Source organism: Chiloscyllium punctatum, chromosome 37, assembly GCF_047496795.1.
Source record: "Chiloscyllium punctatum isolate Juve2018m chromosome 37, sChiPun1.3, whole genome shotgun sequence".
In the NCBI taxonomy this organism is placed as follows: domain Eukaryota; kingdom Metazoa; phylum Chordata; class Chondrichthyes; order Orectolobiformes; family Hemiscylliidae; genus Chiloscyllium; species Chiloscyllium punctatum.
This window is the reverse complement of record NC_092775.1, coordinates 19,723,351-19,965,808: the sequence shown is the minus strand read 5'-3', so window position 1 is coordinate 19,965,808 and position 242,458 is coordinate 19,723,351. Positions and strand designations below refer to the sequence as shown.

Here is a 242,458-nt window from a genome sequence, read left to right as displayed (position 1 = left end):
ACATACAAAATTATTAAAAATAAAAAACAACAAAAACCAGAAAACAAACCAACATAAAGTGCCAATAGCGCTGAGTAGGGAAACTCACCCCCTGCCCGGAGGGGGCAACTACCCATCCCGAACTGCCCATAAATAGGCATCTAACCATCTCAACCACCTTCACTTCTCCCAGCTAGAGCCGCATTGCAAGCACAAGCTAAAAAGAATAAACACCCCATAGAATATCAATATGAATAAAAAAAACATTCTTTTATAAAAAAAAAGGGGAATAAATACCCCATCCATCCTTTGGTATGTCCTAACTTAGAAATTTAAAATGTACATCTTAACCACCGCCAGACATAGTTTGAACCAGATTATTATCAATAGAGGTAAAAAAAGGGGAAAAACAAAGCTCCAACCGGATATCCTCCATTTCTTTTACAGAATGATAAATGCATACCCAAGCAACAATATTTATACATACTACAATTCTTTAAATTAGGTTAGTTTGTCCACAAAGTCTCTTGCCTTCTCCGATGTGCCAAAGAGATGCATGGATCCATCTAAGGTGATCCAAAGCACTGCCGGATATCTCAGGGAGTACTGAATCCCAAGCTCCTTCAATCTTCTCTTGACACCATCATACGATTTTCGTTTCTGGATCACCGCTGCTGAAAAGTCCTAAGAAAACATGATCTTAGACCCCTCGTAAATTAGGGCCTTTGGATCCTTCCCCTGGAGTCTAGAAGCCTCCATGACACTCTCCTTATCCAAGTAATGATGGAACCGCACCAGGAAAGGATGAGGGCGTTGATCCAGACCTGACCTCTGTGCTGCGACGCGGGGAGCCCTCTCTATCTTCAAACCTCTCATGCCAGTCTCCAAGTCAAGGAATTTCGGAAGCCAATCTTCAACAAATTCCGCAGGCCGCTCACCTTCCTTACCCTCGGGCAGACCGATGATCCGAATGTTTTTTCTCCTGCCCCTGTTTTCAAGATCATCCACATGGTCACGCAAATTACGAACCTGTGTCTTCAGGGCTTGGATCCCTTCTTTAAATGAACTGGCATCAGCTTCCACCACTGTGACCCTGTGCTCCACCTCATCCGTCCTCTTCTCCAGGTCTCCCAGCTGCTGCTCATGCTTCTGCAGCATGAGAAAGACTGGAGCCAGCTTCTCTCCAATCTGTTTCCCCAACATCTCGCAAGGTCTTGGAGAGTAATCTGCTCTGAGGCTCCTGCAGGCTGAGCTGCAGGCCCGGCCTCAGTTGCTCCTCCTCCCTTTTTAGGCATTTCTGGACAGCTGAAAATACAGGTAAGTCAATTTTTAAATGTTTCTTGGGGCTCCATAATCTTTCCAACACCTCAAGAAATCCTGATGACCTGGGTTGGGTGGGTTAAAGGACTGTCCTGCTCCTGCTGCAATGCAAAGCTCTGCAGTGTGATCTTCTCAGATCACCGCCATCTTAGATCCCCCTGGATTATCTTTAACCTTATCTGTGAAGGCATCTCGTATCCCTTCTTTGCTTTCCTGATTTCCCTCTTAAGAATGCCCCTATACTCTTTGTACTCTCCAAGAAAATCATTTGATCCCAGTTGTGTTTATCTAATATATTTATTCTTGACTAGAACCTCAATACCTTTATTCATCCAATGTTTCCTAATCTTACCAGCTTTACCTTTCACTCAAACAGGAACATAATGCCTCTGAAGTCTTGCTATCATACATTTGAAAGCCTCCCATTTGTCAGTCATTCCTTTACCTGGAAGCAGTCTACTCTAATCAACTTTGGGAAGTTCTTGTCTCATACCATTAAAGATTGCCTTATTCCAATTGAGAACTTTAACATTGATGAAAGGCATATCCTTTTCCATAACTATTTTAAAACCAATAGAATAATGTTCACTAGTTCCAAAGTGTTCCTCTACTATCACATTAGTTACTTGCCCTGCCTTATTTCCCAAGAGAGGGTCAGGTTTTGCTCCTTTTCCAGTAGAAACATTTACATTACGATAAAGAAAAGTTTCTTGAACCCATGTAACAAATTCCTCATCATCCAAACCTTTAACACTATAGCAGTCTATGTTGGGAAAATTAAAATTCCCTACCATTACAACCCTATTATTCTTACATATATCTGAGATCTGGGCGGCACGGTGGCTCAGTGGTTAGCACTGCTGCCTCAGCACCAGGGTCTCAGGTTTAATTCTAGCCTCAGGCGACTGTCTGTGTGGAGTTTGCACATTCTCCCTGTGTCTGTGTGGGTGTCCTCCCACAATCCAAAGATGTGCAGGTCCGGTGAATTGGCCATGCTAAATTGCCCATTGTGTTAGGTGCATTAGTCAGAGGGAAATGGGTCTGGACAGGTTACTGTTCAGAGGGTCAGTGTGGACTGGTTGGGCTGAAAGGCCCGTTTCCACACTGTAAGGAATCTAATCTCTCTACACATTTGCTCCTCAATCTCCTTTTGACTATTAGGGCCTTACAGTACAATCTCATCAAAATGATCACCCCTTTCTTATTTCTAATTTCAACCCATATATTTTCAAACGATGTTCTCTCAGAAATATCTTCTCGAGTTTCAGCAGTAATATTTTCCTTAATCAAAAACACCACTCCCCCTCCTCTTTTGGCTCCCTCTCTATCCTTCCTGTAGCATATAAAACCAGGATCATTGAGCTGCCAATCCTGTCTATCCTTTCTGTCCAAGTTTTTGTAATAGCTATGGCATCCCAGTTCCATGTTCTCATACATGCCCTGAGTTCATCGGTCTTACTTATAAGACCCTTACAAGAGGAGGCAATGGCTTAATGGTGTTATCCCTGGACTGTTAATCTAGAGGCACAGATAATGTTCTGGGGACCCGGGTTTAAAACCAGCTGCAGCAGATGGTGGGCTTTGAATTCAATGAAAAGTAAATCTGGAATTAAGAGTCTAATGATGACTATGAATCCATTGTCGATTGTCAGAAAAACCCATCTGGTTCACAATAGCCTTTAGGGAAGGAAGCTGCCATCTTTACCTGGTCTGGCCTACATGTGACTCCAGACCCACAGCAATGTGGTTGACTCGTAACTGCCCTCTGGGCAATTAGGGATGGGCAATAAATGCTGCCCAGCCAGTGACACCCTCATCCTGTGAATGAATAAAATAAAAACACTCATTGGGCCAAAAGGTTGGTTTCTGTGCTGTCTATACTCCATGGTTGGAAATTGGAGTTGAGGTCATAGCTCAGCTATGATTACATTGAATGATGATGCAGTCTTCAGAGGCCAAATGGTCTACTCTTGCTCCTATGTCTTTTGTTCCTATGGCTGCAAGCACCATTCCTACTATCTTGGGTGGATTGTGTGTTTGCAGTAGGCAGGGCTTCCCCAAGTGTCATTCGGGATACCAAGTGAGATCATGAGTTGAAATTTTCAGAATTACGAACTCTGAGTCAGTAATAGCTGATACCCACTTTCCCTTGCTGTAATAGGCCTTTCTCCTCCTCCCTCACCATCTTCTGAAGGATCACAACTGTTGGCAACATGAACTGGGGGCTCAAATTGGGGAAAATGTTAAGGGCTGCTGCAGGATGTACTTCCAGTGTTTGCTGCATTCAATTATCAAAACCTGTTCATGAAAAATATCAATTTCCCTTTGTAAAATACCGCTCTTTTTCTAAATCTGGATTCATTGTCACATAATACAACTGAAGAAAACATCAGCAATAGTATAACTACAGCCAATCTCACGTACAGCTCCCATTCAGATTCAGCTCCATAAGCCTATCCCAGTATCTTCAGGTTTCTTAATGGATTTTAAGATTATTTTCTACCTTTGTAAATCCTGTCATGATGATGTTGGCCTTTGAGTGAGTGACTGATGGGGAGTCTATGTCCTCTGGCAGTCCTGAACCAGAACTGAACAAGTTCAGGATTCACAGACAGTGCCAAGGATCAGTCGTGGTTGCCAGAGCTCTGCCCTCACTGCACCATGGCCAAGCTGGGGATCCTGCAGGCGATCACCTGGGCAGTGCCGCTGCTGAATGCCTCTCTTGGTGCTGAAGTGAACAGCTCCCAGTGCTCGCCCTCCAACCTCTCCCTCATCACCAGCTTAGCCGGACGCCCCCCTTTCTACCGATTCTCGGCCACCTCCGCCGCTCTCCTGATCACTTTGATGGTTCTCCTGGTGGTCGTCACCACATTCGGGAACGCTTTGGTGATCCTGCCTTTTGTGGTGGATAAGAGTCTGCGGAGTCAAAATAATTTCTTCCCCTTAAACCTGGCCATCTCCGACTTCTCAGTGGGAAGGTCAACAGTGGCTCAGCCAGAAAATGCATCCAGCTTTTACACCATCAATTCTCCAGGTGTCATAGTTTCCTTGTTGTGTTTCCTCTCACCTTCATTTTCCATTTTCCTAACTGTTCTTGAGGGGACTTGCATCTCAGTCTGCCTTCTATACTTTGTCTAAAGTCGTCAGTAAGCCTGTGTTAAACATTGTGAAGAAACTGTCTGCTCAGCACTATACCACAAAGTCATGCAAGTTACTTATATGCGCTGTCAACTGAATTGTCTTCAATCAAAAACAGAAAGTGCTAGAGATATTCAACAGGTCTGACAGCATCTGCAGAGATAACCTTTCGAGTCTTGTGACCCTTCTTCAGAATCGTCTTCAATATTGTGTTTTTCACATGTGGACTTGTTACATTCAACTGTAAATGTGTTGCTCAATGTTATGATATATATTATAACTGTGGCAAGTAACCTTACAGTATGAATTTTGATCCTGAAAGACACCTGAAACCTTTTCATCCATCCTTTTTCCTGGTTCAAACTAGCTTTCCCTACCTTTAACTTTGTTGAATTAATCATGTCCTGATACTATTGCATCTGTTCACTTCTTAATCATGGTTTATATTCCATTCCAGGGGCGTTTTGCATCCCCTTGTACATTCCCTATGTCCTGACTGGCCGATGGGTGTTGGACAAGACTGGCTGTAAATTCTGGCTGGTGATAGATTACCTCCTTTGTACATCTTCAGTCTTTAACATGGTCCTGATAAGTTATGACACAGATAGCCCTCCAAACCCTTCCTATTCATGATTCATCTGTGTGACTAGACCAGTGAGTCCAACTCAAATGCAAACACAAAGTCCTGTATAATTTGAACATTACAGGTCCACAACCTGCCCAAACCAGGTGGGCATCATATATCCCAAAATTAAATAGTTATACTCACTCACACATTAATTTGCATGTAATATTTGTTCTGTTGATCCTTTGGGGTTTAATCTTCACAGTGCTGTGTCAGCTTGTAGGCAGTGGATTGAGATGGATTGGGTGGTGCTGGAGCTGGAAAAATAGAGGGAAACCTTTTATTGGGATGATTTCCCAATGCTGGCTGTGCAATCTTTTGATCTCACTATATGTTATCCTCCAGGAGTTGGTGGGTGGCATGACATAATGTAGTGGGGAAAGGAAGCAATGATTGTACAAGAGATCGGTTTGGGGAATGGGGGAACGTGAGTCAAAGCTTGGTAACTCTCGCATCACATATGTCTCCCACCCACAACACCTATCATTAAATCTTTTACCGGTTTGAATTCAAATCAATCATTTGTCTTTCTGCAATTCCCTCACTGCAACCAATATCTTTACCTCTCATTTTAAATAACCCAATGAACTGTTATATTCTTTCCTTGCCTTTTGAATTTACTATCTTCCCACCTCCAATATCCACAGGTTGAACTCAAAAGCTGAGTTATATTTGAGTTGCCTTTCTCTTGTAGTTCAGTTTTTATTAAATATCAGTATGTAAGTGGCTTTTGGGATGTCCATTTTACTTTGATGAAACTTCATACAAGATATTCTAGAATAATCTAAGACAAATTCTATCTATATATACTTACAGAAGAGTTTGAAAGTCACCTTGAGGATAAATATTATCCTGTGTGGTTAAACCTGTGTGATGGACCTGGGAAGAGAAGCAGTGAGTGTAAAGGGAACAATATAGACTAGAATGTGGGGATATGCACCCCAAACTCTATTTTCACCAATAGTGCACATTTGAAATTCTAAGCATCATATTGTCTTGATTTTATTATTGTCCACTAATTGGCACAACATGGAATGCTAGTGAAATCCACTCACACAGCATAAAAAATCCTCAATATATATCCATTTTACTGCTCAGCTTACTCCAGAACAACACAAAACACAAAGCAGAGAAAATTGTGCATATAACTGACCAGATAATATTGAAAAGCAAATAACATTGTCTTCTATTTCTCACAATACCAAGAATACGCTAGCAATCTCTACTTTTTGTCATTTATATAAATGATTTGGATGCGAGCATAAGAGGTACAGCTAGTAAGTTTGCAGATGACACCAAAATTGGAGGTGTAGTGGACAGCGAAAAGGGTTACTTTAGATTACAACAGGATCTTGACCAGATGGGCCAATGGGCTGAGAAGTGGCAGGTGGAGTTTAATTCAGATAAATGCGAGATGCTGCATTTTGGGAAAGCAAATCTTAGCAGGACTTATACATTTAATGGTGAGATACAAAAGCTTAAACACACATACCAACAAATTCAAGAACAGCTTATTCTCCACTGTTATAAGACTTCTGAATGGACTTCTCAAATGTTAAACCTCAATGTTGATCTCTCTCTTTGTGCACCTTCTCTACAACCGTAAGATTATATTCTTCACTACTAATACATTTTGTTTAGTATGATCTGCCTGTACTGTGTGCAAAACCAGTTACTTCATTGGACCTAGGTACTTATGACAGTATAAGTTAAATCAAATCAAATCAAATATAGCTCAGTATCAGCAACACATCAGCCAGTTCTTTAAGTAATATAGAACTAGTTTTATTAACAACAAAAGGTTTAAACTCTGCAAAAACACAATTACCCTTCTTGAGAAATAACAATCTAGGTGTCTGGGTAAAAATGTATACATACTCTGCGGAGTGTTATCTTTAAAATTAATTGAGCAGTTTTATACAGAAAGTCTGGTTTTGACACAGTTTAGAAAATGTATTTTGAAATGTTTATAACTCATGTGTACATACAACTATCTCAGACACCTCAAATGTTAGGTTTAATAAAACTTATTTCTTGTCTAAATTCTACCTAGGTTTCATATCAAGCTTGGCAAGGGAAGAGAAGAAATGCAGCATCAAAATGATGCTGGTTTGGCTCACTGCATTCCTTTTGTATGGCCCAGTAATAACAGCCTGGGAATATATAATTGGCAGGAGCTTTGTGCCTGAGAGAGAGTGTTATGCTGAGTTTTACTATAACTGTTACTTTCTGATAACAGTATCAACAGTGGAGTTCTTTGTACTTTTCATCAGTGTCATGTATTTCAACCTAAGCATATACCTCAAAGTTCAGAAATGAACAAGGACACAGTCAAATAACTTCTGGAACACCACGCAAAGTAAACCATTACTCGAGAACTTAGAAGCGAATTCTGATTCAGCATGCTCCTTAAAAGTTTGTAAAGCAAACTGATCAAGCCAACAGTTTGTGATTCAACAACAAGGTTCACTGATCTAAAAGTCAAGGGGAATAGGTCAGAAACACCTGATCGCTTGAAACGCAGAACCAATCTAGGAAAAATAATTCCATCCAGTGAAGAAAAATGTTTAATGAAAGAAGGAATTTCACAATCGCCGCCATTTTCAAAGAGAAAAATTAAACTAATTTCTCAGAGTGTTGTGCAACATTTTAGATTGTCCAGGGACAAACAAATTGCAAAATCACTTGCTATTATTGTTTGTATTTCTGGCATTTGTTGGGCACCATATACCTTGCTTATGGCTGTCAGGGCAGGATGTCATGGGAACTGCATTGCACTTGATTGGTATGAATCTTCATTCTGGTTTCTGTGGATTCACTCTGCTATTAATCCAATTCTGTATCCTTTATGTCACAAAAGTTTTAAAAGAGCCTTTATGAAACTCTTTTGTCCCACAAAACTAAAGACCACATTCCCTATGGCAATAGTCCAGCAACACATATTTAAATAGGGAGGCTGTCATTGCTTAGTGGTGTTTTGGAAAGTAGCAGGATAAAGCTTACTTAGAAACAAAGGTGACTGGATCAACTGGGCACTGTTTTCATCTGTTACATCACCAACATACAAGTGGAGCTCATCCTCTTATCTCAAGAGTGCAAACTGGGAAACCCCACAGTCAAACTACCCGTAGATTGTAACTTCAAATCATAACTTTTCATTGTCCCAGTCAGAGGTCAGAATATGAGCTCACATCAGTTGGTTGTCTTTAAGCCTAGTGTTACACATAGTTGGAGAGTGAATTCCTCAAGCTATCTCAGTTTAATGAACAACCCATCCAACTTCCTTTCAGTCTGATTTCATGATACAACAGGTGGGTCTCAAAAGGTCTGACTTTGTTGGGAGTGATTCTATGTATGTCCTCCCCCTTAGAGAAGTGGTGTAGTGCCATTTTGACAGTCCAGCTAAAGATAAGATTAGGGCTGAGGCATTTCCAACAATCTTCCGTCAAAAGTGCAGAGTAGGTGATCTGTCTTGGCTCCTCCAAAAATCTCTAGTGTCACAAGTGCCATTACCCAGTCATTCGATTCCCTCCTACCACATTAAGAAATAGCTCAAGGCATTGGATATTGCAAAGGCTATGAGCCCTGACAATATTCAGTAACAACAATGTGTACCATCTACAAGATAAACTGCAGAAATTCACCAAGGCTTGTTAGACAGCATCTTCCAAACCAACAACCACTATCCTCTAGAAGAACAAGAGCAGCTGATACATGGGAAAACCATCACCTGCAAGTTCTCTTCCAAGCCATTCACCATCCTGACTTGCAAATATATTGCTGTTCCTTCAGTATCACTGGTTTAAAACCTCAGAACGTTCACACTAATTCAATATGGGTCTAACTACAATAAATAAGTGATTGAAGAAGGCAGCTTACTATCACCTTAAGGGGAACTAGGGATGGTCAATAAATTTACAGTCATTGCTTCATGTGTACATCTTGCACTATGTGCATGTCCAATTAACAGTGAGCTGTTCTTTGAAATGGAAGGAAAATGTATTTTTGAATTAATGTTGACACACAACAGTGGTACACTGGTGAGCACTACTGCCTCACAGCACCAGGGATCTGAGTTCAATTCCACCCTCAGGCAACTGCCTGTGTGGAGTTTGCACATTGTCCTTGTGTCTGCATAGGTTTTCTCTGGGTGCTCTGATTTCCTCCCACAGTACTAAGATGTGCAGGTTAGGTGGATTGGACATGGGAAATACAGGAATGGGGCTTGGTCTGGGTGCAATGCTCTTCAGAGGGTGGGTGTGGACTTGATGGAATGAATGGTTTATATCCACACTATAGTGATTCTGTAATATTACCTGTAATATCCATTTTCACATCCAGTATTGTATGTTAATATTCTAGATTTTGAGCTATATCTTCAGTTTGAACAGGCTCTGTTAGAGCTCAAGACCATGTTAAAATGCTGTTTTATTAATATAGATATTTAACATTGATTTCTCAAATAATTTCAATTAGTGTTACGAGAAGTTAGTTAACAATTTAAAAATGTTATTGTTGTCTGACTATCCTGATTATTATTAAACATTGAATGTAATGTGAAGGAGCTAAAAGAGTCTTCAGTTTTCTAATTTACTGGAACATCATGATTAGATTACCTACAGCATGGAAACAGGCCCTTCATCCCAACAAGTCCACACAAACCCTCCAAAGAGCAACCCACCCCCCCTACACTTAACACTACAGGGAATTTAGCATGGCCAGTTCACCTAACTTGCACATCTTTGGACTATGGGAGGAAACCAGAGCACCCAAACACAGGGAGAATGTGCAAACACCACACAGACAGTTGCCTGAGGCAGGAATTGAACCCCGGTCTCTAGCACTGTGAGGCAGCAGTGCTAACCACTGTGCCACCATGCCGCATGCCCTTGTGTTTGTCACCTCTTAGCAAACGTTTGAGAAGAACATTTGATTTTAGGTCAATGCTGAGGATGGATTCTCAAATAATTAGTGCATGAATCTTCCTAGATGTCATAGCAATTCTGCCACAATCTCTCATTTTTTGTGATTATCATGAATTGGTGCCCATTCATTAACATTTCTCTGACTGGAGAAAATTACCTGTCACTATTTGTGTTTATCATAACTCCTCACAATCTTGAAGACCTCTATCAGGTCAGGACTACATTTTCTCAACCACAATGAAAAAGTTCTAGTTTGACTGTTCAGAACGTTGGTTAGACCACATTTGGAATACTGCATTCAATTCTGGTCTTCCTGCTATTGGAATGATGTTATAAAACTTGACAGGCTTCAGAAAAGATGTTCAAATAGAAGAGAATATCCTGTACAGAAGTACAGGAGTGAAAAGCTTTTACAAGGGCGGCCTCTAATGGCCCCATCTTAGGTATAAGTACATAGGTACAACTCTTAGATACAAATAGAATAAAAGAAAAAGTAACATTATTTATAGAAATAAGATAGTTATATCATTATTAAAGGATTTACATTACAATCCAGTAAAGAATTTCAAATAGACATTACATTGCAGCAGCTCAGTGAGTACGTGGTCTGACCGTCCTTGCCAGACCCCAGTCCAACTACTGTCCCTTCAAACTCCAAGCCTCCACCAGCACCCAGCTCAAGATACGTTGCGCTGTTCCTGTACTCGTTTCCCCTTGCACTGCTCCAGGACTTGTTTCCACACACACTGCTCAGGGACTCACTTCACTTCATGCCGCTGTGGGATTTGCTTCTCCTCACTCTGGGTAGAGATGAACTTTCCCTCACGCTGCTCAAGGACTCACTTGCCTTCAGATTGCTCAGGGACTCACTTCCCCTTGTGCTGCTCAGGGATTCACATTCCCTAGCACTGCTCCGGACTCACTTGCTCTCATGCTATTCAGGGACTTATTTCACCTCACACTGCACAGGCACTCGTTTCCCTTGCAGTGCTCTGGGACTCACTTCCCCTTGCACTGCTCCAGGATTCACTTCACATCGTACTGCTCCGGGATTAACTCTCCCTTGTGTGGCTCAGGATTAACCTCCCTCACAATGCTCAGGAACTCACTTCGGCTCACGCTGCTCAGGGATTAACTTCCACTCGCGCTGCTCAGGGACTTATAGAGTCCGAGAGATGTACAGCACGGAAACAGGCCATTCAGTCCAACACGTCCATGCCAATCAGATGTCCCAACTGCCAGCACCCAGCCCATATCCCTCCAAACCCTTCCTATTCATATACCCATCCAGGTGCCTTTTAAATGTTGCAATTGTACCAGCCTCCACCACTTCCTCTGGCAGCTCATTCATACACATTAGGTCTCTTTTACATCTTTCCCCTCTCACCCTAAACCTATGCCCTCTAGTTCTGGACTCCCCCACCCCAGGGAAAAGACTTTGTCTATATATCCTATCCATGCCCCTCATAATTTTATAAACCTCTATAAGGTCACCCCTCAGCCTCCGACGATCCAGGGAAAACAGCCCCGGCCTGTTCAGCCTCTCCCTATAGCTCAAATCCTCCAATCCTGGCAACATCCTTGTAAATCTTTTCTGGACCCTTTCAAGTTTCAAAACATCTTTCCGATAAGAAGGAGACCAGAATTGCACGCAATATTCCAACAGTGTCCTAACCAATGTCCTGTACAGCTGCAACATGACCTCCCAACTCCTGTACCCAACTCCTGTACCATTAAAGGAAAGCATACTAGACACCTTCTTCACTATCCTATCTACCTGTGACTCCACTTTCAAGGAGCTGTGAACCTTCACCCCAAGGTTTCTTTGTTCAGCAACGCTCCCTAGGAATTTACCATTAAGTGTATAAGTCCTGCTAAGATTTGCTTTCCCATAATGCAGCACCTCGCATTTGTCAAAATTAAACTCCATCGGGCACCTCTCAGCCCATTGGCCCAACTAATCAAGATCCAGTTGTAATCTGAGGTAACCTTCTTCGCTGTCCACTACACCTCCAATTTTGGTATCATCTGCAAACTTACTAACTGTACCTCTTATGCTCGCATTCAAATCATTTCTATAAATGACAAAAAGTAGCGGACCCAGCACCAATCCTTGTGGCATTCCACTGGTCACAGGCCTCCAGTCTGAAAAACAACCCTCCACCACCTCCCTTTGTCTTCTACCTCACTTCCCCTCATGCTGCTCAGGGACTCACTTTCTCTCACACTTCTCAGGGACTTGCTTTCCCTCATACTGCCAAAGAACCCCTTCCCGTCATGTTGTTCAGGGACTCGCTTCCCCTCACTGTGTTCTGGGACTCACTTCCCCTTGTGCTAAACTTCCCCTTGATGCTGCCTGAACTGCTGTGCTCTTCCAGCACCACTAATCCAGAATCTGGTTTCCAGCGTCTCAGTCATTGTTTTTACCTAAACTGGGACTCGCTTCCCCTCACACTGCTTTGGGACACACTTGCCCTCGTGATGCTCAGAGACTCACTTCTCCTTGTGCTGTTCGGGGATTCGCTTCCCCTTACTCTGTTCAGGGACTCGCTTCCCCTCACACTGTTCTGGAACTCACATTCCCTCATGCTGCTCCAGGACTCACTTGCCCTCATGCTGCCCAAGAACTCACTTCCCCTCACACTGCTCAGGGACTTGCTTTCCCTTGCGTTGCTCAGGAATTCATGTCCCCCCGCGCTGTTCTGGGTCTCACCTCGCCTCACTCTACTCCAGGACTCACTTCTCATCACGCTGCTCCAGGACTCACTTCCCCTCGTGCTGCTCCAGGATTGCTGAAAAGAGAAAAGAAATAAAAAGAATAGGTGGAGCAGGGGAGCTGCAGGTGAAGCCTCCTACTCTGCTGCCATCTTGCAAGGATGTTTGCAGGGTTAGAGGGTTTGAGCTATAAGGAGGGTCTGAACTGGCTGGAGCTATTTTGCATTGAGCGTTGGAGGCTGAAGGGTGACCTTACAGTGATTTATAAAATCATGGATAGGGTGAGTAGCCAAGGTCTTTTCCTCAGGGTAGGACAGTCCAAAACTGGAAGGAATAAGTTTAAGGTGAGATGGGCAAGATTTAAAAGGGAGCTAAGGGACAATATTTTCACACAGAGGATGGTGCATGTATAGAATGAGCTGCCAGAGAAAGTGATGAAGGCTGGTACAATTACAACATTTAAAAGGCATCTGGATGGGTATGTGAATGGGAAAGGTTTAGAGGGATATGGCACAAATGCTGGCAAATAGGACTAAATTAATTTAGGATGTCTGAACGGCATGGATGAGTTGGACCGAAGTGTCTGTTTTCATGCTGTGCATTTTTATGACTCTATCACTGTAAATGCACATAGGGCAGCAGTGTTTTTAGCAGAGGGTGACACGTAAACTATGACAGGCAGATAGTCCGCATCCTGCCCAACTATCCCCAAGCCAGTGCCTATAATACAGAGAGGCAAGAGCCACAATCAGCAATCTACCCACTTTTGGAAAAAGTAATTAATGGACAATTCAGTTTGTTAGAAACCCAATTGACCTGAATATTACACTGTCAACACACCGTTATACAGTTGATGTGAGCAGGGAGTGAGAGAGAGTACGGAATCTATTTTTTCACAAACTGAGGTAAGAAGGAAGTGACATGCATCATGAGCATCACGGACACCCTCCTCCCAATAAGAAAAAGCCAACTTTATTTTATTCTTTCACAGGTTGCAGATGTTGCTGGCTGAGGCAATGTTGGTTGCCCATCCTTAACTAGGCTAATAACTCAGAGAGCAGTTAAGTGTCAACCACATTTCTCTGGGTCTGGAGTCATAGGTAGGCCTAGACTGGGCAAGAATGGCAGATTTCCTTTTCTGAAGAACATTAGTGAGCCAGTGATGAAGCACAAGTTTATGCTGTTTTTGGCTTTTTTTTTTCAGAGAGGCTGTAAACGGCACAGATTCCGAAAAGTTTGGGGTTGAAAGGTTTTAGGGCTAATTTGATAATAGACTGCTTCAGGCAGAAGGGTTTAAGAAGAACACTTGTACAATGAAAGGTGAGTGGCCAGTTCTCTTTGCTCAGCTTTTCTCTGGTTTGGTTTGGTTTTTAGCAGTAGTGTGGAAACAGCTGCTGGACCCAAAGAAACAGGTTGATGCTGGTATTCTCTCTCTGACTTCTCTCCTCTCAGACACTGTGTTTGATCTTACCTTTTGAGCTAAGGGGTGTTTATGGGGATTGTTGCAAGTATTTGAAACAGCATCATTAAATTGGGATAATCTGTTGGGTTTTCAGATAAGGGTACGTTATTCCGTATTCTTTTGTTTACGCTTCACTCAGTAATCTTGTAAATAAATTCCGCTTTGTTTAAAAAAATGGTTTGACCAGTGTCATCTGCCTTGGAATATCCACTTTACACCTGCTTAAAACAACTAGCAAAGTTAGGGTCTGAGCTACCTTCTTGAAATGTTTTGTGGCCTGGTTCATAACAAGTCAGATGAGTTTTTAATGAAAATCCACATTCATTACTCAGTTGCAATTTTTAGTCACAGATTTGTATTCAATTCCAGTTTCAGCATATACTCTGGTGGGACTTGAAGCAATGTCCCCAGGACATTAATCTGGGTTACTAATCCAGTGACATTACCACTATGCCACTTCTTCCCTAGCTCACTTTCAAGCCCACTGCACCCCACCACAACCCTAGAAATCACCTGTCCACCACTTCTAGACCCCTGGATCTGTTTTAATCTGGGATCCATTGCTTTTCCTCACAAGGCCTGATTGCAGTTTCAAAGGCAACTGCTACTGGCACCAACCAATTAGATTGGCTGGTAAACTCAATGGGCTGAATATCCTCCTCATGTTCCTGTGCTATAGTCTCTCTCAAGGGTGGTACCCCTCCCACAGAGGCACTCTTTGCTGGTTTAGGCCGTCAGCTGTGTGTCAGTGTTGTGGGCAATCTCTTTTTTTATGTTGGTTAGGTTGTGGCTAATGAGCTAGGATATTGACAGAGTTTTTAATGACTTATGGTTTAAAGGACAGAAGATGGGAGGTTTCCACTTTTGAAGAGCCCATACTTTAATGTTATTGGGATGGAGAGCATCAAGGAAATAGGGAAATAAACAAGAGGCTTCCCTAAGTTTACACACAGCTTTTACCAGAATGTATGTGCCATTTAGCGTTTTCTTACTGATTGTATTGGAGTCCACAGAACCATAGAAAAGATGCAACACAGAAGGGGACAATCAGCCCATCTTGTCTGTGCTGACCCAAAGATACACAGATGTCCTTTTTAATCCCAACTTCCTGCACAGCTCTGCAGCTTACAGCACTTATGGGACACATCTAGGTACTTTTGAAAGAGTTTAGGGACCGTGCCTCCACCACCAACTCAGGCAGAGAACTCTCGACACTCTCCACCCTCTGCATAAAAAAAAACTCTTTACTCCCTTCTAACCTTTTTTGAATCTATTTAGTTAGATTGGAGCTATTACTGCGATTTTTGAACTCTCTGTCAAAGTAAACAGGTTCTTTCTGTTTACTCTTATCTCTACACTTTACAATTTAATATATATCAATCACTTCACCCCTCAGCCTTCCCTGTTTCAAAGAAACAACCCCAATCTCTCCAATCTCTCCTAATAGCTACAATTCTCCAGCCCTGGATTCATTCCCAATAAATCTTCTCTGCACTCTCTCCAGAGCAACTTCATCCTTCCTGTAATATGGTGAACAGAACTGTACACACTACTTCAGCTGTGGCCTCACCAATGTCTTATACAGTTCCATCATTATATCCCTCATTTTGTAGTCAATATCTCTGCCAATGAAGGAAAGCATTCTATGTGCCTTCTGTACAGTCTTTACAATCACATTATGTGGAAAACTTGACTGATGTCAGAGCAAATAGCAAGCAATGAAAGTAATGCTTGAGTATTCGTAACTGAGTCAAGAAATTGGCATTTTGTCCTCATATTTTCTCAAATGATTTAAGTAATATTAGTAACAGCAGATTGCAACTGGAAAGGAGCCAACTTGTATTTATATAATGTTGTCCACATAAAACCAGATGTGTCAAAGCACTTCACTCTCACATCTGCTTTTGAAGTGCAGTCACTCTTGCAATACAAACAAATGTAGCAGGTATTTGGTGCCAAGGCTGTTCCTGTTGTGGGCGTAATCTTCTCCAGTGGTCCAACCTGACTAATGAGAGGTGTTACTAATTACTAAAACTAGCTGCTCACTCATTTTCTGGAATCTCATCTTGCTGGACCTGCTTCCAAATCCATTCTCACTCCATCACTTATTCTCAGATTGCCTCAAACAGGTGTCCATTTTCTCTTGGTTTATTTAAAGTTCCATCTGTATTTGCTGGCTATAATGGCAGTTGCAATTTAAGAGGATTGCAAGTTATTTCTTGCACAAAAGCATCAATTAGCTTCCCTCTGCACGATGTTGAGATTGGGTGAAAGAATAGTACAAGGTGGTATGATCGTTGTAAAAAGCCAATAATTGACAACCTTTGACCAGCAGGTGTCAGCATAACATGGTCCCCATCAAGACTAAAGTTTTCATCGAGCATTAAAATCGGGACTGTATTCTTGACCAAAAGGGCCATTGAGAGAAAATTTAACTTCGCACCATGTGTGAAATGGGAGATGTTGGATCAGCCACATACTATGTAAATGAAAACAGGAGAAATGAACAAAATGTGATAAATATGATATATCATCTCCCAAAGTCAGTATTACCCTCTACTAACTTTAAGGTATAAAAAGTATCTTTTACACTAGGTAGGGAAACCAGTTATCTGTGTGATTTTCAATGTAGAGCTATTTTTAAAATTAATTAACACCATGTGGGTGAAACAAGGCCAGGATGTTTTCCCATTTCTGATTTCCTTGGGAAAATAATGATGAGCTGCCTTCCTGAGCTGTTGCAGTTTATGTTATTAGATGGGGAATTTCAGGATATTGACCCAAAAATTAGACTAAACAGCAATGTATTTCCAAGTAAGACAATAGACAATAGGTACAGGAGTAGGCCATTCGGCCCTTCAAGCCAGCACCACCATACTATGATCATGGCTGATCATCCGCAATCAGTATCCTGTTCCTGCCTTACACCCATAACCCTTGATTCGACTATCTTTAAGAGCTGGAATCAAGGGTAATGGGGATAAGGCAAGAACAGGATACTGATTGTGGATGATCATAATGAATGGTGGTGCTGGCTCGAAGGGCTGAACGGCTTACTCCTGCACCTATTGTCTTTTGTCTTACATGGACATACATTGGATGTTTGTAAGTTGAAAGTGAAGCTGGAGTTGGGAGTGTCCCCATTTATGTGTTGCTTTTGACCTTCTAGATGGTAGAGTTTGAAGGCAGAGAGGTGCACTTGAAGGAGGTTCGGTGTGTCATTGCAGTGTCTCTTGTAGATGGTACACTCTGCTGACACAGTGGTGGAAGGGGAGAAAACATTTAAGTTGGGAGATGTGGTATCAAACAAGTGGGTTAGATTAGATTCCTTACAGTGCAGAAACAGGCCCTTCAGCCCAACAAGTCCATACCAACCCTCCGAAGAGTAACTCACCCAGACCCATTCCCCTACTCATGTGCCTATCACTATGGGCAATTTAGCAGCGCCAATTCATCTGTGGGAGGAAACCAGAGCACCCAGAGGAAACTCACACAGACACGGGGAGAATGTGCAAACTCCACACAGACAGTCGCCTGAGGCTGGAATTGAACCCGGGTCCCGCAAGGCGGCAATGCTAAACACTGAGCCACCGTGCTGCCCCTGATTACTTGGTCCTGGATGGTGCCTAGCTTCTTGAGTGTTTCTGAAGCCACACTTAACCAGGCAAATAAGAATATCCCATCACACCCTTAAATGTGCCTCTAGGAAATCAGGAGGTGAGTTAGTTGGCACAGAATTCCCAACTTTAGCTGCATTTTTGTATCTGGTCCAGTTAATGTTCAGCTCAATAGTAATGCTCCAGGGGTTTGATGGTGGGGGAATTCAATGATGGTCCACACACTTTATGAATAAAGGCCATAATTAATTATTATCCTTTTCCAGATCATTAAGATTAAATTAAACAGAAAGTGACAGAACATTCAGGTGGAAAACTAGGTCAAGAAGTTTCCATTTCAATCTCCATTCTTGACGAAGCTATTTCATTGTAGTTGGTCCCATAGGCAAAAGAAAATCCATCAGGATTCCAGCACTTTATGGTGCAGCAGATCCTACTATGTGCATTCTGGTGCATCGGTATCAATGGGGATACAATTAGACTCTTGACTGATCCTCCCCAAGGATAAATGGACTGTTGACAGTAACACTTGATGTCAATCTTCAGAAGCAGCAGGTAACACTAACTTCACTCCGCCAAATTCTCTGTAAAACGAGACCTGGAAGACATAAACCGGCACGCCTTATCCACATGGAACCTGAAACCTGAACTTGGTTCTGAAGAAGGGTCACTGGACCTGAAACATTAACTCTACTTTCTCAACACTGATGCTGCCAGACCTGCTGAATTTCTCTACAATTTCTGTTTTTGTTCTTGAACTTGTTTAGTGGATGGAAGAAGAGTTTTGGGTGGCAAGGGATGGCCCAAAGGAACAAGCAGTTCAAGATGTGCTTAAAGTGGAAGAGATTGGGAGTGAGGTTGTTAGGAGGTCATCACTCAGGAGTCATGGCAGGGGGAATGCAAAGGTTTCTTTCTGGGTTCAAGAACAGCATTCAATTCTTTTGGCTCCAGTTTTCATAAGAACATAACACTGTAAGAAATAGGAACTGGAATAGGCCATTCAGCCCGTCAAGCTTGCTCCGCCATTCAATAGGATCATGGCTGACCTGACATTTGTTACGTTCACTTTCTGCTTTTTCCCTGACTGATCAACCATCTATCGAACTCAGCCTAAATATATACAATGACTCTAATGCCACACTTCTCTGAGGTAAGGAGATCCAAAGACTCACCAGTATTTCCCCTACATCTCAGTCTTAAAGTGGTACCCCTTTTATTCTGAGACTGTGCCCTCTGGTTCTGATGCTCCCATGAGGGAATCATCCTCTCAGCATTTACCCCATCAAGTGCCTCAAGAATCCTACATGTTACAATGTTTCGCTTACCTCCAGGTTTTGCAGGGGATTCTGGCCCCTCATGGGTCCACTATTGTTCTAAATTAAAATTGCATTGGCCTCTTAATTATGCCTGTGCGCTGCTTGAAAAGCACAGCAGGTCAGGCAGTATCTGAGGAGCAGGAAAATTGATGTTTCAGGCCAGAGCCCTTCATTAGGAATTAGGCTCGAAATGTTGATTTTCCTGCTCCTCGGATGCTGCCTGAACTGCTGTGCTTTTCCAGCAACACACTCTCAACTCTGATCTCCAGTATCTGCAGACCTCACTGTGATTTTAATACTTCCATGAGTTTCCTCTAATCTGTTTGTACACCAGGCATTTGGCCAACTCTGAGAAGTGTATGTTTAAAATGGCACGAAGCAACAATGCACTGCTAAATACTCTGGATATTTGAACTTCCCACAAGCCCAGTCCCAACTGGATGGCAGGTTGAAATTGGGACTGCACAGACTGAATTTCAATATCTACCTCTTACCCAAAATTCACAAACCTGACTGCCCCAGTTGACCCATTGTCTCCACATGCTCCTGCCCCACTGAACTTATCTCCGCATTCCTTGACACTGTCCTGTCCCCCTTGGTCCAGGATTTCCCTGCGTACATTCAGGACACCACCCAAGCCCTCCACCTCCTCCATGAATCTGGGTTCCCCAGCCCCAAATGCCTTATCTTCACCATGGACATCCAGTCCCTGTACACCACCTCGAAGGCCTCCAAGCCCTCTGTTTCTTCCTCTCCCGCCAACCCAACCAGTACCTTGCCATCAACACAGTCATTTGATTGGCTGAACTGGTCCTAACCCTCAACAATTTCTGTTTCGAATCCTTCCACTTCCTTCAGACCAAAGGGGTAGCCATGGACAGCTTCACGGGCCCCAGCTATTCCTGCCTGTTCATCGGGTACGCAGCTACACCGGCACCATTCAGCACCTTTTCCTCCATTATATCAATGACTGTATCGGCACCACCTTGTGCTCCCACAAGGAGGTTGAACAGTTCATCAACTTCACAAACACCTTCCACCCTGACCTCAAATTCACCTGGGCCACCGGACACCTCCCTCCCCTTCCTAGACTTCTCCATTTTCATTTCTGGCGAGCCACTCAATAATGACATCTACCTCAAACCCACCAACTCCCACAGCTACCTGGACTGCACCTCCTCCCACCCTGCCTCCTGTAAATATGTTATCCCTTACTCCCAATTCATCTGCCTCTGCCGCATCAGTTCCCAGGAGGACCAATTCCACTCCAGAAGATCCCAGAAGGCATCCTACTTCAAGGACTGCAATTACCCCTCTCACATGGTTAAAAATGCCCTCCAGTGCATCTCCTTCACTTCCCCACCTCTGACCTTGAACCCCAACCCTCCAATTGCGACAAGGACAGAACACCCTTGGTTCGCACCTTCCACCCCACAAACTTTCGGATACAATGCATCATTCTCTGCCATTTCTGCCAACTACAGTCAGACCCCACTACCAGAGATATATGCCCCTCCCACCCCTTTCAGCATTCCGCAGAGATCAGTCCCTCCATTACTGCCTTTTTCAGTCCACACTCCCACTAATCCTGGCACCTTCCCCTGCCACCACAAGAAGTGCAAAATCTGCATCCATACCTCCCCCCTCACATCTGTCCAAGGCCTCAAAGGATCCTTCCACATCTGTCAGAGATTTTGTGCACCTCCAAACATCTCATCTACTGTGTGGTCTCCTCTATATTGGGGAGACAGGATGCCAACATGCGGAATGTTTCAGAGAACATCTCTGGGACACATGCACCAATCAACCCCACAATCCTGTGGCCGAACACTTCAACATCACCCCCCCCCCCCCCACCCCCCCCACCCCTCAACAACCACCCCTCACTCCACCAAGAACATGCAAGTCCTGGGCCTCTTCCAAATTCTAGCCACCCGATGTCTGGAAGAAGAACACCTCATCTTCCGCCTTGGGACCCTCCAATCACACAGGATCAATGTCAATTTCACCAGTTTCCTCATCTCCTCATCTCCCACCTTATCCCAGATCCAATTCTCCACTGCCCTCTTGAACTGTCCTATTAGTTCATCTTCCTTCCCACCTATCCACTCCACCCTCCCCTCTGAACTATCACCATTACCCCCACCTTCATCAACCTATCGCATTCCCAGCCACCTCCCCCCACAGCCCCACCCTCCCTCCCATTTATTTCTCAGCCCCCTTGGGCATCCCCTCCCCCAACATACCTGATGAAGGGCTTGAAATGTTGACTCTCCTGCTCATCAGATGCTGCCTGACCGGCTGTGTTTTTCCAGCATCACACTATTTGATTTCAATATCATGTCTAATGACCCAATGGGAAAAAAAAACAGTCAGGAAATACTTGGAAATGAATATACTGGTTTTACTGGACCATACAAAATGAATCAGACCAGTCCATTTTAGTCTCAAGTTTTACTTCTGGAAATTTCATTTTAGCAAGTATGTGCCTATGCATCCAAAAACATAAATCTAAACTATTCTTTTAGTGCAAGTTGTGCACTTTTTTTATAATAGGCAGGATTGTTCAAACCAGGATATTTAGTCAGTCTGGAAACAGAACATGCTAGCTAACAACATTATCAAAAAAGTTAAAAAGATCTCTGTCCTGATTAAAAGTGTTTGGAATATCTACCTGCTGAATAGTTAAACTGCAAGAAAAGTATACGTCCCTCTGCAGAACTGGACCTATTACAGGTTAGTTGGCTACATTCGACAAAGAAGCTGGCTTGCCTTGGAGATTCTGGTCTCAACAAAGGAATTTTAACTGTGAAGTAACTTGTCAGATGCCAATAACCTTACTCTTTATATATTAGGAAGAATGCAGGGAGTCTAGCGACACAGTTTATATATACAGAACACCTGCCTCCACACCAGATGACTGCACATTATCTCAGTTCTCAACAGGATGGATGAATGCAATCAGATTCTAACCTTCAGAAAACTTGGTGCATGATCTGAACATAACTACATTGCAAAATCTTGTCACGTCCCAGATACAAAATGCATGATAGTTCATTGATCACATTCTTCTACTGAGGAGCAATGTTGTTCTGTACATCTGACTCGTGCACTTTCCATGGCCCTATAACCAGGTTCTTAGTGAACAACTGAACAGGCGGCTAGATCTATACCGAGGGGGGTGAAAATGGGGGTGTGGGGGTGCATTTTATAAGCTCTTTCATAGTTGATAGTGATGTTATGTTTAAGACAGAGAGAGAGAAGCACATGTAGACAATAGTTTCTTAATAACAAGGTAACAATAAGATTAGAAATAAAGAATCCCTACAGTGCAGCCATTTGGCCCATTGGGTCTGCACCAACTCTCCGAAGAACATCCCACCCAGACCCAGTTTCCCCACATCCCCCTATCCCCATATCCCCACATTTCCTAAGGTTAAGCCACTTAGCCTGCACACCTTTGGACTGTGAGAGGAAACCAAAACAGCTGGAGGAAACCCACACATTCACAGGGAGAACATACAAACTCCATACAGTCACCTGAGGCTGAAAGCAAACCCAGGTCCCTGGCACTGTGAGGCAGCAATGCTAATCACTAAGACACTGTGAGTTGTCAACCTCATCTGTTGAATTGATGTATCCAACTGATGTCAACACAATCCAGGGATTAAATCAATTTGTAGAATAAACATCTAGGATTAGGAAAAAAAGTAGAATGTGTAAGTTACAAGCATAAAGCTTTAGTCTGTCAATATTTGAGAAAGGAAAAAGTGGGTTACTGGGTTTATCAGAATATGTAACTGGAAGATAAACCAGACTGTCTGTGAAATTGAATTAAAGAAAGCTTTGTTAGTTCTGTCCTATAAATAGGCTGATTTATTTTCCAGTTGTGAGTTTTAATAAAGCGTATGCATTTTAAATGTCAATATTTTTTTCAGATGCTAATGGATCTGTAAGTTCTTGCTCGAGAAGGAGGATCTGTGTGAGTCCAGATATGCGGCTTATAGAACACCTGCCTCCGCACCAGATGGTCGCATATTTGACTTCAGTATTTTACCAGTTCTCATCTACCCTGCTGAGTCTAAGCAGATTCCAAACCTCAGAACTGTCAGTGCAGGATTGGGAAAAACCCTTCTAATTCAACCTGAAGTACCTAAGATTTGCTGGTTATCATTTTGAAAAGTGTTAATATGGTTTCAGCAGAGACCAGTCTTTATTTATTTATTTTTAGAATCCAAAATTCCAGGTATTTACATAAATGTAAAGCCACAAGATTTACAATGTAAAGCAATAACATTTTACTTCACAAAAGCCAAAGAGCATGGATACTAGTAACTACACTATCTTAAATAATCGATTACATTAAAATTATTAAAGATAGAGTGAACACAGTTACTTATTCTCTAAACTAAACTTCTTCACTCAATTTTCCATCTGCACCCTCTAACGTACAACCCAAAATGCAAATAAGATACTTATCCAAAATTGCAACATTAAATATTCGGTTTGAGTACTGTTTCAAAGATTTGTGTAAGGGCTGAGATTTGTTGGTCCTCTCCTTACTTTCAACAATGCTGTCCAACAATCTCCAACAGTCCCATGGGTGTAGACTCTCCATTCAACACAAGTGTCCCTCCAACATCTTAAGCGGAGATACCATGAGTCAGATCCATTGCCCTCAATGAAGCCCGGATATAAATTGAACAATTAGAAATATGGGTGATTTACTGGTGGTGGTTAATAGATGAAAGGGTGATATTGCAGGTGGAAAAGCTGTTCTGTTGTTGGCAATAGCGCTTCCACATGTAAAAGCAACTGTGAGTCAGACTCCTGATGAAGGGCTTATGCCCAAAATGTCAATTTTCCTGCTCCACGGATGCTGCCTGACCTGCTGTACTTTCCAGCACAACACTCTCGACTCTGATCGCCAGCATCTGCAGTATTCACTTTCCCCCTGTTGGTCAGACTTTCCAGGTACTAATATACTTTCGGTTAGAGTCTTGAATCTAAAATTCTCTGACTGTCTTTTCATCTTGGCAATAAGTACATATACAGGTGTGTGGTTAGTTCATGTGGCTGGATGGGTGGTTTGCAAGGCAAAAATTGTGGATTCAATTTCTGCACGGGTTGAGGTTACCACGAAGGACTCTCTATCTCAATCACTCCCCTTCCCTAAAACATGGTGACATTCAGATAAACATTACACCAGTTGCCTCTCTCACTGACAAGAGAACAGTTCTATAGTCCACTGGGTCTATGGTAACTTTACCCTTTACAGTTCTATGCATTTCCTATCCAGTAAACATTAGCATTTCTGCTCCCTAGAGTAGAGCTTTATGTTGTTGTGGAGCATGTAGAGATATGTGATAAAGCAGAGGTTAGGGAAAGTTGGAGGCTGAGACAACAAACTATAATGGGGAATATGGAATTTGTTGAGATGTTTAGCAAATACTTTATATAATTAAAAGGTACACAAAAAAATCCAGAAGAATGAAAAGTCAAGGGACCAGCAAGAATAAGGAATTTAAAGGAATTATCAGTAAGTAAATAATATTGGGAAATTAATGGGACAAAAACCCAACAAATCACCTGAACCTGCTGTCCTATATCTCAGAGCTACAAAGGAGTTGGACACATGGATAGTGGGTGCATTGATTTAGATCTTTCAGAGTTCCCCATTTTCTGAAATAGTCCATGCAATATTGACAGATACAAAACATTGTCTCTAACCAAATATAATCTAAATATGAAGGGAGGGCAGATATGGGAATCTGCTTAATAGTGAAGAAGTTGGGTGACCTTGTACTTGAATCACAGGAAATTTACATATAAATTTGGGAATCAATATTGGGAAAAGGCAGGAAAGTCGGGTTGACGATTATCAGATCAACCACGATCTTATTTTGTGGTAAAGGAGACTTGATGGACAGAGTGGCCTATTTCTAGTCCTATGTCTTATGGTCTTAAGCACAGCAAGCAATGAGGAAAGTAAAAAACATGTTAGCCTTTATTGCAAAACAATTAGAACATATGAGTGAAGAGGTATTTCTTCATAGGACTGTAGTGAAACAATATCTGGTTTATTATGTACAGTGGTAGCGGCGACATGGGGTGGTGTTGGGTATTGTTCATTGCAGACTGAATAGGCTGCACCTATAGTCCCTATATTGAATCAGACCAATATGTGTCTGTCTTACATTCCATTCAGTAGCACAAATGTTAACCCATTTAATGTAAATATGTTAAAACCACCTTAAAGGGTAAAGGTCATACAAACACAGTAATGAGAAGTAATCTCGGTGAACTTAGAAATTCTTATGGGGTGGTTTGGCAGAATGGATGCTGGAGGGAAGTTTCCCCTAGCTGTGGATTCTAGCGATCACAGTGTCAGAATAAAGGATCAGCCATTTGGAACTTCTTCAGTCAAATGTTTGGTGAACCTTTGAAATTCCCTCCACAAAAAGATGTGGAAGCTCAGTTGCTGTAGAAATCCGAGGCAGAGAGGATGCTAATAGTTATAGCAGAGAGGGGAGGGTAGAACATCAGTTATGATCTCACTGAATGAGACAGAAGATCTAAAGTTCCATTTGCTGTTTCCTGCTCCTATTTCTTATTTTCTCAAACACTGTGTGGTGGCAATATTAAATCTTACTGTTACCTGGTATCTAACAGGTCTAAAATGAAATGTTGGTAAATAACAGAAAGGCATAGGAAGTAGTTTGTGTACTTTGTTGATACAGTCTACATTTTCACTTCTTCACTTTGTTGCATGCTTTGCTGTTTTTAATTATGATTCTTCCAAGAGGATTTGGGAGAAAAACAGCAGTCAATTTTCACATCTGCATCCTCACATTTAAATATTCAAGTTGCAGACGAATGGGCTGGGTCCATATTCACGTATCTGTTGTACTTAATTCATGTCAAAGAAACTAAGCCACTAAAATGCTTCCAACCTGCATCATACTTCAAAGCAAAATTATACAATTTTCATACCAACGGTAAGTGATAAGTAAAAGGAATTTTCTTGCAATGTGACACCTTAATAAAAATGAATTGTATTTCAATTTTGATAAAATGTCAGATTTTAATCCGACTAAGAAACAATCTTGTTTCTACTCATTTCCTTTGGTCATGACATTTTAATAAATGTGACCAAATAATTGTTTCACAAAAACGAACTGCTGAGTCAGACCATTATCCATGTCCTTTTACATTTCACTGCAGTAACACAAATGTTAACTCATTTAACGTAAACATGTTGAAACAGCCTGAAAGTATAAAGGCAAACACATTAATTGCTTACACCCAAATACTGCATTCAACAACTTCCAGAAAAGATACAATTGGATTTATATAATGCACGTCAAAACCACAAGATCTCTCAATGTGCTTTACAGTCAAGGAAGTACTTTCAAAGTGTACATAGCAACCAACATGAAAATGACAAAATAATCTGTTCTTTTGAGATGTTCATGGGGGATAACTCCCCTCCTCCTTCAAAATAATGCCTTGGGATTTTCTCCACTCATGTAAGACGGCAGATGGCTTAACATCTGATCTGAAAGACAGCATCTCCAACAGTACAGCACTCCCTTGGTACTCTACTGGAATGTCAGCCTTGGCTTTTGCACTCAAACTTTGATCTGGGACTTAAACTCAGACCATAGAACTGAGTTATGGTTGATGCTTGGTTCACTTGTTCTAAAACCTGTGCAAAATAATATTTATCTTGAAAAGCCAGTATTTTGCACATCATTTTTAATTCAAAAATTAAATGATATACTCATTAAAGAGTTTGATAGTTTCCCTGCAATAAAAACAATGTTCATTAAATCTGTGACTCACCATTGATTGTGTATATTCTACTGCTGTAAGAACTCCTGCAGTGATGTCATGGGACTGAGATGATTGACCTGAGATGATTGCAGGCTCAAAGGGCAGAATGGCCTACTCCTGCACCTATTGTCTTTTGTCTACAACTTAGTTGTCCTTCCTTTGTACCTGGACTGACTCCAATCAGCAGAGGTCTTCCTTCCATTCCTCATGACTCCAGATTTGCTCAGGCTCCTTGTTGAAAATGTGTTGCTGGAAAAGTGCAGCAGATCAGGCAGCATCCAAGGAACAGGAGAATCGACGTTTCGGGCATCAGCCCTTCTTCAGGAATGAGGAAAGTGTGTCCAGCAGGCTAAGATAGGGCTCCTTGTTGCCTTGATCTCAGGGGCAGTCACTCTAACCTCCCCTCTGCTGTTTAGTTTTTTTGCCTATGTTTGGAATAGGCAGTAACAGGGTCAGGAACTGAGTGACCCTGGTAAAGCCCAAGTTAAATGGGAAACAACCCTCCCACCAGTTTGCTGATGCTCGAGTGAAGACCGATGGACAGTAATTGGCAGGGCTGGACTTTTCATTTTTTTTTCTAGACAAGGCAGATCCAGACAATTTTCCAAATCGTTGGGGAGATGTTAAATGCTATAATAGAACAGCTGGTTCAGGAAAGCAAGCCTTCAGTACTATTGCCGAAATATTTTCAGGGGCCATAGATTTTGCAGCATCCAGTGCTTTTGGCCTTTCCTTGACATCATGTGAAGTGAATCAAAAAGGCTAAAAACTTGCATCTGTGATACAGGGACCCTCTGGAGTAGGTCAAGAAGGATTAGCCAGAAGGTGTAATCAACAAGAGGTATTGTTGTGAGACACAATGTACATAGGGATAATGATGCTGGCGTCCAGTACACTGACAGTAAAGTAGGATTCCATTATTTGATTAATCTGTGGATCAGTTCTTTTAAGAGTCAATGTAATGTGTTTGCTGTAACTGTTTCTGATGCTTAGGTGGTCTCTCAAGTTTCATGCTTTATATTTTCATAGTAGTTTGATACTAGCCATTTCAGATTCAATCACACTGCTAGGCATCTGGAGTCACAGGAATGCTGGGCCTGGCAAATTCCTTTCTCTAAAGGGCCATCAACAATGTTTCATGGTCTTCATTTTCTTTTAAGATACAGTTCACTTCATTCAAATTTTGTCATCTGCCAGGAATGGGATGCATACCCACATTCAGAGAACTAGCATCAGTCTCTGGTTTACTAGTCTAGTGACAATACCCTCTCATCAACACACCCCAAGAGTTGAGAAAAAATGAAAGCAGGTTAGAAAATTTACCCTCTTACCCTTGAGTATTGCATAACAGTTCTCTAATCCTGTAAAACCAGTATCACAGTGTTGGCAGTCATGATGTTCCATCAGTCGAATAGGAAGCCTGCTGCTTCGTTGCTATGGAGTACCACTGGTTACCTTGGATACAGCTATCCAGAGAACCACAGAAACAACCTTTCACCGTTGCAAATTGTGGAAAATAAAATGCCAATTTTATTACGTTATTGAATTTATATCATTATGATAAGACATGTATGATACAGTGTTAAAGACTTTTTTTTAAACCTGCTCATTATATAGCTATGTTACAAAATTCAAATGTGATGCCTTTGTTCATGATCAGGTCACTTATACCACATTTAATGTATTAATCAATAATTATAAGTGAGTTAAAAGCACACAAATGTAAAAAGCAAAACAAAACTTCAGGATAAAATTTGACTTTCTTCATAAAATGATTAACTCTCCAGACCAAGCTCATACAAAATGAAAAGATGACAATTTAAGTCTCTGCCAAAGTTGATTCAGATGAAACAGATCCTGTAACGCATTGTGAGATGGTTTAAATTATCTCTCCAGGGGGAAGAAGAAAGGAATAAGATTATAGTGGAACACTTGAATTTGAAATCCATGGTTATTGCTGCCAAGCAACCACCTGCACAGTTTCCCTCAAAGCACTGTTCCTTTCATTTTCGTCATCGCCACTTAAGTGACAACTAAGATGTGTACTGACAGTTCTCAGCTGGACCGCTGGATGGAGTGCTTTGCAATTATTAGAAAACCAGCTAATTAGCAAGCTAATATGAATGTTTACTTAATGAGAGTATTTGCTTCAGAACAGATTTATTCTTCAAATATCCCAAAGCATACATCATAAGGGTCCTTGGATGGAAGGATTAATTTTCACTGTGGTATTCTGTTTTTACCTTTATAATATAATTGCCGCAGATAATCATCTTTCTTTCATCGCTGGTTTAATGTCTTTGTTGTCAAGATGCAATGCCTTCTATTTTGTTGCCACCCAGGCTTTTTGTAACCAGCTACTAAGTGGCAATTCTTCTCTTTAATATAACCTCACTTTGCAGAGTGATGCCATTTTGTTCTGGTTGCCTTTTCATTCTAATTCATCTCAAGTTGAAAATATTGTATTTTCATCTCTCTAATCATACCTTAAAGCCAGCTGAGGCTATTGTATTACAAATTTCATAACAATTGATAATATAAAGCCTGAATTTCTAGTTAACAGCTGAAGCAATGACATATGGAGATTTCATCGAATAAAACATTTACTGTGACAAATGACTAAAAAGCAACTTACAAGTCTATTACAGATGACATTTAAGAATCAAACCCAGTAACTCAACAATCCTTTATTTTTGTGGTTAAAACGTGTAATTAAACTCATAGCTTAAACTACAGATTCCCCATTTAACTTTTAGCATGCCCAAAAATTTCCTGCTAGAGTTTTACATTACATTACCCATTAATTGGGTACTTCATTCTCCAATGACCTGTCTAAAATTATTCTCAGTTCCCAAAGGTTTGCTTGCTTATTCATTTCATAGTCAGGTAACTTCTGATCTCAAAACTAAACTTACACTAAAAGGATTACCCTTGAGGCTTTCCCTCTAATCTAGGTGAGGTAAATCTTCCAACTGCCTTTAAATCTCCATGAACCTTGTTCCTTCAACCTAAGTGTAAGCTTCCATCCAGCTGGATGAACAATAGAGTCAACGTTTTCTCTCATTCACATGCTAAAATGGCTTCCTCCATCTTTTGCTTTTTGTCTCTCGGATAGCTATAGATCAGCACAAAACAACTTTTGCCTGCCTGTGACAGTTTCATTGATTTGTAGAGAAGTCTGTAACCTGATCTCAGAGTGGCTTCCTCTGCCCATTTCCCCATGACAATGTGTGAGACTGGAATCCCTTCAAATGGAATATGAAAGACCCCAAAGCACAAATGCACAGAGGTGGACTATGTAGTCAGGGGTTAAATTCAGATAAGTGAAAGGCAATGCCTCAATAAAAGAAATTCTAACATTTTCTGAGGGAAAGATTGAGCAAATGGTAAAGCCCTAGGGAGTGTTGCTGAACAAAGAGACCTTGGAGTGCAGGTTCACAGCTCCTTGAAAGTGGAGTCGCAGGTTGAGAGGATAGTAAAGAAGGCATTTGGTATGCTTTCCTTTATTGGTCAGAGCATTGAGCCTAGGAGTTGAAAGGTAATGTTACAGCTGTATAGGACACTGGTTAGGTCACTTTTAGAATACTGTGTGCAATTCTGGTCTCCCTCCTATTGGAAGAATGTGTGAAACTTGAAAGGGTGCAGACAAGATTTACAAGGATGTTACCAGAGTTGGAGGGTTTGAGATATAGGGAGAGGCTGAATAGGATGGGGTTGTTTTCCTGGGATTGTCAGAGGCTAGGGGGTGACCTTATAGAAGTTTATAAAGGGGCATGAGGGGCATCGATAGGATAAATAGACAAGGTCTCTTCCTCGGGTGGAAGAGTCCAAAACTAAATGGCATAGGTTTAAGGTGAGAGGGGAAATATTTAAAAGGGACCTGAGGGGCAATTTTTTCATGTAAAGGGTGGTGCGTGTATGGAATACAACACTTAAAAGGCAACTGGATGGGTACATGATTAGGAAGGGATTAGAGGAATATGAAACAATAAATGATTTTGATGTGAGTGTAAGAGGTATAGTTAGTAAGTTTGCAGATGACACTAAAATTGAAGGTGTAGTGGACAATGAAGAAGGTTACTTCGGATTACAATGGGATCTTGATTAGATGGGCCAATGGGCTGTAGAGTGGCAGATGGAGTTTAATTTAGATAAATGTGAGGTGCTACATTTGGGAAAGCAAATCTTAGCAGGATGTTATTTTACACTTAATGGTAAGGTCCTAGGCAGTGTTGCTGAACAAAGAGATCTTGGAGTGCAGGTTCATAACTTCTTGAAAGTAGGGTCACGGATCGATAGGATAGTGAAGAAGGCGTTTGGTATGCTTTCCTGTATTGATCAGAGTATTGAGCACAGGAGCTGGGAAGTCATATTGTGGCTGTAGAGAACATTGGTTAGGCCACTTTTGGAACATTGCATGCAATTCTGGTCTCCTTCCTATCGGAAAGATGTTATGAAACTTGAAAAGGTTCAGAAATGATTTCCAAGGATGTTGCCAGGATTAGAGGAGTTGAGCTATAGGGAGAGGTTGAATAGGCTGAGGCTGTTTTCCCTGGATGTCGGAGGCTGAGGGGTGACCTTATAGACATTTATAAAATCATGAGGGGCATGGATAGGATAAATAGACATAAATGGATAGGATAAATAGGATGGGTAAATCCAGAACTAGAGGGCATAGGGTTAGGATGAGAGGGGAAAGGTTTAAAAGAGACCTAAAGGGCAACTTTTTCATGCAAATAGTGATGCGTATGTGGAATGGGCTACCAGAAGAAGTGGTGGAGGCTAGTACAATTGCAACACTTAAAAGGCATCTGGATGGGTATATGAATAGGAAGGGTTTAGAGGGATATGGACTGGGTGCTGGCAGGTGGTGCTAGATTAGATTGGGATATCTGGTTGGCATGGATGAGTTGGACCGAAGGGTCTGTTTCCATGCTGCACATCTCTATGACTCTGACTCTAAATGGGATCAGATTTATTTAGGATATCTGGTCGGCATGGAAGAGTTAGACCAAAGGTCTGTTTCTATGCTGTAGATCTCCATGACACTCTGGCTATTGTTACTATGATGCGTTCTCATTGGGAAGGCCAATGGATCGTTCAAACATTTGGAGCCAAGTGCTGTTGCCATGTCAGCTCCAGATAGCAGGAGAGATATTTAGACTGTTGTGAACAGATTATGATGCCTGACCTGGGTCTTCCATGGAAGAGAGCTGGATTGTTTCACTGATTATATTCTTTCGATTCGGAGTGAAATACACTAAGTAGCATTAGCTATCAGACATCCTGAACAACATGAAAATGTTTGATGCGGTCGTTTAATATGAATCATCGCAAAAGGAGATAAAGTTAGGTCAAAATGCAGGCGAAGAAGGATTAGAATTGGTCAGCCTTACTCAGGCAGAACTGACCAGCCATACTGGGGATTGTAAGTGTCCTAGCCAAATCACAGTGACCTTGGTTGGGAGGTCTGCAGTTGGAAGGATGTTCAGAAATGATCAATTTAACTCACAGACCTACAGTTCTCACTTGAAGGACCAAGTGCATGGAGGTTATCAGACAAAGCTAAGGGGTATTGGAGCTGAGAAGATAATGTAATTTGAGGATACTAACCAAATCCAGGAGGTTTGCATTTGAATTGAGTAAAGTCTGGGGAAGAAATATAAGGTTTAACCTATGGTTTTTCAGTCAATTTTTTAAAATAAGTCGGGGTGACAGTGTGTGCTTTGGGTGGGAAGTGAAGTTAATAACAGAGTAAGTTCAATCAGACAAACTGATTGAGGTTTAGACCAGCTTAGGCATTTTGTATCAGAGCATCAGGAGGTTTATTTCAATAAATGACTAGTTTCTGATTGTAACAAATCCCATTTTTGTGCAAATTAGTTGTTTATAAAAATTCTCAAGTCCATAAGCTATTGTAAGGGAGAATGGGACCACTTAAAAATGTGAAACACATTAGCCTTGCATTGGGGTAAAATTGCTAATTAGATCTCTGGGACCAACTCCACTTCATCTTAGAAGTAAATTAGCTATTTAGGAAGATAGGAACGTAGGAACAGGAGTAGACTATTCAGCCCCTCGAGCCTGTTCCACCATTCAGTGAGATCATGGCTGACCTGTGGCCTAACACCATATACCTGCCTTTGGCCGATATCCCTTCATACATTTGCTTAACAAAAATTCACCTACCTCAGATTTACAATACAGATATTTACAGTCCTCAAAAATAATACTTTTTTGGAACTTTGGGAGATTCAAAGTCAACTCATGGTCTATTCAGAGACAACTGCCATTGTTTATAAGCTGTCATTTGTTTCCTTTCACCTTTCTTTCAGTAAAACAACCCAAGCCTCCCTTTGATCTCTAACGATCAAACAAGCCAGGAATATAGTCAGGCCAACTTCAAAACAGGTCACATGACTACTTGTATTTACCTTAAATTTAAACAGTGTCTCTAAAAATAATAATCTTATGAACATAATAGTTATAACATTTGTGCTGATTCAACTCTTCTTTCTACACACTCCACATCCTTGTGTAGAAAATGTCATTTTGACAGTTGGCACGATCACTTAAAAATGGTTGGCAGTGAAGTGAAATGCCCCAGTAACAAATCAGAGGATTGCCCTTCTTAAATTTGGAGTGGTTCCTATAGATCTGATGGCATCATTGTGTGTGTCTGTTTGTCAGAATCACTGTCTCCAGCAGAAAAAAGGAAATAAATAAACACTAAGTGATGCAAGTGTGAGCAATGTTACAAGCATTAATTCAACTACTTCATATTATTGTGTGAAGGAAATCTTAACTATGTCTGACACTTCATTTCTTTAAAGGAATTCTATAGATGAAGCATCTAACTTAAGGAAGCAGATACCTTGTCCTAAAACTCAGAATGCCTGGCTCTCTCAGGGTCAGCCTGTTTTAAGAAGAAATCAGGTGATGCAGTGTGATTTCACAAAATGCTAAAAGTGTCACTCAAGTACCAAGGGTAAATTTATGACTACAATATTACCATTGTAGCAAACTAAATATGATAAACGCACCTTAAAATAAAGTCCTTTCTCTTCAATTATTTATGAATAATCTCCCATAAACTTCAATATCTCTTTTAAAACATAAATATTTTTCTACCTTCCATGCTCAGTCTTTATTACCAGCCTCTATTAGTTCAGTTTTCAACTTAATGAAAGTGAAAATATTGAAGAGTTTTCTGGTCACCACTGACTCTTATAGATCAATTATGATTTGTGCTTTATGGAGCAATCTGGCCACTAGATAAGGCCACTGATTGAGCAGGTGTATCAAAACAATTTCTTAATCTGGGACATTCTAGGCTGTGAAAAGAAACTTGCAAGTTGGCACTTATACCCAAGTTCAAATTAAACTTTTGCATTTAAAGAATTTAAAGGTTTTTCATTTTGTCACGTGCCAGCTAAAAACCAAATTCATGCTGGCCCTGTAGCTTCCATATTTGTTTGGCCTAGATTCCGGTTCAGGATTAATGGTGCGGTAAGAGCACAGCAGTTCAGGCAGCATCCAAGGAGCTTCGAAATCGACGTTTCAGGCAAAAGCCATTCCAGCTCAGACAATTCTCAAGGCGTTGGCCAGACAGATGCTGGAGAAGACACTTAACAACAGACCCAATTCTATGTTTAGTACTGGGATAATTTTTGTTGTGAACACTTTAGATTCAAGTTTGTTTGAGTGCTGTAAATAATGGCAGTAGAATTTCCATTTCCACTCACATGTACAAATGAGGTGGACAAGCCCAGTAAAGAAGTGAAATGTTAGGTTAACCAATAAATCTAATGATTCCATCTCAATGCTCTACAAATACAGAAACCAGGCAATCCATCCCTTTAAGTCAAATACAAAAATCTAGATTAATATAGTTAAATAGTTCTTGATCATTTACTTAAAATCTCATATCTTCCTTTAAAGATTATTATTTCAGTAAAAAAATCAATTTTAACAAAAATACAGTGGTGGAAAGTTGCAAAGTCCTTTCAATTATAAAAGTTAAAGCGATACCCCATCTTTTTTTTCTCTGGTATTCAGTCAGTTTATTTTGGTTGGTAACCAGCTTGCAGTAGCTTCCGTTGGGCATCATAAACCTCAGGGAAGATTTCTTGCTCCACTTGAAAACCCTTCTTTGGGTAATCTCGAATTCGTTCCAGAACAGCTGAAGAGAAACGTATTAACAAACTTAAAGTTGAACTATAATGCTGTTCTAATGTATAGCTAAAGTAGATACAGCATTAAGATGAAGCTATTCTGCCTCTTCCATGACAAACAATTCCAGAATGTTTTTCAAAAAGAAGCAAGGAATTAACTCAATGCTTTACCAACATTCTCCCCTTAACCTGTAGAAACAAAAGCAGGTGAATGAATCATTATTGTTTGCAGAATCTTGCTGCGCACAAATTAGTCATCATGTCTACCCACATGCCAGTAGGTAATTAACTGGATGCTAAATGCTTTAAGCACCTCCTGAAAGCTGAGATAAAACATCTTTCCTTAATTTGTCACTTAAATAGGACTTAACAATTCCCATCTAAGCTCAACCAGATATTTTTCTGTCACTCACTGGCTCAGTCTATTTATACCTTCTTCTTTTCAGCCAGCTAAATGATTAGATTAGATTAGGTTCACTACAGTGTGGAAACAGGCCCTTTGGCCCAACAGGTCCACACCGACCCTAAGAACAGCAACACACTCAGACCCATTCTCCTCCATTCACCCCTGGCTAATGCACCTAACACTACAGGCAATTTAGCATAGCCAATTCACCTAACCTGCATATCTTTGGACTGTGGGAGGAAACCGGAGCACCTGGAGGAAGCCCACGCAGACACAGACAGTCACCTGAGGCGGGAGTTGAACTGTGAGGCAGCAGTGCTAAATCAAACCTTCCTTGTGAGGCATTTTGTTAGTATTACTGGGAAGTTTTATTCTGACTTGCAGAGGTTTGGGAACCAGAAGATGATACCAGAGAGGAACACCAAGGAGCACAGAATACAGGGAGAGATAGATAGCACCAGAATACAGAACAGTGAGTTAACAGGTCAGAGTAAAGTTAGAAAGCAATGAAGTCCAAATCAAGGTTACTGTGCATAAATTGAATATACTGAGATTGGTGTCAGTTGCAGGTGCAGATTGTCAAGTTGAATTAAGTTATCTGTGTGTATAACAAATTTCTGTCTCAAAGCAGGACAGAACTAGGTGCTAAATGTTCTTAGATACAAGATGTTTAGTAAAGGAAGAAAATGGTAGCATTGGTAGCATTGACTAAAATCGACCGGTATGATGTAATGGGCTTCACAGAGACGTGGCTGCAAGGGAATCAAGGATGGGAGGTAAAGACTTGGACCCTATTAAGAGGAGATGTAGATGAACAGAGGGGGCAGGATTGCCTCATCAGTAAGAAATGAAATTAAATTGATAGCAAAAGGAGATATTGGATCAGAAAGTGGAGCACATATGTGGGTACAGTTGAGGAATTGCAAAGGACAGAAAACCTGATTGGACCTCCTAGCATTAGTCAGGATGAATGGCAGAAAAGCCATGTAAGAAAGGCACTATTATAATAATCATGGTGGACTTGAATATGCAGGGGGACTGGATAAAATCAGATTGGTAGTGGATCCCATGAAACAAAATTCATGGGATGTCTATGAGATTTTATTTGGAGCTGCTTGTGGTAGAGCCCACTAGGGAACAGGCAATTCTGGATTTGGTGATGTGTGATGAGGTAGACTTTATTTCTGAACTTAAGGTAACGGAACCCCTAGGATTCTGATAGATATGATAGAATTCACCCTGCAGGAGAAACTGGAATCAGATGTTATGGTGTTACAATTGAATTAAGGGAACAACAAAGCCAGGAGGCAGTAGCTGGCCAGAGTTGATTGGAAGGGGAGCTGAGCAGCGAAGCAGCAAAGGAAGGATGTTCTGGGAGTAATTTAAGATGCACAGCAGAAATTCATCCTGATGAAGAAAAAACACACTAAGGGAGGACAATGCAACAATGGCTGACAAAGGAATTAGGTCCAAAGCACCCCTCTGAAGAGCATACCACTGAGACCTATCCAGACAGACAGGGTGGAACAGGTCAATGCAGTTGACGTGAATTAACATAGACTTCCAAAAGGCATTTGATACAAAGCTGCACATCAGACTTGTGAACAAGTTAGAGCTCTTGAAACAAAAATGATTAAATTGTAAAACGTGATCATCACCATAAAACAAAATAATAGAAGATAATTTGGGAAAAGATAATTTCTTTAATGTGGGTGACAGGGGTCTTGCCTATCAGTTGAAGAACCAGTGACAGGCTCTTGTTGCTATTAGGAGCTAATCAGGATCTTGGGGCAGAAGTATATATAGAACTATGGGCAATCAGAAGCTGGCAGCTTTCCAGTGCCATGAGTGGCAACTAGAGCAGTGGTGCATGCCATGAGGATCACCAACATATACCCAAATAGAGGTGAACATAGGCGAGATGGAAACTACAGGAAGGAGATCATTGGGAGAGAGGGAGGGGGATGGGGGAGAGAGGAGTGGGGGAGGATGTTTCCTCAACTTGGATGCCCCTTCCTGATGCAGGGTGCCTCACTGGTCAAAAAGTGCACATGAATGACTGATATACTTCCCCCACCTCTCCTTCCCTGAAAGGCCACCACCAAACCCAGGAGGGCTCTCTATGTGACTTCTCAGATGGCATCCCCACCTGGCACTTGTTGAATGCTACTGATGGCAGGATGGGGCTCCTCAAGCTGTCACTTAACATCTCAAATGGCCTCCAGGCAGGAAAGCCACCTGAAGACTGTATGAGAATGCAGTCGGGGTGGGTGCAATGGGGATCACTAGCCTGCACTGCCCCCACTCGACCAATAGCCTCCCTGCCTCCGAATTCTCTCCTCTGAGGGGTCATTAAATTCCATCAGAGGTCTTTTTCACAAATGAAATAAATTCTTTAATCCACAGCTTTATGAGCAAATCTATTAATCAAGATTTAAAGGTACAATTAGTTCCATTTTCTCATGGGGACAGAGATCAACATTCAGTTCCCAGAAACTAAAAAGGTCTGCTCTCACACATTGGTTGAAAACCTTTGATATCTTGCCACATTGCACATGAAAGTTCTTGTTGGCTCACGTTAAATATGAATATAACAAAACTTACGCAATTAACATAATGATCATAGAATAACAGGAAATACTTTTCAAGAAGTTACTTTAGCCTGAAGTTTCAGTACAACTCTTTGGGTATCCCAACCTACCTAACATGTACCCAATCAAGTTGTCCATATTACCCACGTGACTGTTTGGGTATTCATCCATTTCCATCATTGGTGAAGTGACTACGGCCTGTACATTTTCTTTGTCTTCTGGCCACTGTCTAAGGTAGGTAGCATAAACCCGACGTTCCATAAAAGGCTGTTGAACTAGAATAATCCTCTTTGCTGGAATTAAACAGAAAATTGACAAAACATTTCCATACAACAAACTGCAATTACATAGCCTTTTGACAAAAGGACCCAAATACTTCCACTGAAGCAAGAGTGAACACAAGTACTGAAGCTGGTAATCAAGGGCAGCAAATGATTTGGAGATGCTGGTGCTGGACTGGAGTGTACAAAGTTAAAAATCACACAACACCAGGTTATGGTCCAACCACCTGATGAAGGAGTGGCGCTCCGAAAGCTAGTGTTTCCAATTAAACCCGTAGGACTATAACCTGGTGTTGTGTGATTTTTAACTAAGGGCAGCAGAACCGCAGTCAAAAGTATCAGATGTTTGAGGAGGTTTAATGATTAACTTGTAAGTATTTCTGTAGCATTGGTCATTTCTTTTGAAAAACAGGGTGTGAGAAAGTCTTGGTGGAAAGTAATGTTTTCTTCGCTCACATTGGGAGAATTTATGAGTGGGGAAGTAAATAGTTGTGCATCAGGTTCCAGTTCAGAAGTTAGGGATTATTATTCTTTTCTTTTGATCAGAGGAAACACCATAATTTGATTTCATTTTGGGCCTTTCTGCAGAAGTCTTGACTGAAGCTGAAAATGTAATGCAATTGTTCCTGAAAAGGGGAGTTACCTCGAATTGTTAAAAAAACAGGTTTTAATCAATGTATGGAGTTTAGTAAAAGTTCCAGACTATACCCTAAAATGGATGTTTGAAGCTGAGACGGTCGAAGATCATTTGCAATAAGACTCCAGTAAGAAACAGAATTGCAAGACTGGGATTTAAAGCCACAATTAAAATAAGCCCTACAGGCATGATAAAGAAGAGAATTGTCTTTGGTGTGATTACTGTAGAAGGAGCTTTTGGGATTAATGGGATTACACTGGAGCATAGAAGGTTGAGAGGCGAGTTGATAAAAGTTTATAAAATAATGAGGTATAGCATTAATGATAGTTGTCTTTTCCCTAGGACCCTAGGATGGAGGATTTCATGACTAAGGGGCACATTCTTAAGGTGAGAGGAGAGAGATTAAAAAAAGACGAGAGGCAATTTTTTTACACAGGGGATGGTTCGCGTGTTGAATGAACTTCCTGAGGAAGTTGTGAATGTTGTATTTAGATAGGTACATGAATAGGAAACTTTTTGGAGGGATACAGGCCAGGACCCGGCTGAAGGGACTAGTTTAGTTTGGTATTATTGTTGGCATGGATTGGTTGAACTGAAGGGTCTGTTTCTGTGCTCTATAACTCTATGACTCTACGATGATATTATGAAACATGTTTCAAAATCATTAAGCATGTCACAGGTAAATAGTCTGGTTTACTCTATTTTATTTTCATATCTTTTGCACAATAAACTTCTATTTCATTGTTAAGTTCAAATCAGCAACATTGTGTTCTCTGTTTAAGTGAGTGACTACCTCAGCAAAACCAAAGAATGGAAAATATGATCTATCAAATCAGATTTCAGTCTGGGATCTGACTTATGCTGTAATAACATCAACGGATCTTGGGCTTCATAAATAGAGGTATTGAGTACAAAAGCAGCGAACCTACACTGAACCCAAATACAAAGCTCTGGTTAAGCCCCAACTAGAGTATTGCATCCAACAATGGGTGGATAATTTATTTGTTGGCAATGGCTAAGTACCACAGCTCATGATGTAGGTGACCATAGTGGTCTTCAAAACTTCCCAATTGTAGCAACAAAGGACGAAGCAACAATGAATGGAATTGTAGTAGGGATTCTGGTTAACCAAGTCCTTGTTGTTGTCTAGAGCTGAAAATGTGTAGCTGGAAAAGCGCAGCAGGTCAGGCAGCATCTAAGGAGCAGGAGAATCGACGTTTCGGGCATGAGCCCTTCTTCAGGAAAAGCCCTTCTTCATTTTTCTTCATGCCCGAAACGTCGATTCTCCTGCTCCTTGGATGCTGCCTGACCTGCTGCACTTTTCCAGCAATACATTTTCAGCTCTGATCTCCAGCATCTGCAGTCCTCACTTTCTCCTTGTTGTTGTCTAGGTGAGGTTTTTGCTGTCAGCCTTTGTTCTTGTTCTGTTTATCCTTCCACTGGGAATGAGGAATGGATCCATTAATTAAGCAATGCTGAGAGCTTGCAAACTAGGTGGGTTATTGCATTAGACGCTAGTTTTTTTATTTCTGAACTTGTTCCAACTGTGCAACAAACTTTATGAAGTGGGTTTGTGTGAGTGCTCTCCAAATAATTACTTAAAAGGTCTACAGTATCATCATAACACAGGCTCCTTTTAGGGCACCATTAATATTGGAAATAAATATATGTTCCAATCAAATTAAAAGAAAATGCATTCCAAGCAAATGGAACTTTCCCAATTGAATCATGATGTTGCCACCAAAGCTTAGAAGAGACTCTGTTCCCAGCAGCACCTGTGTGGTCAACATTCATCACCTCACATTTCTTTCTCAGGGCCACCTGGACATGGAGAGGAATTAAGAAAAAAGTGGATAACCAGGCGCCGAAATTCCACTGCTCCCGCCCCCCCCACCTCCCTCCACTTCCTGCTAATTTAATGGGACACATACTTCTGAAAAATGTAAAGTGTTGTTTTAGTCCACAAGAAAATCCATGAGAACATTGCTGACCTTGTCCACACACTCCTTCGCTCTCAGCAGCCCCAGGGCATGGGGCTGAATACAAAACTCTAATTGAGTGCTAATTGATAATCTCACTCAGAGCAGGCACAGGGTGTTCTAGATAGAGAAAAAGGAAGGTTAACTTCCTGATGCAGCAGGGGTTGTTTTCGCAGAATGTTCCCACTCGGTAGTGTGTTGCATTTTGAGGAACAAAGTTTAAAAGAGTAAAGCAAATGGAAAGAAAATCACAATTCTCTCACGAAAATTAGGAATTGTACTTAGAATTATGTCTTTCATCAAATTAGTGCATTACAATTTTTAATTGCCAGTACAGTCCAAATGCTGCATTTTTAAATGAGGTTTTTCCCTGTGTTATTACAATCCCTTCCTCACACCAACTGAGGCTTGAATTTTGCAACCACTTTCCCTAACATGCTACCAAGCCAACAACAACTTAATCTTGAAAGTTGGTCAAGAACTGAGAACTTCTGGCAAGATGGCAGCACAGTCGGATGCTCCAGTTGGAGCTCCTCTGTGCGCCAATCCCTTTCCCATTTCTTTCTTTATTTCTGCTCTTCAGAGATTTTCATTTCTCCTCCCCCGCCCCCCCCCCCCCCTGCAGACTGAATCGAGGAGCGAAGCAAGCGCAGGGTTGATTCTTGCGGCGGAGCAGAGTAAATGAGTTGAGCCCCATGGCGGAGTGGGGTGAATGGGCTGAGTCCCATGGTGGAGCAGAGTGAACGGGTGGGTCCCACGGCAGAGCGAAGTGAACAGGCCGAGTCCCACGGCAGAGCAGAGTGTACGGGTGAGTCCCACAGTGGAGCGGAGTGAACAGAGGAGTCCCACTGTGGAACGGAGTGAACGGGGGAGTCCCACTGTGGAGTTGAGTGAACGGGGGAGTCTCACGGTGGAGCGGAGTGAACGGGGGAGTCCCATGGTGGAGCGGAGTGAACGGAGGAGTCCCACGGTGGAGCGGAGAGAACAGAGGAGTCCCACGGTGGAGCGGAGTGAACGGGGGAGTCCTATGGTGGAGCGGAGTGAACGGGGGAGTCCCACGGTGGAGCGGAGTGAACGGGGGAGTCCCACGGTGGAGCGGAGTGAATGGGGGAGGCCCACGGTGGAGCGGAGTGAACGGGGGAGTCCCATGGTGGAGCGGAGAGAACAGAGGAGTCCCACGGTGGAGCGGAGTGAACGGGGGAGTCCTACGGTGGAGCGGAGTGAACGGGGGAGTCTCACGGTGGAGCGGAGTGAACGGGGGAGTCCCATGGTGGAGCGGAGTGAACGGGGGAGTCCCATGGTGGAGCGGAGAGAACAGAGGAGTCCCACGGTGGAGCGGAGTGAACGGGGGAGTCCTATGGTGGAGCGGAGAGAACAGAGGAGTCCCACGGTGGAGCGGAGTGAACGGGGGAGTCCTACGGTGGAGCGGAGTGAACGGGGGAGTCCCATGGTGGAGCGGAGAGAACAGAGGAGTCCCACGGTGGAGCGGAGTGAACGGGGGAGTCCTACGGTGGAGCGGAGTGAACGGGGGAGTCCCACGGTGGAGCGGAGTGAACGGGGGAGTCCCACGGTGGAGCAGACTGAACGGGCCAGATCCCAGAGTGGTGGCAGAGCGAGTCCTGGATGGAGACTGGCACACGGAGACACCGTGGCTTCATTCTCTGGGCCTGGTGGGCACAGACCGGAACTTAAGTATTTAGAGTCACTTACTATCATTCTGGAATTTTTCAACTATTCCCATGCAATCAATATTTTTCACCCTGTAACAACACTATCTGTACCTAGGTACCCTGTACCTAAGATGGCGCTGAGAGGTGACATTTCAAACTTTTCACTGCACTCATTCAAGTCCACTTGACAACACTTCAAATCCTGTCCACAAAAGGATTCCAAATTTCAACAATCATTGAAATTAAGATTCAAAGATAGGGACCATAAGCAAATGGAGAAGCTCTTCACAGTTTTTTCAGTAAGTTACTTTCTATTTTCCCTTGAAAGGGTGGTCAATGCGAAATGTTAACTTGATTGCTCTCTCCGCAGATGCTGCCTGACCTGCTCGTTATTTCCAGTATTATCTCTTTTTGTTCCAGATTTCCAGCCTCTGCAGTAGTTTGCCTTTGTTTCAACAAAACTGAGCTCCTACTTTTTTTCTTCAGCAATTAGGGATAATTTCATTTTTAAGTGCTCCAGATACGGAACTGTAAACAAATTCTTCAATGAAAGGATTTACAATTCTGATTCTGACAGCTGACAGAGAAAACGTGGCCTAAAACTTCATCTCAGCAGATTCTTTTTCTATTTCACCTCTGTAATATCTTATACCAGGCAACCTTGGAGTAATTTTGGACATATTATTCATTTACTTGGATCTCAAATATGATATTAGACACTTCAACCCTGTTCCATTATTAAGTAAAATCAGCCACAATCTTATTGAGTGATGGAACAGGCTTGAGGGGCCAAATAGTTTACACTTGTTTCTACTTCTTATGTTGTTATGGATAACCTGACCAAGCCTTCAACTCTGCTCTCCTGTTGGCCTGAATCGCTTGATGATCAAAACATCTAACTCAACATTGAATACATTCAACCATGAGGTTTCAAATGAGAGCTAGACATATATTTAGAAGTGATGAATTTAGAGGGCTAAGGAGATGGAGAATGGGACAAGATCAGTAGCTATTTCAAGAGCCAGAACAGATTGGATGTGTCAAATGGCCTCCTTCTGTACTGTAAAACTCTATGATTCTATGATTTAGAATCCACAACTTTCTGTGAAAGAGGATTGAAGATTAAGTCCTCTTCTCCTCCATCTTAAATGAGAATAAACCCCTTATTCTCAAAATGTTCCCCTCGTTCTATTTTCCCCCCAAGAGGAAAACATCCTCTCGGCATTTACACTGTCAAGCCTCCTCAAATGCTATTTATTTCAATAAGATTACCTCTTATTCTACTAAACCCCATTGAGTGAAGGTCCAATGTGTTCAACTTTCTTCATCTATCAACCACTTGTTCCCAGAAACCAACTTATTGAACCTTCCCTGACTTGTTCCTTATGACAGTGTGTCCCTCTTGAACTGGCTCGATGGTAGAAGACAGAGGGTGGTGGAGGGTTGTTTTTCAGACTGGAGACCTGTGACCAGTGGAGTGCCACAAGGATCGGTGCTGGGTCCACTGCTTTGCGTCACTTATAAACGATTTGGATGTGAATATCGGAGGTATAGTTAGTAAGTTTGCAGATGACACCAAAATTGGAGGTGTAGTGGACAGCGAAGAATGTTACCTCAGAGTACAACTGGATCTTGATCAGATGGACCAATGGGCTGAGGAGTGGCAAATGGAGTTTAATTTAGATAAATGGGGGGTGCTGAATTTTGGAAAAGCAAATCAGAGCAAGACTTGTACACTTAATGGTAAGGTGCAGGCAAATGTTGCTGAATAAAGAGAGTGCAGGTTCATAGTTCTTTGAAAGTAGAGTCGCAGGTAGATAGGATAGTGAAGAAGGCCTTTGCTATGCTTTCCTTTATTGGTCAGAGCATTGAGTTATAGGAGTTGGGAGGTCATGTTGCAGCTGTACAGGATATTGGTTAGGTCACCGTTGGAATATTGCATGCGATTCTGGTCTCCTTCCTATTGGAAGGGTGTTGTGAAACTTGAAAGGGCTCAGAAATGATTTACAAGGATGTTGCCAGGGTTGGAGGATTTGAGCTACAGGGGGAGGCTGAACAGGCTGGGGCTGTTTTCCCTGGAACATCTGAGGCTGAGAGGTGACCTTATAGAAGTTTATAAGATCATGAGGGGCATGGATAGGGTAAATAGACAAGGTCTTTTTCCTGGGGTGGGGGAGTCCAGAATGAGAGGGCATAGGTTTAGGGTGACAGGGGAAAGATATAAAAGAGACCTAAGGGGCAACTTTTTCACATAGAGGGTGGTGTGTGTATAGAATGAGCTGCCAGAGGAATTGGTGGAGGCTGGTACAATTATAGCATCTAAAAGGCATTTGGATGGGTACATGAATAGGAAAGGTTTAGCGGGATATGGGCCAAGTGCTGGCAAATGGAACTGGATTAGGTTATGACATCTGGTCGGCGTGGACAAGTTGGACCAAAGGGTCTGTTTCCATGCTGTACATCTCTATGACTCTTTAAATAACTACATGTTATCCAGGTGTGTCTCACCAATGGCCTGAACTACTCTTCCCTTACAATCCATTTCCCCTTACAAAACCACATTTGGTAATAATTTAGGTCAAAATATGGTTGACTTTCTCCAGGTTCAGCAGTGTCATGGGTGAGGTTACTAGACGAAGCTGCTGGACTATTCATCCAATCATCCAAAGAGATGTGAGTTCAAATCCTACCAGCTTGACAATTTGAACTTTGTTTAATTCCGAGACGGAAGAGACTGCACCAGTTCATTCCATATAGAGTCCTTAGAGTCATCAGAATGAGGAGACATCATCTCAACAGTCTGTCTACATTTGATCTGGAATTCCTGGCCTTTGAAAGGATAGCACTGAATCATTGTATCACTCAATTTCCACAAGAAATATGTACTGAATAATAAATGGTCAGGCTGTTCTGTACCTGGAATGTTGTTGTCCTTCAGAGTTTGATATGCAAACCTTATATTCTCGCCCGTATTAGTGGCTTTTTTCTCCAGTATGATCTTGTCAGCTGGCACACCTAATTTAGTGGCAGTTTCAGCAAACACATCTGCCTCTGATTGATGCCACACTCCTGTTTTTAAAAATCATATTTATGATAACAAGTAAGAGGAATGAGTTTCTAAATGTCATTAACAATAAGGAAATAGATGGCTGCATTATTCATCAGTTAACATCACTGTTACTGTAACAATAATTTTTTAAAAGTTTAAAACTATATTTCAAGTAGTCACAGATGTGATGGGCAGAGTAACCTCTTTCTGTGCTGTAAATGTTTATACATGTTCAGAATATTCTAAATACCTGGAGAAGGGGCGTGCAGAAAATAAGGGGAGAGGTCAGGCATTATGTGAACTGATTGTTGGAAGAGACAGTAAAGACACAAATTAACTGGCCTTCTTCTCTGCTGTAACAATTCTATGATTCTAAGTGTAAATGAATAAAAGCAGTGGTACCTGAATTCCAGTGTTAATAATGAAGCATATTTTATAGAATGTACTGAATATCTGAGTTATATCAACAATAGAATCAACTTGAATTTACTTTAACAGATGAAACATCACAAAAGTGGTGAGCCTGTGGAATTCATTGTCACAGGAAATAGTTGATGCCAAAACATTGGATGTATTCAAAATGCGGCTAGATATAGCAATTGGGGCGAATGGGACCAAAGGTTATGGGAGAAAGCAGGATTAGGCCATTGAGTTGGATAATCAGCCATAATCATGATGAATGGCAGAGCAGGCTCGAAGGGCTGAATGGCCTCTTCCTGCTTCTATCTTCTATGTTTCTGTGTTAAAATGCTTCACCGGAGCTTAATAAGGCAGAAAGTCATTCAACAGATTTACTCACACTCATAACTGTAAATGAAATATTTGAACAATTTTCTGTTATTAAAATATCTTTTATAAACATTTTTAATTTTAATTTTGTTTGTGCTACCTGCCTCTATCAATGCAAATATTGTTTACAATTTAAAATCATATTATTAATGCATATTGTTCTCAATGGGATTGATTATAAATTTGCAACGACAAATATATTCTGAAACAATAAAAATGGAATCCACAAAAACAGTAAAACAGAACTATCCATTTACTGGTCCTCTCTAGTACAAGAGGACATCCTAAACTGCTTTACAACCAATGGCATTCTTTTGAAATGTAGTGACATCTGTAATATTGAGCAATGCATCTATTAATTTGTGCACAGCAATTTCCCACACATCACAATGGAATGAATAAACAGATTTGTTTTGATATTGTTGAGAGCTAAATACTGGCCACGGCATTAAAATAACACTACATTTCTTTTTTTTAAATAGTTCATGGGATCTCTTCCATCCACTTAAGATGGAATAGAGATGTTCTGTTTAAATTTAAGCATAGCACTTCTGACAGTGCAGCTGTCCCTCAGTAGTGCATAGAAGTGCCTGCTGAGGTTATATACTGCACGTTTTGGAGTAGGACATCAACCCATAACTTCCTTCCTCAGAGAAGAAAGTTACTGCTGAGCTAAAGTGTATACCTAAATAATTCACCAAGGCTTCATCATAAATGTAACATTAATTATGTTCAGAATAAACTCTTGCCATTCTTTTTGACCTATTTGACCAAAACCCAGTATACCTTAATCTTCTTAGCTTATTTATTAATTGTGTTAATTTTAAATATAACTGATAAAGTGAATTTATTATCTTCTTCACAAAAATGTGAAGAGTCCAATAGGATAACATTTGTGAAGCTCTTGACCCTTTTGTGAAACAAAAGCAAGAACTGCTGGAGAAAATCAGCAGGTCTGGCAGCATCTGTGGAGAGGAAGTAGAGTTAATGTTTTGAGTCCAGTGACTCTTGTTCAGAACTTCAGTTCTTCAATACTAAAGAAGGGTCACTGGACTCGCAAAGTTAATTCTGCCAGACCTGCTGAGTTTCTCTAGGCAGATTTTACAAACCCACCGACTCCCAGAGCTATCTGGACTACACCTCTGCCCACCGTACCTCCTGCAAAAATGCCATACTCTATTCCCAATTCCTCCGCCTCCGCTGTATCTGCTCCCAGGAGGACCAGTTCCACCAGAGAACACACCAAATGGCCTCGTTATTTAGAGATCGCAATTTCCCTTCTCACGTGGTTGAAGATGCCCTCTAACGCATCTCATCCACATCCCGCCCCTCTGCCCTCAAACCCCATCCCCCCAACCATAACAAGACAGAACCCCCCCTTGTACTCTCTTTCCACCCTACCAACCTTCGTATAAACCTCATCATCCGATGACATTTCCGCCACCTCCAAACAGACCCCACCACCAGAGATATATTTCCCTCCCCACCCCTTTCTGCTTTCCGCAAAGACCGTTGCCTCCGTGACTACCTGGTCAGGTCCACACACCCCTACAACCCACCCTCCCGTCCTGGCACCCTCTCCTGCCACCACAGGAATTGCAAAACCTGCGCCCACACCTCCTCCCTCACCACCATCCAAGGCCCCAAAGGAGCCTTCCACATCCATCAAAGTTTTACCTGCACATCCACCAATGTCATTTATTGTATCCGTCATTCCCGATGCGGTCTTCTCTACATTGGGGGAGACTCGACGCCTCCTAGCAGAGCGCTTTAGGGAAAATCTCTGGGACACCCACACCAATCAAACCCACTGTCCCGTGGCCCAACATTTCATTCTGCTGAGGAAATGCAGGTCTTGGGCATCCTCCACTGTTGCTCCCTCACCACCTGACGCCTGGAAGAAGAACGCCTCATCTTCCGCCTCAGAACACTTCCAGCCCAGGGCATCAATGTGGACTTCACCAGTTTCCTCATTTCCCCTCACCCCACCTCACCCCAGTTCCAACCTTCCAGCTCAGCACTGTCCTCATGACCCGTCCTACCTGCCAATCTCCCTTCCCACCTATCCACTTCACCCTCCCCTCTGACCTATCACCTCCATTCCCACCCCCATTCACCTATTGTACTCTTGTTACCTTCTCCCCAGCCCCACCCCCACCCATTTATCTCTCCACCCTGGAGGCTTCCTGCCTCTATTCCTGATGAAGGGCTTTTGCCTGAAATGTCGATTTTCCTGGTCTTTGGATGCTGCCTGACCTGCTGTGTTTTTCCAGCACCACTCTGATCTAAAAACTGCTGAGTTTCTCTAGCAATTTCTGGTTTTGTTTCAGATTTCCAGCATCCGCAGTTCTTAATTTCTTTTGACCCTGTTATGAGTCTGCCTTAGAGCTGCAGGGGTTTTCTTGAAAACAGCTGTTCAGAAACTTGAGCATCATTGGATTCCATCCCAGGTTATTGTTCAAATTGGATATACAATGTCCCATTGTATATTAATGATCTAGACCTGGGTGTTCAGGGAACAACTTCAAAGCTGGCAGATGATACAAAAATTGGAAGCATTGTAAATGGTAAGGAGGACAATGTAGAATATCAAAGAGGTATAGAAAGAATGACAGAGTGGGAGGATATGAGGCAAATGAAGTTGACTTCAGAGAAATGTGAGGTCATGCATTTTGAAAGGAAGAACATGAACACATAACAGCAAAAAAGGGACAAAGGAAGTGCGGGAGCAGAGACCCTGGGTATGTGAACAGATTGATCACTGGAATTGGCTGGATAGCTGAAAGAGCAATTAATGCATTCTGGGCTTTATTAATAAGGGCATGGAATACATGAGCAAGGTGGTACTGAACTTGTACAAGACATTTGTTAGACTTGAGCTGGAGTATTGTGTACAGTTCTGGATGCCACACTATAGCAAGGATGTGAACGCATTGAAGAGACTGCAGAAGAGATTCACAAGAAAGATTCCAAGGATGAGAAGCTTCAGGTTGTGAGTTTGCTCACTGAGCTGGAAGGTTTGTTTTCAGATGTTTCGTCATCATGCTAGGTGACATCATCAGTAACCCTCTGATGAAGCGCTGGTGATATTGACCAAGACACATAAATAGAAATTGGGAGATAACACCAGCGCTTCACCAGAGGGTCACTGATGACAAAACATCTGAAAACAAACCTTCCAGCTCAGCAAACAAACTTACAACCTGAGCTACAAATCTTCTCAAAAATCGCAAATGAGGAGCTTCAGTTATGAGGACAGATTGAAGATGTTGAGACTGTTCTTGTTGAACAGAAGAATGCTGAGCCGAGGTCGGATCAATGTTTTCAAAATCAGGAAGAAACTGGATACAGGAGATTGGGAGAAACTATTCCCACTTGTAAAAATATCAAGAACAAGATGACACATTTAAAGTGATTTGCAAAAGAAACAAATATGATGTGAGAGAAACCTTTCTTTCAGAGAATGAGTGACTCGAGGCTGCAATACACTACCTGGTAGTGTGGGGAAGACAGGTTCAATTGAGGCATTCAAGAGATGACTATTTAAATAGAAACAATGTGCAAGGGGATTGGAAAAAGTCAGGAGAATGTCACTGATGATGCTCTTTTGGAGAACCAGTACAGACCCAATGGGCCAAATGACCTCCTTCTGCATCCTAAGGCTTCTGTGATTCTGTGTCTTCCAGATAAACTTTTGGATTCCATATTTAAAACTTTTGTACTTTTTCTTCAGTGTGACATGTTAATATTTGAATATTTAAAGCAAGGAGGTATTTGCTTCACTACTATATTAGTATAGAATTTTGTATTGATGACCATTTTCGTAATTAGCGTCTAATCTAAGTGCAGTCTGAACTGCACTGAAATGATAGACAAAAGTCTTTGCTTATCCTTCAAGACAGAACACTATCCCTTGCACCTTTATCTCGTTGAATAATCAGGAGTCAAAACTGCAATTTTTCACATATTTCACTTGAAAGCAGTACAGAAAAGGAAGGTGAACATAACTGGTAACATAGTCCAATCAAGTAGGTCTGTGACTGTGAAAATGCCTTTTAGATTGGGGTGATTGTCAACTGCTCACCATCTATTTATTCTCTGCAGAAAGGGCTGTCATCAGCTAGAAGTTAGTTGTAATGGCTGTGGGGTGAGGACTGGAGGGCAGCTGTGAGGGACACCTGCACAGTAACTAAAGTCCTTGATGCTGGGCCTGTAAATGGACAAACAGCCTGATGTCTAATGCAGGTGCGAGAAATGGAGAAGTGTTGAAATTGGAATCATAGAGTCATAGAAATGTACAGCATGGAAACAGACCCTTCGGTCCAACCTGTCCATGCTGACCAGATATCCCAACCCAATCTAGTCCCACCTGCTAGCACCCGGCCCATATCCCTCCAAACCCTTCCTATTCATATACCCATTCAAATGCCTCTTAAATGTTGCAATTGTACCAGCCTCCAAGTTGCCCCTTAGATCTCTTTTATATCTTTCCCCTCTCACCCTAAAAACTGCCCCAGCCTGTTCAGCCTCTCCCTGTATCTCATATCCTCTAACCCTGGCAACATCCTTGTAAACTTTTTCTGAACCCTTTCATGTTTCACAACATCTTTCCGATAGGAAGGAGACCAGAATTGCACACAATATTCCAACAAAGGCCTAACTAATGTCCTGTACAGCCGCCCTCCACTGGTTTTGCGGTACAACTGGATGCAGCCAGATGTAATGGCTGGCTCTTCCCTTTCTCAATTTTTCTTATGTTCCACGAACACGTAACAAATCCATTTATAAAATGCAAGTCAAAGCTAATGTATTTACCAAATTACAAAGAGTGGAAATTTCAGTATGTTTATCTATACATTGTTGAATTTGAAGAGGCACAACATAATTTACCCAAAAGATATCTTTCAAATATAGCCCTTACGAACACAAAAGGGTAATTGTAAATGCAAAGTCATAAGGCTGCTACATCAAACTATGAACGACATCAGAAGATATAGTAATGCCAGGAAAAAAAATGATGCAATATATGCCACAGAAACACAATGGGCAGAATCTTCTGGTTCTACCCTAAGCTTTTCGAGGGATGGGCAGGCAAGTAGGTGGGCAAAGTAATAGGGTGGGAGGCAAAATTTCAGTTTCCAAATGCCAGGATAAAGATTGTGGATTAAGTTCTCAGAACCTATCAGGTGATCAGGTTTCAGAACCTCTCCTGCATTTGTTAGCATGCCATGAATACTCAGTGACATTCTAGCCCAAGGAATTACAGAGGAACTTCAACTATCCAAAGGGCACGGGGTGGTGAGTATTTCGCTCAATTTATCGAAAGCTGGTTAATAAATGCCAGTTAATATAGTTAGCCACGCATCAGGACCTTGCGATCTTGTTCGGATAATCCAAAATTCGATTAATTGAATACCAGATAAATGATGTTCCTCTGTATATTAATGGGCGCAGTCTTGTTAGCCAAGACATGTTGGTCATATACCAGACGACCCATATAAAGCTTGTACCTGGAGGCATGGATTTCTTCCCCGACCTCTGATGAGTAGGAACTTGTTCAGCTGCTTAGCTTCATCATGACCAAGCTGTTTCATTATGCAAACATTCATTGTGTATTGGATGAAGCTTAACAGGGTCCACCAGCTCATGAGAAGTCTCAGTTATCTGTGGCCTTGCTTGCTGTAGCTCTTAAAAGCAGACTGTAGTGTAAGGGGAGAAGGATGACTGGACTCACAAGTGAGGCAGCCATATTGGCTGATACCATCTAACGGACTAGGGCAGACAAGGAGAGCTCAATGAAAACGGCTCTGAAGTGGAAACGGGACTCTACTGAAAAGGGGGATCAACAGAAACGTTTCATAGAAAGGTGGGCTGCTGGGAAAGAAAAGTAGGGAATGGGACTGAAGAGACTGCTGTCACCCCCAAACTTCTCTCAGTATGCATGTGCAAATTGCACATGTGCAGTACCTCTGCCAGTACTGCCGGAGGTGTCATTCCTTCCAGTTCACTCATACTTATTTTGCTGCAGCCATCTTTTTTACTGGCAAAGCACTTCACTAGGTGTGCATGCACAGAATGTGAACCTTTAGGAGGAGTCAGGAGATACTGTTGGGACTTGTTAGCAGCAATGGGAAGATACTAGGCAATGGAGGGAAGAAAATGGGATGCATATGTGAAGAGAAAGCAGAGTAAGGGTCACTGGACTCAAGGTTCTCCAGCAACTTCTCTTTTTTGCTTCGGATATACAGCATCCACAGTTCTTTGTTTTATTTTACAGTTATGAAGGGGAAGGCGCTTTCTTGAGGAAGGTGTACAGAACAAGACTACAAATATCTTTTACATGGCACCATCAGAAAGGGACAAACCAGTCAGAGGTCATGCAGGATGTACCTCAACATGGACAGTTGCCATCAGGCGGGCTTTCACCCTGATGAGGATCCAAGGGTATAATGAAAATGTCAAGGTCTCAGACAGAAAACATTAATTGCATTCCTGATATTTCTTCACAGATCAGTATTTTCCTGCCATACGTTTGTCCAACGCAGCTCAGCAGCTGTAATAACATGACTAAGGTTAAGCAGGAGGAGGATGGGAAAAAGGAGCAGCAACTGAAGCAAAGAGTTGAGGCTCAGGGGACTGCAGCTGTAGTATATGAAGTGGGGAATGAGTCTTCAGCATTGTCGAGCAGGCTAGTGGGAGAGAGTATAGCCACCTACAGATGTATGAATCACAGGGTCATGTCAAGGATAAGCTCAACCTGTGAGCTTATCTCAGTGCTCATCAGAATGTGACCCTAGATAGATTACCCACTGAGGTGAGTGATTCTGTGCTGCTGGAGGGTGAGGAGGAAGGTCTTGCATTCTCTGAGGGTCATGACATTCTCTCTGACATGTTTGGTGAGGTGCTGGTAAAGATGGCTTAGGAAAAGGCTATCCAGATACTGAGTAGCAAAATAAAGACTCATTAGTGTTGTGAGGTTTTATTAAGACATTGCTATTTGGCAATGGGAGTAGCTGCATCGAGGCTTTCTCAGTAGTTAGCTCTAGACATCCAAAATCCCCTTTGGCACACGTGGCCTCCCTGGCAAGCTGGATACCCTGCTCTTCAAAGGGAATGTGAAGCCCTACATCCCCTTTGCTACTCCAATGACCCTCCCCAATAGTTCTCCCTCCCCTTGCCTGGGTATATTTCTGCAGGTTGTGTGCATTCTTCACCTGGAGACGGTTTTATGAACCAGACCAAAATATATTAAGAAGATAGTCTAGATTTGAACCTTTTTTTATTTTAAAGGTGTTGTATTCCAGATGCAATTCAACTGGTCAAATTACCTGGTTTGAAGCAAAACACACTTTATTCATACAATATAGTTAAAATACAACAAAAGAAAAAAAATAAAGAAAAGAATTGTCTAAGCTATCATTCTATCAAAATGCTTAACCAATTAATAGATCCAGTAGCTATTAGTAATTAACTGTTCCAATATAATTATATCCCATAAACACACCCTGACAAAGGCAAACAGACTGTCTCACATGCAACTCCAGCAGCAGTAAGAGAACCCCAGGCTTTGAGCTGTAAGCAAGAGAGGAAAAACAGTTTCCACAACTTCAAGACCCCAGCAACAACCGCTACCGAAATGAAAACTCCTGTTTCTGTGAAAGTTTGATCCCACCCATTCATGCTGCTTCTATTGTTCTAACTTTAAAAAAGAAATCCAAGACCTCACAAACTGTTTACTCTAATGGCTCTGCATAAGCAGCTCCGTACTTCTGACTTAAACACTCTCTTCAAAACAAAAGACAAAATATACCTATTAAAGCCATAGTATCATCACAAGGGTCAGAAGCGCTTAGAGATATTAGTGTAGGTATGTGAACACTTTGAAGAGTTCATTCCCAGAGCTGTGATTGTCCATGTGCTTTACAAGTAAGAAGAACGTGGTTAGTGGGGGAAATAGGAGTAAAAGGTGTTCTAGTGTCAATGGAGACCTAGAGTTGATCCAAATCAATACAGAATCATAAGCTGCAGTAACCTGATGTATCTGTGAGGTGTTCATCCTGAAGCCATGTTTTGTTGAGGTTTACTTGTTGGAAAGTTATCAGGCATGTACATTCTGCTAGTTGTGGCGAAGGGTCAATGAGCTGTGAGCTAATGAGTGTTGTGGCTCCTTTTTTTGTTTTAGCTGTGAGCCCTGGCAGAGGTGTAACAGCCAGTAACATGGTGGCGTAAGGTGGAGATGCCTGGTAACCAACTTGTGTGTGGGAGTTCTCTGCAGGGGCAAGCTTACAAAGCTAACCCTTGCTTACAGGGGCATGAAACATTGCGATCCTGGTAAAGTGCACCAGGTCATTGACCTTCTTGTGACACTGGAGTATGATATTATTTAATGTCCAGGATGGGAGATGTTACAAACCATAGCGGTGCCTTTGTTCCGAGTAAGTGAGATCACCTGGGATGGGTGGAGATGAAGATGAACAGAGATTGTGTAATGAGTTGGAGAAAGTGAACAGCTCTCCACGTACTTTTAAAAATATGGTGCCTGGAAGTTGGAGCTGGTAGGGCCCAGCAGATAGTGGTGATGGTGGTTGGGGATGTAAGAGCTTCGTGTCCACCTTCTCTTGAAAATTCAGCATCTTTCCTGCATATGAGTCAGTAATGGGCTCAGGGGAATATAATTGTCCAAGAAAGCTCGGTCCATTTACAAGCAGAAATATTCCCTGCTTTTAGGCCCTCCTCCAAGCTTAGTCTCTTGGTGAAAAAATGATTCTGCCCCTTGTTTTATCTGCATATATTTAAGAAATATTGTTTCTTACCTACAGTATGGTTTCCTAGGTAGCCAGTAAATAGTATCCACGGAGCCCAATTTTCCAGGTAAAGAGTTGCAGCTCTTTCAGCCACCCGAATGTCATGACACCCCAGACCTATTATTACGTCACTCTGAAACACAGGGACACTCAAACAGACTTCTTGTACTCACTACCAACAATTTCCACATCAATACTAATAACAGACTCGCATAAAGCGATGTGAAATGTTATCGAGAAAAGCACATAAGCTGAAATGTTACCTGTCTCTCTCTCTTGATAGATGCCGACAGACATGCTGAGCATTGTTAGTATTTTTTAGGGTTTTTATTCTAAGATGCCAGCCTCAGCAGTATCTTGCTTCTGTGTTCAAGATAGCCCCTGACCTGATTTGCTCAAGCAGACACACCAGTGTCTCTTCATTGCTATTGTATCTCTGTTCCTTATTCCAATTCCCTGTAGTCAATGAAACCCTTTGCATTGTGCAGCAGTTCCTGTCACTTCTTTTCAGCAAGTTAGATTTTTTGCAGCTGCACTTTATTTTGAACCAAATACATAAAGTGAATCAGCACCATTAACATAAAGTGAATCAGCACCATTAACATAAAGTGAATCAGTACCATTAACATAAAGTGAATCAGCACCATTAACATAAAGTGAATCAGCACCATTAACAGGTCCAGACAGCAGGAGGTGGAAGGGTCAGAGCCGCTGACTGTCAACCCCGCTTCCACAACTACATTTGTACCCGGGTGTCCTTGGATAGGAAATAAACGTTATCCACCTATAATCTCGATGCTTTTAGAGTAAGTGGGTACTAAAGGGGGTACAGTGTTTTATCTTCCCTTCCAATTTTATTTTAATTCAGTCTCTCTCCCTCTCTCCCTACCTTTTGATGGTCTGCATTGTCCTTAGAGGCTTTGCAAATGAATGATTCAATTAGAAATTTGGTGATTTACTGGTGGTGATTATTGGATGAGAAACCATGGTTTGGTGATAGGAAAAAAATGTTCAATTTTGTATAAGAGTACTTCTGGAGATAAAAACAAACAAATGCAGTGAGTCAGAAGAGAGGCAGGCAGTGCTTGTAAATTGTTAGTTTAATTCTTCACACTGTTGAGTTGGTGGTGGTTTAATTAAAAATAAAACAATATTGAACAGGAAGGAGTTGGTGTAGTAATGTCACTGGACTAGGAATTCATAAACCCCCCTGTAAATGTCTCGAGAGCATGGGTTCAAATCTCACCATAGCTGATGATAAAATGTGAATTCAATTGAAGAAAAATCTCAAGTAATTCAGAGGGCTCCCCTGGTGTGGTATTGTCCCTACCTCTGGGTCAGGAGGCCTGAGTTTAAGTCCCACCTGCTCTAGAGGTGTACTGTAAAATCTCTCAACAGATTGATTAGGGAGTTTAGGGGTGGCATGGTGGCTCAGTGGTCAGCACTGCTGCCTCACAGCACCAGGGACCTGGGTTCAATTCCTGCTTTGGGTGACTGTCTGTGTGGAGTTTGCACATTGTCTGCATGGGTTTCCTCCAGGTGTTCTGGCTTCCTCCCAAATCCAGAGATGTGCAGGTGAGGTGAATTGGCCATAGTTTTCGGTGCATTAGTCAGGGGTAAATATAACAGAGGAGAATGGCTCTGGGTGGGTTACTCTTCAGAGGGTCAGTGTGGACTTGTTGGGCTGAAGGGCCTGTTTCCATACTGTATGTATGGAATGGGAATGTAATCAAAACTATTCTTTCATTTTTGGTCCCTGGTTCAAATCAGGTAAGTGGCCAAACAAAAGTGACACCGTCTCAAGCAGATGGAAGAATGCAACCTGAACTGTGTTTGAGCAGTTTTAATTTGGTTCCTTCAATGAGTATGAGGTGAGGGTACTGACACAGCATAAAGCTGAACACAATTCAGCATTAAGATATGAAACTTTTCTCCCTATTTTGGCACAAATATATGTTGGGAAATGGCATATTGTAATTTTCTACTCAGTCAAGAGGGAAATACCAGTAAAAAAAACAGTTATACCGGAGGTGAATGTACTGGTTACACTGGAGCTACATTCTGACATATGCAAGGTGAGGCAGACCAGTATGAATCGTTCACCAGTCTTACTGGTTTTCTCTCCTGGTATAGCCACGCAAAAGCCCTCCCTTTTAAAATGGCAATCGTATTCAAACAGGCTAGCATTGGAAATAGGTACAGCACAGGCTACCAGATGTTTCCAGAGTACAGCTCCAGTTCATTGTCAGAATTGAGCTTTGCTCCACTTTTGCCCCATGGTATAGCTGACCTGAAAATGTTACCATCAAAGAGAAAAAGGTTTCTTTTACCAGTACCAACTCCTCTCAATCTAATTATATTTTGTTATTTTATGGATTTTGTTTTATAGTTTTGCCCTTGGGGTGTTTTACTGAATCAGGCACAGTTTTGCTTTACCACCCCAACCCAGTAAGAGCCTTCACAGGCCATGATGCCCAAGCATCAATAATAGATTTTCTCACTCAGTTTATAAACTTGCAATTGCCACAAGTTTCAATCACATTTAGCTACTTAAGCCCCTACGATTTTGTTCTCTAAAACTAGAACTCTTTTCTACATGTCTGGAGTTAATAATTATAGTTTGTACAGTTACAGATGATGTTTCATTTGTGAAACAACAGAGCACATAGTGATTACTAAGACTGAAAGATTGTTTTCATTTGTTTATCCAAGTCAGTTTTTGTTTTCTGAGCAGGACTTCATTTGAATTAAAATAGTATGTGAGATAATTGAGCTTTGTACATGTGTGTTGCACTGTTTGAAGATGTGTATTAATAAAGAGTATATGAATAAGCTTTAGTTCAATACTACACTTCTGTAAATTATTGCCTCTTTCCCATTTGTGCAAAGCACTAACCAGGTTTCTCTTGAAAACAACATTAGAATAAAACATGCACAAACATGACATAAATGGACGTCCAAACATTCAAATTCATGCTGTATAGCTGAGGAATTCACAAAAAACACTAACATGACAGCCTACACTTAGAAACCCTCCAGCACAGAAAGAGACCATTCAGCCTATCGAGTCTGCACTGACCCTCCGAATAAAATCCCAACCAGACCCAGCATCCCATCCAATCCCACTATGGAGCAGTTTAACATGGCCAATCCCCCAAACCTGAACTGTATGCAGAGAACCTGGCAGAAACCCACACAGGCACAGGGAGAAGGTGCAAACTCTACACAGTCACCCAAGGCTGGAATCAAACCAGGGTGTCAGGCACGGTGAGGCAGAAGTGCTAACCACTGAACCACTGTGCTGCCAATTTTGCCAACCTTGAAGGATGATTAGGAACATGCACAATTATACATTTGTTTCTCACTAGCCATCTTGGAGCTGGAATTACTTGCTATGAAATTTGAACAACAATTTGAAACTTTAATGTGTATAAATATCCCAAAGTACCTCTCAGGGGCACAATCAAATTAAATTAATTGTGTTAAAGTAAGAGATATTAGCAGCAGTGACTGGAATCTTAAAGGCCTTAATAAGAGATTGGTGGAGAAGTGTAGAGGGAGGGCATTTCAGAGCATGAGGCTGAGGAGACTAAAGGCACAATAATAGCATAACAGAGACAAATTAAGTAAGAGACCAGAGTTGGAGGGTCACAGAATCAGAGAGCGTCAGAAGGATGAGGCTTTGAAGGGATTTGAACAGCAGAATGAGAATTTTGAGTTGGAACTGGCACTGGAAACAAGGAGTCAGCATAGGTCAGCAAGCATAGGTGTGATGGGTATGTCTGACTTGGCGTTAATTGTAATAAGGACAGCAGAGTTTCAGATTAGCTGATGATTATAGTGGGTGGAAGGTGGGTGGCTGACTGACACACTTTGGAATAGGAGAAAGTGAGGACTGCAGATGCTGGAGATCAGAGCTTAAAAATGTGTTGCTGGAAAAGCACAGCAGGTCAGGCAGCATCAAAGGAACAGGAGAATTGACGTTTCGGGCATTCCTGAAGAAGGGCTTACACCCGAAACGTTGATTCCCCTGTTCCTTTGATGCTGCCTGACCTGCTGCGCTTTTCCAGCAACACATTTTTAAACACTTTGGAAGAGTTCAGTCTGGATTTTACAGAAGCACAGTTGAATGCTTTGTTAGTAAATGAGTTAAGTCAGATCAGTGACAAATGCTGCCATAGAGGGGCAAGTCTATAGTCTTGTAATGAAGACACTTTGGAGGTTGCAGGTTTAACTGATAGTAACATAGCACAGTTGTAACATTGTAACATAGCTGTTTCAAAGTCAGTTTCAGCTTAAAACAGGGGTCAGGAAGGGGCTTGGAATCAAAGGCATGTGAATGGAGCAAGTAAATTCATTTGATAATAATTAATCAGTAAAATGCTTTTCTCTGTAGATTTGCTAATCTACAGTTTGTCTTCCGGCTAGTCATTTATAAGGCTTTCCTACCTTTACAAGAGGTTGACCCAGTCGAAGGTAATTCCACAATACTTGTGCCCATTGTTTGCAGTCATTATCCATGCCACTCACATCGTTGCCATCAGCTAAAATAAAGAACCAAACATTTTTCAATTACACCTTCTTGAGGGAATAGCATCTAAAGGTTCAATTAGCTTGCACGCCTATTGCAGCCAATAATCTTTGGATTAGTACATGTGCATGATGATGCGGGGTTATCAGATCTAAGCTGGACAATGAGGCACAAGGACACAGAATAATTCACAACGTGTGCTTGTATGTATCTGCACTTTCAGGACATTTAACTTTTGTCTCTGAAACAGGGGTGGGGGCTCAGACATTTTCCTTATGTCAAAAAAAATTGAATGGTGAGTTTACAAAATAGCTGAGAAATCCAACAGCATTGTTAAACTGTGACTTTGCACAATGCTAAAGTGGGTTGAAACTATTCTGCAATAGGGCTCACATTGCCTGGTTTTAATGTGCTCAGGTTGTGACACCACATCTAAGTAATAATTTGTTGTTGTTGTATCAGCGTAGTCTTACCAGAACATAGGGGCTGCTCTCTTATTAGAGAGAAGTGACTGGTGGTGATTTAACCTGAGGGCCACCAGACCTCAGGCAAGGGAAGAGATTGAGAAGGAGATTCCTTCGTGGTGACCTCAAACCAGTGAAGGAAATTGAACCCAAGCTGTTAGTATCACACTGCTCTGTAAACCAACAATCCGCAAACCAACAATCCAGCCAACTGAGCTAAACCGATTCCCCCAGGTAGTGATATTACTTTTAAATGAATGCAAGTTTCAAACCACCTTGCAGCAAAACACCCTCAAACTATATATATTTCAGGTAAAGTAGCAGACATTAAGCAAACTTTCTACAGTAATAATTGAGTTTATTGTAGCTAACAATTTAGGTGTAAATTTGTACTGGATAAGGATTTTTCATCAAAACCTAATCTATTACATTTCTAACCACAAACCTCAATTTAAATTCTAAAAGCTGAATTACCCTGGTGTCGGCTGGATTTTTCAGTTTGTTGTGAAGCCTCTGCAGTTCTCCCTGATTTCAATTTAAGCTACCTGACAAGACCTAGTTACTTCTGGGGCCAAACATCTCCCCTTCCAGTTTAAATCTAGAAAAAGTTAAGAAGATCTGTCCTCTAGCAGCAGTGTCAGCTAACAGGGTAAGCAACCAATTGCACTGAAGTATTCTCATAAAAAGCAAATGAGTAAATTAAAAAAAAATTATTGCTTCTATATTACATTTCAGATACAAAATTACTCAATGTGGTTGAATTAAGTAACAGAAATTAAATATGGGGGTGGGGGTGAGGGGGTGGTTTTAGCGAGTGGGTTCCTGGGTGTGTTTTTGTGTTAAAGCAGTTTGATTTTGGTTTGGAACAAGCTGACTTGTTCGGGAAAGGAACATTCCTTCCAAGTCAGATTCAGTTAATGCTGCATTAGCTAAAACGTTTTTTTTTAAAAAACCTGCAATTGGACTTCAAGTGAGTAAAAAAACTGCATCAGAGATGGTTGACAGAGAAAAGTTGGCACCTCAGGCTGGCAGGAATCTGGAGGAACTGGTGCAAGGGGTGATGGGCAGAAGGGCCATTGTTTTTCCTCAGGGCCACCAGAGGAGATGCAGCACCAGACCCTGCCAACTTTGTCAGACGTACTCACTCAGGTTAATGCGGGATCCACGGGTCAGAGGCATGCCCAGTGCTGCAGGAAGAAAATTTATGATCTTCCTTGCTCTGTAAAGCTAAATACTTCTCTTTGCAACTGCATATCCACTCGACCTCTGACAGCAGACCTATCTCCCACCAAGACTCATGGTCTCCTATTCTCACTATTGCATACAGCATGTCCCTTCAATCACCCTCACCTCCACCCCCATCTGCCCAGTCTACCAGTCTTGCATCCCCTCTGCACTTCCTATTTACTCACTCAGAACACCTCACCACTATTCACCCCTCTGGCACCACCATCAACAGCCGTACCATCTCACTTAGTTTCTGTTCATATCTCATACCAAGCAAGGGTTGCTTGCAATAGGGCAGAGTAGGCCAAGGTGGGTAGTGTGGTAGCCAACATTGATCAGCTCATGCCCTGCAAAAAGATTAAAAATCACACAACACCAGGTTATAGTCCAGCAGGTTTATTTGGAAGCACTATCTTTTGGAGTGCTGCTCCTTCAAAAAGGGATTGATCTTGACAACCAAGTCAGATTAATTGTCAAATGCTGTGTGATTTGTCCAATATCAACACCGAATTGTCAATTTATTCTAAAGATGCACAAGCTTCCATCCCTATTACTCAACTCCTTCATGCTCTTGTTTTCTGTAGGCTCAGGCATCCTCCAGCCATGAAAAAATAGCAGCCACCATCCACCTCTGAGGATGAAGATATAGTTCCCTCAGAGGAAGACTCTGCACTTCCCACTCCATCAGCTCACATGCTGGCACCGCAGAGAGGATGACAGCTAGATGAAATTCCGGATCACATTGCGGTGATTGCATCACTGCTGTATCTCTACAGCTGGCTGAGGAAGAAACACCCCAGGTTGCTGGCACTTGGAAGATTGCCAAAGACCAGACACCTGCTCAGCCCCAGGCTGGTGAGGGCTCCACGGTGTCAGCTATTAATAACTTGATTAAAATGCACAGACACTGGAGCAGCAGCCAGGTTTGTCAGAGACACTTGAGAAACTGAATGGTAGGTTGGTAGAGTACTGTGTACCAATGCTGACTGTGGCATGCACGCATTCAGCTGTCTCCATGGAGACAACCAGGTCCAGTAGAACACTCAGTGGCTGCCGAAGATGAATGCAGACCTGCACTCCATCACTGTCACTGTTGGTTCTCAGCATCAGCAACAAGGTGACAGGAGGAAGAGGGCCTTTCACTTCAATCTAGGGGCCTCTTCCTCACCAGGAGACAGGGTGATGCTGGTACTCACTCAGCCAGAGGAGGAAGTCCGTACAGCACCCCCAAGAAGACTCCTTTTGGGATACTCCAGAGGTGCCTGTGACCCTCAACTCCGAGGAGAGTGAGCCTGCATCTGACCAGGACTCTCTCAGCATGTCTGGGCCCTGTAGCTATGAATGTACCCTAGGTCATCTGTCCAAAGTTCCAATTGCAACAGACTGCAATAAAGTGTAGACTTCCCTCATTCTGGCTGCTGACCCTGGCACTGCACCTGGGTGTAATGGGAAGGAAAGGAAAAAGAATAAGGGCACGGAAGTGGCACTGATGCCCCCTCATTGTATCTGGAAGCTCATGTTTAAAAATACATCTTTGCTTTAAATCATCACCCGTGTGGTTGACTGTCATATCAGCTGCAGCATCAAGAATGAGGATCGAGAAACCATCATTTTTAAGGTGCACACAATGTTAGATCTCTGTCTGGAGGATTGCTGTTGTTTACCTGGTGCACATATGCATAGAAAACATCGTGATGTTTCATTGTGGGAGCCTTGAATATTGTGAAGACTGGCATTAACTTTTATTTCACAACAGGAAAAACATGAAATGAACAAACTAATAAGCTTTTTTTTTATTTGAGAATCCTTGCCCATACTAAAATGATGACTTCAGCCAACTCAGTCCCATTGGAAGCAATGTTTGTTTTAGAGTCATAGAGTCACAGAGATGTACAGCATGGAAACAGACCCTTTGGTCTGTTTTATTAACTAATGGGATGTGGGTGTGGTTGGTTGGGCCAGCATTCATTGTCCATTCCTAGGTGACACTGAGAAGATAAAGGTGACCTAATTCTTGAATTACTACAAACATGTGGTGTAGGTACATCCACAATGCCATGTGGGAGGGAGTTGCAGGATTATTACCCAGCAACAGTGTTGGAACGCCGATATATTTCCAACTTAGATGTTGAATGCGTTGGAGGGGATCTTGCGGGTGATGGTACTACCATGTGTCGGCTGATCTTGTCCTTCAAGATGGTAGTAGTCATGGGTTTGGAAGGTGCTGTGTAAAACAACCTTGGTGAATTTGTGCAGTGCATCTTGTAGATAGTACACACTGCTCCTACTGTGCGTGCATCGAAGGTGGAGAGGGAGAATGTTTGTGGATGTGTTGGCAATCAAGCAGGCTGCTTTGTCCTGGGTAGTGTCAATTCTAGAATTTTACAATAGCCTAACCTCGGTTGTTGGTAAAATTCCAGGATCCATCGTTAAGGATGAGGTTTCTAAATTCTTGGAAGAGCAGGATTGGATTAGAACAAGTCAACATGGATTTAGTAAGGGGAGGTCATGCCTGACAAACCTGTTAGAATTCTTTAAAGAGGTGACAAGTAGGTTAGACCAGGGAAACCCAGTGGATGTGGTCTATCTAGACTTCCAAAAGGCCTTTGATAAGGTGCCAAACGGGAGGCTGCTGAGTAAGGTGAGGGCCCATGGTGTTCGAGGTGAGCTACTGGCATGGATTGAGGATTAGCTGTCTGACAGAAGGCAGAGAGTTGGGATAAGAGGTTCTTTTTTGGAATGGCAGCCGGTGACAAGCGGTGTCCCACAGGGTTCAGTGTTGGGGCCGCAGCTGTTCGCATTATATATTCATGATCTGGATGAAGGGACTGGGGGCATTCAAGCGAAGTTTGCCGATGATACAAAGATAGGTGGACAGGCAGGTAGTACTGAGGAAGTGGGGAGGCTGCGGAAGGATCTAGACAGTTTGGGAGAGTGGTCCAGGAAATGGCTGATGAAGTTCAATGTGAGTAAATGCGAGGTCTTGCACTTTGGAAAAAGAATACAAGCGTGGACTACTTTCTAAACGGTGAGAAAATTCATAAAGCCAAAGTACAGAGGGATCTGGGAGTGCTAGTCGAGGATTCTCTAAAGGTAAACATGTAGGTTGAGTCCATGATTAAGAAAGCGAATGCAATGTTGTCATTTATCTCAAGAGGGTTGGAATATAAAAGCAGCGATGTGCTACTGAGACTTTATAAAGCTCTGGTTAGGCCCCATTTGGAGTACTGTGTCCAGTTTTGGGCCCCACACCTCAGGAGGGACATACTGGCACTGGCGCGTGTCCAGCAGAGATTCACATGGATGATCCCTGGAATGGTAGGTCTTACATATGAGGAACAGCTGAGGATCCTGGGATTGTACTCATTGTAGTTTAGAAGGTTAAGGGGAGATCTAATAGAAACTTACAAGATAGTACATGGCTTGGAAAGGGTGGACGCTAAGAAATTGTTTCCGTTAGGCGGGGAGACTAGGACCCGTGGGCACAGCCTTAAAATTAGAGGGGGTGAATTCAGAACAGAAATACGGAGACATTTCTTCAGACAGAGAGTGGTGGGCCTGTGGAATTCATTGCCGCAGAGTGCAGTGGAGGCAGAGATTGATAAATTCTTGATGTCACAAGGAATTAAGGGCTACGGGGAAAATGCGGGTAAGTGGAGTTAAAATGCCCATCAGCCATGATTAAATGGCGGAGTGGACTCGATGGGCCGAATGGCCTTACTTCCACTCCTATATCTTATGGTCTTAAGCTTCTTTGAGTGTTGTTGGAACTGCATTCATCCAGGTAACTCGGAGTATTCAATTACACTCCTGAATTATGCCTTGTAGATGGTGGACAGACTTTGGGAAGTCAGGATGTGAATTATTTGTTGCAGGATTCTTAGCCTCTGGCCAACTCTTTAAACAATAATATTTACACAGTTAATCCAATTAAGTTTCTGATCAATCGTAACCCCTCAGATATTGATAGTGAGATATTCAGTGATAGTAATGTCATCTCTTATTGGAAATGGTCATTGATCTGCAATTTGGTGGCATAATTATTACTTGCCATTTGTTCGCCCAAAACTGGATATTGTCCAGGGCGTGCTGCATTTGGATGTAGCCTGGTTCAGTATCTGAGGATTTCAGTGTCAAAGCATTTTGCTCAAGGGCTGGGAAGATTCTGCCCTCAGTAACTGTTTTCTTTAATAGAATTGACAATTTAAAATAGAGTGCAGTTAATAGTATTCATGTTCTTTGAATTTTTTTTGTTTTAAACAATGAATCTTGTGACTCCATTCATTTAGTCAATCCTGAGGCTTTGGATTTTGGATTTCAAAATTAAAAGTTTTTTTAAAAATCGGCTACCCAGACGATAACAATAGGCCTGCTCTCATCCAGCGTTCACAATATTTAAGTGTAACATTTTCAAGCATTTTACAGTGAGACTGACAAGAGTGGAACTTCATACCAATTCATTCACTGCTCATGGACGGTATTAAGCATGGTATATATGGTGGGAAACCTCACTGTGGAGAAGTATAAAATCACTGACAGCAACCTTGGTTTCCATGTTAATCTGCACACTGTTGGACTCCCAAAGTAGTTGTCAGTTTTGGTCCAGTAAACTGCAAATGCTGATAGCTTTACCAGCATTACCACTGCAAAACCCAAGCCAGTTATACTGAGACCAGTTTGCAATGCCGCAAAACAAATTCACTGAATCTTTACACAAATCACGTTTAACATAATTTGCTGAATATTGTAATTTTGCATGAAAAGGCCCAGAGGCAAGGAACATGTTCATATCTGAGGATTTTAGTGTCAAAGCATTTTGGAACATCCTCACTTAGTGGCAACTCCCTGTTTTGTTCTCTGGAGGATATGCCATTAAAGACGAATGGCATTGAACATTGTGCAATTTTCAGTGACCATCCCCACTTCTGACCTTATGATGGGGGAAGGACATCAATGATGCAACTGAAAATAGTTGGGCCTTGGGCACTCCCTTGAGGAACTTCTGCAGAGTTGTCCTGGAGCTGAAGTGAATGACCTTCAACAACCACAACCTCCTTCCTATATTCTAGGTATGACTCTAACCAATGGAGAGATTTCTCCTGATTCCCATTTACTCCAATTTTGTTAGGGGCTCCTTTATGCCATATATGGTCAAATGTGACATCAAACGGAGTCACTTTCATCTTACCTCTGGAATTCAGCTGTTTTGTCCATGTTTGACCCAAGGCTATAATGAGGTGACCATGGCAGAACCCAAACTGGGTGTCACTGAGCAAGTGCTGCTTGTTGGTGACATCTTCTATCACTTTATTGATGATCAAGAGTAAACAGATGGGGTGGTAATTGGTTGGGTTGGATTTGTCCTGCTTTTTGCACACAGGATATATCTGGGCAATTTTCCACATGGGGTCAGGTAAATGCTAGTGTTGCAGATGTTCCAGAAGGGCAGTGGCAAATTCTGGAGCACAACTTTTCAGTACTATTGCGAGAATGCTACTGTCAAGGCTGAGAGCATTTGTAGTATCCAGTGACTCCAACATTTTCTTGACATCACATGGAGTGAATTGAATTGTCTGAAGACAGGCATCTATGAAGCTAGAGGAGCTCTGGCAGAGTTGCCATGTTGCTCAAGGGCTGGGAACTTTCTGCCCTCAAGTAACTGTTTTCTTTAATATAATTGACAATTTAAAATAGAGTGCAGTTAATAGTATTCATGTTCTTTGATTTTTTTTTGTTTTAAACAATGAATCTTGTGACCTCATTCATTTAGTCATTCCTGAGGCTTTGGATTTTGGATTTCAAAATTAAACGTTTTTTTTAAAATCGGCTACCAAGACGATAACAATAGGCCTGCTCTCATCCAGCGTTCACAATATTTAAGTGTAACATTTTCAAACATTTTACAGTGAGACTGACAAGAGTGGAACTTCATACCAATTCATTCACTGCTCATGGACGGTATTAAGCATGGTATATATGGTGGGAAACCTCACTGTGGAGAAGTATAAAATCACTGACAGCAACCTTGGTTTCCATGTTAATCTGCACACTGTTGGACTCCCAAAGTAGGTGTCAGTTTTGGTCCAGTAAACGGCAAATGCTGATAGCTTTACCAGCATTACCACTGCAAAACCCAAGCCAGTTATGCTGAGACCAGTTTGCAATGCCGCAAAACAAATTCACTGAATCTTTACACAAATCACGTTTAACATAATTTGCTGAATATTGTAATTTTGCATGAAAAGGCCCAGAGGCAAGGAACATGCTCATAGCTAAATGATAAATTGTTTGCTACAATAAATGAATTATTCTCCTGATTGTCTCACTAAAATATGATATTGTGACAAAAAAAATGAAGCACTACTCTACCCCCTTCTGGAATTTTAAAAAAATTGCTACTTATTCTTTTATGGTAGTCTCACTTCTAAGTAAAAATAAATTCAAAGCTTAAAATTAAAATACATACCGAAAATCAACAAACTGCATAGATAAAATATGAAAAAAAATCATTCACAAAATCTATAATTATACCAAGGCGAGGAGATTTTGCTAATTTCAAGCTGTCTTGATTGAATGATTTCATCTCTGCATTGCGTGCTGTAACCTCCGGTGATGCACCAATGTGTAGAAATGCAGAAACCAAATTAGTCTTAAGGTCTGAATTTGTGAACTGATATTAGGAGACAATAAATTCCAATTGTGAATAAAAAGAACACAAAATCCATGTTTATTATTCGGTTCCTTTACCTGGTTATTGTTGGAATGGCACGGCTAGGCACTGCTTCCAAGTTCTTCTCTCACGGCCAAGCATAGCTTGATCCCTGCCGCCCGGGGTAAAGGCAGCATCTGCTTCCCTTTGTTTGCATCAATAATACTGTCATCTGACCTGTCAGTGAGCGGAGGTGAGTTACCCTCATCTCGGATCTTCTCATTGCACATCTCCCCCGCGTCACGCCCTACTCTTTTAGCCCAAGGAGGTAACATTTGCTAAGCTGGTGGGGGTGGGAGGAATTCAAGGGACATCCCCCACCCTTTACTGTTGACTGTTGATACATGGGCCACCATAGTAATTGTAAACATGGCAAAATGAATATCGTGTAAAGGATCAACACAAGCTGATATATATTGATGAGTTTTTAATGTGACAAACGAATCCCATTAAGTTGTAACAATGCGATTATGTATGGGACGTTAAATCTTACACGCATGTCATGTTTCATTTAAATTCTTTTATATCTTCAGGTTACTCTCATGTTTTTATGAAATATATATTCAACAAGGTTCTACATCTTTGGAGGAAGTACCAATGTTCATTGTTCCATTGAATATTACTTATTACTGCATCATATTTCTAAAGGTCTTTTACACTCTTAGCTTCACATGCACATTTATTTTGACTGCTCCCTGTACGTTTCCCAGACTTGGATGTGCTCTTGCAATGATGGGCCTTGGCATTTCAAAATTGAAATCCACTGAATTATAAAAGGGTGGGTGGCAGTAGATACAAATGTACATTAAGTCAGAGAGCATGAGATAAGAAAAATATTTGTGTTTATATGGTGCCTTTCATGGCCCGAGGATATCAACAATAAACTTCAAGCCAATAAAGTATTTTAGAAGTCATACTAAAGATGGTAACAATTTACAAACAGCAAATTTCTACAAACAGCAAAATGCTCTGAAAGAGATTCTACTGGTTGATTGAGGGAGAAATATTGGCCAGAAAAGCTCCCCTACTTTTCTTCAAAATAATATCATGGAATATCTTACACCAGCTAAATGTGCACGCACCATTCTGTTTATCATTTCAACTAAAAGATGGCACCCTTCAGCTGCAGCATTCCTTCAGCTGCAAGTCAGGCCAAATTTTTGTGCTCAAGTCTCTAGAACAGGACTTGAATGCAGCACAGTGCTACCAACTGAGCCACAGGGAACATACAACATTGTTCCTGGTGTTGGTTTTACAGTTTATACTTTTAGTCCACACTTGATCCAAAATCTGGAAATGCAATAAACAGTGGGAAGGACAGAATTCTGAGATGAAGGCCAAACTGGGTGAAATGGTCAAATAAAACTTTATTTTTTTTTAAATCCAAAGAACTGCAGATGCTGGGAATTAGAAACAAAAACAGAAATTGCTGGGAAAACTCAGCAGGTCTGGCAGCATCTGTGGAGAGAAAGCATATATAACACTTCAGGTACAGTAACCTTTCTTCAGAATCTTAGAATAAAACATTATGGTGAGAAGTGTGAAGTGGAAAAGGAAGAAAGTGGTTAGGCAACAGAAATTAAATATTTATAATTTGACTGTGAGTGCAGGAAGAGCCCAGAGGGTTCAAATACACAAACCTTTCAAGTTGAAAGGGCAATTTGATAAAGGCTATTTTAAGATCTGCATTTAGAATCCTTAGCTTTAGAGGTACAGAGTCAAAAAGGTAATTACACTGCACTTTTATAAATCACAGGTTATATCTTAAATGGAGCACTGTGCTCAATTCAGGCATTACACTTTAAAAATATGAGAGAATGAGACATTTACCATAACTGTACCAGGGCTGAGGGAATTCAATTACAACATGGGACCAGACAGGCTGAGATTGTTCTTCTGACAACAAAGATGACTAAGTAGGGATGTAAACGTGATTGTCCAAAATGACAGACTTTGCAAGTAAATAAAGATTGTTCCCCCTGATAAGGTGGGCCAGAAACCAGGATTAAGGTAATTGGGAGAACTAAATGAGGTGTTTTTTTCAAAAAAAAGTACAAAGTTATAATTTGGAATGTATTGGCCGAAAGGTAATGGAGGCAGATTCAATAGGAACTTTTAGAAAGGAATTCAATATCCTTGAGAAGGAAATATTTGCAGGTGATCACATGGAAACAGTGGGAAGATTGGATTAATTGAATAGTCTTTTCACACAGCCAAAAAGCAGCTTCCTTCGTTGTTACAATGTTCTAATTCAAGTAAACCTTCAACTTAAAGAGTTCATTAATGCTTTTAATCAAATTCCTCATCATGGTTTGCTTAATTTTCTCCACTTCTTTTACGTTGACAACATGCCAGATTTATGCAATTTATGCAAGCTGTCTAAACTGGCAATGAAACTCTCAAAACACATAGGTTGGAAAATAGACAATTTTAAGGATACTTTCAACTCTTTACAAATCACTGCAATGCTAAAGATTCTGTGCAAATTCTGAGTCAGGCACCAGTAGGACACATGAGAAGCACTGTGAGTGTTGTTGGGAGTAGGAGTTTGCACACCATAGAGTCATAGAGATGTACAGCGAGGCTTGATTCCAGTGCTGTGCCTAAATACATCATAAAACCACCTCAAGGATTCCTTCAACATCTTGGGAATTTAAAGTTAAACGTTGAGATAAATGTTCAGACTGTAAAAGATACATCTAACAATATTGAATATGAATTTCAAGAAGAGCTTTATGTCTATGTCCGTGGACCAATCTCTGAAAATGTAAGCTCCAACCAGGAAACATATGTTATACTAAATAAGGACATGGAGAAACTTAAATCCAGCACAGTCTGTGGAGAGAGAAAATAGAGGTAAAGGTTTGAGCTCAATATATTCCAAAGTCATAAAGGACTCAAAATGTAACTTGGTTTCTCGCTCTACAGATGCTGCCAGAGCAGAGTTTCTCTAGCACTTGGTTTTTATTTCAGATCCTCCAGCATCCACAGCATTTGCTTTTAGTGTATAAAAGATATTCCCTGCCTCAAATTCACCCCATCATTGTTGGTCTCTGACGGATCACAACTTAGCTTTGCAAATAAAGAAGGCACCTGAAAGAAGTGACATTCCATCTTAACCAGAAATAAACCAATTCTTAGTGTTGGAAATGAAAGTGAGTATCTCCATACTTTTCTAAATTGCCTAAATGCTATCTCAGAAAGTGTTTCAAATGGAACAGCAATATTTCATTAATTTTCAATGAATGAATTAAACAGATTTTCTTATATCTTGTTACTATGGCTGCCATGTTTTCCTACATTACAACGACCGCACTTCAACCCAATTCATTGCCCATTGTGTTGTTTGAAAGGCAAATTGAGAAAATAGAAAACCAGATGTACAATGAAACAAAAATCATTTACAAAACCTGTCAGTTACACAGAATCACAAGGTTGCAAAAAAGCCAAAGTCCATCTACGTTTACCTTCTACTGTTCTGATAGTTACATTATGTAACAAAATTGCAGATGTTGCCTAATCAGAATAATTCTTTTCTACCTCAAACAAACAGAGGTATAAGATGAAGAATGCATTCCCGATTGTCCATCCCCACAGCAGTGGAGAGTTGGACCATTGGACCAAATTAATTTGTTCCTTCAAATCATGTTTCACTTCTAAATGTCATGCTCCAACTTACTCAGTTTGCATTTTAAATTATTCTGAAAGAAAACAATCTTTTCTGTATGTGAATAAATCAAGATTATTTCCATTACAAAAATAGCAAAGAACTGCACATGCCAGACATCAGTAGAAATCTTATTTTCACTGGAACAAAGCATTGGTGATAATATGCAGTTCTGAAGATAAATAATGTAAAGGAACATAAAATCTATAACGCTTTCTGTTCACAACAAAAGAATCTCTCAGTTTATTTTTTGACCAGTTTAATAATTTATTTTGGATATATATTTCCTCAAGTATAATTTTACCATTTGACTGGTGTGCAACCTTTAATCTGGGCGTCCTTCAGGTATCCATCATAAAGTTCCCTGAGATGCAATATAAGTTCTTCAACGTTTGCACCAGTTAGTGCTGATACTGGAATTATTACATGCTTCTTTAACTTTTCTCGAAGCAGAACAAGGTTGGCTTTGGACTCTGGAAGGTCTATTTTGTTCCCAATTATACAAAATGGTCTCTCTGATAATCCTGTATCATACTGCTCCAGTTCATACTTTAAATCTTCCAGCTGCTGCCAGGGATCTGACTTTGAAAGATCAAGCACAAACAGTAGAAAGCGGCAACGTTCAATGTGTCTCAGGAAGGCAATTCCTAGGCCTTTGTTTCTGTGAGCTTCTCTGATGATTCCAGGGATATCTGCAACTGCAGAAACGAAATGCACAATTACAGCCACTTCAAGTTAGTTTGTGATGAAAGTATATATTGTTCCTTATCTAAAAATACAATTGATATAGGCATAGACACAATGAATTTTAAAATGACTAAAACCTTTGTGGGAGGCAGTTCTTGTTCAGTGTTAAAAAACATACACCAACACTGAAAGGTTATTTTTTTTGTTTTTTCCTAATGTAAAACTCTTTTGTATTGTCTGCTTTCTTCACCCACCCAATAGTAGCAGTCATGCCTTCAGCTATCTCAGCCCTAAACCTTCCTGCAACTGTATCTCTCTACACTGCTTAAAACCTACTTTTTGAATATAGAAATAGAACATCGGCCCTCGATGTTGCGCCGACCTGTGAAATATTCTCAGCTCGACCCCTACACTATCCCAAAATCAACGTTATATGTTTGATCACCTTGTCTCTTCTAATATCTTCTTGCTTTGGCTTACAGTCAATTCTATTTTGCCTGATTACAAGCCTTGAAAAATGCCTTTTGGTAAAACTTCAACAATTAAGGGCATTTATAGATCATACAGCATGGAAGCAGACCCTAAATAACTGGTTAGTTATATCGCATTGTGGAGCAGCTGAGAAATAAAGAATATCCTCTATGCCTGAAGCGTAGGTCATCAGTATTTTGACTGGGATGACTTTGGTGCTGTTGTTGGAATGGAAACCAAACTCCAGCATTCTTTTTTAGATCAAGACAGCAGTTATAAAACAGTGAGTGCTGGAGAAGTTCAGTAGGTCTGACAGCATCTGTGGAGAGAGAAACAGAATTAAACATTGAATCTGATACTACTTCTGTAGAACATTAATACTGCTTCTGTCCCCACAAATGTTGCCAGACATGCTGAATTGCTTTGGATATTTCTGTGTTTGTTTGAGATGTCACACTACAGAGGACTCTCGATTATTGGGCATTCGATTATCTGTATACTGGATTATCCAGCAAGCTCACAAGGTCCCGATGCTTGGCTACATTATGTTATCTGGAATTCAATTAACCGAACAAAATAGCCCTTGCCCGTGTCCTTTGAATGATTGAGATTCCTCTGTATTTTGCTGCACAGAAAAAATGAAAACAGGGTCGCACCTTCGTTGAAATTATGTTTGAAACTGAACAAAGCTTAAACTCATAGATAGATAATTTTTTTGTTATAACTCCCTCGTGAAGGCTCACATGTGAAGCATTGTCTTGTGAGCAAGTTACAAAACGGCAACAGTAATTGAGCAAACACACCCTGCCAGGGAGTCCAGCATTCAAAAAGGCAGCAACAGAGCTGATGTAGGTGAAAAGATAATGGAATCTAAAATACAAATCCTGGATTAGAAGCATTCCTCCCTAAATGTACAGACAACTGTCAGACTTATTTCTTAAGAAGGAAAAAAGGCATTATTAAACTTTCAAAGTAGAAACTTAATCTTAAGTCACTCAATTTCAACAGAAAACAAGCAATGTAAGAAGGCACATGTAACAACATGATTTACCTGCAATCTGCTCAAAGTCTTGATAATGCACCACACCAACATGAGGGTTTAATGTAGTAAACGGGTAATCTGCTACTGCTGGCCGGGCATTTGAGATTGCTCGCAGAAGAGAGGATTTTCCAGCATTGGGAAAACCAACCTTATCACAATAGAAAATAAGGTTAAACTTTCTTGCCAAGTAATGCTGGACAAAACAAATGCAGTTCAATCAATTGTGTTTTTAAAAAGGGTTAAAAAATAAGCAACTTGAAGATAATAGCAGGCAATCGTTTCAATTATGATTGAGAAAATTGATCCTGTAACAGTGATGTGCTCAAACATAGCAAAACCTGTTACACTTCAAATTTCTTACTTCACTCATCAAACTTAGTTACTATTACTTCTCCCAGGCACCCTAAGGCCCCTGACTGATTTCAGACACACTCCCATATTAATTCCTCCTGCATTCTGTAAGAAACTAGTCAGCAATCTAATGTGATGGGGACAATTACAGACCAACAAACTGGAAATTTTAAATTAAAGGCATGAATAGTCAGGTAACAGTTGCACAGCTAGTTTTACCTATTTCACAAGATTCTGCATAAATACCAAATTAACAAATTACATTCTGTACATTAATGATTTAGTCTAGGGTTCCTAACAGCCTTGTTATGGGTAAAAGGAAAGCAAGATTCTTGTCTGTCTTGCTGTTCCACTCCTTTCATCTCACAAAGTATGAAAGGAAGCCAAAAGCCTAATATCGGTGTTTGGCCCCTCAGCTAATGGTTTTGTAGGATTGGTTTTTTAGAGCTGCCAATCAGTGAAAATAACCACAGTGAATCTGGTAGCTCCCTTCTTATTGGCGTTGGTGCTATGGCAACCATATCATCGGATGAGACTAAGATTGTATTCTGGTGGCCTTGGTGGTGTAAATATATTTTGATGGTGATAAGTGATCCACCAAACACATCCACCAATTCTGCTAAGCAGTTTATTGCAGCCGATATCGCTTTTCAAAGAAAAACCTGATTATTTCATCTTTTATCCCACTGCATTTGTGGAAATTAAAATGACTCCCAAGTTTCTTTATATCAGCAACTGTGCTTGCACACCATTGACTTCACAGTAGTTTAGGAAGTCACAAATGGTGCAAATCTTTGCATTAATTTATTCTGCCATGAAGTGTGATAAGCTAAGTCATTATAAATTACTCATCACTAGGCCAATCTCTCAATGGTTTCCACTTTGAATCTGCTTATCTAATGTAGCATAGAGATAACAATGATTATAAATATTAAGGGTTCATTAAAAAGATATGACAAGTTTTATTTGTCAACTGATATATGTGCAGGTTAGGTGAACTGGCCATGCTAAATTGCCCACAGTGTTAGGTGTGTTAGTCAGGGGTAAACATAGGGTAGGGGAATGGGTTTGGATGGGTTTCTCTTCGGAGGGGCAGTGTGGACTTGTTGGGCTGAAGGGCCTGTTTCTACACTGTAGAGAATCTAATCTAATATAGCAGCTTGACAGAGAAGATAAAAATGAGCAGTAGGGGGGATGTGGAAGGGATAAGCCACTGGCTGTTCTTGGTCAATTTCTGGCAGTTAAGTAATGCCTCAAGGCAGGAGTCATTTGTCAGTAACGTAAATGCCTTTCCAATTAAAACACTCAGTGTTGACATTATTTAAGTTATCAGTATCAAGTACAAATGCATTGATTCCTAGACAAACCATGTTGAATGGAAGTCATAGAACTTTTCAGGCATCATTAAAAAGAATGCGTTCAATAAGAAAATGCAGGATAGAAATAGTTTCATTTAATTAATTCTGATAAAGTACATCATGGGATGAATACTTTTTCCCATGGGATGAATACTTTGAATCAGAAATCAGACACAAATTAAAGTTACACAAAGTATAGCCTGACATGGTTAACCAAGGTATTTTCAGTCACGGCATTGTGCTGCATTGTTAAAAAGTAGCAAAGAACAGCTTGCATCTTTACATACCATCCCAGCATGAGCCATGGTTCTGAGCTCCAGCTGCAAGACCCGTTCCTGACCAAGGTCCCCAGGGGTAGCAGTCATTGGTGCCCGATTTTCATTTGACAGAAAGAAGCGATTGCCCTTGCCACCAAGTCCCCCATAGACAGCGACATATTCCTCTTCATGAGATGACAGATCAGCCACGACCTTCCCATTTTCTTTGACTACAGTACCAATCGGCACCTGAGACCATAACAATAATTTAATTTAGCCAATAAAAACTCAAAGATTCTAAACCTTGAGAAATTTTTGCTACCCACCAATACGTAAGTGTGAGGTGCCTTTTTTCCATAACAGTTTTTACTTCCGCCAGATTCTCCATTACTGCTGCGATATAGGGATGCAATAGAGGACAGTGATTTTATTTGCCGAGCAACTGAAAAATGAATTAAAATTTTATAAGTTACCAAACAAGAAAATAAACCTGAAGCTGAGATTTAATTCATTAACAAGTCAGGAAAACTATTAAGATATTTTTTTCCTTTAGGTATAGCTGCCAAAAAGTCACCATCAATAATGTTCTACAGCAGTAAGAATAAAACAGTGACACGTTGCATGGTGGAATGCACACCTGCCTCATAAAGAAGCCTATTGCACTGCTTTTTTATCAACGCAAACAAAACAACACTACAAAGAAGTCACAGTGTGAAGCCTTGTCTCTGTGACAACCGTTATTATTACACAAGTGAAACAAAACAACACTATTTTTTTACACCACCATTTTATTCTGGAAAACTGCTTAGGACTTTTTGTATTGTGCAAAACTAGCATGAGCTAGCATTTAAAAACAAACTAAATACAAGGTTACAATGTTTACAATGCACGGTAATCCTCTAATGGTTTCAATTATTTCCAAATTGGAATCTAGAAATGCAAATTAGATTTTTAAAAAATGTCTAAATTGACAGGGCTTCGACCTATCAATGATTACATTGCGCATTTTGAATATGACCAAGCTTTATGAAACAGAAGTCCTGTTTGCCCTCATGGTGAACCTCTGGATCAATGACATGACACAAGGATGAGCAAAAGGTGCTCTCCCTGTATCCCCACCAATATTCATCCTTCACCAAACCTCAGATAAAAGAAGTCTTCATAGCTGCTCGCTCAAAAATCTCAAGCTTCAAAGTTCACCACACTGTACACATGTCAACATCATCTACTGCAGTCTATGTCAGCACACATTGTCAATTTGCACTCTCCCAAAGCTTACTATAACAGGACACTGCTATTACTATGATGGCTCATGATGAGCATGTTTGACTTGACCCTGTTAAAATCTTTAAACATTATCTAGCCGTTAATCTCAACACTGCTTCTGGACCCTGCTGTGTACAAATTTGTTGCCACATTTCTTTACAGTACTGAACAGCTACAACTATAAAATATTTCATTAACTGCAGAATACTTTGGAACATTCAGAGGTCATTCAAGGTAGTATAGACATTCATTTTCTTTGTTTTGCTTAGTGCAAATCTTCCCTATATGGCTTTACTATATTCCACTATATAAATGAATTATATTGTATATTTAACAGACAGCAGTTTTCACGCAGAATTATTATAAAGTGGGGCATAATGACAATTGAGACATAATGGTTATTTGGTTAAGAAAGCTTAAAATGGTTTAAACAAAATTAATCATATCCAACACGGAAAACTACTTAGGAGTAACCATCATGAATCAAAGAGACTTAAAAAATCTTATTTTTAATCTTACTTTCTATACCAGAAGTTAATGAATGATTAAAATACACAAAATCAGAAACAAAAATTAAAACCTTGTTCATATAAGGAGCATGGGAAGTTCTGGGCTCCGGTCACCACAGAGACAGGCTCCGGGCCCCGGTCACCACGGAGACAGACAGGCTCCGGGCCCCGGTCAGCAGGGAGCCAGGCTCCGGGCCCCGGTCAGCAGGGAGCCAGGCTCCGGGCCCCGGTCAGCAGGGAGCCAGGCCCCAGTCAGCATGGAGAGAGGCTCCAGGCCCCGGTCAGCATGGAGAGAGGTTCCAAGCCCCGGGTCAGCATCAGCAGTAGAGACTCCACTCTTTTCTTAAAAGAGACATCACTCAGGAGTTTCTTAACAGCTTGGAGTATATCTCGTAAATAACTGAGCCATACAACCAGATTCAATTCTGCACTATGTAGAATTAGCAAACATATATGATAGCAACAGAATGCTTGCTTCGATTAACCACAGCACATCCTGAGTAAAGGATGACAAATAAATATGGAATCATAATGACTACCCAGTGACCTCTCCAAGAAGTTTTATACCCATCAGGTTTAGGCATGATTACAATGCCCTCCAGATTCAAACAGCCAACTGATGCTAATGAATGAATACTGGCCCCTCCTGGAGGGCAAGCACCACTCACCAATCATAAGAAACAATCTACCTTTTAAAATAACATGTCCTCCATCCCCTCCATTTCCACCATCAGGTCCTCCAAATTCTTTGCGGGGTTCACTGTGGAAGGTACATATTCCATCACCACCTCTCCCTCCATACACTCTGACTGTACGGTGATCCACACAGTAACGGGTCTAAATGATAAGAAATGTTATGGCTTGAAATTACATTACAATCCCATTATTAAACAAAAACTCCTTAAAATAAAGTAAACTAACTATGTGAATAAATTCCCTCAAAAGATATCAAAAATGACTCTTCTTTTTGTAAGAGAATTTTACATATATAGATTTATGGAACTGTAGGCACTCACATTTCTTGGTAATTCATGATTGTGATCATAGAGAGCACTGTAAACAATGCCCTGGATGCTGTGGTAATAAAATGGTGAGATTACAGCACTCACTGTAAGAAATAAATAAGACAGCAACTTCCCGCTTTTATAATGCATAGTTAAATTGCTAAAAATCAGAAAATTGCTTTCAGGGTTGCCTGGTCACCCCTGAGGATGATCTACACTGGTACCTCTTCAAGAGACTTGATTTTCCAACACATGAAAAGACATGGAGTTGTAGAATTTATCCAATACAATCCCATAAGCATACCAGAAAAATACATTTAACATCATCATAAATCCACCAAGCAACTTTTTTGGCAGTGAAACTTTAAAATGTGCAGTCTTATTTGTTCAGATTTTTATATCTGTTTAATCCACTACTCTTTCCGCCCTTTATTTTGTTGAATGCACATAATTCAACATTAATTAACCTAAATTTACCTGGTTAGACTCTGCATGTTTCAGTAAGTATTGTTCAATTTGATTAGTTAAAGAGACATAGCTCCAAGAAACCCTGTAGAGGGTATCATGCTGCTGCTCTCTTTAATAATCATAAATTCCATTACAAAACTTTACACAGAATCTGTAAACAGTAATTGTAATAAATAACTGCCATCATTCAGCTCCTGCTGGTTACAAAATGAATGCATATTCATAGTCGTTATATGGCTACTAGAATTCTTTTTTCTACCTTCTAACTGTATACCTTTCAAAGTTACTAAGACATCTGAAGATTTTAAGAAAGACTGATTAATATTACCAGTTTCTTTTCAGAAAGCTCTTTCTTCTTCCTGAGGCCTCGAGCTTTGGCGTATTTCAAGCAACTTATGGAGAAACTTCGCACCAGTGTTGTTGGCTTGAACGCATACCAACAAATAACATGCCACATGTCGACATAACCAATTACCTTCTATGGAAATCTGCAGTGGAAGTAACTTTATGAGTGATGGGGTTTGTCTTACAGACAGGTAGGCTGACAAATATAAATATTAAAATAACAAATCAATAACAATTTTATTCATATTGAACTTCTAACATATTAAAAGTCACTAACTACTTAGAGTCATAGAGATGTACGGCATAGACACAGACCCTTCGGTCCAACCCATCCATGCCGACCAGATATCCCAACCCAATCTAGTCCCACCTGCCAGCACCCGGCCCATATCCCTCCAAACCCTTCCTATTCATATACCCATCCAGGTGCCTCTTAAATGTTGCAATTGACCAGCCTCCACCACTTCCTCTGGCAGCTCATTCCATACACGTACCACCCTCTGTGTGAAAAAGTTGCCTCTTAGGTCTCTTTTATATCTTTCTCCTCTCACCCTAAACCTATGCCCTCTAGTTCTGGACTCCCCCACCCCAGGGGAAAGACTTTGCCTATTTACCCTAGCCATGCCCCTCATAATTTTGTAAATCTCTTTAAGGTCACCCCTCAGCCTCCGACACTCCAGGGAAAACAGCCCCAGCCTGTTCAGCCTCTCCCTACAGCTCAAATCCTCCAACCCTGGCAACATCCTTGTAAATCTTTTCTGAACCCTTTCGAGTTTCACAACATCTTTCCATAGGAAGGAGACCAGAACTGCACGCATATTCCAACAGTGGCCTAACCAATGTCCTGTACAGCTGCAACATGACCTCCCAACTCCTGTACTCAATACTCTGACCAATAAAATAAAGCATACCAACACCTTCTTCACTATCCTATCTACTTGCAACTCCACTATCAAGGACCTATGAACCTGCACTCCAAGGTCTCTTTGTTCAGCAGCACTCTCTAGGACCTTACCATTAAGTGTGTAAGTCCTGCTAAGATTTGCTTTCCCAAAATGCAGCACCTCACATTAAACTCCAGCTGCCACTTCTCAGCCCATTGGCCCATCTGGTCAAGAGCCCTTTGTAATCTGAGGTAACCTTCTTCGCTGTCCACTACACCTCCAATTTTGGTGTCATCTGCAAACTTACTAACCGTACCTCTTATGCTCGCATCCAAATCATTTATGTAAATGACAAAAGGTAGAGGACCCAGCACCGATCCTTGTGGCACTCCACTGGTCACAGGCCTCCAGTCTGAAAAATAACCCTCCACCACCACCCTCTGTCTTCTACCTTTAAGCCAGTTCTGTACCCACATGGCTAGTTCTCCCTATGCTCTGTGAGATTAACCTTGCTAACCAGTCTCCCATGGGGAACCTTGGCGAACACCATACTGAAGTCCATATAGATCATATCTACCGCTCCGCTCTCATCAATCCTCTTTGTTACTTACTCAAAAAACTTAATCAAGTTTGTGAGACATGATTTCCTACACACAAAACCATGTTGACTATCGCTAATCAGTCCTTGCCTTTCCAAATACATGTACATCCTGTCTCTCAGGAATCCCTCCAACAACTTGCCCACCACCAACATCAGGCTCACTGGTCAATAATTCCCTGGCTTGTCCTTACAAACCTTCTTAAACAGTGGCACCACGTTAGCCAACTTCCAGTCTTCCGGCACCTCATCTGTGACTATCGATGTACAAATATCTCAGCAAGAAGCCCAGCAATCACTTCTCTCGCTTCCCATAGAGTTCTTGGGTACACCTGATCAGGTGCTGGGAAGTTATCCACTTTCATGTGTTTCAAGACATCCAGCACTTCCTCCTGTGTAATATAGACATTTTGCAAGATGTCACCATCTATTTCCCTACAGTCTATATCTTCCATATTCTTTTCCATAGTAAATACTGATGCAAAATACTCATTCAGTATCACCGCCATTTTCTGCAGCTCCACACAAAGGCCGCCTTGCTGATCTTTGACGGGCCCTATTTTCTCTCCTAGTTACCCCTTTGTCCTTAATGTATTTGCAAAAACTCTTTGGATTCTCCTTAATTCTATTTGCCAAAGATATCTCATGTCCCCTTTTTGCCCTCCTGATTTCCCTCTTAAGTATACTCCTACTGCCTTTATACTCTTCTAAGGATTCACTAGATCTATCCTATCTATACCTGACATATGCTTCCTTCTTTTTCTTAACCAAATCCTCAACTTCTTTAGTCATCCAGCATTCCCTATACCTACCAGCCTTTCCTTTCACCCTAACAGGATTATACTTTCTCTGGATTCTCGTTAACTCATTTCTGAAGGCTTCCCATTTTCCAGCCGTCCCGTTACCTGCAAACATCTGCCCCCAATCAGCTTTCAAACGTTCTTGCCTGATACTGTCAAAATTGGCCTTTCTCCAATTTAGAACTTCAACTTTTAGATCTGGTCTATCCTTTTCCATCATTATTTTAAATCTAACAGAATTATGGTCGCTGGCCCCAAAGTGCTTCCCTACTGACACCTCAGTCACCTGCCCAGCCTTATTTCCCAAGAGTTTTGCACCTTCTCTAGTAGGTTCATCCACATAATGAATCAGAAAATTTTCTTGTACACACTTAACAAATTTGTCTCCATCGAACCCTTAACACTATGGTAGTCCCAGTCTATGTTTGGAAAGTTAAAATCCCCCACCATAACCACCCTATTATTCTTATAGATAGCTGAGATCTTCTTACAGATTTGTATCTCAATTTCCCTTTGACTATTAGGGGGTCTATAATACAATCCCAATAAAGTGATCATCCTTTTCTTATTTTTCAGTTCCACTCAAATAAATTCCCTGCATGTATTTCCGGGAATATCCTCCCTCAACACAGCAGTAATGCTATCCCTTATCAAAAATGCCACCCCTCCTCCTCCCTTGCCTCCCTTTCTATCCTTCTTGTAGCATGAGTCACAAAGATGTACTATGGTCCGACTCGTCCACGCCAACTAGATATCTTAATCTAGTCCCATTTGCCAGCACTTGGCCCATATCCCTCTAAATCCTTTCTATTCATATACCCATCCAGATACCTTTTAATGTTATAATTGTACCAGCCTCCACCAGTTCCTCTGGCAGCCCATTCCATACATGCATCACCATCTATGTGAAAAAGTAGCCACCTAGGTCCCTTTTAAGTTTTTCCCCTCTCACCCTAAACCTATGCCCTCTAGTTCTGGACTCCTCCCAACACAGGGAAAATACCTTGTCTATTTACCCTACCCATGCCCTCATGGTTTTATAAACCTCTATTGGGTCACCCCTCAGCCTCCGATGCTCCAGGGAAAACAGCCCCAGCCTATTCAGCCTCTCCCCTATAGCTCAAACCCTCTAACCCTGGCACTTCACGAGTATTTTCAAACAAAATTTGAAATCAAGGCATAAAAATAAATATTAGACATATAAGTAAAATGAGCTAAGTTTTAAGGGATATTTTAAAGACATGACGATGTTTAGAGAACAAATTCCACAACTATGGACCAAGGCTGTTGTATGCAAGGTTGTCAATGATGAAGTAAAGGATATTAGAGATGAACAAGACCAGAATTCATCTTAGGTGAAATCGACAACAAGGAGCCATACTTGTAAATGAAAAGCAGAAAAATTTGAGGAAAACATTTTTTCGAAAGCATGAGGATAGTTGAGGCAGATAACCTTCAAAAAGTATTTGGATGAACACTTGAAATGTCACAGCATTCAAAGCTATGGGCCTAGTGTGGGAAAGTGGGACGAGCTTATCATTAGTATATGTTTGGCAGTACAGACTTGATGTGCTGAATGATCTTTGTAAGAGGAGTGCAGAAATTTGAGAGATTTGCAGTGCCAGAAGTGACAAAACAGGGAGTGGTGATTTTGCAAGATTTGAATATATTGTGCAACAGAGGTAATACACTTTTGTAAGACTTGCCACTGCAAGAATTCCAGAGATGAAACTGTAAGGAATTCTGGCAAACATCTGATCAACTGGGCTACAATCACCTCCAGTGGTAAATATTATGATATGTGAACACAGGTGGTAAAAATCCAGTGAACACCAATGTATTTTTTAAAAAGTGAACTTGATGGGCTAAGTGCTGTTTGCAATTTTCAGATGTTTTATGTAGCAAATAACAATTAATTCATCACTTTGAACAATGGCTTTTTGACTTTAAAAACCCCAAGTATTTGAATATTTCCAACAAACCTTATGATTGACAAGTAGATTCACCAGATTATATCAAATGACATTTTCTTCTGTACAGGTCTGTTATCCACAAGGTGATTAACTAAAGATCAGTACAGGAAATAAGTCTTTTTTTGCCCAATTTCAATTTCTTACAGTTACAAGTAGTCACTCAGACAATTGTTGTCAACTGCCTTAAAAGGTTGAGAAATTATTTAAGTATTATTAACTATTTCTTCCTTCATACTGTCGTAGATTAAAAGTTAGAATTTTATTCTTCCGAATGGGATAAATAAATTTCCTTTTGAAATAAACAGTTAAGGATTAGAATCATACTCAGAATTGTTTGAAACTTTCCTAAAGCTTGGTCATTTCTGAATAATAAACAAGCGAAATACAGTGGATGCTGAAGATCTGAAATAATAAACAAAAAACTGGCAAAATCCACTAGAGGATGTTAACATTTTCGAGTGCATTCTGACTGTTCAGAATTGGCTGAGAGTTTGGAGTAATCAGTGCAGTGGTGGCCCTGGTCATCTCCCCGCTTTTTCAGGTCCCTCTCCATCAGGGCCGCAATGAGGCCTACAGCCAGCTCATAACGCGAGTCCGGGGATTCACACGCGGCCTCTGGTTATCATCATCATCAGAGTGCAAACCTTTCCCCATACGGCTGAAAGAGGGTGCTCATACCCGGGTGGAAAGAAAACGACTCAGAAGCCCAACTCTCTCCCCACTCCCACCCGCCAAATACTCACCACCCGCTGCCACGGAAACCAGAGTGGGCGGTGCTTCTGCCAACCACCCCAGCATCAAAGGGGCGGGGCAACTGGTAGTCACCCCTCAATGACACAGGGGGCGTGGACAATAGTGGACCCGCCCCCCAAGATGCGGGGTGGCAACTGGGTTCAAGCGGATTGTCTGATGACGACACTCTGAATAGGCATGTAGGCGGGGTGACTATAGCCACAGCCCTGGAACGCGGGGCGCGTCATCTGCACGGAGTTAGGGGCGGGTCATTATGGGAGCCACACCCCCAAAGGGCTCAGAGGTGGGAAAAACCGTACCGCCAAAAGGATGGGGAGTCAGGTGACCACGCCCTCACAGGCACGAGGCGGAGATATTGCTGACCACGCGCCTTTTGGTGGGGTGAGGCGTGGCCTAGTGGCCTCGCCCCCAATGGAACGGGGAGGGGCTAATAATGGCCGCATCCCCAGAGCTCCTGGTGACTGACAGCCGTCACCACAGGAATAGAGGCGGGGCTTCTTGTTAACCACACCCAAGGGCCAAGGGGCGGGGCAATGATGGTCACTGCCCTAGCAAGGCGGGGTAGCCTTGTTACCCCGCCCCCCCACGCTAAGAGGCGGTGCTTCTGCTAGTCCCACCCACAAGGAAGTGGTGGATATGAGGAGCTGCTCCAGTTAGGAAAGTTACACTCTCACCTACACTGGAGAACCCTGAAACAGTGATCTACTGTGCAATTTCACTAAATTCTAAATGAAAATAAAATACAGTATTCATTTTAAATAAAGCAGTTGGAAATTTATTGGAGGACCATACATTAAAGAAAAAGCACTGTCACAAACTGACTAAAACCAACCAATGCTGGAAATCATAGCAGGTCAGACGGCACAGATGAAGAGACAGCAAGCGAACGTTTAAAGTCTAGATGACTCTTCATCAGAGCTGAAGTGTAGAGGGGGCAGAATTTATGCAATAGAGTGGGGGATGGCACTGGGTGTAGGGTGCCGGTGAACAAAAGATATTGATAGTTCACATGAAGTGATCGGGATGTGAGAATGGTAGAACAACAATGTCAGACTTGAAAGGCCAGTAAGTGGGATGGGGATGGGAGGGGAGGACATGATAACCAATTTAAAAAGGAGAAATTTTCACAATTTAAAGGTGTCGAATTCGATGTTAACTCCAGAGGATTGTAAAGCATTTACTCTGAAATTGAGATGTTGCACCTCCAGTTAGCACTGATTCACTGGAACACTGCAACATATTGAGGACAGACATGTGGGCATTAAAACAGGATGATGTGTTAAAATGACTGGCTATGGGAAAGTCAGGGTCCCTCTTACGTACAGACTGGAGGTTTTCCACAATGTGGAACAATACCCAGTCTGTGTTTGGTTAGCACAAACTTGCGGTTCAGGAGTGTGGTTCTGGAAAAGCACAGCAGGTCAGGCAACATCCAAGGAGCAGGAAAATCGACGTTTCAGGCAAAAGCCCTTCATCAGACATTCCTAATGAAGGGCTTTTGCCCGAAACGTCAATTTTCCTGCTTCTCGGATGCAGCCTGACCTGATGTGCTTTTCCAGCACCACACTCTTGACTCTAATCTCCAGCATCTGCTGTCCTCACTTTCACCACAAACTTGAGGTTCACAACAACTGGTTCTTGCTGCTGTGGGTCATCTCACAGCATGACCAGATCGATCTTTCTCTGCTCACTTCCAAACAGTTTGGAAATGTTTGGTGAGCTCACACCAGCATGATGAGGATAATAGAGCTTATGGACCTTAATGGATGATGTGACTAACAATGTATCCCTTAAATTAAGAGTTAAGCATAGATAAAGAAATAAACAACAGAGAAGGGGTGAATTAGATCAAATCAGGAAGAAACAAAAAAAATTGAAATACGTGAAGACGACAAAAATTGTGGATAATGTAAATGTAACACCCAAGCAGAAATTGCTGGAAAAACTCAGCAGATCTGGCAGCATCTTTGAAGAGAAAGCAGAATTAGTATTTCAGGTTCAGTGACCCTTCTTCAGAATTTGAAGGGAATATTACATTAAGGGATGTGAAAAAGATAAAACAGGAAAAGTAAGTTTTTTTTTACATTGAGGGTTCTTAATCACAAGGTGAATTTATTACCTTACTTATTATTATCTTATTCATTATTCAAGGTGAAATTGGAGGAATTTGAATTGTTTAAAATGTGAAAATAGGTGTTTAATTAAAGATACTATCAATAATGAGAGGCTGGATAGGCTGGGACTTTTTTCCCCTGGAGCATCAGAGACTGAGGGATGACCTTGTAGAGATGTATAAAATCATGAGGGGCATCGATAAGGTGAATAGCCAAGTTCTTTTTCCAACGCTACGGGATGCCAAAACTAAACAGCATAAGTTTAAAGTGAGAAGGGAAAGATTTAAAAGAGATCTGAGGGGCAATTATTTTTGGTGGTGCATGTATGGAATGAGCTGCCAGTGGAAGTTGGAGAGGTGGGTACAATTATAACATTTAAAAACCATTTGGTTAGATACATGAAAAAGTAAGGTTGAGAGGAATATGGCCAAATGCTGGTGTGACAATGCTGTCACTTTAAAAAGTTATTTTGTCCTTGTTTTTTTTAAGAGATGTTGTAAAGACAGAGATGCTGAAGAGTCTAGGCTTAAGAGGCCTTTGGTTTTTTTTTATAAAACAGTTTAGTAATGAAAGGGGAGTGGGCAGTTTTCCCAGTTCAGGCTTCCTAGTTTTGTTTTAGCTGTCGCAATCACAACATATGTGAGTCCAGAAGAGTTGTAAGCTTCAGTAAAGAATTCCTCTGACTTTCTCTGAGATCACTCTCTGGATGTTGTTCCCTCCTGCCTGTAAGAATCTATGTTTGAATTTACCTTTTTGCCAAGGGGTGTGTTTTTGGAATGTTACTGTAATGGAACAGTTAATTAGTCAAGTTACTGTATTGGGTCAGTTAAGTTTTCCAATAGCTAAGTTACTCTAAATTTCACTTTCTTTTGTTCATGTTTCAACTGTTGTGTTTAAATAAATTTTGTTTTGCTTTAGGTTTGACCAGTTGCATCACACCTGGAACACCCACTTCACATCAACCTTTAAATTAAGAAAAAAAATTAGGGTCTGGGCTACCTTCTTAAAATATTTTGAGGGGGGTCTGGCCTGGTCCATAACAGAGCCAAATGGAAGTGGTTCAGTTTAGGATACCTGGTCAGCATGTATATGTTGAATCGAGGGGTTTGTTTCCAGGCTGTGTGATTCTATAATTGTTTTTATTAGTTAAGTCAAGTAAGTGTACTGATCCAGTAAGTTCTTAAAAATAAGAGCGAGGGTGAGAGTAACTTATCATTCCTGTGTGAAAAACAGTGGAATGGCATAGATGTACCTAAAGCAGCTGGAATGCAACTGCTCAAGAAGGATGCTTATGACCAGCTTCTCAAGGGAGTTAGAGATGAGCAACAAACATTGCCCAAAGGTTCACATCCTATGAATTAATTTAGAAAAATCCAACACAACCTTTCAAGGTTCTTACCTCAAAATGTATTGTCCAATTCCCAAACTTGCTTGCCAATTCATATATTAATAATTGCATTTGCTGTTGACATGTTTCTAACTTATCAAATCACTCAAGCTGGCATTAATTCTTCAGATGCCAAAAACCCAAGACCATGGATTTCCAAAAGATAATTCAAAAAACAAACTGTGCAGATCAAACGTAGATCAGTGATACCCCCAAATCCAACTGAATGTACAAACATAAATTTTCTAAATAATTTTATTGCAAACTCAAATCTACATTACTACAAACAAATGTTTTGGCATGATCAAGGTGTGACAGTATTTTATACATTGACATTTTACAACAATTTTATATTGTTAAGGTATAGTATTTATTTTTATTGTGGTAGCCATAATTTCTTTATGGAAGGCAGCTTGCACACATGCTATATTAATACACAGACCTCATCTATGCCAATTTACAATTGTAAGAGTAACCTTATACAGCAGAATTTATTTAGCAAATTTCTTTTGTTCAATTTCATCTTCAAGGCTAACCAAGTACTGAGATGCACACATATATCTCAAAACAAGGAACTCCAACTTTGTACAGATCTTAGGCAAGGCCATATATGGAATGTGTGCAGTATACAGTACCATGTCTGTAAAATGAAAAAAAAGTTTCAAGAGGAGCAATAAGAATGATTCTGGGATTTAAGAATTGAAATTGTAAACAACCAGTTATGGAGGTGAACTTTTATTAGAGAGAAGAACACGGCAGCCATAGTTCCTACTTGGAATTAATTAGAATGAATTCACTGTACCACAAGATTATGTACAATTATATTTTGAAGATAGATAATAAACTGAAGTTTTCAAACACTTTCTGTCAGGATGTGAGTGATAACAGAAACCTGTTGTGCAATGACAAGTGATTCACCACCAAAGGCATTGCAACATTTTATTCTGCAAAATGAAAGAGAGACCATTAGATTTCTCAGTGCATCATTTGTTTCAGAAAATAATTGTACATTTCCCCACACCATAAAATGTTGATTTTTTTTTTCATATTTAAGTGGAGATTATACAAATATCCACCGTTTAGAATGCTTGACCTTGTTAATTATGTTTTAATTTAGCCTCTGGAAGAGGGTAACTTTGGAAAAGCAGTAGTTATTGCTCACCCTTAGTTGTTCTGAGGTTTTGTGAGTCAATCATATGGAACAGCCACAGATAGGGGTTAAAGCTTCCCTTGAATGAAGTACATTAATGAAGCAGTCAGATTTTTTAAATGACAAACTAGCAGTTCTTCCTGGCACTGGTCAAATTGCTTGAGTGATATGATTCAATTTCAGGATTTGTCATTTTGGAACCTTAAACATCATTCAACAAAACCAAAAGGATTTCTTGGCACAGGTTAGTTAAGAACATATCAAGAACAAACATATTTCAGAATTAGCATCTTTGGGAGTATTGGGTAAATACTGTGAATGTTTACCACTGCAGCCTGGAATATCTAGTCTGCTACACACAAAACGGTTATCCTTGAATCATTACATGCTTTCAGGACGTTAACTGGTGTAATAGAAAACTACCATTAAAATTAATAATAATCCACTCCAATTCCTTGCTTTCTGCAGAGTTTTTCAAGCCTCACCGCCGTATAGAAAGCTAGCCAATTACCACTTCATAATTTTGAGTCACTATTGACAGGTGCCTTGTTTGCAAAGAAGGATAATGCAAACAACTCTATTTGATGGATGTCTGCATGTGAACAGCACGTTAAAAATAGAATTAACTCAGTGATTTATTAGATTTCTTTTAAAATTAGAATGTAACAACTTTTAAGTAGCAACATAAAATGTCTAGTACAGGCAAGACAATTCAACTCACTTGTACTTACAACAACTTCAACTTCTTTTCTTCACTAAATTCAAATAGCAGTTGCCTCCATTAATAGAGATGCACACACATTTATCTAAAAACACTAAATGTTGAGTAATGATGAGAAGATAAGACTTAACATATAACATTACAACAAGTTTCATCGAAAAATTCAGTATACTAAAATCTCAAGTTTTTTGTTTCTTGAAAACAAGCAGATGATTGTCACAGTACAATCTGTATTTTAGCTATTTGGCTGTTTAACAGCAAAACCAAAAAAAAAATTGGCAAATGAAATGCAAAATGTTCATGTGATTGTACACAAATACAAATCTTACAGCAAACTGTATAACCATCAGTGCTCAATAAATTACGTGTCCTTACATTCCCACATTGTTCAAGCTGGTGCACTCTGGAATGTTTTTAATATTTACACAAAATGGTTGACTTTGGACTGTGTGTTTTAGAATCTTTTCCTGAACAATGTTTAGAACAAGAACACACTTTTCTGGTTAAATTGGTAATCAATAATGAATGTAAATGTAACACATTTATTGTAATACTTCTGAAACTGTACTCCAACTGTTCCCAATATATCCCCACCCCTCCAACATTCATGAGGTTTCCTGAACCCTACAGTTTGGTAAATAGCATGGCCCAGTTTACAGTTTTCTTTATAATTGTTGCCAACACTTCTCTGTTATAAGCACAAGTAGACCTTTGCTCAAATTAGTGTGGACTGGTTAATAGTTGTAGCCCACTGTGCCTAAAGGCCTGCAAGCAAATTATAGAACTCATACAGACAGCATTCAAAATTGAGCTCAAGCTGGTGGTCTTCTGATGGAAGACACTCAGTGTTGTAACCATTTGGCCACCATACCATCTGTAACAAGGCTTTGTTTCTAATCTAAAAATACTGCCATCCTTAGATCTGTACTAAGTCCTAACAGCTACTGAATGAAGACAAGTTGCTAGAAAGGTAAACTACAAAAACATAAAGTATATCAAAATTGATTCCTATCTATTGAACAATTCCTGCAAAATGACTGTAAGCATTAGAACTAGTTTTAGAGCTTAAAAGTAGAAGTCACTATGGGCTCATAGATATTATCTGTTTATAATGACATACAATATTTTCAATACTCAGTTATGTAACAATTGCACTCATAAATACAAAGTTATTAGATACAACTGTTTCTGGTGGTACTTTTAAAAATCATTTTTGAGGAAACATTTTGCAGACACTAAATTAGAACAAAAGAATTGCTTTTCTATTATTAACATTATTTCACATACACATCACTCTCATTATGAGCACAATAAAAAAACTGTGAAAGTGTACCACTAGTCAAAACTTACATATTTTCCTTTGGATGGCCCCATTATTATCAAGCCCATATAACTCTCCAAGTATTGATCTCTATACCATTTTCACCTGATTCAAGTGATAGTCGTACATACCCAACATTACATTTGTTCAAAAAGATGGTGAGGAATTATGGGTATCAATCTGTGGACAAGCACTAAGAATTAACATAGAATTGACTGCCTCCCTTATAGAAATCAAATGCACCACAGCAACTACCTCTGACAATTAAATCCTCACTTGGATGTAATTTACCTATGCTTTAGGGTCAGGTGACAACATAATTCCTCAATATGCAACTTTACATATTTCATTCCCATTCGATCTTAATGAAAACACAAGTGAAATTTTAGTGACCTTTATCCAATACTTGGTTGCTGCATTTAATATGGAAGAAAAAAAACTTAGTGCAAAGTTTAGTATAAACACACAGGTGCGTAAATCCACAGGGCAATTCACTGCTTTAGAGAGCACCCATAACTTATAAAACCAACCATCTTGTGTTTCCATGGTGGAAGTGCACTAGTATTAGGTTGCAATCCTATTAACAAACAGATGCAGTTGTACAACAGTGCAACAGTTTAAAACGTACAATATTCACAGCACCAAGTCTAAAACTAATACGCATTGGCTTGTCATCGGTAGTGCAATGTTACTATTCACCATGAAAAGAATGAAAATTTCTACAACATCCAGAAGCTGCTTTGAGCTACCTCTCAAAAATGAAATATGACAGTCCATGCTTCATTTTAGTCTGTAAAAATCAATGAAGGATGTTGTGCATACATGACTGTTTCAGAGATGGCAATCAGCTGTTTCCTATTGCTGGTAGTTTCCGTACTGTGCCTGCAAGAGAAAAAAAAATCTAGCATCAATAAATTAATAAAACTGGTGAAAAGAAAACTGATACACAGATTTTAAATGAAGTACTTTTGAAACTGCCATATTTGTCACTTAAAGTTGCATTTTTGCTGTATATTTCACAACTTGGTTGACCACTCACTTTAACATAAAGATCAGCAAGTCACTGACAAAAACCAAAGCTTATATTTCTGGAGATTTTTCTGATACCTATCAAATACTTTCTTTCTAGGTATAAAGCCTAAACCTCAAAATCTACTAAGCACAAAGAAAAAATAAAAGTGTGCAGAATTAGCAAAAGTCTCTTTAGTTCATCTAACGCCAAATCCCTACCACTGTCTTCCCCAACCCCCACCCCTCGGCTAAGATTAATCCTATACTATGATATTACTTAAACCTCTGAAATATATTTTAAAAACTACATTACATGCAAATCTGTCATAAATCACTGAATAGCATGTTCTTTTCAAATTAATGTGGGTTTGGACCATTTCCGAGTCCTGACCTTGCACTTGAAGGCAATATCCTAATTGGCTGCTTCTGTGCCTACAATCCAACTAAGGTATGTCACCCTGTTCCTGAGGGAGCAGGCCTTATTGGTACTATCAGATGGCCTGTAAACTTGGAGAGACAGTGGCTTCACCTTCCCGAAGTCAACACTGCTGCTATAGGAGGGGGCATCTTGAGACACCCCCTAGAGACATTTCCATTCTGTAAAAATTAAGCATGGGCCACAGCTGCAGGGTCACTGTGTAGAGGAAAGCTTGTGGCTCCCGACCCTGACTGGGCCCCAGGAAATCACCTCCAAATACCTGTCATGCTTTGGCCTTAGTTGAGAGCTCATCCACAACTGAGAAAATGACATTGATATCCCCAATCTGTTTATTTCCATTTGCAATGCAGTTATCCGTCAAGGCAGAGGGCCGTGCCATTTCTATCCTGTGCCTGCCAAGATCAGCCAGACTTGGGAACTCATCAGCCACTGATCTGAAACTGAGCCATTCTAAAACCTTCTGATCTTACTGTCAAAGCTGCATCGGAGGGCCTGAGAAAATTCCATCTGGGCAAACGATGACAAACTCCTGCGTACGATAAATATGGTACTGAGGTTGACGAGGTTAAACAAGGACAGGATAATCTTTTTTTTAAAAAATCAAGTCAATGTTTCTGCTCATGATTCAATGGGAAATTGTATTTGTGCATGTTAGATGAGAACATAGGCTAGTGTAGCTGTGATCAGCCTTCCTCATCCTACCAATACTACCGCTGTCTGAGATACAGACAATAGCTTTACAGTTTCACTCTCACATTACAAGGTTCTTAACTAAAGATCCACTCCAGGGATTGTGCACAAAAATCAAGGCAGACTCCTAAGGGCAGAGTTGAGGGACTGCTGCACCATTTGGTCTGCTATATTTTATTGAGACACTAAACTGAGGCTCCATTTGACTGCTTGAGTGATGTAAATGATTAGGAGCAGGGGAGTTATCCCTGGTAACAGCTATCCTTCAATCAACATCACAGAAAACTAGATTATCTAGTCATTATTACATTGCTATTAATAGAAATCTGCAGTGCATATAGACTCCTGCATATCCTACATTGTAATGACCGATGATAATATAAAAAGTATTTCAATGGCTGTAAAACAGAGATGTTTGATAGTAAAGTAAAATATTTTGTTTGTGCTTTTCTCTCAGAAAAGTAATTCTCTCCTTTTTAATATTCTGCAAGGCTTGCCATTTATTGCTCGTCCCTAGCTCCTGTGAAGGTGGCCGTGCTGCTAGTTTCAGAACCATTGAAATCTTCTTTTTAGTCATTTGAAATAACTGAGTAGCTTAGTGGGCAACTTCAAAAGGATAAGTAAGTCCAAGATTTTCACCATATAGAGAGTAAATTAACCCTGGTGAAAATGCTGGAAGCAGGCAAGGAAATCTAAGATCTGCTGAATATTGAAGATGGTGGATGGGGTGCCAATCAAATGGAGTATCCTGGATGGTGTCAGAGTTCTTCAGTGTTATTGGAGCTACCCTCTTCCAGGGAAGTGGTGAATATTCCGTTACATTTATTGCTGTGTGATATAGATGAGGAACTATATCAAGATGCGTCACCTGCTGCAGAATACCCAGCCTTTGACCTTTGCTCTTGTGTCCACAGTATTTACATGACTGGCCCAGTTCAGTTTCTTGTCAATGGCAACCCCAAGATATTGATAGTTGGGATTCCATAATGGTAATGTTATTGAATATCAAGGGATAATAGTTAGATGCTTTCTTGCAGGGGACAGTCACTGCCTGCCTGGCATGTGCCTCACGCATAAATTACTTGCCTCTTATCAGTTCAGAAGTGTGGTGCTGGAAAAGCACAGCAGGTCAGAAAGCATCCGAGGAGCAGAAGAATCGATGTTTTGAGCAAGAGCCCTTCATCAGTTAGGCTCTTGATGCTTCCTGATGAAGGGCCCTTGCCCAAAACATCGATTCTCCTGCTACTCAGATGCTGCCGGACCTGCTGTGCTTTTCCAGCACCACACTCTCAACTTTGATCTCCAGCATCTGCAGTCCTCACTTTCTCCTCTTTTCAGTTCAAGCTTGGTGTTGTCCTTTCTTGTGGCATTTGGGCATGGACCGCTTCAGTACGTGAGGAGTCATGGATGGTGCTGAATGTTGTGCAGTCATCAGCGAACATGCCGACTTCTGATCTTATGATGGAGGGAAGTTCATTGATAAAGCAGCTGTAGATGGTTGGGACGAGGACTCTCCCCTGAGGAGCTCCTGTAGACATGTCCTGAGACTGGGATGATCAACCTCCTGCAACAACAACTTTTCTTTGTGCCAGGACTGACTCCAACCAGTGGAGTGTTTTCCACTGATTCCAATTCTGCTGTTGCTCCTTGATGCCACACTCAATCAAATGCTGCTTTGTTGTCAAGGGCATTCACTTTTGCCTCTCCGCTGGAATTTAGCTCTTTTGTTAATGTTTGAACCAAGGCTGTAATGAAGTCAGGAGCTGAATGGCCCTGACAGAACCCAAACTAGGCATCAGTGAGCAGGTTATTGTTGAGCAAATGTGACTTGATCTCACTGTCAACAACCTCTTCCATCACTTTGCTGATGACTGGTATGATGATTGGGAGACCAAAGCTGAAAAAAGCTGTAAAGGAACAGCCGAAGCTGTCAAGGAACTATCCAAACAAATGCATGGAGTTCAAAAAAGTGCTAGGTACTTCAGAGCTCCTGTTGCCAAAAATGATTATAGAATTTGTCCTGCATGACTGACTTTCCTCACTACAATTTTCACAAAAGGTGTATCAAGTCAGCATTTTGATGTGCATTTCCAACTGTGCATAGAATGAAGTTTGTTTATATAAGGGATTAAGCACTTACATAGTGTTAGTTTGCTTAAAGAATTTGAAGGAATTTCAATGTTTTGATATTTTTTGTATCAATGCAACTGTGTTTTTTAATTTTTTAAAATATTATCAATAGACACATGTGTTTGTTTTCTGTCAGCATGCCTCCTGAGGTATGCCCAAGATGGACATTTGTTGTCTTGCATACAGAAGGAAAAAGGATGGTGGGTGTGGTTGGATTATGAGTTGGCAGACAGCATATAAGCAGCGAGGGGGTTTAACGGGAACATAGAAAGCATAAGGAGCCATGTGAAATTTGTAAATGGACATAGTATAGCATGTGGGTATTTAATGTTTTTATTTAAACTTAAGGTCTCAGTAGCCAAGGCTACTGAATTACTAGTCCACTAAAAGTATTGCTATGCTACCATATCCCCAAAAGTAGATAACTTGAAAAGATACATTTTTTGATCTAACATTCGTGAAGTATTGCAACACAAATTTCTCACATGAACATTTCTAGCTTTCTTCCAGAGCATTGGTCCAATGAAAAATTCTTATAACAGAAAGTTTATACACTGTTGGCAGCTATTAGCACCAGAATTTTCTTTGATATAATTAGATACAATTGTGTGGCTTGTTGGGTCACTTTTGTACAGCTGATACTACCACATCCCTGTCAACCAATTCATAGTTTGAAATTGATCTTCCCCAGTTAAAACTTCCTGATTTCTGAAGAAGATGATTTCTAAACTGAAAGTACAGGCATATAATAACTTCTCACAGCTGATGGAAGACAATCAAAATCATGGCAACATGCAGCAAGTGTTGGTCGCTTGAGGAACTCTGGCTCTGAGTCGATGAACTGGAGCCTGAGCTTTAAACACTGCAACACATCAGGGAGGGAGAGAGTTACCTGGACGTTGTGTTTCAGGAGGCAGTCACACAGCCCTTAGATTAACTACTTCAAATTTGGTCAGTGGTCAGGGACAGGAGGGTGTGACTAGGAGTGAGTTAGGTAGAGGAATCCAGGAAGTAGTACTGAAGTAGTCCTTTGAGCATGCCTAACAGATTTGAGATTCTTGCTTCTTGTGTGGATGAGAATGAGGGCAATAAGGAGGATAAGCAAACTGACCGTGGCACAGGGAGCCATTCAAAAGGCAAAGATAAAAGAAATGCAGCTGTAATTGGGGACAATATAGTCGGGGAATAGACACCATTCTCAATGGACAGGATCAAGAATCTTGAAGGCTGTGTTGCTTGCCTGGGGCCTGGGTTCAGGATCTCATCTGGGATGCAGAGGAATTTGGAGTGGGAGGGAAAGATCCAGTTGTCATGGTCCACAAACAATATAGGTATAAAGAAGAAAGAGGTTCCGCTGAGGGAATGTGAGCAGCTAGGGGCTAAATTTAAAAGCAAAACTAAAAAAAGGTAATAATTTCATTGCTACCTCAGCCATAAGCTAACATGCACAGGGTCAACAAGATTAAACAGGTAAATGCGTGGCTTGAAGGTTTGTGTGGGACAAGTGCATTTAAATTCATGGGATATTGGCACCAGCACTAGGGAAGGAAGGAGCTGTTCCAATGGGATGGGCTTCATCTGAATTATGTTGGCATCAGAATCTTGGCGAATTGCTGACCTAGGGTTATAGGTAGGGTTTTAAACTTTAGAGTGGGAGGTGGGGAGTGGGGGTTGGGGGAGGGGGGAGGAGGAGGAATTCAATTCCGTGGAAACTAATAAAATTGAAGGGGAAGGCTTCGTAGGTTTGCTGGTTAGAGATGGGCTTGATTGCTTCCACAAAATCAAAGGAAGGGATGGAATGCGTGAATGTCATAGTGTATGTAGGAACCAAAAAAATGTGTAAGGATAATAGAACAAACTTAAAGGCTTTGTATCTTAATGCATGAAGGATTCAGAATATGGTAGAAGAACTGATCGTACAACTCAAGGTAATTCAAGGTCACAAGGACTTTAAACTAGTTAAAATTTGGGAAGACTCTACAGAACCTATTAAAGTTTTCAGAACAAGTAATAGGACAGACTGCAATCTGACTTGAGGGGCAGCAGAAAAAGGGAATCTATGAGAAAGGGGTTGGTCAATAGAGTACTGAGGGTGTTGTGTTTATATGTATGCAGTATATGAAACAAGATAAATGGAGTTTGTAGCACAGATTGAAATTGCCGGGTATGATGTTGTGCGGACAAGATGTGGCTGCAAGAGATTCAGGGCTGGGAACTAAATATCCAAGGACAAATCCTATCAAAATGACAGGCAGATGGGAGGAGGGACGGGATTGCCTTGTTATTAAGAAATGAACTTAAATCACTGGCAAGAAGTGATATAGGGTTGGGAAGGCGTAGAATCTTTGTGGATAGAGTTGATGAACCGTAAACAAAAAAAGACCCTGACGTGAGTTATGGAGGCCTCCTAGCAGAGGTCAGGATGTGTGAGGCAAAAATAACATCAGGGGACAGAAATTACATCACCATTAGATGGCTATTACAATGACTTCAACATGCAGGTGTTCAGGGAAAATCAGGTTGGTAGCCAAGAAAATGAATTCGTAGAATTCTACAAGATGGTTTTGTTTGGAGCAGCTTGTGGTACAGCCCACCAGTGAATTGATGATGTTGGATTTGGTGATGTCTAATGAGGCAAACTTGATTACGGAACTTAAGGTGAAGGAACCTCTGGTGCCAGTGACGATAATATGATAGAATTCACCCTGCAGTTTGAAAGAGAGAGGTCTGATGTAATTATAATTGTATAACATAACAAAGGTTAACTACAAAGACATGAGGAAAGAGCTGGCAAAAGGTGATTGGAATGGGATACAAGCAGTGTAGGCGATGGAATGGCAATGGCAAGAGTTTCTGGGGGTACAGCAGAAATTCACCCAAGGAAGAAGAAATATTTTAAGGGGAGGATGAGGTAACTTTGGCTGACAAAGGAAGTCAGGGACAGCATAAAAGCAAAACAGAAGCATACAATGTGGTGAAGATTAGTGTGAAGCCAGAAGATTGGGAAGCCTTTAAAAACCAGCATAAACTAATAAAGCTGTAAGAAGGCAGAAGATGAAACATGAGGGTAAGTTAGCTAATAATATACAAGACGATTGCAAGAGTTTTTGTTTAGATATATGAAGAGCGAAGCATGAGTAGACATTGGACTGCTGGAAAATGAGACTGGAGAAGTAGCAATGCAAAACAAAGAAATGGCAGAGGAACTGACTAGGTAGTTGTATCAGTTTTCACGGTGGAAGGCACCAGTCGCATATTAGCACTTCAAGAGAGTCAGGGGGCACCTTGTGAAAAGCCTTCTGGAAATCCAAATAGATCGCATCCACTGGCTCTATTTTGTTTCACTTACTCATTATGTCCACAAAGAGTTCTAACAGATTTGTCAAGCGTCCCCTCCCTTTGACTAAGCTGTGTAGACTCAGCCCTATTTTATCATGCAATCTCTTTCTTAATAATGGACTCAAAATCTTATTTGCCATTTGCCATTATCCTGAATGTACTGGCCCTCATGAAGGAGAAGGTGGATAAATTACCCAGAGCAGATGCAGTACACCTCAGGATTCTGAAGGAGATAGCTGAGGAGATTGAGGAGGCGTGGGGGGTGGTGATCTTTTTGGAATTACTGGAGTCAAGGAGGATCCCAGAGGACTAGAAAATGGCAAATGGCAAATACGATTTTGAGTCCATTATTAAGAACGAGATTGCAGAGTACTTAAAAGTATATGATAAAATAGGGCTGAGTCTACACAGCTTAGTCAAGGGTGCTTGACAAATCTGTTAGAACTCTTTGTGGAGATAATGAGTAAGTGAAACAAAATAGGGCCAGTGGATGCGATCTGTTTGGATTTCCAGAAGGCTATTCAGAAAGTGCCAGAACAGGAGGCTGCTAAATAAAATAAGAACCCATGGGGTTATGGCAAGATCCTAGCAAGGATAGAGGATTGGCTGACTAGCAGATAATGGGATCAATTTCAGGATGGCAGCCAGTGACTAGCAGAGTTCTGCAGGGGTCCATGTTGGGACCACAAATATTCACATTATACATTAATGATCTGGACACAATGAGGGCATTGTTGTTAAGTTTCCAGATGACACAAAGATAAGTGAAGGGACAGGTAGTGTTGAGAAGGCAGGGAGGCTGCAAAAGAATTTAGACAGTCTAGGACAGTGGGGAAAGAAGTGGCAGATGAATACAATGTGGTGAAATATGAGGTTATGCACTTTGGTTGAAAGAAAACAACCATGGACTATTTTCAAATGGGTAAAGGCTTTGAAAATTTGAATCACAAAGGGATTTGGGAGTCCTAGTTCAGGATGGTTAACATGCAGGTTCAGTTGGCAGTTAGGAAGGCAGATGCAATGTTAGCATTCACTTCAAGACGGCTAGAATACAAGAGCAGAGATGTGCTGTTGAGGCTATAAAAGGCTCAAGTCAGATCACTTTTGGAGTATTGTGAGCAGTTTTGCCCCATATCTAAGGAACAACGTGCTGGCATTGGAAGGGGTCCAAAGAAGGTCCACATGAATGATTGCAGGGATAAAGGGCTTGTCATATGAGGATTCAGGGTCTGTACTAAATGAAGTTTAGAAGGAAGAAGTGGGATCTCAATGTAACTTACAGAATACTGAGGGGCAAGAGAGTCAATGTTTCGGGTACAAGCCCTTAATCAGGAATGACATTCCTGATGAAGGGCTTTTACCCGAAAGGTCAACTCTCCTGCTCCTCGAATGCTGCCTGACCTGCTGTGCTTTTCCAGCGCCATACTTTTCAAATTTGATCTCCAGCATTTGCAGTCCTCACCTTTTCTTCTAGAATACTGAGGGGCCTGGATAGAGTGGATGTGGAGAAGATGTTTCTACTAGGAGAGACCAGGACCCAAGGACATGTCCTCAGGATGAAAGGACAACCCTTTACAGCTGAGATGAGGGAGCATTTCTTGACCTAGAGGGTGGTGAACATATGGAACTCATTGCTACAGAAGGCAGTGGAGGCCACATCATTGAGCATATTTAAGACAAAGATTCTTGATCAGCATGTGGATCAAAGGTTATAGGGAGAAGGCAGAGAAATGGGGTTGAGAAATTTGTATGAGTCATGATTGAATAGTGGAGCAGAATCGATGGGCCGAATGGTTTTATCTTATAGGCTACACGTCCATTCGCAGCCTTCGATGGTCTGCACCAAAATTAGGAAGGTCAATGTATCAACCTGTCCCACTCTTGAAAGATCTTTCATTCAAACAGAGGGATAACCAGGAATCCTGCTTCTAAAGTTCTGCAAGTGCATCCTACATACAATTCATGGTGAATGTGTACCCTTCTTAACAACATCAACTGTGCTCTTTAACTGTCCCAGCAATTTATTAATGTTGGAAACTCACTGTGTGAAGAAATGATAGATTCAAACCCACACCACACTATTCTGTAATACATTGTTGCTGTTTTCTGAAACTGTCATTTTAAAAAGTTATCTTGATCAATTAGATACCACACAGCAGACATCAACATCTAACAACATGTTATTCAGCCACTAAATTAAATCTGGAACAGACGAAAATTCCTTCTTCATTTGGGCTGTAAAATGTATCTAAATGTTCAGCTTATACTGCAGCAATGGGAATTTTTATGATAAGCGAGGAGTTGCCAAGAAGATGGGAGTAGATTAGATGCTAGTAGTGTAAATTAAAATGATATACATTAGGCAGTTAGAGACTGTAACACAGAAAAACATTAGTATTGACCAGTTATAAGAGCTTGCTCAAAAATACAGAATTGTTCCTGTTACTAGATGCTCTCGATTTGATTACAGATTTCTGAGCTAATCATGTAATTAAAATGACACAAATGCTAGTCAGCTAGTGTTTTGTTTTCACAGGCCATTACACACATCAGTTATTAGAGTGACAATAACCTACGAGGAAATACCCAATTTCAATTGGTAAGTTTGAGAATTTTGGTGCATATAGCAAAAATGCAACTTATCTCACATGTCAGTTATAACTTCTCAAAAATCACACATGATGAAATCTTCGCCAATAAAAAAATTAAGAAAAAGTAAACCTAAATTATAATAACTTCTGTGTGACCTCTTGCTTTTTTTGGAAAATATAGCATGTCTCAAATTGTGGTCTTAAAATGGTGTCCTAAAATGATAAAATCAATTGCACATGAAGTTTATTGTGAATCTGTTAACTTCTGGATTCCTGCTTATTCCAAGTGAGCATATGAACATGTTATCACAACTGCTTCACTTCTTCCACAGATTCACTGGATGGAAACTTCAGCTCTGGAAGATGCAGAGTTTCGGTGCAGAAAGGGCACTTAATTAGGCAAGGCTTGTGTCATGCCCGAACACTACCACTGTTTTAATGCCTCCACTAAAATGAAGTCTGAGGAATGAAGACCCATGGGTGGCACGGTGGCTCAGTGGTTAGCACTGCTGCCTCACAGGGCCAGTGACCTAGGTTCGATCCCAGCCTTAGGTAACTGTCTGTGTGGTGTTTGCACATTCTCCCCATGTCTGCGTGGGCTTCCTCCAGGTGCTCTGGTTTCCTCCCACAGTCCAAAGATGTGCAGGTTAGCTGGATAGGGCATGCTAAAGTGCTCATACTGTGCAGACTAGATGGATTAACCTTGGGAAATGCAGGGTTATGGGAGAGGGTCAGTTTAAGTGGGATGCTCTTTGGAGGGTCAGTGTAGACTAGGCGGGCCAAATGGCCTCTTTCTGCACTGTAGATATTCGATGAATCTATGGTTGACCTTCATGCCCCTTTGCTAATTGAGTCCCTTATAGCTAACTGAAGATCTCTGCTCACCACTTCTGGAATTAACCTGCAGGGAGCATGATCAACACATCAAGCTTCGTAAGCAGCTTGTCACCTTTGGGAGTGGGATGGGTTTGACCAAAGGCACTTCATACCTGACCAAGGGAGTAAAAGTAACGTAAGAGGGTATCTACTGAAAAACACTGCCTCCACATCTCCATGCGACCCCTAGTCCCAGAACCCACCCTGATCCTGGGTGCTCTTCCACAGTAGCCATGGCCTCCTTCTAGTGGTTGGCAGCCCTCACTAGGTGAAACCTTTACTTATGGCATCTCATTTCCAGGTGAAGGCCCAGAGCCGGATTAGCATTAGATTCAGCACACCTTCCCAGGAAGAGGCAGCATGGGTCTGTTGCCAGCTCTCAAAGCAACTGACAAGACCTCCCTGTCTCAACAGATTCTGTCCATTGAGCCCAGTCAGAAAATCAAAGAGACATTAGATCAAAATTGAAGTTCTTTAAAATAATTCCTAGAAGCAACAACCCATTTGCAAAGGGTTCCGGGGAGAGCCAAAATATAGATGAAATGAATACATTTAGAAGCTTAATATTTTTTCACCTTGATGATTTGGCTAGAAATCCTCACCTCTTAAAAGGGATTACTTTAAGAAGAAAATTATTGAGAGATTAACAAGCACCCATCTAGCAGAAACAAGCATGGCACTATCAAGGAATAAGAACTGTAACTCATCAACGTTATCACAGAACCAGCTCAGAGAAAAGAACCTGAGTTTAATTCCTCGGGTATGGCTGCAATAATTTCGCAAAATGATAAGAACCTCAGTTTCTACATTTAGTCTGAAGCACACTGTGTCAACTGAAGTGAAGGGATGGAAGGTGCCCAAGAAAGCACTTTGGCATCGCCATCTCACAACATACAGTGAACATGGATACACAATTTGATTTAAAAAGTCATAAAATCAAAAAGGTGTCTTATTATTATGCCAAACTAAGATGCAGAGTCCCTAAAACGTACAATGCTCTTTAGTTTATCATGTTAAAATGCAATAAACTCAAGATAATGCGAATGGTATTGTTTAAATGGTCAGATAACATGCAAGAGTCAGAGTTAAATACAGGGGAGAAAAGAAGAGTGAAGGATCTCAGTTTCAGTATGGCCTTAATCTTGTGCACTAAGTAGCACTCTTTGACTGATATTTAAACAACAGATCCAAGCTGGCCAATTACTGCCCCATCAGTAAAGTGATAGGAGTCACTGACAGCGCTAACAGACAGTACTAGTTTAGCAACAGCCTGCTCACTTATGCCCAATTTGGGTTCTGCCTGGGCCACTCAGCTCTTAACCTCATTGCAAGATTGGTTCAAACATAGTAAAAAAAGCTGAATTCCCAAGGTGAGGTGAGAGTGACAGCAAGACCGCATTTAACTAAGCGTGACATCAAGGAGCCCTAGCAACTATGGAGTCAATGGGAATCAGGGGCAAACTCTCCACAGTGGAGTTGTACTTGGCACATAGGAAGATGGTTGTGGTTGTTGTATGTCAGTCATCTCAGCTCCAGGACATCTCTGCAGGAGTTCCTCAGGATAGTGTCCTATGCCCAAACATCTTTAGCTGTTTCAGCAATAACCTTCCCTCTAGCATAATGTCAGAGGTAGGGATGTTTGCACAAGGTTCAGCACCATTTGTGACTCCTCAGATGCTGAAGCTGTCGATGGCCAATTGCATAAAGACCGACACAAGATCCAGGCATGGGCTGACAAGCAGCACGTCATTTAAAAAAAAATTTCTTCTGTGGGACATTGACATCACTAGTTGGCCAGCACCTATTGCCCATGCCCATCCTATCCCTTGCCACTGAGGGTCCCTTGCCGTGGGGTGGCATGGTGGCTCAGTGGTTAGCACTGCTGCCTCACAGGGACCCGGGTTCAATTCCCGTCTCGGGCAACTATCTGTGTGGAGTTTGCACATTCTCCCCGTGTCTGTGTGGGTTTCCTCTGGGTGCTTCAGTTTCCTCCCACAGTCCAAAGGTGTGCAGGTTAGGTGAATTGGCAGTGCTAAATTGCCCGTAGTGTTAGGTGAATTGTCAGGGGTGAATGTAGGGGAATGGGTCTGGGTGGGTTGCTCTTTGGAGAGTCGGTGTGGAGTTGTTGGGCCGAAGGGCCTGTTTCCACATTGTAGTGAATATAATTTTTAAAAATCTAATAACATTTGTACCAAAAAAATGCCAGGCAATGGCCATCTCCAAAAAGAGACACATCTAACTATTACCCTTGACATTCAATGGTGTTATCATTACTAAATCCCTCACTATCAACCTCCTGGGGTTTACCATTGACTAGAAACTCAACTGGCTATATAAATAGTAACTATGAGAGCAGGGTGGGAATGCTGCAGTGAGTAACTCACCTCTTGACTCTCCAAAGCCTGTCCACCATCTAGAAAATTCAAGTAGAAAGTATAATGGAATACTCCCTACTTGTCTGGTTAAGTGCAGCTCCAACAAAATTCAAGAAGAAATTCTCCAAAGAACCTAAGACAGAATCTTTCGAACCCATGACCACTTCCCTCTAGAAGGACAATGGCAGCGGATACATAGGAACACGACCAGCTGCAAATTCCCCTCCATGACACTCACCATCCTGATTTGGAAATGTAACACCATTTCTTCACTGTTGCTGGGTCAAGATAATGGAATTTCTTCCCTAAGGGCATTGTGGTTCAACCTCCAGCACAGGGACTGAAGTGGTTCAAGAAGGTAGCTCATCACACCTTCTCAAGAGTGGCAAGGGACCACAGGCAATAGATGTTGGCCAACCAGTGATGCCGATGTCCCACAGGAGAATTTTTTTCAAAATGACATTAATTGGAGTTTTAGCAAGTTTGATAACAGATTTGTAGATGGACAAAGGATTAACTTGCTTGGAAATTCTCTCTCATAAAACATGATTAACAAGGAAGTAGCAAGTCTGAAGAAAATCAAAGTCACTGAGACAATCCACCCATATCAACATGTGTCTGCCAAGAATGGACACAGCTCTTTTAATTGGTATTTGAAGTGTTCCATGTTCAAGGTATTTAATTCTGTGTGGCATGGTTGAAGTGACAAAAAAGAGAATGGAAGTATAGATGAGAGGTATTGATTCTTCAAGCCACAACTGCAAATATTGGGTGATGTTTTAGTAAGAACAGAGAAAATGGTAAAAGATGGAGTGGTGTGGCACTGTTAGTCAAGGCTTGTGAGAAGATTTGTAGCTCGGGTGCTCGTTGTTGCGGTTCTGTTTGCCAAGCTGGGAATTTGTGTTGCAGACATTTCATCCCCTGTCTAGGTGACATCCTCAGTGCTTGGGAGCCTCTTGTGAAGCGGTTCTGTGATGTTTCCTCCAGCATTTGTAGTGATTTGTATCTGCCGCTTCCGGTTGTCAGTTCCAGCTGTCTGCTGCAGTGGCCGGTATATTGGGTCCAGGTCAATGTGCTTATTGATTGAATCTGTGGATGAATGCCATGCCTCTAGGAATTCCCTGGCTGTTCTCTGTTTGGCTTGTCCTATAATAGTAGTGTTGTCCCAGTCGAACTCATGTGGCTTGTCATCTGCGTGTGTGACTACTAAGGATAGCTGGTCGTGTCGTTTCGTTACTAGTTGGTGTTCGTGGATGCGGATCATTAGCTGTCTTCCTGTTTGTCCTATGTAGTGTTTTGTGCAGTCCTTGCATGGGAGTTTGTACACTACATTGGTTTTGCTCATGCTGGGTAGTTCTCCGTTAGGCGTTCTCCGTTACAATTCACCACAAAGGTATACAGGAAAGCCACACACACAGACCAAGTCCTGAACTACAAAAGCAACCACCCCAACACACACAAAAGAAGTTGCATCAAGACATTATTCAAAAGGGCCACAACACACTGCGGTACACCAGAACTGCAAAAAGAGGAAGAAGAACACCTATACAATATATTCGTCAAAAACGGATACCTGCGCAATTTCATCAACAGATGCCTAAGGGAAAGACAACGGAATGAGGACATGCCGGAACCCAAAGGATTAGCCACACTACCATACATCAAGAGCATTTCCAAACTGACAGCCAGACTACTGCGACCACTAGGACTCATAACAGCACACAAACTAACAGCCACTCTCAGACAACAACTCACCAGAACGAAGGACCCGATACCCAGCATGAGCAAAACTAATGTAGTGTACAAAATCCCATGCAAGGACTGCACAAAACACTACATAGGACAAACAGGAAGACAGCTAACGATCTGCATCCATGAACACCAACTAGCCATGAAACGACGCGACCAGCTATCCTTTAGTAGCCACACACGCAGATGACAAGCAACATGAGTTCGACTAGGACAATACTACTATTATAGGACAAGCCAAACAGAGAACAGCCAGGGAATTCCTAGAGGCATGGCACTCATCCACAGATTCAATCAATAAGCACATTGACCTGGACCCAATACCAGCCACTGCAGCGGACAGCTGGAACTGACAACCAGAAGCGACAGAGACAAACCACTATAAATGCCGGAGGAAAGATCACAGAAGCGCTTCACAGGAGGCTCCCAAGCACTGAGGATGTCACCTAGACAGGGGACGAAACATCTGCAACACAAATTCCCAGCTCGGCGAACAGAACCACAACAACTATTAGTCAAGGACAGTATTACAGTTGCTGAAATTCCGAAACGTTCAGAGAAATTTGAGAATTTGTCTACTGAGGTGGTATGCACTGAGATTAGGAACAGGAAAGGAGAGGTTACCCTGTTGGGAGCTTTCTATAGGCCTCCAAATAGTTCCAGAGATGTAGAGGATAGGATAGCGAAGATGATCCTCAATAGAAGCAAGAGTGTCAGGGTAGTTGTTATGGGGACCTTTAACTTTCCAAATATTGACTGGGAATACTATAGTTCAAGTACTTTAGATGGATCAGTTTTTGTCCAATGTGTGCAGGAGAGTTTCCTGACAAAGTAGACAGGCCAACAAGGAGCAAGATCACATTAGATTTGGTACTGGGTAAGAACCGGGCCAGGTGTTAGATTTGGAAGTAGGTGAGCACTTTGGTGATAGTGACCACAATTTGGTTATATTTATTTTCGTGATAGAAAGGGATAGGTATATACTGCAGGGCAAAAGTTATAGCTGGGGGAAAAGCAATTACAATGTGATTAGGCAAGATTTAGAATGTATAGGATGAGGAAGGAAACTCCAGGGGATGGGCACAATTGGAATGTGGAGCTTATTCAAGGAACAACTACTGCAGGTCTTTGATAAGTACGTACCTCTCAGGCAGGGAGGAAGTTGTCAAGTGTGGGAGCTGTGGTTTACTAAGGAAGTTGAATCTCTTGTCAAGAGGAAGAAGAAGGCTTACATTAAGATATGAAGGCTCAGTTAGGGCACTTGAGAGTTACAAGTTAGCCAGGAAAGACCTAAAGAGAGATCTAAGAAGAGCCAGGTGGGGACATGAGAAGTTATTGGCAGATAGGATCAAGGAAAACCCAAAGGCTTTTTATAGATATATCAGGAGTAAAAGAATGACTAGAGTAAGATTAGGGCCAATCAGGCATAATAGTGGGAAGTCGTGTGTGGAGTCAGAGGACAATAGACAATAGATGCAGGAGTAGGCCATTCTGCCCTTCGAGCCTGCACCGCCATTCAATATGATCATGGCTGATCATTCCTAATCAGTATCCTGTTCCAGCCTTATCTCCATACCCCTTGACTTCACTATCTTTAAGAGCTCTATCCAATTCTTTCTTAAAAGAATCCAGAGACTGGGCCTCCACTGCCCTCTGGGGCAGAGCATTCCACACAGCCACCACTCTCTGGGTGAAGGAGATAGGGGAAGTGCTAAATGAATACCTTTCGTCAGTATTCACACTAGGAAAAGACAATGTGGTCGAGGAGAATAGTGAGATAAAGGCTACTAGACTAGATGGGATTGACGTGCATAAGGACGAGGTGTCAGTAATTCTGGAAAATAGTCCCTTGGGCTCGATGGATTTTATCCTAGGATTCTCTGGAAACCAAGGAGGAAATTGCTGAGCCTTTGGCTTGATTTTTATGTCATCATTGTCTACAAGAATAGTGCCAGAAGGCTGGAGGATAGCAAATGTGGTTCCCTTGTTCAAGAAGGGGAGTAGAGAAAACCCTGGAAATTATAGATCTGTGAGCCTTACTTTGGTTGCGGATAAAGTGTTGGAAAGGCTTACAAGGGATAGGATTTATAATTATCCAGAAAAGAACATTGATTAGGGATAGTCAGCATGGTTTTGTGATGGGTAGATTGTGCCTCACAAACTTTATTGAGTTCTTTGAGAAGGTGACCAAACAGGTTGATGAGAGTAAAGCATATGATGTGGTGTATATGGATTTCAGTAAGGCGTTTGATAAGATTCCCCATGGTAGGCTATTGCACAAAATATGGAAGCATGGGATTGAGGGTGATTGATTCTTGGTAGTGTAGATGAACAGAGAGATCTCGGTGTCCAGGTACATAGATCCTTGAAACTTGTCACCCAGATTGATAGGGTTGTTAAGGAGGCATATGGTGTGATAGCTTTTATTGGTACAGAGATTGAGTTTCGGAACCATGAGATCATGCTGCAGCTGTACAAAACTCTGGTGTGGCCACAATTGGAGTATTGCGCACAGTTCTGGTCACCACATTATAGGAAGGATGTGGAAGCTTTTGAGAGGGTTCAGAGGAGATTTATTAGGATGTTGCCTGGGTGGTATGGAGGAGAGATCTTACGAGAAAAGATTGAGGGACTTGAGGCTGTTTTCGTGAGAGAGAAGAAGGTTGGGAGGTGACTTCATTGAAACATATAAGATAATCAGAGGATTAGACAGGTTGGACCGTGAGAGCCTTTTTCTTGAATGGTAATGGCTAGCACGAGGGGACATAGCTTTAAATTGAGGGTGATAGATATAGGACAGATGTCAGACATAGTTTCTTTACTCAGAGATTGGAAGGGGTGTGGACCACACTGCCTGCAACAGTAGTAGATTCGCCAAATTTAAGGGCATTTAAATAGTCATTGGATAGGCATTTAGACAAGAATGGAATAGTGTAGTTTAGATGGGGTCCAGATTGGTTCCACAGGTCGGCACAACATTGAGGGCTGAAGGGCCTGATTTGCACTGTAATGTTCTATGTTCTAGATTATAAATGATTCTTGCCAATGGTCAAAGCCTGCCAATGTGAGAATGACTTGTTCATTCCTATTCTATGAACCGATCCTTGATCCATCACAGAATATGACCCTAGATCCCATGTGCTCTAATTTTGTTTCCAAGCCCTTCTATTAAAAACCTTCTGAAAATCTAAATACAGCCAGTCACTGATTTCTCCTTATCTACTCTGCTAGCAACATTTTCAAAAAACTCCAAACGGCTTGTCAAAGATGTGGAGGCTAGATCACTAAAAGCATGTAAAGAAGAGGTAGATAGACTCTTGAAATTGAGGAATTTGACAGCTATGAGGAGCTGGCTCAAAGATGAGTTGAGGAATGAGCCAGATCAGCAACGATCTTGTAGAATGGCAGGTTGAGGGGCTGAATGACCTACTCTTGCTTCTTCTTTTTAATCTTTATACTCAATCAGATCATTATTTTCTAAGTGTCCAGTTATCACAACCTTTTAAATTATAACTCGTATTTTACCAAGTATCAGTGCTGGGTCCACTACTTTTTGTCATTTATATAAGTGATTTGGATGTGAGCATAAGAAGTATAGTTAGTAAGTTTGCAGATGACACCAAAATTGGAGGTGTAGTGGACAGCGAAGAAGGTTACCTCAGATTACAACGGGCTCTTGATCAGATGGGCCAATGGGCTGAGAAGTGGCAGATGGAGTTTAATTTAGATAAATGTGAGGTGCTGCATTTTGGGAAAGCAAATCTTAGCAGGACTTGTACACTTAATGATAAGGTCCGAAAGAGTATTGCTGAACAAAGAAACCTTGGAGTGCAGGTTTATACGTCCTTGAAAGTGGAGTCGCAGGTAGATAGGATAGTGAAGAAGGTATTTGGTATGCTTTGCTTTATTGGTCAGACTATTGAGTACAGGAGTTGAGAGGTCATGTTGTGGCTATGCAGGACATTGGTTAGGCTACGATTGGAGTATTGCATGCAATTCTGGTCTCCTCCCTATTTGAAGGATGTTGTGAAACTTGAAAGGGTTCAAAAAAGATTTACAAGGATGTTGCCAGGGTTGGAGGATTTGAGCTAAAGGGAGAGGTTGAATAGGCTAGGGCTATTTTATCTGGAGTGTGGATGCTGAGGGGTGACCTTATAGAGGTCTATAAAATCATGTGGGGCATGGATTGGATAAATAGATAAAGTCTCTTCCTTAGAGTGGGGGAGCCCAGAACTAGAGGGCATAGGTGTAGGGTGAGAGAGGAAAGATATAAGGGGCAACTTTTTCATGCAGAGGGTGGCTGGTGTATGGAATGAGCTGCCAGAGGATGTGGTGGAGGCTGGTACAATTGCAACATTTAAAAGGCATCTGGATGGGCATATGAATAGGAAGGGATTGGAGGGATATGGGTTGGGTGCTGGCAGGTGGGTCTAGGTTGGGTTGGGGATACCTGGTTGGCATGGATGAGTTGGACGGATGGGTCTAATTCCATGCTGTACATCTCTATGACTCTGACTCATAATGACATCAGGCTAACAGGTATTCCCTGTTTTCCCCCTTTCTCCTTTCTTAAATAATCAGGTTACATTTTAAATTTTTCAATCTTCAGGCACTGTCCCAGAAACTATGTAATTTTGAAAGATGGTCACCAATCCATCCACAACCTCTGTAGCCAGTTTTTCAACACTGGGATGTAGATCATCAGATCCCAGGGTCTTTCCTGCCATTTTCTTATTTTCCATCATAAATTCTCATGTCTAAGATTATAATGGATATAGTTGACTTTGCTAATCTTTTTCTTTTTACATAACTACAGAAGATTTTACAGTCTTTTGTTTTTGTTATTTGCTACCTTATTCTGTTCTATTCTCTTCTTTATCAGTTTCTTGGTCCTGCTTTGCTGAACTTTAATGATCCCAAGTCCTGCCCTAAACAGATGTTTTCCAGGCTGACAGCTCTGTAAGTACACCAGCACCAGCTGGAAGAAGTGGCCAGTGATGAGACTACAATCAGTCCAGGGTCAGAGGTCTTGACAACCGTTGAGAAGGGTGTCAGGTTCAAGACACTGAGTAAAATTGGTGGATTGATATTGGGTGGAGTGTCTCTAATTGTCCTAGGCCGACCCCAGAAGAGGTTCCCACCAATGCCTAACATTAGCCGATGGAGCTAATATTGTCGAGCTTCCCACAAAGTGTATGCCTCTATCTGCATGTCAATAGCAATGCAACAAGGGCCTTAAATGTTCATTAACCAGCAAGGCCCTCATCAAGTCCAAGGAAAGGTGGTCCATCCGGTGACTTCCGTGCCTCTCTTTCAGGCAGGCTGGAAGCAGATGGGCATGCTATGGACAAGCCATCAGAATGCTGTTGTATGCTTCGCCACTTCAAGCACACCAGTGGGGTAGGGTCAGAAGGCTCTCAATTTAGACTGCAATCCAGATACCTCGCCATTTCCTGCTAGCCTTGTAAGGGACAAAGCTCCTGCTTGTTTCCAGATAAGGACTTCAATATCGGAGGTCATTCAAAGTGACAAATATTCTGACTGCTTGTTTACAACATGGTGGAAAGCAGATTACTCTGCAGCCAAAGAGAGATCACCCTCACGACATCTCAAGTACCAGGAGGCTCAAGACATGGCTTTGGCCTGGCAGGGCACCTGGCATGTTCTGGTGCAGTTTCACTGGCAACATTGCTAACCAAGAACTGGATATTACAGGGATGGTCATTCAAATATCCCCCAGCACCCCCTCTTCCAATACACCCACTTCTTTTAGACTCTAGAAATAAAAAGAAGCAGAATATATGTTCAAAATCTCTGATGAGCTACTTGATGAAGGAGCAGCGCTCTGAAAGCGAGAGCTTCCAAATAAACCTATTGGACTATAACCTGGTGTTGTGTGATTTTTAACTTTGTCCACCCCAGTCCAATAACCAGCTAACATTAAGCATGAGGATTAGGAGCATTTAGAAACCAGCAAACTGACCAAAACGTTAATAGGAAGTGAAAAAAGAATATGATTAAAGAACTTCATACCAAAAAGGCTGTAAGGTTGTGGCTAAAACAAATATTTGTTCCTGAGAGGCAAAGGCAGGAGAATTTATTATGGGGAATGAGGAAATGGCTGACATTGAGCAAACGTTTTCGTCACAGTGGAAGACACAAGTTACATATCAAAAATAGAAAGCAACCAAGGCCTAATAAGGTTGAGGGACTTAAAATAATTAACATCAATGGAGAAAAAAGTACTTGAGAAACTTGATGCACTAAAATTTGCCAGGTTTCCAGGATGTGAGAGTCTACATCCTAGTGTTCTGAAATAGGCAGCTGAAGTAATAATGGATGCACTGGCTATGAGAATTTAAAATTCTCCAGATTCTAGAATAATCCGAGCAGGTTGAGAGTGTTAGCGAATGGAACACCAATACTCAAGAAAGGTAGAAGAGAGGAATCAAGGAAATACAGGCCAGTTAACCTGACATCAATTGTTGGGAAAGTGTTGGAATATATTTAAAAAGAAGTCTGAACAATACACTTAGAAGATCACAGAATGTTGAGACAAAGACAAAGTCAAAGTAGTTTTACAGTTTTCTGCAGAGCCAATAAAGTAGATAACTGGAAATAAATGAATGTGGTACTTCTGGATTTCAAAAGGTATTTGAGAATGATGAAAGGACAACTCACAAGCGACAGGGCAACATATTAGCGGGCGGCATGGTGGCACAGTGGTTAGCGCCACAGCGCCAGAGACCCGGGTTCAATTCCCGCCTCAGGTGACTGACTGTGTGGAGTTTTCACGTTCTCCCCGAGTCTGCGTGGGTTTTCTCTGGGTGCTCCGGTTTCCTCCCACAGTCCAAAGATGTGTGGGTCAGGTGAATTGGCCATGCTAAATTGCCCGTAGTGTTAGGTACAGGGGTAAATGTAGGGGAATGGGTCTGGGTGGGTTGCGCTTCGGCGGGTCGGTGTGGACTTGTTGGGCCAAGGGGCCTGTTTCCACACTGAGTAATCTGATATAATATTAGCATTAATAAGAGGTTGGTTAATGGACAAGACTCAATTAGACTCGAGGAAATTTCAAGTTGACACATGAGATAAGTGATGTGCTGCAAGATTCAATGCTGGGGCCTCAGGTATTTACAATGTAAGTCAATGAGTTGAACAAAGAGATAAGAGTAATGTACCCAGAGTTGTTGACAACATCAAGTTAGGTTTGAATATAAACTATGAGGAGGAAACAAAGACAAGCATAATCTGAGGAAGGATGAAATATTTACTTTGTTAGTAAGAATAGAAAAAAAGAAAGATCTTTTTGAAAAGGCTTGAATTTTTATAAATGCTGATGTTCATAGAGATTTGGGTGTACTCATATAAGGAGCACAGAACATTATCATGTGGGTACATAAGGAATCAGGAATGCAAATGACATATTGCCCTTTATTGCAAAGAGACTAGAGTACATGAGTAAGGACAACTTGGTACAATTGTACAGAGTTTTGGTGAGAGCTCACCTGGAGCACTGGGCAAAAAATTGGTCTCTATACCTAAGGAAGGATATTCTTGTCCTTAAGGCAGTTGAGTGAAGGTTCACTGGGTTGGGATGGAAGTGCTGCCATATGAATATAAGCTAAATAAATTGACCCTTCACTCTGTCGAGTTTAGAAGAATTCAAGCTGACCTAATTGAAACATGAATGAAGAGGCCACTCAGTGGTGTGCATAGCTCTGTCATGCTATATCAACTCAAGGAGAAGAAATTTGACTTTATAGGCAATCCTGAGGTAATAATAGGAGAAGATAAAGAAGCTTGAATACACGCACCAACAGATTCTAGAAAGCTTCTTCCCTGCTGTTATTAGACTGCTGAATAGACTTTTCTAACTTCGAATAATGTTGATCTTGCTTTCTACTACCTCCTGTGCAGTCATAACCTTGTCTGCCTCACTCCGTTAAGCACTATATGACCTGGATGTCATCGTTTGCAATGATCTGCCTGTACTGCTCACGAATAACTTTTCACTATACTTATTTGACTACAATAAATCAAATCAAAGATCCTGAACCAAGAAAATGCAGTGTACAACATGGTCACCAAATCCTTTAAATTGTGTTCTTACTGAGATTCCCCTTGGCCTGTCTCAAGCCAAAGTCATAAAGCAGGTTTGTGCTGAAGTCTCCAGGAGCTGGTGACATTCCACTTGAAATGCTCAAGGACAGAGGAGCTCACATTGTTAACTCACTAATCTTGTCCAAGATTTTAAAATGCTTTCCGACCTCGCTTGTGCAAGCAAAAGGGATAATTGTGACAACTATCATGGCATTTCAGTTTTTTTCCACAGTGGGAACAATTCTTGGAATGATTATTTTGCACCAGAATTGTTCTGCTTTGTACAATGTGTATCCTAAGTCACATGGTGGCTTTCATGCTGGATAAGAAACAGTTGGCATGATGTAGGCAGTAATGCAAATTTACAAAACATTCTGTGAGCAGTGCAAGTATTTATTGGCCTAAACAAATCAGGCATTTGGGAAGTGATATATGAATATGGCTGCCCTACTAAGATAAGAGTCATCTGCTAATTTCATAATGTCATGATGGTTAGTGTGATGAAGAGTGGGACCTCATCAAATGGCTTTGCTGTCACCAATGCTACCAAGTAAGACTGTGTAATGGTTCCAGTCTTGTTTGCTGTCTTTTTGGCCATACCTCTTTTTTGTGGAATTTAATGTCCAAACACAGGAATATGTGTATTCAGTTCAGGACAGACAGCAACCTCTGCAACCTGTAAAGGCTGCAAGGGGCCCACAGAAAGATGGCGGAATGGTACAATGTGAACTTTTATTGTCTGATATTTTCATAGTGTGCACTCCAGAGAATATCCAGCTGTTTAACTGCTTTGTCCAAACCTCAGAAAACCTTCTATATTTTTCAGACTTAAAAGCCAGATCTTGAACATGCACCAGCTGTAAAACTTTTAGATCACATTGTCATAATCAACAATGTACTGCCAATTCATTCCAGAGGGTCTACTGTTTTGGGAGTATCCTTTCTAACAACACCATTTTGGACTATGATTTTGTGTTGTTTAGTTTGAAAAGTTCAGCATTTGGCAGGCTCACCCACAGTCTTTTGAGATAGCAATAAAGTTTGTGGAGGGAGATTATAATTAAAAATTGGTTTATTTATTTTTGAACAGTCAATTCATTTAGCTTTCAAAAGTATGTTATCTAATTTTTTGTATTTTGAAAGTTTGCAAGGAATGATATTTTTCATTCTTACTCAATAACAAAAACTAATAACTTTATCTGTGTAGGTTTGAGGCAGTTCTCCTGAAGAATAGGAATGTGTGTGTTTATGGTTTAAAGACAACTTGGAATACCACTTTTACAACATCCTTCCATAGAGATATGTCTCAGCACTTCATACATTGGATTATTTTGCAGTGACTTGTGTAAATAAACATGGCAACCTTTGCATTAGCAAAAGTCAGCATACTCTTCTGAAAGTAATGAATGATTGATTTGTTTTGTAGTGTGTTAGCTAGGAATAATACAATGGACCTGAGCCTCTATGGGTAGACAAACTTTCACTTTAATTTATAAATAGAAATATTTAATTTATAAATATTTGAAATGTGGATGTTACATGTAAAGCAGGTTTATATTACATTGGTGTTTGGTTTTCATTTGTTAATGGGATGTGGACATCCTAGACCATTTCAGAGGCCTGTTAAAAGTCAAACACGTTGCTTTAGGTCTAGAGTCTCATATAGGCCAGATTAGGTAAGGACAGCAGATGTGTTTTCCTAAAGGATGCTAGTGAACCAGGTGTATTTTTTTAAATCACCATCAACAATGATTATATAATCTCCATTCGATTAGCTCTTTAGTTCCAGATTTTTTAAAATTTCAATTCAAATCCCATCATCTGCTAAATGGGATGCAAACCCATGGCTCCAAAAATTAGAAACGCTGGATTACTAGTCAATTGACTTTAGCACTACACCACAACCTCCCCTAGTTGATATGTGCTTGATACAACTGACTCATGAGACTATTTTGAAGGTTAATTTGCATGGCACTGAAACCATAGGCTACATTGGGCAAGGACAGCAGATTTATTTCCATTTAAGAACTTTAGTGAATCAATGTTCTTTCTTATGACAACCCAAAACTTTTATAGATTAGATTTAGATCATTTATGATCATATTTCCTTTAGTTGTGTAAGGCCTCTTCTGGAATATTATGTCCAGTTCTGGTTGCCCAGTTATAGGAAGAATGTCATTAAGCTGGAGAGGGTTCAGAAGAGATTTACCAGGATATTGCCAGGAATTGAAGGCTTGAGCTATAAAGAGAGGTTGGATAGGCAGAGATATTTTTCACTGGGGAATAGGCGGTTAACGGATGTCTCTGTAGATTTTATAAAATCATGAGGGATATAGATAAGGTGAATGGCAGATGTCTTGAAATCCCCAACCCGAGGGAAAAGGCTAGGAGGCATACTTTTAGGGTGAGAGGAGAAAGACTTAAAATAAGACATGAGGGGTAATTTTTGTTTTACACTGTGGAATGAACTGTGGATGCAGGTACAGTACAATGTTTAAAAGACATTTAGATAACTGTATGAATAATAAATGTTTGGACAGATATGGGTCAAGCACAGGCAGGTAGTGCCTAGTTTAATTTAGGATTATGGTTGGTGTTGACTGGTTGGACTGAAGAGTGTGTTTCTGTGCTGTATGACTCTGTGACTCTAGACTAATATCAGGTTTTCTATTTCTTGATTTTTGTTTTGGTTTCTTAAACTGGATTCAAAATTCTGTCAAATACAAAAAAGGTTTTGTTGGAATTTGAGTATTTAATTTCTGGATTAGTAATCCATGCCTTTTGGATTTCTAAAAATCATTGTTAAATATTTGGCAGATGAGGCAGTACTTGCGGAAAAAGGCAGTTAACATTTTGGGGTAATGGCCATTTGTCAGAAAACTTCAGCACTAGCAGTAACACTGCAATGAGGAATGTTTGACACAATCCACAGTAGGCAGATGTAGCTGGGGTTCATATTGATACCCATAGAACCAGTTTTACTTTTTGGAGGAAGTGGGGAGTTAAGGAAGCTGTTCAATCTGAGAACAAATTCAGGCAGGAAGAGGAGGGTGCCAGTGGACGATGACTGGCAGGACCTATAATCAAGGAATGGAGAGCACTAGGAACATTTCGGTAAGGGTGATCGGTTGTCTGTGATAAAGACGGAACCAAAAAACTGTGAAGTTAGTGTTACAGGGCATCAGGAGTAACAAATAAAAGTAGTAAGAGACTGGACAAAAGGAGAATACTTAGATTTGCGATGGGAATAAATTTGTTCGTTGAAGGCAGGAACAGCCTGAAATGATGGGCTACCAGTCTGATGATCTTGAGGAGATATAAGTAGGCTGCTAGGGTCCAAGAGCTTGGAACTTGCTAAATAACAGAATTATTTAGCTTAGATTCTCTACAATATGGAAACAAGTCCACACTGACCCTCCGAAGAGTAATCCACCCAGACCCATTCCCCTATCCTATATTTACCCCTGACTAATGCATCTAACATTATGGGCAATTTAGCATGGCCAAAGACCTAGGTTATATTCTAGGGTACTGGGTTCAAATCATGCCACAACAGATAGTGGAATTTGAATTCAATTTAAAAAACTCTGAAATTTATGAGATTAATGATGATCGTGACTCCATTATTGATTTTGTTGAAAAACCCATTTGGTTCACAAATGTCCTTTACAGAAGGAAACTGCCATCCTAGGTCTGTCCAACATGTGACTCCAGATCCGCTGCAATGTGGTTGACTCTTAACAGCCCCCGGGGCAATTAGGGACGGGCAATAAGTGCTCGCCTAGCCAGCAATGCCCTCATCCCATGAACAAATTTTTTAAAAAATTCTTTAAAATGCACTCGACGGTATCTGGAACAAAACTTTGCCACATCCTGCTTGTATCCCAGAAAATAAGATGCTGATAATTCCTGGAAGAAGTTGAGGAATGTCACTTAGTGCAGCACTTCAAGCCCTTTTAGAGGAGTTAAATGGAAGTACTGTGATTGGTTTGACATGAAAAACCAAGCTACAGGTAGTCCCTATTATATGGCTGATGAATGCTTGTACTTATGAAGAAGATCCTAACAAAGGTGTATCAATATTCATTTTTAAGGTTTAACATGTGAACGGTTGCTCATATTTAAGGACGGCTATTTTATGTTGTGTTGCAAATATGTTCCAACATGAAAACCAGTCAATTTACAAACATTCTTAAGAATGGAACCAATTTATTACCTTAGGATTGCCTATAAAGTCAAATTACTATGTGTGTATAAGATCTTACATATCTTTTGAAAGAAAAGCCAGATGTCATCAAGCAAATCATAACACTGCAAGCCAAAATGAGAAATGAAGACCCCACAGCTTCGATTCTCCTGATCCTCGGATGCTGCCTGACTGGCTGTGCTTTTCCTGCACTCTTCAGCTCTATATTGACTCCAAGTCACATTACATTGCAATTTTTATGCACAGCTAGCTGAGCCTTAGTTCCATAGAACTTACCAATAGAATGTATTAAGAGCTTACATCACATTGAGGAGGGTTCTGGCCAATTCATTTCCAATAATATGCTCTGTCAACCCTATTCACATTTGACAACTGGGACAAATGCCATCCTAGCAACTAAGACAATACAGAATATCCTAAGAAGAAATTCATAGAGTAATGCAAAATGGAAAGAGGCCCTTTGACAATCCAAAATTCTCTAGATTCTAGCATGGTCCGAATAGATTAGAGTGTCAGTGAATGGGACACCAATACTCAAGACCTGGTGTCCATGTCAGACATCAAGCGTTATCTGCTCTAATCCCATTTCCTAGTATTTGGCCCATAAACAATTGAAATGCCAGTAGAATACAATATTAACAAAATCTCTCCTCAACATTATAATGGTTCTCACCTCCACCATCTTTTCAAGCAGTGTTTTCCAGAAACCCACCACACACTGGGTGAAAAATATTCTCCTTAAATCCCCTCTAAACTATAAGACATAGAGACAGAAGGAGCCAATTTGGCTATTGAATCTATTCTCTATTCAACAGATCATGGCTGAACTGATAACCTTCAACCCTATCTTGCTGTCTTCCCCTTAATATATCCTTGCTGATTAAAAATCTATCTTTTCGGACTTGAAGATACTTATCGACCGAGCTTCAGCTTCCCTCGCTGTAAAGAATTCCACAGGTTGACTAGCCTCTGAGAGAAAACAATTCCTCCTCACCTCCATCTTAAATGAATGATCCCTCACTCTGAGATTATGCCCTCTGGTATTAACCTATCCTACAAAGGGAAGAAACCTCTTCATATCTACACTGTCAAGCCCTAAGAAACTTATATATTTTAATGAGGTCTCCCCTCATTCTTCTAAAATCCACTGCATAAAAAGTTCAGCCTAGTCAGACTCTCTTCATAAGAAAATCTCTCCATTTCCTGAATCAACTTAATAAATCTACTCTGGACTGCCTGCAATGCCAGTATATCTTTCCTTAAATAAGGGAACCATGTGTAGTCTGACTGGTGCCTTGTATAGTCTTACCAAGACTCCCCTACTTTTATGCTACTGTCCCTTCAAAATAAAGGCCAACTGTTCATTTGCCTTCCCTGTTATCTACTGAACTTGGATGCTAGATTTTTTGTAAGTGATGCACTAGGACTCCCAAAACCTTTTCCCAGTTAAATAATACTCAGCTCTTCTTTTCCTGCCAAAGTGCATAACTCCACATTAAATTCCATCTGCCAAGTTTTTGTCTACTCACTGGGCGGCACAGTGGCTTGCACTGCTGCCTCACAGCGCCAGAGATCCGGGTTCAATTCCCGCCTCAGGTGACCGTCTGTGTGGAGTTTGCACATTCTCCCTGTGTCTGCGTGGGTTTCCTCTGGGTGCTCCGGTTTCCTCCCACAATCCAAAAATGTGCAGGCTAGGTGAATTGGCCATGCTAAATTGCCTGTAGTGTTAGGTGAAGGGGTAAATGTAGGGGAATGAGTCTGGGTGGGTTACGCTTCGGCGGGCCGGTGTGGACTTGTTGGGCCGAAGGGCCTGTTTCCACACTGTATGTAATCTAATCTAATCTTAACCTGTCATTAACCCTCTATAGACTCTATGTCATCTGCTTCACTTGTGTTCCCAACTAGTTTTGAGTCATGCACAAGCTTGATGATTATACATTCATTTGTTATCCAAGGCATTAATATTTATTGTAAATAATTGTGCCCCAGCACTGATCCTTGTGGCACTCTACTAGTTACAGATCACCATTTTGAACCTGACCCCTTTAACTCAACTCCATGTTTTCTAGTAGGTAGCCACTAATTTGCTACCTCCAATATCAGGGCTCTTATCTTATTAGATAGTCTAATGTATGGTACCTTATCAAATGCCTTCTGGATATCCAAACATATTACATATTTTACTTACCCTGTTTGTTACCTCCTCAAAGAGTTAATAAATTTGTCAGGCATGATTTCTCCTTCATGAAAACGTATTGACTCTGCTTAGTTTTATTAGGTTTTTTCAAAATGCTCTGCTATTACATTCTTTATAATAAATATTAATATTTTCCCAATGACAGATGCCTGCCCCTTACTTTAAATCTATGCTCCCTGCTAATTTACCCTCTACTAAGGGGAAATGTTTATTCCTATTGATCCACCTATGAACTTAGATTTTGTAGATCTCAATCAGGTCCCCCCTCAGACATCTCTCCTCTAAGGAAAACAACCCTAGCTAATGTAGTCTCTTTCCCTTGCTGAAACACCCCAGCCCAGGCAACATTTGGTGTATTGCCTCTGCATCCTCTCCAGTGCAAATCACATCTTTCCTATACTGTGCTGAGCAGAACTGCACAGTGACCAAACTAATGTTGTACATAGATCCAACATAGACTCCCTGCTCTTGTGTTCAATGCCTTGACTAATATAAATAAGTATCTGTATGCCTTCTTAACCAGTCTAGCCACTTGTCCTGTTGTCTTTAAGGATCTATGCATACACAATTGCCACTGCTTGAATAGACGACAGTGTAAACAGCACTTTCAGTAAGTTTTGGTAGCTGGCTTTTTAAAAGTGCCACAGAGCTTTAACAATCCTTGGTTTTTGAAACAGTCCTTTTCGTAATTCAGTCCACACTCAAAAATACAAAAAAAACCTACAGTCTTTTCAGGTCTCCACTTTTATACAATGAAATGGCACTTTCTGAAAAGGCAGCACAGTGGCTTAGTGGTTAGCACTGCAGCCTCACAGTGCCAGGGACCTAGGTTTGATTGCAGCCTCGGCTGACTGCCTGTGTGGGGTTTGCATGTTCTCCCTGTGTCTGTGTGGGTTTCCTCTGACAATCCAAAGATGTGCATGTTAGGTAAATTGCCCATAGTGTTCAGGGATATGTAGGTTGGGGGTAAACGTAGAGGAGTGGGATACTCTTCAGAGGATCGGTGCGGACTTGTAGGGCTGAAGGGATTCTATGAGACAATGTATTTCTTCATAAAACATGTAATATGTAAAAACCAGCACACAAGTATTATATCCTTCCTTATACTGTTGTAGCATTTCTTAAACCCTTAATTTGTTCCAACATTTTACACTCAGCACAATGCACCCACAATTACATTATCTTTTCCAATAGTTTTTACACTTAATGGTTGAAACAAAATACTCTGAATAGTCTTGCATTTTGTGTTTTAAAATGTTCAGTAAAGGCTAGTGAATTATGATTAGTGTAAATTAGTGTTTGCTCATTTACACAAACTTCAAAGTTTGAAGAGCCAATTGTATTCCCAATGTCTGTTTTTCTATGGCAGAGTACTTCTTCTGATACTAGTTGGGATTATTAGAGAAGTACTGTACTGACTTCTCTACTCTGGACTCATTATCCTGCAACAAGAATGCACCCATTCCCAAGTCACTAGCATCTGGAGAAAGTCAGGGGTGATCAACACTGCTTCACGTCTTAGGATTTCCTTCAGTTTCTCAAAGGCTGCCCGACATTCCGCAGATCATACCATTTTCTGCTTATTTCTTTAACAAATTTGTTAAAGTTACTGCTGAAATTGCACAAAAATTCCAATAAAATACATATAGTCTACAAATCCTAATGTCTCACTTAGTTTTAGGAACAGGAAATTCTATTACAGCCTTCACATTCACTTTCTTTGGCTATTGTCAACGTCCTACAATATCCCCTAGAATAAGTTACTCTTGCTTTTGCAAATTCTCTTTTGGCTAAGTTGTTTAAGTAGTCTCACATGTTCTTCTCACATGTTACTGTATATCACAACATCATGATAATAAACTGCACAGTATGGATCTCTGCTACGACTTGATTGAAATGTCTCTGGATTATGTCTGGGGAGTCCTTTAACCTAAATAGTATTATTCAACTTTGGTATAACCTGTTTTGTGTAACAGAAGTGGATATTTCTTTACTCATTAATGTTAATGGCACTTTGCATTACCCTTTCAGAGGCACTGGCAAACCTATCAATACAATCTTCTACCCATGGAATGGAGTACAATTCTGTCTTGTGATTTCATTTTCCTTTTATATAACTTATATGGAATCTAGTTGATCTGGCCAGTTTAGAAACTAACACGAATGATGAAATCCAGGGTACTTTGGTGAAGTTCAATTAAGTCATTTTCCAGCATGTACTGCATCTGTTTCCACCTGACCTTGTTTTTTTTTAGATTCCCTACAGTGTGGAAACAGGCCCTTTGGCCCAACAAGTCCAGACCGACCCTCCGAAGAGTAATTCACCCACCCATTTCCCTCTGACTAATGCACCTAACACTACGGGCAATTTAACATGGCCAATTCACCTGGCCTGCACCTCCTGATGCTACCTGGCTTGCTGTGTTCTTCCAACCTCCTGCTTGTCTATCTGGGATTGTGAGGCAGCAGTGCTAACCACTGCACCACCATGCTGCTCCTTTCCCTAAATATGAGAACAGAATGTCTATCTGTCCCATGCCTAGTTGAACTGTAGGTTGAGAATGGCTATATTTCCTTACAACTCAATTTTGTTATCTTGTCATCTTCCATTACTCCTACCACCCAACACATTTGTTCCTCCCTTTGCGCTCCCCTATGATGTCACCGTTTCAGCATGTTTTTGCGACATGACTGAAATCTCTTCCTACAATCAGGAGTATTTATCAGATAAGTCACTTTACTAATCCTCCCAGCTACATTATATGGACCACCCAACTTTGCTTTCATACCTTTACCTTGCAAAGGCAGCAATACCAATATTTTATCTCCCCCTTGAAACATTCTGGTTGCTGAATATTTACCTGCCTGTTCTTATGGTTATTCTTGTCAAACATCCACATCCTCTAGTACTACCTCATATGTTCCTTTGAGGTTTTCGAAATACAGACGTAGGAAACAGGAAAGGAATAGGATATTCAGCCCTACAACCTGCTCTGCCATTCAATATGATCATAACTGATCATCCTACTCAGTACCCTGTTTCAACTTCCACCCTAATCGCTTTGATTACTTTAGCCCTACTTTAGCCCTATATCTAGCCCTTCCATGAAAACATTAAATGTTTCGGCCTCAAACTCTTTCTGTGGCAGATTTCCACAGGGTTGGCACTCTCTGGGTGAACAAATGTCTCCTCAAAAGGCCTGCACTGTGCTTCTACTGTGACCTCTGGTACTCGATTCCCTGGTTGACTGGAACACTCTTCTTGCATTTACCCTGTGTAGTCCTGTTAGAAATGTATAGGTTCCTTTGTGACCTCACTCTTCTAAATTCCAGTGAATATAGTCCTAATCAATCCAGTCTTTTCATATGTCAGTCCTGCCATACCAGGAACCAATCTGGTAAACCTTTGCTGCGCTCTCTCCCGAGCTAGAATATACTTCCTTAGATAAGGAGAAAAAAATTGCACACAATACTCCAGGTTTGGTTTCACCAAACCTCTGTACGATTGCATCAAGACATCCATGCTCCTGCATGCAAATCCTTGAAGGTCAACATACCATTTGCCTTCTGCACTGCCTGCTGTACCAGCATGCTTACTTTCAGTGACTGGTGTATGAGGTCACCCTGGAGCACCTCTCCCTTTTGCAATCTATTGTCATTCAGATAATAATCCGTCTTCCTGTTTTTACTGGCAAAATGGATAACAGCAACGTGCATCAACCAAGCATTTGCCCCAACACTTTACACTTCCAAAGTCGTCTTTGTTCCTCCACGAGACATGGTGGTCACTGGCTAGGCCAGCGTTTATTACCCATACCTCATTGCCCAGAGGGCATATAAGAGTCAACCACATTGCTGTGATCTGGAATCACATGTAGGCCAGAAGACAAGGATTGCAGACTTCCTTCCCAAAAGGACACCAGTGAACCAGATGGGTTTTATCAACAATCAACAATGGTTTCATTGTCACCATTAATTTAATCTCAGATTTTAAAAACTAATTTCAAATACCAGCATCAATCAGCCATGGCATGGATTCAAACCAGAGTTCTCAGAACATTACCTGAGTTTGTGGATTAACAGTCTAAAAATAATACCACCTCAGTCATTGCCTCTCCGAAGCCACGCCAAAGCATCTCTGCATCCTCCTCAGAACTCACACTCACTCATCCAAATTTGTGTGGTCCGCAAACTTGGAGATATTAAATTTAGTTCCTTCATCTGAATCATTTATATCATGAATAACTGTGGGTCCAAACACTGATCCCTAAAATACTGCACTGGTCACCCACTGCCACTCAGAAATTGAGCGGTTTACTCCTGTTTCTTGTCTACAGCCAGTTCTCTATCCATGCACCCGATCATGCACACTTTAATACATGTTAATCTCTTACTTGGTACCTTATCACATGCCTTCTGAAATTGCAATTAAATCACATCCACTGGTTCCTCCTGATCAACTCTGCCATTTATATCCTTGAAAAATTCCAAAAGATTTGTCAAGCATGATTTCTCTTTCGTAAACCCTTGCTGGCTCTGTCTCATCCTGTCACCATTTTCAACTCCTCCGTTATTAAATCGTTTAAAATGGACTCAGGCATTTTCTCTACTATCCATATCAGGCTAACCAGGCTATAGTTACCCATTTATCTCCTTTTTCAAATAGTGGTGTTACATTAGCTAACTTCAAAGGGGTGGCACGGTGGCTCAGTGGTTAGCACTGCTGCCTCACAGCGCCAGGGACCCGGGTTCAATTCCTGCCTCGGGCAACTGTCTGTGTGAAGTTTGCACATTCTCCCGTGTCTGTGTGGGTTTCCTCCCACAGTCCAAAGATGTGCAGGTTAGGTGAATTGGCCATGTTAAATTGCCTGTACTGTTAGGTGCAGAGGGGAATGGGTCTGGGTGGGTTGCTCTTCGGAGGGTTGGTGTGGACTTGGTGGGCTGAAGGGCCTGTTTCCACACCACAAAACCTTGAAAGCTGAACACTATTCATGACTTCAAGGGCCACTTCCTTAAGTACTCTGGAATCTAGATTGATGGGTCCTTGGATATGTTGTTCTTTAATACCATCAATTTCCCCAATACCATTTCCCTACTAATATTGATTTCCTCTCTCTCACTAGACTGTGTTCCCCAACATTTTTGGAATGTTCTTCCTTTGTAAAGACAGAACCAAAATATGAATTAATTGATCTGCCATCTCTTTGTTCCCCATTTAGCCTTCTCTGTTTCCGATTGTAAAGAACCTATTTTTGTCTTTACTAATCTTTTTCTCTTCATATACCCATAGAACCTTTAACAATCAGTTTGTATATTGCCTGCAAGTATACCCCAGGACACTTATATTTTTCCTCTCGTAATCAATCCCTTCTCTTTCGCTGAATCTAAACTGTTCCCAACCCTGAGATCTGCTGTTTGTTCTGGTCAATTTGTATGCCCTTTCCTTGGATCTATTACTATCCTAATTATCCTTGTTCACCATGGCTGAGCCTCCTTTCCCAGTTTATTTTTGTGCTGGACAAGAATGAACAATTGTTGCAGTTCCTACATGCATTCTTCAAATGTTTGCCTTTTGCCTATCCACCATTATCCCTTTAAGTAATGTTTCCCAATTTATCACAGCCACCTCGAGCCACCTACCATCATAGCTTCTCCTATTTAGATTCAGGACCCTAGTCTCAAAATTAACTATCTCACTTTCCATCTTAATGAATAATTGTATCATATTATGGTCACTCTTCCCCAGGGGACCTAGTACAGCTAGATTGCAAATATTCCTTTCTAATTATACAATTCCAATCTAGGATGGTCTGTCTTCTAGTTAGATTTCTCAACATACTGAGCCAGAAAACCAGATCGTACACATAGAGTTAGAGAGATGTACAGCACGAAAACACACCCTTCAGTTCAACTCATCCATGCCAACCAGATATCTTGAATAAATCTAGTCCCATTTGCCAGCACTTTGCCCATATCCCTCTAAACCTTTCCTAATCATATATCCATCCAGATGTCTTTCAAATGTTGTAATTATACCAGCCTCCACCACTTCCTCTAGCAGCTCATTCCATACATGCACTACCATTTGCATGAAAAAGTTGCCCGTTAGGTCCTCTTTCCCCTCTCACCCTAATCTTATGGCCTCTAGTTCTGGACTACCCCAACTCAGGGAAAAGACTTTGTCTATTTACCCTATCCACGCTCTTCATGATTTTATAAACCTTTGAAAGGTGATCCCTCAGTCTCTGATGCTCCAGGGAAAACAGCCCCAACCTATTCAGCCTCTCCCTATAGCTCAAAGCCTCCAACCCTGGCAACATCCTTGTAAATCTTTTCTGAACCCTTTCAAGTAGGTGGCACGGTGGTTAGCGCTGCTGCCTCACAGCGCCAGAGACCCGGGTTCAATTCCTGTCTCAGGCAACTGACTGTGTGGAGTTTGCACATTCTCCCATTGTCTGCGTGAGTTTCCTCCGGGTGGTCCAGTTTCCTCCCACAGTCCAAAATGTGCAGGTTAGGTGAATTGGCCATACTAAATTTCCCGTAGCGTTAGGTGTAGGGGAATGGGTCTGGGTGAGTGCTCTTCAGCGGGTCAGTGTGGACTTGCTTGGCTGAAGGGCCTGTTTCCACACTGTAAGTAATCTAATCTAAAAACATCCTTCCGATAGCAGGGAGACCAAAATTGCATACAATATTCCAATAGTGGCCTCACCAATGTCCTGTACGTACTGCAACATGACCTCCCAACTCCTATACACACTTCAGGAATTGCTTCTCTCTGATATTGTTACTGATTTGGTTTGCCCAATCTATAAGAAGATAAATGTTATTCATAATTGCAGCAGTACCTTAACTGTTTGCGACTTTAATTTTGTGTTTAATGTCTTCTCCAACATTACCACAGTTTGGGGTCTATGCACAACTCCTACCATTGTTTTATGTCCCTTGGTGTTTCTAAGCTCTGCCCACACAGATTCTACTTCAGCGGAGCAGATATCTTCCCTCACTATTGTGTTAACGTTCTCTTTAACCAGCAATAGCACCTCACCTCCTTTTCCTTTTTGTCTGTCCTTCCTAGAAACTGAATACCTCTGCATATTCAGTTCCCAAACCTGGTCGCCGTGCAACCATGTCTCTGGAAACCAACTTTATCATATCCATTTATACCTACTTGCATGACAAATTCATCCACTTCATTATGAATGTTCCACACATTAAGTCTTCTTAACATTTTCAATCCAGTTCAAGGTGTTTAGCATTGTGTCTTGAATTCTCTGTCTATCACATTCCTTATATCCAATTCTGACTTTTGTGTTTGTCTTTGATTTGGTCTCTATTGTCTTGCTGTTTAGGTTCCTATCCCTCTGCCACTTGCTTTGGAAATGGATACTTGAACCAACATTAAGAATGTGTCTTTTTTTATTTCTAGAACTTCTCCCTAATCAATTTTAATGGACTTCTACTCTCAGGACCATAAATCAGTTCAATTGGACCAAAGCCAGTAGATTTATTTGGGTACTCTCTGGTAACAATTAGTAAGAAATCTGTCCCACTCCTATAGATATTTATGACAGTATGCTTTAGTCATAGTTTTGAGAGTCTAATAGTATCTCTTCAAAATTCCCTGTGTTTGCAGACTGTAGTTAACTTCAATTGATTTAATACTTAAACTGCTTTTGATTTCCTGGAAAACTTTAGACATAAAGTTAGGACCTTGAACAGACTGCGTGTCAATTGATAAAAAAGAGAGTTGACTTATCTATTATCACCCTAGCTGTAATTGTCCTTAAATGAATTGCTTCTGGAATTTAGGTTGTCATATCCCTAATTGTAAGGATATACTCAAGTTTTGCTTTTGTTATCAGTAACAGTCCTACACAATTGACTAATACATAACTAAATCGTTCTTCAAAAACTGGTATGGGTATCAAAGGTGCTGGCTTGATTACATTTTGATGTTTTCCAACCATATGACATGTATGACACAATTTACAGAAGTGCACTACATCTTTATGAAGTCTTGGCCATGTAAAACATGCCTGTTTATTTATGCCAATGTTTTCCATTTTCCCATATGTCCTGCCATACTTGCAATATATCTATAGCACAATCTGGTGAACAACCATCCATTCTTTGTCTGTAGCTCTAAGATGATGATTCCAGTTCCTCATTGGAACTCCACTTTTACTATTACAGCACTGCAGACCTCCTTCAACCTCAGCTGCAGGGTCAGCTCTCTGTGCAAACTGTTTGACTCTGGATCTGCTTCCTGAGCCTCAATTAACAAAGATGTGCCAAATACCTCTTTTGAATTATCCTCATGCCTAAATAGAGTTTATCTCAATAAAATTAAATAGAGGAAAAAAGGGTTATCTTTCCATTAGGGAAAAAAACCCTTCATATCTCTCATTTACCTTATGTACATATTCATCCCTCACGGCTCCTATTTATTTGTTGTAATTAAAAGTACAATCCGATCCATTGCCCTTTCCTTCCTTCACTCTTATAAGCTGAAGTCTACTGGGTTTCTTTCACAACTTCCAATATTCTGAATAAGTATGTCCCTTGTTAAAATGGAAACACCTGAACTTCCACTTTTCACCCCCTTCTGATCTGAATGACCTTAGGGCATTCTGAGCTATCCATTCTTTACCCTGGTTGCGTGCCATTACTGAACTCTTCCATTTTCTATCCCTGTTGAATTTATGAGAGTAATGGGAAAATGATTCAGTTTTATGTATAGCAAAATCGTCAGTCTCTTTTGCTGCCTACTTAGCAATCTTCATGGTTTCTTATTGCAGAAGGTAGAATGTTTTTAAATTCCTCTAAGAGAATAATCTTTCGAAGAGCTTTAGACGTGGTTACAGCTTTTAATGCTCATGTTTACCTGTTAGCATTACTTTGCTTAACCCTTTCAAATTCAAGGTAGGTTTGCTGAGGCTATTTTCTTAAATTCAAGAACCTATGTCTTTATACCTCAGACATTAACTCATATGCAGCCATTATACTTTTCTATACAGCGCCATACTTCCAAGAAACTTCCTCCAGCAGTGAAGCATGAATTTCCCGTACGTTGCATGTCAACTTATTCTGCAAGAGCAGTGCCAGACTTCTTCTGTCCAATTCAATTGTCTCACCATTTTTTGGAAATGATACAAAAGATGCTTCCACATCCTTTTCCTCAAATGTTGGTAAGGCCTGTGAAAACTTCAACGTTTCCTGACAGAATTTCAGAATATGACACGGATTTTTCCCAGCTGAACCTGCATCAGCAATTAACAACTCCTATTTCAAACACATTATTTAAAACTTACACTCTTTCACTTTTTCTCTCTCTTGCAATTCTAATTACAGTTGTCTCATGCCCATTTATTTTCCATTTCTATTTCCTTGTCTTTTTCTGCATGTTTTTCCTGCTTTTGCTAGGTTCTTCTCATTTCCTCCTCATGCTCAAGGCGTTTTAACCATAACTGAATATTTGACTTGATTTATAACTGTCACATGTACCGAAGTACAGTGAAAAGTGTTGTCTTACATGGTTTACAGGTAGATCATACTATACAAATGCATCAGGGTAACAAAATAGAGTGTAGGATATAATGTTACAGTTGCCGAGAGAGATCAACATTAACATTAAAAAGGTCCATTCAAATGTCTGACAACATCAGATGGGCAAATGGGCCAAGGATTGGCAGATGGAGTTTAATTTAGATAAATGTGAGGTGCTGTGTTTTGGAAAGGCAAATCAGGGCAGAATGTACACACTTAATGGTAAGGTCCTGGGGAGTGTTGCTGAACAAAGAGTCCTTGGAGTGCAGGTTCATAGCTCCTTGAAAGTGGAGTCAAAAGTAGATAGGATAATGAAGAAGGCATTTGGTATGTTTGCCTTTATTAGTCAGTGCATTGAGTATAGGAGCTGGGAGGTCACTTTGTGGCTGTACAGGACATTGGCTTGGCCACTATTGGAATACTACGTGCAATTCTTGTCTCTCTGCTATAGGAAAAATGTTGTGCAATTTGTAAGGGTTCAGAAAAGATTTAAAGCATGTTGCCAGGGTTGGAGGGTTTGAGCTGTAGGGAGAGGCTGAATAGGTTGGGGCTATTTTCCCCGGAGTGTTGGAGGCTGAGGGGTGACCTTACAGAGGTTTATAAAATCATGAAGGGCATGGATAGGGTAAATAGAGAAGGTCTTTTCCTACGAGGTCAAAAACTACAGGACATAGGTTTAAGGTGAGAGGGGAAAGAGTTAAAAGGGATCTAAGGGGCAACTTTTTCACAGAGAGGGTGGTGTGTGTACGGAATGAACTGTCAGAAAAAGTGATGGAGGCTGGTACAATTACAACTTTAAAGGACATGTGGATGGATATATGAATAGGAAGGGTTGACAGAGAAATGGGCCAAAAGCTGGCAAATAAGACTAGATTTATTTAGGATAGCTGGTCAGCATGGACAGGTTGGACCAAACGGTCATTTCGTGCTGTATATCTTTATGACTCTATGACTCTGTAACAGCAGCGAATAAGCTGTTCTTGAATCTGTTAATACATGTATATCTTTATAACTCTATGACTCTATAACAGTGAGGAAGAAGCTGATTTGAATCATTCATACAAACCTCTATATCTTCTGACTGACAGAAGAGGGTGGAGGAGCGTATAACTGGGGTGGGAGGATGTTTGATTTGAATATCACTTGATTCCAAGATCTCAATGCCTGGAGTCCTTGGTCTCACTTGTATTTCCTCTAAACATAAATGCCATTTGTGTACTGCAGTTATATTTGCCTCCTTAGCTCTGTTAGGCAATGCTGTCTCCAGTTTACCCTTCAATTCAATCAACCTGGGTTTTGGAAGTTCTCTTCGGACTGCTGGGTCAACTCAACCATCTGCAGGAATTCCTTTGACATTTCTAGTGCCATGTCTTAAACACAGTTTAAGTATGGAACAGTATGGAACTTGGCATTTTCCTTCATCTGTGTCACTTATAATACCACAACAAATCCTTGTTGCTTCTGTTTCAAAATCAACCCAGATTAAGTTTCTAAAGCTTGGGGTAACACACTGAAAATTAAAACCCGTTATTCTCAGAGTTGTCACAAAAGTTTAAAAGATTTTACCAAAATTTTCCAATTTAACTGTCTTTGTAGACTCAAGTTAACAGAAATCACAGGCCAGATTTCTGTAGTTAACAGGAATTACTATTTATTATGAATAAAGAAAGTCTAGCTATTGGCAAACAACTTTGAACTGTCAACATATAACTCTACTGGTTAACAGAAGAATATAGGAACAGGAATAGGCCATTTAGCCCCTCTAGCCAGTTCCACCATTCAATGAAATCATCGCTGATCTGAGGTCTAACTTCATATGCCTGCCCTTGGCCCAAATACCTCAATACATTTGCTTATCAAACATTTATCAACCACAGACTTAAAACTGACAACTGATCTAGCACCAACTGCTATTTATGAAAGACAGTTTCAACCTCCACCGTCCTTTGAGCATTGAAATCCTCCCTCACATCTCTCCTGAGCAGAGTGGCTCTAATTTTTAGACTAAGAATGCTCAACCAGTGGAAATAGTTAAAACTCTGACCCTCTTATAAAATTCCTCTACAAACACAGACAGACAGAAAAAGGAAACATTGGTATAATGAATGGAGGGAAAATCTGGGAATGCTGTTCAATGGCTCCTGCCCAAAGGGTTCACTGAGATGCTCTGTTCGTTTGTCTGGACATGTTGTTCATCGATCTATCTCTTCTCCAGGTGATTTACACTTCCTTGTAGGAGGCACAGAGTGACTGGTTCACAAATTATCTGACCTACAGTGAGTGGAAAGGGAAATTAAACTGGCTTTCTTCAGACTTTAGTTTTTTTTTAATTGCAGAGATAAGAACACCACTTCCCCTTCCAGAGGTCTGGCTATATCATTCAGACTCACAAGCTGTTCACCTGTGAACCAATCACACAGACGTTGGCAGGCAGAAGGTGCCTGTCATTGGCAACTGATCACCACTCCACTGAACAATGAGCTACTTATTGCTATCCAAATTTGACTTTGTACACACGGCCTATAAAACAGCACTTACAGTATGTGTTGGTAACTGGTTTTGTAAAGTGCAGCAACACTTCAACCATTTTTGTTTTTTTAAAACAGTCCTTTTCCCAGAGAAACAAAGAAATACCGTGGATAGGAGCAGGAGTAGGCCATTTGATCCCTTCAGCCTGTTCACCATTCACTATGATCATGGCTGATCATCCAACACAATACCCTAATTCTGCCATCCCCCCATATCCCATGATCCCTTTAGCCACAATAGTTATATCTACCTCCTTCTTGAAAACACAATGTTTTAGCTTCAACCATTTTCTATGGTAGCAAATTCTACAGGCTCACCACTCTATGGGTGAAGATGTTTCTCCTCATTTCAATTCTAAAAGGTTTACCCCTTATCCTTCAACGATTTCAGTCCATACTCAAAAATACAGAAAAATAAAAAGATATGGTTGTTACACCTCCCAAAAGTATATCAATTCCATACTTTTCAGGATTAAGCTCCACCTGCCACTGTCCTACCCAACTGACCAGCCTGTCTATATCTTTTTGTGGTGTACAACTTGCCTACTCACTACTTATCACACTATCAATTTTTATGCCATCTGCAAATTTACTGATATGACCTTCACATGTGTGTCAAAATCATTAATGTATGCTATAAACAGCAGAAGGCCCAGTGCCAAACTCTATTAAATGCCATTGGATACAGGTTTCCATTCACAAAAACAAACTTCAAACAGCTCTATGCCTCTTGCTACTGAGCCAATTTTGAATCTAACTTGTCCTGGATCCCAAGGGTAATTCTTGACCTGTTTGCCAAGAGGCATTTTGTCATAAGCCTTACTGATATCTATGTAGCATACATCAACTGCATGATCCTCATCCACACACCTAGTTACCTCCTCAAAAAATCAATCAAATTTGTTACACCTGATCTCCCACTGACCAAGACATGCAAACGATCCTTGACTAATCCTTGTGACTCCAACCGGAGATAAATTCTGTCCCTCAGAATTTCTTCCAAAAGTTTGCCTAACACTAGATGTTATACTCACTTGTCTGTAGTTTCCTGATTTATCCCATTAGCTTCTTCCAATCCCCAGCATATCTCCCCTGATGTGTCTTGAGATAATTTGAAAATTAATGTCAAGGCTTCTATAATCTCCACTTTTGACTCTCACAGCTGCCTAGGATATATCTCATTGGGCTTGAGATTTATCCAATTTTAATCCCAAAAATACTTCCTCCCTCTCAAAGCTAATTTGTTCGAGTTTATCACATTCATACTCATTGACTTCCATACCCTACCATATTCTTCTCCACAGTGATTACAAAATAATCATTAAAAATTGCATATGTCTTCAAACCCCACACTTGGTTTGGTCTCTATTAAGCCCTGGTTACCCTTTTACACTGAATATACCTTGTAAACATCTTTGGATTATCTTTTATTTTACTAACCAGTGCTTTTCATGCCCACTTTTTACTACTCTTCTCTAGGGCTTCAACTGTTTTTAAGCTCTTGATAACTACCAAATGCTTCCATTTTATTCCTTATCCCTGTCCAGTATATTCCTCGACATCTAGGGTTCCCCGGACTTTCTTGCTCCCCTCTTCACCTGTACAGAAAGATGTTAGCCCTGCACTCTCACTATTTCCTTTTTAAATGTTTCCCATTGCTCTGATGTAGATTTCTCTACAAGAAACTGCTTGGCCAGATCCTATCTTGTAATAAGATTGACCAACTTAAAACCTTTACTTCCAGCCCAATGTTGTGCTTTTCCATAACTACTTTAAAACTTACTGAGTTTTGGTCACTATCACCACAATGCTCCCCCACTGAAAATTTTAAGGAACAAAGCCTATGGAGTGGTAGAATTGAGTCCAGCACTGTCCCTACCTCCAAATGTCTGACCCCACCCCTCCAACCGTAACAAGGACAGAACGCCCCTGGTGCTCACCTTCCACCCTACAAACCTTAGCATCAACCAAATCATCCACCGACATTTCCGCCACCTCTAAAAATACCCCACCACCAGGGATATATTTCCCTCCCCACCCCTTTCCACCTTCCGCAAAGACCGTTCCCTCTGTGACTACCTGGTCAGGTCCACACCCCCCTATGACCCACCCTCCCATTCTGGCACTTTCCCCTGCCACCGCAGGAACTGTAAAACCTGTGCCCACACCTCCTCCCTCACCTCTATCCAAGGCCCTAAAGGAGCCTTCCACATCCATCAAAGTTTCACCTGCACATCCACCAATATCATTTATTGTATCCGTTGCTCCCGATGTGGTTTCCTCTACATTGGGGAGACTGGGCGCCTCCTAGCAGAGCGCTTTAGGGAACATCTCAGAGACACCCGCACCAATCAACCAAACCGTCCCGTGACCCAACATTTCAACTCCCCCTCCCACTCTGCCGAGGACATGGAGGTCCTGGGCCTCCTTCACCGCCGCTCCCTCACCACCAGACGCCTGGAGGAAGAACGCCTCATCTTCCGCCTCAGAACACTTCAACCCCAGGGCATCAATGTGGACTTCAACTGCTTCCTCATTTCCCCTTCCCCCACCTCAACCTAATTTCAAACTTCCAGCTCAGTAACTGTCTCCTTGACTTGTCCGGACTTGTCCGACCTGCCTATCTTCTTTTCCACCTATCCACTCCACCCTCTCCTCCTTGACCTATCACCTTCATCTCCTCCCCCACTCACCCATTGTACTCTATGCTACTCTCTCCCCACCCCCACCCTCCTCTAGCTTATCTCTCCACGCTTCAGGCTCACTGCCTTTATTCCTGATGAAGGGCTTTTGCCCGAAACGTCGATTTCGCTGCTCGTTGGATGCTGCCTGAACTGCTGTGCTCTTCCAGCACCACTAATTCAATATACACTGCAGCATATTTTCAAGATTGAACAACCGATTAAAGAATAAGAAGCTTACTATCAATAACAAGAGAAAGAAAAGAGAGACTAAAAAGGTTGATTTCCCTCTAACAAAAAGAAAACAAGTTTTCCTAAAAGGAGATCAGAATTCCCTTTACTTTAATCTTCTCGTTAAATACTTTAAATGTTCCTGTATAATTTTGTTGGCAGAGGAACTGCTCTACAATAAATCAATGAGTAAGATGAATAAAAATTAACATCAGGAGGATAGTCATAAATGTCATTTGGTTAATTTGTACCTATGTCCTCAAAGATTAAAAAGCTTCACCAATCTAGTTCACTATGATAGTGTCAGTGGAACATTTCTTTGTGCAGTTTTCGGTTCTTCAAAAAAAAAGAGTGGAATATATTCACTATTCATGTCAAGCATCTAAATTGGGGATGGATTAGGAAGACCACACAGTAAACTCACCTTGTGGCTGTTCCTGGATACAGAATCTATCTCCAGGGAAACAGTCACACTTTCAAGTTTCATTTTGAGGAGGGCCTGCCATTGGTCCAGAGAAATCCTCTCAATCCAATTAAAGGCAGCGGCAGACTCTTGAAGCTTGAATCTGAGACCTTTCAGCATGAGAGGAGTAGCAGGCAGTAATGGGAGGTAATTTACAGGAAGAGCACTTAACATGAAAGCTCCTCATCTCCAACCTCTCCACATCTTTAGTTGATTCAGCAGCCAGGGAAAAGGGGGATGCTGCGGAAAGGGGAGCATCTCTACAGGTCAGATGATAGCTGCTCACATACCCAGTCAGGGATCGTAATCTGCCAGGTTCCAGTCTTCCATCGGCTTTGGGAAGGGACCTGGAGGCTGACTGGAACATCCTGCATTGGCTTCTCTAATTAAACTTAATTACTGATTCTAATTGGATACGCATTGTCTGTGGGTGGATAGCGCTGTTGGTTCCAATCCCACCTCCACAAAAATGGGAATCAATTTGGAGCCAGAGAACAGGCATGTTGGCCAGTCAAGCCACGTTTTAGTTTTGTTCATCCCCATGGGCGGCACGGTGGCACAGTGGTTAGCACTGCTGCCTCACAGCGCCAGAGACCTGGGTTCAATTCCTGCCTCAGGCGACTGACTGTGTGGAGTTTGCACATTCTCCCCGTGTCTGCGTGGGTTTCCTCCGGGTGCTCCGGTTTCCTCCCACAGTCCAAAGATGTGCAGGTCAGGTGAATTGGCCATGCTAAATTGCCCACAGTGTTAGGTAAGGGGTAGATGTATGGGTGGGTTGCGCTTTGGCGGGGCGGTGTGGACTTGTTGGGCCGAAGGGCCTGTTTCCACACTGTAAGTAATCTAATCTAATCTAATCTAATCTAATGTGACCCATCGGATAGGTCAGAACAAGAGGAAATGTCCTAAAATGCACAATGTTAACAGTATGATTCCGCCTTCCCTCACCTATCCTAGAAGTTGGGTGAATGCAAAAGGAAATTGGTTGCATTGTTCATGAGTGGATGGCCTGACACACTCATCATTTCAGGTTCACACACAAGTATACCCACTTAATTAAAATAGTGTACATGAGGCTGCTGGTGATCATGGAACAGTATACCGAATAACTGCTTTTGCAAGGAACAGAGAGTAAAAGGAATAATTTGGAGAGGAGAAGCTAAGACACAACTTTAAACAAATATACAATATTTATGAAAATTGCACAATCTATTCAAGGGTAACCAAGATACTGAGAATGGCTGAGAACTACTGTGTGCAACTCTGCAACTCACTAATAAACGTGTCAAACTAGGGCAGGTTTAGCAGTCATTTACAATATCCTGAGCTAGAAGAGCTTCATGGGACTGTGAATAGTCCCAGTAGATTACTTCATAGAAACATATTGTTACAAAAATCAGTGTGTCCTTATGGCTGCATAAAATTCCGAACCATAACATTTTCCACCTGGAACAGATTTCTACTCAAAAGGATATCAGATCCCAAGTTAATTATCCACTGACACAACCACAGATTCTGTACCCACTGTTCCTGCCATTGGCCCTCTCCCTAACAATTTCTGGGAATTCTAAGAGAGAAGGATACCAATTGAGCGGCACGGTGGCACAGTGGTTAGCACTGCTGCCTCACAGCGCCAGAGACCAGGGTTCAGTTCCCGCCTCAGGCGACCAACTGTGTGGAGTTTGCATGTTCTCCCCGTGTCTGCGTGGGTTTCCTCCGGGTGCTCCGGTTTCCTCCCACAGTCCAAAGATGTGCAGGGTCAGGTGAATTAGCCATGCTAAATTGCCCGTAGTGTTAGGTAAAGGGTAAATGTTGGGGCATGGGTGGGTTGCGCTTCGGCGGGTCGGTGGGTCGGTGGGCTGAAGGGCCTGTTTCTACACTGTAATGTAATATAAATCTAAATCAATTCTTGGCCTCATGCAAAGAACCATTGTTCGGACAAGAGCGAAAAATCTTATGGTTAAAAGTAAATGTCATCAGTGCTTTAAAAGACAGAAAAATTATCAGTCAGAATGTCTTTTATTTTAGTCTTCTTGTTAAATACTTTAAATGTTCCTGTAGAATTTTGATGACAGGGGAACTGCTCTACAATAAATCAGTGAGTAAAATTAAAATCAGGAAGATGGTCATAAATGTCATTTGGTTAATTCGGACCTGTGTCCTCAAAGGTTAAAAAGCTTCCACAACCTAGTTCGCTGTAATACTGTTAGTGGTACATTTCTTTGTGTAGTTGTGGGCTCTTCAAGAAAATAGAGTAGAATACACTCACTATTCATATCAAGCATCCAAACTGGGGATGGCGCAGGAAAACTACATAGTAAACTCACCTTATTGCTTCAACAATACTAATTAACATCAGCTCAAAGTAAAACTTCTACTGAAATTTCCCAATCTAGTTGTTTTTATACTTTGTCAGAGAGAAAGTAGGAGTTGTTACCCTGCAACATACTGCTACTAGGGTTGCCTTGTGACTGCTGCACTAACATCTCACAGTTCTGGTTTGGCTAGTAGGGAGTTGACAGTCAGTCATTCAATCAATAAGTGTCAATCCCTTCTAATACTCTGTTTTAAATAAAGCATCAAAATATCCTGAAAGAATGTTAATCATAATTCTTCATAAATTTAATTATAAATTCACCCAATGCTTGTCTTCATTATAAACAGAATATGTGGCAAACAGAGGCTTTGATAAATTCAGACTGATCAATAACTTCAGTAATTAGAAAACATAGTTAAGGCTCTTTTGATATTATGTTGCTCATCTAACCTGGATTGGGATAAGGGGATTCAATCTATAAATGAGACACGCCAGCCTCGTTATCAAAGCAATTACACTCTTGATACATCTTGCTACCAAAAACGCCATTTCAACTTTCATCTCTATCTTTACAACATTTTCTGTCCAACTACTATAGTTTGACAAGCTCGACATTAAGATATTCAGCTGTTCTTCTGATGAAGCAACCCATCTGATCCAGTTTGCAAAAGATATGGCCGCTGTTCCGGTATCCAAAATGGATGAGTGGAGTAACTGTAAATATTTGCACCTTGGATTCTAGGGAACTAATAAATGCTAAGATGTTGTGCCAATTTAACAAAACCAATATAAGATAAGGGCAGGTGGATGCATATCAGCTCACCTTGATATGTCAACCCAGTTAAAGATATGTCTGCCCAGTTGAAGAGGGCTCTCGTGGCCAGAGTGGTAGTATTCCTATCTCTGAGCCAGGAGGCTTGGATATCATGTCCCACTTGCTCTAGATGAGTGTAATAATATATCTGAACAGGTTGATTTAAATAAAAGGGTCTGCCCATTTAATGCTGTTGTGATTAATTCCACACTATCCTGAGAGTATTTAGTAATCTTAATCATTATTAATGATTGCAAAATCCAAGAAAGGGCCATGGTCAGGGATGCAGCCAGGTTAAAGCACGAAAGGCTATTTATGGCATTAGAACATTCCTCTTGAACATATTTAACCGAGGAATAAGTTAAGACATGACGTCAACAGGGGAGGTTCGGACCCTGAGGGTTGGAGAAAGCCCAAGGGTATCCTGACCAGTCACCAGATGTACCCACTAAAGACGTTGTCTCTGATGCCCGAGATTGTGCTGCTCTCACCTGTATGCAGTACCTCCAAAGCTGTGCCAGAGGCCCGTTTCTGATTTGAAGTCATGGTGCTGGCAGTGTTGATTTGCAGTCCCACACTCACGTCTAGCACCTCAGCTGGATTGTTGCACTGAGCACAAAGAGAAAGAACAACTGAAGAGATACATCTTCCAGAGTGTGGGAACAAATCATCAAGTGATTGATTTTTTCACCACTCCTCAGCACAAATAAATATCTTGTAGAGGGATTAAAGCCTCAGGAGCACTACATCAAATAAACTGGACCATGCCTCAAGCTTCTAAAGGGTCTCTTAGACAAACACTGCAGTGCTGCAGATGGATATACTGCGGAATACGTTCATCAAATGGAAAGTGGATCAACATTAGACAACAGAGAGCTCTGCTAGTAATCATAGGAATGTCTCAGCAGTCCTGCATTTTGATGTCGTAATTGCTTCCTATCTTCGGGTTTCTGCCTTTGCCCCATGGTGAAGAATCTATTGATTGGGTAAGAGAAAGAATGAATTCTTTTATGTTATTGTCTTAGCGACAGTTAACTTCTTTAAGAATTCAATTTTGGTCCTACAGGAATCACTGCTGAAAATCTTAAAATCTTAACAAAAACAAATCTGATATTGGCAAGATAATTCCTGCAAAACTGTACATGAAAATCTAACAGACTTATCTCAAGCTAACGTTAGCTAATTGTACAGTTAGCACAGTATCTCCAAGTGTACTGATGTTTGAAGATTCATTTCTCAACAATCTGTTTTATCTAGGTACATGCTTACAGGCAGAAATTAAAGTGTGCATAAGGTTTAGAGATTGAAACAATGGTCTGACTCAAAATAAGGGTACGGAATATTTAGCTTGTTTTTCAGCATTATGCAAAATAGTTTTACAAGTCTAAAGCATCACAGATTATGGTGATTTTCCATTTGATTCTCAACACTAAAAAAAAGTTGTGAAGGCTTAATGAGAACATAGATTAATGCCACAACTCCAAGCCAATTCAGTCTCTGGCCTTCTTAGAAATGATATCTACCTCTTAAGCTCTTTAGTAATTCATTTGCTTGGGTATTTCAAATGCCATTGATAGAATCTAGCAATATGTCAAATTACATTGTCATTGTATAGCTTCTCACCAAATCTTTAGTTTCTTATCAAATTGTACTTTGACTACCAGCACAACATCAAGGAGCTGAATCTAGCAACCACAATTTCTTGCCCTGCCATTTTGGCAGCAATAACGCCCTCCCCCCTCCACGAGCAATTTGACAGCAGCTTCCTGGAGAGGCCATCAGACTCAGAAGCCCTATGGCCCAGAACGAGGAGGCCAGCTGCAAATAATACCCCCATGGCCCAACAATATCACTGGAGGGTTTTCCACCAATTGGTCAGGCCTACAACCCTTGGCCATCTGATCTTTAAAATTAAATAATTTACTTACTCATGGTCGCTTCCATGTGAAGAGCCCTCATGTTCCCCAGCCTCCATCGGCAGCACCACGTCTCCCAGTGCAGCAGCTGAAGCTTCAGAACTGCCAGCCCTATGATCTGTGCTGACAGGTTGCACTGCTCGCCTGGTGGTGGCCAATTAGGAAGGCAAATCCAGGGAAATAGCTGATACAGTCCAGCTGCCAGTGTGTGCTCATCATCCAAATATAGTCCCAACATCAGTCAAATTCTGGTCATTCGTGCTGCTTCTGTCTGTGCAGTTGCAGCCTGTATTACTCGGTGTTTTACCATTTTGTCTTGTATTACTCAGCTGTTTGTTGGAACACAGGTTTACAGGGCAGGCTGTGTAAGGCTATGCTGGATTTATTTTGTTTTCCTAAGTGATGCTACACTAGAACAACTTGGTTCAGAAAGCAACAAGCTCTGATACATCGGTCTTCTGCATCTTACCGTGAGATATTTATTGTGTGAAATGCGTGGGATCACTTTCACATTGCATTTGCAGTGAACCAGTGAAAAATCTTTCACTAAGAGAAAGGATAAATTCAGTAACTATAGATCAGTCAGAAAAATGGTGGTGGTGAGAAAACTTTTAAAGCCAGTAAGCTGGGACAAAATTAATCAGCATATGGGAGAGCATATGCTAATATGTGAAAGCAAGCATGGATTTGTGGAAGGCAAGTCATGCTTGATGATTTTGATCAAGCTCTTCGATGAAATAATAGAGAAGGTTAACAAGAGTGGCACAGTTGCAAGTATAAGGACTTTCAAAGGCATTTGATAATATACAGTACCATTTGTGCCAGAAAACTGCCAGACAATGACCGTGTCTAACAAGTCCTAACCCTTTGATGGTCAATGGCAACACTACTGTTCAACCACTTACCATCAATATCCTGAGCGTCACCACTGATCAGAAACTTAACTGGAATACCATATAATACTATGGCTGGAAATTCAGTGGGTAAGAAACTCACCGCCTCAAAACCTGCCGTAGGAAACATAGCAATATAGTACACATTGAGAAATAAAACCAGTAACATAATTCTAGGACAGAGATGGGCAAAATGGGAAGACTTGTAGAAGATAAAACTTAAACACAGAGAAGGTACAATTAATTTTGACAGGAGGAATGAGGAAAGGAAATATAAACTTAATAGTTCAATTGGATGTAGGCTTGCTCACTGAGCTGGAAGGTTCATTTCCAGGTGTTTCCTTACCCTACTAGGTATCATCTTCAGTGGGCCTCAGACGAAGCACTGCTGAAAATTCCTGCTTTCTATTTACATGTTTGGGTTTCTTTGGGTTGGTGATGTTATTTCCTGTGGTGATGTTATTTCCTGTGGTGAAGTCACTTCCTGTTCCTTTTCTCAGGGGATGGTAAATGTGGTCTAACTTGATGTGTTTGTTGATAGAGTTCAGGTTAGAATGCTATGCTTCTACAAATTCTAGTGCTTGTCTTTGTTTGGTTTGTCCTAGAATGGATGTGTTTGTCCCAGTTGAAGTGGTGTCCTTCCTTAAGTGTATGTAAGGATACTAGTGAGAGAGGGTCATGTCGTTTTGTGGCTAGTTGGTGTTCATGTATCCCGGTGGCTAGTTTTCTGCCTGTTTGTCCAATGTAGTGTTTGTTACAGTCCTTGCATGGTATTTTGTAAATGACATTAGTTTTGCTCTTTGTCAGTATAAGGTCTTTCAAGTTCATTAGCTATTTTAGTGTGTTGGTGGGTTTGTGGGCTACCATGTTGCCAAGGGGTCTGAATAGTCTGGCAGTCATTTCCAAGATGTCTCTGATGTAGGGGAGAGTGGCTAGTGTCCATCCTAGGACAAACCAAACAGAGACACGGATGAGAATTCCTAGAAGCATAAAATTCCAACCGGAACCCTATCAGCAAAAACATCGAGTTAGACCCCCTGAGAAAAGGAACAGGAAGTGACTTCACCACAGGAAATAACATCACTGTCTGGAAATGAACCTTCCAGCTCAGCGAGCAAACCCACATCCAAAACCTCAACCTGAACTACAAATCTTCTCAAAACTCGTTAATGGTTCAATTTTAATCTGGGATGTACATACACAAGTCTTTGAAGGTGCAGCAGAAATAAGGACTTTTAAAATAGCTTTCATGATTCTTGGATTAACAAATACAGATATAGAACACAAAAGCAAGGAAGTTATTCTAAATTGTTAGAAAACATTGGTTAAATTTCAACTGGAGAATTCTGGTCAATGGTGGGCACCAAACTGCAAAAAGAATTTTAAGGTTTCAGAGGGTGCAAAGGAAATTTATGAACAATGGTACCAGGAGTAATAGACTTCAGTGACGTGGAAGACTGAAGATATTAGAGTATTTCTTCTTACAGCAGGGAAGAGCAAGAGGAGATTTGATACATGTTGTGAATAACCTTTAGGGTTTTGATAGATCGAGTGCGAACTCAGAGTAATGTCCAGGCCCAATCTTTTTGAGCAGCTTCATCAATGACCTCTGCTCTACATAAAATCAACAATACAACAATAGAGGCTTCCACTGATGATTGAACAACATTCAATGTCAGACACAATTCCTCAGATATTGAAACAGTCCAATTCCACAGGTAGCAAGCCCTAACTGAATTCCCCAAAATCAACAGTTTGGGGGTTACCATTGACCAGAAACCTAATGGAACCAGCCACATAAATACTGTGGCTACAAAAGTAGATCAAGGACTGGAATATTATGTTGGGTGACATGCTCTAATACCCCAAAGCCTCTGTACACAATCTACGTAAGCTGATCAGAATTGCAATGAGATACTCTCAATAAAAGGGTACAGCTCCAACAAAATTCATGAAGCTCAACACCATCCAGACAAGGCAGCCCGCCCTCTTGATTACTGCTCCATCTACCATTTAATACATAGTCACTCCTTTTGCCAAACCCAGACAGGGACAGCACTGTGTACTATAGACAAGCTGCACTGCAGCAACTCACCAAGCCCCACTTGACAGGCTGTTCCAAACCCACAGCCTCCACCTCCAGGCATTTGGGAAGCACTACCATAGCCACCCCTCCAAATCACTCATCATCCTGCCTTGAAACTAAATCACTGTTCCTTCAATATTGCCAGCTCAAAATCATAGAATCACAGAATCACTGCAGTGCAAATAGACCATTTGGCCCCTCAGGTCTGCACCACCGCTCTGAACAGCATTGCACCTGGACCCAACCAGCTTTCTCCCCCCACACCCGTAACCTCGTATGGAGCTTTCTTCCTTTTAGACCATGGCTAATTTACACATCCCTGGAGATTATAAGGCAATTTAGCATAGCCAACCTACCTAACTTGTACAGCTTTATATTGTGGGAGGAAACCAGAACACCTAGAGGAAACACATGCAGACATGGGGAGAATGTGCAAACTCCACCCAGACAGTTGCCTGATCAAGGAATTGAACCTGGGTTCCTGGTGCTCTGAGGCATCAGTGCCAACCACTGTGCCACTGTGCTGCCCCAATCCTGGAATGCATTCCTAATGGCACTGTGAGTGTGTATTCACCACGTGGACTGCAGCAGTTCAGGAAGGCAGTTCACCAGTACCTTCTTGACGGCACTTAAGAATGGGCAATAAATGCGGGCCCAGCCAGAAACACTCACATCCCACAAACATACAAATAAAACTGTTTTCTCTGGCAGAAGTGTTGGTAACCATGGGAGACAGATTTAAAAAGTAATTGGCAAAAGAACTAGAGGTTATGCAAGGAGAGAAAGACATATGCTGTGCATTATAAACTATGACGCACTGCCTGATGTGGTTGTAGAAGCCAATTCAGTGATCATTTTGAAAAGGGTATTGGATAAAGAGAAAAAAATTGCTGTGTTGTTTAGGAAGAGAGACAAGTGAGTCTAATTATATCTTTTTCAAAAAGCAGGTGTAGGTACAATGGGAAAATGGCAAGATATATTGGATCTCTCTGGAATTTAACCACTGACCTGTTCAATTGCGTTGAGAGTGCCGTTCATCATTTGGTATGGCAATACCACAGTGCTAAATGGGCTAAATTTAACACAAGAGTAGCAGCTCAGATCTGGTCCTTCATTGGGCAAGACAGGCCATCAACAGCAGCCATAAGAATTTTGTGTTTTACCACAATGCTTAATTTCATGGCTCAACAAATTCCTCATTAGCTTTACCATCAGGTCAGGCAGCCAACCTTGGTTTAATAAATATAGAGAGAGGAGTACACCTGAACCAGCAACAGGAATACCTGAACCTCCGCAGTCAGTCTGGTGAAGCTACAACACAGGACTGTGTGTCTGCTATGTTAAGACATCATAGAATCTTACAGCGTACAAGGAAGCCATTTGTCCTATCATAACTCTGCCAACTTTTGGAAGAGTTGTTAATTTAGTCTGAAACCCTACATTCCTGAGAATTCTTCTTCTTCAAGTACATGGCCAATTGTCTTTTGCAAGTTCCCATGGGATCTAATTCCAACATTTTCTTGGAATTGCACTCCAGATCTTTACAATCCAATCTGCAAAGAAATTTCCTCATTCTCACTTTAGTTTTTTTGAATCTCTTATGATCGTTGATGTCTAACCCAGTTGCCAGAAGAAATAGTTTATCCCTAATTACTGTAAGAAAGTACTCATGATGTTGAACATCACTATTTGGCCTCCTGTTAACTCTGTTCTAAGGGGAACAATCCCTGTTTCTCTGATCTCACAACATATCTGAATCTTTCATCCCTGGTATCATCTAGGGCGGTACAACAGTTAGCGCTGCTGCCTCATGGCACCAAGGACTGAGGTTCGATTCCGCCCTCAGACAAGTGTGCGTGTGTGTGTGTGTGTGTGTTTATGTGTGTCTGTTTACTCCGGGTGCAGGAGTTTCCTCCCACAGTCCAAAGATGTGCAGATTAGCTTGATTGGCCATGCTAAATTGCCCATAGTGTCCATGGATGTGCAAGTTAGGTGGGTTAGGCATGGGAAATGTGTGGTTACAGGGATGGGGTGGGTCTGGGTGGGATGTTTTCAGATGGTTGGTGTGAACTCCATGGGCCAAATAGCCTGATTCCACTCTGTAAGAAGTCTATGATTCTATGATCCTGGGAAACATATTCTTAACCTTCTCCAGAGCCTCAATATCCTGGTGCACACAATTGGATTCAATATCCCTCTCCACTGTGTATGTATTCATCATGACTCTCTGCTTCCTATGCCTTTGCCACCATCCCTTTAATGCTATATGCTTCTATTTTCTGAATAAATGCAGTACTTATATCACATACTTTTCAAAGTTTATATGAATAACATCTACTGCATTATCTTCATCAACTCTATCTATTGTTTCATAAACCTTTCAAAAAAATCAGTTCTGGCTGCTGCTTATTAATTAATAGGTTTCTAGCAGAGGATTATTTTTTTTCCTTGACAATGCTATCTGCTAGTTTTACTACCACTGACAGCAAATGGTTGATATCAGGTTTATCCCTCTCTCCCTTTTTTTGAACAATATCATTTAGAATCCTTTAGTGCTCTTGCATTACTCCAATATTCAAAGGACGGTTAAGAATTGTGGCCAAGCCTGAATTCTCTCCTAATTTGCCTCAGAAAGGGGACTGGGTGAAATGGAATTAGGCACAGTGAAGCAACTGATCAAATCAAAGATCTGCAGTCCTAACAAAATCAGTCAGGGAAGTGACATACATTAAACAACTAACAAGAGGAAAGGGATCCATGAATAACCCCATCCTCAGTACTGTCACAGCCCAGTACTTGAGTCCAAAGCAAAGACTGAAGCATATAGAACTGCCTCTAGCCAGAAATGCAGAGGAAATGATCTATCTCAGATTCGTCCTGAGATACACCTCAACAATTCTGCCAATTTGATTCACGCCACATGCTATCAAGAAATAGATTAGTGCAATAAATAGGGCAACATATAGGTCCCCAACAACATACCAACAATAGCAATGATCTGTATTCCAGAACCAGCAATGTTTAATCTCCTGATAATATTTGAGAGGTCACCATTTCACAGAAACAACTGGACCAGGAAATAAAGAAACAAGAGAATGTTAGAGACTACATATTCTGTTGTGAATGACTCATCTCCCGACCTCCCAAGCCTATTCACAAGTCAGGAGTGCAGTGGAATGGTCTTCATCTCTACAGCATTAAGATGCTTGACACCATCTAGGGAAATGCAATTTGATCTGCATCCTATCAATTTTAAATATTCGCTTCATGTAATAATTACAAGAGACAGGGCAGTAACTTGCCAAGTCTACTTCAAGAACACCTCCCAAACCCTTGACTTCTATCACATAGAACTATCAGGGCAATAGGCACATAGGAAAACAATTAAGTCAAAGTTCCCATCCAATTTACACAGGATTCTGTTGCAAAAATGAGCTGTCGATGTGTGTTGTTGATCAGGCATATTTTTTTAAATTTAAGGTAAGATGTAGGAATGAAGGGAGTCATGTGTAGCTTTGAGCTCTATCCAACAAGCTTGGGCAGTTTGGTTGTAATAAATTAAAGGTTGGCCGAAGAAGGGTGCAACTTGGTAGGAAAAACTGCAAGATAGTTACACTTGTATAAAATGACCCGAGCAACTGTGATGACATTGGATAGACTATTAATATCCAGACCACAGGATGTTGTTAGAAATATCAGGTTTTGTAAATGGTTATGTTTTAAAGTGTTTATCTTGTTTCAAGATAGAATGGAATTGAAAGTCTAAAAGATGACTAGTTAGCATTTCTACCTGGATACAAGGCCCATGTGAATCACACTGCTGTAGTGGTTGGCTTTGAGAGAGAAAGAGTCCATAGGAAACCCAATGGATCGGGTGGAAGGTGTTTTTGAACTATCAGTGAACTTGACACAGAGGGTCAATCTGTAAGAACCAAAAAGGAGAGAGAAAGAGAGGAAGAGAGCAAAAAGAGGAAGAGGCAGCAAGTTTTTACTTTTTTCCATGCAGGCCGTAAATGAAAGCTCACAGTCAGATTAAAATGATTGAGTTTGCGACAGTTAAAACAAAGCAAGAATATTTGTCTAGCTTTGGCAAGAAGAAGAAATCCAAAATCCATCCCTCATCATGAAATTCAGAGCAGTGAGTGGAAGTTATTTGGCTGGGAAATGAAAATGGAACAAAAAATATCTTTGTACTGATTCCTGGAGAATTGACTAGTCAATTAAGGGACAGTATAATGGTGGGAGATTTCCAATAAATGATGCTTTTAGCTTGTTTATTACAGTTATCGTCTTATGGTTGACATCTTGTTGTGTGATCCTTTCAGTCACTCACTGGAGGTTGAAATTTCTTTTTAAAAATAATCAGTCTTTAAAGTTGCAAATTCTGACTTTGGTATATTGTTGCTTCAGCATTACCTAATTAAAATCCTCCCTAACTAACGGTATTGTAGCAGTACAGTCATGGACCAGAAGAAATGCAATTCAAACAGTGGAGGTACTCTGCTTTGATTCTGACCGTGCATAACATCGGACTTATCAGCTATATGTCTGAGTCCTTTATTGTGCTGGCCAGCCTCCCATCTTCCACCCTCGCTGAGGTTAGCTCATTCAAACCTCTGCTGCACATATTTGAATTCTCTGCAAGCCCTATTCAGTCAACATCCCTGAGCTCATTTAATGACATCGGCTCATAGCCCACCAACAACTTAATTTGGAAACACTCATTTTGCGTGGAACACCCTCCATGACCACAGTCCTTTGAAGAACTCGGCATTTTCTGAAACCCATAGGGTTAGTATCATACCCTGTCTCAACTCTGTAGTTTGCTTGACAATAACTGGCTTAAGTTACAGATTGCAGACAAGCTGCTGAGAGCTGACAAGTAATCCTCCATGGGTAGCAATCAGAAATCTGGACTAGTTCACATGTATTAGCCCATACATAGACACAATCACCTAAATGATACCACAGCATCATGAGCATTCCTCTGATGTAAATAATACAATAACATGTAAACATTTCCTTGTCTCACTAACTCTTGGTAAAGTAAATGACTACCATGGCTTAAGAGATTTACATTTTGTCTGGACAGACTTTTCCTGTGCATCTCTTGTGTACTCCTTAAGAAAATAAGAAACAGCAAACAAACTTTTACCACAAGATTGTTATTAGAGTTGTTTGGAGTAGGACTTCTGTTTTATCAGTCTAATCCCACCATGACTCCAGCACACTTCACAGGCTAGACGCCAATAACATTGATCTAGCAACTTCTCAAATCTCTCTCTGCTGGTCAGAGATAGGCCACCTTTGTGGGACATGAGAAGAATACAGCGTTGCAGCAGGGCAGTCTCTGAAGCATCTAAAATGGCTGTAAAAAGACAGGGCCTCAAATATTCTTGGCTCTGACCAAATGACAAAAGAAGCCAACAGTTAGATAGGTTAAAAGAGCAAGAGGTGGCCAGATAGTCTCCCTGACAACCTGAACATCTTCCATTTTCAGTCTTGTTCTTATGTGTCATTCCTCTAACAGCTGTACAAATTGGAAATGTTACAAGCGAACATAGAAAAAGAAAATAATCCTGTTCCATTTACACAAAGTAGAAATGGTGGCTAAAAAGAAAAGTATCACAGCGTCTTTTTGAGATGAGCGACATGACCCAAGCCCTCCCTGGCCCATTTTCTACCAGGCAAGTTCTTTTCTAGGCTAGTCTTAAGAGGGATCAGATTCTGAATCAGGATTGGGACCTGGACTTGGGATTCAAACTATTTTCCAACCTCTCATAGTGAGCTTTAGGCAGTGCCACCACAGCCTTCAACACTTGCCTGATTAATGTAGAGGGAATGGACTTGCCATTTAATAGGGAGAGGACAGGGAATGATCTCTCAAATGTGAAGGGCCAATGGGAGTCTCTTCAGCATTCTGCGATTGACTGAAATGTGAACCCTCAGAGAGTATGGGGATGAGGGTGAATTCATTTTTAGGTTTTAAGAAGACACCACTATTTCATCATGATCATGAGGGCAAGTCTGTCTATGGCTCAGTGACTGTGACGGGTCTGGGGATGCAGTCCCTCACAAAATCTTCCGTTTCCCCAGATGTCCATCTGACTGAGCTCACCATGGCACACAAACAGTTTGAAAGGCCATTAACTAACACCAATTAGTCTCCATTGGTTGCTTACTGCTTGCAACAGACAGCTGACCCAATTCCAAGATGTTCTTGTCAAGATGGCTCAAGGCCAGGGTCATAACGACAAACTGGCAGACAGGCTAATGACGCCATATTATCTACTGCTGACCCTGTTAAATCCAGGCCAGTATGTTCATTCTTATAGGAAAATAATCAGCTTCATTGACAATTAACATCTAAATTCAAACCTCTTTCTCTCTTTCCCTGCAAAACAATTAAAAATAGTGCTAATGTATAGCTGCACTCCATAACTTTCTGCTTTGGGTTTCCTTGGATCCTTAAATTACATCTTTCAAGCTCTGACTCTTCCTGCACTCTGAGCAGAAATAAAGACTTAAGATGTACTCTCTCAATTCATCTCAACCTTTCCTGGAACCTCAAACCGATGGAAATTCTAAATATGCTATTTCCTTAACATCTAGACTTTGGAAACCCAAGTCTCTGATTACCACATGTAGATATATTACAGCTTTTTGTGTACTTGATACAAGTATTTATGTACATGATAAAAGTATAGGTGGGCTGCAATGTTGGTCTTTGCCCTTTCTCTAAGGGGTTCTTAATTTAAAAAATACAAAATATCCATAATTGCAATTCAGAATTCAAGTGCTAATTATTGATTCGTATGTAGAAAAAAGTAAACCACAAGTCTCTTGGTTTAAAAAAATGACAGCTAGAAAAAATGGCAGCAATTCTACGAAGGAGTCAACTTTTTTTAAAATGTAATGCATTAAAGACAGAATATTTCACATGCTAGAAATGGACTTGATGTTGACAATTGAAACAATCATATGGATCTGATTTTATAATTTGAAGGAGCAACCACTGGACAGTAAATCGTTTTTATTTTCCTCTCCTGATTTGCAGCTATTCAAAACCAGGGTTCTTAAAAATAACACCAAAATGTAGGTACTTCATGCTGGATGCTAGAGTATGATTTCCATTAAACTGTTAAGAAAAAGTGCATGGCACAGTCTTAGTTTTGTAATTGAAAAATGTATCTGGTTTTGAAAACAGCCAAACGTTTCTGAGAAGGCAATCTCATGGGAGGGTGGGATTGGGAAGGGAAGAGGAACGGGTGTGGGTGAGGGTGAGGGTGTGTAATTGTGAAACTCCAATGGTTTGCCTTGCCTTGAAATAGAGGGTTTTTTTTCTTAGATAGTGCTTTATACGACCATCGAATGTCTCAAAGCGCTTTACAACCAAGCAAGTACCTCTGAAGTGTATTCACTGTTGTAATATGGGAAATGGCAAAATGATTAACAAAAAGCTGTACAATGAAGGTAAATCACGGGATGATCTTTCTTGCCTGTTCATATCCATAAGGCCTCTGTTGCTGAGCTGAGGGCCCTGGTTGAGCAGTTCTGTAGCTTCCATATTGCTGTCCCTGTCCCTGTTGGTAACCTGGATACTGAGAAGCAGCTCCCTGGGATGGACCTGCAATTTTAAATTATGCTTTTATTAACATAGCTAGCTCCTTTTGTTTCTTTACAAATACAAAAATTTCAGGAAATATAGTGAATTTTTTGAAAGAAGCATACCATTGTTGACTGCTGTGAAAACAATGATCCTATAATGTATCTGATAATGACTGACATATGAGCAAAGATTGGATCAATTGAGCTTGTCCTCGCTGGAATTTAGAAGAATGGCCGTGAAGATCTCATAGAAACATATAAAATCCTGATGGGACTGGATAGGCTAAATGCAGGAAGAATGTTCACGATGTTGGTGAAGTCCAGAACTAGGGGTCACGGTCTAAGAATAAGGAGTAAGCCGTTCAGGACTAAGATGAGGAAGCATTTCTTCACTCAGGGAGTTGTGAACCTGTGGAATTCTCTCCCACGGAAGCTTGTAGGGGCCAGTTCGTTAGATATATTTAAGAGGGAGCTGGACGTAGCCCTTGCAGCTAAAGGGATCAAGGGGTATGGGGAGAAAGCGGGAATGGGATACTGAGATTGCATGATCAGCCATGATCATATTGAATGATGATGCAGGCTCGAAGGGCTGAATGGTCTTCTCCTGCACCTACTTTCTATGTTTCTATCAAATAAGCATACGTGAATGTTAATGCTTGAGTTCTTTCTTGTGCGTGACATGCACATATCATATCCATGAAGAAACTGTGGCATCTCTAGTGAGTATGACATATTACATTAGGTACCATATGCAAATTCCCAATGGCTCAGAAGGGCAACACACCATGTGATGTGGCACCATTCAATGCACATCAAGATTCCAGGTCCACTGAGGTAACTAATCTTACCCATAGCAACAATAACAGTAATGGAACAAAGGCCTCAGCATTCCCAGGCTAGGAAAAGATAAAAGGATGACAAGATCAGTTTTTGTTACAATCCTTTCGATTACTGAGCACATCAACATGTGAATTAAAATAATGTTAATTCATATCATACTACCTTCATCCCAGTGGTTAGAAGATTTTTTAAAAATGAGTTTAGCAGTGAAGTTCAATCTTCCCTGGTCACTGAGTATAGGCGTTTTCTAATCAACATGTTCAGAGATGTTATCATACACTTCTGGCACAGCTAGGATGATTTTCTGATGCATATCAATCTAAATATAATTCCCAATCAGCTTCAAAAGTAGTTAGGTTCATACATACTGCACTGATCACGCTGGATAATCTGGTTTATGCCACCAATTGTTAATTGCAGCATTTAGCTTAGTGTTGGATTACAATATTATATGTTTGATGTTCATTTTTTTAAATAACAAAATCAACACTCACTGTGTTCATGAAAAACTAGGGTTAAGATACATTTATAAAATCAAGGCACATTTTCCAAGAAAACAATCATTTTTATTTTTGCCAACATCTGACCCCATGTTTCAGAAGCTTTTACTTTTTCTATGTTGAGCTACAATCTCTTTCTCATAGAATTATCAATTGCTCAGGCACCTTTCTGTCATCTCCACTGAAGATTCAATTTTCATCAAGGAGTGAATCTTAGTTGGTAACACAAGATTGATGGTGGATGGAAGCAGACATCTGGTTATGAGCTCTGTTGTGTGGCTTCTGATCTCACCTAAATGTTACTTGCAACCTTCCTTAGGCTGCTGTCAAATTGTTAACAATAAGAGATAAGGATGAGAAAGGAATTGGTCCATCCCAGGTCATCCATCTGGAACAAATGTACAAATCCATCACAACATCCAAAAGCTACAACTATTGTGGCCTCCTCAACTATTATCTTGACAAGATAATCTTTCATGCTACTAAATAGTTCAGATGTTTAAATAAACAGAAAACCTGTGGCTAGCTGTTATACAACCAGAAAGAGAGACATTATTCAGAGCAATTGTTATACAATGTTCACAATTATAGCTTTGAATTATATTTTCTAATAGTTTGAACCAAAAATCATTACAAGGACAATTTTGAAATGAAAAAACAACTTATTAGAAGCTTGCATTAAATGTATCTGCAAGACACAAGTCATAGAATCCCTACAGTGTGGAAACAGGCCCTTCAGCCCAACAAGTCCACATTGACCCTCTGAAGAGTATTGCATCCAAACCCAATCCCCATTACTCTACATTGACCCCTGACTAATGCACCTAACCTACATGTCCCTGAATACTGTGTGCAACTTAGTATGGCCAATTCACCAACAAGGCTGTATTCTATACCCTCAACCAACTCAGAGACTTTCTCCTTGGTGGGTACTCTTTCCAGGTTAGGTTTGGGAGTAAAATCTGGTGGGCACATCACGGACACATCTCTGCAACCGGTCAATGAAGAAACGTCTCAGGCAGCCTGAGAACTGTGGAGACCAGGCACCTGCAAACCCCAGGCAGAAGGCAATCTCATGTACTCAGCCATTAATGACTTTGTGAAAACACACAGCCAGCCACAGGAACAGCAGGCAGATTTGTCAAAGCCTTATTTGTCTGGATAAAGGTAGAGGAGGATGATGCCCATGGAGCAAGCAGGGAAGACAGAGTTGGATGAAGGCCAGGACATGCAAGCAGTAAACTGCAATCACCAGGTAGCTGCTCTGACTTTCACATTAGGAATTCAAGTGGTCTAGTTTCCAGGGCAAGGACAGGAGAATCGGAGGTGCCAGAGAATTGAGGTAAGTTTGGCTTGTAATGAGAAACAAATGCATGGAGAAATAAGGTAACTGCCACTCAATAGCTAGATTCTGAACTTGGCATTTAAAGGTTGAGGAAAACATGGAAAAGTTTTCTCCTAATATTCATTCTTGCCATATTTTCGAATGTTTCCACCATTACCAACAGCATTCAAGGGGAGAGAAAATTCTGCCCAAGGTGCTTTTAGTTTATCTGGTATGTCCACAATGTTACATGATCTGGGTACCGCAATAATACAATAAGGTGCTCACTGGGAAATGTGATCAGGCTGTGGCATGCCAACACCTCACTATAACAGAGTCTCCATGCTGGCCCAAATCACATGTAGTTAACCACGGTTTGGCCATTTGTTTAGCAAGAGTAGCATTCCTTGTCCAACCTTAGTTGCTCTTGAGAAGGAAAACAAATTTCTGTAGTCCATGTGAAGTTAAAGCTACAGTGCTGTTGGATAGGGTGTTCCAAAATTTCGACCTAGTCTTATTGAAGAAATATAGTTCTAAGTAAGGATGATATGTACTTATTAGGGGAATGATGTGATTCCATCCCGTGCACGCAAGTCTTGTCCTTCTTGTGAGTAGAAATTGTGGATTTGGAAACTGCTGTTGAAGAAGCCTTTTATAATCTATAATACATCCTGTAGTTGGTACTCACGAGAGCCATGGTATGTCAACCATGCAGTTTGCAGATGTTTAATGTGGTGACTACTGAAACCTGCATTGTCAGGGTGTAAGGGTTGGCATTACTGCCTCACAGCGTCAGGCACCTGGGTTCAATTCGTTGGGAGAATTCCCAGTGTGAAAGTCAGAGCAGTTACCTCGTGATTGCAGCTCATTGCTTGCTTGTCCTGGCCTTCACCCAACGCTTTTTTTCCCTGCATGTTCCATGGGCATCATCCTCCTCTACCTTTATCCAGACAAATCAGGCTTTGATAAATCTGTCTGCTGCTCCTGTGGCTGGCTGTGTGTTTTCACAAAGTCATTAATGGCTGAGTACATGAGATTGCCTTCTGCCTGGGGTTTGACAGGTACCTGGGTCTCCACAGTTCTCAGACTGTCTGAGACGATTTTTCATTGACCAGTTGCAGAGATGTGTCAGTGATGTACTCACCAGACTTTACTCCCAAACCTAACTTGGAAAGAGTACCCACAAAGGGGAAAGTCTCCAAGTTGGTTGAGCCTTGTTGGTGAATCCTCTGAGGGATCAGTGGCTTCCTACTCAAAGGTGAAGGCTGAGCAGAGGATCTTCTGATCTGTGCTTTTTTTTTGGCTGAGGTTTGTTGGTTGACATTAGTATTTGCATAAAAGAAGGAATTAGGTATCTAAGATAGATAAAAGCTTATGTATGTTAAGTTCGAGTTAGGATTGATGAGAATCGAATTGCAATAGCATTGTGAAGATTACTGAATTGGTAGGATTTTGAGTCCTCCCTGACCCAAAATGAACAGCCTTGAACATTCCCTCCACAAAAGGAATGAGCAGCCTGATGTCTGATACCCAATGCCCCCCATGTTTTGGTTCACTCAGCCTGATTTGGAGACTATTTCTCCTGCAATGAGACAAAGGGAAGGATTCAATAAGATGGACGAATCATTCTTGGTGATGCGCGAGCAGGAGAGGTGGTGAGGTGGCCCTGGGAAATGAGTATGAAGCTAACTGCTTGGGAGGTTGCAGTGGGTGCATGCTGTTGAATGGATATGATTTATGCAATCATGACAGCTGTGGTCCATGGGAATTGGTGAGGTGCATGTGTGATAGCAGAGTTAGAGTGAAGGGTAGCCCTATGAGTGTAAAGTAGCAGAGAGAAAATGGTCACATTCACCTTTGTGAAGTATAGACCATTAACTTCCTTCCTGCACTGCTGTGCATTCTGGAGTAGTGAGAGGGTTTTCATGATCTGATAGCATTTTATGTGGCCCATCTAGTGAATGGTGAAACCACTAGATTCATTTCCACTATTTGAGTCTGCCTACCTGGATTTACCTACCGGGGCAACAGCGAGGCTGAGAGACAGTAATGGTTTTAATTATAATATTGTTTTAATATTAATGCAAGCATTAATATGCAGACATGAATGTTGCAACAATATAAGCGATGAATCAGGTGCTATAGAGCACACATATATGTATTGAGAAATATTTGGTTGGTGTTAAGCTCAGATTAGATACTGTCAACACTACAGTGCAATTTTGCTAGTTGCATGTGGCAGTCCATAATGTTAGGCCAGTAATTTGTATTCTTAAAGTACATTATTGTAAGATCAAGCCAGCCTGCTAATTGCTGACTGGGCTCAGACAGCTGCCTAGTTTATTTGTTTTGGAAATTACGGTATGACAAAAGTCAGTTAGCACATCATGCATTAACTACAAATTAAGTGTTCACAATTAATTGTTGACTTTTCTCTCACACTCACCATATCCTTGCTGTTGGCCTGGGTAGCTCTGCTGGGTGGGGTATTGCTGTTGGGAGTAAGTTTGCTGCTGGGTTGGTCCCTGCTGGTAAGCTGTCTGCTGTTGGGTATACTGGGAATTTCCTAAAGAAAACAATGGAACAGGATGTCAGGCTTACCACCCTTGTCAAAAATAAACAAACAACAAGAAATACAAATTCTCAACAATTTAAAGGTACTCTTACTCCTGGGCCAAGCCCAGATAAATTCAGTGGCACAACACTGTAAGATATTGCAGCCTCTGATTGCCAGTGGCTTTGTTGGAAAGTGTTACATTGTGCATGTCAGGGACAGATAGCTCCGCTGTGGAATGAGTCACTTTTAGTATTAATTGTGAATGTAAGATGCACTTTGATATTTTCCATTCCTTTGAAATAAACAGTCATGGTGTAGACAACCCCTGATAGGCCGCTGCAGCAAAAAAACAGATTAATGCAAACTTACAATGGAAATGTAACAAAATGCTATTACCAGGGTGATGATGCAACCCAACTCCTGAGGTGTCCGTCAGTCCCGAAAGACTTCTATTTGCCAGTGGCCACTGCATGCTCCATGGACATCCGCTGGCAGGCGCAATCACAGAGGAGGAGAAAAATTCAGAAATCTGAAGTGCAAAGGGATTTGGGAGTCCTAGTCCGGGATTCTCTTAAGGTAACCTTCAGGTTGAGTCGGAAGTTAGGAAGGCAAATACAATATTGGCATTTATTTCATGAGGACCAGAATATAAAAGCAGGGATGTACTTCTGAGGCTTTGTAAGTCTCTGGTCGGACCACATTTAGTGTATAGTGAGCGATTTTAGGCCCCATATCTCAGGAAGGATGTACTGGCCCTGGAGCAGGTCCAGAGGAGGATCACGACAATGATTCCAGGAATGAAAAGCTTAACATATGAGGACTCTGGGTTTATACTCCATGGAGTTTTGAAGAATGGGGATGGGGGGGGGATCTAACTGAAACTTATAGAATATTGAACGGCCCTGACAGAGTGTACATTTGAGGAGAGTCTAGGATCCAACAGCACAGCCTTAGAGTAAAGGGGCGATCCTTTAGAATGGAGAAACTTCTTCAGCCAGAGAGTGGTGAATCTTTGGAATTCATTTCCACAGAAGGTTGTGGAGGCCAGATCATTGAGTATATTTAAGACATCCAATAGATTGGTTCTTAATTGTCAACAGGATCAAAGGTTATGTGGAGAAAGTGGAAGAATGGGGTTGAGAAACTTATTAGCCATGATTGAATGGCAGGGCAGACTCGATGGGCCAAATGGCCTAACTTCTGCTCCTCTGTCTTATGGTCTTAAACTACTGCATCAAAGGCAACAACCTGGAGAAAACCAGTTCTGAAGAAGGGTCACTGGACCCGAAAAATAAACTCTGCTTTCTCTCCACAAATGTTTGCCAGGCAAATGCAGGCAAATGGGACTAGTTCAGTTTACCATACCTGGTCAGCACGCAAGAGTTAAATCGAAGAGTCTATTTCCATGTTACACAACTCTGTGACTCTATGACTAACTGAGTTTCTCCAGCAATTTCTGTCTTTGTTTCAAACACCCTGGTAAATCTCATCTCCACCCCCTCCAGTGCAATCACAGTATTCCTACAATATGGCAAACAGAACTGCACACAGTACTCCAGCTATAGCCTAACCAAAGTTCTGTACAGTTCCAACATTTAGAGTTGTTATTAGTTTTGTACTTATAATCTATGCTTCGACCGATAAAGACAAGTATTCAATACTCTTCTTAACCACCCAATTAACTTGCCCTATGATTTTCAGGGATTTGTGGACATGGTCTCTCTGTTCCTCCAAGTTTCCTAGTGTCCTAACACTGACTGACTACTCCCTTGTCTTGTTACTTCTTCTAAAGTGCATCACCTCACTCTTATCATGGTTATATTACATCTGTCATTGATCTGCCTGTCTGAATAATCTGTTTATATTGTTCAGTAACCTAGGACTGTTGTCCTCACTGTCAACTACCTGGCTAATCTCCATGTCATCCATAAGCTTACTTATCAATGCCCTGAACATTTCATTGACATAGATTAATAAGGGACAATAATACAGAACTAATCCCTGCAGTATGCCTCTGGACACCGGCCTCCAGTCACATAAACAACCTTCGACCACCACACTCTGTCTCCTGTCACTAACCCAATTTGTATCCAACTTGCCGAGTTACCCTGGATCCCAAGTGCTTTTAACTTCTTTATCAATTTCCCACATCTTACTTTCCTTTGTCTTATCAATGGAAAATTCACAAATGCAAATCTGCACCTCGTTACTTACTACTGAACTGTTACAGTTTACTGACTACTTCTATTCCACACATACATTTTTTTGTAAACTTCTCCTTTCAAATACACTTTTGTGTGATTATATGAACCAACTAGGTATCAAATCCATAGTTCCCTAGCGTGATGAGTTGGTTAATCTTAGTGATACGTTACCCTCAGTTTCAACTGGATACTTTAAATCTACTATTAAAGTAGAGCTTCATGCTGGTGTGTCACTTATAAAATATTACCTTTTGTGTTTCATCTGCACAAAAATACATATTACCTCCTTCATAGTAATGCTGTGAGGATTCCTCAAACGACCTCTCATAACCTTGTTCTGCATATGATGATTGCTGATATGCATATTCACCATGGCCTGAAATGCATATTGCAAGAAACAAAATGAAATGGATTAGTTTTCACTTTTGGACAATGCTACATTTCATTAAAATCATGCTACATCATCTTTGAACAAAGCAGTTTTCTAAATCATCCTTCTATAATCAATTCACAGTTGATTATGCCACCAAAAATCACATGGAAATAGTCACAAGACATTTTTGATAATAAATACTTGCACACAAACTTTGATGACACAGCTCATTATCTGATTTTTTGAAATTTTGCATATAGGGAGAATACTGGAAAAAGATGCATTTTGTTGAAGCCATTTATATTGAACTCATCAGGACAATTCACAAGAAAACTGATTTAAACGGAAAGCCAACATTCACCCTGTATGAGAGAAGAATACTGATTGGTTGTCAGATGGACTCTAATTGATAGAGGCATTGCCTTGGAGAATATACAGTTAATGCTAAATGATAAGCAAAATGGGCTATATCACCCTATCATTGTACCTGTCACAACTAAGCTGTGAGAGGTGGCAAGTGAGAAGGGTAGATAATTGGGTGCGTTTCCACTTCTCATAACCTCAGTAATAAAATGTTGAGAGCCCACCAAGACAAACATCAACTGCGACTGGAAGACCATCAGTTCGGTGAAAGATGTTCTTTTGTCTGTCTGAAACTTTATGGTCTTCCAGAACAAGGAGTTGACCCCGACTGAGTGTTACAGACTAGCACATTCCAAAGTCCAGGACTATGTGCTGAGGGATGCGCTAAAGCTTGGGGCAGCTGCCGACAAGACACAGTCTGAGGTCTTCCTGCTGAAGGTAAATGGGGGGCCATTCAGGAATCGGACCCTCTTAGTGCCTTAAATATATATAAATATTAGTATTGTATGTGTAAGAAAGGACTTTGGTTTTTTGGATAGAGTCAAAACCCAATGATTTGTTTATTTACTTGAGATACAACTGTACAGAACCAAACTGCTTATATATACACACAAAGAAATTTTTTATGAATAAAATATATTTTTGAAATAAAAAAAAGAGAAGATCCTCTGGGGCCTTCCTTGACTCTTCCAAAATTAACACTCTTAAGTGTTCAATGGCTGCTTAAGAGCCTGAACTCACCACCTCTCAGATTCCTGCCTTCCCAGATTGCCTGCTTTCCCGGTGGGTGACAGCACTCAACACCAAGAGGAACAGACTGAAATGTCCATGTGATCTTATCTGCACTTTCAGCATGCTAAAAAACTGGTTTAATTTTAATTTATTAGCAGCCTTGAGAAATGAATTAGGCTTGAGGGCAGAGTCAGCAATTTTGCTAATCAATAAGAGAGGCTTGTGTGGCATATGTTACAGTAAATATATCATAAATTTGAAGGCAAAGAGAGTCAATTTTGTTCTACAGTGTGTTCTTGATGAATAGTGAAAGAATGAAAAACAGGGATTTATTTCCCACAATAAGTTATGAATGAATTTTCAGCAACATGATGTAAGCACAAAACAGCAGAACAAATGCCAAAAAAGGTTCCCTAACAAAATAGGAACATATTTGTGAAACATCAAATATTGGGACAATGAATAGGGTAGATTTCCTGTACAAAGTTTATTTTAGAATTCTTTACAAAATACGGAGAAAGACTGTTAAAGAGTGGAATCTTTTTTGTTAACATTTGAACAACTAGAAGTTCTTTTTATTTTCAGAATACTGACAGTGCACAATACAGTGCAACATAAGTTCAGAAAACTCAAAAAATAAAACTCTCTCAGATTTTTAGCACAGTGCCATTTCCATTTGCACCAGTTAGCTGGTTGCAGCACAACTGATTTATTCGTAGTTAAATACCTTCGTCCAATTAGATTAATATTTCATATTACAAATATGGCTAGCAGTCTAAGGGAAAAATGAAGTACCATCAGGGTAATATTGTTGATTAATGGAATCTGTGGGTCCTTGGCCATGTCCATATTGCTCACCATAGTAATCTTCCTGTCCAATGTATTGCTGAGAAGAACCTACAAGGAGAGAAGGAACACCCATCAGGATGTAAATTTTTCATGAAATTTGAAAACCATCTTCTGTGCTTGGGCAATTCAGTTAGCGTTCATTATTGCAAAAAATTACTCATGAATATTAAAGAGAATGGAATATTCTTCTTGAAATGCAAAATACACTGAAATAATTCTTTGAATATTGGATTAGCATTTGGCAACTGACTAAATATTGGATTATTATCTGAAAATTGATGCCAGTGGCACACATTATGTTAGCAATATAGGAATGGACAAAACAACATCCAAAAAAATCAAATTGATTGTTCACAGTACAGCCAGTAACAGTGTTAGATTTCACATTCTCAGCCTTGATAACTCGAGGCGAAAGTTTCAAGGAACGAATGGAATGAATTACAAATGAATGCAAGGCTATTCTTCATTCAAAATCCATATTGTCATGGTTAGTTACTAGGAAAAAGTGAAGACTGCAGATGCTGGAGATCAGAGCTGAAAATGTGTTGCTGGAAAAGCGCAACAGGTCAGGCAGCATCCAAGGAACAGGAGAATCGACGTTTCGGGCACGAGCCCTTCTTCAGGACCTGACCTGCTGCGCTTTTCCAACAACACATTCATGGTTAGTTACTATACTGACTAACAACCTACTGAACAAATTTGCTGGATCGATGTGGGACATTGGTGCTACAATACCCTGACCATATCACTTGCTCTGTCATATTCCAGAGCAGAATAGGGTGCATTTGTCTGGCAAAGGTTATCATACACAACATTTTGTTGACACTCAACTGAATGTAAGAGTGCACATTATAACTGGAACCCTCTGATCAACACCGCTCCAGGGCTTCCTGTCCTTGCAAACATCAATTCCCTCCATATTCTCCAAGTGACAAAACTGCACAGGCTGACTGAAACCATGCAAGCTACACCTCACGCATCACTTCTGGATGACAAGTTCAATCCATCTGCTGCCTGCCTTCTATCTCTTTGCCGCATAAGGAGCAACCTTCCTGACCAAGATTAAGCAGCAGACATCCTTCAGATCTTGGGATGGGAAACACGGAAGGTGACGAACAAGTTTCTCGTGACAAATTCCATCTATCAAATGACAAACTTTGAATGACCACTGTGAGGGTGGTCCATGCTAAACAGGCCTTTGGCAAGCCTTTGACCCTATGCAGCTAATCTCCACCACAGGGGTCTTGGTATAAAACAACAATGCACTAGTGGAGACACACAAATAAAAATCACCAAGAAGTATTTCCACTACAGACTAAATGATGGATCAGTCACTTAAACACAGCAAATGATGAGGTTATCAATTGTTTTTAAGAACTTGTATTCACAAAAAAATAGTAATGAAAATGTCAGAGATTATGACATCATTTTTAAATTATATTGGCATTCAGGGATCGCATCAGTGTTCAGTCCCAGGTTCAGTGCTTAGAAAAGAGGTAACCATCAATGATATTTTTGACAGTGATAACATTTATCAGTATACTGAAGATTCAAATATTCAATGCATCAAAAAGGAACTTATTGGGATAACTGTTTTCTTTACCTCGGTTCATGCTACAGCCGTGGAGTTAAGTTCACCAATCTTCAGAAGAGGTGATAAAGTGAATGTACAAAGACAGCTAGAAGATTTGTCATTGTCCCCTAGCCAAAGCCTCACTAAAATATTGTGGGGTCATTTATCTTGTTTGTGGGTCCTTCATTGTGCAAATTCCTGCTCTGTTACCAACATTGATCTTGATCTACTGGGCCAGTGGCTGAGGAGTGGGAGATGGAATTTGATTTAGATAAATGCATTTTGTTAAGACAAACCAGGGCAGGATAAACATGGTGAATAGTACAGCTCTGGGGAGTGTTGACAAATAGAGAGATCTAAGGGTGCAGGTATATAGTTCCTTGGAAGTTCTGTCACAGGTAGACAGTGTCCTGAAGAAGGCATTTGGCATGCTTGCCTTCATCGGTCAGAACATTGAGTACAGGAGTTTGGATATCATGTTACAGCTATACAAGACATTGGTAAAGCCACATTTCGAGTATTGCATACAATTGTAGTCACCCTTATATAGTAAATATTTTATTAAACTGGAAAGAGTGCAAAATAGATTTACAAGGTTGTTGCCAGGGCTGGAGGGTTCGAGCTATAGGGAGAGTCTGAATAGTCTATGGCTGTATTCCCTGGGGCATCGGAGGCTAAGGGGTGACCTTATAGAGGTGTATGAAATCATGAGGAGTACAGATAAAGTGAATAGCCAAAGACTTTTTTCCCAGGGTAGGGGAGTCCAAAACTATAGGGCATAGTTTTAAGTTCAGAGGGGAAAGATTTAAAAGGATCCTGACGGGCAGCTTTTTCACCCAGTGGTACCTATGTGGAACAAGGTGCTACAAGAAGTGTTGAGGCAGGTACAATTACAACATTTAAAAGACATTTAGACAGGTACATAGATAGAAAACGTTTAGCGGGATAGAGGCCAAACTAAGGTTAATGGGACTAGTCCAGTTTCAGAAACCTGGTTTGCATGGACGAGTTGGGTCTATTTCCGTGATGGATGACTTTATGACTCTATTACAGTATTAACAGTTTAATGTCTGAAAAGCACTTCTACAAAATGCAGGTTTTACTTTCACTTTAACATCTATAATGTTATAACTTCAGAGGTTTTCCCATCACACCTAATGCAGGGCTGATTAAGATCTTAATATAGGCAGACACTCAAATTTAATTTTTTGTTACATCCTTTTTTTGTGACAGAATTGTAACTTTATTCTGACAACTCAGCATTGCTTTCCATATCAAAGTGAATTATTCAACAGTGTGAGTTTAACAACACTGAGTTAAGAAGATTAATTGATGCTAATATTATTATAGAGATAGTAGTGCATAGATAATGCTTTCACATTCAAATAAGACAAGAGCTTTGAGTCAGGAAGCAAAGTTAGTTGAACTATTGAACTGTCAATGAAGATGGTTAGTGCATTGCCACGTACATGATCAAATAAGATGAGAATTCTATAGGCTGGATCTTGACTTTATGTGATATTGTAAAATGGGTGATATTAAGTGAGTAGCCCCTTATGAATCTCTCTCCATTTTTATGTACAGCACAGAAACAGACCCTTCAGTCCAACTTGTCCATGCCAACCAGATATCCTATACTGATCTACTCCCATTTGTCAACATTTGGCCAATATCCCTCTAAATCCTTCCTATTCAGATACCATCCAGATGCCTTTTACTTCTTGTGACTGTACCAGCCTCCACCACTTCCTCTGGTAGCTCATTCCATACAGGCACCACCCTCTGCATGAAAACATTGCCTCTTTGTTCCCTGTTAAACTTTTCCCCTCTCACCTTAAACCTCTGCCCTCTAGTTTTGGACTAACCTATCCTGGAAAAAAAGACCTTGTCTATTTATCCTATCCATGCCCCTCATGATTTTATAAATCTCTACAAGGTCACCTCTCAGTCTCCAACACTCCATGGAAAATAGCCCCAGTCCATTCAGCCTCTCCCTAAAGCTCAAACCCTCCAACCTTGGCAACCTTTGCTGAATCATTTCAACTTTAACGACATCTTTCCTATTGAAAGGAGACCAGAACTGAACATAGTATTCCAAAAGTGACCTAACCAATGTCCTGTACAGCCACAATATGACCTCCCAACTCCTATACTGAATGCACTGACCAATAAAGGCATGCATATCAACAACTTCTTCACGATTTGTGACTCCACTTTCAAGAAACTATGAACCCGCACTCCAAGGGTCTCTTTGTTCAGCAGGACTCCCCAGGATCTTACCATTAAATGGATAAGTCCTGCCCCTGATTTGCTCACCAAAATGTAGCACCTCACACCGACTTAGTCAAGATCAATCCTGATTGCTTCGAAAACCACATTCCTTTTAAATTCAAACACACCAGTCTTCTCACACAGAGACAAATGTGCATAATTTATTCTTTCATGAGATCTGGGCATCACTGGCATAAGCAGCATTCGTTGCTCCTTCTTAATAACCCTAACTTAGCGACTTGCTTGCTCATTCTGGGAGTAGTTAAGAGTCAGCCACATGCTTTGTGTTTGAGTTGTGTGTCGGACAAACCAGATAAGGATGGCAGATTGCCTCCGCTAAAAAGAGATTACTGAGCCAGATGGGTTTTTGCAACAAATTGATATAGTTGACATGATCACTGCCATTACCAAGACCAGGTTTATATTCCATATTAATAATGGAATTCAAATTCCACTAGTTACTGCAATGAAATTTGAACCCATGACCCTACAGTGTCTGGATTATTAGTCCAGTGATATTACCACTACGCTACCATTTCTTTCTTTATACCATCAGTGCAATCGTCCACAAACAAAATTATAGAAGATATAGTAATACAACTAGATGTTTGGTCCAAAGTTTATTTCTTATAATTACAAATTAAAAGTAAAATTAAGCACTGTGCTACACCATAAAGAAGCTCTATATTTCATTTTCCCTCCTCCCCAAAATGAACTCATACCCAAAAATTAGCTTCCCTACAGAATGGAAACAGGCCCTTTGGCCCAATAAGTCAACACCGACCCTCCAAAGAGTAACCCACCCAGATCCATTTCCCTACCTTATACTGATGCCCGACTAATGCACCTAACACTATGGGCAATTTAGCATGGTCAATTCACCTGACTTGCACATCTCCGGACAGTGGGAGGAAACCGGAACACCCGGAGGAAACCCCATGCAGACATGGGGGGAGTGTGCAAACTCCACACAGGCAGTTGCACAAGGCAGGAATCAAACTTGGGTCCCTGGCGCTGTAAGACAGCAGTGTTAAACACTGAGCCACCGTGCCGCCCTGATATATGAACTCAACATCAAAATTGAATTTAAACACAGCAAAAACAAATTTTAAGAGCAACTATTACAATCTAGAGAGATCCTGTAAAATACACCTATAATTTACAACCTAGAAATATTCAGAATAAATATTATTATTTCTTCTAATTTATTGATAACCCTGAAGAAGTTTTTGAAAGAAAGAAGAGAAGTAATTAGTTGGTGATTAGAAAAACTTACAAACAAGTAATCTGAGATCCCTATAGGATTAATTGAGCACAAGCAGGTAGCAAGCAAACTAAAGCAATTAAACACAGCCACCCCATGTACCACATCTACCCATTAAGAACACCAAACTTTAAAGATTAAAACTTTCTATACTGGCTTTTGTAAGTTCTCTACAAGTTACAAGTTTTCTTTGCAGTAGTTAATAATATTTAAAACACATACTGATAGAAGAGCATTTGGTTTTTATGTGTAATGCCTCATGAATGCATTTCCTTAATTTACATATCCCACTGAAGACGACAACTTTTCCCAAAGAGAAACTTATGCTCTTCATCTAGGACAGAGCCAAGAAAAATAAACTACAATGTAGAGAATTGGAAAAATGCATAAAAAACACCAAGTTATATAGTCACAAACGCAATTCATACCTTGTTGTGATGACCTATATGGCCCCATTGGCCTTTGCCCCATTATGTTGTTGCCTTGGTTACTTTGTCCCATCATCCCCATGGCTGATGGCCCTTGGTAATGTTGACCACTTCCTTGCGGGGTACTGTAATGTGAGGTCGCGGCTTGCTGGTGCATCATGGGAACTGTAAAATAATCTGAAGTCAGCAAGTCTACTGAAAAAAAATAATTTCTTCATGTTTAAGAAAGAATGTGCAAATTTTCCCTGGCATTTCATATGCCCCGATGTGGTACATTCTCACGAGTAAGTAATTATATCAGCAATTTGAATACTTTATTCAATGGTCAAAATATTGTAAAGCCCATACTAAATTCTGAAATAACTAAACTGCACTATTTAATTCAAAATTGGTTCCATTTAAATTTTATTGTCACATTACAAAATAGCCCAGTGGCAGAATCACAATCGCTAAATATCAATGAGGTTAGAACATAACTTTAACTCCAACATAAAAGCAGCTTGTGCAGTGCACTGCCAAAGATTCAAGTAAATAACAGAGCAATGACAGCCTGCTACAAAGCTGTTCCCATTTTGATGAGTTATAAAAGAGCTGACTAGCTCATCAGCAACTTTCAATCATTAGAACTTCAATGTGAAGGCATATTACATGTTCAGAGCAAGCATCAACAGTGCAATTCTACACTCATGCCCTCATCCATTTCTCTACGTCTCACTCCAAATTCCTCAACATATTTTCTTCTTCTGGAGACCATGCCTCATATTAGTCTTCATTCCATTCTCACAGGCACCCTCTGGTACATTTTTTTTTGTGTTATTGTAGATAGAAGGGAACCTAAAACTATTTAACTGGATCAAAACATTATCCTGTCATGTCTTCACTAAAATACTGTATTCAGATGTGTTCAGTGTTGATTGGACAGGAAGGAGGGGCAGCAACGTTGGTTGTTTCTACCTTCTTACTTCCCTAAACCATTGACAACACAGGGTACTTTTGGCAACACTACCATTTATCTCTGAGAACAGCCAACATGAAACAAACCTGAGGCCTTTCTTGATTTTAATAGTTTAGTGCTACACTAAACCTTTTGAGTCATCACAGGCATTGCAACTATTTTCTTTATTTCACATGGAAATTCAGAAATCTTAATGTGAAGACATTGAATCATATTTTATACTGAACCATAGAAGGTGAATTAGAGATATCTATTTAACTGTTTACATATTAAATCAAAATTGGGATACCTTTGGGTTCAGCCACTAAACTGTTTCTAATAAGCAAACCTTTTGAGCAGTTCATGTTCTTTAACTCTTTTGGACTACTTGTTTCCATTTACTTTCTGGTGACAATTTTTAATTTGGTCAATTAGAAATAGGTTTGGAACAATCTTGAAATGTATGTGATTTTTCCTCAAAAATCTTTTCAGTTATAAACATATTTGCCCATCACACTGTCTTTGATAACCTACATTGATTCCTTATCCCTCAATTATGATTGTAATACTTCAGCTCTAACATGGCGGCCTTCATTACATATCCTCCCACATCTTCATTCTATCCCATTACCATAACTTTCTCCAGTTGTATTTCACTCCACTGGATGTAAGACCTCTCCCAGACCTCCAAGGCATTTTCTGCTCTCCTCTACTCCACCTTCAATTACAGAAGTGATTGTGTCAGCTTTGCCATTTAGAAATCCTTTGACAAACCCAGCCTTTATAAACGACCTGGATGAGGGTGTAGAAGGGTGGGTTAGTAAATTTGCAGACGACATTAAGGTCAGTGGAGTTGTGTATAGTGACGAAGGATGTTGTAGGTTACAGAGAGACATAGATAAGCTGCAGAGCTGGGCTGAGAGATGGCAAATGGAGTTTAATGCGGACAAGTGTGAGGTGATTCACTTTGGTCGGAGTAACCGGAATGCAAAGTACTGGGCTAATGGTAAGATTCTTGGTAGTGTAGATGAGCAGAGGGATCACGGTGTCCAGGTACACAGATCCTTGAAAGTTCCCACCCAGGTTGACAGGGTTGTTAAGAAGGCATACAGTGTTTTAGCTTTTATTAATAGAGGGATTGAGTTCCGGAACCATGAGGTTATGCTACAGCTGTACAAAACTCTGGTGCGGCCGCACTTGGAGTATTATGTACAGTTCTGGTCACCACATTATAAGAAGGATGTGGAAGCTTTGGAAAGGGAGCAGAGGAGATTTACTAGGATGTTGCCTGGTATGGAGGAAAGGTCTTATGAGGAAAGGCTGAGGGACTTGAGGATGTTTTCATTAGAGAGAAGAAGGTTGAGAGGTGACTTAATAGAGACATATAAGATAATCAGAGGACTAGATAGGGTGGACAGGGAGAGCCTTTTTCCAAGAATGGTGATGGTGAGCACGAGGGGACATAGCTTTAAATTGAGGGGTGATAGATATAGGACAGATGTCAGAGGTAGTTTCTTTACTCAGAGAGTAGGAGGAGTATGGAATGCTTTGCCTGCAACGGTAGTAGATGTGCCAACTTTAAGTACATTTAAGTCGTCATTGGACAAGCATATGGGCGTACATGGAATAATGTAGGTTAGATGGGCTTCAGATTGGTATGACAGATCGGCGCAACATCGAGGGCTGAAGGGCCTGTACTGCGCTGTAATGTTCTATGTTCTTCTCTATCTTCCTACCTTTAAAAGACTACTCAAAAACATAACTCTGACCAAGCGTAGTTTAAATATGCTAATCATTCCACAAGAGTCTAAATTCATTTTATTATTACAGTTGTACAAAGGTATATTTCTATAGGTCATTCGGGGCCAGATTTTCAACTCCCAAAGGAGGTGTGAATCACATCATAAAACACTGAACCTTGCTTCTCCAGCAAATCAAAAAATCCATCTCCATCTACATTCCCATCCTCACACCATTTTTATGTGGTCTTTTCATGAGCTTGGAAGGACTCGTTTCAAAACACACATGTGTGGACACACTTCTTCTGAGGTCAGAGTTCCAATTTCATGTGTGAGTCTGAATTTTACAAGCTCTGCAAACAAAATACACAACTCCTTGAGGAATTCATGACCACTAGGTAAATCCTGCTGAGGATTGTACAACATTCTGAAGAGTAGACATAAAATGTTTTGACACCTTCAATACTCAAGTGTCAATACTCGATGTATTATTATGTAGATTTGTTTTTAATCATAGACATCTGTTCTGCAAAGGTAAATTAATCCTTACACTGACAATCATTTCATAAGTGGTGCCATGCATTACAGTATTTTTCTCATTTGAGAAAATGTCAAAATGCATTAAAATTGTAAAAACAAGTATTCCATCAATCTCTGCTGTCATGTTTTGTGCTGTGATATAAATTCACTGAAAGCTATCATAACCGCCCTGTGTTTAAACATAGAAAAATAAATCTGCATCTACTCTGTTAACTGGAACCTGTTACTAAAACCCCGGTAACTATTATGAATACCTGACAGCGTTTCCAATGCTATGATTGTTTCAGTTCAGCTGATGTTCTATCGATCCATGAACAATTTAAATTGTCATAACATATGGGTCACTGGGTCATAAATCCTAATACTCCCTCTCTAGTGGCAATTTGGGTGTACTGCAGCATACTGCAGCGGTTCTGGAAGACAGCTCACCACCACCTCCTCAAAGGCAACTATTATTTATTGATTTAATATTTTGTTACTCGTATGTATGAGCAGGGAAAAGTGGATAAAGGGATGGACAATAAATGCTGGCCCAGACGGAATGCCCACATCCCATGAATAAATTAAAAATTGCAGAATATGCCTTTGATGTGGTGTCATACTTGCTTAAAAATCAAATAAGTACTTAAAGGATCAGACTTTTTGAAACAGTGTGCACTTTTCCCCCTGTAACAATGACAGTATGTTTGAACTCATAACTTTAAAACATTGTTAGAGGTTTTTTTTCTATTGGTTTTAGAGTACTTCCCATAGCTATCACATAGCTTCTGAGGAATGGACATAGTGCATACTGGGAGAGTAGCTGTGAAAGATACATGGGTATACTGGGTGAATTGTATCAGGATGTCTTGGGGCTCTCAGCAGGGGTATGTTGGGGTGACTGGAGCATTGAGGGAGCATGGGGTAGCATGGTCAATCATATGGAGCATGGTAGGCCTGTAGGAAGCTTGAAGGGGCATGGGTGATATAAGGGGGCTGAGGGTGAAATGGGGGTGAGGTGTCAGTGAAGCTCCATCAGAAATCTGCAACACAGGATAGCATGGGGGACCTGAGGTGGAATTGATTGGCATGTGGAGCATTTGGGTATATGAGGCTAAGGGCTGAGGTTTAGGGGAATTTTAATCATTGTGGGGAATTGGGCTGCTATGTTGCAAAACTGAGTCAGGGCTTCCAACTGGCCCATCTCTGCACCCATACTCCTCACAAACAAAACCACATCTAAAATCTGCTGCAAATCCAATCCCTATATGGAAAGACAGGCAAATGGAAACATGGGTTGGGTATACATTTGGGAAGTGTGCAGGTCAGACTTTCTCAAGTGGAAAATCGAGGCAGTGATTTTTAGTTAAATTCTCTTCCAATCACTTTGTGCTTATCCTTGCATTACAGTCAACGGTTCAGATAGACAACTCAAACAGTAAGCCCTTGGTTGTGATTTGAAGTGGAACTTCACTAGTCACAACAACAATAGAACAAAGCTAGATTCTTGACCTAAAACAGATCTACTGCTTTATATTCATGAACTTGAAATGAAGGCAATTCAACAGAAACAGTTGCTTTGACAAATGCTGAGATTGTGTTCAATAGGCTTCTCTGACAAGCCAGTATAGTTTCTCTATTATGCAGAAGGCAACAATTAAAAGGTACATCCGTAAATCATGATAAATTTTAGTACTTATCTCTCAACAAAAAGATAGGAAAACCCCTCACTTAGTTTCCATTTAGAGCAAAAGAAACAAAAAGCACATTTCCAGTTGGGAAATAGCTACATTTGTGGTCCTATTGCAAGCTGGCCAAGAGAGGCTTCATACAATTTTGGAAACATGATCTTTCATCAATCGTCGGAGTTTTAAATGTCAGGAAAAATATAAACAGCCTCAATATTTTCAGGCTTCATTTAAGCATCAAAAGCTTCTCAAATCTATTTACAACTCATGAATATATGCATCTGGTTTCATCTAGGCAGGAGAAAAGACTTGGAGAAATTGTTATCCCACTGTTCAAGTATATTGTGGCCATTTTAAGTAAATTGTTCAAAGATTTGTTTTTTTTTTAAAATTTGCATAAGGGTGAATGAGATCTGATCAAATAAATTGACAGGTATTTTATAAAAAAGCCCAAAAACATAAAAGTCACTCGTGCCAAACTTATTTATTACATTAATACAACATGATACTTTAAAAAGTTTACCTTGACCAGTTTGCATGCTCATGTTTGTCCGAGATCCATAGTTTGCCATTGACTGGCCCTGACTCTGCATCTGCATGCTTTGTGATGAGGGGACAGAGTGACTATAAGCGCCTGCAGTTCCATGGTTATTTACAGGCATGGTCATTGAAGAGCTCGGTATTGCTGCTGGCCCTGACTGCTGCACTGAAACATGAGACGGACCTAAAGAAACAGAGCCAAACTCAGTCACAATGATCCATTCTAATAATCTTTCAAGTTAATCAATAGTTCAGCAGATACTTCAGTGGCCCAGGCTCATTCAAAACCTAAACCCCTAGTCCCTTTTTGATTCCAAATGCAACTATCTTACCTGAGGATGTGTAAGTTAAAGGGACAGACCCTCAAACTGAAAGTGATCATAAACCAGCAATTTCACTCAGATTCAACAGTGGTGCACTCTACTGTTGTTCTCCCAATATCCAACAGTTCAGGAAGGCAGTTCACGGTCACCTTCTCCAGGACAATTCAGGATTAGCAATAAGCGCTGGCCTAGATAATGATGCCCACATGAAGGAATAAAAATAAATGTTGTTGCAGATTATTTTGCTTATCTGCTCCTCCAAGCAACCTTTGCAGGATGGTTGCAAACTTAACAAATTTGTTAAGGCCCAACCAAAACCATTTACCACTGAACAGAAAGTGCAGATAGTAATGAAGGAGACGAGGAACCCGCACCCTGAATGAGATTAAGTGTGAATTGTGACAAAATAAATTCCATCTATGCCTCTTAAATGGATAGGTGAGTGGGGCCCATCACATACCCTATCACTCATAACATACAGACTTACTGGTACTTCCATTACTCGTTGACTTGTTACCATAATTTGTAATACCAGCAGAGATCACTCCGGCCCAAGTCCTCTCTACAAGACCAACTTACATAGTTTATTGGGATGGCATTAACTGTAGAGAGAATCAGAGTTAACTTGTTTTAAGTCCGGTACTGACTCTTTTTAAAAACCCATTTAGTTCTGAAGAAGAGTCATAGCAGACTTGAAATATTAACACTCTAAATCTCTCTCTAAGTGCTGTTAGATGTGCTGAGTTTTTCCAGCATTCCCTGTGTTTGTTTTAGATTTCCAGCATCCATGGTGTTTTGTTTTTGTATAGACTTTAGTTACAGATTACTGGGAAATGCTCCCATGGTGTGTGTATTAGGGGTGGGGGCCTGGGGAGTGGCGGTGGTTGGAGTGATGAGTTAACAGATAAAGAGAGTGAAATGACAATCTACTCTCAATTGCTGGCAAGAGCAATAGCATAAAGCTCTCTGTCGATACCAAGACAAGGCCAGCTGCAGGTATTAAAGAGGAAACAACAACAATTAAATATTGAAAAGTAAATTGACATTTTTTTTGATAAATGTATTGCTTTAGGAAAGGAAAGGGTAAAATCAGAGTAAGAGAATCACCAACAGTTAATGGTTACTTTACAAAGAAGGGCCAGTATCAAAAAGTCAAAACTCTGAAATCAACAGAAGGGAGCAGTTCAGTAGTGCCACGAAGAATGGTGATCATTGCCACGGCTGGCAGAAGATCAGGGTCCCGCAGAAGATAAACAAAGACAAGATTAAAATTAAGAAAGGGCTGAGTTCAGGAAGGAAATCCCTGCAGGGGACCTTGTTGCTGCCGTCCCTGCTGTGATCATTACTGCACTGCATTAAATCTTCCCCTCTCCACAAGGAGGCCACATCCCTTTAGCTGGCTGATCATGCAACAGCAAAATTGCATGTTAAAATTGGGCAGGTCACATCATTGAAACTGGCAGCCTAGCTCCCTGGGGCTGAATCCCCCACCATTCAACATGCTGCAGGTCACTGACCAGAAACTGAATTGGAGCAGCCATATTCATGAGAATAAGTCAGCGGCTGCAATTGTGAGAGGGGAGTCACTCCTGGTTCCCAAAGGCCTGCCCACTATCTACAATGCATAAGTTAAGCTGCTCTCCGCTCCAGATGCTTGGATGGGAGCTGCTCCAACAGCAAATTTCCAACACCATTCAAAGCAAAGCAGCTCACTTGTTTGGCGTCCCATCCACCAGCTTCAACATTTAATTTCACTGCCACAGACCCTCAGTAGTAGCAATGAGCATCAGCTACAAGGTGCACAGCAGCAACTCACCAAGGCTCCTTTGACAGCACCTTCCAATCCAGCTCCCCGCAGTTTCACTGGTTCCCTGCCTTCCAGCCTGGCTTCACAGGCCAGTAAAACCTGGTTCATATTAAAATCAAAACTAGAAGAGCTGGAATGGAGACAGGGGCAGGGCACTGGTTAGTTTACCACCACTGTGAAAAAGTGCCTTTTTAGAAAAGTAGTTGAGAGCCATACTACAATACAGTCTGTATTCAATTGGAGAAATAAAGAGAAAACCTAAACAACATGTTGAAGAACATTGCTTCAATTTAACTCATGATAAGGTCTTCAAGACTTATCCACGTGTTTCATTCATCGTTTGGATTGTTATATTGACTAACTTGAACACATGCGTGAGCTGCTACACCAGTAGTAGATGTCGTTACTGAAAAAACATTTTGCTTTCAATTAATCCCATATGCCAGATGAGGTGGCACGGTGGCTCAGTGGTTATCACTGTTGCCTTACAGCGCCAGGGACCCGGGTTTGGTTCCAGCCTCAGGTGACTGTGTGGAGTTTGCACATTCTTCCCGTGTCTGCGTGGGTTTCCTCCCACAATCCAAAAAATGTGTAGGTCAGGTGAATTGGCCATACTAAATTGCCCATAGTGTTAGGTGCATTAGTCAGGCGTAAATGTAGGGTAGGGGAATAGGTCTGGGTGGGTTACTCTTCGGAGGGCTTGTTGGGCCAAATGGCTTGTTTCCACACTGTAGGGAATCTAATCTAATCTACAGACATTACACTAGCTTGAACTCTACCCATTTTTCAGGCTTATAATCTATCAGATCCCATATCTCAATAATGCGATACATTAAATAAAAAACATTGGCACCATTTAGTGCTATTAGATAACCTACCATTGCTCATCTGGCTCTGCATTAATGGAGAAGGGGGTATACCTCCTCCCATGGCGTCACTGGGAACGTTCTGTGAATGTAAAGCTTGATTTGATCCAGAAAGATTCATTCCTCCAGGACCCATTGACAGGTTTTGGGAAGGTGGCTATATAAAGGAAATCACAGAGGATAAGTGTGCACAATTAATAACTAAACTTGCAAAGAAAACAAAAACCTTAAAATTGCTTTATTGAAAATAACGATGTTGCAACTTTCCAATGTCTTAGAAGATCATCACAGCACTTATTCTACTCTACAAGTAGTTAAGATAGTCTCCTCCGAAAGGGGAATGATCTCACAGAGAAAACTAAATATTACATTCATACAGAAAAATTAAACACATTTTCATTTCTATAGCAACATATCACATTTTCAAGACACTTTAAAAGACATTGTATGGATTTTTTTTCTGGAAGTGCATTCATAGTTATATGTAGATGTCTATACAACTAAATTATGTCCAATAGGATCCCTTGCAGACAAATTGAACGCATGAGTAGATATTTCTGTCTTGGTAATGGACGCTAGCAAAAGGAATGCTACTCTTTGGTCCTTAGAAAGCATCATAGGATCCTTTGAATGACCTGAACAGGCAAAAGAAATCAGCTCATTCAAAATAGCACACACAATGACTCATTCCCTCAGTTATTGCGCTGAGTTTTGTCAGAGGCAGACTGCTCTACACACTCAAAATTAAGAAGAACAAGCTTGTTTCATTTAGAATCCAACAGATCTGGTAAATGCAGTAACTCATGTAGCCCTCAGGTAGACCAGGACAGGCTCAGTTCCAGGTTCACTCATCCGAGTGAGGATAGCGTGAAGGGTGAAAATATTAGCGTGTGTGTCACAGGCTATAAAAGGATTTTATTAAAAAAAGGATTTCTTCTCCTACCCAGTAACCCTGCTGGAAAGTTCAATGATAGGATTGGATTCAACATCTGTATATCACCCACCAGCAAACTATCAACTTGCAGCTCTTCACTGCCTTGAGTTAGACTGGGCCATAGCACATGAGCCATTGCATTATCATAAATTAATAACCTCATGGGAAAGTGAGATGTGGAGGTGTGGGAAAGGAGGTTTAAATTGTCAGCTCTCACAATCTTTGTATTTTCTTTGGAAAGATGCATGGATGCTGTATCTAAAACTTCATTATTATTCCACTCTGATTCCTATATTGAACAGTAGAACACATTTCCCTACATCTGCAGCATTGCATCAAAGATTAGATGAATATCAAGGTATGGAAAAAGACAAAATTTATTTTCTAGCTTGAATATAATAAATCCTTCCATACAAAGAACACATTATTGATGAAGGGCAGCTTTTTCCATTGGCTCTAAGTACATTTTCTTCTTAAGTACTCTGTACAGTGATCCACAACTTTCTTTGACCTGAGTGTCCTGTATGAAAGCAGGCCAAGAACAGAAAAGCGACTCAGTTTATTTAATTGGCACAATTTCTGGCAGAATCTCAAAATAAAACTTTGAATCAATTTGAGCATTGCTCATCTGGAAAGTAATGCACAATGTTTTAGTTGATAAATGTGAAATACTGGCTGGCATTTTTCATGGAGCCAGTTCCCCATCCAGCAATGGCAAGTGCATTGACACCTGGCAGGGAACCCACGACCTGCTTTTATGAACCCCTTGTTGTTAAATGTCTCTCATCGAGATCTGCCCTAATCAGGCAGGATGTCACACCTTCAAGGGCAGCTCTCCAATCAGATGGCTTGGCAGCCCTTCAGCCACAGCAGCACTCCCGAGTGCAATGTTCATGCAGCCAGTCCCCTAACGGGAACAAGATAAGAGATCAGGCTGCGTGATAAATCAGGTGATTTCATCAAGGCAAGTTATGCAGGCTTGGCAAGTCTGCTGACAGCCACAACTGGGATGCCTGGCAGTGTGGTGGTGGTGGTGGTGGGGGGGGGTGGTGGTGGGGGTGGGGGGAGGGCAGGAGGGACAGGGGTTTAGCAGAACAAGCAGCACTGGGATGGTTGGCTTCCATTGGACACAGAATAGGACAGACCAAACCTTCACCCTATCCCATTCTGGGCTCACATCCAGACTGCTAGGGTTCCTCTGGTAACTTTGGTAAGGTAACGTAGCAAGGAAACCCCCTGCCATTGGCAAAATACCAGTGGGAAGACCCTCAAGTGGCCTCAATGGGGCAGAAGACATCTACCCAGGCCATTGATAAACTGCCAGTGTTAGCAGATAGGTGATGCTTCGCTATGCCACCTACTGCTTTCCCGCCCTCCCCTCACCCACCAGCCTGTTCCCAGGACATAGAAGTGAAATACCAGTCACTATTCTAGCAACTGATCAATTCCTAGTTCCACCTACCAAATCCTTGTCTGATAAATGGTGAGAGAGAGCTAAGAGTGGACATTAGACCGCTGGAAATTGAGGCTGGAGAAGTAGTAAGGAGGAACAAAGAAATGATGGAGAACTGATGCTTTGCATCAACTTTCACAATGGAAGATGCCAACAGCATACCAGAACTTCAAGGGAATCAGGGGACAGAGGTGAATGTAGTGGCCATCACTAAGACAAAAGTGCTGGGGAAGCTGAAAGGTCTGAAGGTGGATAAATCACATGGACCAGATGGGCTACATTCCAGGGATCTGAAGGAGGTAGCTGAGGAGATTGTGGAGGGTTGTGATCTTTCAAGAATCACTGGAGTCAGGGAGGGTCCCAACGGACTGGTAAATGGATAATGTAATACCTTTGTTTGCGAAGGGAGGGAGGCAGAAGGCAGGAAATTATAGACTGGTTATCCTGACCTGGTCATTGGTAATATTGTGGAGTCCATAATTAAGTACGAGATTGTGGATACTTGGAAGTGTGCGATAAAATAGGGCTGAGTCAGCATGGCTTTGTCAATGGAAGTTCATGCCTGATAAATCTGTTAGAATTCTTTGAAGAGGAAACAAGCAAGTTAAACAAAGGGGAGCCAGTGGATGTGATCTATTTGGACTTCCAGAAAGCCTTTAACAAGGATGCTGCTAAATAAGGTGAAGTTATGGTGTTAGGGGCACGGAACTGGTATGGATAGAGGACTGGCTGACTGGCAGAAGGCAGAGAGTGGGGATAAAAGAGTTATTTTCCGGATGGCTGCTGGTGACTAGTGGAGTTTGGCAGGGATCCATGTTGGGGCCACGGCTATTCACATTAAACATTAATGATCTGAAGGAAGGAACCAAGAGCATTTTTGCTAAGTTTGCAAATACACAAAGAGAGATGGAGGGATAGGTAGTAATGAGGAGGCAGAAATGCTGCAGAAGGAGCTGGGCTGGCTCCGACAGTGGGCAAAGAAGTGGCAGATGGAATATAATGTGGAAAAGTAATGTGGCAAAGTGTGAGGTATGCACTTTGGTAGGAGCATTTTAAGAAAATGGTAACTAGGTCAGTCCTTCCAGAATAGTGATGTAATTCAGTATATGTCAGAACACAGGGACCCCTGGAGAACTAATGGAGGTTTGTCTGTACTATGCTTGTTTATCACACTGAGAGGTTCAGGATAATCAAGGATTAGTTTAGAAAAAACAGACAGTAATAGGTTTTGGGCAGTTGGAGGAGGCTTATGGGATTAGAAGCAAAAAAACAACTATGGAACAGTTCAGGAAATGTTTTATTTGTCTACTTCTGCAGGTTATTAAAATGGTAAGAAAGTCTAAGCTCTCAGTTGTTTGAGTATTCATGTCAGAAGACTCCACAGTTAACAGTAAAGAACTGTGAAGGATCAGCTACATCAAACTTAAAGATTGGATATAGAGGGGTGACTTATCTGATTTTAAAACATTCTCAAGTAGATAGTGTTGGAGAATAGATTGAAACTCTGTTTTGCTGGATATTTTTACTTTACTTGTTCTATTTCTAGATTTTTTTTTCTTTTGCACAATAAAGTTTTGTTCTATTGTTAAAGAAAATTTGCAGTGAATGATCAATAATTAAAGAAAAATTATTTATGAGGCCAGATTTCATCCTGGTACCTGACTGGTCCAGTGGTATCATCAGCTGGAATCATTACCCCACAGGTGGAGTTAAAATCTGTAGTTTTAACTCCATCTGAAGTTTCTGTAAGCAATTCCTTCCTATTCCAGAAAGCGTGCTGTTGAAGATCTCAAAGATGGCAATCAATCCAAATTTATTACAAGATAAGAATCCCACTGTAAAAACAGTTACACTTCATGTAAACAGTGCCGTAAGTTCATAATTACTTGCAACACCTCTGTCGGCCTGAAAACTGACTTCATATTTGTGGATCATCAAATTTCTCTTTCATATGGCAAAAAAAAATTATCACCTTTTATTAGTTTGTAATATTTCACCTTCTTCCTTAACCCCATGTTATTTTTATTATGCTATTTACAACATTATAAGTGAACAATAAAACCTATTTAATATTTTCTGGTTTATAGATTGTAAGAATGCTTCAATGTGATCGGCTGATTAGCTGGCTTGATGACATTGTTGTTACAGGACAGTTGAAATCCTCTAAAAGTGTTGGCAGAATTAAGTTCAAATCAGGAAATTAAATCAAACACCACATAGATTGCTTAAAATTTTTCAGTAGTTTTCTTAGTCAGCAGTGAGTGACATCACTCCGACTTACAATACAATATTTGGATCAACAGTTTTCAAACTACAGGGCCAAATGGTTCACTGTTTAGTATGCAAAAGTCCTTAAGATAATGCATCATTGCCATCTCAAACCAGACAGTTACTCATGCTTATATCACAACATAAAATGGTTCAGAATTGTTGATAAATTGCACGTTGCTTTCGTTACAGACTAATGTAGAAAGTGGAAACATCTGAGGTCTTCATTAAAGCATTCAGCCAAGGGGATTTGATAGCTTGTATCTTGCTCCTCTTCATGAGAATAAAAACAAACATTGAACATTAAAATGCTTTAGCTATGCTTCCAGCCTGTGGTTCTGTCAAAGGCTTGAGTTTTAAAAAACCCAGGTTGCCACCCCTTCAGTACTACATGGCTGAAGGTCAAGACTTTCAGTTTAGTTGGGAACTGAGGTCCCAACTACTTTCGCAGGTAGATGTAAAAATTTGCATGGACTATCTGAAAAATAACAGGAAGGTTTGCTAGATATCCAGTCCAATTGACATCAGTCAGCCACCTACTAAAAATGGATGAGTTGAGGAGTTATCTTGTTGCTGTTTGCAAAGGCTTGGTGTGTGCAGTTCAATCGCTGTGTTTCTTACATTATAGAAGTACCTGCACTTCATTGGCTTCAAAGCACTTTGGAGCATTCTGAGGTCATGGGTTGCAAATGCAAATTCTTGTTTTTAAAAACCATTTTCTTTGCTTTTAAAAAGTGATCTTTAAATATAAACAAAAGCATTCAACTAACTTCCTTCCACAGGGAACCAACTTTTACAAGCAAGCAACTTTAAATTGGTTGTAAATTGGCATCTGGCTAGAGGATTAAAAACTACACATTTGCTCATTGGAAATCTTTGCAGATTATTAAACATAGAGTACACCCTTTAAAATCAGTACTGGATACAGACTTGTGCTAATTCTGATGCAAGGATATTAGATAGTCTATTCAAAGCAAGGCAAAGGCAATTAATTTTAAAAAGTTAGCATAGAGGTTGTACAATAATGTTATTCACAGAGAAATTGTTATTTAATGTATATCTCAGCTGATCCTATTTCATTTTGATCTGCAAATTCATGATAAGATTTACCCCACAACTGCATTATAAGAATTTTTTTCACACATCTAAGAAATCCACAACTTAATGGAATTGTATAAAGACCCTTAACACAGAGCCACACTAGGAATAGCAGAACCATTGATTAGCAGTTATATCAGTAATCAAGAAACTGAAATTTAATCAAAAGTGATAAATTAATCTCAAATCTCAGGCTGTGAGTTAAATTCCCATTCTATAAAATCAGATTAGATTAGATTACTTACAGTGTGGAAACAGGCCCTTCGGCCCAACAAGTCCACACCGACCCACCGAAGCGCAACCCACCCATACCCCTACATTTACCCCTTACCTAACACTATGGACAATTTAGCATGGCCAATTCACCTGACCTGCACATCTTTGGACTGTGGGAGGAAACCGGAGCACCCGGAGGAAACCCACGCAGACATGGGGAGAACGTGCAAACTCCACACAGTCAGTCGCCTGAGGCGGGAACTGAACCCGGGTCTCTGGCGCTGTGAGGCAGCAGTGCTAACCACTGTGCCACCCACAAACTTGAGCACAAAAGTTAACACTAATGATTAGAATACTGTAGAAGTGCTCCACCACTGGAGGTGCTATCTTTTTAATGAAATCTTAAAGCTCCGACCTGTTTGACATCCCCAAGTGGATGTCACATATCCCCCAACAGCACTAGTTCAAGGAAAGGCAGGAAATTTATCCCCAGTATCCTGGTCAACATTTATCCTTCAATCAATCAAACAAGAAAAATTCTCTGGTTATCACTGCTGTTTTTGGGTTTGTTGGGTGGAAATTGGCTGACACATTTCTACATTATAATAGTAATTACATTTCCAGAACTACTATATTGGCTGCAAAGTCCTTTGATAAGTCTGGTGGTCATGAAAGATGCAATACAAATATAAGCTTTCATCATTATCTATTTGTTAATTTGGATCTAAATATGCAATTGGACATCATATTTCCCAAACATATCTATGGCAGATCTGTTGTGATTTGCAGAGCGAGGTTGAATTAAATGTTAATAGGTACAGCAGTGATCTAGAAATATCTTTCATTATTGTAGATCTTTTAAGTGCTCGCTAAACATACTACAACCCTGGTTTTGCAACCACTGGTACATTACTTACAGCAGGTAGCAACGACTGCATATTTTGGTTGGAATCTGCTATTGTTGCCAGGTAAACCAAATTTCTGTGCAGCATTTGTTGGTATCTAAGAAATGGAAGAACACAGGTAAAATTTTGTTTTTAATTCATGGAGGAATGTACTTTATATAAATCTTTGCAATAATAATAAGAATGATAATGAAAATGGTAATGATAAACTCACATGTCCTTTCATTGCGTGGGCTTGCCCTGACACACAGAAGTGTATCTGAAAAAAATCTCTATTCAGATTGTCTCCTAATGCAGGATTAACTTGAGTTATTAATTTATAGAATAAATAGACATTCAAAGTGGTTTTTAGAACCCCACCCCACAATGTGGTTGTAGTCTCATATAGACTGGTTATGTGAATGTATTATTAAGCAATCATTTTGTTCTACTCCATTTTTTATTTCAGTCAATGGACCCACATTTAAATTAATTATTTAAAAAGTAGAACAGCAAAGCAATTGAAATCAACTAAAGTGAATCACAGTGTGACAAATTGACCAAAACAGATTAAAAGGTAAGGTTTGAAAATCCCATATACAGCCAAATGCTTAACTAACCTTTAACCATGTGCCAAAATAATTATCACTTTCAGTAATGGGATTCAAAATTTAAAAGCATCAACTTAATTTTTCCAAATGTTCTCTCCTCCTCCTTCAACTTACAATAAATTGGTCGCTGGATACAAAATAGAGAGGGTTAGGAGTCTGGTATAAGGACTTAGCCCTAAACAGTGATACAAAGACCCTTGTCCTCCACTACCGGATAGATCTGTAGGCATGGTCATAACATCAAAATCATGAGTGCTGCCAGGGATGAGCACATCTTTGTACAAATTAGATTTTTTCAGACAGCACAAGACATACAATATTTTATGTTCTAAGCAAGGTTGAGACTAAAAAGCTAACACATAAAATGGTGATTGATATTGGAAAGTCCAAATTATGCTTCAAAAGGGTATGTGGTTCTGATATAGTTAATTAAGAACTATACTCATGCTGTATTTTAAGACTAGTTTCTTCCTTTCCCTAAAAATGCTAATATGATGTCCTCAAATTTTTGACATTCAAGTTGCTATAGTAAAGAGAACAAAATGATTATGGCAGTTTCAGGGATCTGAGTTGTATATATTGATATTATATTAACTTGATGACTTTCCTTCACATGTAAAGCATGACATTCATCAAATCTCAAGCCAGACAAGAACCCACGTGCAGATGACAGATATACCTGCTCCACAGGATATCCTTTGTACACAGCAGCTTGTCCCAAGAGAAAATACACCCACAGCTGTGCCAAAATGAGCAGCAGTGACAGCAGCAGATGGCAGAACAACAGGGCAAATCCTATTTAGTGACTGTAGAGGCTAGTACCTACATACATGGTTGCCCAATTGCAAACTCCACTGTTATGGGAAGAAAGTCATTGCATGACCTGATGCCTCAAATTCTGTGCAGATAATAAATATAAATGGAGTAACAAGGTAGAATTAAAAAGACCAAACACAAGCCAAAGACTTGACACCATAGTCATGAACCAGGCTTTAAAAATAAACAATTAAAGCCAATTGACAGATGTATATTTTACCTAAGAATCTAAGGTGGGGAAACTACTCCCAAAGTTCAACGTACCTGAAAAGTTGTGAATGGATTCTCAAACTATTCATTGTAGCAAGGCAAGTCACATATTTAATTGTCAATGCTACAATCCCATCCTGAATAATTATTGAACTTTTTTGCTTAAATTTTGCTTTCCTTTTATCACATTAAGTAATTAAAAAGTAACTTGTATAACTAAAGCGTAACAACAAATTAACATATGACCATCCAACACTGTTGCAGGAGAGGGCTACTAAAGCCTGCCCTGCCATTCAAGATGATCTGTTTGCTCCATAGTCCTACTTACCTCCAATAACCTCCAACACCTGACTTGCCAAGAATCTATCTCTGCCATAAAAAATATTCAACGACTCTGCTTCCATAACCTTTTGAGCAAATGAGATCCAAAAACTCTCAACCCTCTGTGAGAAAACAAGTATTTCCTCATCTCTGTCTTGTATGAATGACCTCTTATTTTTAATCAGTGACTCTTAGTTCTAGATTCTCCCGCAACAGGAACCATGATTTCCATGGTCATCCTGTAAAGGCCTATCAGAGTTTTATAGGTTTCAATCAAATCAACTCCTAACCTTCAAAACATTTTTAAAAGTTTTTCACAGGATCTGGGCTTCACTGTCTAGGCAATCATTTATTGCCCATCCCAAATTGCACAGAGGGAGCTTAAGAGTCAATTTATGGGTGGCACAGCAGCTCAGTGGTTAGCATTGGTGCCTCACAGTGCAAGGGACCTGGGTTCGATTCCACCCTCAGGCGACTGCCTGTATGAAGTTTGCACATTTTCCCTGCGTCTGTGTGGGTTTTCTCTGGGTGCTCCTGTTTCCTCCCACAATCCAAAGAGGTGCAAGGATTGGATGGGATGCTCTTTGGAGGGTCAGTGTGGTTTCAATCGGCTGAATGGCCTGCTTCCAATTGTATGGATTCTATGATTATATCCTGAAGAAGGGATACTGGATTTGAAACATTATCTCTGCTTTCTGTACCAGACCTGCTGACTTCCTCCAGTAGTTTTTGTTTATGTTTGACTTTTCCAGAATCTGCAGTTCTTTGTTTTAGTTAAGAATCAACCTCTTTTCTGTGGAACTGGAGTCACATGTAGACCAACAAATTTCTTTCCCTAAAGAGATTTATCAACCAGATGGGTTTTTTGGACAAGCAACAATGATTCTCATTCGGCTAGCTTTTTATTTCAGATTTTTTACTGAATTCAGATTTCACTAGCCACCATGTTTGGACTTTTACTCACCCTATTTTAATCTGGGAGTTAAGGATTACTAGTGCAGTTACCTTACCACTGTATCCAGTAAATACAAGCCAAGCCTGTTCAACCTTAGAGGACAATCTGTTCATTCTAGATACTACACAAATAAGCCTTCTCTGAACTGCTTCCAATGCATTTACATCCTTCAATAAATAAGGTAGCTCATACTAGACACAGTATTCCAGGTATGATCTCGCCAGTACCCTGTATAACTGAAGTATAATCACACTACTTCTATATTCAATTCCCCATCCAATAAAAGATGACATTCTACTAGCTTGTCAAACTACTTGCTGCACCTGGAAACTAATCTTTGGTGATTTGTGCATTAAGTCACCTACATCTTTCTCCATCTCAGAGCTCTGCAATCTCTCACCATTTTTTTTATTCTTACTGCCAACACTATTTCACATTTTCTTGCATTATACTATATTTGCCATATCTTTACCTACCCACCTAACCTATCCATAAGCCTTTAGAGCCTCTTCAAACTTAATTTACTTCTTATTTTTGCATCATTAGCAAATTTAGAACTATACCTTCCATTCCTTCATTCAAGTCATTTATGTAAATTGGAAAGGGATAAAGCTCCAGTATTGATGTGGCACACCACATATTCAATCCTGCCATCCAGAAAATTGCCCACTTATGACTATTCTCTGCTTCCCGTTAGCCCACCAACCTTCTTCCAAGGCCATACTTTTACCCCCTGCACCATGATCTTTCATTTTCCACAATAATCTTTGTGGTAGCACCTTTTTTCAAAAGCATTCTGTAAATCTAAGTGCATCCCCTTTTTCCATAATACATGTTACTTCAAAGAATCGCAACAAGTTGGTTCAACATGCTTTCCTTTTCACAAGACAATGCTGACTCTGTCTGATTACCTTGTACTCATTTAAATGCCCTGCTATAACATCTTTAATAATAGCTTATAGCATCTTCTCTTTGACAGACATTAAGCTAACTGGCATGCAGTTTCCTGCTTTTTGTCCTTCATCCTAATTATAGCATTAAAAGTGTGATATCATGGAGAATGAAGATAGGTTAGACAGTGAAAATAGCCAGGATGTATGGACATTTTTCAGACTTAGTTCTGCCATAAGCAGTCATTGAATCTTAATATCACACATTAAGCTTCCTCATTTATATCTGTAGTTATTTTCATGCAGTTTGACCATCTTTATTTCTTCACTCGATCAGCTCGAAACTTAGAATAAAATGTTTTACAGATATTCTTATGTGTTACATCAAGAAACTAACAAGACTAGGAAATATGCACTATGGCGGATCAATCCCCCTTCCGATTTCAGTCACTATTTGAATGTGAAGCATTTTGTTTTACAAGCTAGTTATGCAGGAACTTTGGAACACTTCACCTATACCAAATGTCTATTTCCATTGAGGTTCAGCTTGAAACAGAATTCTCTGGAAATGTATGAATGTTATCATAATTATTGCCACTATTAGGCAGAGGAGTAAACTCCCAATTCGCTCCCTCCAACCTCCAGTATTGCAGAGCAAAATAATAGACGTACATTGTTTTGCTTGATATGTAACATAAATGTAGCTGCAGTTCTAAAATCAAGTGATCCGCTCCACACCTCCTCCATTAGTCTCCAGCAACATTATTAATAATTAAGACCAAAAGACATAGGAGTGGAAGTAAGGCCATTCGGCCCATCGAGTCTACTCCACCATTTAATCACGGCTGATGGGCATTTCAACTCCACTTCCCCGTATTCTCCCTGTAGCCCTTAATTCCTGTTGAGATCAAGAAATTATCAGTCTCTGCCTTGACGACATTTAACATCCCTGCCTCCACTGCGCTTCATGGTGATAAACTCCATAGCCCACCACTCTCTGGCTGAAGAAAGCTCAGCATTTTTACAGGAAAGCTTTAAAATAGCTTGAATGCCACCATGAACACATGGGATTTGAACATACAGAGTATTTCCAGCCAATGACAGATTCCTGAATCTGCTGGTCCCAGTAGAGTTCCTGCCTGCTCACCGATGTTTTCTTCTTTAGACCACTCCAGGATGATTTTGGGATAGTTTAGGGGGACGAGCTGAGAAAAGTCCACAGGTCGGCGCAACATTGAGTGCCGAAGGGCCTGTTCTGCGCTGTATTGTTCTATGTTCTATGTTCTAAACATGGCACATGCTTTACTGAAAATGTTATCCAGCTTGAGAGTTTCCATAGCAGTCAAAACAAAAATACTTTAAAAATGTTGCCTACACGCAAGCGGTGATCCCCAAGCTCAGCTGGACTGGCGAGAGTGTCTACTTCCATTGGAATACCCTGTAGCTTGTATGCTCCACTTGCCACATTTTCTAATGATAAAGCCAGTTGTAGTGTCTGTTTGAAGTCCAGCTAGTAGGTGTTTCTACATGGTTATGTCATTAATCCCACATAATAAATGTTTTCTCACCACCTTATCCGGGGTTAACCCAAAGTCATATTCCTCCTCCGGTCGTCTTAACCTCGTCAAAAATCCCAATGTGGATTCTCCCAGTTCTCTAACAGCCAGTTAAAACCAAAAGCATCTCAGGAGTAGAGAAGGTTTGGATTCACAATAGTCCTTAACCAACTCCATCAACTCTTGGAAGGTTTTAATGTCTGGTGCCTCTGGAAAAGTCTAGCCCCTTATAAATTAAAATGCTGCAGATCCGCAAGCAGTCAGAAGGATTACTTGATGCTTTTCATCTGCTCCTATGCCATTCACATCATAGGGCAATGCTGTGTGATCAAAACAGTGAAGGGGAGGATAGGGACTAAATCAAAATAGAGTTGGAGGGGGAAATAATGCACTCCACTCCCTGCGGCGCCCACCTCTCCCTGAACAACTCCAGGGTGTTGGTGGACACCACGTGCTCCTTCTCCAAGGACACCCGGGCTCTAACATAACCACGGAAGAGGGGCAGGCAATCAGCCCTAATGACACCCTCCAAGGCTCGCAAATGCCCTGTTTATTCTTTTTTTTCTTTTAAGGGCAATGATCTGTGATCAAAATCTCCTGTTTTTTTTTAAACCCCCACACTACCGCCTAACTGCGGTAGTGCTTATTTTTCCCCAGCACCCATGGTGTGTGTGTGCAGGCGTGAAACACAGTGAAAGACACAAAGTGCACGAATCTTTATTCAATTTCCACCACCAGGAAGATAGGAAAAACACCCGAGTGGCCAGTGACAAGCACTGCCCTTCACATCAAAGGGCAATGCTGTGTGATCAAAACAGTGAAGGGGAGGGTAGGGACTAAATCAAAATAGAGTTGGAGGGGGAAATAATGCACTCCACTCCCTGTGGCACCCACCTCTCCCTGAACAACTCCAGGGTGTTGGTGGATACCGCGTGCTCCTTCTCCAAGGACACCCGGGCTCTAACATAACCACGGAAGAGGGGCAGGCAATCGGCCCTAACGACCCCTCCACGGCTCGTAAATGCCCTGTTTTTTTTTTCTTACCCCTTCATTACCACCCGCAGTAGTGCTTATTAGCACTCTTGTTTCTTTTTTTGTTTTTTTTTCTTTTTTTTTTAAGCTTTTTATTTTTTTTTCCCACACTTTTTTTTATTAGATTAGATTAGATTACTTACAGTGTGGAAACAGGCCCTTCGGCCCAAAAAGTCCACACCGCCCCGCCGAAGCGTAACCCACCCATACCCCTACATCTACATCTACCCCTTACCTAACACTACAGGCAATTTAGCATGGCCAATTTACCTGACCTGCACATCTTTGGAGTGTGGGAGGAAACCGGAGCACCCAGAGGAAACCCACGCAGACACGGGGAGAACGTGCAAACTCCATACACTCAGTCGCCTGAGGCCTAACTGCCGCCTAACTGCGGATGCACTGTTTATATTAGCCAGCCAGGGCTTCCTGATTGGGATTGTTAACATGGGCCAACTAAGGATCTCATAGTCAACAAGATCCACTTGGTTCCAATCAATATATTAGGGTTGGAGGGCTTGAGCTATTGGGACAGGCAGAATAGGCTGGGGGTATTTTTCCTGGAGCATTGGAGTCTGAGGGGTGACCTTACAGAGTTTTATAAAATCATGAGGAGCATAAATAGGGTAAATAGCTACGGTCTTTTCCACAGGGTAGACGAGTCCAAAACTAGGGTATAGGTTTAATGTGTGAGGGGTGAGATTTAAAAGGGGCCTGAGGGGTAACCTTTTCAAACAGAGGTTGGTGAGTGTTTGGAATGAGGCTGGTACAATAACAACATTTTAAAGGTATCTGGATGGATCTATAAATAGGAAGGGTTTAGAGGGATGTGGGCCAAATGCTAGTAAATGGGACTAGTTTACTTTAGGATATCTGGTCAGCATGGAAGGGTTGGGCCAAAGGGTCTGTTCCAGTGCTCTACAACTCTATGATTCTAAGCATTTTGTCAAGTGAAATACTTAGCTTGGAGCTACTTTTCTCATACAATCCTCCACTTCACTTCATTACAAATGCAACTAGGCTGCTGGGGACCTTTCTTGGAGAACTGTGTGGCCAAAGTTCTTGCTACTGTGAGGACCTTCTGGCACTCACACAGTTGACATCGTATTTAAAGTTGAATTTTACACCATGTCAGATGCGGCAAGGCAGGAATGACCCGCGCTGCTCGATGTTTATCACTGAAGACTTGGCCCAGAGCAAAGGAAAGCTTCATGGACAAGGATGTGAAATGCTGCTGGACAGAATGTTAAACAGACGCCCATTACTCCAACTGATGACCCCAGGAGGCATGCCATCAGACCCAGCTGGACCCAAATAGCAGCCGGGTTCAACACTGCGTTTCAAATGAAGAAGGATGCACAGCAGTGCAGAAAGAAGGTCCATGCTCTGCAAACATTCATGTCACCATCTTCTCTCTGCTGCTTCCCATTCGCAGGGTCACCACTTACTCTCACTGACACTGTCACTGCACATACCCCTCACCAAGTCCCATGAACTAAAACCCTCACTAGTGCATGTAGCATATCCAGTCAACAGCTCTCAACCGCCTCATCCTTCCAAATGACTAACCTTTCTTGCTGTCTATGCGTCCTACTCACTGACTGGGAACACCTCACCACCTCTCCTGCATGTGCCTCAGCACTATTGGTGGCACTGTGGCTCAGTGGTTGGTATTGGTGCCTCACAGCTCCAGGGACCCGGGTTCAATTCCACTTTCAGATGACTGGGGGAGTTTGCACGTTCTCCCCATGTCTGCATGGGTTTCCTCCAGATGCTCCGGTTTCCACCCATTGTCCAAAGATGTGCAGGTTAGGTGGGTTGGCCAAGTTAAATTGCCAATAGCGTCCATGGATATGCAGGCTAGGGGGATTTGCCATGGGAAATACAGGGTTACAGGGATAGGGCAGTGGGTGGCTCTTTGGAGGGTCAGTGTAGACTTGATAGGCGGAATGGTCTACTTAAACACTATAGAGATTTGATGCCCTGGACCCCAATGAGATCTGGTCCCCTTTCACATATTTGCTTGAAACACTCTCACTGTGTTTTCTGTGTAAACTGCAGATACATGCTGCACATGTGACGTAGCATCGTGCCACATAGTGACACATGCAGCCGCTTGACTATTCTGTGCTTCCCACCATTTCAAGATGCCTGTATCTCCTCTAGGCTAAAAAGCACTGCACACCACAGATGTTGGTAGCCTGTAACTGAGCACTGTGTGCTGAGAAAGCAATGTGAGCCACACAGACGCTGTCAGCCTATAAGTCAATGTTGAAGTCAGTGAGTGTGTGCTAAAGGAGCAAGGTGAAGCTCGCAGCCTCCAAGTCAGTGCAGCATGAGTGAATACAAAGAAGCAGGCTAAGGCCATAACATATATCCTGTGCAGATACATGAGATGCATTACATTACTGCGTGCATAGTGACCTGGCAGAATCGTGCAACTCATGGGGTTCCTAATCTCAAAAATAAAGTATTGAATGGAGTGTGAGTTGATCTGAAAGCAAAAATAATGATGTGGTGAAGCTGGTAGCTTTTCAATCCCAACTTGCGTGTGTTACAACACGGGGCAAACCCTCCTGCTTAATTTAAAACCAGCAACACAAAAGATTTATCCCGTGCAGTCTTCTGTAAAAATTAGAGTGGCCAAATAAAAATTAACAACTTTATTTCTTAAAGTATAACAGAAAATAATTAACTGAGAACTATTTACAATTTCTTACACTAACCTATCTGTTACCTTCCCTTCTATAATACTAGTCCGATAAGACTCCCAATTAAGATTTACAAAACAAGACTTCTTATCTCAAAACCAGGCAGCTTTCGGTTCTTCAATTTGGATCTTCCTGTGTCTTCATCTCTTCTTAGGAATTTCTGCGTCACAGGTTACTCTCTTTTAAGAGAGCTAGATTTCAAGCAGTCTGTTACCTGCTGGGGCTTGGCAGTTGTCCTCTCAACTGTTCAATTTTCCCCAGTCTTATACCCTCAAAGCATCAGATTGTATCATTGGTTTTTAAGATAGTCAATATACTAAATTCAAACCGGATTGGAGTTTGGTATTTTTCGAGGTATAATTTAACCTGATTGCCAGAATTCGAATTTGTTTTTGTCTCGAGGCAACCCGCTAGTCGAGTTGTTCAACCAAGTGTTATACTGTCACCTTATGGAGAACACTTGGTGCTGTGTCCGGTAGTTCTGCTGCTCTTAACTCTCTCAAAGAACACCCACATCTTCATAACACCTCCCCCCTTAAGGAAAAAAAAACATTGTAATGAAAAGATGTCTTCATCTTTTTTCTCTACTTTTTAAACACATTACCCTAACATTCAGATAACTTTAATATAGGTTCATCTTAATTCCTTCCCTATAAAACATTAAGTAAAGACAAATCTCATCTAAACTCTATCAGTTAAATTCCCGATAACACATCTGTGATTATATTCTTCTGACTCGCAATATGTATGATTTTTAAATTAAAAATCTGTAACGTAAGACTCCAAAGAAATAGTCTCATTATCTTATCTCGAAAACATTCTAAGAATGTAAGCGGATTTTGGTCAGTGTACATAACCTTTTAAAGTCGCCATTGATGCTAGTGACATTGGAGTTGGTGCTGTACTCCTACAGGAAGGTGATGATGGGATTGAACTGCTAGTTGGGTACTTTTCGAAGAAAATCAACATCAACCAGAGGAAATACTCCACAATCAAATATTAACTATTGAGTTTGGTACTGGCCTTACAGCATTTTAACGTTTATGCCATGAACAAAGTGTACACCAAAACTAATTTGGTGTTAATATCGATTTCAAATGGTCGAGTGCCTCCTGGTATGGTTCCGTCCACCGAAACTTTGTGCTCTTCTTCAGCAAATCAGTTAAAGGTGCCACTACACTGCTGATGTTTGGAACAAACTTCCGATAGAATCCGCTGAGTCCCAAGAATCAAAGCACTTCTTTCTTCGAGGTTGGTCGGGGAAATTCCTCGACAGCCTTCATCTTTGTGTTCCGTGGGGTCAACCTTCCATGACCGATGTTATGTCCCAAGAACGTCACCTCTGCTTTCGCGAATTCCACTTTATTTAAGTTTAGCAACAGTTTTGCTTCTCGTAGTCATTCAATGAGCTCTGCCAACTGTACCATGTAATCTTTCCAGGTCTTACTAAAGATCACTACATCATCCAAATAGATTGCACCGTTTGTTAACCCAGCCACAACTCTGTTCATGAGTCTTTGGAATGTGGCATGCACGTTCTTCTTTCCAAAGGGCATCACTTTAAATTAAACGCAGAAATTACTTTTGCCAACTCTGATAAAGGTACCTGCCAGTAACAACACATTAAGTTCAACTTGGTGATGTAACTAGCTTGTCCGACTTTCTCAATACAGTCCTCAAATCAAGGATTTGGATATGAGTCCGATTTTGTAAGGCGTTGGCCTTCCGATAATCCATGCAAAATTGTTGAGTCCCGTTCGGTTTGGGAACGAAGACGATTGGTGAACTCCACTCTCTCTGGCTTGGTTCGATGATGTCCTCGTCGAGCATGGCCTTCACCTCCATCAGGACCTGCCTGGTTTTGAAAGGATTAAGCTGATAGGTGTGTTGTTTTATTGGAGCACTATTCCCTACGTCTTCTTCGCGTACAATGACATTAGTTTTCTCCATCTGATTCTTACATATGTCCTTGTACTGCAGTAACAAATCTTTCAGTTGCGATCTATGCTCCTGAGACAGATAGCTTACTAACCTATCCCACTCCTCAAGGACTTCTTCATTTTTTAATCTATTCTGAGGCACCTCAAAATCCACATTATCTGGATTTGATTCCTCACTCTGCGGGGCAGTAACTAACACCTGTTTCTCCAGTTCTTTCTCTGTATGGTTTCAACATGTTCACATGACATACTCAATATCTTTTTTTTCTGTCTGGCATCTTTACTAAATAGTTCACCTGATTCAAATTTTTCTCAATTTGGTAGGGACCACTAAACCTGGCTTTGAAGGGTTCTCCTATCACTGGTAACAGTACTAACACATCATCCCCTTGGGAAAACATCCAAGTCTCAGAACTTTTCGCTGCCACCTGTTTCATTCTATACTGTGTCCTCTTTAGCTAACTCACCTACTCGGGTTAATCTCGCCCTCACCTTCGATACGTAATCTAAGTGAGTGAGCTCTGACATTTTCCTGTCAATTTTTCTTCAATTAATTTCAAAGAGCCTCTCACTTCATGAACGAATACTAACTCAAAGGGAATAAACTGAGTAGATTCATTTGGGGCATCTCAAATGGCAAACAATACGAATGAGATGCTTTTTTCTGGCAGTATGCTCTCAACATGGTCTTCAGGGTCTGATCTCACCTTTCTAAAGCTTCCTGGGATTCAGGATGATACGCATTGGATTTAAAGAGTTGTATACCTAAGCTATCCATAACCTCCTTAAACAGCCTAGCAGTAAAATTTGACCCTTGGTCAGATTGAATCTCTCTGGGTAGCCCATACCATGTGAAGAAAGCTACTAACTCTCTACTAATCTTTGTGCCTTGATACTCCATAATGGAATTGCCTCTGGAAATCTGGTAGACACATCCATTATGGATATCAAGTATGGTTCCCACTTTTAGTTCTCGGGAGGGAACCTGCACAATCAATTATAACCTGCGTGAAAGGTTCTTCAAATGTGGGAATTGGTAACAAAGGTGCTGGTTTTATTACCACCTGTGGCTTACCTACTATTTGGCATGTATGACAAAAGTTAACCATACCCTGTGCATTCCAGGCCAATAAAAATGTTTTTGTACCTTAGCCTGCATCTTTCATACCCCCCAAGGTGACCTCCTGCATGTGCTACCCGTAACACCTCCTGTCTGTGTGCTACCGGCAATACAATCTGGTGCACTTCGGTCCATTTCTCCTCTGCACTAACATGCCATGGTCTCCATTCCGTCTTAAGATTCTATCTTTCAGATAATAACCCTCCAGAATATTCTCAGTCTTCTTTTCAGGTTACGCATCCACATATATATCTTTTATTATCTTGACTTGCTGTTGCAAATCCCTTCGCCTTTCAGGACTAAACTCTTCTGTCTGACCCTTTGTCTGTTCAGGTTTCTCCTGCACCATTATGACAAACAGGGTATCTGCTAACTGAACCTCAACTCCTTCATCTCTTTCTTTACTTTTCACTTCACTTATGATAGTGAGATCTGGTTACCACACAGTCTGGGAAAATACCAGGATACTTCTATTTTAGCTCTTCAATTCTTGGTCTTCCTTGGGCTTCTCCACAACAAGGTGTCACTCCCACCATGGACCTTGTTAAATCTTTCCCAAGAACAAACTGAATTCCTAGAACTGATACTCTGTCAATCACTCCCACTGTAACTTCCCCAGTCTTAAGTTGGCATTCCAACCTGATCTTACATAGGGGAATGCTAAATTTCTGTCCATCTATCCCACAAGTTAGCACAGTCTCGGGTAACAGGTCAGAAGGAATGCATATTCACTCATTCCTTACTATCAGCAACTGGTTAATCCTGTATCTCTCAAAATTATAACTTCTTGTCCTTATCCCCCTGTTCTTTCTGAGTAAACTTTACCCACAGAGGCAATTTCTTTACAGAGATCAGGTACTAACCCCATACCCAGCCCCTGCCTGGGCTGTGCACTCTCCTCCAGCTCCTCAGCTCTTCTTGGGGGGTTCTTTCACTACGTTCACTAATGTCACTGGTTTAGCTTCTTTTACCACATCTTTTCCTACAGTGCCTTTCTTTCACGACCTGCTCTGTGTCTTTACGTGTCCCACTTTACCACAGTGGAAATACCTGAGACCTTTCACCTCCTTTCTACCCTCTTGGGCTTCTTTTTTATCCTGTGGTAAATTCCTACCAGGGCTGTCTACTCTTGGTTTAGTCGTGTTGGATCTCCCCTTCTCCCAACTTCTATCCCTCACAGGAAGAAATTCTGGCCGGAAGCTTGTCTTGTGCACCAACATGTATTAATCTACTAATTCTGCTGCCCTTCTCACTTCCTGAACTTTCTGTTCCTCCACGTGAATTCTTACCATCTGTGGAAGTGAGTTTTTAAACTCCTCCAGCAGAATATACTCTCTTAGAGCCTCAAATCTCCTACATTTTTTCAAAGCATGCGCCCATCGATCAAAATGACTATGTTTACCTCTTTCGAACTCAGCGTAAGTCTGACCCGGTTCCATCTTTATGTTTCTGAACTGCTGTCTATATGCTCTGGTACCAATTCATAAGCACTTAAAATAACCTGTTTAACCTCTTCATAACCTCTTGACCCCCTCATCTGATAGTGTGGCGAATACCTCACTAGCTCTGCCTACCAGTTTAGTCTGAGCTAGCATTACCCATAAATCCTCAGACGACTCTATGTGCCAAGCCAATTTTTCAAGTGAAATAAAGAAGGCTTCAACATCCTTCTCATCAAAATGTGGCAGAATTTTGACATATTAAAATATGTCACAACTTTCTCTTTTAATTTCGATCCTGTTAACTTGACTTTGCTGACTAAGTTGCAACTTCTCAAGTTCAAATTCTCTCTCTTTTTATCTCTCCCTTTCTTCAATGTCTCTTTGCTCAGCTAAGAACCTTCTCTCTCTCTCTTTTTCCCTCTCTCTTTCTTTCTCTGCCTCTCACTTTAAATTTAATCAACTACAAGTCACTGAAATTAAACAAATTGTCTCACTTACATTTTATTTAAAGATCTAGGACACCTGCAAGTGTTTAAATCTGCTGGGAATTTTCATACCCCTAAATCTATTCAAACCTGTCTAAACCAGTTCAAATCACAGACCTGAGCCCCCAAACTCTTACAACACGAGGCAAACCCTCCCACTTAATTTAAAACCAGCAACACACAAAAGATTTATCCCGTGCAGTCATCTGTAAAAATTCGAGTAACCAAGAACTATTGAAAAATTTACAACTTTATTTCTTAAAGTATAATAGAGAATAATTAACTCAAAGCTATTTACAATTCCTTACTCTAACCTATCTGTTACCTTCCCTTCTATAATAAGTGTCTGATAAAACTCCCAATTAAGATTTACAAAACAAGACTTCTTATCTCAAAACCAGGCAGCTTTTGGTTCTTCAATTTGGATCTTCCTCTTCTTCTTCTGAGGAATTTCTGCGTCACAAGTTACTGATCGAAAAGGTACTTTTAAGAGAGCTATATTTCAAGCAGTCTGTTACCTGCTGGGGTTTGGCAGTTGTCCTCTCAACTGTTCAATTTTCCCCAGTCTTACACCCTCAAATCATTGGATTGTGTCATTGGCATATAAGATTGTCAATATACTAAATTCAAACTGGATTGGAGTTTGGTATTTTTCAGGGTATGATTTAAATTGATTGTCCAAATTCAAATTTGTTTTTGCCTCCAGACAATGAGCTAATAGAGTTGTTCGACCAAATGATATACTGTTACCTTATTGGGAACACTTGCTGTGTCTGGTAGTTCTGATTTTTTTAACTCTCTTAAAGTGCACTCACATCTTCATAACGTGTGGATGTGGAGTCCAGGTGGATGTGAACATGGAATATGCAGGATCATTAATGTAAGAATCAGTAGGATAATGGCTGGACAACATTCAGCATTGCTGCAACTGCCACGTTCCCATTCCGATCGGCACATCAGGACTTTGCACCATCTAGTTTCCCAGGGAACATGAGGAGAAAGGAAGTGACAGATAAATAAGGCAAATTGACTGAGTCAATTGGGATGATATTCATTGGAATTCAGAAGAATGAGGGGGGATCTTATAGAAACATATAAAATTATGAAGAGAGTCGATAAAATAGAAATAGAGAGGATGTTTCCACTGGTAGGTGAGACGAGGACAAGAGGGCATGGCCTCAAGATTAGAGGGAGCAGGTTTAGAGCTGAAATGGGAAGGAACTTCTTCACCCAGAGGGCAGTTAATCTATGGAATTCCTTGCCCAGGGAAGTAGTTGACACTGCTTTAGTAATTGCTTTTAAAACAAGGGTAGATACTTTTTTGAAAAATAAAGGAATGAAGGGATATGGTGAAAACGCGGATAAGTGGAGCTGAGTCCACAAAATGATTAGTTATGATTATTGAATGGTGGAGCAGGCTCAAAGGGCCGGACAGCCTACTCCTGCTCCTAGTTCTTTTGTTCTTATGCGGCTTTAAAGAAAAATAAATGCATGGAAATAAGGTAGTCACCACTCCTTGGTATGATTCTGAAATCACCATTTAAGGCTTAAAGGAAAAATAATCACAAAGATGCTTTCTGATATCATGATTCTGAGTTTTGCACTCTCTCCACATTTTCCCACCAAAGCAGAGAAAACAAGTCTGCCCTCAAAACATGCATTTCAACCCCTTAAAAGCAAGGGAGAAAGAGTAAGCTGGAGAGGAATAAAGAACAGAAAGAAGATAACTCAAGCATAACTATATTTAAGTTGTGAAATATAAAAAAGGGCAAGTAAATAAAGATGATCTTACTGAGGTGTTTAGGATAATTAAAGATTTGATGGTTTCTATCTCTCCTGTTTCCTGCAATGGGAAAAAGCACAACAAGTAAGCTGAAAGTGATAATGAGCAAGGTCATTCATGGGTGATGTCAGAAAGCACTGCTTTCTGGAAATCTGCAAGTTCTTCCCTCTCAAGCTGGTGAGCTTGGGGTCGATTGAAAATCTGAACACTAAGTTGAACAGGTTTTTGTTGGGAAAGAGTTACAGAAACAAGGTGAGTAGATTGATCTTAGATACAGATCGGCTATGATCCAATTAAATGCCAGAACCAGTTTGAGGGGCTGAATGGCCTACTGTCCCTGTAAATACTTTGGAGGTAAGTTGAACTTTAAATGCTAAGCCATGACACCTGCCATACATATTACTAAAATACCAAATTATGTCTACTGAATTGTAAATGCCTAAAAATACCAGGTATTACATTCAGTGACTAAAATATCTCGTATTTAGTCATTCTAGGGATATTGTAACCATTACATCCTAGATCATTAAACTGACAATTCTGTTTGCTGCACGTCACAAAGTGCTATAGATATCAGTCCAAAGGTTCCCATAAGAACAAGAAAAACTAGCGGAATGAAAAATAATTAACTTGATGCAACCATTACTAATAAAGTAAATTTAAATGCATTAAGTCAGTTGTTTAATCTAAATCCAATGTTTATGTGATATCTTCTAATTCATTGAAGCATTTCATTATCCAGCATAGAGATATAAAAATCAACATGAACAGTTAACAATATTCAAATGCATAGGGCATAACCTTTGTGCACTTCCACCCTTCCCTACCCCTTCCCCGTGAGTGGTGTTCCACAGGGCTCTGTGCTTGGGCCGCTACTCTTTGTAATTTTTATTAATGACTTGGATGAGGAGATTGAAGGATGGGTTAGCAAGTTTGAAGATGACACAAAGGTTGGAGGTGTCGTTGACAGTATAGAGGACTCTTGTAGGCTGCAGCGTGACATTGACAGAATGCAGAGATGGATTGAGAGGTGGCAGATGAAGTTCAACCTGGATAAATGCGAGGTGATGCATTTTCGAAGGTTGAACTTGAAAGTTGAGTACAGGATTAAAGACAGGATTCTTGGCAGTGTGAAGGAACAGAGGGATCTTGGTGTGCAGGTACATAGAATCCTTAAAATTGCCATCCAGGATGACAGGGTTGTTAAGAAAGCATACGATGTTTTGGCTTTCATTATCAGGGGGATTGAATTTAAGAGCCGTGAGATCTTGTTGCAACTCTATAAAACTTTGGTTAGACCACACTTGAATACTGTGTCCAGTTCTGATCGCCCTATTATAGGAAAGATGTGGATGCTTTGGAGAGAGTTCAGAGGAGGTTTACCAGGATGCTGCCTGGAATGGAGGGCTTATCTTATGAAGAGAGGTTGACTGAGCTCGGACTTTTTTCATTGGAAAAAAGAAGGAAGAGAGGGGACCTAACTGAGGTGTACAAGATAATGAGAGGCATAGATAGAGTTGATAGCCAGAAACTTTTTCCCAGGGCAGAAATTGTTAACACGAGGGGTCATAGTTTTAAGCTGTTTGGCAGAAAGTATACAGGGGATGTCAGAGATGGGTTTTTTACATGGAGAGTTGTGAGAGCATGGAATGCGTTGCCAGCAGCAGTTGTGGAAGCGAGGTCATTGAGGATATTTAAGAGACTGCTGGACATGCATATGGTCACAGACATTTGAGAGTTCGAACATTAGGTTTACGTCACATGAAGATCATTGGTCGGCACAACATCGTGGGCTGAAGGGCCTGTTCTGTGCTGTACTGTTCTATGTTCTATGCTCCCGCCACATGCCTTTTGAACAGCAAGTGGGTGAACTAATTGCATGGGAAGCAAAATTTCAGTTGCCCATCAGCAGGTTAACATTTCGCTGTTAAGTTCTCTGAACCTTTCAGGTGGCTTGCCTTTTAGAGATAACTCAAGTCATATGCAGTCGTGCTTGTTGTGATTAATTGGTTACAGTGTTCAGGGTGAAGCCTGATACGGTCTACTGGCCTGCCCAAGCAAGGTGGTCACACTGGCTGGTAATAGCAAACCTTACCAGGACAGGCAAACGGGCTTCAGCTGAAAAGAGGTCTACAATGTCAACAGAGTTGAACAGAAAGGGGTTACAGAAACATGGGCTGGTTGCTAAGGAATGGAAATTAAAGGGCACAGGAATGATCATGGGAAATACAATCAGAGAGGACAGTCATGGTGGTAAGAGCTACCGTGGGTGGGGGAGGGGGGGGGGGGGGGGAGGAGGTGTCAAGGAAAGGTGGAGTTTAGGATGTGTAGGCATAGTGATTAGATATGCTGGGGAGGGATAACAAGCAGGTGAACTGAATAAGGGATAGTGAAAGGATTAGAGTGGGCAGGGGGAAAGGCAGGAATATAGACGGAGATAGTGAAAGAGTTGATAATCATAGGGAAAAAGGGCGGGGTTGGGGGCAGACAAAAGGAAAAGACCGTGTGCAGTCATAGGAGAAAAGGTGTCTTATAGAGGGGGAGAGTCAAGAGTGAACAAATCAAAAGGAAGAGTTTATCACCACCATCTTTCTCTAAATTAGTTTTCAAAACAAGATATCTCAGACAACGTAAGGTTAATGGATGCCAAAATCTGTTCATGAGTGTTCTTGCACAGTGCAAACAGACCCTGAAAACTACTACTGAGCAAGCACTCTGTTAAAGGCTTTTACTGAAGGGAAGCACTAAATGGAGCATCAGGTGAATAAGAACTAACAGCTCCAAACACCAATGCCCCAATCATGCCCAATCACTCATCAACCTTTGTCAAGAAGAGCAGCTAAGCATAACCAACACTGATGATGCTTATTCCACATGCAAATGAGCAGAAGCATTCACAGGGCCATATATTTAAATTTCAGGGAATGGGGATGAAATTGTTATTCCCAGGTTGTAAGGCTGGGAATAATGAAAACCATCAATAGTCATAGAATGCTAATTTCCACATGCACGGAGAGCAATGTAAAGATCATGGCGACAAATAGCTTGCAGATGGCAGTACCAGAATGGGGAACATCGGTCGTGGTCATGGAGGATATACTTTACCATGACTAAAGAGGAGGCTTTCACCTTAAACATGAGCAATCTTTTAAGGGCCCAGAGAGTAGCTTGACTATGTCAAGATCTCAATCGGAAAACTTGGGGAAATCTTGTTCCTGATATTTCTACACAGATCAATATTTCCATGTCAGATGTTTAACTTAGCTCAACAACTGTGTTAGTTTTATTAATGGAAGGTAAAAGGAGGAGGAGGAGGTGGTGATGGAGAAGAAGAGATGAATAATACCAAATCAAAGTAGAGACATAAGTCTCGGGGGACCACATCTATGGATGTGCAAGCTGCGTATGAAGAAGGGAATGAGAGTCTTCAGTTTCATGAGCAGAATGGTGAGTGATGGCATACTGAAGATATTACAGCCATCTGCAGATGTGTGGGAAACATTTCCAGAGATGCATGACAAAGAAACCTGTCACATACAACTACCACTCCTGCTGGCAGAACTGCAGCTGCTCAGTGTGGGAGGCAGCACTAATCTTGTGCTTCTAAAGATGAAACTTCCTGGCCATTGGCTCCTTCCAAACCTCAACTGGAGACATGAGTGGTATCTTCCAATTGGTAGCCTCTAGTGTGTGGGTTCACTGATGACTAAAACATGTTGCCCAATTCACCACAGACACTGAGAGCCAAGCTGCTCAAGCTGCCAGATTTGCAGACCTCGTTGGGTTGCCTTTAGTATACAACACCATCCACTGAATTGACTGTGGTGCTCCAAACTCCATTGCATCATCCAGTCAGACTCTTATCCAGGAAGATATTTCACTCCCTCAATGTTTGTGACCACAGGCAACAATTCCTGCAGACATGCACCCACTATCCAGGAAGTTCTCACAACACTTACATTCTGCACAACTCCCAAGTTGCCACCTCATACCATCTCTGGTCCTGGCTTGGGGGTGACAATCCCCAGACACATGATCTAAGTACAAATACCTCCTGATGCTGAACAGTGCCACATTGATGCCCATCTGGGACCACCAGTGAAGAGACAATGGGTCTCCTGAAAATGTATCTCTGTTGCTTGGACTGCTCAGAAAGAAGACTCCAGTATTCATCAGGCAGTGTCTCCAAATCAGTGACTGCCGTGTACTGCACAACCTCATTCAACCCTGGGGTGAGAATTTAAAACAGGGGGAGAAGGGACACCCACCAGTCTCCTCAGATAAGGAAGAGTCTGAGGGAGCCAACACTGACGATGAGGATGCTAAAGAAGCCAGGCAGTGGTGAGAAGAGGCAGACAGGCTACAAGAACAGTCAGGACGTCAAATATCTTCAAGGCAGAGATTGATAAATTCTTAATCTCGCAAGGAATTAGGGGATACAGGGAGAGTGCAGGTAAGTGGCATTGAAATGCCCATCAGCCATGATTGAATGGCGGAGTGGACTCAATGGGCCGAATGGTCTTACTCCCACTCTTATTTTTTGTGGTCTTATGGTCTTAAGAACCTGACAGCAGCCAGATTTGAAGGTGCATGACTTTACGTTAACACAGCGGGACATTCAGAACTGTGGTGTGGTGCTGGAAAAGCACAGCAGGTCAGACAACATCCAAGGAGCAGGAGAATCAATGTTTTGGACATAAGCCCTTCATCAGGAATGGCATCTGATCTCCAGCATCTGCAGTTCTCGCTTCCTCCTACTGAAACTATGAGCCAATTGCAGTGCAAAGATGTTTTGGCCCTCAAGGGAATGTCTGGTTAAGAACTTGAAAACATGTAGCTACTTTGTTTGGCATAAATTGTAATTAATTTATTCCCTTTGTACCAATAACCTCCTGTTCAGTTCTCTGTCGAGAACATCAGTGTCAGGTTATGCAGCAATAAATGGGGCTGTACTTGTATGACTTACACCTACATTACAAGAGGCACTCATCTTTCACAGAGATGCAAAAGAGCTAATTATGCTAATTGAGCCCCAAACCCATCTAGCTTAAGTTCCTGCTTCCAGAAGACAGCAGCGAATGATATTCTCAATGCCCTGTGCACTGCTGCACATGAAGAACTAGAATGAGCATTACCCCTCATGATAGTCTACAAGGAAATAATCAGAAGCATTAACACATTGAAAGAGATCACAGGTCTGTCATACAAAATGCTGTATTTGTGTCATGTAATTTTGTACACAAGGTTGAAACCTGTGCATTCAAATAACTTAAATATTACTAAAGCTCTCTTTTCCAACCACTGCATCTTGGCAGTCACAGTTGAGTTTTAGTTGCAATCCACTTTGCCACTTGTTTAGATGGCTTTGACAGATGCACTATGGTGGTTTAGGGTCTAGAGCGGCTTGGCCTGCTGGGCAGCTCCTGCACAAGTGCATGTGCAACCTCCTCCACCTAACCCATGGAGCCATTTGTATCCTGCCAGAGTGGAACTCATGAGGTGAGCCTCCTCTGGAGTTTCGTATGTTAGATTTCCTGGATGCTCAGCTGTTGCACCTCCTTCCTGTCAGTGAGCAATGGCATCTCTCTCTGACTCCTTAAGAGCATGACCGACCTGAAAGAGATCAAGATCCCTGGGGCCACTCTCATGCAGCTGGGGAATTAATGCAACCAAGCCTCAAGCAATGAAGTGACAGTTCCCTTGCCCTGACACTCATTACTCTAATGAACCTGGCTCTCCATAAAGGCCATTGCTTGGTCCATGGAGGAAGCCATCTACTCAAAGTCTGCATATACAACATGAAATAAAATATTGGTAAATTTCTCTGCCCTTCATTCCAGTTTGTGAATGATCTGTGGGATGGCAAGTGAAGACCAGCCCAACCGATTAAGCCAGCCTAAACAATGGGGACTGCAGAGTTCACTATCCATGTGTGACTCAAAAGAACGTATTTTCAATACTATTAAAGGATAGATAATCTGCACTCATATGTACTCTGTGTATCATGTCCCTATGAGTGAGAAGCATTATAAGCTTGCTACTGTGGGTGACTGTCACACACACAAGATTGGGTGCCACTTATCTTCATCAAACCTCTCAAACATGAAATCAATGTTTATTGCAGCTACCAGCGTAGCACCACTGATACCTCAGTAATGCTGACCAGATGTTGGAGCCTAAAAGGTCCTGGCAAAGAGTAGAACTGTTTGTAGAACTCTTTGCCTGACAGCCCATAAAATCTGATATGAATATGAAATAAGCTGAGAAGTTTGTCACGTAACAGAACACAACTCACCCCTGAGTGAATGCACTTCGCATTTTTAAACCACAGTCCCAAAGACAAAACAAAATTCCAGCCATAAGTTTCATCTTGCTATATTAGTCAGAAAATGAAACATCACCATCTTACCCAAAGTACACTGCCATATATTAATATCATTCTGCTCATTAAATAATAAACAAGATTCACTGTTAACATTGACGTGTTCAAGTGAACTAAATAATACATTATTGTAAACAGACTAATCATCTTTTCAGCTTGTTTGTAATCAGTTGCATGAAATTTTCAATTTCACATGATTTAGGAAACCAATATTGGCAGTTTTTGGATTATATTCTGTAGAAATAGCTTAATGGATTAGTCAGATGTGTTTTTCTTTAAATTGGAAGACAAATAGTATTTACTGAAACATAAGGTAGACAATCAGAGGATATTTTATCTCATGAGGAAATCTAGAACATGGGTGTGCAACTTCAGAATAAAGGAGTTACCCATAAAAGACAGACTTGAGGAAGAATTTCTACTCAGAGTTGTTAATCTTTTGAATTCTCTACCTGGAGAGCAATGGAGACTCTAAATATATTCAAGGCTGAGTTGGACAGATTTTGATCTGTCAGTGAGTCATGGATTGTTGAGTGTAGGCAGGAACATGGAGTGACAGCATAAATAAATCAGCCATGATTTGACTGAATGGCAAAGCAGGTTTAAGGGCTCAAGTGGCCAACTCCTGCTCTTATTTCTTATAATGTCATACTTCAGGTCTTCTCCTGGTTCACCTCTGTCCAGTAGCAATTATAAACTGCTTGATAGTACTTTCTACTTTCACAGAACATTGCACCTTGCTTGCCTATATACAGTACAATTCTGCCATGCAATTTGCATGTATTCACACATTAAAAAGTTCAGATTGTTTGTGTCTCAGAGTATTTTTCAAAGTAGGTGCTGCATTTAGGCAATGCACAGCTTACAATAGGAAGCAAATATTGGTGACTTGTAATCTTCTGCCATTATTCAGAAGATGCTGAATGATTCATACTTGGGAGGGATGTATAATGACAAAAGTCAATCATGTGATTCAGAAAGCACATAAAGCAAAATGTGAGTAATTTATACAATTTACAACATTCCTAAAGCTCTATTATAGACCATTAGTGTGCTTATGGAAAATTATGGTAAGCTTTTCTCTGCTGATGGGAATCTTTCCTATTTAATCTTGCATGTTCCTTTTCTGCAGCACACTCTAATTGTCGTGAACCTTCATAGGATGACAGTAGAGCCTTCTATAACAATGGAAAGAAGGGAAAGAGTAGTGAAAGTGATCATTGGTCCAAGAGAAGGTGATTCTGGGGAAAGAATCATTAAACACAAGGACATGGCAGAGATGTTGAACAAATATTTCATATTAGTCTTGACAGTAGAAGACAAAAATCATCCAAAGAATACCATAAATGCAAGGGACAAAGAGTGGAAGCTGTGAGAGTCGAGAAAAGGGGAAACAAAAAGCAGAGGCCTTTTAGAGAGGGAAGCATAGCTGTTCTGTGTTTATCATTGCTACCTTAGGTTCATCACCCCATAATTTCAGCTAGTAACCCCCACCCCACTTTTAGAGACTTAAAGTCTATGTTAGTGTCATAGATGAAGGGGCTGACTATGCACACGCTATGAAGAGGCTATAAAAATAGGGGTGTCTTGCTAAAACTATACAAGGCACTTAGTTGACCACAGCTGGAATACTAATTAAGTTTTGCTCACCTTGTCTTAGGATATATACACTAGCATTGAAGGCAGACCGGACAAAGTTCACTACGTTGATCTCAGGTATGGAGGGAGTTTTAGTGAGAATTTGATTAAGTTGGGCCTGTCTTCTTGGAGTTTAGGAGAATGAGAGGTGATCCGACTGAAACATACTTAATTCTTAGAGGTTTTGACAGGGTGTAGGAAGAGAAGTTGGTCACCATTGTGGCAGAGCTTAGAATAATCTCAGTAATAAGGTGTCGTCCATTTAAAACAGAGATGAAGGGAAATTTCTTCTCTCAAAGGAACAGGAATCTGTGGCATTCTTTATCACAGAGGACTGTTGAGGCTAGGCTGTTAAGTATATCACAGTCAGAGATAGACAACTGTTCAATCAATAAGGGGTTTAAGAGTTATTAGGGAAAGGCAGGAAAATAGAATTTAGGATCATCAGATCAGCCAGATTGCATTGAATAGCTGGGCAGACTTGATGGGCTTAATAATTTATGTCTCCTCCTGAATATTATTCTGTTAAGTATGCTTATGAAACAAAGAAAGATAAAAACTAAGATGTGAGGAAGTTACACAGTGTGTTCAAAAGAATATAGAGAAGCTAAGTGAATGAGAAAACAGTGGCAGATGAAATATAAGTGCTGGTACATGTGAGGTTGCCTTGCTCTGGCAGAATATTATTTATATCAAGAGATTGCAGAATGCTGCAGTACAGAGGGATCTGGGTGACCTTGTGCATGAGGCACAACAGCTCACTAGGGCAAGTGCAGCAAGTAATCAGGAAGGCAAAGGAATGTTAGGAATAAAATAGAGAAGTCCTGCTGCAACTGGATATGCATTGGTGAGACTACATTGCTGTGTACTTTTCTGGTCTCCTTATTTAAGGAAGGATAAACTTGCATTGAAAGAAGTTCGGAAAAGGTTCATTAGGCTGATTCTTGGGATGAAGTAATTGTCTTATGAGGAAACATTGAGCAAGTTTAGCCTATACTCAGTGGAGTTTAGAAGATTGCAAGGTGATCGTGTTGAAGCGCAAAAGATTCTGGGAGGCTTGATTATTGACCAAAAAGGGAGTCAAGGTTTAGAGGGGGACAGGGAGGAAAGTAAAATTAAAGGCAATATCATATTAACCATGATTTTATTGAATTACAGGGCTGGCTAAATGGACCAAATAGTCTATTCCTGCTCCTATCATTTATGACCTTATGACATGATATGTATAGATGATTTTGAAATATTTAGGTTTACAGTTGGAGTATTGTCATCAAGTCAGAGTTAAATCATAAACAGTGTAATAAAATTAAATTTCAATAATACTAAACCTTCCATTGTTGTTACAATATTGATCCCATTAGCTGCATCTGTCTCTTATTAACATATTCAGATAGAAATATTTATCCAATCAATCTAACACTTCATGTTTAATGCACACCAATAAATGTGAAATCACTCAAGAAAATATGAAATTAAGCATATAGGTTGGACAAAGATCAGAACACCAGGGTTCTAGTAGTCTTACTCATCTCAAGATGTGAGCGCTACATCTCTGTCCCAGGTCTGCTATATGCACTTGTCTCTATTAATAAAAAAATTGAAAGCATAATCCTAAAAAAGTAACAATATTCTTTATCTTCAGACATTTTCCCTCATTGTCACGCCTTTCCCAAGCAATGTCTCAATTCTTTCAGTTGTTGGACATATACATCACACATGCAGTGCTATTACAAAATTATTCTACAAGAATAGAAATGTGTGTGCCTGAAATTAACTTTGGCAATTTTATTTAAAATGGCAACAAAAGAAAACTTACTGAGAACATTCTGCAGTTTTGCCTTTACTCTGGTAATCCATGATACATTGTATCAAATGATTGTTTTCATCCAACATCTAAAAGCAAAAAATCATCAGAAGTTTTTTGTTAAATTATGGTAAATATTTATGTGATAATACAGATAATTTAATACTCCTCACATTTAAATATTCACTTCAGGGGATAGCACAAATGTAATAAAACCACATTACAATGTTCACAGTAAATTATAATAACATTAAACAATACTGGCAGAATAGTTTGCAATTGCTTCCTCATTTTGAACCACATAACAGCCATTCTTTGTAAAGTTTGAGTTGCCACTCTGTACTGTTACAACCTTTTTTGAAAATTAGCAAAAGATTTCCTCATCTCAAACAACAGTAACACTCTCTGTTTGAGCCTCAATTCCCACATCACAGCAAATGTATAAAGTGGACTGCTACATTTCAATTTAAAAGTGGTTTCTGTCACATAAAGAATACTACCTCAGCTGAAGCATACTCATATTGCAACTAATACATTCATCAACCATTCCAATATGTTTGTATAAAAGTACTCTCATTTTTTTTTTACAAAATGTAGCTGTTACTGCTTTAATATAGTCTTTGATGTACATGTGTTTGGAAAGGCAAGGACTGATTAGGGATAGTCAACATGACTTTGCGCGTGGGAAATCATGTCTCTCAAACTTGACTGAGTTTTTTGAAGAAGTAACAAAGAGGATTGATGAGGGCAGAGCGGTGGACGTGATCTATATGGACTTCAGTAAGGCGTTTGACAAGGTTCCCCATGGGAAATTGGTTAACAAGTTTAGATCTCATGGAATACAGGGAGAACTAGCCATTTGGATACAGAACTGGCTCAAAGGGTGGTGATGGAGAGTTGTTTTTCAGACCAGAGGCCTGTGACCAGTGGAGTGCCACAAGGATCAGTGCTGGGTTCACTACTTTTCATTATTTATATAAATGATTTGGATGTGAGCATAAGAGGTATAGTTAGTAAGTTTGCAGATGACACCAAAATCGTAGATGTAGTGGACAGTGAAGAAGGTTACCTCCGATTACAACGGGATCTTGAGCAGTTGGGCCAATGGGCTGAGAAGTGGCAGATGGAGTTTAATTCAGATAAATGCAAAGTGCTGCATTTTGGGAAAGCAAATCTTGGCAGGACTTATACACTTAATGGTAAGGTCCTAGAGAGTGTTGCTGAACAAAGAGACCTTGGAGTGCAAGTTCATAGCTCCTTGAAATTGGAGTCACCACTGTTGGAATATTGCATGCAGTTTTGGTCTCCTTCTTATCGGAAATATGTTGTGAAACTTGAAAGGATTCTGAAAAGACTTACAAGGATGTTGCCAGGGTTGGAGGATTTGAGCCATAGGGAGAGGTTGAATAGGCTAGGGCTGTTTTGCCTCAAGTGTTGGGGGCTGAGGGGTGACCTTAAAGAGGTTTACAAAACCATGAAGGGCGTGGATAGGATAAATAGACAAAGTCTCTTTCCTGGGGTCGGGGAGTCCAGATCTAGGCATAGGTTTAGGATGAGAAGGGAAAGATATAAAAGAGACCTAAGGGGCAACTTTTTCACACAGAGGGTGGAACATATATGGAATGAGCTGCCAGAGGAAGTGGTGGAGGGTAGTACGATTGCAACATTTAAATGGCATCTGGATGGGTATATGAACAGGAAGGGTTTGGAGGGGTATGGCATGGATGCTGTAGGTGGGACTAGATTGGGTTGGGATATCTGGTTGGCATGGACGAGTTGGACCAATGGGTCTGTTTCCATGCTGTACATCTCTATGACTCTATGATTAAAATATCAATTATTCATAATTGAAAGAAGACCTTCTCCTAACAATACATTTATTCTTCCTGGCATTCAGACATTCCTGCACTAACATCCCCATCCAGTTAATCATTAAGAGTGATCCGATTTAATTGTGCTTGAAGTTGGAAAATTTGTGTCAGGGTAGACATTCATCAATCATTTGAGAAGTGTTGCGTGTTACCACCCAAATGTGATGTATACATTTTAATGAAATCCAGTCATTGGTGACTCAACAAAATAAAAATAAAATTGGCACTCATTTGCCTCGCCAATTATTCAGTACTTTGTGTTTACAAGATTCCATCCTACATCAGTGTTAGTTACTTTCATTCCTTGAACATTAGCCAGCTCCTACAGTAAATTATTTTGATCAATTTTCTTTGGAAAATTGGAATGTCAAGACCTTACACGTGAACAGTTGCAAATAGCATGGCAGGGAGTTAAAGCTCCAGCATCCATATAAAATTAGTGGCTCATTTGGTTTACGCAAATATGCAAAATGTGAGGTAATCTTCATCGTTTTAAGAGAGTTTAACTTCTCAGTTGAACAGGCAGTCTTCCCTCCCCAGCTCCTAAAAGGTTTGTAAAACTGAACTTGCCATATTTTATGTTTGTTTTGCACCGATATTCTGTTTTGCAATTACTTAACAGGTTGCTGTCTTGCACAACCCCCTCCCCCACTCCCCCCCACCACCCCCACCCCCACACACACAGCATCTCCCAATGTTTGTTTTTAATCTGCTATATTTCTAACGTTTGCCAACATAGGTCACCAATCTGAAGGGTTAATTCTGCTGCCGTCTCCACAGGTTGCTAACTGAGCTGCTGAATATTTCCAGCTTTCACAATATTTTCCATTTTGCCACCCACTTCTGATTATTGCTCCAGAGTATTCAGCAGCCGTTTTAAGTTTTCATGTTAAATGTATCTTATATGTAGGTGACCTCTTTAGAACAGTATCTAATATTATTCCTCTCTCCCAGGTAAAACAGGATGACAGAATTAACCAATCAAAAGATAGAAAAGTATACAAATATCAGCACTGGTGGCTACTTGACTAACAGTGAATATATAAAAAAACTGTTTGCACCATAACATAAAGGGGAGTCCACATTATTTTTTATTTTGCCATTTAATTTCTTTATGATTAAACGTGTTAAGAGTTTAAAGATGTGGTACATGGCAGGTATTCAGTTCAATGCTATTACAGTCCTCTGGAATTGAATGATAGCGATCCGATTAACTGGCTACACATTTTTATTCTATCCGTCACATACAAATAGAACACAGTTAACCTGAGGGGGGGGGGGGGGGGGTGCTTGGTGTTGTTCATGTCGGCCGTGACAGAAACAGATGCGAAGTGGTGGGTGTTTAGCAACAATGCTCTCTGTCCATCGGATGGCAGCACGATGGTTTTACTGAGCAGGATGCTGATGAGGTGTTGATTGCCGTCTGCACTGACACCTTTTCTTCTTCGCCATTATTAATCCACCAAACTCCCAATGTTGTCCCCCCCTCCCACCCATCCACCATACCGCTCACTCACCTCTTCCACCGAAAGCAGCCACCTGCCCACCACCGAAACCCAAATTCCTTCCCCCCCACCCCCACCCTCACAGAATTGAAACCCGAGCACCATCTGGGGCAAACTTTCGCTATTTCCAGCTCGATTCTGCGAGGCTTTGGGGGGGGGGGCAAGGGAGAAGATTCAAAATCAAATGCTTGGTCGCCCACAGTATCGCCATCCCCAGCTAACGGTTTGACGAATACAGCACCTGAGGTCTCAAAAGAGACCTCAAATTCTATGAGCAGAAAAAAAAATCCTTCAAAAACAGACCCCGGTGACAAGGGTTATTCAGAAATGTCAAGTTTCCGTCCGTTACTTTGTACGGTTCATTACGTCTTCAGGTTGTTTTGGTTAAGGAAAAAAAATCCCAATTTGGATCAGAAATACCCAAACGTTCTCATTCCTCGCTGAAAGTAGCACTTTTATTAAACAATTACTGATCGCATCGCTTAACACGCCATTCAGTTGAGCCATTTCAAAAGATAAAACAGTTTATTTTGGAACTGCATTCGTTTTCTGGAAAGTGCTAGTAAAATAAGATCTATTTAAGTGGCTTTAATTGGCATGCCCACTTTCAGTCCCTGCGAGGCTGCACAACAGTAAACTGCACATTTGATGTTATTTTATCTAAACGCACGTTTAAAAATCACGTGTCAATAATAGAGGTGCAATCGTTTTGCTAAGTAGATTAGGTCGGTGTTTTACAGACAGAGAGAAAAATCCAATCTATGTCGATGTGATGTAAATGGAATTAAACAGTGCCTTGGCTTCTTTAACCTCGGTTGCTCTATGTGTCTGCACTATCACACCTTGCTTTGTTCAGAGCTGCTGCATTCACAGTCCTTAGGGGGGGTGGGGGGAGAGAAGAGGACACCAGTCCTGTCCCCAAGCAAGATCTTAAAATGATCAAATACCCGCATTTCAAAATTGTGAGAGATGTCCCGTTTGTTGCCAAAGGCAGAACATGAAATGAATGGATAACTGGGGAATGACAAGGGTGGGAATTTGGTTCAACGAAGGCAAAAAATCGAGAGTCGCAGATTTCCCACAAAAGGGGGAACTAAATCAAATACTAAATAACAAGACGTTTTACCTTTTGAATGGTGGCTTGGGTGACCTCCCCTTTCCCCCGCTGGCGAGCTGATGCAAATGCCACAGACATGATTTCAATTTTCTCTCTGGTTTTCTCTCTCCCTGTCTATCTCCGAGGTCGCAAAATAGGTATATAATAAATGAAGTAATGTAATTCCAGATGATGCTGTCAGTGGTGCAAATGCAGCCCGGGTTTGATTGCAGATCCAGTGGTTCGGGACAGGGGGCTGTGCAGAAGGCGGCAGCGGCTGCAGGCTGCTGTTCAAAGGCAGTTCCTCCCTCCCTCTCTCTCTCTCTCTCTCTGACAAATCCCTCCTTGTGGAGGCAGCTCGGAGACGGAAGGGGCGGGAGGAGAGAGATGATTCGGCGTTTCTAGCTGCTGGAAGGGGGAGGTTGGTTGGTTGGTTGGGTTTTTTGGCCGGTTTCGGTTTCACTCTCGCTCTCTGCTGCCGGAGGGAACCATGAGCGCCAGCTACGACCGAGCCATCACCGTCTTCTCCCCGGACGGGCACCTCTTCCAGGTGGAGTACGCCCAGGAGGCGGTGAAGAAGGGATCGGCAGCGGTGAGTATCGCAGCACGGAGGGGGGTAGACCCAAAGGCCACTCACCTTTCACCGGGCTGCGGCCTTGCTGCCCTTCTTCAGAACCCTCCTCCCTCCCCCAAAAGGCTCCGGCCTGGCCCCAGTTACTGGCTTAGCGTTGTAAAACCTTTTTTTTTTGTTTTTAAGTTTTAGAAACGTTTACTTTTTTTTTGCTAAGAGCCAACCACAAAGGAATTCTATATCTTTAAAAGTGCGCAGCCACAGTTGCCAGGCCAATGTTGGTGAGACTCATGGGGAACAGACAGGTTCACTGCAATTCAGTTCCATTTCAATCATTGTAACTCTTGATTGTAGCCAAGTGAGGTGAAATCCCCCCCCCCCAAACGGTAAATGTAACTTCGTGTAATGCCCAGGCTCCTCTAGTGTCCGACGACCGAACTGCATTTAAATTGTTTACAACTACAGTATTGCTTTTGGTCTGACTTCCAATGAGTGAAAATCTGTGAAAAGAAATCCCAACGTCTAACCTTGTTAGCTGTCGTTAGTTATGTCGCTTCTTGAGATTGTTCATTTGGAAAACAAAATCCTGATGTAATTTAAACTGCTAATTGAGCAGTACCAGGCTGTACTGGTAATGTTATGTATTCTATGCTATTCAGGAAAGAGTTTTGAACAATTAATGACATCAGTGCCGATAATATTATTCCATAATCTTCTAGCTAATCTCTTCCAATATTCAATTTAAAAGGTAGCAGTACTACTATTAGGATCCTAATGTTTGTGTCTTCCATGAGGTAAACATTTTTAATTAATTAAAGACTGAGTAATTGAATTTTGTCTTTACATTTTTGGCAGGTATATAAATTGCATGAAAAGATTAAATATTTTCTGAACATGTAAATCACTTATAACCTTGATCACTGCTTAAGTAAACTTAAAGAAACTCAGAGGATCAGAGAGTTATTATATCTTGAGAACTGACAAGATAGAAAACTGAAGTCAAAGTGGCATTTGTGCAGAAATTACCTGGTTCAAAATCAGAAATCGGTAACAAATGTTGTTATTCACCATGTTATCTTATAATATTCAATTACACCAGGATTGTGACAGAGGAGTTGTGGAATCAACAGTCTCCATCTAGTTAAGCCTACAAGTAGACTAATAGCTAAATAAATATTAAATATAACAACAAAGAATTAGTTTTTTTTAAGGGTTATTTTGATAGAATCAAAGTTAAAAATCACACAACACCAGGTTATAGTCCAACAGGTTTAATTGGAAGCACACTAGCACATTGAACCTGTTGGACTATAACTTGGTGTTGTGATTTTTAACTTTGTACATCCCAGTCCAACACCGGCATCTCCAAATCATTAATAGAATCACATCTGTAAAATTTCAACTTTACATCAGTGCTAAAATTATATTGTAACTTCAGAAACTCTTGGCTCCTTTTTGTATCATTCCAGAAAAAGACAGTATAAACATTTTACATGTTGGATGTTTGCAAGTGAATGTTTGTCTGTGAACGTTGCTTTGAAAACAATTTTGCACTTCACACAAATTGCATTCATGCATCAGTAGTCCTATAAATGAATATAACAAATTGAGACAAATCCTCTTTAATAATTAAATGTTACAGGTTGGTGTTCGAGGAAAAGAAATTGTTGTCCTTGCAGTGGAAAAGAAATCTGTCGCCAAGTTACAAGATGAAAGAACTGTAAGGAAGATCTGTATACTGGATGACAATGTTTGCATGGCTTTTGCAGGTAAGTGAGACTTCCTTTCTTTATTCTCTCACGTGGATGTTACCCATTCCTAATGGCTTAGAAGCTCATTTCAGAAGCCAGTTAAGAGTTATCCCTACTCCTGTGGGCCTGAATCAGTGGGCTAGACTAGGACAGCAGATTCTCTTCCCTGAGGGTGTCAGTGAGCCAAATGAAATTTTAATGAAAATTAATAGTAATGATCACCACAAGACTCCCTTTCAATCTCGGATCTTTATTATTTGAATTTAAATTCCTCCACCTATTGTGGTGGGATTTGAACCCATGTGCCCAAAGTGTTAGCCTGGACCTCCTGGAATATAGATCAGTGACATCACACTGCCATCAATTGAGTCACTGAAATTTAATTGAATTATTTCTTTGCAATTGTTTTAAAAACAACAGTTTAACTTTAAAGGGATTTACAATGAAATGAGGATGGAGTTAGCTAAGTGAACTGGGCAGGTAGATGAGCAGGAATGACAGGAAGTGAGCAGTGGCAGATGTTTTAAGGAGGTTAAAACAAAATTAATGAAGACCGAAAATAAACTGAGGGCAAACTAATGAGAAGTATAAAGACTGATAATAATAGCTTACTTTTAAAATGTACAAAAAGGAAGAGGGGGTCAAAATGAACCTTAGAAAATGAATCGGGGGGAAAATGAAAGTTTTGGGGAACAGGAAGTGACAGAGGAGTTAAAGATATTTAACATCAGGCTTTATGGTGGAAGATACTTCAAATTAATACAAAAGAATATGCAGGAGGAGTTAAGGACCATAACCATCACTAGAGAAGTAGTATTTGCCAAACTTATGGGAGTTAAGGCAAAAAGGTTCCCTAACCCTGATGGCTTACATCCTAGGAGACTAAAAGAGTTAGTTACAGAGATAACTAATGCATTAGTTGCAATTTTCCATAAATTGCAGGATTCTGGAGAAGTACCAAAGGATTGTAAACCTGCTTAAATGACACACTTATTCAAAAAGGGATTTTAAAAAGTAGGTAACTGTAGTCCAATTAGCCTAATATCTCATATTAATAGTTAAAAATCACACATTATCAAGTTATAGGCCAACAGGTTTATTTGGAAGCACTAGCTTTCAAAGTGCTGCTTCTGCATCAGGTGGTTGTGAAGCAGGATCTTAAGACACAATTTATAGCAAAAGGTTAGTGTCATGCAGCTGAAATGATATATTGAACAAAAATTAGATTAAGTCTTTCATCTTTTAGAACAGGTTTGCTAGTTTTGGTTCTTTAATATGTAAGTCTGAGAACTTTTAAGTCACATATTCAAGATAACTTCAGGTTTTATAACAAAGTGTCATATCAGCTCAGACAGTGTATTAAAGGTGTGTGGTTAAAGTCTGTCTGTATCCCAATCTTGAGTCAAACTGGTTCTATTTCTAAAGTGGAATTTACAAGATATTACATGGATTGACTGCCTATAAGTTAGGCATTTTTGAGCAAAATAGAATGTGTATGCAAATATAATTCTGCAAATATAAATTCAGCCTGTAAACTTGTGAGCGCATGTGTGTGTATGTGTAAGCTTGGTAAAGTGTGTGTGTGATGGGGTATAAGCCTGTAAGGTGTGTGCATGGGTGAGGGTGTTGGGGGTGTATGTTTGTATGAGAGAAGGTCTGCGTGATCCTCATGGTTACTGAACTTGGCTGTCAGCCTCTGCTCAGTCACTTTGTTTTGTTGCCTGTCCTGAAGTCCACCTTGGAGGACGGTCATGGGTGACTTCAGGACAGGCAACAAAACGAAGTGAGCAGAGGCTGACAGCCAAGCTCAGTAACCATGAGGATGGCCTCAACTGAGACCTTGAGTTCATGTCACACTAGAAGTGACCCCACTGCACTATACACTCGCCTCCCATGCTCTCTCCCACACACTCTCCTTCTCACAGGCTTAGACTCCATCATACTCTCTCATATTGTGCCAAATATACACACTCAAGTTTATGGGATGAATTTATATTTGCATATACCTTCAATTTTGCTCAAAAATTCATAACCTACAGGCAGTCAATCCATGTAATATCTTGTAAATTCTAGTTTTGAAATGGAACCAGTCGGACTCAAGATTGGGATACAGATAGACTTTAACCTCGCACCTTTAAAGCATCGTCTGAGCTAATATGGCACTTTTTGTTATAAAACCTGAAGTTGTTTTGGGATTTAAGTATTAAAAGAATTGAAACTAGCAAACTTTTTCTAAAAGATGAAAGACTTAATATAGGTTTGTTCAATATAGCATTTCAGCTGCATGACACTAATCTTTTGCTATAAATTGTGTCTTAAGATTCTGCTTCACGACCACCTGAAGAAGAAGCAGTAATGTGAAAGCTAGTGCCTCCAAATAAACTTGTTGGAGTATAACCTGGTTTTGTGATTTTTAACTTTGTCCACTGCAGTCTAACACCAGCTCCTTCACATCATGACTAATGTTAATAGGTATTGGAATCCATTACAGCAAACTAATTTAGTTTAACTGGTACCTTTTTATGAACCAGCACACTTGAATAAACTTTATGTCCAAGTATTATTTGATCCAATTATAATTTTTTTATTTACACTGAGGTAATTAAATTTACTTGTTCAATCAAATGACCACATGAAATATCAAGTTCATTCAATTTTTTTTTCTTCAAATACTGATTAGTCAGTTGAGGGTGCAAATGAAGCAGCTGCCTGCCAGTGAGGTTTATTTAAGGCAAAGTTGCATTATTATTTGTGATTTCTGTTGTAATTAAAGTACAACAGTGTGTATACCTGCATTGTGTTTCAATTACTAAGTGTGATTTTAACATTGATTCTATGGGACCTGAACCAAGAGATCCACATCTGTGATGGGTAACAAAGTTTTACTCTTAAGAGAATATTTGGAAAATCATAATCTAATTAAGCAAAGTCAGCATGGCTTCATGAAACTCCGTGGACTGACTGCCTTTGAGTTTTTTTCAAGGAAGTTTCAACTAGAGCGGATAGAGGACATCAGTGGGTGTGTTGCATTTAGATTTCCAAAAGGCATTTAACAAGATACCTCCAAAAAGGTTCAGTCATAGAGGTGTACAACATGGAAAATAAACCCTTTGGTCCAACTTGTCCATGCTGACCAGGTATTTAAAATTAATCTCATCCCATTTGTCTCATATCCCTCTAAACCCATCCCATTCATATACCCATCCAGATGCCTTTTAGATCAGAGCGCTGGTCCTGGAGGTAGAATATAGGCATGGGTGGAATTCTGGCTCGTGGACAGTAAACAGCAAGTGAGAATAAGGAGACCTTTTTCAGGTTGGTGACCTGTGACCAGTAAGGTTCTACAGAGATCAGAGCTGAAACCATAAGTTTCCAATATGTATTGAAGACTTGGAGAAAGGAAGTGAATGTAGCCACACCCTCCTTGATTTGAACTACTCCACCAGCTACCTTTAGCTCTGCAGCAGAAGTGGAAGGCCCTGCCACCTCTGAAATAGTGTAAGGAAATGTCTGGGGGAGAGGGAAGGGGAAGGGCCTGAGTGTGGTTCCATGTTTTGGCACTGTCCTGCCCCCTTGTGGGGAGAGGATATCTGGAGTGAGGTCATGATTCCTTGCGTATCTGTTGTCTAGCCCTTGGTGCTGATGGTTGGAGTAACCCTTAACCCTTGATATCTGGGTAGTATTCTGTTTAATTAAAAGCAAAATTACTGTAGATGCTAATAACCTGGAATAAAAACAAATAATCCAGGCATTGTAACATGTAAGAGCCTTTTTTCTTTTAATTTAGCTCCAAGTTCTTGGTACTTCCTAATTACAACCTCTCAACCATTTTCCTATGTTTTGCACCCAATATTAATCACGACGACTGGAACTTCTCCGTCCCTCTTTTTTTCAAATCAGCTTGAAAATATATTGGAAATGTATCATATCAGAAAATTCAACCCATTTAATAACTGGGATACTATTGTTTCTGATTTTCCCCTCCACTTCCATAAGTGTTTCTTTTTGTAGACAGCTGACCATGGCAGTTTGAAGCCAGAGGCATTTTGGCTATGTTTCTGATGGTCTTTATCCTTATCCAGTTAAGTCACATTTGCACATCTTCATTCAGTTTCTGCAAATCATTATTCTCTATATTACCTGGTTTCCCATTACTGTCTGGTATAAGTCATTATCAACTGCACTTTGAACAGGCTTTTCTTTGGTGTAACTGAAGCCTGAAGAAACTGCCTAGATAGCCCTCCTCTCCCCTCCATCTGTGTTGGAGTGCTTACAACTTATACTCCAGCTCAACGATTCTGAGCTAGAGAGATTAGAGATGTGTTCAGTCTGAACAATATGATGTCCACGATGGTCCACCTGCTCTACTATATATTATATAAATTATTTATCAACTTTAATTATTTAAGCTTCCTTTTACTTCACAAACTGCACTTATCACTGGAAAAGTAATTATAAATACTTACTGCCTCAAACATAAGAGACTCTTCTCCCTCTGCAATGATTCTGACTCTTGCTTTTACTAAAGTCCCAGGTTGTTTGTAACGTTAGAGACAATTGAAGAAGAGTTTGCACGTTCCACCATTAGGTGGAGATGTTTTGCAACACATTGCTGGATAATTAGTTCCTCCAGCTACATTATAATATTGGGAGGTCGGTGCAATCCTATATCAATGGGATTTGATTCTGTTCTAAATTCGAATGAGTTTTAGTTTAAAAGTATCCTTTCCGAATGGCAGCTGCACTTTTGATTAGTTATTGTAGTTGGAGGATATCAGCTGCTCTCTCATTGCTGAGACAATTCAGAAATCATGATAGATAACAACCTGTATTTTTAATATTGTTCTTTATTGCAATAGGCCTAACGGCTGATGCCAGGATAGTTATAAATAGGGCTCGTGTAGAGTGTCAGAGCCATCGACTCACTGTGGAGGACCCAGTCACGGTTGAATATATCACGCGTTATATTGCCAGCTTGAAACAAGTAAGTTTTTTTTGTTTATAAATATCCTATAATACACAGCTGCTTAGAAAGATACACTGTATAAGCAACAGGAAAACTTGCCTCATGAACTGAGTGGAGATGTGATGATTTTCCTTATTCTGCTTTGCCATAATTTTAAAAATTTTGAGCATCTTTGGCTCAGCCAGCAATTATTAACCAACCCTAGCCACTGTTCAGATAGAGGTGATGAGCTGAAATGAGGCCTCCTCCCTGATGAAGGGCTTATGCCCGAATCGTTTATTCTCCTGCTCCTCAGATGCTGCCTGACCGGCTGTGCTTTGCTTTTCCATCACCTCAGTCTCGACTCTGATCTCCAGCATCTGCAGTCCTCTCTCCTTTTGTGAACTATGGCTAATTACAATTACAAAATGACTTCTTTGGTTTCACTATAGAACAGTTCAATTCAAATCAAATCTGCTAACAGTGTAGGAGAAGAGTAACTTGTGAGGTTGGACTTTAGACTTCTCAAAAATCACTAACTTTATACTCGTTTAACAATTACTTGGTGCCATATTTATTCTCAGGAATTTGAAACTTAAATTTCAATGTTTATTAGTGTAATGCTGGACTTCTACATTTTTTATAGCTCCTGTATAGAACTTCAGTGACAAGTGTACTCCTTTTTGAAGTCTCTTGTAGTGATAATTTAGTAAACAAGTCACTTATTAGTGCAAAGCATGTTTGTAATATCAAAAATATATAGAGCTAACTTGTAATTTTTATCTTTTTTTACAGCGTTACACTCAAAGCAATGGGCGCAGACCATTTGGCATTTCTGCCCTGATTGTGGGTTTTGATTTTGATGGAACTCCAAGACTATACCAAACTGATCCATCAGGTACCTACCATGAATGGAAGGTGAGTAACTTTTTTTGAAATGTTCTGAACCAAGTTTAGTTTTGACTGAAGGTTTACTCAGTTTTGTAGTTTTGATTTCTGTTCACTGATTTAGCACAACACGTCTTGCAATTGATTTCTCGCTCACGCTAATGTGGCTGCGTTTATTAGCTAAATGAAGGGCATTGTTAGTAGAGGGCTTCCATGCACTAAGTAGGAACTCATTATCATCAATCAGGGCTGCATTTGGATGTAAAATGGAACACTTGTGTACCCATCCAAATCACCAAAAGTGATCCTGATGGGGCATTTTAATACCAAGTAGAAAGTTAAATTTATTTGTGAATAATGTTTACACTTTTTAATGAGCTTCCAGGTTTTAGTTAGGTGCTTGTTGAATAAGGGCAGGAAATGAAGGCAGTTCTCTAAAGCTTTAACAGATGAAGTCCGTTACCTTTTTGCAAGGTGTTCGGAAGTAGAACCTCACTCTGGCTGCTGCTGATGAATGTATTTTGCTTCAGGAATTGGCTGAAGAGAAGCATGCCCTCTTTAGCACAAAGAGAATTGTGATCCCCAAACATTAGATGTGGGATTGAAGAGAAATTAGCATGCTTCAGAAAATTTGCCAAAATTAAAGTAGGTGGGCAAAGTCTGCATTATTATAAAAAAGAATAATATTCTCACAGCTATGATTTAATTTGCATTGAAAGCTCCCAGCCAGTGTTAATGACTTTTGCACCATTTTATATCAACGGATTGTATAAGAAACTAGTTCAGCAAGAAGATTCTAGTCAAAGCATTTGAATAGGAATTGGTTTGTTTTCTAAAATGGAAAAATGTGTCGGGTTACAGAGACTAGACAAGTGAATGAACTTTAATTGCTCATCTGGAAAGCTTGTGTAGCTGTGATGGAGAAAATGGCCTTATGGGGCAATATTGCTGATCATTTAACTTTCAAAACTTTGTTTAAAACAAATGATTTATGTTTAAAGTGAGGTTTCCTCCCTTTTTATTTCTTTTTTGAGGGTGAACTGTACAAACTACACAATCTTATACCATTTCTTCTGAATTTAGGCCAACGCCATAGGACGAAGTGCAAAGACCGTCAGGGAATTCTTAGAGAAAAACTACACTGAAGAAGCCACCGCTACAGACAGTGGTACCATCAAGCTCGCCATTAAGGCTTTGCTGGAGGTAAGTTTTTGATTTTTAAAAACTCGTGGCAAATGAGTTTCACTACAAATAAAGCAACTTTTTATGGCAATCCTTCCATGTGAAATCCCTGATCCCTCAGTGTATTTTTTGAAATCTGATTAGCGTGGACCTTCCAGCTCCACATCTTCCTTTCTTCCAGTTTTTAAAAAAATACTTTTTTTATATATAGTGCATTGTGTGTAATATTATAGTCATTGGTCAAGATTTTTAAAACTGAATTTTAAAGGCAAATAAGGGAAACATACTAACATGCACTGAACTATCTTTAGGTTGTACAGTCAGGTGGAAAACATATCGAACTGGCAGTGATGAAGCATGAACAGCTCTTGCGGGTAACATTTGTAGTATCATCAGCATTGATTTGTCTGTTTATTTATCTTGTATGTTGAACTGGTCAACCTGTTCTTCATTTGTCAGTTATTTAATTCAGTGTCTCTGGTCCTGTTTTAAGTTGGTTACATTAATGATTTAAGCAGACTTTTCTTCCACTCTAAGTAGCATTTTGCTCAATCACCGTGATAGTTCATCAGTTACCCCACTAGACATTTTAAACAAGGTGTTTTAGATTTAAATCCATTAAAATGACATAAGATTGAGATTTAAATTCATTTGATTATTTGTGTTTCCTAGTCCTCAAAAGGCTATGCTTGAACAATCCTAAATGAAATTAAATATATTTTCTTGGCTTCTAGATCTACAATCTTCACAAATATGTGCTGACTAGAATAAGACTTTCAGACTAAAGCCTCAGATTGGGCTTGTGTACAATGGAAACGCTCATTAAAAATCTCTTCCCAGCCTCAGACCATCCTTCCAACTAATGTATGCACTTTTAAAATTAGGGATACAAGCAAGCAAATGTAAAGAAATATTTTTGAACATCACAGAACTTCAGCCAAACTTTGAAATTATTTTTGAATTTGCCACTTTAAGTATTAGAATTTAAAATCCAAACGGCCTTTCACTATTCCTTCTGATCTGTTAATGTAAACCTTGACTAAGCTTGACTCATTGAATATTAGTAAGTCTTTTTCTTCTCGTTGTAGATCTTAAATCCTGAGGAAATTGAGAATTATGTTTCAGAAATTGAAAAAGAAAAGGAAGAAGCTGAAAAGAAGAAAGCGCCAAAGACCTAACAACTTTAATTACACATGATATGCTTGTCCACCTTTGCTTATAACTGGTAAAAAGCTGAGCATTCCACATTTTACTAATCTACTTGAATAAACTGAATTTTACATCATGAAACATTTTTCTTCCGTGTTGAAGTTATTGATTTGTGTTCCTTCTGAAATAGTTGAACTGCAACTTGAAACTTACGAGCCAAATTCTAATTGTAGTGTGGCAAGCACACCGGGTTTTGTGCTAAAGAACAATTAACCTAACTTGCTTTAACTAAATAAGAATCAAGTCCATATCTCCAGTCATTGCCCTTCACTTAATTCTGAAAAAGACCCATTTCACTTATTCCTTGAACCCGGCTGCATGTTTTCCTGCTGTTTTGTAGGTCTTATCCCTTTATTTAAATAATCCAATTTACCTGCCTTCCTCAAAAAATGCCTCCAGAAAAAACTTTTCTCAATGCAGTGTACACCTTAATTAAAATTCCATACATATCAGGAAACATTTTGCCACTTTGTTTCAGATAATCATCCAGTTTAAAGATATCACCATGGAGTGTCAGTCTCTCAATCTGTTCAAAAAATTTTAAAAACATTTTAATACAATTAAATTGTCTGCATCATCATCAGTGGTGACCTCCAAGTGAAGTGAAGCTGTTGTCTCCTGCTTTCTATTTGTGTTCCTGGGCTTTGTGGTGATGTCATTTCCTGTTTGTTTTCTGAGGGGTTGGTAGATGGTATCTAAACAAACACAGATTTAGATACCATCTATCAACCCCTCAGAAAATGAACACGAAATGACATCACCACAAAGCCCAGGAACCCCATCCAGGAAAACATAGAAAGCAGGAGACAATAGCTTCGCTTCACTTGGAGGTCGCCACTGATGATGTTACCTCGCCAGGTGATGAAACGTCTGGATATCAAACCTACAGCTCAGCGAGCAAACCTGCACCCTAAACCTCAACCTGAGCTACAATCCTTGCAAGTCCAGATTGGTCAGCCCCTAACCACACAGGAACAGAAATCACCTTTTCAGCCCATCGTGTCTGTTTCACCAGTGATATTACAGCTGATCTGACAAACCTGAACTCCACTTGCCTGCCTTATCTCCATAATCCAAGATCCTCTTAGAAATTAAAAATCAGTTTATTTCCACTTTGAATATATCTAATGACCCAGCCTCAACAGCCCTGTTGTTTTTTAAATTCACAGATGCCCAGTACACCAGAAGAAATTTGTCCTCATCTGTTTTAAATATGCGATACCTTATTCTGAGATTATATCCTCTGGTCATCTAGGACACTTGGCTAATTCAAATGAGGTCTGATGCTGAATTTAAATCTGGTCTCTTCCCTTCTATCATGCACATATTCAAACCAGCACTATCAACCAATCCAGATTTAATTCTTGGTTATTGTTCAAAATGGAATACTTAGGCTATCAGCTGCAGACATCAAATGGCAGACACTCAATGTCTACACTGATTTTCTTTTGGAAGAAAACAAACTGATCAGATTATTTCCGCATTTAAAGTTTAAATATCTGGCATGGGAATTAAAGGGAATGTAACATTGGGGAGGTGATGCACTAACAACATTATCACAGGACTGTTATCCTCGAGACTAAGGTAATGTTCTGGGGACCTAGGTTTGAATCCTGCCATGGCAGATGGTGGCATATGAATGCAATAAAAATCTTAAATTCATAGTGATGACTACGAATCAATTGCTGATTGTCAGAAAGTCCCAACTGGTTCTAACATCAGTGCCCTTTAGGGAAGGAAATTGTCATCCTTACCTGATCTGGCCTACGTGTGACTCCAAACCCACAGGAGGGTGGTTGACTCTTAACTGCCCTCTGGGAAATTAGGGATGGGCAGCAGATGCTAGCCCAGTGACACCCATGAATGAGGGGGAAAATAAAGCAATATGCTTAAAAGGTATGAATACAGGGAGGTTACTTCAAAAGTTAACCTCCTGAAATTTGCAATATTTGAATAAGAGATGCAGGGTGCTCAGCATTTTCAGTTAAGAGTAATGGTGGGATTAGCAGGTGAAAAGCCTGGAAAGGAATTGTGGTTACTGTAAAAATGGGAATGTTCTGAAGGATCGTACAAGTGACAATGAGTGATTGTGTGGATTGAGTGGGTGAATGGTGTGGAGAGGAAGTCAGATGTTAGAAGTGTGCTAGATACTATGCAGCTGAAAATAGATGCTGCTTGTTAAAAGTCAGTAATAGGAATGCAAGAGTAGGGGCAACAGTGGCCTTACTTAATGGAAGTTCAGGACTAGCAAGATAGATGGAAGGCACAAAGCAAAAGCAGCATACGCTTAGTATAAGGCAGAGGTATAATACAATTGTGAATGTGTGCAAAACGATTATTACGCAACTCAATGTAGAGTTTATAGCACCCATGAGGTAGTTATGAAAGCAATAAGATGCCAGAGGTGTGGGATTACCTTTCAGTTTCAGAGAAATTTCAGAAGTAGTTGCTTTCTTTCACGAGAATAATTGTTCTGATGTGATCAAAAAGTTTACATGAACCATCCGGCTACCACATAAAAATACAGACATATTTAAGTGAATCACAAAAATAATTGAGGAATTTAGAAAGAAAGAAAATTCAAAAGTGGAATGTGCTCAAAGTGGAATTAAGACTAGGTTTATGATGAAAACCAAGGATACAAAGCAGCCAAAAAGCTGGTTTTTGAATGCAATGACATCACACTCCTCTCTTTATGATGATAGGATGTAATAATTCATGAGTTATATTCAAAGCCTTTTTTTTCAATCAAACAGGCAAAAAGTATCCTGTTTGGGAACTCAAAATAATGGATATCAGATGGTGTGCAAAAAGGACAACGTTACATAGATTAAGATAATAGCACTGAAAGTTACACTTTTTAGTACAACAAAATTATTTTATTCACTCATGGGATGTGGGCTTTGCTAGTTGGGTGAGCATTTACTGTCTGTCTCTAGTTCCCCTTGAGAAGGTGGTGATGAGCTTCCTTCTTTGCCATCTAATTTCATGTAGGCAGACAATGTTGTTCCAGTGAGTTACAGGATTTTAATTCAGCGACACGGAAAAACAGTGATATTTTTCCAAGACTGGATGGTGAGCAGTTTGGAGGGGAATTTGCAGTGAGTGTGCTCTTATGCATCTGCTATTGTTGTAGTGGTTGCAGGTTTGGAAGGTGCTATCAAAGTAGGCTCAGTGAACTTATACCAGTGCATCTTATGGACAGTACACACTGCTGCCACTGAGTGTCAGTTGTGGAAGGAGTGAATGTTTGTGAATATGATGCCAATTAAACAGGTTGCTTTGTTCTGATGGTTTTAAATTTCATGAGTTTTGTTTGAACTGCACACTTTTTCAAAATAGCCCTCAACTCCTCTATGATGAGTAGGCACAAGCAGGAATTGAGGCTGGGGGAGATCAGCTATGCTCTTATAGAATGACAGGGCAGACTGCACTGTATGGCCTACTCATACCTGTGTTTTTTTAAACTCATAATCCCAACCCTTCGATGAAGCCTCTGTGATAACTTTTCTTGCAAGGACAATTGACTGGAAAAAGGGAGTTTATGGTGGAGTTATACAGGACAATGGTGAGACCACACCTGGATTATTGAGTTCAGAGAAGGTTTACCAGACCAATAGCTAGAAAAGGGTAGGCTGTCAAACCAAGTTAAGATTGAAGGTGATTTGATTGAAACACAATCATAAACAATCTTGCAACAATTCCTGTTGAGAGGACTGTGCAAGAATCTAGAACCAGAAGTTACCATTTTTAAAATAAGCACTGTTGAGGAAGGAGGTACCAGTTTAAAACTGTGAAAATCCTTTCCGAACCCAAAAGTTGAGTCTCCATACAGTCTTCCTAAAAAGTCTGTGCAAGCAGAGTATTTGAAAATTTTTAAGCCAGATGAGTAGGTTCTTGATAAAGGCACAGGAATATGGATTTAAGGTTATGAATTAGTCACGATGCTATTAAAGAGTAGAGCAAGCTCAAAGGCCAAATAACTTATTCTTGCTCCTTTCCCTATGGATCCCCTTGTAAGCAGGTATTCAGCATTGCAGACTTAACCAAATCCATGCAGTTGTGACAAATCTACCAACTTAGCTCAACGCAGAGGTCCAGTTTATTGGACATCTGTAAAAAATGGAACTGTTACTAATTTCAAACTACTCAGAGCAAGGACGTATTGATAATTTGAAAATAGTGTCACACTAGAAAAACAAGGACAGATTGAGGACAGCTGCATCTCTAACAGGGGGAAACAGGCATCAAGAGTTCTACAACCTTTACAGATCGGATGTAAACAACCTCATGCTCCACTGTCCACAGGAAAGAGGTTTCAAATGATGGACCACACTGACTATTGTCAAAAGACTATGTATTGTTGAGAGAAAGGCAGCAGAGACAATTTTCCAAGTTTTCATATAGAAAGGTAGCAATCCACTAGGGCTGCTGCACTGATTAATATGTTGTGCAAAGAAAAAAATTAGGACTTACTAGTCTGTTAAATAGACCATTAATACCTGCCAGTATCAGTATGTATGATTATGCTTCAAGAAATTGAAAAGAAACAGTTGCACTAAAATCTGCTCCAAATTGTGCTTTACCAAGAGTCTGAACACTAAGTATTGTTAAACTAAAGTAAAATGAGTTACAAATTTTTATAGATAACAGCACCTGAACAGGGAGCGTACGTATGGCAAAGACTACAGATGAGCTAGTCCCACAGGAAATGACAGGAATACTGAAGGCCACCTTGTTAATGATATACCAGATGTAGATTATGGCAGCACGGTGGTTAGCACTGTTGTCTCTCTGCACTAGGGACCCAGATTCAATTACAGCCTTGGCAACTGTCTATGTGGAGTTGCAACATTCTTCGTGTGTCTCTGTGGGTTTCCACTGGGTGCTCTAGTTTCTTCCCATAGTCCAAAGATGTGTAGTTTAGGTGGTTGGCCATGCTAAATTGCCTGTAGTATCGAGGGTTGTGTGGGTTAGGTGATTAATTATGGTAAATGTGGGGCTGGGTCTGGTTGGGATGTTCTGAGGATCACTGCAGATTCAATGGTCTGAATGGCCTCTCTCTCTGTACTGTAGGGATTCTGATTCTATTAAAAAATACACACAAGAATTAAGATGCACAAGGAAAATCAGGAAATGCTGAAGAGAGGCAGTGGTAAATTAACTTCAAGCGAATGAGGAAAAAGAAAACAAGGAATTTGAAAAAACAAGAGTTGTTATTAAACAGGAACAAATTGAGAGGCATTGTCTAAATAATGAAATTGATCTTCAGAGAAAGCACCTAAAATGAAATAGAACATGCAGAGGAAACCAAATGAAATGTTTCAGGTCATTCAGCAGGTGAATGGAATGGGGGTGCCCAGAAACATAAATTAAAGGAGGCACTAAACATGTTATATGACTCATTCAGTGGTGAACCACAAAAGGGCAGATTGGGATTGGGATTGTGAGCATCCCAATCAGGAGTAGAGGAGCACCCAGTTAGAACTGGTGTCACTGTCCTTGCACAAAAATAATGTCACCCAAGAATGGAGAGTTCAGTGCACAGGACACCAGGAGTTTGTAGTACTGTAAGGCATTAAGTCCACCAATCCTGAGTTACAAAGAAAATCGCTACCATATTTTCCTGTAAGGATCAGAAGCCTTGTCCTCCAAGTGCTTTCTTTTACAGATGTTACAGATATGTGGATTTTAAAAAAAACCCTTTCAATCACAAAGTCATAGAGTCATAGAGATATACAGCACGGAAACAGACCCTTCAGTCCAACTGGTCCATGCCGACCAGATATTCCAACCCAATCTAGTACCACCTGCCAGCACTTGGCCCATATCTCGCCAAACACTTCGTATTTATATACCCATCCAGATGCCTTTTAAATGTTGCAATTTTACAAGCCTCCACCACTTCCTCTGGCAGCTCATTCCATACATGCACCACCCTCTGCAAGAAAAAAGTTGCCCCTTAGGTCTCTTTTATATCTTTCCCCTCTCACCCTAAACCTATGCCCTCTAGTTCTGGACTCCCTGACCTCAGGGAAAAGACTTTGTCTATTTATCCTATCCATGCCCCTCATGATTTTGTAAACCTCTATAAGGTCACCCCTCAGCTTCCAACGCTCCAAGTAAATCAGTCCCAGCCTGTTCAACCTCTTCCTATAGCTCAAATCCTCCAACCCTGGCAACATCCTTGTAAATAGCAAATTTTGAGAAGATTTGTAGCTCAGGTTGAGGTTTTGGATGTAGGTTTGCTCGCTGAGCTTAGAGGTTCATTTCCAGACGTTTCGTTACCCTACTAGGTAACATCTTCAGTGGGCCTCATGTGAAGCAATGCTGAAAATCCCTGCTTTCTATTTATATGTTTGGGTTTCTTTGGGTTGGTGATGTCATTTCCTGTGTGATGTTATTTCCTGTGGTAAAGTCACTTCCTGTTCCTTCTCTAACTCAATGTGTTTGTTGATAGAGTTCCGGTTGGATTGCTATGCTTCTAGGAATTTTCATGCGTATGTTTGTTTGGCTTGTCCTAGGATGGGTGTGTTGTCCCAGTCGAAGTGGTGTCCTTCTTCATCTGTATGTAAGGATACTAGTGAGAGAGGATCATGTGTTTTCGTGGCTAGTTGGTGTTCATGTATCCTGGTGGCTAATTTTCTGCCTGTTTGTCCAATGTAGTGTTTGTTACAGTCCTTGCACGGTGTTTTGTAAATGACATTAGTTTTGCTCAAGTTCATTATCTGCTGTTTTAGTGTGGTGGGGGGGTTTGTGGGCTACCATGATACCAAGGGGTCTGAGTAATCTGGCAGTCATTTCTGAGATGTCTTTGATCAGACAAAAGGAAGAGAGCGAAATGAAAAATGGACCAGTTTAAATTATGATTAAAAGCAGAGGAAAATTTTTTTTAAAAAGGGAAGGCCCTAACAGAAGAAAAGGAGAAAGTGAGGTGTTTTGAACTTCAGAAGTTGGCAATGAAAGAGGAAAGTGGAGGATGTAGGTTTGCTTGGTGAGCTGGATGGTTCATTTCCAGATGTTTGGTCACCATATTAGGTAAAATCTTCAGTGGGCCTCCAGGAGAAGCACTGCACATAAATATATAAATAGAAAGCAGGAATAGAGTTTTTTTTGGGTTGGTGATGTCATTTCCTGTGGTGACATCACATCCTGTTCTTTTTCTCAGGGGGTGTAGATGGGGTCTAACTCGATGTGTTTGCTGAGTGTGTTGCGGATAGAATGCTATGCTTCTAACAAACAGAGTTAGACCCCATCTACCACACCCCAAGAAAACGAACAAGAAATGACATCACCAACTCAAAGAAACCCAAACACATAAATAGAAAGCAGGAATCATGTACAGTGCTTCACCTGGAGGCCCACTGAAGATGTTACCAAGTAGGGTGATAAAATATTTGGAAATGAGCCTTCCAGCTCAGCAAGCAAACCTATATTCAGAACCTCGACCTGAGCTACAAATCTTCTCAAAACTTGCCAAGAGGAAAGTTGACTTAAATGGCAGACATAGAAACTAGGAGTAGTGATAGGGACAGTGATGTAACTAAAAGCCTGGTGGGGATCTGTTTAAACAGGTCCAAGCATTACCAAAGTTTAGAGAGAGACGTAGAAGCCTCTGATTTCATTTAAGAAAGTGACTAAACAAATGAAGTGACTGGTGACCACATGGGTATTGCGGATTCAAACAAAATTGGTAGGTAGTGATGTAAATACCTCACTAACTATCAGAGGAGGTATCGGGGAGTATGATCGGTTGAAAAAGGCCATCTTAAGCACATATGAACTAGTACCAGAAGCCTACAGACAACGTTTTAGGAATCTAAGGAGGGAACCTGGTCAAACACAAGTTTTAAAGGATCAAATTATTTTTGATAGCTGGATAAGGGCATTGAAAAATAGATCAGACATATGACAGTCCTGGAAAGACTTATTTTAGAAAAGTTCAGAAATTCACTTCTGAAGTAGCAAGAACACGGAGGAGCAGAGAGTTAAAACTGCAAGTTTAGCAATAGAACTAGATGATTGAGTTCGACTTATGAACTAAGTATGGCTTCCAATATCAATGTCAACCTGTGAGGGATAAAAGTAGGGGGAAAAAATCCTCAGGCAATGAGATGTTACAGCAAGTATATCCTGGGACTTTTCCTGACTGTGTGGTAACAAGGTCACAAAGCCACCAGGTTGAAACAGAAAACAAATATCTAGAATAAAAGATAGTGCACATAGATAAGGAAATTGAAGTTAAATGATCACAAACCATGTTTGATAAAATACTTAAGAAAAAAAACCAAGAAAAGGTAGAGGACAAAGTCTATAATTTCAGTTCAGAGAAATTAACTGAATGATAAACAAAAATGGAATGATAAACAAAAAAATCAAAATATACACGAAGAATTATATATCCCAGAATGTTACTATTTTAAAAATGAAGCTTTGATGAGGAAATGGAGACCATTACATATTCAAGCTGTATTACTGTTGAGTTATGGAAAGGTGGTGTTGCGATTAGTACGAGGTAACAGTAGGTGGTCACTTGGCAGTCAGGAAAACTCAGGCTAAAATATAAAAAATGTTTTTATTGGATTGAACTGCATAGAGACATGGTTGAATTTTGCCAGATGAGTGATCACCATTCGCTGAAACTCACTTCAATTATATTGTCTTTCAATCTTTTTGAACCTGTGCCAATTTTAGGGGGTTAATATATAAGAATGTTGCTTAATTGGATCAGCATTTCCTGTATCATCTTCATGATTAATTAGATGAGTACTTCACAGCTTATTCTTATGTCTCTTCTTGTGATTGTAATGATACGAAGTTAGGTGGACAGGCAGGTAGTACTGAGGAAGTGGGGAGGCTGCAGAAGGATCTAGACATTTGGGAGAGTGGTCCAGGAAATTGCTGATGGAATTCAATGTGAGCAAATGCGAGGTCTTGCACTTTGGAAAAAAGAATAAAAGCATGGACTATTTTCTAAATGGTGAGAAAATTCGTAAAGCCAAAGTACAGAGGGATCTGGGAGTGCTAGTCGAAGATTCTCTAAAGGTAAACATGCAGGTTGAGTCCGTGATTAAGAAAGCAAATGCAATGTTGTCATTTATCTCAAGAGGGTTGGAATATAAAAGCACCGTTGTGCTATTGAGACTTTATAAAGCTCTGGTTAAGCCCCATTTGGAGTACTGTGCCCAGTTTTGGTCCCCACACCTCAAGAAGGGCATACTGGCACTGGAACGTGTCCAGCGGAGATTCACACAGATGATGCCTGGAATGGTAGGTCTAACATATGAGGAATGGCTGAGGATCCTGGGATTGTATTCATTGGAGTTTAGAAGATTAAGGGGAGATCTAATAGAACTTACAAGATAATACATGGGTTGGAAAGGGTGGACGCTAGGAAATTGTTTCCGTTGGGCGAGGAGACTAGGACCCGTGGATTCTGGATTAGTGGTGCTGGAAGAGCACAGCAGTTCAGGCAGCATCCAACGAGCATCGAAATCGATGTTTCGGGCAAAAGCCCTTCATCAGGAATAAAGGCAAAGAGCCTGAAGTATGGAGAGATAAGCTAGAGGAGGGTGGGGGTGGAGAGAAAGTAGCATAGAGTACAATAGGTGAGTGGGGGAGGGGATGAAGGTGATAGAGGAGGGAGGAGAGGGTGGAGTGGATAGGTGGAAAAGGAGATAGGCAGGTAGGACAGGTCTGGACAAGTCCTGGGGACAGTGCTGAGCTGGAAGTTTGGAACTAGTGTGAGGTGGGGGAAGGGGAAAATGAGGAAACTGTTGAAGTCCACATTGATGCCCTGGGGTTGAAGTGTTCCAAGGCGGAAGATGAGGCGTTCTTCCTCCAGGCGTCGGGTGGTGAGGGAGTGGCGGTGAAGGAGGCCCAGGACCTCCATGTCCTCGGCAGAGTGGGAGGGGGAGTTGAAATGTTGGGCCACGGGGCGGTGTGGTTGATTGGTGCGGGTGTCCTAGAGATGTTCCCTAAAGTGCTCTGCTAGGAGGCATCCAGTCTCCCCAAGGTAGAGGAGACCGCATCGGGAGCAACGGATACAATAAATGATAGTGGTGGATGTGCAGGTAAAACTTTGATGGATGTGGAAGGCTCCTTTAGGGCCTTGGGTAGAGGTGAGGGAGGAGGTGTGGGCGCAGGTTTTACAGTTCCTGCAGTGGCAGGGGAAAGTGCCAGGATGGGAGGGTGGGTTGTAGGGGCGCGTGGACCTGACCAGGTAGTCACGGAGGGAACGGTCTTTGCGGAAGGCGGAAAGGGGTGGTGAGGTCTTTTTGGAGGTGGCGGAAATGTCGGCAGATCATTTGGTTTATGCGAAGGTTGGTAGGGTGGAAGGTGAGCACCAGGGGCATTCTGTCCTTGTTACGGTTGGAGGGGTGGGGTCTGAGGGCAGAGGTGTGGGATGTGGACGAGATGCATTGGAGCGCATCTTTAACCGTGTGGGAAGGGAAATTGCGGTCTCTAAAGGAGGAGGCCATCTGGTGTGTTTTGTGGTGGAACTGGTCGTCCTAGGTGCAGATATGGCGGAGGCGGAGGAATTGGGAATACGGGATGGCATTTTTGCAAGAGGTAGGGTGGGAAGAGGTGTAATCCAGGTAGCTGTGGGAATCGGTGGGTTTGTAAAACATGTCAGTGTCAAGTCGGTCATCATTAATGAAGATGGAGAGGTCCAGGTAGGGGAGGGAGGTGTCAGAGATGGTCCAGGTAAATTTAAGGTCAGGGTGGAATGTGTTGGTGAAGTTGATGAATTGCTCAACCTCCTCGCGGGAGCACAAGGTGGCGCCAATGCAGTCATCAATGTAGCGGAGGAAGAGGTGGGGAGTGGTGCCAGTGTAATTACAGAAGATCAACTGTTCTACATAGCCAACAAAGAGACAGGCATAGCTGGGACCCATGTGTGTGCCCATGGCTACCCCTTTGGTCTGGAGGAAGTGGGTGGATTCGAAGGAGAAATTGTTAAGGGTGAGGACCAGTTCGGCCAAACGAATGAGTGTGTCAGTGGAAGGGTACTGTTGGAGACGTCTGGAGAGGAAAAACAGAGGGCTTGGAGGCCCTGGTCATGGCGGATGGAGTTGTAGAGGGATTGGATACCTATGGTGAAGATGAGGCATTGGGGGCCGGGAAAATGGAAGTCTTGGAGGAGATGGAGGGTGTGGGTGGTGTCTCGAATGTATGTGGTGAGTTCCTGGACTAGGGGGATAGGACAGTGTCGAGGTAGGTAGAGATAAGTTCAGTGGGGCAGGAGCATGCTGAGACAATGGGTCGGCCAGGGTGGTCAGGCTTGCGGATCTTGGGAAGGAGGTAGAACCGGGCAGTGCGGGGTTCCCGGACTATGAGATTGGAAGCTGTGGGTGGGAGATCTCCTGAGGTGATGAGGTTCTGTATGGTCTGGGAGATGATGGTTTGGTGATGGGGGGGGTGGGATCATGGTCGAGGGGGGCAGTAGGAAGAGGTGTCCTCGAGTTGGTGTTTGGCTACACAGCCTTAGAATTAGAGGGAGTAAATTCAGAACAGAAATGTGGAGACATTCCTTCAGGCACAGAGTGGTGGGCCTGTGGAATTCATTGCCGCGGAGGCCAGGACGCGAAATATCTTCAAGGCAGAGATTGATAAATTCTTGATGTCACAAGGAATTAAGGGCTACGGGGAGAACGCGGGTAAGTGGAGTTGAAATGCCCATCAGCGATGATTGAATAGCCTTACTTCCACTCCTATGTCTTATGGTAATAGCATTCAGATCATTTCTATTTTCCTCTGGAAGGTGACTCAATTTATCCCAATTTTTGAAGAATATCATTCACATTTATTTGGTATTAGTTCTTCATTAAGTTGTAACTAGGACCACATTCTCCTTTTGTTTTCCTTTCCTATCAAAATACCATTTGAGCATATTCACCCATACTAATGGTGCCAAACCAGATGGGACCCAATGGTTATGCATTGATTACTGCAAAGTCAATACAAGTATGGGCAGCACGGTGGCACAGTGGTTAGCACTGCTGCCTCACAGCGCCAGAGACCCGGGTTCATTTCCCGCCTCAGGCGACTGACTGTGTGGAGTTTGCACGTTCTCCCCGTGTCTGCGTGGGTTTCCTCCGGGTGCTCCGGTTTCCTCCCACAGTCCAAAGATGTGCAGGTCAGGTGAATTGGCCATGCTAAATTGCCCGTAGTGTTAGGTAAGGGGTAGATGTAGGGGTATGGGTGGGTTGCGCTTCGGCCTTGTTGGCCTTGTTGGGCCGAAGGGCCTGTTTCCACACTGTAAGTAATCTAATCTAATCTAATCTAATTTTGAAATTTGATTCATATCCTATTCCATGGCTGGAAGACCATATTGCAAAGATTAGACAAGCAATTTATATTTTGAAGCTTAAGCAAAGCATACTGGTAACTACCTTTATCAGAGAGCACAGAGGGAATTTCTGCTTTCCTGATGCCAAATGGACTGTATCAGTTTAAATCATGCCATTTGGCATGAAAAATGTGCCAGCCAAATTTCAAAGACTAACCAATAAAGTAATTTCATGTATGGTGTACAGCAACATCTGGAGATTTGGAATCTCAAATGGAAGATACACTTGGAGCATCATTGGATTGTTCGATGCACTACGGGGAGGGAGGTTTGGTAATAACAACCCTTTTAAATTTTTCCCAAAAACTTGGAGAAATACCAAACTGTTTAGATAGCATTTATTGTTATATCCATTACAGGTGTTCAGTAGCAGAAAAATAGATTGAAATGGATTATAGAATTGAACATCTGCATGCTTAAAAGTGAAGCTTTGTGTATTGATTTTCTTTTCAGAGAGGGGAGGTGTGAGTTTAAGTGGCTTTTGTTCTTTTTTTTAAAAAAATGGAGAGGTTGAAATAGACGTGCCAAGCAGTCTGTTCCAAGTCAATAAACAGCTTGAAGGACCTTTGGGTTTTTAAAGAAGTTGATAAAATAAAAGCAGAGTGAGTGTGGAGTCAGGCTCCCACAGAAAAAGGCTCTTCGTTTAGTTTTCAGTAGTTGTATGGGTTCTATGAAGTTGCCATACACTTTTCCCTACTACAGCAAAACACTGGAGTCTTCTTCGCCAGAATTTTCAGATTCTTTCCTTAGACTGGAGAAATATTACATGAGGCAATCTACTGAATTTGTCTGTGCCAAGAGTGTTTAGCTAAATACAGGAACACTCCATCTGAACAGCAACTGTTCCATAAGCTATTGGAAAACACGAGAACAAAAAAAGTTATACTATTTGTTTCCTTTAACTGTAAAATAAGATACAAACAAAAGTGTTTTGCTGAACATGGAGTAGTCTAATCCTGACACTTGCCTCTTCCACTTCCCGCTCCTCTGCCCTTGAGCCCCGCCCCTCCAACCACCACCAGGACAGAACCCCACTGGTCCTCACCTACCACCTCACCAACCTCCATGTACAGCATATCATCCGCTGTCATTTCCACCACCTCCAAACAGACCCCACCATGAAGAATATATTTCCCTTCCCTCCCCCATCAGCGTTCCGAAAAGACCACTCCCTCCGTGACTCCCTCGTCAGGTCCACACCCCCCACCAACCCAACCTCCAGTCCCGGCACCTTCCCCTGCAACCGCAACAAATGCAAAACTTGCGCCCACACCTCCCCCCTTACTTCCCTCCAAGGCCCCAAGGGATCCTTCCATATCCGCCACAAATTCACCTGCACCTCCACACACATCATCTATTGCATCCGCTGCACCCGATGTGGCCTCCTCTATATTGGGGAGACAGGCCGCCTACTTGCGGAACGTTTCAGAGAACACCTCTGGGACACCCGGACCAACCAACCCAACCACCCCGTGGCTCAACACTTCAACTCCCCCTCCCACTCCACCAAGGACATGCAGGTCCTTGGACTCCTCCATCGCCAGACCATAGCAACACGACGGTTGGAGGAAGAGTGCCTCATCTTCCGCCTAGGAACCCTCCAACCACAAGGGATAAACTCTGATTTCTCCAGTTTCCTCATTTCCCCTCTCCCCATCTTGTCTCAGTCAAATCCCTCAAACTCAGCACCGCCTTCCTAACCTGCAATCTTCTTCCTGACCTGTCCGCCCCCACCCCACTCCGGCCCATCACCCTCACCTTGACCTCCTTCCACCTATCGCATTTCCAATGCCCTTCCCCCAAGTCCCTCCTCCCTACCTTTTATCTTAGCCTGCTAAACACATTTTCCTCATTCCTGAAGAAGGGCTTCTGCCCGAAATGTCGATTCTCCTGTTCCTTGGATGCTGCCTGACCTGCTGCGCTTTTCCAGCAACACATTTTCAGCTCTGATCTCCAGCATCTGCAGTCCTCACTTTCTCCTCTTTAAATAAGGATATTACAGCTCAGTACAGGCCTTTCAGTCCTTGATGTTGCGCCGACCTGGAGAACCAATCTGAAGCCCATTTAACCTATACTATTCCATTCTCGTCCATATCCTTATCCAATTACCATTTAAATGCCCTTAAAGTTGACAAATCTACTACTGTTGCAGGCAGTGCATTCTACACCCCTAGAGTAATGAAACTGCCTGACATCTGTCTTATATCTATCAGCCTTTAATTTAAAGCTATGTCCCCTCATGCTAGCCATTGCCAGAGGAAAAAGGGTCTCACTGTCCAACCTATCTAACCCTCTGATTATGTATCTCAATTAAGTCATGTCTCAACCTGCTCTCTAACAAAAACAGCCTCAAGTCCCTCCGCCTTTCATAAGGCCTTCCCTCCACACCAGGCAACATCCTAAGTAAATCTCCTCGGATCCCTTTTGTAAGCTTCTGCATCCTTCCTATAATGCAGTGACCAGAACTGCATGCAATACTCCAAATGTGGCCGCAGAGTTTGAACAGCTGATCTCATTATTCCAAAACTCAATCCCTCTACCAATAAAAGCTAACACACCGTATGCTTTCCTAACCACCTTATCAACATGTGTGGCAATTTCAAGGACCCATGTACCTGGACACACATCTCTGCTCATCTACACTACCAAGAATCTTACCATTAGCCCAGTACTCTGCATTCCTATTACTCATTCTAAACTGAATCACCTCACACTTCTCTGCATTAAACTCCATTTGCCACCTCATTCCAGCTCTGCAGCTTTTCATTTATGTCTAACCTTCAGCATCCTTCATCACTATCCAGAACTCTACCGCCCTTTGTGTCATCTACAAATTTACTAACCCATCATTCGATGCACTCAAAAGAGAGAATGCTGGAAAATCTCAGCAGGTCTGGCAGCATCTGTAAGGAGAAAAGAGCTGACGTTTCGAGTCTAACTGACCCTTTGACAAAGGGTCAATTAGACAATAAATGTCAGCTCTTTTCTCTCCTTACAGACCTGCTGAGATTTTCCAGCATTCTCTCTTTTGGTTTCAGATTCCAGCATCCATAGTAACTTACATTTACTTCTATGCACTCATCCAGGTCATTTATATTAAGTGACAAACAACAGTGGACCCAGAACAGATCCTTGCAGTACCCCACTCGTAACTAAACTCCAGGACAAACACTTCCCATCAACTGCCCTCTTTCAACTAGCCAATTTCTGATCCAAACCACTCACTCAATCATTCTCAATGCCGTGCCTCCATATTTTGTGCAATAGCCTACCATGGGGTACCTTATCAAAGGCCTTACTGAAATCCATATACACCACATCAACCATTTTACCCTCATGCATTTGTTTGGTCACCTTCTCAGAACTCAATAAAAAGGTTTGAGGCATAACCTACCCTTCACAAAACTGTGTTGACTATCCCTAATCAAATTATTCCTTTCTAGATTATAAATCCTGTCTCATAACATTTTCCAACACTTTACCCACAACCAAAGTACGGCTCACAGGTCTAATTTCCAGGATTGCACCTTAATCCCATCTAGTCTAGGAATTGTTGTGGTTCTGTTTGCCGAGCTGGAAATTTGTGTTGCAGATGTTTCGTTCCCTGTCTAGGTGACATCCTCGGTGCTTGGGAGCCTCCTGTGAAGCGCTTCTGTGATCTTTCCTCCGGCATTTGTAGTGATTTGTATCTGCCACTTCCAGTTGTCAGTTCCAGCTGTCCACTGCAGTGGTCGGTATATTGGGTCCGGGTCGATGTGCTTATTGCAACACAAATTCCCAGCTCAGCGAACAGAACCACAACGAGCACCCGAGCTACAAATCTTCTCAACTTTGAACACCTACAGGCGAGAGTCTAGTAGTATCAATACTCTCCTCGACTACTTGTATTTTTCTATGGTCAAAACTGAATAAAAGTATTCAATTAGTGGTTCCCCAACTCCTGACTTCAACACAACCTGCCACTACTATGCTGGATTGGCCCTAATCTTATTCTAGTTATTCTTTTATTCCTGATAAAACTAGAGAAAGCCTTAGGGTTTTCCTTGATCCTACCCACCAATGACATCTCATGACCCCACCTGGCTGCTCTTAGCTCTCTCTTTAGGTCTTTCCTGGCTTTTTAAAACTCAAGCACGCTAACTGAGCCATCACAGTTCATCCTAACACGAGTCACTTTCCTCTTGACAAGAGATTCAACTTCCTCCCTGCCTGATCAGTACATACTTACCGAGGACTCAGTAGTTGGCCCTTGAATAAGCTCCATGTTTCAATTGTGCTCATCCCCTGCAGTTTCCTTCCCCATCCTATGTGTCCTAAATCTTGCCTAATTACATCGTAATTGCCTTTCCCCCAGCTATAACTCTTGCCTTGTGGTATATACCTATCCCTTTCCATCAAAGTAACCATAACCGAATTGTGGTCACTCAAAGTGCTCACCTCCCTCCAAATCGAACACCCTGGCCGAGTTCATTACCCAGTATTAAATCTAATGTGGCCTCACCCCTGGTTGGTCTGTCGACATACTGTCAGGAAACCCTCCTGCACACATTGGACAAAAATGGACCCATCTAAAGTATTTGAACTCTCTTATTCCCAGTCAATATTTGGAAAGTTAAACTACACTGTCACACTTGCGCCTGTTGGAGGAGCATCTTTGCTATCCTACTTTCTGCATCTCTGGAAATATTTGGAGGCCTATAGAAAACTCAACAGGGTAACCTCTCCTTTCCTGTTTCTAATCTCAGCCCATACCACCTCAGGAGAAGAGTCCCCAAACGACTTTTCAGCAATCATAACTGTCCTTGACTAACAGTGCCACACCACCCCCTCTTTTACAATTTTCTGTTCTTACAGAAAAATCTAAATCCCAGAACCTGTAATAACCATTCCTGACGCTGCTCTACCCAGGTCTCTGAAATGGCTACATCAAAATCTCAGGTACCAACCCATGCTGCAAGTTCACCCACCTCACTCATGATGCTCCTGGCATTGAAGTAGACACACTTCAAACCAGTTTCTTGCCTGCTGGTACCTTCTTATGATCTTGAAATCTTAGTTCTGATTTCACTACTCTCATCCTCCCATAATTTCAGTTCCCATCTTCCAGCTGAAACAAATCAGTTTAAACCCACCTGAAGAGCATTAGCAAATATTTCTCCCCCCCCCCCCCCCAAGGATATTGGTACCTCTAGTTTAGGTGAAGACTATCCTGTTTGTAGAGATCCCACCTACCCCAAAAAGAACCCCAATTATCCAGGAATCCCAAACCCTCCCTCCTGCACCATCCCTGTAGCCTTATGTTCAACTCCTCTCCATATTCCTAGTTTCATTAGCACGTGCCACAGGCAAAAAGCAGAGATAACATCTGTTAGAGTTCTAAGTTTCAACCCTAGCTCCATGAATTTTTGCTTTAAATCCCCATCACTGTTCTTACCTATGCCATTGGTGGCCTATGTGGACCACAACTTGGGGCTGCTCCCCTTCAAGGATTCTGAAAACACCACAAACCCTGGCACCTGGGAAGCAGCACACCAAACTGGAGTCTCCCTCATTCCCACAGAACCTATCTGTCCCCTAACTATGGAGTCCCAAATTACTAATCCTTTGCTCCTCTTCCCCTTTCCCCTCTGAGCAACAGGGACAGACTATGTGCCAGAGACCTGTGCCCCATTACATACCCCTGGTAAGTCATCTCCCCCCAACAGTATCCAAAACCGTACAGTTGAGGGGAATGGCTACAGAAGATCCCTGCACTGCCTGCCGGTTCCCTTTCTGTCCCCTGACTGTAACCCATCTACCTTCTTTACCAGTGTGTGACTACCTCCCTGTAACTCCTCAATAATCCCCTCTGCCTCTCGAATGACCCAAAGTTCATCCAACTCCAGTTCCCTAACATGGTTTGAGGAGCTGGAGTTGGGTGCACTTCCCATAGATGCAGTCAGCAGGGACACTGCTGGTGACCCTTACCTCCCACATTCTGCAGGAGGAACATTCAACTGCCCTCACCTCCATTTCCACTATTCTAAATTCCCGAGACTACTGAAAAACTTAAAAAACACAAACCAGTCACCTTACCAATTGACACAACTTTTTTGGTTAGAGGAAGATGACAGCGACGGGTGGGAAACACTATCCTATAGTATCTGGGGTAAAGCAACCACCCTATTTAAGCCTCACTTATCCAGCAGTCCAGTGTCTGTTTCTGCTCAGTGTGCGCTCTGCCTATACACAAGGTAAACTTTTATAGAGTTTAAAATATCTTCTTTGGTCCTTGCTGTCACTCCTCCCACTCCCATCAGGAAAGCTGAACTCCTGAAGTTAGCTTTTATAACTAACAAACAGAGTTAGGGTCTATGCTATCGCCTTGATGTATTTGAAAGGGGTTTAGTCTGGTCCACAACAATAATAATAAAGAAATTGGACCAGCTAGAAATGTTTAATTCAGACTGGACACTGGCCCATAATATAGTGGGCATGGAAAACTATTTTGAGGTGGGAGTGGATGTTAACAGAGGAAAGAGTTCTCATAGCCCTGTAACAAGGGGAGGCATGGATACATGTGTCTTTGGATCTCAAACTAAAAACATTGGTGGACAGGGTAACAAAGACTGTAGTTTTGAATGGAAAAAAACATTCACCTCCCACAACCGTGACTACAGCAGGACTTCGACAGCACTGGGAGAGGAATAAC

The 242,458-nt window shown here is 41.0% G+C and overlaps 4 protein-coding genes and 1 pseudogene across 15 annotated transcripts; 2 read left to right on the top strand and 3 right to left on the bottom strand.

Moving 5' to 3' along the window:
• Positions 1-3,960: 3,960 nt before the first annotated feature.
• On the top strand, positions 3,961-7,495 carry LOC140462769 (histamine H3 receptor-like; annotated as a pseudogene).
• A 15,796-nt stretch (positions 7,496-23,291) lies between these two features.
• Positions 23,292-68,390, bottom strand: LOC140462920 (uncharacterized protein SCO4629-like). Of its 2 annotated transcripts, XR_011954559.1 has the most exons (7): positions 68,283-68,390; positions 59,763-59,857; positions 55,323-55,446; positions 45,588-45,740; positions 38,215-38,397; positions 26,943-35,115; positions 23,292-26,805 (listed from the first exon to the last, which is right to left on the bottom strand). XR_011954559.1 is itself a non-coding variant. In XM_072556412.1 (6 exons), the coding sequence occupies exons 2-6, from the start codon at positions 59,832-59,834 to the stop codon at positions 34,997-34,999; spliced, it is 651 nt and encodes a 216-aa protein (XP_072412513.1). In that variant the 5' UTR covers positions 59,835-59,857; positions 68,283-68,390; the 3' UTR covers positions 23,292-34,996. The 2 variants fall into 2 exon arrangements, 1 of the variants encoding a protein (XP_072412513.1); XM_072556412.1 differs by having other exon boundaries at positions 23,292-35,115.
• Positions 68,391-68,656: 266 nt separating this feature from the next.
• Positions 68,657-84,786, bottom strand: mtg2 (mitochondrial ribosome-associated GTPase 2). 8 transcript variants are annotated; one of them, XM_072556408.1, is made up of 8 exons: positions 84,668-84,784; positions 83,934-84,015; positions 79,653-79,812; positions 78,542-78,689; positions 76,404-76,519; positions 76,108-76,326; positions 74,121-74,259; positions 68,657-72,609 (listed from the first exon to the last, which is right to left on the bottom strand). In XM_072556408.1, exons 3-8 carry the CDS (start codon positions 79,779-79,781, stop codon positions 72,212-72,214), a joined length of 1,149 nt encoding a protein of 382 aa, XP_072412509.1. In that variant the 5' UTR covers positions 79,782-79,812; positions 83,934-84,015; positions 84,668-84,784; the 3' UTR covers positions 68,657-72,211. The 8 variants fall into 8 exon arrangements, with proteins under 8 accessions (XP_072412509.1, XP_072412507.1, XP_072412505.1 ...); XM_072556406.1 differs by lacking the exon at positions 83,934-84,015 and having other exon boundaries at positions 79,653-81,543; positions 84,668-84,786; XM_072556404.1 differs by having other exon boundaries at positions 79,653-84,015.
• A 3,631-nt stretch (positions 84,787-88,417) lies between these two features.
• On the bottom strand, positions 88,418-213,190 carry LOC140462916 (calcium-responsive transactivator-like). 4 transcript variants are annotated; one of them, XM_072556401.1, is made up of 13 exons: positions 212,900-212,915; positions 208,410-208,486; positions 182,937-182,981; positions 182,735-182,819; positions 175,861-176,005; positions 172,836-173,036; positions 167,433-167,597; positions 161,843-161,944; positions 159,863-159,955; positions 157,265-157,384; positions 152,046-152,173; positions 140,143-140,260; positions 88,418-92,252 (listed from the first exon to the last, which is right to left on the bottom strand). In XM_072556401.1, the coding sequence occupies exons 4-13, from the start codon at positions 182,807-182,809 to the stop codon at positions 92,215-92,217; spliced, it is 1,185 nt and encodes a 394-aa protein (XP_072412502.1). In that variant the 5' UTR covers positions 182,810-182,819; positions 182,937-182,981; positions 208,410-208,486; positions 212,900-212,915; the 3' UTR covers positions 88,418-92,214. The 4 variants fall into 4 exon arrangements, with proteins under 4 accessions (XP_072412502.1, XP_072412498.1, XP_072412499.1 ...); XM_072556397.1 differs by lacking the exon at positions 182,937-182,981 and having other exon boundaries at positions 212,900-213,190; XM_072556398.1 differs by lacking the exon at positions 182,937-182,981 and having other exon boundaries at positions 161,906-161,944; positions 212,900-213,190.
• A 76-nt stretch (positions 213,191-213,266) lies between these two features.
• Positions 213,267-223,496, top strand: LOC140462917 (proteasome subunit alpha type-7). The gene is made up of 7 exons (XM_072556402.1): positions 213,267-213,461; positions 215,083-215,209; positions 220,051-220,175; positions 220,932-221,054; positions 222,108-222,227; positions 222,518-222,580; positions 223,295-223,496. The coding sequence occupies exons 1-7, from the start codon at positions 213,360-213,362 to the stop codon at positions 223,382-223,384; spliced, it is 750 nt and encodes a 249-aa protein (XP_072412503.1). The 5' UTR covers positions 213,267-213,359; the 3' UTR covers positions 223,385-223,496.
• Positions 223,497-242,458: the final 18,962 nt, after the last annotated feature.

Excerpts from the sequence above, each read along its gene's own strand:
- LOC140462917 (XM_072556402.1), top strand. The coding sequence starts at position 213,360 with ATGAGCGCCAGCTACGACCGAGCCATCACCGTCTTCTCCCCGGACGGG. Across the intron at positions 213,462-215,082 it reads TGAAGAAGGGATCGGCAGCG|GTTGGTGTTCGAGGAAAAGA; the intron begins GTGAGTATCGCA and ends TAAATGTTACAG. Across the intron at positions 222,581-223,294 it reads AGCATGAACAGCTCTTGCGG|ATCTTAAATCCTGAGGAAAT; the intron begins GTAACATTTGTA and ends TTCTCGTTGTAG.
- mtg2 (XM_072556403.1), bottom strand. The coding sequence starts at position 79,006 with ATGCATTATAAAAGCGGGAAGTTGCTGTCTTATTTATTTCTTACAGTG. Across the intron at positions 78,690-78,868 it reads ATCATGAATTACCAAGAAAT|ACCCGTTACTGTGTGGATCA; the intron begins GTGAGTGCCTAC and ends CTTATCATTTAG. Across the intron at positions 72,610-74,120 it reads AGACTTTGAGCAGATTGCAG|TTGCAGATATCCCTGGAATC; the intron begins GTAAATCATGTT and ends TCGTTTCTGCAG.
- LOC140462920 (XM_072556412.1), bottom strand. The coding sequence starts at position 59,834 with ATGGATAATGACTGCAAACAATGGGCACAAGTATTGTGGAATTACCTT. Across the intron at positions 55,447-59,762 it reads TGGGTCAACCTCTTGTAAAG|AGTGACGTAATAATAGGTCT; the intron begins GTAGGAAAGCCT and ends CCTGTGTTTCAG. Across the intron at positions 38,398-45,587 it reads GAAGGACAACAACATTCCAG|CAAAGAGGATTATTCTAGTT; the intron begins GTACAGAACAGC and ends GTTTAATTCCAG.
- LOC140462916 (XM_072556397.1), bottom strand. The coding sequence starts at position 212,968 with ATGTCTGTGGCATTTGCATCAGCTCGCCAGCGGGGGAAAGGGGAGGTC. Across the intron at positions 208,487-212,899 it reads CCCAAGCCACCATTCAAAAG|ATGTTGGATGAAAACAATCA; the intron begins GTAAAACGTCTT and ends TTTTGCTTTTAG. Across the intron at positions 92,253-140,142 it reads TTTGGAGGTACTGCATACAG|GCACAGTACGGAAACTACCA; the intron begins GTGAGAGCAGCA and ends TTTCTCTTGCAG.